Here is a 277,370-nt window from a genome sequence, read left to right on the forward strand (position 1 = left end):
TGGATAACAGGGAAGCGAGGTCGGAGGAACAGTGTTGGCTCATTGGACAGTACCATTGAAGTAAGTCCTAGCATGTCCGCTGCTAGCATGTCCGCACCGCCGTGCATGCATGCCTCACTGCCTGCGGGGTTAAAGGTCGTCCGGATGTTTGTGAAGTTTTATAAATATGTCTGTTTGCTGCTTCTTATGTTCTTTAGCAAACTAGAGTTTAAATGAAGGATTTACAGAAATATTAAAATATTTGTTGTCATCCTTCAGGCCGATTGCTGAAAGCTCAACATACTGCAGCTTAAGAAACACAAACATTCATCTGCTGGTTAGGAAGAGGAAAATATTTACTGAACTTGTGGTTTTCAGATACAAAAATACACAGTCTGATTTCTGAATATTGATTAGAAGTTTAAAGAGATAAAAATCACAGACTGTCAGAAATTGAGCTGCTGTCTTTCAGTTTGGAGAAATTTAGATTTTTAAGCTGCAGTGTGTTGAGCTGTTTGTTCCTGGATTTATTTTTCACTAACAGACTCAAATGTTATCTTCTAAACACGGTGAATCATTGGTCCAGGTCTTTTCACTAGATAATCTCTGTGTCCAGTGGATCCTGATATTAGTGAAGCTGCCTGTTAATGACTGAAGTCGCCTTCAAAAACGCCTCCAAGTGGCTCTTAAAACACCAAACATACCAAAATACACAAAGTGGAAACCATCTTAGCGTTACCTCAAAAGCTAATATCTGTGCTCTTTCTTACCTCCACTCTTGGGGTTCAGCCAATCAGCACCAAGGAAAATTAATTTCACTCCTTGATTGGCTCTTGCTAACAGCAGCCAGTTTCTCCTTCGTGTTCCAGCTTCCTAAGCTGCATTTTCTTTCCAATATGTTGCATATTCCCTGCAAATAGCCTGTAGTTCACTGAAAAACCTAATTTTATAGTGGGTTTTAGGACTGTCTCTATGGCAACCAGGTTGACCAGGAAAGACTCGATGCTCTCTGATTTTCTTGCTTTGCATGTTTTTATTTTAACGCTGCTGCTGGATTTTTTCTTCTTCACATCTCAGATTAAACTGTGAGGTATTTGTGTAGAAAATGGAGCTCAATTTAACTCCATTTTCTTAACAAAATGCCTGAAGCTCTGTGGGACTAAAGAAAGTTTGATGAAGATTCTTGGCAGGATGTAGATCTGATTTTGTTCTTCTTCTCCTCCTGTCCTCAGGGTTCCATTATTAGCAGCCCGCGGCCTCACCAGCAGCGCCCCCTGCAGGGCGCCAGTCTGTCCTACAGCCCCATGATGGTGCCCTCGTCCCCAGCAGCCTACCGGCCGCACCGCCCTACTCAGAGCCCCGGTACGGGGGTGGGGGGTGGGCCGGGGCTCTGTCACAACCGAGGGGGGGTCACCACATCTCCTCTCGCGAGCGGGGGCGGGGCTGGGCCCGGGGGCGCGATGGCGGCGGGCGGCGGCCAGATCCCCGGAGGCCGAATGGGGAACTTCTTCGGCAGTCGAAGAGGCAAAGTTCCTGGTCCCCTGACGATGATGTCACCGCCTCCTCAGGGTCCACCGAGTCCTCTGATGATTTCGTCCCCCCCCCACTACCCCGCCCCCGCGCCGCCCATCGCCCTCCCATCCTCCCCTTCCCCATGCCCCTCCCCTTCGCCCAACCTCGGCCAGTCGGACTCGGCCGGGGCTGGAGGGGCCGGCGGCCCGGGAGGGGGGCCGTCCAAGCTCCAGGCGTTGCACGCCCAGTATTGCCACGGCAACAGTGGAGGAGGCGGAGTCAGTGGGCACCCGCCGCAGCAGACGCCGCCGCCGCCCTACCATCACCACCACCGCTACCACATGCAGAGCTTGCCGCAGCACCACGCGCTGACGCACCGCTTCTCCGCGCCGCTGCGGCACAGCTGCGCCCCGCCCCACAGCCAGCCGCATCAGAGGCTGCAGCAAGGCTCCGCCCACCCGCGCTACAACATGGTGTCCGGCTTCACCACGCCACCACCGCTGTCCCCCCACTCTCCCGTCACGCCCACTACGCCGCACGGACACTACCACCGGCCGGGGGGCGGAGCCAAGCTGCCCCTCACCATCTCGCACTCCCAGCCCCACCCGCACGCTCACACACACACACACAACCACACCGTGCACACACACTCCCCGCTCAGCCCCTCCCCCTCCGCAACAGGCTCCACCCACTTCATCTTCTCCACTCCGCCGCCCCAGACGCCCTCGGCGCGCCTCGTCACCCAGACGCCGCCGCAGCCCTACGCCCCCCAGTACCCGCCGCTGTCATCCATCCCGCCCCCCCCTCCCCACTCCCCGCTGCCTCCCCCGTCGGGCGCCCCGCTCTCCCCGCTCCCCCCTGGGGTGGGGCAAGGGGGCGGCCCCAAAGCGAAGCCAGTCAGCCGCATCAGCACGGTCGTGTGAAGACGCAGAAATCGAGGACGGTGGCGCGCAACCCCACAGTGAGCCGCCAGGGGGCGATATTGAGAGTGAGCACAAGAGGGAGGAGGGGAAGAAGAGCGGGAGGGCAGATCCAGTTGTATCAAAATGGCCGCCTGATGAGGAGGAGAGCGGTGAGAGCGGGAAAGAGGAAGCTGCTCAGCCTGTGCTATTTCCACATAGACTTTCCTCGCAGGTAGAGCGCCGGAGGGAAAAACTACCGCTTAGGTCTGGTGACGCCCCACGTCCCCTTCATACCGCCCTGCGTGGTGAGCCGGGACTCAGTCGGACATGTTTGTAGTTCTTCACTACTTCAGAGTGTTCGTCTCATGTTGTGAGTACCTTTTTTAACATTTCTGTGGCTGTAGTGGACAAGCGGTTGAGGGACCAGTGAGGAAGGGAACAGTGCCTGAAAACGTAACATGAGAGTTGACGCTCCGAGTTAAAGGGACAGTACCGTGTCCAAAAATAACAGTAGTTTCACACCATGTTGTTCAGCACAAAAACCAACACTTAACTTTGATTTTGACATATTTACAAGCCATTACGGGCAGAACAGAGATGTTTAGCATTAATATGGTGGCGTTTGTGTCTTAGACAGGCATGCATGACCTGTGCAATAGCTAACAGTTATCAGTGTGTTTATGGTTAATATCCAATATGCAGGGATAGATTTGTTGTGATGTGAAGCCCCAATCCAGCGAAGTGAAGACTCTACTCATAAACTTCCTAAAACCTTTGAAATAAGCCATCGAAACAAATCTACAGGTGTCTTCGTTTTTGTTCTGCAAAAACTACTAAAAGCCTTTAGTGTTTGTGGATTACAGGGTTCCAGCAGGGGGCGCTATACTGTTGTTTTGGAATGGGACTTTTCCAGATTTTCTCACTTATTCCTGTAAGTTTGAGTATTTATTTCTACTAAATCTGTGAATGCTCTCCTCATTTCTCAAATATCCCAGTATATATGAAAGTGTACGCTTGAATTTTCAGAAATAATCATATCTGTCATTTGTATTTGATGCTCCATGATGTGTTTGTGACCCTCAACGTTGCCAGAGAAGGAGATTAAGATGAAAGATGCCAAACTGGGGGATTTTTGTTGTTTTCTGCCAATGAGGACGGTGGAGCTGCTCTACCTGAAATACAAACATGATGTTTTTATTTTTGATTTTTTACAGTGCAACTTTCTGTACCTTTAGCAGCAGCAATGTTAATGGAACTGGGTGGGAAAATAAAGCTAAAAAAGGAAGTTTTACAAAAATCAGAAGCAGGGTACAGCTTCCAGAAGTTTTTGTTTGTCTGAAATCACCAGTAGGGGGCACCGACATGTTTTTAATGGTCCCATTATGAGACGTTTCCAAGCCAGACTGGAGAATCCTCCATGGTTGGTGATGGTTGGTTGGTGGGAAGCAGGAGATTTGTTGGTTCCAGACTGATTGGTTGACTTGGTAACAAAAGAGGCAGGCACTTCTTGTTGCTAATTTGGCTAATTTTATCTTTTGCACTAATGTTTTGCATACTGAATTGAGAAAGTCAGTATTTGTTAATATGCTAATGATTACCCACATTCTGATGGTAGCACTTAGGCTAACATTAGCATTTTTGTTCACTTTAGTGTATACAATGCTCTTTGCACACTAAATGCAGTATGTTACTGTAGGTCAACATACTGTTATCTCCCATGCTAATGTTAGCATGTTAGCTAACAGCATTCTAGTTCTTTTTAGCTTATACAATGCTCTTTGCACACTGAGTGGAGAACGTTACTGTCGGTCAACATATGTTGATATCTCCCAGGCTAATGTTAGCACATAGGTTAACATTAGCATTCTAGCTTATTTTAGTGTACATGCTGTTCTTTGCACATTAGATGGTGTATGCTATTGTAGGTCAACATGCTACTGATACCCCCCATGCTAATGTTAGCATTCAGGCTAACATTACCATTTTAGCTAACTGAATCATGAAAATGTTTGTTTTTGTTTTAAATTTAAAGTTTGACATTTTTTGTTTCATTTTCTCTCGTTTCTTTCTGTTTTTAATAATTCACAAAACATTTGTGATATACAAATAACTTAACAGAAGCTTTTATCCAAAGTTAATCACTGTTGGGGACCAAAGGTTTCAGTGCAGTGATGAACTCTGCCTTCAACATCCAATGAAAGGTCAGAGAACAGATGAAGAAGTTCAGATTTGGTGCATCCACCATCTTTTTCATCAACCTTAAATATTTTTGTCTGGAAAACTAAAAACATAAGATTAGAGATTATTTTAATAGGTTTTCTAAGCCAAACATGATATTATAAAATAAGTGACCCAAAACGCTCAGTTAGAGTCCAGTTATGACATAACTTCCATAATTGTAAATAGACAGCTGGACTTTCTCTTGTTTCCTGAAGTAAATTTTAGGTCAGAGGTGAAACGCCCTTAAGCAGGTAGAGAAATGGACAGGTGGCATCTATTGAAGCACTTAGGAAGATTGTAAGAAAAGTTCAAGGTTGTTTCAGTCAGATTTTTATATTAATGGGGAAACTGGCGGAGGTCATTTCGTCATGGAGCTACGTCTCTTTTTTTGTTTATTTATGGCTTCATATGTTACAGGACCGGTCAGGCCGTAAAATATCGATGCTGGATACTGACAATGTTTTCAGTAAAGATCCTTAAATGAGGTCAGAGTTTTTGGTTTCAGATGCAAGTTTATGTATTTCCCACCCAGTACCAACTACTTTTGTGTTTTTAAGCAGTAAAATAAAACTTTCTGTTGAGGGTGAGTGATGTTTTATCTGCCACTTGGTTTCAAAACAGAGAATAAGGTGCCTTCAGACATAAGGATGGTACAATAATCAATAATCACGGGGATCATCATCCGAGACAAAACACCTGAATAAAAGACAATTCCATATCTGAGTTTCCTGCGCGTTGGTTGACGATGTTCATCCAGAACAGAAATACGAAGCCATTTCTGGATTTTTAAGAAACAAAATGGACCGAGCCTTCAGTGACCGTCATCATCCAACAAAGAAACAAAAAGGACCTGAAACTTGGACCTAAAGTCTTCTGGAAGGACGACTCATCGGACTGGAGAGTAAATCATGTCCTAACATCTCATATGAAGTGGAAATCTCTTTAATGAACTCTGTTTTACATGTTATTTTTGTACTTTGAGTTTTAAACCACTGTCCCAGTGTTTTTCTTCCAGAATATTTTCTGTTTTTAATCAACGTTCTTGGATGTCGGAAACTAACGATTGCTGGAAGAAAGTTCTTCCCTCTTAGCTCTGGTTTGTATGATCGCGTTTAACTGGTGGATGTTGGGAAATGCAAACATTGACTCATTTTTTCAGTTTCTCTGCGATCACCTGAAACCACCTGTAGATATAAAGTGTACAGTGTGTTCTTGTTTCAGTGGGGCCAACAGCATCAATCTGTAACCGACGTTCAGAATTGCTTGAAATAACAACCCTGCGCTCTAAACACCAAAAGGTTCTCCTGGTTCTCCTGGTTCTCCTGTGGAAAAAAGCCAAAACAAAAGCTCCAGTCGTTTTAGAAACACTTCACGGACTAATAATTGGTTTCAATCTGAAGAACCGCTTTGACGTTTTAGAGCAAGCTTCTGATATCAGTATTGTTGTGTGACGAGCTTTTAATAACATGAAGTGCTCCTTGGGCTGCTTTGTATTTTTTAGCATTTTTGATTTTGTTATGTGCTTAAAATGTGATTTCTGATTTGGCTTCTGATTTAGGATCCGTTTTTTTAAACTTTTAACACGTTTACAACCACAACAACAGTAATGCAGAGGTTTCTAACATGCAGAGGTTTCTAACATGCTTGTCGAGTTGCTTCAACACCAGACCAGAAATAATCCCTTCCTCCTGAGCTTCTTGGAGCTCCGGACCGTTGGGTCTACACAGGGCATCTACAGAAACACCTGTTTCCTTTATGGGGGCCTTACAGAAACCATTTCAACCGAAACAAAAAAAGGTTTTCATTCAACACTGGATCACGCCTACCTCGAGAGAACACGGCTCGTTCTGTTCCAGTTCCCGTCCAGGAGAAACCAACACATCCACGCCTGTTTCTGCATGAACTCTAAACTCCAAATCCTCCAAAAACCAACATTAGGTTTCAGATCTGATCCATCCTGGCGCCGCCTGTAGAAACCATCCTACCTTCACCCGTGTTTATTGGTAAATGTATTTGGACCTCTGTTCGGTGAAAAGCTTCTCAATCCTTAAGGCTCTACCAGTTCTAGAGATCAGGTCAGAATCCAGATTAAAATAATATGACAAATTTGACAAAAACAAAAGCAAAGTTCTGAAGCAGTGGCTGAAAACTGAATCCAGTGGCTGTAAGAACCTTCAGTACCAGAACCTCACATGGTTCTTTCCTTCAACTCGTTAGGGTTTGGAGAAGCTTGTCTGTTTAGTTATGACCCAACAGTTTTATTTTCCATGTTTGGCTTTCTCCAAGCATCTCCAGATGTTCCAGAGGTCTTTGGTTTCATTCCGTTGCAGCTTTGCAGACCTACAGCGTGTTCAGGTTGAGGTCGTCCTTCTTCCACTCATCCAAACAGCCAAACTTGTTGAGTATTTCTAGAATTATCCAGGTTAAAAGTTCAACCTTTAACCTGTTTAGCAGCTAAATGTTACCAACTAAAATGTTAGCTCCACTAACCTTAAAAGGCTAACTAATCATAAACATTACTTTCACCAATGCACAATAGCAACAGGGTATTTATCAAAAGCTAATGCTAAAGCACTAAATTCAACCATGTTGATGCCCATCAGTGGTGGAAACTGCTAGCTAAAACGTTAGTTGCGTTATCCTAGAGCACTAATCAGAGACTTTGGTTCCATAAAGCTAAAGTGCTACACCAACATGACGTTTAGCAAAAGCTAATGCTAAGAACTAAACTCCACCATCTTGATGGCTACCAGCATAGGTAGCTATCAAAAAGTTAGCTAAGGCACTAACCATAAACGTTAGCTTCAGCAATGCTAAAGCTCTTTAGCAGAAGCTAATGCTAAGTGATAGCACACACCTGAGTGGACGTTTTTCTCCCTGCTTCTGCATTTTGATTGAATTTTTGTCAAATATGATATTTTCTGTATGATTGATCTCTTTATTTTAAGCATTATTTAATCCAAACACCCAAAGTTCTCAGTAGATTGAGTTTAGAAACATGCAGAAACAATTTTTAATGCTCCTTTAATCACTTATTTGAGATATTCCTTATTTTGTGCCCAGGCCTGCTCTCCACTATCAGTTTGCATGTGGTATTTATTCCAGTATCTGCACTGAATGAGCTGTATTATAAACATGAATGTACATAAGTTGTTAAATGAACATTAGCTCCCGTCGGCTGCGTTTCATCGGGAAGAGAAGGCCTGAGTTAATTTTTTTTATTCCCTAGAAGCAGATCCGGTCTGACCGCTGCAGGAAAGACAGGGAACTTTCAAAATAAACTAAAACAGCCGATCAGATCTGCTTCCAATGAGCTCAGACACTTCTGCCTCCACGTGAAGACGGCCGGTTGTGTGTGTGTCGATACAGGGACGGGTGAACGGGGGTCCGGCCCGTTTGGAGCGGACCGCTTCATGGAGAAAAATCAGTTCTTGTTTATAATGTAGAGCAAAAAGAGAGACTGCAATAGTCCTTGTAAAATTGTACGAGTAAAGTGTCAAATATGTGTCCAACAGAGACAACATTATTTTAAAAATTATGTTTGGAAGATTTTAGCTGTGTACATAAATATATATTACTTGTACTTTGTTTTTGAAATGGCAGAAATATGAACAAAGTGGAAATATTTATTGCTCTAAAAATATAAAAATCTGTTCAGTGGATGGGAACTTTTCCTGTTTGTGTCGTCATTTTTTAACTCAATGGTCTTTAACTGAACTGAAACGGTCAGCCAGTTCATTTCAATCCCAACTCTTATTACCTTCAATTATAGTCATTTACAATTATTGTGCATCATTTTCAACATTATCAACGTAACATTACCATTATTAATTAATTTTCCTTTTTGTTTTAAATCTCATTGTTTCATTAGTTTACTAATTGTTTACAATTATGTTCTAACTTTTTAATATTCAGTTTTTGTTTATTTTTTTCTATTCTTGCGTTTTCTGTATTTAATTTTTTATGAACTTTTTTCATCTTACATTGATTTATTTTCAGCTCTAACTCCTGTTTTATCCTTTGTTTGTGTATTTGCACAGAGTCACAAGGAAAAGCAAAGAAAACGAGTTAAAATCTGTAAATAAATGGACAAAGGAGAAAAGAGCAAATATTACATTAGAAAAACAGATTGTATGTTTTTTTTAAAGGCACAGCAATGTAAAATAAATAGATAAATACAATTAATGAAAAAGTGAGAAAATAATGGAAACTGAAAAGTGAAACTAATGAACAAAATGGAACGCAATAAATAATTATTGTCAAACAGTGAAATAAAATAAGTTAGGAACATTGCTCATTTTTGGGTCTAATATTTCGCAAATAAACTATTTAATCAAGCCATTCGTTTAGTTAGTTGCCAATTTGGGCAGCATCCGTCTCCATAAAAATCACAGTGAAATCTTCACTTGTTCTGTTTTTTTTAAGCTAACGTATAATTTTTGTTTCCGTAATCGCCATTACTGGAAGGAGTTTATATCATTGTTTATGACAACGATTAGTCAAATTTAGTTGAACGTAAAAATGTAGCGCTGCTTTTACCCGATTTAGTAAGCATGCTATAAAGAAAATGACACTCACAACATGGCGGACGCGCTAGCGTACAGTACTTATCTGCTAAGTACTGTACGCGACCTCGTCGCGTATTACGGCGTTTCCGTTTAAACCGGATGTGGATTCAAGACGCAGCGGAGCTCGTTTGTGGAGTCTGGAGAAAGTTGGTGGATGAGGTGAGTGTTCGGTGTTTGAGGCTCGTCGGTGGCGGAGTTTATCTGGAGTTCCTCCTCTAACCGGAGCTGATTTAAACCGAGCTAGCTAAGCTAGCTAGCCGGGCTAGCTTCGAGTCTGTTTTGAAACTTTAGCAGGTTGGAGGAACTGAAGTCACCTGCTGCTAATGGTTCTGATTACTGGAACTGGCCTCAATAAGGCGGAATATTGTGGAGAAGTTCATTTAAAAAGTGAAACTCATATAAACATAAAGATTATTTACACCTGCGAATACTTTTCAATATTAATTTAAATCATTTTCAGTCCGGAAATGTTCTCTAGAATACAGAACCATGAATAGAAAACCGGCTGATGAGAAAGTTTCCTAGCAGATCTCAACCCGGAGATTTAAACAAGCTGGTAATTCAGAAAGTAGAGTTAAACATGTGCAAACAGCGTTAAGAGAATAAAAATGATCAACTAAATTAAGGATTTAAATTGGGGCCAAAAAGTTTGCTAAGAAAAGAATTTGAAACTGGAAACCATTTTATATAATAAAAAAAAAATCAGAACTCCTTTTTTTTTTTAAAAAGATTTTAGTTTAATTTTTTTTGTCCGTTTCAGATTTTATTTCTGTGTTGATGTGTTTTCAGTAACTTCTGGACAGTAAAAGCTTCACACAGCAGCCGGACAAAATGAACCCAGTTTAGGTTTTGCTGGGATTATAATAATAATAATTATTATTATTATTTTTTATTTTTTCAGTGAGAGTCAGAACCGATGGCCGGCCCGGAGCTCCTGCTGGACTCCAGCATCAGGATGTGGGTCGTCCTGCCCATCGTCTTCATCACCTTCTTCGTCGGCGTCCTGCGGCATTACGTCAGCCAGCTGCTGAGCAGCGACAGGAAGCTGGACCTGGAGCAGGTGTCTGACAGGTGAGGGTCCGGACGGCCCAGTTCTGTTTGGACCGGAACCGCCTGGTTCTGACTCTCTGTCTCCAGCCAGGTGTTGCTGCGCAGCCGCGTCCTCCGGGAGAACGGGAAGTACATCCCCCGACAGGTAAACAGATCGCCTCACTTCCTGTCTGCTAGACCGCCTCTGGTTCTGGTTCTGGTTTTGTTCAGCGAGTGACGCCATCTAGTGGTGAAAGGCATAACGTTTAAGTTTTTTAAAAACAGAACAGATTCACTCTGGGATACAAATTAGTTTTTGTTTAAATATTTTAGTTCTGTCTGTTAGGATGTGAAACCAGAACCGACCTGGTCAGAACCCGACCTGGTCAGAACCCGACCTGGTCAGAACCCGACCTCAGAGGAAACTCGTTTTATTCCCTCGGATCGGAGGATCGTGATCCGGAAAACTCAGAACTTTACCTCAGCAGGACAGCTGCGTTAATTACTCCTTATGAAATTTTGTTATTTAAGAAAAGAAATAAAAAGAAGAAAAACTGAATATTAAGAGTAAAATGTGGATTTAAATCAGCAAACATTGATCATAAACTACAACAGAATCGGGGCGAGACGAAGAGATTTCTGAAGTTATGAGAATAAAGTCGACCTTCTACCATCGGAGGAAAATCTCCAGGCCTGAAGTCTCAGAAACTTTAGTTTCTCTTTAGTGGCTTTGATTCCTGCAGCAGGTCTGACTGACAAACCAGCTGTGATGTCATCATACCTTCCATGACCTTTGACCTCCCTGATGTTTCAAATGTTCAGATCCATTTTTAAGATTTCCTGCATTTGAAACAACGGTTCTGTCCCAATCTGACCTGATTGGTTCTGATCCGATCGGTTCCGTTCTGATCGGACCGCCGGTTCTGATCCGTTTCAGTCGTTCTTCATGAGGAAGCATTACTTTAACGATGCAGAAACCGGTTTCTTCAAGAGGGTCAAGAGGAAGGTCGTTCCTAAGAACCCCATGACAGGTGAGTCGCCCCGTTGGACCTCACCCGGCTCTGTTGCTGCGACCCGACCCGGTTCTGCTGACCCGGTTCTGTTGCAGACACCAGCATGCTGACGGACATGATGAAGGGAAACCTGACCAACGTTCTGCCCATGATTCTGATCGGAGGATGGATCAACTGGGCCTTCTCCGGGTTCGTCATCAGTGAGTTTCCTCCTCCTGTTGGTTCTGACCCGGTTCTGACCCATGGCCAGGTTCAAAACCAGAACCGTCTGTTTTCCAGCCAAGGTGCCGTTCCCGCTGACGCTGCGGTTCAAACCGATGCTGCAGAGAGGAATCGACCTGCTGTCGCTGGACGCCTCCTGGTGAGAACCCGACCCAACAGAACCGGACCTTCCCGACCCGGCCGGTTCTGTTCAGCGTCTGTTTGGTGTGCAGGGTGAGCTCGGCCTCCTGGTACTTCCTGAACGTGTTCGGCCTGAGGAGCATGTACTCGCTGATCCTGGGCCAGGACAACGGTGAGTTCTGGTTCTGGTTCTGGACGCGTCGAACAATATTCAGTCAGCAAACCAATTTATATCAGCATGTGGAAAAAATTAAAGAGAGAAAAAATAGAAACAGGAAAATGACAGAAAAATCAGCAAAAAGTGAAAAAAGGAAAAAAACTTTTCCATGTTTGTTTATTTTCTGTCTTTAGTTCCTAAATTTATTTTAAATGTTTTATTTTTGTTCTTTCATGTTCTATAAAGTGGTACGTATTTAAATTTAGTTTTAAACGTTAATTCTTCATACATGGATTTCCCTGAAACCAGTTTTTCCTGATTGATGATGCGTTTAGAATGAAGCTCTCTGATTGGCCCGTTTCCTCCACAGCTGCCGACCAATCACGGATCATGCAGGACCAGATGACCGGTGCTGCCATGGCGATGCCCCCTGACCCCAACAAGGCTTTTAAGGTGAGGCAGATCAGAGCTTCGGGTGGTGCGGTTCGGTTCTGCGTAACGCTCCGACCCGGTTTGACCCGTTTCAGAGCGAGTGGGAGGCGCTGGAGGTGGTGAACCACCGGTGGGCGCTGGAGAGCGTGGAGGAGGAGCTCATGGTCAGAGACCTGAACTTTAGAGGAATCTTCAGCGCCGATGACAGGTTCTGATCCGGACCCAACCCGGTCCTCTGGACAGAACCGGACTGTTCTGCTTCCAGTGACTCATATCCCACTGTGACCCGTTGAGGTTCTGATAAGCGGGTCTTTGGGGTTCCTGAAGGTCTGAAACAGAATCCGAACATCTGACAAAATGGGAACAAACGGACCGGAACCTTCAGGAAACCCGGAGAACCGCTGATCCGGACTGGCTTCATGGAGCCCAGAGGTTCTGGAAGAAAACCCAACAGAACCTTCAGATTATTCTAAATGTTCGGTTCAGATTCTGTTTTGCACTTTCTGGAATAAATCTGGAGCCTGGTTCTGTTTTCATCAGGAACTACAATTCTGTAAATTCATTCAAAAAGGGAAAGTTGTGTGGAAGGAAAAAGTGTGGGAGGCAGAACAGAAAAACCAGCAGGACCCTCCATGGTTCTGGTCCCAGAACCTGGTCCAGTTACCATGGTGACAATGGTCTGGAAAAGCCACCAGACGGGCCTGACCTTTAACCCCAGAGTATGTCGCAGAGACCAGACCTTGGTCCAGTCTAACTCAGATTTCTGGAAAAAAATATTTTTGGTTTTCTTTGAACAAAAATAAAAACTTTAAATGTCTGAATTTGATTAATTTCATTTTTTAACTGAATTTATAAAAAAACAGAATTTTAATTAAAATTGATATTAATGTCTCAGCGCTTCTTCTATCAATTCCCTCTGAATGAGTTGGAAACGTCGCCCTCTGGTGGTGATAATCCTTTAATTCATATCAAAAGATTAGAAGTACAATAAAATAATTTCCTCTGATATTTGACAGGAAGACAAAGAAAGAAATGGGCCCAGCGTTCCCGGCTGATCCACCCACCACTGATACCGTTCATCTCACATTACTTACAAAAATACTGTACACCCGTCCACCGGATTAATACCACTTTATAAAGCTCATCTATAAATATGAAAATAAATCCAGTCACCAGCCAATCATCTAGAGAATTCATACAAATAAATATCTGGAGAAAAGCTAAATATACAAACAGATGTTTAAAATCCCTGACAGCGTCGTTAGAAATAATCAGCCCGGGTTCTGCTCGCCAGAACCGGACGACTTCTTCCTAAAATCAAGTGAAATTTACAGAAAATCATTAAATGTTTTATTCCAGAGGAGAAAACGGACTGAACCCTTCCAGCTCGCAGTAAAAACAGGCGTTCAGTGGAATGTTGGTGTTTTATTAAACAGAAATAAACTCGCTTTCAGAGCGTCTTAAAGGCTTCGGGCCGTTTCCTCCGTCTGAACCCGCGGGTCCAGACGGGTTTGGGTCCAAATCAAGCAGAATCAACCTGAGTGTCCAGAGTCAAAGAAAGAAAAGCAGGACGTTCAGTCCGTTTCCATGGAGCCACAGGAAGGGGCGGCGCCCGTCTCTGTGATGTCGTTGGCAGGTGGCGAGGTGGAGGCGGAGCTTATGGAGGGGGCGGGCAGAGTGGGCTTCCTGATCTTATCTTGTCGGTGGTAGAACAAGACGTAGGCAGCATTAGTCTGCGGGACAAAACGGGAAAACGTTGGTAAGGCTGCTTCAGATGGACACGTTTCACCTTTGACCCCAACAGACAGAACATCACTGGAAGTGGGCAATAAATCAATAATAAATATCAACAGCATCAATAGATAATGCGTCTGAACTCTTCACTTTTTTTTTACCTAGCAATTCACTCTCTGTGGTTACCTAGCAACAACCTGTGGAGTAACTGGCGCAGCAACAGTTTCAGGTTTCGCCTCAAAACAGCTTAGAAATTTAAAAAAAAGAGTAAAAACTGGATAAAACTGGAAATGTCAAACACGGTTTGGCAATAGTTCAGATATTTAAAACAAAAAACTAATCAATAATTATCAATAGACTGATAAAGCGATTATATCCTAGTGGTTTTCAGCCCATCTGGTTTTTTTAATGCACATTTTGAAGAGTCAGATTAAAAAATGTCGACGGAAACATTTACTGAATAAGACCTGACACAGCCAACGCTGCCACCTACTGGTGGGTCTGTGCCTTACCAGAGGCACCAAATGGAAAACCTCAGCATGACAACTGGAAGGAAACATATCCATCTACTTACAAAATAAAAGCCTGCAGTTAGATTATAGATTTAACTGGTTAGTTTTTCATTCCGTAACCAGTAAATCTTTCAGACTAATTAAAACGTTACATCAACTCTGTCTTAAAACCAGTTCAGAACTGGTTTGGATAAAAAACAGCCGAGATCCCAGTTCAGCAGGTCACGAAGTGATGTCACTTCCTGTCCCCTAAAGCACGGCGGAGTGATACTGACCACAATCTGGTCCTGGGAAGCGTACGTCACCTTGCTGTCATCAAAGTAGTACCACTGACCGTTGTCCTTGTTCTGGGCGTAGCTGGTGTCTGCGCACCCACACGCACACACACACACACGCACACACACACACACACACACACAGACAGAGGATGAAGTCATGCGACCAGCAGGAATGAGATCCAACATGGCTGCCGCGGCACTCACAGTGTCCGTCTCGGAGTCCTCCATAGTGATTGGACACGGCGATGAGGTCGTAGCGGCTCGGCGGCTCCTCTGGCGAAACGCCTTTCCTCAGCAGGAAGTCCGAGAAGTCCAGGTCTCTGCAACCACAGCAGGAGGTATATATATAATCTGGATCTGATCTGATTGGTCCAGTTAGGATCCACAGGTCCAGTTCAGCCTGGAAAGTTTCTCCTCTTTATGGATGAATGTTTATTCAGATGGTTAAATTATGAAACATTTATCGATAAAACTTCCCAAATGAATGGATGTGGTGACAAAAACTTCTCCGTTTATGAAGCGCAGCTAGATAAAAACAGTTTTCTGTTCTCTATGGAGATCTGGAAAACGATAAAAGTAAATTCATATTTCAAAACCTGAATTTATAAATTCAGTCGCTTCGCAAAACAAAAAAAAACTGAATTAATTCATCTCCACATCTGGATATTTTTAATTTATAATTAATGAGTCGGTCTGTGTTTCTTCTTCTACTGTGTCGGACGGTGAGTTTAATGGAGACGTTTCCATGGTAACGGAGTCTGAGCGGTTCGGACCAGAAACATGAGAACAGCAGCAGAACCGGTTCCTGCTGGGAAATTAAATATGAATGAAGCTGAAAATGAACCGAAAACATCTGAACCTAACAAGAAAGAACCGGACCGACTGCGAGTCCGGTTCCGGTTCTGCGGCAGGTCGGGTTAGGAACCTGCAGAGGAAACGGTGGCCCGCAGCCTCTGGAGGTTCTGGACAGTGTTGCAGTGACCCGGCGGCAGTACCAGGTCCGGCTCGGCCCGGTGTGTGTCGGTACCTGAGGGGGAAATTCACGATGGTGTCCAGTTTCTCTCTGGTGAACTTGGTGTAGGAGAACCGCTTGAGGTGGATGATCAGAACCTCTGGCAGCGACCACAGGTCCAGCTTCTTGGTGGCCAACTGGTGCTTCTTACACACCGGGCAGTACCTGGAACCACAGACCGGACCAGAACCAATCAGAACCTGCAGAGGTTTGCATTAGAAATGCACCGATCTAATATTAATATCTGTAATATGGGGTACTGGACTGTTCCTGGTCCATAAGGACAGATCTATTCAGTCTAGTTCTGTGCTGTATTATTTATTTGCATCATATTAATTCCTAATTGCACTTTCTGAACCATTTCAAATAAAGTTTGTTTCAGTTTGTCACTTTTATTTTATGTTGGCTGTTACTGTCATATTTCATATGTCTGTGTTTAACAAGAGAAACATTTTAATCGGTTCTTCATATCGGCCGATACTAAACCTCAGGTATGTAAAAAGTGGGTCGTTTTCGGCAGCAGCAGCCGGTTTGTGGCGGCAGCAGCAGCTGGTTACCATGGATTCTCCTCCTCCAGCGTTTCCACGGTGGTGAAGAGCTCGATGCACTGCTGCAGCTGGACGGTGGTCTGCTGCTGCGGCACCTCCATGCTGCCGTGCTTCACGTAGCGCTGCGGGCCACAGGGAGAGTGAGCGGCACACCTGCATGTTTCCATGGCGATAAGGAATCAGACTGACCTCGGCTTCGTTTTCGTTGTAGAACCTCTTCTTCATGTCGGGGTCCCAGTCGATGGCCACGTACGGCTGAGCTGCAGAACAGAACCAGAACCGATCAGACAGCACAGAACGACGACAGCCTGACACACAAATTATTGCGAAAAATGATCAGCTATTGATCTAATAATGGCTTATTGATGAACGATGAAAAACTTTTCTCACTGGAACTAGAAAACATTTTAAATATCCAAAATAAAAAAATTAAAGTGGTTATTTGTATCTGGCTGGTTTACCCAGTCACACCACTAGATGGCAGTAATCCAGAACATCTCAGTTCTTCAGATGATTTTAGGATCTTATTTGATCACTTTCTGTTCCCACCTGATCAAATCTTTGTTTGCTTCCACAGCTTTAATAAAAATAAAAGCTGAATAAACCTCAGTAACATCGAACTGACCAGATATTCACACTGGGGTCGATGTTTTCACTGAGTTTTGATTCATCGAGTTTCACAGAGAAACTGAATCCTGAGATCAGGAGGAACAGGAAGCTGAAGCAGATCCACCTGCAGCCGTTTGATTTCATAAAGCTACATTAAACACTTAGAGTGTGTGTGGGTGTGTGTGTGTGTGTGTGTGAGACCCACAGCTGAAGGACACAGCGCTCCCTCCCTCTCCCATCCCTCTCTCGGTCGTCCCGTTGGAGTTGACGGCCTGGATGGTGAACAGGCTCCGCCTCCTCTTGCGACACGCCCGCCTCTTTGCTGGACAGTCATTGGCTGGAGGACTGGGGGAACGGGCTTCCTCCTGCTTGTCCTCCTCGTTTTCTTCTTCGGTGGTTTCTGGAAGAGGCTGCGCTGCCTCTCCTGGCAGCTCGGCGTTCCCATCTGCTTCGCCGTCGGCTCCCAGGTCGCCGCCGGCGCTCAGGCCGTCGGGGTTGCCGGCAGCCGGGTTCATGGAGCCGTTCCCGACCTCGGTGTCTCCCTGGTCCAGAGAGGCCAGCCCGTGGTTGACCTCCGGAGGGGGGTCACCTGCTGTGGCGACGGGAGCAGAGGGGGCGGGATCTGGGGCGGGGCCATCTGTTGGGCCGTTTGGAGATGCGTTGCTGCAGCACGGTTCTGGTTCTGAGGGTCCGGCCGTCTCCGAGGCATTCTGCTCATCTGAGGACACAGGAAGTCAGGACTGCTCAACAGGAAGTCAAGATTTGATCATCGCTACATAAGGCCATTTACCAAAAAAAAAATATTTTTAAAAACTAAAATCACAAAAATGTTGATTTTTATTTTTTCTTACTCAACAATAATCTAAACATGAACTATTTTAGGTAAATAAATATTCTTAAATAGTTTATAAATGAATAACTTTGATAAAATCACGTTGGATCATCTTTATGAACAAAAACTGATATTAAATTTAATATTTATAATAACTGGAATCAGCAGAACTTCCTGTTTTTCTTAAAAACTGGACATCCTACCATCACTGATGCCGTTGGTTTGAGTCTTATATAGCTCCTCCTCTTCATCTTCCTCCTCTTCTTCCTCCTCCTCCAGCTCCTCGGCGGGGTCAGGAGGTCGAACGTAGCGCCTGCAAACAGCCAGACAGATTGAGCTGAGACCTGCAGGGAAACCGGGCCGCCCCCCCGTCTCTCTGCAGAGTGTCGCTCACGCCAGCCGCTGCAGGAACAGGCCGTAGAGCGCCTCCTGGCTGCAGCTGCCGCGCGGCACGTTGAGCAGCAGCGGGTGTCCGAACAGCGTGGTTCCGTACGAGTTGCTGCTGGAGCCGTAGTCCCTGTAGTGGGAGCGCTCCCTCAGATAGAGCGCCAGCAGCACCGAGTCCTCGTCCTGCTGACTCAGCTCATACCTGCAGGAGAAACGGCTGCTGTCAGGGAGACGCCACATCCACCAATCAGACAACAGGCAACCAATCAGCTGACAGCAGGCCGATCAGATGCCTGATTGCTGATTGATTTGCTGAACTGATCCGGTTCTGGTTTACTCACACAAAGATGTCGTCTCGGTCCAGAATGCAGCTGAGGAATTCCTCAGGGTTGTAGATTTTATAGAAACGATGATTAAAGACGTCAGCGACGACCATCTGGAACACAGAGCAGGAACAGGGAGCTTCAGGCTCGGTTTTGTGGAACCGGATCAGAACCGTGAGCTCAGCCTCAGATTTCCCACCACCGTCAAACCAGCTCCGATATCTCACATGAAAAGTTCCATGTAGGTTAATTATGACTTATTTCACATGCACTAAGATGTCTGCATTAGAAACTAGACCACAAATACTTTTTGGGTTTTGCATTAAAAGCAGCTTTTCTGTCCCTGGAAGCCTGGAGCTGCATTTTCTACACAAACCGAGGATTGAACTGGAAGGAGTTTACTGCCACCTGGTGGTCAGGTCAGAGTTTGCACAGTAAATAATTTATATCATTTCTTCTCAGATTGAATGAAACTTTGAGGTTGAATTCTCATCTGATGCTCAGCAGCCGAATAATAAAAACATTCAATTTATGCATGTTTCAGAGCTATGGAAGAACATTTGTGCCAGTGGAAAAAACACCCCCAAAAGTCAGAATTCTGAATATTTTTGGTCAGAATTCCAGCAAAGTAAAGTCAGGATTCTGAGAAAAAAAATAATTAGAATTTCTTTTGTCCCACTGGCACTAATTGTCTTCCATACAGAATGTTTGGAGCTCATATTTTAATGTCTTCCAGACATTCATCATCCAGCGTTCTGCAGGATGACGAATCTAAAAGATTCGTTGAGTTGTTTGTTTTGGTCCAGTGGTGTCTGACCTGAGTGGGCGGGACGCTGGTCATGTCGGACAGAGCGGCGCAGAGGTCCGATACTCTTCCTGCTTTGGGGACGACGACCCGGTGCTGCAGAGACAAACGCGGTGAGGGTCTGAGTGTTTCTGAGGACGCAGCGGCGGCGCAGCACGGCAGCCTACCTGCACCGGTTTGGCGTGGGGGTCCAGGGAGACGAAGAAGACCTCCATGACGCGCTCCTTACTGACAGGAAGCGGGACGCTCAGGTAGCAAAAGGGGTCGAAGGTCACAGACACCTTGAGGCACTCGGGGCAGACCAGTGTGGACTTGAAGAGGCCGTGGAACGTGTCGACGATTACCGAGTCGTTGCGCCGCCGGTGGTTCCGCCATGCCTCCTCCGCCACTTCCTGTGGAGACACAGAGTTCGTTTCCTGGACGCAGACACCGGGCGGCGGTTCGGCCGGCGCCGCTTACCCGGTCCGGCCGGCCGTCGGCGTCACGCAGCTCGATGTACTCCTTGTTCTTGACCCGGTTCAGATCCTCATGGAGCCCGTCCAGCAGGAAGGACAGCAGCTCCTGGCTGTCGTGCTGCTGGTAGCCCAGGAACTGAGACGCAAAGTGGCCCACCTTGGTCTGCGCACACACACACACACACGACCAGAGGTGAGGCAGTGCAGTGCTGTGCCTCACCTCTGGGGGCGCTGTATCATATAAGTGAATGAAGCAGGCAATTGGTGCATGAGGCAAAAAGTACTGCGCCTCACTGATAGGGGGCAGTGCTGAGTCCCATAGACACAACGAGCTGTTCTTCTTCTAGTTGAAAAGACTGAAAACAGTCGGGGGGAAATTACAGACAGAACAGAAACGTTATTTTCTTTGGCTGAAAGATTTTAGAAAATAAAAGAAAATGAGAAACAAGAACATTTTGTTTACAACAGGATGAAGATAGAGAAGGAAAGAGAAGCATGGACGTGGCAGAAAAGAGGTCAGCCAAAGAAAACATTCCAATAATTTAAAAAATGTTAATATTATTTTATCTTTCTTGCTGTTATATTGTTAGAAGCTATAATTACTTACAGTCAAATTTAAAATATAGCTTCTATATTGGATTTTGAATTTGTATATCCAACTCTGGAGGAGACTGTGCCTCACCAGTCATGAACCTCACTGCACATCACTGACACACACACACAGGTGGCCCGGTGGGCCGGCGGTACCTTGAAGACGCGCGGCACCACAGAGTAATGGCGGCCGGACCACATCTGCTTGATGACATCAGCGTAGGCCTCGGCGATCTCGCCCTTCATCCCCAGAGGGTTGGTGAAGTTCAGCTCGTCCAGGTAGGAGCTCCGCAGGAAGTACTCCGTCAAGGGGGGGGTGTTGCTCAGACACTGCACACAGGAAATGCAGGATCGCCAAAATAAAGGTCTGAAGAACTGCTTCTTTGGGATCAGAGTTGATGTTTTCTTCCAGGATCCATCCAGACGTTTACTGAAGTCATCCCATATTTTATGGTGTGTGTGTGTGTGTGTGTGTGTGTGTGTGTGTGTGTGTGTGTGTGTGTGTGTGTGTGTGTGTGTGTGTGTGTGTGTGTGTGTGTGTGTGTGTCAGACCTGCAGGGCGGAGTTCATGAAGCAGGTGTTGCCCAGGTTGGTGAGGCCACAGACCCCCGGCTGTCCTCGGTACGAGTCCTGCTCCTCTGCAGAGTTTCTCCTGCAGAAACACAAACTTCAGTCTGGATCCAGGGAACTTCAGAGAACGACTCAAACTGAGGATCTATCAAACCTGGTGGAGATGATTTTAGCTCAGATCCTGTAAAAACCTTAAACACATTTCCTGATGTTCTTTCTACTGGAACTGCACCGATTGCAGATTCCTGGCCGATCTTTAAAGAAATATCCTGATAGATATTTTTTAATATAACTGTCACCAAATTGTCCAGGAACATTAAAAAAGACGCTACATTTGTCACTTAAAAAGAAAAAATAAAGTTGCCATATTGGTCTGAAAAGTGAGCAGCTGATTTTTTTGTCTGTAGAGTCGGTAAGTTGTTAATGGGCAAGGTGCAGGTGAGACCTGGTGACCTGTCGGTGAGTTTTTTTCTCACTGCAGAAGGGAAAGGTGGCCGATTCTCAGAACTCTGTGGATCGGTTTCACATCTACGTATCGGCCGATAACCGATCAATCGGTCCGCTGATCTATCAGTACGTGTTTACTTCCTGCAGTTCCTCACAGTAAGGTTTTTTCTTGGCTCTAAGCGTGTTTAATTTGCCTTCCAGCGTTTCCGCAAACTCTCTAGATCAGTTTTCAGACCCAACGTTTTGCCTCTGGGACAAAAACCTGCAAATTTAAACTGAACCGATCCAGAAAACATGCAGAGAAAACCGAAAACTGGAACCAGAGAGAGTTCATCCTTACATGATCTGAGGTCTGGAGCTGGGCCAGGTACCGTCAGCGTTCCTCGTCTCCATGATGACCGTCTGACACACACACACACACACACACACACACACACACACACACACACACACACACACACACACACACACACAAGAACTTTGAGACATTTGTTTCATCATAGGAAATCTCTGTTCCTCGAAACTTTCACACACCGTGTCGCCTGTGGAGTGGAGATCAGTGTGTGTGTGTGTGAGTGTTTGGGCATGTGTGTGTGAGTGTGTGTGTCCTCACCATCCCGGAGCTCAAGCAGGCGTCCAGCACGCTGACCTGGACGTTTCTGAGGCGCTCACAGCTGCTGTCGGAGCTTTTCATCCAGAGCCGGCACTCAGAGCCCGGAGGTACGGAGAAGGCCTGACACATGGCCGTCTGGATGGCGTCTGGACACACACACACACGCACACACACACACACACACGGCACAACGTTACGCTGAGAGCCACCTCACACTGACAGACACACCTGCAGGAAATGCAGATCTGAACACAAAGCAACACAAAATAATCAATTATTGATTAGAATCAGCATCACTGATATCAGTTCTACCTGCTGGATCAATATTTATCTGGTTTGTTATAACCAGCCTGAGTTCAGTTCAACCAGCATCTGCTGCTTGACAAAGACTTCAGAGGTCAAAGGTCACAGAAGGGGAAGAGAGGGAAGATCCTGCTAAAAGGATCATCAGAAACTTTATTAATATCTAATATTATTCTAATAATGCTGCTATTGATCTAATATTGGCAGATTAATCAGAACGTGAAGCATAACCTCACAGGATGTTCAACATTCCTCACTTTAACGCAGATCTTTGTTTTCTCGACTTTATTCTGGTATTTTTTTTACTTCATCTTCATATTTTTACAACTTCATTCTGATCGTTTCAGTCTGGTTCTGGACTCGGTCGTTCTGTCTGCGGTTCCACGGGGTTCTGGACCTGAATCCCTTCTGCTGGTTCTTCACCTCCTTAAACTGAGACTCATTATGAGAAAACATGATGTGAACTTTGACCCCATGCTGACGACAGGCTGCTGTTCATCAGTGGTCCTGTTCCCTGTGAACGGGTTCTAGAGGATCAGAACCGGTCTTTTACTCACAGATGCTGTCGGTGCGGCTGAACTGGGCGCTGGTCACGTTCTCCATGTTGCTATGGAGACACAGGAAGATCTCCACGGGGTAAACCTCCACCTTCAGGGTGCTGGGCAGGTCCACCACCTGAAGCAGACCCAGACGTCAGACGGGTCCGGAGCCAGAACCCCCCTGCCGCGGTTCTGGTGGGCTCACCTTGCGCTCCAGCGCCGGCTGGCCGTCTACCATCCCGTACCACTGCAGCAGCTTGTGCCAGGCCGCGGCCGGAACCAGCATGAAGTCCTCGTTCTCCACCAGGCGCTCCTTCAGGTGGTACGAGTCCAGGTCTGGAAACAGCAGAGACGGGTCATCAGAACCCATCAGAACCCATCGGAACCCAACGAGGCGTTCACTGACCCTCAAACAGCTCGGTGTTGTCGATCTGACCCGGGAAGGACGACGAGTTCTGGTCTCCGCTCTCCACAAACTCCTTCCACTGCTCGAACCAGCGCCGGTCCACCACATACCTGCAGAACCAAACCGGACCGGGTCAGCCACCACTCTGGATCCATTCTGATCAAGCCAACTAGAACCCCGGTGTTCAAAGTCCAACGTTTTCCATGGGACGAACATTTATCTGGTTTTAAACATTTTTACCAATAAAAATCTGAAAAGTGTGGCATGCTTTTGTTTTCAGCGCTGACTGCAGGTTCAGCTACAGACTGAGGTTTAGTCTCAGTGCCATCAGTTTCTCGGTTAGATTTAGGTCTGGACATTGACTAGGCCAGTGCTCAACAACTTTTACAACCACTTTTCTCTTTGGTCCAAAATTTGTTCAGAGCAACAAAAGCAAGCAACCTGACTCTTCAAAATAAATGTTTTATAATATCTACTTTAAATGTATTTTTACACATTAAAGAACCATTTTAATTGAGCTTTGTGCCATTGTTTGTGAAAATGTTACACAAATATTGTATTAAAATGCATTATTACTCACAACACTGATCAATTCTTCAATATTTTTTAACAAAGCAGGATTTCATCATGAACGCATCAAGGCGAAGTGTCCAGCACCCTGAACGCATCACGGCGGTGTATCCAGCACCATGAACGCATCACGGCGGTGTATCCAGCACCATGAACGCATCACGGCGGTGTATCCAGCACCATGAACGCATCACGGCGGTGTATCCAGCACCCTGAACGCATCACGGCGGTGTATCCAGCACCATGAACGCATCACGGCGGTGTATCCAGCACCATGAACGCATCACGGCGGTGTATCCAGCACCATGAACGCATCACGGCGGTGTATCCAGCACCATGAACGCATCACGGCGGTGTATCCAGCACCCTGAACGCATCACGGCGGTGTATCCAGCACCCTGAACGCATCACGGCGGTGTATCCAGCACCATGAACGCATCACGGCGGTGTATCCAGCACCATGAACGCATCACGGCGGTGTATCCAGCACCATGAACGCATCACGGCGGTGTATCCAGCACCATGAACGCATCACGGCGGTGTATCCAGCACCATGAACGCATCACGGCGGTGTATCCAGCACACTGAAGGCGTGACCGTAAAGTCAACAGTTTCATTTCCAGACAGAACTTTTTATTTTTGGTCCTTCTACATGTGGCTTTTCAACACAGTTGGATAAAAACCAGATCTTATTATTTCCCCTTTCTGGAACAATAAAAGTTGTTTCTATTCTAGATCTGTAGAGTCCATAGTTTATTTATCTATAATAGATCCTCCAGTCTGATCTGTGCACCGATTTCTGCTGCAGGTTAATGTTTTTCTTCCTCACATGATTATCAATAAAAAAGAAACTGAAAGCAGCGACGGTTCGCTTCAACTCGTTAGCTTACTGCTGGCCACCATTTTTAATCCTGAATCATCAGATCGTTTCTCTTCCACTTTTTGTTGGTTTATCATAAAATAATAAACTGGAGTAAAGAGAAGCTTCAACTGAGATCTGCTAAACCAGATGATTCTAAAACACATCAGAGAACATTTTCTCCTCATTATTCTTTCATTACTTTGCTTCATAAATCAGTTTGAATGCAGGTAAACATCTGAAGCTTGACGCCTGGGATGGAAACAGGAGCAGGAATCAAAGCAGCAGACGTTCATGACTTATTAACGGGGAACAGAAAGTAAAACCAGGCGGAGCGGAGAACCCTGCAGTCACGGTGCTGCAGCAGCATCCAGACGAAGAACCACAGGTCTGATCAACCATCAGCAGCAACACGACCTCTGACCTGAATCAGGTTCACCTTTAAAACTATCAAGTTTATTCAACAACATTTACATTTGTTTTTGTTTCCTTTCATATTTCAAGGTGGTAAAAAATAACTCAGTGTTTCTAGAAACTTGATTCCTGTCGGATCAGGCTCGTTTCCAGATTAAAAGCAGAATCTCTTCTGGTTTTTATGGCTCTTTGTTGATGGTTCTGTTTACGTCTCTTTTCTCTTTTGGTTTTTTGTCATTTTTTATTAGATTTGTTTTGATTCTCTGCAGTTTTAATCTTAATTCCTGGAACAACGAACTCAGCAGAAACTCAGAAGAAGAGAAACATTCAGGAACAAACGCTCAGCTTAGAGCTGAAAGTTTGTCTCAACCTGACGATCCAAAGACAGAAGCTGATCAAAAATCTCCCAGAAAGGACGAGGACGGTTACTGCGCGTCATAAAAACAGGCGCAGAAGAAGAAGACAGGCTCCTGATTTTATGACGGAAGGTGAGAACAAACCCAGCAGCCATATTTGTTTGGGTTCCTACGTATTAAAAACTGAACGTCGTTCATGTCTGTTAGGTCACATTGAAAGCTAATATTAACAGCATTTAGCTCTTTTAGCATCATGCTAACTCTTAGAGCTACAAATGAAGGAATAACTGCTGCATTTCTTCAAGTCGACTCATCTAATCTGACTGGTTCTACGTTCAATTTCCAGACCACACCTTATAATTCTCTTCCAAACTCCTAAATGGGCTCTCAAGACACTTTTTCCTTCCACTCAACTTTTCATTAATACATTTAGCTATAGCTGTATGAGAAGCCGGTTGTTTAGCTACTCGGAAAACAGTGACAGTCTGCTTGACAACTGTCAAGTTAGCAGTATTCACCATGACTGTGTTGACCAGAGCATGAAGATTGAAACATTTCACTATGTAAATAATCTGTTTTATTTAAGTTTTACTTTTTAAAATTAACTTCTAGAAATAAACTGACTTTGTTTATGATAATCTTATTTATTAAGATTTATTTCTGCTTCACATAATGTCTTGATATCCATGTTTTTGATTATTTCATTAAATGGATAAATTATTTTATAATTTCAAAGGAGAAAACATGAAATAAGAGAAGATTCCTTCAGGGAGGTTCTGGTCTGTCAAGAGAATCGAAACTGAAAATATTTGCGACTATTTCAAGTTCTTTGGGAGAGGTGTTGGATATGTGAAGCTGGATAAGCGGAACCAGTCCGGACCGAACCCAGTTCAGATAAATAAAAACAACCACCTGAAAGTTGTTATTACTTCCCTTTAATTCCTCCTGTTAGCATTAGCGGCTAACACTGCTAACGGTCAGCTAGCTCAGGCTAACAGGAAACGCCGAGCCGTTAAAAATCCCAAACAACCCGAACCGACACCAGAACCACTCCAGAACCAGACAGCTCCTGCTATAGTGAGGTACCACTGGTGGAGCCTTTCAAAATGACTCCACGGGTCTGCGCGGACACTCACCAGCTGTCCCCAGCCTGGAGCTCACTCTCCCGAAGCAGACACTCGATCTCCCGCCGCTGGGTCTCCAGCCCCGGGGGCTCCGAGACAGAACAGCGGCTGTTGGCCGTCATGTCGCGGATCAAGCACTCATAAATGTCGGGGTAGAGAGGGGTGTAGAGCACAGCCAGGAAGCGAAAGGCAGTCGCTGCATTGATGAGCCGATAAACTGAGGAACAGCGCTCTGTTTGCGGAAGCAGGAACTGGTTCGGTCCCGGCGGCTGGTGACGGCTTCCTGAGAGAAACCAGCTGCTGTTCCCTCATCTGACCACAGGCGGGCGCTCAACTGGATCAACAGCAGTCAGAAATGATCCAGTTTTACACAAAAACAGTGACTAAATATACACAAATTCACAAAGTGGATTACGAAAGAAAAATAAGTTAAAATAGACAAATTCACAAAGTGGTTTAAAAAAAGAATAAATAAAAATAGACACAAATTTTCAAGTAGATAATAAATGTAAACAGGTTTTACTTTGATATTAGAGGGGGTTTTTTTGTATTTTTTTTTAGTTAAAAATGTCAAATTTTGTTTATCATGACTGAACTGTGAAATAAATAAAAATGGTAAAACATCCAATAGGGTGAAAACATTTTATAGGCATTGTAAATGTTGGTTGCTCAAAATTTAATGAGTTTTCAACCAGTGTTGAATTTGATCTTTTATGGTGTGTCTAAATAAGATTTAAACTAAATATTCTAATGTTTCATGGTGCAGAAACGTGAGTTTTCTGGATTATAGTGTAAATTCGGAGTAAACTCCACCCAGTCCAGCGCGCCCCCTGCTTCACCCGGTGGAAAATGATGCGAAGCCACTCTGCTTCACTGACTTATCGCGAGCTTTTCTTATCCAATCACCTCCTTCGAAAATAACCTCCCAGCCAATGAGGTTTTAGTTCCCCTTTCGCGGGCTGACAACCGGACAAGACAACATGGACGTAGAGATGGCAGACAGGGAAAGCGACCAGAAGCCGAGTGGAAGCGGGGTAAAGACGGACACCGAGGCCGGGGAGTCCTCGTCGAAAAGCTCCGGGAGTTCCTACGAGCTGCCCTGGGTGGAGAAGTACCGGCCGCTGAAACTGAATGAGATAGTTGGGAACGAGGAGACGGTGAGCCGCCTGGAGGTGTTCGCCAGGGAGGGAAACGTCCCGAACATCATCATAGCAGGTCGGTGTGGATCCGGAGGAAACATAATAATCAGGATGTGATCTACAGGGAAATGTTAAAGTTCAAGGAGTAGGACAGGAGAAGAATGAAAGATGTTTGGAATGTGGAAGGAAAAAGTGTCAAAACAACATGGCGGCAGAGTTTGGAACCTGGGTCAGAACCAGAAAGGATTCTTGAGAAAAGAAGTTACGTTTAACCCCTAATAAGGTCTGAAGGAGTTGCTTATTAGACCAGAGGATTTTCCAGGGTTATTGAAGTTTCGGGAGAAATAAGAGCATGCACTAATATTTGTATTCCTAAACTTTATTTCCAGTTGTTATTAATCCTTTAGACATCAGCCTTTCGTCCTGGGATTCCTCGGGATTCTGTCTTCCAGTTTATCGGTACCAGGCTCCTTTGGGTCCAATCTTAGACACATGGCGGATTCTTCCTGAGTTGTTCCTGTAAAGCTCCATCCAGGATATGAGGGGTTATTTTCAGATCACTGACCTGGAGGATAATAACTTCACGCCTTTTATCTCAATAAAGGTTTTACTTTTTATGGAATTAATCTATTATTGAAATAATGGTCAACTAATTTGGTCATTAATCATTAACTGGAGTATACAGACTGAAAAACGCCAATTTGCTGAAAGCTATAAACTCAGATCAGTATTTAAACCTAAACCATACAAAAAATTATACATTTTGCATAGAAGAAAAAAAAACACAAACTTTTGTCTGTAAATTTGTAATACCCAGAAATCTTTAAGTTGCAGTTTAAGCTTTACTTTATTGAATGTCTGTAAAAAAAAAATCTTTTATGCATTTTTTGCTCATTATTGTTTGTTTGCATTTAATTTCTAAAAAGGCTTAATGGAAAAGTCTTCAGAATGTGTAATTTTTAAAATTTGATTGTCAGAATAATTAATCGATAATTAAAAATAATCATTCAGGTCACACTGGTGTCAGTCAGGCATCCCTTCAAAATGCTGCTTGTTGTACTTTAACTAGACCACACAGACATCTGTTCAGCCAACCATTTCAGAACAAAACATCACCAGTCATGCATGATGGTGGAGGATGATCCGTGGGGCTTGGTTGCTGGTTTATAGATTTAGGAACTGATCCAGATGTTTTGGTGCGGTTCAGGACCTCCAGGGACAGGGAAGACCACCAGCATCCTGTGTTTGGCCCGCACTCTGCTGGGGGCCGCCATGAAGGACGCCGTGTTGGAGCTCAACGCCTCCAACGACAGGTGAGACCCAGCGGTGCAATGTCAGAGGGGTGGGGCTTCAGTGATGCTGTCCCGGGGCGCGGGGCTTTAATGATGCTGTCCCAGGGGGCGGGGCTTTAATGATGCTGTCCCAGGGGGCGGGACTTTAATGACGAACGCTGATAGTGGCTCTGCAGGGGCATCGATGTGGTGAGAAACAAGATCAAGATGTTCGCCCAGCAGAAAGTCACGCTGCCCAAAGGTCGACACAAGATCATCATCCTAGATGAAGCGGACAGGTGAGCGGAGACTCATTCCCACGGACACTTCCTGCTTTACTTCCTGTCCTGATGAAGCTGCTCTGCCGCCCCAGCATGACGGATGGTGCTCAGCAGGCGCTCAGGAGGATCATGGAGATCTACTCCAAAACGACTCGGTTCGCTCTCGCCTGCAACGCCTCCGACAAGATCATCGAGCCGATCCAGTCGCGCTGCGCCGTGCTACGCTATGCCAAGCTGACGGACGGCCAGGTGCTGGCCCGGCTGCAGGAAGTGGTGGAGCAAGAGCGGCTGGCCATATCTGACGACGGGCTGGAGGCCGTCATCTTCACAGCACAGGGGGACATGCGGCAGGTGAGGGGGCGGAGTCAGGATGCGGGTCATGATAGTTCTGGGTTCTTCAGTATAGTTTAGCTTTGCTTCTTTGGGACCTTTTGCTCGTCCAATTCAGTTAGTTTTTAAAGTGTGTATGCTAATAAATAGATTAATAAACACAAAAACAAAGGATATTGTATCTATAACCTAAATATATTTGTTTTATAAACGCATACAATAGTTCCCCATTACAGTTTTTATTTCAGTTAACAAAAATGTTTTCTCAGTTTCAGTTTTCGTTAGTCTTAGTTAAGTACAATGAACTTGGTGAGGAGGCGGGGCTACGAGGCTGGAGGAGGGGCTACGAGGCTGGAGGAGGGCCGTGCGTTGCTGATTGTTCTGGTTCGGTTCCAGGCGCTGAACAACCTGCAGTCCACCCACTCTGGCTTTGGCTACATCAACAGCGAGAACGTGTTCAAAGTGTGCGACGAGCCGCACCCCTTGCTGGTGAAAAGCATGCTGGGACACTGCGTGGCGGGGGACGTGGACGCAGCGTACCGGGTGGTGGAGCAGCTGTGGGCGCTGGGCTACTCCCCCGAGGACATCATGGGGAACATCTTCAGGGTCTGCAAGACGTTCCAGATGGCCGAGTACCTGAAGCTGGAGTTCATCAAGGTGAGGCACAGGAGGAAACGCTGAGCACAATCACTGGACCGCTGGCGCTGCTTTAACTCTGCTTACTAGGAACTTCACAAGATTTTGTTTCCCTCCAAAATGTACATTTAAAAGAAAAAAAACAACATCAGACAGATCAACTCTAACATTTTTATTCTTTAAAGAACTTAAATAACTTGATGAGTTTTCTAAAACTTGACATCAAGCTTCTGTAAGAAATACTGCCACCTGCAGGTGGGAGTTAGCATTGTTTAAACTCAATATTTTCTTACCATTTCTGCAGAACAGAAAAAATTTAGTTATGCACTAGTACAAAAATTGCTGGAATCTGCTGATTTTGTGTGATTTTGAGAAAAACTGGAGCTTGTTTGAAGATTTATTGGAGCATTAGAGCGATTTTTAAAAAGCTTCCCAGACTGAATGAGGAAGTAAAACCTGCGTTGGCTCTGGATGTTTTTTAACTCTGCTGAATAAACAAGAAACTAAAACAATTCCCACAGAGAGGCTGAAGGGAAAAATACTCAAACGGTGAACCAATTTCTATTAAAGCTGCAGCGAAAAGACAGTGATGAGATGACTTTAGCGTACAGAGGCTAACAGGTGCAACACGTGAATGACCCAAACTCCAAAAACATGAAATAGAAGCAACAGGGAAATCGCTGCGGTCTTTCCATAAGACAGAACTCCTCCAGCCCCCTAGGGGGAGTCTGGAGTCTGTAATATTACAGCTTGATTCTGTCCACCTTACTCCTGGGAGGTTTACTGGGGAAACGATTATGGGTCTTACTTCTGGCGCCCACTGGAAATAGCAGTACTTCATTGTAACTTGTAGGGTTTTTTGCTAATCTATATTCATGATAGAAGTTACATCTAAAAGAAAGCAGAGAAGCTGGTCAGAGATCTGAGCTGCTGTTCTGCTCCGACAGTGGAAAATACCAGAACTACATAATATTAGCTTGGTGTGATGTGAATTTTATTTTTTGTTTGTATTTAAAAAAAATAATAAAAGTTCATAATCTGAGTCTATCATTATGTTTGGGCCAGGAACATTTTTTATAAGACAAAATAAAATATCTGGGTTTATTTAGTCCATCACAATCAGAACCTCGAGGTTCTCTGTTGCTGAGTGTCGCTGGGAGAAATAACCGCAGCTGCTGCGCTCCAGACCGTAATGTGGAGAATCTCCCCACTGGACCAGAACCGAACCGAACCACACATTAACCTGTTATAGAGAGCAACTTGACTGGAAAGAGTCTGCCCTGGCGGAGCTCAGTAACTGTTGCTGTTCGTGGCTGTACTTTAATAATCAGACCAAGTTAATTAGTGGCAGCAACAGGTGAGTCTTGAACGGCTCCCAAAACAAAGGTTGTAGTTTTCATCGTCCACCGACAGAAAAGGAAACGAAAAGAATTTGGCAAAAAGTTCTAAACTTGAACAGAGAACCCAAATGCTTTATGTGATCATTTCATTGTGTGGATAGAAAGCCAAGGGAAGAAACGTTGGTATCTGAAGCAACTGGGTCAGTGAAGTAGCTAACTAAGCTAGTGCGGGTTATTTGCGGCCATTTCTTCAAGTCTCCATCCCTCCCCTCAATAGCTGTAGGTTGTGGTAAAACAATATTGCCACATGTAAGCTTTGATAGCTGGTGTTCCCACATATTTTATAGCCTAAAAGCTCTGACCAACTGCGGTTAGCGAGTTGCTAACATGTAAACAAAGGCGGTTCCGGTTTGCGGCGGAAGTCGCGCACATAAGTCACGCAAAGCCTCATGGGGGCTCGGAAGAAGGTGGACAGCACAGCTTTTCTTCATCCAACTTTATGTTGGACTGCTTTATAATTTGTTGGTCGACTCCCCCTAGTGCTCTGGAGGACTTGCGTTTTGTGGAGCAAGTTTGCAATGTTTTCCATTTTGCTTCCATTTTCTGTAGTTGCAGCATTTGTTGTTTGTATCATTCTTTGTTTGCACGTTTTGGCTTCCGTAGAAGTGAGACTACAGTTTGAACAAAAAGTTCTCAAACAGGCAGAAATATAAACTAATTATTCATTCAATTAGTGAATACTTGAGTGAAAGGAATTTGCTTTAAGTCCCTCAGTTTCCACATTCTGCAGGTTTAACTTTTTTTAATCATTGTCTTTGTTTGTTTAAACTGAGAAAACTCTGTAAACCCGTCCGTTTGGACCTGATGTGATCAGGAACCGGTTCTCTCTCGTTTCCTCCAGGAGATCGGCTTCACTCACATGCGAGTGGCTGAAGGAGTGAACTCCCTGCTGCAGATGGCCGGCCTGCTGGGAAGACTCTGCAGCAAGACGGCGCCCCCTGCTGCCAGCTGAACAACATGAACCCAACAGACTTCATTCCTCACCAGAACCACGGTGTGGCTGGAACAAACTGGACCTGAGAGGATGATGACAGTTTCTGACCCCTGGAGGTTCTGAAGGGTTAAAGTTTTCCCACCGTTAGATAATAAACTGTTTGATCTGCAGTCAGGTTTTATTCATAATTAATTTGCTGTTTTTGATGGAAGTGGAGGGAATAAAGTTGGAGGCGGTTCTGATCCAGCTCTGATTCAGAGCTCTGTCTGCATCGGGTGGGTCTGGGTTCTCTGGCTGGTTCTGTCTGACCCAGAACCTGAAATGATCCCGTTCCACATTCTGCTTCAGTCTGGAGTCGGACGGGACCAGAATGAGGCTGGATCAGGGCCGGTACGGAGCTAAACTGGAGCCAAAAAGTTCCTTAAAAAATGTCTGTGGGTGACGCAGGGGAAAAGCGAGATCCATGTACGAAGGCAATGGTTCGAGTCCCAGCCCTGTCTGACAACTGTCAAATAAAGGCAACCAGATATATATGACCAAATAAACCCTGAAAATGCAAAGAAATGTTTATCTGAAGAAAAACATTCTAAACTTCTTTTCAGGTTAAAGTTGTTTTTTCTAGTTATTTTATTTTTTTCCAGTTTCAATACTTTTCATTTTTAAAAATGAGTTTTGTTTTCAATTTCATAAGGTTTTAACAAAGTAAAGTGTTGGCCCCAATTTGTCTCTATACTTTTGTGGAGTGGACTCGATCAGCAGCAGAATCATTCCATGTTTGAACCGGGTTTGGTTCTGGTTCTGAGCAGCGAGGAGCCGTTGATTTATTTCAGCTTTATTTCATTACAAACTACAGAAACAAACATCCAGCAGGTTTAGAACCAGAGCAACAGGAAACCCAAACCACCAGAACCGCAGCAAGACCCGGTTCTGCTCCAGGAACCACAGGGTTCTGAGCTCCTGATGGACTCCCGTTTACTGAAGAGAATGGAGCAGAACCAGGTTCTGGGGCTGTTGGTGTCTTCAGTAGAGCTGAACATCGGGCCCACAGAAACTTCTCATGCTACGACTCGGCATGCCGACAAATGGACTGCAGAGATTCTGAGGGAAGCGGATCGAGCCGACCCGGCAGTACTAGAAACAAGTTCTGACGAAGCAGATGAAGATCAGTTCTGGTTTTGGGCCAAGCTGTGACTTAGAAGCAGAACCAGTCGGGTTCTGGAGTTGAATCGGATCGGACCTCCCCTCAAGCTTTAGTTCATAAATGAGTTTCAGGACGTGAAACTCCTTTAAATATTTAACTTCCTGAAGGAGTCGGGTCCGTCAGAACCAAATATCAACGACGAGTAAATATCAAAAAGATCGGATCAGAACCACAAGAAAGAGAAAAATGTCTGATCAAAGAGAACAAGAACCACAGAACAACGGCATGTAAACTCCACGAAGAGAGAAACGTGTTACCATAGCAACTGCTGGACAACAGAACCGCACCGGTCCAATCTCCAGCATGAACTGGACTCTTCAGGAAGAACTCTGACAACTGGAGGAGGAGGAGGAGCAGAACCAGAACCGCAAGGCCGGCACTGCTGGCTGGATGGTCAGGACCTCAGCGGCGCCCCTTGGTGGGCGTCGGTGGCGCTACGGCGCCAGACTCACATGGAGCTCGCATTGGTGGCGGAGCGGCTTCTGGAGCGGATCAGACGGGTCATACCGGCCGCGGGCACTGGGGGCACAGGGGCAAAGGTCAGAGGGTCCAGCAGTAATATTCCAAACAATAAAAACAGAAACTGATCTACCTAAACTAATTTAGAGACAGAACCTGCTGTTCAGTTCTGGAACAATGTCGGGTCGTCACTAACACTGTATTTGACTGAACCAGGTGGGTTACAAAGAGGAGATGTTTTATGTAATCATCGCAGCGTCTAGTACAGGATTCACAAACTTTCTGTCAGGAGGGCAAAATCATCAGCACCATCAGCACCAAAAAAATATTTTTCAAAACTAAAATCCCCCAAAATGTTTTCTTTACCTACTCAATAACAAACTAAGCATGAACTATTTGAATTAAAGTCACCTGATTTTTTGTTGATCTATTCATCACCTGATAGCAGCACAATAACAACCTCATTATATCTAATTAATAATCATAAATAATCCCCAGATCAGTCCTACAGTGGATTGATTTCAGCAGAAAGCTTTTCTTATGTTAGGATTTTTAGCTGCAGATTCTTCTGTAATGAACATGTGAGACAGATCAGGATAAAAGCCTGTTAATCAGCTGAGTGTGAGCCGACGTGCAGACACTCACTGTATCCCATTCCCTGGAGGAAGTACTTGATGGCCTCGGCTAACTTCCCAGGCTGCACAGAAAAATCATTTTGTTTTCATTCAACATTAAAAACAGAACCAGGAACTCCGGTGTTTATCTGAAACTCACCTGAACCACCTGAGGAAGTCCCCCACAGTCCGCCATCTAGTGGACAGATAAAGAATGACATCATTATCAGAGTGACCAGCTTTAATCTGCTGGTTACAACGTTTGGTTCATTCACTGTGTGAAGGCTGAACTCCCCAACTGTCAGCCACAATCACACTATAAGAAATCAGATAACAGCAGGTGGATGTGACATTTATATGTTTACAATAACTATAAATTATCTTAAGACTACCTTCAAAAATGTACAATGTTTATTCAGGTCATTGAACGTCACATTTTACATGCAGTGACATTCAGAAGCCAGTCTTACAACGGCAAGAAAAGCGGCGTGTTGACAGGATCTTGGCCATTTTTTACGCCGTCCTAAGTCAGAAACCAATGTTTTAATCAGAAGTGTGGTAAAAGTGACGTTTTGTGACACTTGGCTTTCCGCAGTGTGGAATATAATCTGTAAAATACAATTTGAAATGAATGCGATTAATAAGTACTGTATTGTTTGATGAAGTTTCTTAAAGTTGCTTTTTTTCCTAATTTCAATTTTTGAACTTTTGAATATTGGAACAAATTTCTCTCCATAAAAAAAAATTAGAAAAACTAATAAAACAACAAATTGACTCATTTAGTAAAGAAAGAAGAAACATGAATATAACAAGTAGTCAATCAATTAATCTCATTATAAATTAAAATAAGCTTGATAAATTCCATTATGGAGATTAATAATTTTTAAGGAAAATTTTGTAGGCAGAGACATCATAAACTATTTTATTTATGGTTTTTATTTCTTTTTTATTTATTGTTTTGGGTTGTTTTATTTTGGATAATTAAGTAAACAGTTCCAGTATTTATTGTTCTTTGAGAGGGCAAACTTCCATTATTATGCCGAGTATCAATATATTACTTGAAAAGGTTCTAAAAACAACAATATTATCATTTATTGCAATAATTAACAGACGTCATGGTAACAAGGCCTGAACAGTTGGTTACCTTCAGCAGGGTGGTCTTGGTGGGATCCAGTTTGGAGTTACAATCCACCTGCACGACAAACAAACAAAACTTCTTAAAATGACACAAATCCAGAAAAATATGAAGAAGTTTTAAAATAAGGAAAGGAAATAAAACTAAATATAAATACTGCAGACAGACAGATGGCCAATCAGAGAGCTGGATTCTAAGGAGGAAGAGGGCGGAGACTCACCACGGCGTCCACAGAAGGTGACATGTCTCCGACCACCAGCAGAGTGGGACACCTGAGGAACAACCAGCCAATCAGAGCGGCCGACAGGAACCGGGCGACCAGGTGAGTTCAGGTTGGGGGCGGAGTTACCTGAGTGTGACGAGGCCGCTTCCAGTGAGACCAGGGGTGGGTCGGTCTATCTCCAGGTCAATACGGCTGATGCGCGCGCGCACACACACACACACACACACACACACACACACACACACACACACACACACACACAGGGAGTTCACTGCATCAAATAACTTCTATAAAATATAAAAAATATGATATGTTTTTACATATTTATTAAAACTGTCACCATGTTGTGACATTTTGAATAAATATATAAGTACATCATCCTCATGTACTTGCTGCTAAATGTTCTGATAGCGGAGAAATAACTTATCATTAGAGGAAAACAGTTTATCTGCCAACATCATGGTGGCCACGCTAACTAGCTTTAGCATTGATAAGACCGGCCTGCTGGCCCTGATTGGTTGTTTCTAGTTAGCACTGGCAGACGGCAGAGAGGCTTGATTTTTCACAGATCAGACCAAACTGTCACAAAATACTGACAGTTTCAACAAATCAATAAAAACAACTTTATAAAAATTACACACTGCAGCTTTAATAGGAGATTTTTACGTCATATGAACCTGGTGAAGAGAAAAAGGTCACTTGAGTTTTGATTTTAACATTTTCTCTTAAATGCTAAATGTTTATATTTTTGTTCAGTTTTGGCTTCATTGATGCTCTGAGTGTTACAAATTGATTACTGAATGACTTGCTGATTATTTTACTGATTGATTAATCAGGATTAACCATCTGAATTGACAGGAAGTAAGCGGCGGCGCCTCACTTCTCATAGCTGCTGAAGAACAAGGCCAGGTTCTCCTGAGGAATGTCCTGACAGATTTGGAGTCTCAGCGTCTGAACGATCTCCTTGTTCTCTAGTAACTCCTCCTGCTCACACACACACAGATAAAGTGCTGTCTGTACATGCTGTGGGACCTGTAGGACCTGTAGGACATGAGGACGGTGCGGTGTCCCTCACAGAGCTGAAGTGGTGTCCCATGATGTTGTCCACCAGGCTGCTGGTCCAGCTGCTCAGCTGCAGGAAACAAAATGGAGGCTCAGTTTGTGTCTCTGCTTCGTTCGTTCGCCTGCGTCTGGGGAGACGGTTACCTTGGAGGCGGCCCAGTCCACCCAGCCTTTGGCACACGGGTCAATGTTGATCAGAATCAAGCCTTCCACCAACCTGGCCTTGTTCAGCTGAAACAACAACAACTGGTTTTACTGGGAGCAGTGGGAGGAGTCAGAATGGAACTGAGGATGACTGGGTGGGTTTGATTACAGCCAGCTTGGCGAGGACGTAGGCTCCAGCTCCGACGCCGATACCGATCACACTCTTCACCCTGAAGACACAACCAGACTCAGAGTGACCTTAGAGTGACCTCTGAATGACCTCTGAGTGACCTTACCCCATCACTCCCTTCCTGCACCAGTGGACAGAGGACTTACTGCAGCTTGGAGAGGACATGCGGCAGCATATCAGCCAGCTCCTCCATGGCAGGGTACTCGTACCTGGACACACACACACACACACACGCACACACACACACACACACTCAGTGCTAATTACTGTACACAATCACTGAGGCCACTTGGTTATGGACTGTGTGTGTGTGTGTGTGTGTTACCCAGTGGGGAAGGTTGGAGCGTTGTCCTGCTGTCCAGGAGCGTCAATATGCAGCACAGAGAAATGCTGCGTCACTTCCTGCATGTCCTCGAAGTTGAACAGTGTGTTGAAGCACGACTTGTCTGCACACAGACGGACAGAGAGACACAGGGACCAGAGGATATCAGGACACGTCCAGATGTCCTCTGGTCTCCACCTGCAGCGCCCCGTTTACTCACGGTTCAGTCCAATGTCGTGGTAGGTGAGGATTGTGGGCTGGTTGCCCTTGGCGACGCCCCTCATAGTGACATGCAGCACTCCATGCGCTGTCTCCACGTCGTATTCCTGGACGACACACACACTCAGACTTTTATGAAATGCTAACTCTGTGCTGCCTGGTTTGAATCCTTCCACACTAATCAGTTGTGAAGCCGACTGGCTGAACTCACCTTGCAGTTGACATCCTGCAGGTTGCTCTTATTCTGCAACGACAACACAGAGAACTGGGTAACTGATCATCGCTCTTTATCAGGGCTACAGGGACGATTTCAGCCTCATAACGCCATGTCTGAGCTGTGCTAAGCCCCGCCCCTCACCTGTCCTGTGAGCAGAGGTTTGATCTCCGTCAGCTGCACGTCGTGAAGCTCCTCCATGATGTCAGTGTTTCACACCAGTCAGCTGGTAGAAAACACTTTAAACGGGCAGACAGGAGAGGATTAAACTAAAACATCCATTCATCACCCAGAAAAAAAACAAAACACACAGCTGAACAATCACAGCTCGTTTTGAAATGTCAAAGGTCACCCGCTGATCTGAGGTAAATTACACTGTGGTGCAGCTGTTAGCAGGAAGTGCTGCCAGTGATGGGATAATAACTGAATCGGTTTAATTGCAGCCGTTTGCAGCATCTTTAAATGCTTTTTGCAGCTCAAGTCCAGCAGTCAGCTAGGAGGGGTTAAAATGTTTCTGTGACTGAAAGACTCTAAACTGTCAGAGAACTAATCACAAACTGAGACTTACATTGAAAATATACACAAATATTCCTAAATCTGGGAGCAGTTTATTAAAAGATCTCATCTCTAAACCTCTGATTAAAATGTTACAAAACTGAAAGATGGTCATGGTGGATCCTTCCTGCCCACAGCCGACACAAGAAAAACACAAACTGAACTCCAAAAACCTTCAGATTTTATCATAAATTCCTCTCATTAAAGTCTTTAATCTTAATGTCACAGAAGTCTGTTACCATGGCGATAAGGAAACAGCAGTGAACCGGTCCGGCTCTACTGGATCAGCACCGGTTTCACTTCAAATTCAAAAAAATTTGTAAAAATCCACAAATGTTTCAACAGGTTTATTTACAAACAAACATGGAAATGAAAAACTCTTCAGTCCCGCCATGTTTTCTTAATGTTTAATATAATAAATTATTCTATAACATCAGATTTACTCAGCCTAAAGTTTCCAGCTCAGTGAGTCTGATGGAAACATGAAGTGTGTGTGTGTGTGTGCAGACAGGTTTCAGTAGATTGGGTTTTGGTTTGATAAACTGTGTCCTAAAGTCAACTTGGCTCTGATCTAAAGTCAAACAGAACATTAAATCAAGTCTCAATCAGCAGGAAGTCAACAGGAGACTGAATAAAGTGTTTCCTGTTTTCTTCAATAAAGAAAATCCAATAAGCATAAATACAATAACAGTTCAGAAATAGATACTCAGCTATCTTCCAGACCATAAACTGACATGACAGGAATGCAATGAGAGTTAAACACACATCAGCCTCCTTTGGTTTTTATCCCAAAATACTTCAGTGTAAAGAAACAAAAACAAATCACAATATTAATTCAAATTTATAAATGATATTTAGTTCAGTAATTAATCAGGTTTTATTGGTTTTATTTTCCTTTTGTCTTGTTTAACTATGATTTTGATAGACTAATTATTGCAGGAAATTATTTCTACTGGATCTTCTCACAGTTTCAAGGCATTTATCATGTTTTCAATGTTTCAGTTCAAGTCAATTAATTTCCAAATTACTTTATTGATCCCAAAGAGATATTAAATGTTGTTGTGACTCAGTAATTTAGGTTCTTTACAGAGTTATTGTAGATGCTGACTGACAGCTGTGGGCAGGAAGGATCTCATGTAGCAGTCCATGTTGCAATGAATCTGAAGAAGCCTCTGACTGAAGACAGCTGTTGTTCATTTAGCATGCATGGCTGGGTTAAAATGATGAAGAAGAAACAACAGAACTTCACTTTGGTCAGAGTGTAACGCTAACAGACAGCCTGACCAGCAGGAGGCAGCGTTCAGCAGGTGAGAAATGCTTAGCATCCTCCTCCACCAGGCTCCACCTGCAGTCCGGAGTGGATCCAGAAATTATGGATCCATAGCAGAAGTGATTCAGGGTTTATTTCTGCCTGCTGGGGTCTGACTGGGTCCAGTTTCCCTCAGAGGAACCAAACAGCAGAAAAACTCAGAACACTAGCTGAGGTCCTGAAAAGCTTCCTGTAGATGCAGAAAAGTCTGAGCCAATCAGCTGTTCCCAAGCTGCTGAATGGTTTTCCATCATATGCTGAGTTTGGTTTCACCTGTGCATTATGACCAAACTTCTACACTTTAGTCTCTTTTGTCCAGCAGTCGCTGTTCATTCAGTATGCAGGTGTAAATAGATCTACCATATCAGACTCTGACTGATAATAAGGGATTTAAAGTTGGATGGATTCTTACCCAGAATGCCCTGCACTGTAGTCAGCTTCCTAATGCATTGGAACCAAACCAGTTCAAACCCAGACCGAGTTTCTGACCGAACCAGACCAGGGTTTGTAACCGGACCTGAGTTTGTTTTTTTAGTTTGCATCAGAGTTCGATTAGCATTCACACCTCCTCAACCAACCGACTGTCTAGGCAAATCATCTGCCATCTTGCCGCTACGCTATTTCTCCATGTAGTGTGACGCCCCCTCATGGTGGTGCTTGGTTCTGACTGTCAGTTCCCAAAACAGACGGCAGACAAAACCTGTCAGCATAACAAATTTTATAAATTGTCCCAGAAATTACAGCAATAAACGAAACCTTGTTGTTTTCAGACCATTTTCAAGTAATATAACATTAGAAAATGTTTCAGAACATAATCTGAAATATAAATAAACTTTAGTCTAATAAACATTTAATAAACACTGGAACTGGAAGACAAATATCCAAAATAAATAAACGAAACATCAGAAAAATTAGATAAAAATGAATTATAAAATCTCTGTAAACAACATTGTCCTTCAAAATAAGGACTAGTTGAGACCAAAGCACCAGACTGAAGACTTTAGTAGTGAGAGAGAAAAGAGAAAAAGATAAATCATGCAAAGAAATGATTCAGTTTGTTTCAATTAATCATCTGATTAATTGATTTATTACGACAGGCCTTCGGTCGACTCCAAACACCAATGTTCACAAACCAAACCAGTTCTAAAACTGACCCAGTTCTAAAACCGAACTGGTTCTAAAACCGAACTGGTTCTAATACCAACCCAGTTCTAAAATGACAGTTTTTCAGAAAATGCTAAACAAAATGGAAAAAACATGATGAGATTCTGCTTCACACACAGACTATCTTCAGTCAGAGGCTTGAAACAGACTGCTACAGGAGCTCATACCATATCTACTTTTTTCTATTTGATTGGTAAATTACTCCAGGATTGATGAACTGAGGTGATGAAATTCCACAGAAACAGTTTGGAAACGGCTTTTAAAGCTTTCCAGGTTGCTCCTCCTCTTAAATCTTTGCTGATGGCTTTCCGCCCTGTCATGGTGGTTAACACATAAAGCTTTCACCGAGGTGTTCACGGTGATTATTACTCACCTTCCCAACAGCCAGAGAAGCAGAAAGAAAGGCTGTAGGCACTTTTCTCTGCGTTCCTTTAGTTTAAATATAATCTGTTATTTGGTTTAGCAGCTGCAGATCTGATGAACTGGATGTTTTCTGGCTGAGCTGTCCGCCCACATTAGCGCACAAAGAGCCACAATAGGATGGTAACGTAACCTCCACTGACAGGGAGCCTTAGCAACCAACCGTTACCATGGGAGACGACATCTCCAGCTCGCGCGCGCACTCACACACTGACATACACACACCCCGATACACAAACACACACCTGTAACTCGTAACATCGTCATCATGAAGGCGAGCTCCATCAGAACAGAACCGAACCGTTCTCCAAACGGAACCTTTGAGTTACCGCTTAACACAAGCAACGATCCCCAGTGGTCAGTTAGCAGTTTTAACTAGCTTGCCAGTCGTTACCAGGTAACCAGTCTCTAGTTAACTGACATAATGGAGTTTTTTCCCCACTCACCGTTAGTCGGTTCACCCCTGAAACGGGTCGGTAGGCGGTTTAATCCGGTTCGGCAGCAGGTAACCGTTGGTAACCAGCAGAGTTTGTTGAATCTGGTCGCGAGGAAGATTCTCTCTCCGGCCGTTCTGCTGCACGCGGACAGTCCGGGGCGGAGCTACGTCAGAAATCTAAACACGGGGGGCGGGGCCTTGATGTTTACTTTAGGGACAAATTAGTACAGAAAACAACAAGTTTGATTCATATCAGCCCAGTAAATATTCCCCAGAAATCCACATAAATTAAAGTTGATTCTGGTTATGTGTCATTAGAAAAAGTCAGCTTGTTATGTGTGACTCTAAATAATAATTTTGAGATTTTATAAGAATAATAATAATAATAATAATAATAATAATAATAATAATAATAATAATAATAATAATAATGCATTTTATTTGTCAATGCCTTTCAAAACACCACATGAATGCATCCATCGTTTTTTAATTTGATTCTAATTCTAATTAACTTTACTTAGATCATATCTTTGTTTACAGTTGATTAAGCATTAATTTACCTATATTTACTGTTAACATTTACTTGAATTTCTTCCTATGTTTACTTGTATTAATTTGATCTTATTTGGTCAATTGTCATTATACGCTATGAAATATTAAATATGTTGGATTTAGCAAAAGGCTAATTTCCATTGGTAGTCCCATGATACAAACAGCACACACACACACACACACACACACACACACACACACACACACACACACACACACACACACACACACACACACACACACAAACAGATCATATGCATTGCTTCAGTTAATCTAATTTTTTTTCAATGTCCTTTATTTTCCTTTATAACAAAACAAATGAAATAAAATAAAGAGAGAAATGGATGCATAAAATATGAAAGAAGCAGTTGACTTTCAAATCTGTTGTGTATTGCATTGTGCATATCACCTGAAAGTTTTAATCACCTGACATTAAACAGATGATAAGGATTCACTTTTATATTTCAACAATTTTTAGCAAGTTGGAGCTTTCTATGTTTATAGATGGATTTTTTTTGTTTAGGCATAATAAAGTATCTTAATTAATTTCCCAGTCAACCTTCTTCCACCTCAATAATATACATTTTCACTGATATGAAAAAATAAGTGAAAATGAGTAAATATTAATTATTGTTTTGATATCTTAGCTAAAATGTTGAGAAACAAAGTCATAATTTTGAAACAGCGAGTGAAAATGTGAAAATGTTCAGGACTGAATTAAATGTTGTAAGTACAACAGTTTGAATGGACTTCTGTTGATTTTACAGTTTATTTCTCAGCTCCTCCTGTAGATGGTTCTGTTTGGAAGTGAGCAACACGCCTGCTCTCATCCAGGCAGCACATATTTAGATCGTCGCTCAGGCAGGAAACATCGGCGTGAAAACACAGTGGGACCATCTGCTGTACGGACAGCAACACCGTTACTATCGCTCACACACAAACACAAACAGCAGGACTTTCAGACAGACGCCAAGGCCTTGTCAACAGTAAACACAGATAAACGTTACAGCATCCTTTAACTCTGCTTATATTTTTCCAGACAGAAGAACACTTTGTAAAAATAAAAATGGTGTTTTTCTCATTTAGTTTCTCTACAAATTTGCTTTGAGATCAGTTGGATAATTTGAGGTGCAGTTCATAAATATTTCATCTTTTCTGATTTACTTCATCTTTTCTCAATATGTAATGTTTGCTGATCTAAAACATTTAAATGGAGACTACTGTCAGTTAGCAATCTACTTCTGCAGTAAAAATGGGGAAATGTTCTCAAAATATGTTGTTTAAAGCAGATATGTACCAGTTTGTTAAAATGAGGCATAAAGTAACTGTACTTCAGTCAGAAACTGTGGCTCAAATTTTCTCAAACTTTTCATTTTAATGAATAAAATTATTGATATAATTTTCTTGCAATGGAAAATATGAAGTACAGCACAAGATATTTGTCTTTTTATAACTAGACTTTTATAAGTAGAACCACATATGTCCAGAGACTTTACTGAAAAATAAACTTTTCCCAAATTTATTCTGTTGTTGTAACTGAATAAATTTGTTCAGCTGAGCCTAAAATAACTAGGTCCTTTCCTTTACTACAACAAACATACACAATCTTTTAAAAGTTTTTAATCTAAAAACAATAACATCTCTTCTCTGCAAGAAACATAAAAATGCTTCGCTTCATTGTTTTTTTCTTTCTTTCTTGGTCTGCCAGTATTTTTGACTCACGTGACAAAAAGTTTGGAAATGATGTTTCTGAATTATGTTCATGGTTCAGGAAAAATCCAGACACAGAAAACTTGCAGCATGTTTCAACATTTTTATTCAACGGAAGAATCTCTGAAAAACAAAAACCTCCAGCCTGAAACTAAATGAACAGCGAAGCTTCGACGGGTTAATGAGAAACATCTAGAGCTTTACGTCTAAACTACTGACAGGAGAGGAAACAGACGCTTTAGAGGCGTCGCCATCAGATCAAAACCAGCGTGTAGAACAAAGTGTTGAATACATTTTACTGCTTTATTTTCAGGAAAAAGTCTACTTTCCTTTCTGAAAAACAGTCCATCCGTCTCTCTATCAAAATAAATCTACAGGTTTGTACAGTTTCTTATACAAGCGTAAAAACATTCAGATTAACATTTGTACATTTCCAAGCTGTGCTGTGAAGAAGCACCAGCATTTTTCTTCTCACTAAACTGAAACGAAGCAGCTTTTAGCTCAGTAAAAAGAAATAAAAAATGCTGAAACTGTGAGAATGAAAACTGATTCTGCTTGTCTGTAGAGGGAAGCTCATAAAGCACCAATGTAAAAATAAAACTAAAGAAAAACAGAATCTAAGATCTGGGAGCTTTTAGAAGCTGATTTTACACGTTATCTTCATTAAAACAGCTAATATTTAAGTGGATATGTCAGAACTTAAGCTGTTGGGAAATATAAACAGGTTTTAGTTGGAACCAGACTGTATGTGAAACACCAACATTCCTGCTGCAGAAGTGCATTAAAGGCCAAATCGTCAGTTTCATTCAGCCTCTGTGAAGTTAAATATCTGGAGTGAAAAGTCGAGGTCGGCAGATGAAGGATTAATCAGCCAAACATGGATCAAGTTTCACTCAGATTAATATTTTTCATTTGGCCGACAGGTTTTTATTGTTTCTGCATTCACCTTTTAACAGAAACATAAATTTAGTGCTTTTCCTAACTATGACGGCCGTGTGATGGCCAACAGATAGATCTGCTGCTACAGACGATGATCTCCTGGATCATCATCTTCATCATCTGATCCAGGAGATCAAGCGGGTAACAGAACCGGGGCAGAACCAGAACCTCCACAGTGCTAACTCTAATAAAGCTGGAACAAGGGCCAATCAGGGACTGGAAGTAAAACAGCAGCTTTTCAGAGGAAACTTCAGAAAGTCTGGAGAACTGTTGAACCAGACCAGACTAATGGATCACAGAGAAAATCCGAGACCTTCAGGGTTGGATCAATTCTGCTGTCATCACATATCAGACAGAACGATTCAGCTCAGATGATCCTTCATCTGTCCTCAAGTCGAACCGAGCCGGAGTCTCAGAAATAAATCTGTCCTGATCCATCCGGAGTTTAATCTGGTTTATTCTACAAAACGTCTGAATTACACTGACCTCAAAGCTGAGCCCTGACTTCGCCCCGCTCATCCTGGACCAGTGAGACCAGTGAGACCAGTGGCAGCAGTGGGACCAGTGGGACCAGTGGCCCAGTGGCTGTGGCCCGTGTGTTTACTGGCTTACCAGTAAACACACAGTGGGACCATCTGCTGAATCTGGTCCAGATCTGCTGCGCTCAGTTCTGATTCAAAACAGTCGTTAAAACATAAACATAAAACCATAGAAGAAGAAAGGAGGCGCCCCCTGCAGGCCCTCCCAGGTATTCTGCATACAGTCTGTTCACAGCTGAATAAATGAAGCTTCTGTAGATGAAAATGAAAATCTGCTGCTGGGAAAAAAACATTTTGTGGTTCCAACAAACTTTAAAAATCATCATTGTGTTTTTTCTTTTGAAATTACAAAACAGGAAATAATTACAGTTGGTATTAACATTAGTGCAATTACAAAATCTGAGTTATAAAATTATCTGTGTTCTTGTTCGGAGGTGCGTCTGTAACCGGAGCAGCCAGCCAATCAGAGGACAGGTCATGGAGGTCAGCTCCAGGTTTAGTCTCTTTTTACAAAAAAGTTCTTCCAGCAGAACCGACTCACAGAGCGTTACGTTTCCACTCGCCTGCGGCTGTCAGTCGCTCAGCGGCAGACTGCCAGGCGCCGCACCGTACACAGGTCACTCAGCAGGCGCCTGATTCGCTGCTTCAGCTGCGGGAGGCGGGACAAAGGGTCTGGAGGCTCCAGCTCCCCAGAGTGATCCAACCAAGACTCCAGAACTGCAGGGAGAAAAAGAAAGTTTTCTCAATTTCCTCATCAGAGTGGAAAAATAAATTTAAAACCTGTCCTGTATCTGTGTGTGTTACCGTCCAGCTCTCGCTCGATCAGGTCCATCCTGGCGGTGATCTGGTGATGCAGCGTCTCCACGTGATCCAGCAGGTTGAGCCGACACTGAGCCACAGACACGGCGGCCTGTCTGTGGGCGTGGCCGGCGTCCTCTGAGTGGCTCTCCGGTTTGATGCTGAGGAAGAAGTGAGCGTCTGAGTGGCTCACGGCGTTGGCGTCCATGATGCTCAGAGACGGTTGTTTCCTCAGATCTTCAGGCTTCAAACAGAAACAACAATTAGAACCCAAGATTTACACATTTTATTGTGCTTTAATGGGATTTCATGAAACAGAAGGTTGGTTTTAAAAATGTCACAAATAAAATGGTCACTGAGCTCCCACTGGGGTTCTGTCATGTTCCTCTTCTTACTCGGCCAAAAATCTGATTGGATGGAGAACACCTGTGGACATCAATCTTAATGTCTTGCTGCAGGTTATGAGCTGGATTTAGGTTTGGACTTTGACTAGGCCACTCTAAGCCTTAAGTGGTTTAATGAAAAATCTGCAGAATATGCCAACTTCTTTTTCCATCTGATAATCTCCTCTGTGTTGATCCGTCTCAGAAAGACGAGAAGAACTTAAAGGGGTGTGACTCCGTCTGCAGGACGCCTCACAGAGTGTGAAGTTTATTTTAGTCCCTCGTTTCCTGAACCCAGACTGACCTCTCCTACCTTTTCCTCCGCCATTTCCCATGATGCCTCTGGTTTCTGGTAGCAGTGTTCGCTGCTGACGTAGCAGATGGGCGGCTCGTCCTGCTGGCCGGACGTCAGGTTCAGAGCCTCCTCCTGTCGCCATGGCAATCTCCACAGCTGCAGGTCGGGGTGGGACGGAGAGCTGCGCAGAGGGAGACAGAGATGCTGAGCAGACGTTTCTGTAGATGTGCGCCCCCTGGTGGTGGGCTGACTGATGTACTCACTGCAGCAGGCTGATCTTGAGCTGCAGGCCGCTCAGGACCTGGTGCAGGCTGTGCGTCTGGGCCAGCAGGTGGCTGGTGTGGGAGATCTTGGAGGCGTTGATCTCTGAGTAGTTCTCCTTCACGCAGGACAGGCCGAACATGTGACCCGAGATCAGCAAATCAGGTTCAGACAGGAAGCGCTGGGCCCGCCTCCAGCCTGCAGAGGAAGCAGACGGATCAGAGGAAGGTTCCTCCTGTTTTCTGCCCCTGCAGCGCAGCGGAGGGGATCCTACCTGAGGTCTGCCTGCAGTAGTAACAGATGTAGTTGTGAGGAACGTTGTCTTCATATAGACCCATGCAGGTTCCATGCTGCCAGCAGAGACACGACTCGCACTGTAGAGACACAACGGCAGAAAAAGATTCCCTCTGGGTTTGATCCATATAAGACCATCAAACAATATCAGAAAATCTGAGTAAAAACAAGAAAAGATTGAATTTATAGAAGTAAAAGGAGAAGATTAAAATGAAAAGATTGATGGGAATGGTAAAACAAAAAAAATTCCCTCCATTTGGAAAGTTTTTACGCCAGCTGTAGAAGGTTTTTTGGCTTTTTTGAAAAAGAGTTAACGCTACAGGGGAAAAGGAAATACGCTGAATAAAACGGAGAAATTTCTGAGTCCAAACCTCCAGACTTCAGAGGAGAGACGTCTTGTTTATCAGGAAGTAGATAGCCATTAATAAAGTCAACACCTGATGAAAAATCGCTTTGGTGGCTGATTCGCTCCAGATTATCGATGATCTGACATTTTTCACAGTAGATGAAAGCACAACTAATATGAATTTTAGTTTTTTTTGTCTGACATTTTAAAATTTCACTCAAAATGTTATAGACAATTAGATGTAAACATAGCTAGAAAAATCTTTAATTTAGACTCAGGTGAAGTTAAGAAGGCGTTTGTCAGCTGGGACCTGGAGGTGTGATCTGCCTACACCTGGAGCTACACCCCGATGTGAACAAGCTGAACAGGAGGAGGTCTGAGAATATGAATGGACGGAGGCTGAGAACCAAGCCCTGAGGTACACCACTATTAAAAAGTCAAGAGTGAAAGAATAGGGTTTATTAAAGAGATAAAAATCAGTAAATTCAGAGCCCAGAATCGGATCAATTTTACAGATGAATTCATTGTTCATTAATGAACCAGAACCATTTTGGTCTAAATTAAATGAAATATTTCTCTTTATTTCAAAAATAAAATATTAAAAATTAGTCAAAGTTTTCACACAAGATTTGTGGAAATTAAAGCCTGATGAAGACTTTTTATGGACCGTGCGTGTGTGTTACCTGAATCATAAAGTCGTTCTCTTCGTCCACCTCGCACACACACCTCACCACCTCACAGTCCTCTGTCTCCGTAGCAACGGGCCAGAACGTGTCCTCGCCACTCTCAGCCGTCAGCGTCGACCAGTCGCTGCCGTCGTCGACTGGAAGCAGAAACAAAATCAGCGTTTTGCTGGTTTTTTGAACGAGAAAGGAGAATATTTGGTGTTTTTTCAAAGAGAAAAGTGAATATCTGGAGTGTTTCCTGCTCGGACCGTGTGAGTGTGAAAGCTTCAGAGTGAGGGGCGGTCGGTCCGGCGCGTCGTCGTCGCTGCTGCCGAATCCTGCAAGCAGGGCGAACACAGACGAATGATTCCACTGAGATAATCCAGATTTCAGGGTAAACTAATCAGATTAATAATCTGAACTGAAAAGCAGGTTGAGGAGGAATCCAGATCCTCCGTTACCTGACTGGCTCTTCTTCTTCTTCTTCTTTTTCTTCTTCCTCAGTTTGACTCGCAGGAAGTGCTTCCTCTCCTTCCTGTCGTGTCCTCCTGGTTTTTCCTTCCTCTCCTCCTTCTTCAGCTCTGCAGACAGAATTCAGACGTTTGGCTCATTTTGTCCCACAGAAATCTGTTTGAGAATCACCGAGCTCTGACCCACCGGTCCCCATGATGCTCTGCTCTCTGTCGTCACGGCGACAGCTGCCGGTTTGGACGTCGGCCTTTTTGCTGGACGGGAAGTCGCCTCCTTCAGAAGCAGACCTTTTCCTCCTGCAGCGGCAGTAGAGGCAGAAGGTCAGGGGTCATCACGGAGGCTGTGGTGCTGAACTCACCTGGACTCACCTGGAGGCCTCCGGCTCCGCGCCGACGCCGGCGTCCAGCTGCTGCTCAGAGTGGTAGTACTTGATGTGGTAGTGCAGCAGGCTGGCCTTCCTGAAGGACTTGGAGCAGCCGGCAGCCGGACACTTGAAGGGGTTGTGGTCCAGCTCGATGGACAGAATAGGAGGAGGCTGGTTCTTTATCACCCTGTACACTGCAGGAGCACACAGCCAGTCAGACGCTGCAGAAACAGAACCTAAACAAGTACTTTGGTTTCTGGTGCCAACATCTTGAAATAAGACCAAAAAAACTTACAAGTAACTTCTCAGCAAAATAAAGGAGCTTGTTTTGAGTCAACAATTCCTTGATATTCCTTAATAGACAATTTCCCCATGTTATAAGTGGAAACTGTGCTTTTAATCAATATCAGGGAATAATTAACTTAAAACAAGCTCCTTTATCTTTCTGAAAAGTTACTTGTAAGTTAGTTTTGTCTTATTTCAACTGTTCTGAGATATTTGCAATAGAAACTAGACCAGAAATAGTTGGTAGGATTTTGTGTTTTTGCAGTGGGGAAGATGGAGACCCAGTGGTGGGCGGAGCTTACGTGGCTCTCTGCTGAACTTGTGTGTGGTGGGAAGGTGAGCCTGGCGCTCCATCAGGACATCTGAGGAGGAGGAGAGCAACATTGGATGAACTGGAGATCGAATAAATCAGCCACTGTCCCCTTTTGCTCTGGCGCAACAGACGACAATATTTAGCAACTTTTTCTCAGACAAAAAAATAAAAATAAAAAATCAGAATGGGCACGCCCAGCTTTTCAAAGATCAGTGATCAGCCAGAAAACTGTGATCAATGTACCTCTAATTTGGATTTAATCTGCTCTAAATGTGAATTCAAGATTTGAGAGAAACACTCAAGCAACACTGGATGGAAATAAATCAGGAGCTTATGGAAACAACGCCACAGAGCCATCATCAAACTGAAACACAAGATGGACGACCGACCCGGAGCTCATTGGTTACCTTTGTCAATGTGGGCGGGGTTAGGAACTGCTGCCAGGGTGGAGTCTGCTGTGATTGGCTGTTTCTGAACTACATCACTTCTGTCTGAAAGACAAGAAAAACAAACCAGATTTACCTTCAACCTGAAGACAAACATCAGGGGTCAAATCTTAACTCACTGTTTTCTGTCTTCTTCTTTGTTGGTGGATAAGAGGAAGAAGGCTCTGCTGTCTTCCTCTCCTCCTCTTCCTCCTCCTCGTCCTCCTCAGCTCCTTCCTTCTCCTCTGAGGTCTCCTCTTCTTCTCCTCCCTTCTTCTCCTCCTCCTCCTCCTGTATCTCCTGGCCTCCCCCCTCTTTGGGGTTCTGCTCCTCTTCCTCACTCTCGCCCTCCTCCCATCCCTCGCTCCCCACTGCGCTCCTCTCTGATCTGGACCTCTGGACCACAGAAAGCAGCATCAGTGAAGATGACGAGCTGTTGGAGGAAGGTGAGGAAGGTGAGGAAGGTGCAGCGGTTCTTACTTCGTGGAAGGGTTTGATTTTGGTCGGCTTCACCGTCTGGACCACGCCGTCGTAGAACCGCACCGTGTACGAGTCTGGGACGGGAACGCAGGGTTAGGCCCATCACTGCAGACTGAAACTTAAAGCCGTTCAACTGGAGTTACAGTTAAAATGTTTCTTTTTTGTTCCTTTTTTCAGATTCAGACAAGCAGCTTCAAACATTCAGAACCAGATGTGAACACAAGCTTTTTATCAGAGAAACATCTGTTTCGATATGACAAGGAATCAGGACCAGGCAAAGAAGCAACATTAGATTATGAGAATAAAGTCGCATGACAGTGAGTCAAAATAATGAGAACAAAAGACATAATGATACAAGAACAAACTCATAATATTATGAAAACAGTCATAAAATACTAGAAAAAATTTAAACGACAGAAAAATAAAGATACAATATTAGCAGAATAGGGTTGTAATAATATGAGAAAAAAATCCACAAAATAATAAAGTTGACGTAATAATAGAAATAAAGTCATAATATTACAAGAATAAAGTTGTAATATTAGTACAATGAAGTAGTAATTTTAAGAAACTCCAACATAAAAAGTTATCAGAAATTAACACGAGGAATGTTGAGCATTTTAAGAAGTTAAACTTTGTGATCAGTTTTTCAAATAAGGATGATATTTAACATCAGCATCCAATTATTATAAGTAGCAGGACTTTGAAACAAACGACGGTTTACTTCAAGGAACGAAGGACAGACTAGAAGAGCTGCTCTCTATGTCGCAGTTTTGCTCTCATTAAAGAGACTTTTCTAGTAATTTTACGACTTTTTCCAAGTAATATTATGACTTTATTCTGATAGTTTCATAAGAAATCTCTTAGTCTGGCCCTTATGTTCTGTTGTTGAAAGGTCAAAGTTGAGTCTCACCGTCTTTATTGACTTTGAGGATTTTTGCCGGGTAGAAGCGGCAGTCGGTCCAACAGGCCAGAACTTTGGAGCCCAAAACGAAGACCTGAGACAGGAAACAGGATGATCTGACAGAAACACGACAAGATGGAGGAAACGCTCTGGTTCCTGCTTTAAACGAACCGTTTAGAGACGCAAAAAAAGCATATGAATGTTTCATGTCAGACATTTCTCTTACTGTAAATAAAATACTTGAAAAATAAAATGATTATTTAGAAAATAATCATGTAAATATTTTAAAATATTTCATATTTGTAAAATTGTTTTATGTATTTTTAAAATAATCAAATGTTATAACAACATAATCAGATTTAATACTTATAAAAAAGCAGATTAAAATGTGTGAAAAGAATTTAAATTTTATAAAAAATAATTTAGAAACTATTATTTAGAAAACAATCAGGCTGTTTTTCATTAAACAATCTGTTATTTAAAAAAACGATTTTTCATACTTGTAGCAATAATCAATTATGAAAACAATCCTAATCATGATAAATAAAGAGCTTAGCATTAATAAGCAGCGTTGGTACCGGCTGGGCCTGCGGCGGCATCAGGCCCTGCCTCCTCAGGCTGACGCGCTCCAGCGGGCGAAGGTACGGCGAGCTCCAGTGGAACCACTCGTTGTGTCGACGGCTCCACTGGCGGTAGTGGACCAGAACCCGCTCCTTGTCATAATCGATCTTCTCAATAGTGGCAGCATACCTGCAGAGACAACAGCTCAGGTGATTCAAAGACACTCAGAACAACAAAATGATCAGCTGAACTGTCCAATTATTTACTTAACGTTTTGCATCGTGAATTTAACCACAAACAATCCTGGAAACATTATGTATAAAAAAATTGAGAAATATTTTGTATTGTGTTCCAACATTATTATCCTAATGTTCCTGTTTAATCAGCACAGAACTGATGACAGACTTTTCTTCTGTCATACAAACAAAGACTAATCCACTAGTTTGGGCTGCTGTCAGTAAAGTTACAGTCAAAAATTAGTAACATCAATTTGCATTATTTAGCCTGTCATAAGAAAAAACAACAACATATTTTTATAATTTTAAGTAACTCCCCAAATAAGCCATTATTTTACTATTTCGCTAAAGTTGTTTGAGTTAACAAGTTATATCATTGGAAAGAGGCTGACTGGGCAGCTAACTGGAACAGCAGAGGATGGTTAGGATAGTTAAAACATATGCTAGGTACTGTGTGTGTGTGTGTGTGTGTGTGTGTGTGTGTGTGTGTGTGTGTGTGCGTGTGTGTGTGCGTGTGTGTGTGTGTGTGTGTGTGTGTGCGCGTGTGTGTGTGCGTGTGTGTGTGTGCGTGTGTGTGTGTGTGATGCAGACCAGTTCTTTTGTCGATCTCGGGCCTCCAGCTGAGCTCCGACCTCGAAGGTGATTCCTGACCTGTCTGGTGGAGTCTTCATCTGCCGGAAAAAGACACAGAGCCGCTGTAGAAGCTGAAACTTATTATTACACATCATGAATGTTTGTGTTTGGATTCTTTCAGTTGTCCAGGAGATGGCGCTGTTTGTAGAGCAACTTTCTGAGTTACACACATCAAACCCCGCCCAACATTTCATCCTTTTGTTTTCTACGTTTCTGAAAACACTTTTTATATTTGATTTGTTCATAATTAATATGTAAAAAAGGATAGAAAATAAATTGAAAGTGAATACAATTAAAAACAAAGACACGCCTCCCAGCCTCGGACGCTGATTGGCCCACAGAGCTGGCAGTGGAGAACAAGACCCGCCTCCCAGATCCTCAGATATTTGACAGCGGCTAAAAGCTAATGCTATCTGTTGTTGTTAGCGTCAAACTGCAGCGAGCAGCGCCGCGGCTCCCGGCTCAGAGTTATTCACGAACACACGCTACTCAACTTCCACTACGTTTCAAAGCAAACGGGTGAAGTTAGTATGAGAACTGTGCAGCTCAACGGACTGAATCTCCATTGACTTTGAATAGATGAGCTAACAGCTAACAGTTAGCCTCAGCTGAGATGAAGCAGCTCAGTCTCAATAACAGCCTGAGCTGTGACTGCGAGCCGCTGCTGCTGGAGGAGAAGCCTTCAGAGAACATCCAACCTGCCGATGAGTTGACATTCTTAATGAAAAGCAGCGACAGAGCGCCTGTTTACCTCCGGATCTGATCCTCAGCTGCTCCTCATACTCCGACAGATGCACAGCGCATGCGCCAGCACGGAAACTCAGCTGTCCCGCAGAAGACGGTGCAAGAGTGAGTGTGTACAGTAGTCTGAGGAGTAGGTGTAAACCTGAAAGCAAGGCAGTTATAAAAGAGCAGATCCGGATTTATTTAGCTCGACCTCCTAGCGGCGGTCTTGATCTCCAGGTCATCGGTGGTTCCTGCACATCTACCAAATGTATGTAGTGGACAGAAACCACAAGAGATATTATATTCAAATGATACCAAAACAAAACCTTTCTGCCCTAAATAATAAACTATGTGCGGCAGAAAAACATCCTTACCTTGAACCATGGTGGTGGCAGCATCATGCTGTGGGGATGCTTTTCTCCAGGAAGGATGGGGAAGAGGCTGCACAGTGTAAACTCTTTCTGAACGGTTAGGTTAATTGGTCTCTCTAAATTCTCCCTAGGTGTGAGTGTGTGTGTGTGTTTGGTTGTGTGTCCTGTCTGACCCATCCAGGTGACCCGGCCTCTCGCCCAGAACGTTAGCTGGAGAGGCAGCAGCTCCTCCTGACCCCACCAGGGACCAGGGTGTTAGAAAATGGATGGATGAGGATGGGGAAGGTGCTCAGAGTTCATTAAAAGATAAATATTACAAAAATATTTAGCAAAGCTATTTTTAATTTTATTTTATTTTTTTGCTTAGCACTTTATCATTTTTACTAACTCTGTAAACGATTAATGCAACAAACTTCCCCTAAAATCTTTAAGTAACTTCATGTTTTGCAAAGTTTCAGTGGAATAAAGTTCTAAATGAATACAATTAAAAACCAAGACATGCCTCCCAACCTTTCAAGAGCAAATATAGTTTGCACTGGAGTTAGCATTAGCTTCAACTAAATGCCACTTTGATCTAGTGGTTTAGTGTTAGCCAAAGGGTTAGCTAACATTTTAGCTAGCAGTGCCAAGTACTGCCCATATTTATTTCCATCTTGTTGGTCACGTTACAGTGATGCTGTTTCAAAAGGGCAGGAAAATATATATAATACATAATATCAGTAAATATCGCTCATTGGTCATAGCAGCAATGTTAATTGTGACAGTGGCCCAAAGTTGTCATATCGGTTCATCACTAGTTTAGATCAAAACTGATCAATGGGTTAGAATGGCCTAGTTCAAGTCTAAATCTAAATCCAACTATTGACCTGCAGCAAAATGTTTACAGATTATCTCCATCCAGTGATCCTGAGTTTGAGCTGCTTTATGGACAAGAACAGACAACAAATTTAGTTCTGCTTTTTGTTCCAGATCAACTGAATCAGCAATGAAAAAAATCACATTCTGGATTTTCTAGATGCTGCAATTACAGAAACATCAAAGTTCAAACTATTTATTCCAGTAGTCTGATTGATACATGGCGGTTTTAGAGCGTCATCGTGGATCAGTAACGAAAAGGACAGAGTAGAGACTCCTGGTAGGTGGGATACACGGCTGCTGCTGAGTTCAGTTGCTGAAGTGAGAGGAGAGCAGAGGGTTCTGCAGCAGCTTCACCAGGAAAGCTTCATGTTTTTCCTCTAGTTTCTCCTTGTGCCTGTAAAACATACACACACACACACACACACACACACACACACACACACACACACACACACACACACACACACACACACACACACACACACACACACACACACAGCTCAGCAGGCTCCTACAGGCGCTCTGGTCCAAGCGTTCCCAAACTCTGCAGTTCTAATCTTGTTGTTGATTTTATCTTTCTTTTGATGCTGTGATGATTTTTTATTATTAATCCACAACCTCTAAAGATGTTTTATTCTGTGTGATGCATCACTCTGCAGGAATTGCCAGGTTGCTGCCAGCAGACTGTCTGCAGTACGTAGGACGTGGGAGGGGCTTACAGCAGCACTCTGCGCTGCTCAGTCAGGACCATCACTGCACAGCGACCGGCGCTTCATGTTGTCGCTACAGGATCTGAAAAATCGCTCTCAGCTTAACCCTCTCTGCTCATCCCAACACCTGGCCACGCTCCTCAGTGTCAATTGGCTGAAATAATTCCACTAAAGGCTATGCTTTCACATCCAGATTGGTTCCACTTTAAATGGTATGTGTGTGTTTACCTGTCGAGGCGTCTCTGGGCAGCAGATATGTGAAACTTTTTATCCCAGCACAGGTGACAGGCGAGCTCCGCCTCCTCCTGGCTCATGGTGGGGTCATGCAGGTGGTTCCTGCTGTCATTCTCCTCTGCTTGGGTCTCGATCACCTGAACACAAATGGATGGAGGAGCGTTGCTGCAGCGATGTTTTAGTGTAAATGACGTGTTTTTATCGTCTGTTCAGACCAAACAGACAGATGTTGGCCTGCCGGCGGAGCTCTGCCGCACCGTTTCCAAGTTCCTCTGCAGGAAGTCGGTATGCTCCTCCAGTTTTTCTGTAAATGCTTTTGAGCAGCCGTGGCAGAAGGAGGTGGCCTCCTCTTGAGTGAGAGACTCTGAGTTCCCGAGCCGGGCCAGGTACGGCACCATGACGTCCATTCCCTGCCGATGGAGGATAAGGACCTCCTCTTTGGACGTGAGCTCCTACAGCAGCAGACATGAATCACTCATGGCGTCACAAACAGGCCTGACCTGCTGTCTGGGTGGATCTCTCTCCTACCTCCTCCCATTTCTCCCTGCAGGCCATAACCTCCTCCAGTGGAGAGGAGAACACCTCCACTTCCTTCTCCTCCTGCTTCCTGCAGTCCACGATGGTCTCCATCTGCTCACATCAGGTAAAGTCAGAATCAATCTAAAACTTTCTGAGCTTTACTGAACTTAAACGTTGGTTAAACATCAGCATAGACCAGAGCAGCTCGTTGGCTGGAGGAGATCAGATTCATGCCGTCGGTTTCACACCATCCACAATAAAACTGGCACAAGTTCCTACGACAGTCTGAAGGTCTACGGCTGTGTCGTTAACGGCGGCACTATGCAGCCAGCCAGGAGAGCGTAGCAGCAAGATGGCCGAGTTGTCTGTGTTATTTCTATGTATCTTACTTTAATTGAACAATCTCAATCTTTCAACCAATCAACAAAACAATGTTCACACCAGCCCTGCTTAGTCCACTATAATCCAACTCCAGTCCGTTTGCCCAGAAGGTCCAGTTCGGTCGGGGAGGTGTGAATACGTAATCAACTCTGGGTTCAGAGTTTGAACCCAGACCAACAAACGGTTCGATTCGGTTGCAGTCAACTGCGGTTTGAATGTATGTGTGGAGACTGCTCCAAAAGCAGGAAGTGGACTACAGTGCAGGGCATTCTGGGTAAATACAGCTAAAACAAATTTGCATGTCTACTGATAGCGGGAGAAACGGGTCGTGGCCTTTACCAAAGACAAAAGAGAAATCCTACTGTGGAGAATTAACTTCATTTTTAAAGACGTAAAGAGAGACAGGATGTTTCTGTTTGGAGAGAGGCGCTCTGGGGATCAACTGCACAGAGTAACTCTTTATATTAGTCAGATTTATCATCATCGTGTGGTACTAATCAACAGTCTGAGTTTCTCTTTGGACTTTGAAAGCGCTCAGTCTCTTCTATACTTAGCAAAGAAAACCAGAAGGATAGAAGATCTGATGTGATCCTGTCGTTACCTCCACCAGAGATGCTTTGATTTGGAGAGCGATCTTCTCCTCTTCACTTATCAGGTACTTCACCAACCTGTACCAGGACAGGGGCCCAGGAGGCTCCTCAGCCATGTCCACCTGAATACACACACACACACACGCACACACACACACACACACACACGCACACACACACCCACACACACACACACACACACACACACACACACACACACACACACACACACACACACACACACACACACACACACACACACACACACACATATTCACTAATAAAACAACACCCACACAAATGTTTTCATCAGTCAGTCCACCATGTTCACTCTTAGATCTTTTGGACGGTCTCAGGGCGCTCATAAACATCTGTATGTGTGAAGTTCATAAGCTTGTGACAGGAAGAGTTAACGGCCTCAGCTGCAGATTCAGTCGTACCAAGAAGAAGGAGAACATGCTGTCTGTGATTGGCTCATCATCTTCTATTCTTTTGAGGCTTTTCCTGGAAGGGATAGTGCGGTGATCCATGAGGTGATAGGTCAACTCGGTCTTCATCTCCGGCACCAGAAACACCCGCTGGGCCACGTCTTCTCTGACAGATTTGGAGGGGTTCCTATGGAAACGCTCCACCACTTTCTGAAACACACAAAAGAACAAGAGCTGGGGCATAAAACCCTGGAAACGTGTGGCGCTCCCAACTGTTTGGTCGTCAATTTTAAGATTACACATCTATTTAAAGCGTCAGTGCATCTTGTCCAGCATCAGTTTACCTCTTACCAGCACATTGAGATTCTCCAGGGTGGGCTCATGGCCGTTCTCCGCAGAACACCGAGGGGAAATCACTCCGCCCTCACGGAAAAAAATGTGTCTCAAGTACAGGAAGTCGTCTCGGCACTTGAAGGATTTCTTTATTGCTTGTGGCGACACCACAATCTGCTCCAGGCCGTCCTGTTCGGGGCGGTGGAACCTCATCTCTCGCTCAGTCCCAGAATCCACTGGCTTCCAGGAGTGAACTGACCAGAGAGACAGACACCAACATTACAATCAGTTACATGATTAAATTAGGACGGACCAGGCGGCATCTTAACGTATTCGGATGTGGGAAGATTTTAAATCTTCCAAAATCCAAGCGTGAACCCTGGTTAAACGAGGTCACTCGGCTGCAGGAGAGACTGTCGCAGAGCTGAACGCAAATGGAAAAAGGACAAATTACAGGTGTTGCTCCAAATATTGAAGGAATGCTGGCGCTGTTTTCAAAAGATTGTAAAAGATGCCCAAAGAAGGCACCTGTCGGGTCTGATTGTATCAAACAGTCACAATCCTGCTATCTTATTTAAAACTGTTATCTCTGTTCTAAATGATCCACATAGTGGTTTTATGGAGACTTCACCTACTGTATCTGAAAGCTTTTTACACTTTTTTGATGAGAAAGTCTCTTCTATCAGGGCCCAGGTCGTCCCCTCTGCAGTCGTTGTGCTTGTCCTGCTGTTTTACAGCTTTGAATGTGAGACCTTGCAGTCATTGCAGGAGGCGGTTGGTCACTTAAGGCCAACTGGTTCTCGAGATGATGCTATTCCTCTCCTATTATTTAAAGATGTTTTTCTTACTACAGGTCCCTCAGTCCTTGCTCTTGTAAATAGCAGCTTGTTCTCAGGTGTTGCTCCTAAAGCTCTGAAACATGCAGTTCTGCAGCCTCTACTTAAGAAACCGATTTTGGATCCTACTGTTCTGGAGAATTATAGACCCATCTCTAAACGGCCTTTTATTTAAAAGATTCTTGAGAAGGTAGTCTATAATCAGCTAATGGCTTATCTTAATGAACATAACATTTTAGAGGTTTTAAACCATTTCATAGCACAGTCAGCTCTGTTAAAAGTTTTTAATGATATACTTTTAGCAACTGGTTCTGGTGACTGTGTTGTTTTGGATTTATCAGCTGCTCTTGATACAGTCGATCATGGCATCTTACTTTCCCGTTTTAGCTCTGGACTGGTTTAAATCTTATTTGGCCAAGCGTACTTTCTGTCTGTCTTGATGCCTGTAGGTCTCCCTCTGCTCCACTGTCGTGTCCCACAGGGCTCAGTTCTAGGCCCTCTTCTTTTCTTGTTGTACCTCCTTCCTCTTGGCTCTATTTTTAGGAAATATGGGATTGCTTTTCATTGTTATGCAGATGACACACAGATATATTTACCACTAAAGAACGCAGACTCCACCTCTCTTCGGTCTGTTTTTATGTCTGGAAGATCTGAAGGCCTGGGTGGCCCTAAATTTCTCGAAACGTAATGAAGATAAGACAGAAGTAGTGATTTTTGGCAGATCCACTGTAGATTCCCTGACCAATCTTGGCTCTTTGGTCCAGTATGTCAAGCCAGTTATTACCAATTTGGGGGTTAAGATGGATGCTGGTCTAAAGCTGGAAGCACAAATTAGAGCCGTTGTAAAATCCAGCTTTTTCCACCTAAGGCAGCTAGCCAAAGTAAAACCTTTTCTCTCCAGGCAGCACTTTGAAACAGTGATCCATGCACTTGTGACCACACTGCTGGATTACTGTAATGCACTTTATATAGGACTCAGTGATTTATATATTTCCCAGCTTCAGAGGGTACAAAATGCTGCTGCACATCTTTTAACAGGAACATGAAAATGTGACCATATTTCCCCTATTTTAGCTTCCTTACACTGGTTGCAATACATTTTAAGATTCATTTTAAAATCATTTTATTTGTTTTTAAAGCTCTTAATGGCCTTGCCCCTCCCTATCTGTCTGAGCCGTTACATTCGTACACACCGTCCCGTTCCCTCAGGTCAGCTGATCAGCTGCTCCTGAAGGTACCAAAGACAAAGTGCAGCTCAGAGGGAACCGGGCTTTTTCTGTGGCAGCTCCCAAGCTGTGCAACGATCTTCCTTTGGCTTCTTCACTTGTTGTTTTTAAGTCCTTCTTAAGACCCATCTTTTTTCTTTGGCTTTTGGCAAAATCTGAGATGCTTCACTTTGTCTTATTGTGTCTGTATGTATTTTATATTTCAATCTTTCTTTTTTTTTATTAATTTTTATAAATATATTTTTTATTATATATTTTTAATATGTATTTTATATTCAATCTTTTCTATTTTATAATTGCCTTGTATTTTATGATTGTGTATGATTTGGTCCTGTCGGTGTATAAAGTGCTTCATAAATAAAGTTGTTTTTTGTCCCTCTGATGATGTAATTTCTTAACATTAGGGAGGCCATTAACTGATCATCTGATCAGTTACTCAGTACTTGTTTGTAGTTTTTACCAAATATTTTTTTACTTGAGTAATTTCTAGGATGGACACTTTTTACATTTAACTGAGTAGTTTTTTGTCCTCTGCCCACCTCTGCTCTGGCTGCTGCTGCTCATGTCAGGCCAGGCAGAAAGAGACCAAACAGATTAAGGTTTCATCTGATCTTGAAGCTCAGACTGACGTTTACCACAGAGAAGGCAAAGATCTGGGCCCATTCCTCAGACTAAAAGTAGCTCGTAGTGACGAGATTTTAGGAAAATTCTTAGAATGTTTTCAGATTTTTCTCAGGATTTTCCGTTGGTAGGATAAAAGTTAACCTGAAGCACCTCAGGCTTTAACAGAGCTCCTGACCTGACAAAATGTTAGGAGTCCTGAGGAAAACTTTCAATGAGCTAAGAATGCTTAAAGCAGGGAAACATACAGAAGAGGAGATATATTTGGAAATTTCGTTGAATTCTGTTCAATGACAATAAATGCTATCTAATCTAATCTAATCTAATCTAATCTAATCTAATCTAATCTAATCTAATATTTTCTAATTTTGTTCTGCCAGCAACAAGCTCTGTTCTGCTGTCCTGCTTGGTTTTCGCCTGGATATTGTTTTATTTTGGCAGTTTCTCCAGATAAAAACCAGTTTAAACAAGCAGCCAGTTACAGCCGGTGAGTTCCTCCTGGTTGCTGCGCTTAGCAGTCGACTTACATAAAAGGTCGAAAGCTCGTCCGGATTTGAAGCGCTCGGTGGTGGAGTTCTCCAGCTGGTTGAACTCTCTCTCCTCCAGCCCATCACTCCTGTACTTGTACCACTCTTTGACCCTGGCGACCTTTGTGCCTTAAACGTAAACAGACACAGGATCAGAGACGATGGCAGATGGGGCAAACTGAACCGTTTCTGACGGAGTCTCACAGCTCAGGTCCTGGTACATTGTTAATCTGGAGATGAGGCCGTCGTTGGTCACAGTGGATGAAAATCGCTCCAGCATTGCTTTTCTGTAGCGGGTCACCTTCTTCCCTCCAGGAAACCTCGTCTGCATGTCTGGGGGACAGAGGGACAGATGTTGGACGTCTCACAGGACAGGTGAAGGTCAACAACCTGCTTTACGGTTTCACCTTTCCTTGTGATGCCGATCCTGCTGACCCAAGATCTCATCAGGAAAAACTTCCTGGGAAAATCTTCCTTCAAGACAACAATTCACAATTAATGGATGGACGGATGAACAGCAGTGAAGTAACGCGTTACTGTAATCTGATTACTTTATTTCAGGAACAAGCAGGGTTTAAGCCTGGCAGGCCACCAGGCTTCTCTTGCCTCCCTCCAGGCTCAGTGGAATGTGAACAGGCTTAAATATTCAACAACATTCTTCTTATCTTATCTTATCTTATCTTATCTTATCTAAAAGAGGGTTCTATTTTTGGTGATGTAATATTTTTGGGATCAATAAAGTGTTTTTGAGTTTGAATTTAATTTTTCAATATGCACAAATTTAAAAAGTTTTAAAAAGAGATGTTTTCATTTGATTAAGTTTTATATGATGGAATATGCAGGAGAAATGGAATTAGGCTTATGGGTGAATTTATACCATTATTCAGGTGGTGCATCATTTTTAGAAATGCAACTAAATAAAGTGAGTATTAAAGTAACTAATTACTTTTGAAAATAAGCAGTCAGTAAAGTAATTGGATTACTTTACTTCCTGGACAGACAGACAGGTGGCGTTCTGACCTCCAGTTCGCTGGTGAGTCGTCCGATGAAGCGGTACTCCATCCTGCGGTGGACGGCCTGGATCAGCTGCTGCTGGCTGACGCCGTCATGGAGGACGGGCTCCCACTGGGTCGAGTTCTCCAGGTCAAAGTTTATGTCCTGCTCACAGCAGAGGGAGTCTGGTAAGAGGACTGGTGGGTGATCTGGACCGGTTCTGTCTGGTGCTGGGTGGACCCACCTTGCAGCCGGCGTGGCAGATCTGCCGGTTGACGTAGTAGTTGAAAGGGTTCCACAGGCTCTCGATGCCTTGGAAGCTGTCATGGACGGTGGGATAGCTGCAGCCGGTCAGAGGGTCGATGAAGAAGTTCTCCTCAATGCTGCGCCGACCCGATAGAACCAGAACCCAGCAGTGGACCCGGAAACCATTCAGGGGATCTGGAAGATGGATGCTCGCTTCCTGCTCATGGAAGGAAACAGGATGATGAGGTAGATGGACGGATAGAAGGACCGGACTAGGAATCAATCGATTAATCACATTAATCGTGATTAATCGTGCCTAGTAGATTATTCAAATAATGGTCAACTAATTCATTAATCAATTAATCGTTAACTCAAAAAAGGCCATATGCTGAGAGAATAACACAGAGCAGTAACTAAGCAAAAACTATTAAAGAACTTTTGCATTTAAAGGTGCAGTTTGCAACTTTTATAAACATCTGTCACCATGTTGGGACAGATAATCTGTGAAATGATCACTCTCCTCCACCTCGACCCTGAGCTACTACTGCCATCTGAGGAAATGCACCAAAAACAATCAATCAGAGACAGGAGGAGAGGCTTAGTGCTGCCAATCAACCGTATGTATTTGCTGCTAAATGTGCTATTGCCGGAGAAACAATTCACCTTTACAGTAAAACTGTTTATCAGCCGTCATCGGTGGCCATGCTAACTAGCCTTAGCATTCATTACATGCTATGCTAGCTGCAGCGTAGCAAAGAGCAGTGCCACACTGGGGGGTGATTGACACCGCTAAGGTGAGGGTCCAGACCCTCTGTAGGCCTCATGAGTCTGTGTCTGCCTCTCTGCTGCTGGAGCAGGATGATCTGGACCCTCTGGGGAACTGGTCAGTCCTGCAGAGTAATATTAAACCTGAACATCAGATTTAGACCGTAAACATTTGATGGGACGGATTTCTGCTCACGCCGATGAATTTTATTATTAATTATTAGCTGTTATCTGTTTTTCTGGTATCTGTTCAGACCATGAAATTCCACAGGTTGAACCTTTAGTTATTGGGTTCTGAGGTGAGCTGGAACATTTTACCTCCTGTAGCTCCTTCTCCAGAATCGCAGCATCCTGGGCCTCCAGCTTCTTCTTCTCCTGATCTAACAGGAAACGGCTCGTCAGCTCCATCGGACACTTTACCCCGTACTTCTTCTGCGTCTGGTCCGAGGTTTCACCCTGGTTGCTCTGCAGACACAAATCCACTCAGAAACCTTGAAGTCTGAGAGGTGTGTGTGTGTAAGGCAGGCCTGCCTTAGCCTTGGTGTCCAGCAGGGGGCACTGCTGCAGGCTGAGGTCCAGCAGACACATCTCCCTGGCAGCGTAGCCGCTGACGACGTAGGCGTCGTAGTTGAGGCCCAGCAGCAGGCTGCAGAGCAGGGTGGACGACTCGAAGCTGGTGGCCTTCTGGCTGCGCAGCACCGCTGTAGGGGAGAACAGCTGGACGGGCTGCAGGGCCCGGTCCACAGCAGGACGGTCAGACACACACTGAGGACATGGACGTCCTGATCTAACGCTCTGATTAACCGGTCAGCAGTCAGATATATCCTTAAACAGAGAACTTAACGAGAAACACGATGGACAAAACTATCTGTCAAGGGTCCATCATTTCATCGTAGGGGCACATTTAGCCTGTCCACAAGACATTTAACTTGTCCACTTATCTTTACCAGGTGTGTGTGTGTGTGTGTGTGCGTGTGTGTGTGTGTGTGTTGCCGTACTGACCACCAGTGTGGGCGGCTCCAGCAGCTGCAGGGACAGGAAGTCGGCCACCAGTGAGGAACACTCCTGCCAGCTCTGGAGCTCCCACAGGCCGGTCTCTGTGGGACGGAGAGTGGTGGACACAAACTTCTGGATGGGACAGGACAGAGACAGTTCTGGGGCTCAGAGGGTTTAATGGTGGAAGCAGATTTTATTTGGGGGAGCGGTTGTTACCCTGACTCCATATTCATTGACTGGGTAGAGCAGCAGAGGTTTACGGTCAGGATGCAGCAGCAAATACTGACGCTGGAAGTTTTCTGCGATCTCCAGCAGGTGCTCCTCCTTCTGAGAGTTGGTCTTGTAGGATTCAGGGCTGCAGACGGACAGCAGGGGGCGACTCTCACTCACCTCATAAAATGCTTTCAGTTTTAGACAGAGGAGGGAACAATGCAGCGTTTCTAATCCTGTTGTCTTCAGATTGAGGAACTTATCTTCAGCCAGAAATGTAGAATTTAAGGGACTTGGTTCATTCAAAATGCTATTAGTTATTTTTAAAGCTAGAAAGAGATGATTGCCAATTCATTTACAAAAGTTCTTTGTCTTGAGTTCAAGTGACAGAAGTAACAGTTTGAAAGTATAATGTCTAAAGTAAAACTATGGGTACTACTTTGAAATAAATGTGCATTTCAGCAAAATTATGGAAAAAATGCTCTACCAGAAATCAGTTCATGACATTTTATAAGACAAAAACGATTAAGTCTGATACACATTTGAGTTAATGATGAGAATGACATGCTGCTTTCAGCTCATATTAATTTAATGTATAGGGCCCTGGATATTAATTTTGTAATTATTCAGAAAGGGGAAAAATTATACGAGATTTTTCTTCTTCTTGCTCCCTTTTTACTCAGGTATAGTAAGGTAATCTGTTTGTTAATTAAAGTTAATTAATTTGTTCAATTGAGTGAAAAACGGATTGATTGGTATGTTTAAGAAGTTCAAACCCTTTTATCATGAAAAAGAGATACTTTGATAAAACCTAAAGAAAAGCTGCAGCAGATTTCTCTGGTTATTTCCAGTCAGTGTTTTTCAGGCCTGTTGTCTGTAACCCTGAACATCATGAATATGTTCTGTTCATTATTTCTACCCTCCTCAGCTGCTTGCAGGCTGTTACGGCTTGAGTTGCTCACATGAGCAGATCGTCGCTCGCATCCTCCTTCTCCTCTTCCACCGGCTCCTTGGACAAGGCCATCTTCTTCTCCATCTCTTGAAATTCATCGTCAAATACAAACTTCCCTCCGGCCTCCATTTTCCTCTGGAACAGTAAACACGGTTTTATGCTGCGTTTGCTCTCTGCAGATGCTGTGAAGCCATTGGTAAAAACCAGAAGAAAATCTTTCATTTTTAAATTAAATTAAAAACGGATAGCAGGTTGTTTCTGTCTGTGAATCTGCTCTTCACAACCACGAGCTTTGTTGTTTTTACCTGGATTTATTAGAGATCAACAGAAAGTAGAGCAAGGATGTGAAATTAAGAATAGTTTTAAAACTTTTCATAAACAAGTATCTGAGAGCTTGTTGCAATAAGCAAATAGTCAATTAATCGCATAATAAGTAAAAATAAGCTCGATCATTTCAGTTCTGGTGATTAAAATCTCTTGAAGGGCAGTTTTATTTTCAGAAACTTCATAATCCATTTTATGAAATGAATTATGATAGTTTTAGTTGTACCAACAACCAAAACAACCAAATTTTTGTTTTGGTTGTTGTGTTTTATTTTGGATATTTAAAATGTTTTCTAGTTCCAATGTTTTATTGTTTTTATTTTATTTTACTAAATTAAACTTGGTTAGGCTTTAAGAGGGTGGATTTGCATAATTATCCTGTTATCTTTATATTACTTGAAAATGATCTCAAAACAGCAATATTATTGTTTATCTCAATAATTACTGAGACAATTAGTCATCCAGCAAAGTAACACATTAATTTTATCCATCCATCCATTTTCTAACACCCTGGTCCCTGGTGGGGTCAGGAGGAGCTGCTGCCTCTCCAGCTAACGTTCTGGGCGAGAGGCGGGGTCACCTGGACAGGTCACCTGGACAGGCTGCCGCAGGGGAACACAGACAACAACCAGACAGACACACACACACACACACACACACACACACACACACACACACACACACACACGCGCACACACACACACACACACACACACACACAAACACACACACACACACACACACACACACACACCTAGGGAGAATTTAGAGAGACCAATTAACCTGACAGTCATGTTTTTGGACTGTGGGAGGAACCCGGAGAACCCTGAGAGAACCCACCATGCACAGGGAGAACATGCAGAAAGATCCCGGGCCGGGAATCGAACCTACGTGAATTTTATTTATTTAAAACATGTTTCAAACATTTATATATTGCGCAAGAATAGCTACTGTTGTTGCCAGGAACTGGATTCAAGAGGCATTAGTAATTTAATTTGAAAAAATTGTCTTGCATGAATGTATGTTTAGCTATTTTTCACCAAGTAATAAAAATTATAATAGTAATCTTTACAGGCTTGAAGATGACATGAGGTCAGAGTGAAAAAGGAGGAAACAGCAGCACAATGAAAACCCTGAACGTTGCTATGCAACAGACCGAAGCTAAAGGTGCTAACTGTGGTTAAGTTTAACCGCTACATAAAAACAAATGTATAGCAGTGAAATTAGTTAGAATCGGCGAATTAAACAGGTCAGTCCACAGAAAACATAAGAAACATTTACTCACCTAATCTAAATAGTGTCGGAGTCGTTTTTAAAGCAAAGAAATCAGCTATTTTAAACGAGAAACTTTAACTAAAGCGGTTAAAACAGGACCACTGGTTCTCTGTATCCATAGTAACAGAACGACCACGTGACGCGTTACAAAGATGCGTTCACGTAGCCTCGTAGATCGTAGAACTTTCAGCCATTTACCGATTTAGAGTCTCCAGAAGGCAAATAAACTGCTTTGACTTCTTTGGATGTTTTGTTTTATACTTTAAGTTATCTGAAAAGTCTAAAGCGGAGATGTGTGGAGATGTTTAAAGTGTGTTCAACATTTAAATAAGAGCTTTTTACAGCAACATTTCCAAATGCTGGTAAAGTTTACTTCCAGAAATAAACTTTGAGCTATAAACTATAGAATGGAATAAGTGGAAAACTATTTTATTAATGACACACACACACACACACACACACACACACACACACACACACACACACACACACACACACACACACACACACACGCACGCACACACGCACGCACACACACACACACACACACGCACGCACGCACGCACGCACGCGCACGCACACACACACACAAAAACGTTTTTTTGTTTTTTTAAAACAATTTTCACATTTATTTTCTTATTTGTATTCCTAACAATTAATATTTGTAGTTTTTGTATTTTTGATTGAATTTCCAACATTTGTATTTGTTTAAGTTTAAACTGAGATAGATGAAATGTTTTAAATCTAGATTTTAGAGAAAAGGCATCAACAGCTGCAGGATACATGAAAATGTCAGATATAGTTGGATTAAACATTTATTAACTGTTGAACAAACTGGGCTATAATGAAACAAAGATGCAATTTCTGCCTTTGCACATAATTTGCTACAAACAAAGTGAATTCAGTTTAAACTATAAGCTCTACTAAAAAACCCATGGCTGTTTATATTAAAAACATTAAATATTGGTAATATTTAATTTGCTCAGGAAGATTTGAGCGATGCTGATCCATCACTGAACTCTACGTTTCAGTTTTGGTCGTCCTGTTTCTCCTGGTAGAAGATGTTTCCATCTTCTTCATCCACCTCAGTCTGACCTCTGCAGTCACTCCTTGGTCCTTCAGCTTCTGCTGGAGCTGAAATTAAAAGAATAATTAGCAAAAACTGGCCCTCTTTTACTAAGTTAACCTAGACTAACCTAATGTATTTTCATTTTTAAAATGATATAAAAATAAATGCGTTGAGACTGAGAGCCTAAAAAATTAAAATATGAGTAAAGTTTTGGTGAAGACATTTTGCATTCTTCAATGAATTGCATCATCTCCCAGGAAAACCGTGTGGAGTTGCAACATCTCAACGTTGACATTGTACAGTCGCCATGATGCGCTCTTCTAAACCTCTGCATTGTGCTAAATTACATCTACATTTTCTCAGGTTTATTCCTGTTCCTACCCTGATGCTGTCGCCACAGTTTCAATCTGCACAAAGACTTTCTTTCTCACAAATGGCAGAATTTCCATATTTGTATTATTAAGGGTTAATATTAAGGGTTTCTGCTCCTCCACCTTGTTTTGAGCTGGAAACACCATCATTATTTTCAACACTTTATCAACAGACTGAGTGGTTAAAGTTCCATCATCACCACTGGAAATTATGCCAAGAGATATTTTTATAAAATGAATTTGACCTCTGAACTCCAGTCTGAACAACCGATAACTTCAGCTTTCAACTAAAAGACATTAACCCATTATAAAGGGGTTTATGTACATATTTGAGTCTGTATGCATCTTTTTGATTTTGTGGGCGTTAGAGCAAACCTTATGGAATTTTTTTTTTGCATTCCCTTGCAAAATGTTTGCATTCTTTTGCCATACTGTCCGTATCTTGTCTTTCTGCTAAGGTCTGTTAATATCTGGAGTGTCCGGAGCTGGTAAAGTCCATTCCTGCACAGTTCTCCACTGGACCGTTGGGTTCTCCAGACCCCCTGTAAGAATGAGTAGGGATCCTTTGGACCATTTCCACTGGTCTCTGCAGCCTGCTAAGAAAATGATTATTTAATGCTAAAATACACTTAATCTTCCCACATGTGTTAATCACTCGTATTTGAAAAAACAGGCTTTGTGTGACCCTTCGAAAGAGGCCCGAGGAGACAAGCAGACGCCTTCAACTGTTTGTTTAAGAGCATACAAAAGCCATAAAATTAGCATCTCCATGGAAACGGCAGCTGGAATGTGGTAGGAAGAAACTCCAGGAGAGTCGGCGAGATTTATAACAGGACTTCGGTGCGGGGGGGGGGGGGGATATTCGTGCAGGACTGGGGGTTTCCCTCCGATTTGCTTGGACAAAAAACAGAGCACCTTCGAGGCTGAACCAGGTCTCTGATTGGTCAAAACAACAGAACGCCTTTTTTGCATATATTAAATAGGGAAACACCCTTTTGGTTTATAGTTTCAAGTCAACACCGGAGAGGAGAGAGTTTTTTCCATCTTTTTACTCCACGTTGGGCGCCTTTGTCTGTCTTATGTGTTTTGTGTTTGTGTGTCTTCCCCTTTGTGTGTTTTTTATTTTCATGAGAAAATGTATATCTCTGTATCTCTGCAACTTTGTTGTCGATTGCTTTGTATGAGATTAAAACTCCGTGATCTGTGACGTCAACACGTTTTGTTGTTGTTTCGTTTTAGCAGCACGCGGTTGCAGGACGCTCACGGAGAACCCCGCTCGACCCGGCTAACAGGAGGAAAAGGAGAGCCATGCTTTTCCAAAATTTAAGCTAACATAATAACTTTTCTCCTTAACAAGCCCAAGCCAGACGGCTTCCTTTGCAGGTTTAGCTGCCTTTAGGTTTTCATTGTCAGCAGAATGTCTCACACTGGCCAAGTCAGTGTGGTGGGTTCTGCAGTAACTGTGAGCCTGAGTCCAGTTCATCAAGGTGTTGATGACCGTAAAGGTCACTGAACACAGAGAGAGGCTGATGGCGGACATGTTGTATTCTCAGCATTGGTCAGATGTTTAAACTACAGCCCTGCAGACAGTAACTCCTCAGGCTGTTGATGTTTTGGCTCAAATTAGTTCATCTGCAGTGAGATCCAAGAAAAACGGCGAAACTTTTATTCTTTTTGCAGTAGACATGAAACCGTTTCTGCAGAGAGGAACTGGTTGCAGGTTTTCTCAAAGCCAGAAATTCTCTTTAGCTATAAAAAATAAAAAGCCACAATTTCTGCTTTTGACTTTTTTGTTTTCCAAAACATTTTATTCTGCTATTATAAACCCTGGGTGGGAAATTTCAAAAATATTTGAATTGCAAAGTGTTGAATTGCAAAACATGATCAACTGAAAGAGAAATTAAATAGTTAAATAAAACTAAAATAAACAGCTCACCGCTGACAGTAGAGCAGATCGGTTTACGCAGAACCAATATCGTTCCAATCTCCGTTCCCAAGCACCTCCCAGCAGCCCTCTCCGTCCTGGGCGCTGTCCGGTTGTCCGGTTGTCCAGACGGCCAGTTTCTAGAGAGCTGCAGAGTTTTGGTAGAAAGCTTCGTCTGACAGGAACCACCTCCAGCTCTCCACATCATCATACAAACCAATCCAGGCCTGCAACCAACAACAGCTGCTTTAACCCAAAGGCCTTCTGGGCAAACCTTTGATTGGTTCAGTTATTATGATGATGGTCTGAATATTTTAGCATGTACAGCTGAAACCAGACGTTAATATTAACTATATTTAAAGACATATGAGAGTCTTTTTTCCTGTTTAATGTCAACAGTCTGAAGGTTGGCTGCACCATTTCTTTGTCGTTTTGTATCAGATCTCAGATTTATTCTTTCTCTGCTCAACTCAGATTCTCTCCAGTCACTGTTTTTACCAGCCGGCGAACAGAAAGGAACGATGACGTCACAGACGTTCAGCTTGTGTCGCCCACGCTTTCAAATATTTATTCTAAAAAATCTGGCCATTTTTTAATAACTTTTGTGTTTATTTTAACTAAGTATTCCAAATCTGACAGGAAGATTTACTCTTTGAATGACTTTAAATGGTTGTGGCTGAATAGAGGGACATTCAGTAAAGCTTTGCTGCCTTGCAGTAGGAAGGTCTTGGGTTGGAATCCAACCATCCCTTCCTGCATAGTTTGTATGTTCTCCCTGTGCATGAGTGGGTTCTCTCTGGGTACTCTTACAGACCGCCATGGTCCAGAGGTCTGAACATAGCGGATCCCTCTATCGACCAATGACTGCAGGAGAAAAGCTCCACCCCGCCGCACTGAGGAGACGAAGGTTGTCAGGCTGCATCTCACTTCCTCACATGGACTGATGTAGTCAGTCCTACGTACGTAAAGAGATTTGCATCCATTCCTGACAGAGTTACCCTGAGTCAACACCTCCACTGAGTCAGGATGTGAAGGGATTAACATCGCAAACTTTATGGAAATAGATCCTGTTAGGCAGCAGAGATTTAAAGATTACAAATTTATTACAAATTTATTGATGGAACTTGACTTAATGTCGTGTTTTTATTGTTGATTCTATGTTGCATTGTGTTTCTGTGTTTGATATGATGTAAAGCACTTTGAAATGCCTTGCTGCTAAAATGTGCTATACAAATAAAATTTGATTGATTGATTGATTGATAAAGGGATCACAAAGATTTGTTGGTTTATGAATGAAGCTGCATGTCAGATCAGATGTAACGGCTGAATTAGGAAGAGCTCAGACCCAGAGGTGCAGCAGAGAGGAAGTTACAACCATTTCACACTTTTACTGCAGTTTAGACTCAAAGAACTGAAGCAGAGGCCGAGAAGTGTGTTTACGTCAGTTATGGCGGCCATTTTGCTCGAGTCCTGAGGGTCGTCAGGACCTCAGCGCTGTCCACGGTCACCAGGTCTGCGTAGGTTTTCCTGCAGCAGCTCTGAGCGTCGCTCCAGCTCATCGGCTCATAAACGAAGTGGAACTGGACCTTAACTCTAGTGGAGACGGCCCAAAGAGCTGCAGCAACACGCAGCACAACGTCAGGTCAAAAGACATCCAGCACAAACAAAGATTCACTACAACAAAAATACAAAGATTTAATGTGAGAAATTATTGTATATACAGAGCCTTAGAAAAGTATTCACACCTCTCCTCACATTGCAGTTGTAAGTTTCAGTGTTTTTGGGACTTTATGTGACAAAGATTCATTTTTATGTTGAGCTTTAGAGTTTTAGAGAAGTAACAAGAAACTGAAAGTCCTATTATGAGTTTACAACAAGCATGTCCCTTAACCAACCCTAGTCATGTTCATCATGGTGGTGGCAGCATTATGCTGTGGGGATTCTGTTCCCCAGCAGGAACCGGGCTGATGGCGCTGAATCCAGGTAAAAACCTGCTGGAAAGCTGAGACTGGCTGGAGGTTCAACCACCCTGAGCATACAGCCATGGTTCCGTATCTTAGAATGGTCTAGTCAAAGTCCAGAACTAAATTCAACCAAGATTCTGTGATAAAAGGTGAAATTTAACTTTTATAGATGCTTTCCATCCAATCTGATGAGCTGCTTTCAGCAGAAAACTGGGAAGAAAAGTTCCTGGTTCTAAAAAGTCTCTGGCTGTTTACAGAGAATCGGTGCTTGTTAAGGTTCCGCATACATCATGTTATAGAACAACATGTCTGTACTAAAGGTCATAACATTGATTAAATCAAGAAAACATGATCCCAGTTACCTGATGCACCAGTGATGTAGAGAAGAACTTTCTCCATCCTCCTATCTCCACTGGTTTCCAGTCTGTCTCCACTGGTTTCCAGTCTGTCTCCACTGGTCTCCAGTCTGTCTCCACTGGTTTCCAGTCCATGGTCTCTGACCTTTAAACAGCCAGAGACCATGGACTCCAACTATTTGCATGTCAGTGAACTCGTGTTTATTTTAACATATGTATACTCTGTCCAAACCATTCAGACATGCTGTTCATTTGACTCCTGGTTTCGCTTCCTGCAGGTGCGACTCACCTGGCGGATCGACGCCTTCAGGACGGAGAGTCGCTGCTCCGCAGGAACCCAAACATTAAAACAACAGGGTTACTGGAGCTTCATCATGTCTCATAAGGATAATGAAACAGAGAAGAACAACATGGTTCAAACATGTAAATAAAGAGAGCGTGAAGGACGTGAAGTTTGACTGATTCTTCTCTTTTTATTGCATTTGTTTTTACAGATGAAGACATTTAAACATCCAGACACAGAAAAAGATTCTTCAGCTCCACATTTCATCTCATTTATCCCAGAAGAGAACAGATTTCATCTGAGTTTAACTTTAAATGCAGAAGGCTTCAGTTTACAGCAGTGAAGACGTCTCAGAAAATAAAGTGTAAAACTTCACTGTGAAAGTTAGCATGATGCTAACAGAGTAACCGAGGAGGAGACGCTTCTGTTTCAAAATGAGATGAAAACAAAAGCAATTAAATAAATATAATAAACAGCAGTGTTTCATGACTTTCAGAATTAAAGTCTGTCTTCCTGTTAAACAATGTGGGTTTATTCTGTTTACAGAAACAGTAAATCTGCACACAGATATTTTTCTCCTAAGAATGAATCAGGTTTGGTTTTAGAAAGATGAATTTCTTACAAATGTTTCAGTCACATTTGATTAAGCTAAAAAAATCATAATGTTCTCATGTGAATTTCATTTAAAAACATGAGATTAAGCTAAAAAAATCATAATGTTCTCATGTGAATTTCATTTAAAAACATGAGATTTCTCCCCCTCATTCTTAGACCTTCTGCTCTGTGTAGAAGATCTTCCCACCGATCTGCTTCCAGCTCAGGTTTCCTTTCAGTCCATCATCCTGCAGCTTCTGTCTGAGCTGAAAAACAGGAACAAGTTATGTTACCATGACGACGCAGATGATACCTGGATCTACATCATGATGTCATCAGGTGACTATGAACACATTGAAGCGCTGAACAGATGATTGGAACAAATGACTTTCTCCAGCTGAACAGAAACTGAAGTTATTATCTTTGGAAAGAAGCGATCAACCAAAACAAGAGAAGTAAAGTCGACTCAACTCCAGGAAACTGAAAGCAACAGAGACGATCCAAGACGAGCCAAAGGAAGAACCAAACCTACAGAACCAAAGCCGGTTTACCTGGTTGAGCAGGTCAGTCTGGACCGCAGCATCGTTCAGGTCCACAGTGGAGCTGCTCAGCTTTACTTTCATCAGATGCTTTGTAAAAGGAACCGGGTCTGAGGAAAGAAACAGATCCTTTAAAGAGGCAGTATTATGTGTTTTCCAGGCACAGAGAGCCATTTTATAGTACAATCAACTAACACCGTTACCGTGAGTTACTATAAAAATTATATATCAAATATGACTTTTAAAAAATGTTACTTCCTGTTTTAACGGCTTGAAATTGGGCCTCTGTCTCTTTAAAACCTCCTGCTCTTTCTGAAGCCCCGCCTCCAGGAAGTCATCCAACATGGCTCCTCTGTTAACCTTTCATCGTTTGTACCAGCGCTGCCCTATAACCAGCTCAGCACTGAAGGAGCAGAGTGGGGGAGGAGCTGTGCCTCGAAAGCGGGGCTAGGTCCACCCATGCGTTTTGCACAGCTGAATGGTTGCCATGGAGATTAAATAACTTCTCAAACAAGCATGAAAGAATCAAAGCAGCACTCCAGGGAATAACATTATGACATGATGGAAAGCTAAAAAATGTCAGTTTAACACGATACTGCCCCTTTAATTAGTTACATCATGTCAGGCTGGACTTTTGTCCATTGGTCCAGTAGGAAACGTTTTCGATCCTAACATGTTCTACTTCTTTGGTGAGCGAAGGTAAGACTACAAACATGGCGTACCGTAGTGACAGATGAATGGCTTGGCGTAGCTGCATAACCAGTCCCTCCACCTGCCCGCGTCGCTGAAGTACGCTGTGCTGCAGTGCTCAGTGGAGCCGTCAGGCTGGCCGGACGTCCAGTAGCTGAGCGTCGCGCCGTCTCCGTTCGACCACTTCCAGGTGTCTCTGTAAAGGCCCAGCCAGTAGCTCTCCCCTGAAGGCTTCACTGCCAGCAGTTTGCTGTTCTCTGCTGACGTCCTCACACTGGCCAGGTCCGTGTAGTACGTCCTGCAGTGGCTCTGCGCCTGGCTCCACGTCATCAGGGAGTTCACAGCAAAAAATGATGCTGACTGAGCTGAAAGCAAACAGAAGATGGACTGTAAAAAGTTTAAAATGCTGCGTAGAACATCTGCTGCTCAGGGAAATGTGCAAAAAGGAAAATATCAGAGTTAAAATGTAAAAACATTATTCACATTACTGATCAGTGTGTGTAGATTTATTGATGCATGGGTGAAACCAGATAATTACATATTTGCACTGTAAAACAGACATTGACTTTAAGAGTGTTTTCTCTCCTGATAGTCCGGTAGACTCGGTTTGACTGGGAAACAAAACTTCACCATCTGCTCCTCCTCCAGCTGCTGTGGTTCTCTTTCTCTGTGCAATTCAGTTCAGTTCCACTGGACCCAGACCGAGGTTTGTAGACGAACTACAGTTGGTGTGAATGTATGTTAACTCAGCATTTCTTTATGCTAAACATTAGAATATTAAGATGATTTTAGAGACACGTTTTCTAATTTGATCAGACTGGGAAGTTTATTTTGTCAGTATTTGGTAGAATAAGAATTTCTATTTAAACTTTAGGACTCGAGAGAAATGTTTTCATCTTAGCACAACAGTTTGCTGCTTTTCTGTCCCATTTCTCCTGACAGAATTAGTGAAAGTTTCACCCAGGTTTGAACCAGACAGGTGGAGATTTACAATCCTGCACTTCCTGACTGATTTCTCCTGATTTTTTCCCGTAGCTCATAAAGCCGTGACATCATCGTCTGGACTCTCCCTAAATGTCAGCACACTAATGCAAACTTCTGATTGATTATAGATAATTATCTGGAAATTTGAAAACGTTTTAGAAAATCAAGGCAGAGATTTGTTAAAGAACATCTAAATAAATTAGTGTCAAAACAGTAAAATGGATATTTTATTTGCTCACCGTTGCTGACAGACATACAGAGAGGTTTACGCCTCGCCTCACATGGAAGGTCGTTCCACTGCCCAAGGTCGTCCATCTCTGAGCAGGGCTCGTTGGACCCAGAGTTGTCTGGCTGCCCAGATACCCAGTTCCTGTACTGGGTGCTGTAGCCTTGGTAGAAGGAGTCGTCCACCAGAGACCACCTCCAGCTCTGGATGTCTTCGTACAAACCGATCCAGGCCTGCAGGAAGCAGCAGCTAGAAGGTAACAGGTTGACATGAAGGATGGAGGAAACATCCAGATGAGACTAAGCCAGCCTTACGTCTCTTTCGTTGCCCATTTGGATCAGGTTGACCATGTTGTTCAGGGTCGTAGCAACATCCAGGCTGCCCACAGTGACCAGGTCAGTGTGTGTTTGTCTGCAGTAGGTCTGTGCGTCGGCCCAGGTCTTTTTTTCGTAGATGAAGCGATACTGACGTGAAGCCAGCGAGGCGGCGGCGCACAGAGCTGCACAAAACAGAAAATATAGATAAAGTGATAAAGCACACACTGCAAAAACACAAAATCTCACCAAGTAATTTTGGATTCTAGTGCAAAAATCTTAGTTCATTTGAAATAAGATAAAACTAACTTAAAAGCAGCTTTTCATCAAGAAACAGGAGCTGGTTTTACATCAGTTTCTCCTGAATATTGAAGAAAAAGTTTCTAGTTTCACTGGCAGATTATTTAACTTAAGACATTTTCCATGTTATTAGAGAAACAATATGCTAATTTATTTTAATCAATATTAAGAAAATTTGCACTAGAAACTAGACCAGAATTACTTGGTAATATTTTGTGTTTTTGCAACTACAATTTTAAAAAAAATATTTTAATTATGATTTCCAATGAGGAAGATTTCTTCAGTAAACTTTTATCGTGACCCTGAAGTTACAGGTTCAGTTTAAAGCAGATAAATTATAATAGTTTACCTGAAGCTGTGAAGAAGAAGCGCAGAACTTTCTCCATCCTCTGCTCTCTAATCTGTGGCTTCAGATATTCAGCCTCTGACTTTAAACCTGAACATGCAAAAGTTTTGATTTAAATCATTTGCATTGAAGGCAACAATGTGTATTTTGAGATATGCAGTCATGTAAAAACAATTTGAACAAGTTGTAAATCACTAATTTGACTCCTTGGGCCTGATGGGAAACGTCAGGCTGCAGGTTCTTGTTGATTCATGAAATAAAACCAAAGCAGAGATTCAGTCAGTTGGAACCTCAGCAGTGGAACATGTTCAGAGATAAAGCTACTCTGCAAACTTTAAGATTAAAAACTTTTGTGTTCAGGTTCATTCACAGTGGCTGAAAAAAGTATTCACACCCTCAGATGTTCTTTCTTCTTCACTGAAAAACTAAAATGTCTGACCTTTTCCTTAAATGTCAGAATCTCTTCATGTTCACCGGAAACTGAGAGAATTTGAATTTACTTAGTTGCTTTAACAAATCAATCATTATCACAAAATTTGGCTTTTATGACAAAAAAATCCTGGAGGAAGGATCTGCTGTGATGCTGCTTTGTGCTCCCATGATGCATCACTTTGTCATTGAAATAGACGTAACTCCACGATGAACCAGAACCAGCTGTTTTTATTCTACAACCACTGGACTTCTCAGCTGATCTCCATTCCTCTCATTGTGAGACGGCCAGCGCCACCTGACTGGACCTCTGTTGAACGAGGTCGTCATAATGGGTTTTAAGTTCTTAGCCCACAAGCAGAACAAGCACAGGAGAATAGCAATCAGTTAAATGATTTTATTTGCACAAAGTGATAAGATGTTGAGAGAGAATGAATCCGGGATCAGGCTCACGGAGTCGTCGACTCACTAAGGAACAACAGAGGGAGAAGATGAGTTTGTGGTAATGGGAAAAGTGAGTTGTGAACAGAATTGGACTGGTCTTACTTTGTGAGATGGTAGGTTCAGTCTGGGAGAGAGTAACTGCCGGTTCGGGTCTTGGTTCATTTGGTTGTGGTGGAGGGCGGACAGGTAAGTTCTGAGCGTGGAGGAAGGAGAAGGAGCGGTCTGACTGCCAGCTGGGGAAACTCCGATAACTGCTGGTGATCTGGTTGAGGAGATGACTGTTGGGCTCGGGCAACCAGTGGGTGATTTCCACGGCATCACGAGGAGTGGAAATCCAGAAGGCCAGAGCTGGGTCTTCACAACGAGAGTACTCAGTGTCTCAAGGAAAACACCTGAGAGAGGAAAAGGACAAGGAGAAATTACTCTAGGTATTTCTCGGAGAACCAAATCACAGAGAGTCTCCTACCATCACTGGCAGGCAGTCCGCTCCTCTAAAGCTTCAGGATGATTAGAAGATGAACAACAGGTGCGCTGAATCACGGGCACACCCATCCTTAGTGCTGCCTCTGGCGCCCTCAGGTGGATAAAACGAGGAACCGCCGACAAACAGGAACCAAAACGCCGGTTCCCAACAGAGGTCAGTCACTTTAAACAGTCTAAATAATTATGCAACCAGTTTCCACTCTGACATTAGACAATTTATTTAAAAATTATTTTTTTATTAATCTAAAGAGCCAAATTGTGTTGATCATGACTGATTTTTAAAAACATCCAAGACGAGTGAATTCTTTTGCAACAGCAGAGTTTCCAGTGAACGTGGAGAAGGTCCAGAATGTCCAGATGGTCCAGAAGGTTCAGAAGGTCCAGAAGGTCCAGAGGGTCCAGAAGGTCCAGAAGGTCCAGAGGGTCCAGAAGGTCCAGAAGGTCCAGAAGGTTCAGAAAGTCTGGAGGGTCCAGAAGGTTCAGAGGGTCCGGAGGGTCCAGAGGGTCCAGAAGGTCCAGAAGGTCCAGAAGGTTCAGAAGGTCCAGAAGGTCCAGAAGGTCCAGATGTGTCCAGAAGGTCCAGAAGGTTCAGAAGGTCCAGAAGGTCCAGAAGGTTCAGAAAGTCCGGAGGGTCCACAAGGTCCAGAGGGTCCAGAGGGTCCAGAGGGTCCAGAAGGTCCAGAAGGTCCAGATGTGTCCAGAAGGTCCAGAAGGTCCAGAGGGTCCAGAGGGTCCACAAGGTCCAGAAGGTCCAGAAGGTCCAGAAGGCCCAGAAGGTCCAGATGTGTCCAGAAGGTCCAGAAGGTCCAGATGTGTCCAGAAGGTCCAGAAGGTCCAGATGTGTCCAGAAGGTTCAGAAGGTCCAGAAGGTCCAGAAGGTTCAGAAAGTCCGGAGGGTCCACAAGGTCCAGAAGGTCCAGAAGGTCCAGAGGGTCCAGAGGGTCCACAAGGTCCAGAAGGTCCAGAAGGTCCAGAAGGCCCAGAAGGTCCAGATGTGTCCAGAAGGTCCAGAAGGTCCAGAAGGTCCAGAAGGTCCAGAAGGCCCAGAAGGTCCAGATGTGTCCAGAAGGTCCAGAAGGTCCAGAGGGTCCAGAGGGTCCACAAGGTCCAGAAGGTCCAGAAGGTCCAGAAGGCCCAGAGGGTCCAGAAGGTTCAGATGTGTCCGGTTCTGGCGTGAGAAGAGATTCTTCTGTTAAAGGAAGTAGAAGGTCAGAAAGTTTGTTTTGTTTTTCAGAAAGTGAGGAAATCAGAGTCTGAGGGAGAAACGGGAAACGATTCCTGGTGAGGAAGGAGGAAGCGGCTCTGGCTGCTCAGAAAACACAGAAGATCTTTAGTTCTTGGATTATTGGCTTTTTGTTGAACAATCAAACTTGAGAACTTTTTAGGATTTTGATATAAAGTTTGTTGTCAGATACATATAAATCTTTGCAGTTAAAAATAACATCTATTATGATTGAATGGAGGTTTAATTCTTAATAATTATAATGATTAAGATCAGAATTATTCTAATTAAAATAATTATTGTTATTCTAATTATTGGAACTAATCAGTGTAAATAAAACATTGTGATGTTATTGTTACACTTTGGTGTAAACGAACATTTACACATAGATGTAATGTTTTTATCTTCATTACAATTAGAGTTTATTTTAATGTCATTGTGCAAAAAACACACAATGACATTTAAATTTGCTTCCTGTATCAAATACATTCACACTTATTTTAACAAACGCAAAACCAGCATTCCTTTAGTGAAAGTTTGATCGTTTGTAGCAAAGGATGAAAAATTCTCTGATCATTATTTATTATATTAACTAATCAATAATTAGATAACAGAAGGTGTTTCCTATGAGTTTTTTTTCTCCCAGGTGAAGCTAAAATTATCACTTAAAAGGTTTTGGCTAAAACTTTTACAGACAAAAGTTTTTTTCTTGTGCCGTTACGGCTGAATGTTGTGTTCTTTCAGCAAAAAACCTTTTTTAGTTTTTTATCCTCCAGTTCTACTAAATTAGTTGACAATTATTTGAATAAAAGATCAATTTAATTGTGATTAATCACAATCCATCGCAGCTGATTTGATTGATTTTAATGTTTAGAAATAGTTTGCACTCATTAAAAAATCAATGAAAACAGTTCATATACAGTTAAAGATGAAGCTGAAGAGGAGGAGGAAGGCTTCAGAGGTCAAAGGTCATGAAAGCAGAGAGGCAGACAGAAAGCGTCAGAGCGCCGACATGATCGCCTGACTTTGTTCTGCTTCTTCTCCTGTGAGAACATTTAGTTTATTTCTGGTTCTGTCTCTTTAAGAGAAAATGTTTCCTGAATCCTGAAACAACAAAAATATCACATAAATTATTTAAATGTTTTAATGATCAGATTGGTTGAGCATCAAAGTATATTTTATAGTTAATTAAAAAGAGGAAAAACCTTCAAAGCAATTATTACTTTTTCAGATAAATTCAATTTAAGCTCTTACATTATGACAAATATTAATTTAATCTGTTTTTTATTTTTGGGATGATGGCTCAGGATCTCAGCGTGTTTTTCCTCATCAGTCTTAATCATATAAAAATATATTTATATTTTAATATAGTTTAAACATTAATTTCTTACAAAATGACATTTTAAACCAACTTTAAATGATCCATTAGATTTACTTTCAGAAATTATTCCATATTTCCCATTAAAAAAATTTTTTTTTTACAGAAAACTTGTATTCTAATAATTTTAATATGAACCTGAAGCTCTGATTTATTTTTAAGTTTCTTGTGAAAAAAGAAAAACAGGAACTAAAGTTCCTTCCTAGAATTTGCTACTTCCTCCTTTAATAGTCAGATTCATTTATTTATGCAGTAAAGTGTATTTAATGAATATAGATATAAAAATTAAGCAGAAAAAACAAATGTTTCCACCAGTTTTAAATCTGCACATGAAGTTTAGATGAAGAAAGTAAAACATGAAATTCCTGAAACGCTGTTTGGTTTTTGTGTGGGACGTCTGACAGTTTTAGGTCTGGTTTTATTTTGCACAGGGGAAAATATGATTGTGTTTTTCTTTTTACTTATTTTTTGTTGTGTGTTGCATGTTTAGATTGTTTTAGGTTTTGTTTGTTTTTCCCTTTAATAATCCAAACTCACTGGGCTGAAGCTGGTTGGAGGCTCAGCAGAGGCTGATTGAAGCCAATCAGACGTTTCAAAACTTTGTTTCAATTAATTATGACTTTCCACTTACATTTAATGAAACTGTGACATTTAAATTAAGATTATTACATCAAACCAATAAAAAGTCATTATTACAAACAGAAATGAGAAATGTGTTTAATTCCATCTTAAATATTCTTGTTTTCAGAAGGTAATTTTAATCTGATAAATGAGACTCATTGGGATGTTTATCTAATTAATGAATCATTTATTTTAAATCGTTGGATTATTTCCCTCTGAATGTTTCAGTCACCGAGGAAACGAGATGAAATGTTTTACAGCAGAAACGCTGCAGACAGAAAAGGTCAAAATAACGTGAATCATCCCAGGATTCCTGATGATCCACCTGATTCCTGCTCAGACCCACCGGACCCACCCGGACCAACCCGGACCCACCGGACCCACCCGGCCCCACCGGACCCACCCGGACCCACCGGACCCACCCGGACCAACCCGGACCCACTGGACCGACCGGACCGACCCGGACCCACCGGACCGACCCGGACCCACTGGAGACACCCGGACCCACCGGACCGACCCGGACCCACTGGAGACACCCGGACCCACCGGACCGACCCGGACCGATCCGGTTGCTGCCCAGCAGCTCCTCCAGAGGTTTTCCTCTGTCTGAGGACGATCCAGATGTTCTGGAGTTCCGAAACGCTCAGCATGGAAACAGTCGGATCTCAACTCCAGGATGTCGAAACCAGTTGAGGTCATTTCCTGTTTCCAAGGATAAAATGATTGAAAAGTAAATAATTAAGACATTAAAGTGTGAATGATGTAAAATCAAAAATCTCCTCTCTGAGCATCACAACCAGTTATTCTTGTTTTCTTACTTTATTAGATTTTGTACTTGTCAGATCAAACATGCTGATGATTAAATATCAGATTAAAAGATGTTTAGTTAAATCAAGTGTGATTTTTGCCATGACTTCATGTAATGAAGAAGCTAAATGATAATAATATTCACACTGAAATCATCAAACTTTTTACAGTTTAGTAAATAATGAAATATTATAGAAACTCCCCGCTGCTCCACTCTTATGCTTTTTGCTCCTGCATGTTTATGAAAATGTAATTTGTTTGATTCAGTCAGTATTTGTGCCTCTCTGTGTTCATCCAGGTTTCTGTAAAAACATGGCGTCCATGTTGTGTTCAGTGATGATGTCATCGGTTCAGAACCAACAGCTGATCTGTGAGGATCAGACACATCACAACTGGTACGTTTCATTTTTTCAGTATTTAATTTTTTTATTAGCACAGGAATCCTGCGGCGCTTCACCGTTGGGAGGCCAGATGCATTCTGGGTATGACAGGTGCAGACCTAACCTTTAATCTGTTTCCATGTCAGATATCAGACATCCATGCAGGCTGGAGAGGAGGAAGAGGATGAGGAGGAGGAGGAAGAGGAGGATGAGGAGGAGAAGGAGGAGGAGGAAGAGTTTAATTAGAGAAGTTAAAGTGATGAACACGAACAGACGGAAAGAAGCGCCGACATGATCGCCCAGCTCACGTTGTTCTGCTTCTTCTCCCTCTGTGAGTACATTTAGTTTATTATGGTTCTGTGCCTTTAAGAGAAAAATGTTTCCTGAATCCTGAAAGGGAATAAAATAATAATTGGACTTAATTAAACAGCAAGTAAAGTTAAAAGACGTTATAAAGGTTCTTACTTAAAGTAAAGCTACTTTAACAAGTTAATATTTCAAAGTACTTAAAAATATTGCATGAATTTGTTATGAATGTTTTAAAGTTCCATAAACAGCAGAATAGTTGAGAATCAAAGAACATTTTAGTGAGTTAAAAAGAGGAACCTGGAAAATGTTCAAGAAAAGTTTGTGAAAAGTTTCTGGGTCTGTTTCCACGTCTTTCCTGAAGCTTCTCAAAAATATTTAATATGTAAAAAATATCATCTTTAATCTTACAGAGCCCACACTTTAACCATAAATCCATCAGTAAGTTTGAGGTCTATGTAATTTTTTATGATGTTAATTATTGAAGAGCTGCAGCAGCAGAGGAAACGTTCAGGTCTGATAACTGGTAGGAAAATAAACCATAAAGAGATTATATTCATGTTTCAGTTCAGATTCAGTCCTGTGGTAAATTATAAGGTCTAAACTGACTTTCACAATCAGACAAAACCATCACAGAATCAGTGAAAACATTAAACACAACATTAAGAATCAACACAAGTTCAGAATAAAACGTGACATTTAGAGGAAGGACTTAAAGACAGCAGCATGTAATGTGTTAGAGGGCAGAAAAAACTGAAGTAGCTGCAGCAAAAATAGCTCAACAATTCAGGAAGTTCAGCAGAAGATTCTTGATTTACAGATTCACCAGTAAACAGAGGCTGAAGGGAGCATGCAGCACTTAGCAGCATCTTTGATTTCCCATGTTGCATTAATTCTGTTCTATAATGTTAAACTGCAGTGAAGCAGTAAAACAAGATCTAATAAATGTTCCTCTGAGCTCGTTGTGGTTTTTGTTCTGTATTTTCTTCATCTGAAGCTTCCTGCTGGTTGATTCTCCTGCAGGTCTGCAGGGTGCAGACAGCTGCTACCATGAGGACGTCATGTCTCAGTTCAGAGCAGCCGGAGAAAACTTCTCCTTTTTATGCCTTCATCACCTCCCTGAAACCTGGAAGATCTTCTGCAGGGATGACTGTGAGGGAGAAAACGTCCTGATCAAAACGCAGGCAGACTCAGCTCAACGCGGTCGATTCAGCTCAGAATATCGATCCAGTCAGATACTGGTTGTTTCCATCTCTCCCCTGACCAAGTCTGACTCTGGAACGTACCGCTGCGGGACCGGCGCCTCGGTGTCTGCAGCTTCATTCACAGAGTTTGAACTCAGAGTCACAGACGGTGAGTTCCTGCTGAAGCTTCAGATGTTTGAGAGCAGAAATATGACGCCTGATCGTTGCTGTAAACCCACAGCGGTGCTGGATAGACGCAGCGGGCCGCAGCAGAAGCGAGTGTCTGCAGAACCCGGCAGCTCCGTCACCGTGGCCTGTTGGTTTGCTCTCTCTGGTGGGACGAAGTATTTCTGCAGAGGAGACTGTGGAGGAAACGCTCTGGTCCAGACGGCAGGAGAATTCGCTCACAGCGGCAGGTACAGCATCCAGCATGAAAGAAAATTATCTGCTGAGGGAGTTCTGCTGGTTACCATCACTGAGCTGACCCAGTCCGACTCCGGGCGGTACCGCTGTCAGCAGGACGGACCCAACACTGCATTCACAGACTTTGACATCACCGTCACACCGGGTGAGTTTCTATCTCAGTCAGATAATAAAGTGTTCCTTTAAGTCCATTTCAATCCTCCAACAATCGTCCTCAGAGTTTGGGCTGCTGGTACCAGGTCCAGAAAACGTTCCCACTTCATTCTGGGCTTCTCAAATATACAATAGAGAATAGTTTTCCTGTAATTCATATCATTTTTCTCAGAATGTAGATCCATCACAATGCAGCTCCAACAATTTGAAAGAATAAAGCATGAATATAATGATGCAGTCCAGTACGAATGTGTTCCAACCAACCAGTAATCAATAAAACATCCATCATCTTCTGTCCACCTTTGTCCCTAACGGGTCTGGAGAGGTGCTGGTGCCGATCTCCAAAACAAAACATTATTTTAAGAAATGAGTTCAATCCTTCATGGCTGGAGTTACAGCACCGATACATGAGATTACCTTAATGCTTTGTGGAGTTGGATTCCAAAAATCCTCTGTGGTCAGGTGGGATGGAGAATTTCCAACCCGATTTTCCTTTTTTCAGCCGTTCAGCCATCAACCTCCAGACCAGAAACCACTCAGACGTCTGCTTCCCCTCATCAACCTGCACAAATTCAGGTTCCACTCAGCCACCGTGAGTCCGAGTTACACTTTTCTCTTCAGAAAGTTTCACTAAACCAGAGCAGCTTTCGTCCTCAGAGCTGCTGTCCTGCTACTTCTAAATGCATCCCTTCTTCCAAACACCAGAAACAAAAATCTGAATTCCCTCATCAGCATCACTCAGCCTGGTAACTTATTATCTGATTATAAGAATTAAAGTCTGAGTTCATATAAACAGGGATGTATGATGTAACAGGACATGAGAGCAGGTCCTGTTGAACCTGTAGTCTGTGGTCAGTACCACCGTCCGCCAGCAGGTGTCAGTGTGAACAGCTTGTTGACCCTCTGCAGATGTTCCTGTGGTCGTTGGTGTGACTCTGGCTGCTATGATGGTTCTGATCCCAGCAGCTATGCTGGTTTCCTGCAGGAGAAGATCTCTGAGAGGTGAGACACTAACAAACACCAGCTGTGATGTCACGTCTCCATGGCAACCGGGATAAAGCTGAAACTGGTAGAGGAGAGCTTTAGTAAAACTTACAGGCTCACTAGAGATGACAAATGTAGTTTGAGATATAAATATTCATCTGTCCATATTCTGAGTTCTGTTTATGAGACTGAACGCTCATGGTTGGCCTGTTTTGCTTTTTGCATTTTGGACATAAGTTTGTGGTGAATTTTGTATCCTAAAGAAAAATATCTAAAACTTCAGAAATCTCACTAGTGAGATATTAACAAACACGGAGAAACTTTTATTGTAGCAGAAAGATTTTCAGTGTTCAAGATGCAACATGAACTGACTAAAACATTATTGCAGCAGAAGGTAAAACTTATCTGTTAGGAATGCTAACATCTTGTGAGGTAATGCAAAATAAAAGAAATGTCCCCGATGTCCACCAGGGGGCTCCACACACACTGAGGCTCTATCAGGCTTTTTACAACAGAAGTCATGGGAATCATAAAGGGACTCAGGAATAATATGGAAATGTTTCATTGGGAATAAAATGTGAACATTATGAAGTTGTGGAATCTCCTTTGATTCTAAACCATCTGGGATTTTAAAGTTTATTTCTGTCAGATTTTGGGGCCATCAGTCTGTACTTTATTTATTATGGTCTAATCAGTAATAGTTAATCAATGGGTTTTATTTCTTTTTTTGTTGCACAGGTTTGAGGACCAGAGGAGGCCAGGATGGTTCAGTCACTGAGGTGAATTTACTACAGAATTATACGACCCACATTTCTAAATAATGAAACTAACAGGCCTGTGACTCTTCATGCTGCATTTAACTGCTCAACGTTTGCTTCCATCTTTTTCTAGACTCTGACCCATGAGAGCTGCGATCCAGAGGATCCCACCTACCAGAGCCTCCACCCGTCCAGCCGGGACCAGAACCAGATCTACTCAGAACTCACTCGACCCAAATGAGAAGCTGGACCTCAGCAGCTTGCTCACTGATACTGAAATATAAAGCGCTGGAAGACAAAGTAACATTTAAAATGTTTGAAGAAGTTAATTGATCATTCAAATGAATCAATGTTTTCTGAAATTAAATCAGGATTTTCTGCTTTTAGGTTAAACTGTTTATTTCAGCACTTTAACTCATTTATTCTACCTGAGACCCAATCAACCAGAACTTTGACCATATGCAACTTATACAATGCTGTTTTATGTATTTGTATTTTTTTAAACAATATCTGCAGCTTTAAAGCAAAAATAAATATTCTGTTACCATGTTTGGTACTCCATTATTAACTTTTCAGTTTTCTCTGTTCTTTTTATCCTGGGTTTTGGTTTTTCTCCAGATGCTGATTCTCTGAAACAGAAATGATCCCACAGAGGCTCAGGAGTAACTTTCTGTTCATTCTGGGTCTCTGGAAGATGAGACTTTCTTTAGGTTTCCTGAAGGTTTTTTCTGATGTGTATCCATGGAAACCAGCTGCCAGTGTTTCTGCACACTGCAGCAGGAACCAGCAGCACCAGTCACACAGATGTGGTTCATGTCTCAGAAGCCACTTCTTTAAAATATTTCCATGTAAGAGAAGTGGGGGGTGAAACCAGAACCATAGCAAAAAATAATAAATAAAAACAATCACTAAATAACCTGAAGATAAAATAGAAATATGATTTATTGGGAACATTTCACCAACAAAGCAACAGGAAATCAAAGCAAGTAGTTTCACACAAAGATAAAATGTAAAATCTATAAAAATATTGTACAGTGTTTCATCAGCAGTGCTGTTCAGACTTCATGCTTTTACTCCAGTCTAAAGAAATGTGCAGTGAAGGTTATAAAGTCTGACAGCAGCTGGGAGGAAGGATCTGTGATAACGGCTCTTTGAGCATTTAGGATGCAGCAGTTTGTCACTGGAACAGACAGACGGGTCCAGTCCACCACGTGGACTGGGTTCAGAGGGCATCCAGCACTGGTTTCAGTATGTTTCAATGGTTTCTTTAGGTTATACTGGTTCATTTTAACTCCTTTTCATTTGACTGGAGAGTTTCTGTGGTCAGTGTTGGTGCAACGTCAGAGGGAAACGAGCAGCGAACGCCCCGAGGGGAGGAGAGCGGAGGAGTGACGGGTTTGATGACCAGCTGGGAGACGCAGCAGCAGGAAACCATCATGATGGCCCGTCTGTCTTCGCTCTGCCTCGTCTTCCTCTGTGAGTAAATCACCTTTAGCTGTTTATTTACATTATTTAGAGATTTTCCTCTCACAACGTTTTACTGATTACTGTAAAATGTCACCAATGGAAAAGTAATCAAGCCTCAGGATGTGGTAAAACCCGACAAGGAGCTGGTTCCTGCTGTGGACCGGACTCCTCCACAGCTGCTCCTCTGTGATCAACATGGACCGGATCCCTGGGATCCCAGGGATCTCTGGGATCCCTGGGATGATTTTGCGTCGTCGCTGCAGATGATGTGGTTCTGCTGTAAAACAATCCTCAGCCTCACCGGACAGACAGGTCTCGGTTCTGAATCAGAAAAATAACTGAAGCTGTGCACAGACTCTGGATTGCTCCGCTTTGGGTCCAAAGATAATAAATTCTGTTTTATTTCTGTTCAGAAGGTTATGGAACATTCATGCACTGAACTGTTCTGAGTTGGTTCTACTGACGGGTCCAAAACCAGGAAACAAACAACAGAAGAAATGACAGGCGCCTGAGGCTGCAGCCATTTTGTTAGATGAGAAAAACATTAAGGTAGAAAAACAATATGAAAGTAGAAGGGAAAAAGCTTTGCACATGAAAAACAACATGTTCCTGACAAAGATCTAAGGCTTAATAATAATAATAATAATAATAATAATAATAATAATAATAATAATAATAATGATAATGACCAGGAAACATTTCAGGTTGAACTTCAGAATGCTGCATTTGATCTTGTTAGTGATCGTGTTTGAAACTCGGATCTCCTGCCGGGTCTCTCTCTCCCTGTCAGACTCCAGGCAGGAGGATCTTCTCAGACGTTTCATTGTGTTGAACTCCACATCTTGGTGGAGAAATAAATGCTCTCGCCATGGTGACGGTTAAATTCCCATCTGAGACTCTAGAGCAGGAGTTTTACCTCCAACACCAAACTCCACTTTCTCCAGTTTGAGCAAATTAAAGCGAGCCATGAAATGAGGTTTGTGGATAAACGGCAGTTCAGACTGATTTCAGTTGCCTCCTCAGGTTAACCTGCTCACCCAGAACAACAACAACCTGCACTAACACATCAGCTAATGCATCATTTTCTGCAGCCCTGCAGGTCAGATGCAGCTCTACTGTTGAAACTTTGTCACATTATGGAGTTTCTGGAGGAAACACAACTTTTTCATGCGTCTTTCTCTCATCTGGAAGAATAAAGTTCTTCTGCAGGGAAACCTGTGAAGGAGAAAACCTCCTGATCAGAACCAGTGACGACGCAGCTCAGATCGGACGATACAGAACCGAATATGTTAGAGAAGCTTCCAGAACATTCTCGGTTCTGTCTGTGAGCATCTCAGAGCTGACCCGGTCCGACGCCGGTCGGTACCGATGTGGTCTGGGCGACTCTTCATCACCAGCTTCATTCCTGGATTTCAGGCTGGTTGTTGTAGACGGTGAGTCTCTGATGTGGAAACATTTAACTGTAAATCTTTAGGAAACTGATGATTGTTTGAACAGACCTGCTGGATGGAAACGAACATCATCACATCCATAGAGACGCTGGCAGTTCACTGACAGTCGCCTGTTCCTTTGGCTCCTCTGGCCTAGTCAAATCCTTGTGCAGAGGGGAATGTGGAGATAAAGACCTTCTTGTTGAAACTGATGGAGTCGGTGCTAATAAAGGCAGATACAGCATTAAATATGATGGAGAAACATCAGGAGCAGTTCTGCTGGTGACCGTCACACAGCTGACCCAGTCTGACTCCGGACGGTACCGATGTGTGATGGACAGAACTTCAGATCTGTACAGAGACTTCAGCCTCACCGTCACTGATGGTGAGTCTTTACTACATTAGATTCTCTGTGTTTCATTAAAATAATTTTATCAATCACTCAAACTGTTTTAATTCTTTCTGTTCATAAATAAGTGATTTAAACTCAAACAAGATCAATAATATTCACAGTTTTTTAGTAGTTCAGTGAGTCAGCAGGAAGTTTTCTCTCTTGTTCCACTTTTCCCAGCAGCCGACCCGTCCGGTCCCACGCCGACGACTCAGAGCTTCAGCTCAAGTAAATTTATAAACCAAAATATTATAAAATCAATAACATGTCAGTTCAGGGTTAGAAAACAGAGACACCTCCTTCCTCATAAAACTGTAAAAATCTCCATCATAATATTTCTATTCAAATATATTTTTGACTGATTCAGACAGCCAGAACTTAATTTATGTAGACGAATAAAAACAGAACCAGGTTCTGATGGTTCTGGGTTCTGTTAATGTTCATCCTGTTATTCAGTGAGTATTAGCGGGTTCTGAGCATGCTCAGTGTGAACGACTCGTTGACCCTCTGCAGACGTTCCTGTGGTGGTTGGTGTGACTCTGGCTGCCATGATGGTTCTGATCCCAGCAGCTCTACTGGTTTCCTGCAGGAGAAGATCTCTGAGAGGTGAGACACCAACAAACACCAGAATATTCTGAAAAACTGAAATATTCACCAAGTTATCAGGTCAAAACACTGTTTCAGAACATCAAACCAATTTAAATATTAATCAAAGACAACAATATTAAAAACAAAATGCTGTTTAAGGTCTTTGACTAGGCCACTGCAGCGTCTTCATGTAGTTTCCCTTCAGCCGTCCAGAGGTGGACCTGCTGGTGTTTTGGGTCGTTGTTCTGGTTGGTTTCAGCTTGAGGTCACCGACAGATGGCCCGATTTTCTCCTTCAGTGTTCATGATTTCATTTATCACAGAACGACTTCCTGAAGCAGCGAAACAGCCCAGACCACCACACTGCCACCACCGTGCTTTACTGTGGCTACGGAGCGCTTTTTCTGAGTGGATCCAGCAGAACCAGCCGACTGAAACTCTGGCAGGGCAGGAAGTGAAAACGGTTCAACGTCAGAGACTGACGTCAGAGGAGAGCAGATCAGCAGGAATCCTCCAGTCCTCTGGTTCCCAGTTTATTCTGCTGGGATCCGAGGTCAAAAGGTCAGAGCAGGACTGGAGAACATCTGGACTGGAGAACATCTGGACTGGACGTTTTCATCACTGGCAGAAGCAGAACCGGACCTGACTGAGTCGGACCTCCTGATTATGATCTTTGAGCTTCAACATGTTGAAATAAAAAACTCCGGAAGAATTAGAACCTTTTAGAAAAAGTATTCCTTTACATGTTTAGTCATTTTATAAGAACAAATGTCTTTCCAAACTGGACTTTAGCATCACTTCCTTTAATGGTCCATAAAGAACTGAATGGTTTTGGTTTTGGCGTACATGATCAGCCCAGTGCCAGGACTTCACTACTCATTAAAAATAAAAGATAAAACGGCCAAACATCAGACCAGCCCACTGGGAAATGTCCCGATCCGCCCAATTATCCTCTGATTGAATTGATTATTTATGTTTCTATAATGTGATCAAATGAGAGAAATAATTTTCTTTCAGAGCTCATACCATGATGGGCTCTGATCTGCGTGTGCTATCTGAGAAACAAAATCTATTTCTTCCTAAACAGACGGATCTGGATGTTTAAGTTCTGCAGATTTATCTGAACCAATCACAGAGCTTCTCTGTTTTTAATGCATCAGATTAAAATGATTCTTGACTTGATAACTTTCAGCCTCATAACAGAAACTGTGATTTGTTTTGCAGAGAGCAGAGGAAGTTCATCTGGATCAAACTCTGAGGTAAATTTAATAAATATAATAATCATAAAGCGGTTTGGTGTTTGCTTCATTTGCTCACATATTCAGTCATCTCTTTATGCTGCTGGGTTTCCATGGTTACCACAGTGAATGTTTGTCTTCCTTTCAGCGAACCACATCCACTCTGAAAGGTTTCTACCAGAACCTCAGCCCGGCCACCAGGGACCAGAACCAGATCTACTGCTCTCTGGAGAACCCAAATAAAATCCTGATTTCTGTTTCTGAGCCTCAGGAATGAAAAGATTTTCACCTGAAATCTGAAGAAAACTGAAAATGAACAATAAAGTTTTGCATAAAGCAACTTAAAGCCAAATCATTTTAGATTTAGAGCTGCAGTTTAAGACAATCCAGTGTGGGATTGTACTTGAACGCACCGTTGTTGGACTGGCCTGAGCCATCAGAACCGCTCTGTGGTCTCATGATTGGGTTTGGACCGGGCTGGAGGCTGCAGAACGCCGGAGCTGCACTTTGCTCTGTTTTTCTCCGTAATGTTTTCACTCGACTTGAAATCATTTCAGATAAATAATGAGACGCTTTGTGACTCAAATCTTTGCATATCTGAAGAACTTTGGTCCAGTTTCAATGTTGGACCAGGAGAACCTTTGATCTGCATCTGGACAAATTTTAAAATAGTTCATTTGTTTGCCGAACCAAAATGGTTCCACCAAGCATTTTCAGTACCGGTACTCGGACGGAGCCGCAATCAGATTGAATTCTGCATCTATTTGCTGACAGAAGCATTTTACACTGGAATTAGTTTAGTTTAGCTAAAGTTACATAAAAACATATTTTGTTTCTTTGCTTGATGTCAGTGAGAAAAACGATCCAAACATTTTTTCATTTAGTTTTTTGTTTCACTGTCAGGTTCGTTCATCCCGGTATGGGAGCGTGTGTGTTCATGGTTCTGTGTGTCGCTCTGCATGGCTAAAAACTTTTCTAAGAAACTCAAGATATGTGCTGAATAAATGACAAAAATGTAATGTGATCATTTCTTTTTGCATAAGTGCATTTATTTCTATTTTTTTTTATAATTTAGTCCAATAATGAACATTTTAACTCAAAGGTTTTGGACAAATGAACAAAATCAGGCCTGCAGACTTTAGAGCCTAATCTTCACCAAACTGAGCATGAATACTTCATAACTACTGTTGAGCACGGCGGTGGAGGAATGATGATTAATGCTTTGATTTGTAACCAGAGGCCCAGTTAACTCCTCTGCACACAAAGCTACATCAGTGTAGCTGCTGCCTATCATTTGGTGAGAGGAGGGGAACGCCACAGGGCAACAAAGAGGGCTGACCTCTGACCCCGAGTCTCCGCTCCGCTGCGAAGCTTTCTTTCTGCCTGATGAGTTCTGTGTTCCAGGATTCTTTGACCTGTTTCTGGGTCATGCAGCCACTCAGAGAAACACTCGGCTGCAGAAACCAGTAAAGTCACAGAAAAGTGGTTCATGTCTCAGAAACGATTGACCACAGCAAAGAAAAAAGAGAAAATAGTTACTGATCGAATCAGTGAGACACTGAACTCTATAATATAATGAAATATAAAATAATGAAACATAAATGATGCAAAGATCTTTACAGCAGAAACATGTCAGCTTCAACATTTGACTGGAGAGTTTCTGTGGTCAGTGTTGGTGCAGAGGGAAACGAGCAGCGAACGCCCCGAGGGGAGGAGAGCGGAGGAGTGACGGGTTTGATGACCAGCTGGGAGACGCAGCAGCAGGAAACCATCATGATGGCCCGTCTGTCTTCGCTCTGCCTCGTCTTCCTCTGTGAGTAAATCACCTTTAGCTGTTTATTTACATTATTTAAAGGTTTTCCTCTCAGCTGTTAACTGGTCATTTAAACACATGACTGTAAAATGTTGTTAATGGATAAAGTATTCAAACTTTGGAACAACCCAAACATCTGGCAAAATAAAAAAAAAAAAAAAAAAAATACTTTTCAACATGGAACAATAAAATTATAAATCATTTAGAGAACATTTAAAGGAGCAGAGGATGGGAGTCGAACTCAGGACGGCCTCCGTATGGGGGCGGCCGCTCTGACCTCTGAACGATACGCCCAGAGAGAACACATCTGATGGAAAAGATTTAATCCCTTTAAAGCTTCAGCTCAGTGTAATTATCTGATTCTTGAATTCTTGAATATCATTAATTCAAATCTATTATTCAGACAAAATTTTAGCTTAAACATGTAAACACAGAACTTCCTTAAACGTAAAACCCCAAAGTTATTCTCAAAACCCTTTTCTTGACTTTCAGAAGTAGATATAATAATCTCACTTCCTGTCAGTAAATATAATGTTGATTTATCTGCAAATTTGAACATTTGGAGTAAAATTTATGTTTAGAATGATCCAAAATGCTCATCTTAATTTATACAAAACTAAATCCTTCACAGAGCTCACTGAAGAAAGGAAGTTTCTCACTTAGCAAATCTAACTGATGATTATCTACATGCTCTCTGTCTGTCTGCCTGTCTGTCTGTCTGTCTGTCTGTCTGTCTGTCTGTCTGTCTGTCCGTCCGTCCGTCCGTCCGTCCGTCCGTCCGTCCGTCCGTCCGTCCGTCCGTCCGTCCGTCCGTCCGTCCGTCCGTCCGCCCGCCTGCCTGCCTGTCTGTCTGTCTGTCTGTCTGTCTGCTTGTCTGTCTGTCTGCTGTTGGGTGAAAGTATTTGCAGGTCAGAGTTTTAACTGTTCGACTTTTACCTGTAGCTTCTTGCTGACATCATAAAATGATGAAACATAAAATAGAAACGAAACAGATGCCAGACCTTTAACATAAAGGACTTATCTAAAATGTGCTCAGTACCGCGGTGTGGCCACTGGGTGTCACTGTGGTGATAGACTCTGACCTGAACCTTCAGAGTCACATAAAGACAGTTACGAAGTCGGCCTTCTGTCACCTGAAGAACATTTTCAAACTGCACAGATGCTGCAGCTGGTCCTCCATCTTGTTTCTGTAGATTTCATGTCAGATCTTCTTTCTCAGCTCCTCCTTGTTTTCTTGTTAACAGTTCTCTTCTTCTTCTTCTTCTTCTTCTGCATCAGTAGGATTTTTTTTACTTCCTCAGCCTAACCTGCTCAGCCAGAACAACAGCAACCTGCACTAATGCATTATTTTCTGCAGCTCTGCAGGTCGAAGACATCAGAACATTTGAAGTTCCGAGACAATATGGAGTTTCTGGGGAAGACATCTTGATTTCATGTGTCTCTTTCTCATCTGGAGCCTGGAAGTTCTTCTGCAGGGAAACCTGTGAAGGAGAAAACCTCCTGGTCAGAACCAGTGACGACGCAGCTCAGATCGGACGATACAGAACCGAATATGATAGAGAAGCTTCCAGAACATTCTCGGTTCTGTATGTGAGCATCTCAGAGCTGACCCGGTCCGACGCCGGTCAGTACCGATGTGGTCTGGGCGACTCTTCATCATCAGCTTCATTCCAGGACTTCAGGCTGGTTGTTGTAGACGGTGAGTCTCTGAGAAAGATGTGAAAACATTTAAATCAAAATCTTAAGTGAAAAACTAACTGATGATTATTGATTGATGATTATTGGTGGTTATTTGATCAGATCTGCTGGATGGGAACAAAGTTCCTCACCTCCATACAGAAGCTGGCAGCTCAGTGACAGTCGCCTGTTCCTTTGGAGACTCTGGAAGAAAACGACTGTTCTGCAGAGGAGAATGTGGAAAAGATGAAGTTCTGGTTCAGACTGATGGAGTCAGAGCTGACAGAGGCAGATACAGCATTGAATATGAAAACAGACTAAAATCAGCAGTTCTGTTGGTGACCATCACACAGCTGACCCAGTCTGACTCCGGACGGTACCGATGTAAAATGGACAGAACGATTCGCTCAGATCTACACAGAGACTTTTACATCACCGTCACTGATGGTGAGTTTTACTGAATTAAACTTCTATATTTTAGAAACGTTGTAGTTTCAAAAACCTTTGAGTTTATCAGAGACGTTTTCTTTTCTCGCCTCTAAGTTCTTTAACATTCTTTGTCGGAAATATGAAAAATATATTTGAGGTATTTTTAGGTATTTGTGGTAATTTTCCTGTTTAATATTTTAACCTCTGTAATATTTTTAGTTGTTCTTTTTTTTTTACATGATTTATTATAGATAAATCATGTTTTTGTCTTTTTGCTCATGATTTATGGACTTTGTTCCCTTTTTTCCAGCAGTCGGCCCGTCCAGCTCCACACCAACAACAACTATCCCTTCCAGCTCCAGTTCAGGTTTTAAAGTCTCTAATTGATCAGAATTGATCAGGCTGATTTCATCATGAATGCTTCACTTTCTTTCTTTTACTTCCTGTTTTGTTCTTGTTGTCTTTATTACTTTGTCTGTTTTATTGTATTTATTTATCTTATTGTTCATACTTTGCTTTATGGACAGCAGTTCTGTCACTTTGGGTGTGTGGCGTCCTCTATAAATAACGATTGACTGATTGATTGATTGATTGATTGATTGATTGATTGATTGATTGACGTTTCTTTTCTCCTTCCAGCGGTTGGCCCGTCCAGCTCCACACCAGCAGTATCATCACAGACTTTAAGCTCCATTTCTGCTCATGTTTTCAGTCAGTTTTAAAGTCTCATGTTTTAATAGTTTGTTTTTTTGGTTTCTTTTTCATTTTATATTTTTTCATCTGTTTCATTGCCGTTGTTTTTGTCTTTACGTTAGTGACCTGCACAGCATTTCTGTCACTGTGTGTGTAGAAGTTCCTCTATAAATAAAGATTGATTGACTGATATCTGACCTTATTTACTTTTCCACAGCAAACAACCCAACCAGCTCCACAGCAACAACTCAGAGATTCAACTCCAGTTCAAGAAATTTCACACATGAAGGATCTTTTAAAATCAGTAACGACTCGGCTCAGATTCAGGATAACAAAGAAAAATCTTTCCTCTGTGAGTCATCTGGAAAAATAATAATGTTTCTGTTTGTATATTCTCCGTGGTTTTGTTCATAACCTGCAGCCAGAACTTAATGTCTATAGAAGAAGATAAACCAGAACCAGGTTCTGATGGTTCTGGGTTCTGTTAATGTGCATCCTGTTATTCAGTGAGTATTAGCAGGTCCTGAGCATGCTCAGTGTGACCGGCTTGTTGACCCTCTGCAGACGTTCCTGTGGTCGTTGGTGTGACTCTGGCTGCCATGGTGGTTCTGATCCCAGCAGTTCTACTGGTTTCCTGCAGGAGAAGATCTCTGAGAGGTGAGACACCAACAAACACCAGCAGTCAGGAAAGAGACAAAATATTCTGAAAAACTGAAATATTTACCTAAAAACAGAATGTCGTTGATGAAAAAGATGTTTTGAATCATGAAGCTTAGATATGAAAAGGATGTGGAGGAAGTGGAGAATCTTTCTGTTGGACCAGATTAGCAGTTGGAACCAGATGGTTCTCTGGCTCCACCTGGTGGTGAGGTGGAGTCATGAGTTCACTGGAGAACATCTGGACAGGAAGTCTTCAGACTCATCCTGAGCCTCCTCAGTGCCTCGGTGCTGTTTATGTAGAAGAAACAAGGCAGGTGGTTCATATTCAAATCGAGGCTCACAATAAGTGGTGCTTTAACAACGCCACCAAAAAATAAAGGAACTCCAAATGACGCCATGTTTGTTCTTGGTGAAACTGCGGAGCATCAGGTCCATCATTGTTATGCCACCATGGAAATCTAGTTTTGGTTATGAAAAACTATAATTCATTAATTAGAGCAATTATTGAGAAAACTAGTAATTTAGACCAAAATTTCCAAATCGGGGAACAAGCTGGTTATGAAGACAATAGTCAAATAGTTCAATTTTGATTATTGTCTGTAGATACCTGTCTGATGAGGCTTTAAAATAACAGATGAAGTGGTGAGTTCTTTAAATGAAAACATGTTACACATGTATGGAATAAATAATATCGATAGAAATGTTGGGGAACCTGAAGGTCCAAAGTTCCTTCTACATAATTCTGAATAAAACCAGCACCAAGATTTATTTCTTTTGGTCAAATATAACCAAGGCAACCTGCTTCCTCCATCACATGGTATCTGATATAACAGGAAAAATGCTGACAACTATAAATGATCACCCAACAACTGAAAATATTAATTTTCCACTCGGTGCTGTAAGTGATCGGTGTTGGATGTTTAAGAAGACTGATCCGGATGTTTAACTTTATCTGAACCAATCACAGAGCTGCACTGTTTTAAACTAATCAGATTAAAGTGATTATTGACTTGATGGTTTTATATCATTTCAAAATCACTAAAGACGTTCAGCTTCATAAACAATAACTGTAAATTGTTTAACAGATGCAGAGAACGAAGGAGGTGCAGCTGGATCAAACGCTGCAGTAAGTTTTTCTGTTTTCCTGTTTGCATCATTTCCTCAGATTCTTCTTTTATTTCAGTGGTTTAACTTTTTTAATCTCTTTATGAAACTGAGTGTAATAACAGTGAATGTTTCTATGACTCCTTTTAGAAATCCATTTATGAAAACTCCACTTTTGAGAACCCCATCTACCAGGACCTCAGTTATGTCACCAAAGAAGAGAATCATATCTATTGTACCATAGAAAAAGACAAATAAGATCCTGGAATCCGGTTCTGATCCAAGGAATAATGTTTGTTTTGCTTAAATCAGAATAAAACCGAATTAGGAAAATGTATTCTTGCATCATAGATAAAGAGTTTGACATGTAGCTTCATGTTATTGAATAGTTGTTGATAAAGCTGTGGACCAGGTCTCTGAACTGAGGATCCAAGTCTCATAAAATGGACACAGACTTGGTCTAGTCAGTTACAATCAAACTCCAAACCTGTTTGGTACCACAAGGCTCGATTCTGGGCCCCCTCTTAACTCAGGTTCTAATAAAAATAAGACCATAACTATGCAGATGGTACAGGGCTCTACATTATGATGTCACCAGGTGACTCCGAGCCATCCAATCACTGAACAGATTTTTAGAACAGATAAATGTTTGGATGTGCCAAAACCTTCTGAACAAAAACAAAACTGAAGTTATTATCTGTGGACCTAAAGAGGAACAATCTAGAGTTATAGATCTAGAGTCCACACAGCTTCAGTTATTACAGCTGGAAACTAGAGGTCATGCTGACCTCTGACCTCTGCCCTGAACATTCAGAGCCACATAAAGACAGTTACAAAGTCGGCCTTCTGTCACCTGAAGGACGTTTCCAGAGGAGTAATGTTGTAAAATTCAGTTTGATTTAAAGCAGAACTCACAAAATACTCAAAGAGGATCCGTCACAGGAATCAGGTAAAATATCCATACACCATTTAATTTGATAAAAAATAAATAAATATCCAACTACTCAATATGAAATTAGTTGATTTTTAGCAACAATAATTTATTCAAAAAACCACAATACTAAGAAATAATAATAATTCTTCTGATAAATAGATCAGTAACCAAAAATAATGATAAGTTAAATTTAAATCACTCAGTTTATGTCAGCCAAAAAATCTAAATAATTAAATGTCCAAAAATTCTTGGTCTTTTTGAATGAGAGGAAAAGTCCCACATCCTCACAAAACAAAACAAAGTCCTGGAAGCATTTCCCCGTTTTACTCCAAAGTCCCAATCCAAAATGAAAAGTCCAAAAAGATGAGAAAAAGAGTGGTACCACCAAAAATCCCCAAAAAGAAAAATAAAGTCCAGAGCGTCTTTCTTCCCCCTGGGTGCCGTCCTCTCGCACCGGGCGGCGTTTCCTGGGTCCAAGCTCCGATCCGGTTTCTAAACGAACGATCTGCGGCGCTGGGCGAACGTTGGTCGCTGTTTTACGTCTTTTCTTTGGTTTTTTACTTGTTTTAAACATTTGATCAAGTCAAATCTCCTGCTGCACAGATCTGCCGACAAACACGGAACTTTTGATTCATTCATTTCATCCACAGTTAAAACCAGCTTGATGCCCAACATCAGTTTTAAACAGTGGAATAATTTAAACAATGGAATAACAGCAACTTTCTACTAAACAGTTTGATACATTTTCTCTGTAATGAATTTATTCAGAAAAAACAAACATGGTGGCTCTGTTACAGCGTCATCCATGTGTTTATCACTGAGCTCCTTTAAATCAGTTATTAATCCCACCTGCTTACAGATGAATTTATTAGTAATAAATGGAACATTGATCAATATATTAGTTTGATGATGATATTTGTATTTTTTCTTGTTTGTTTCATAGTTAGTTACTGTATTATGTTTTATGAGGTAAAGCATTTTGAACTTCCTGTTTTATACAAATAAACTTGACTTTCCTGGCTTCAGCTGCCTCTGTCTGACCTTTGACCCTGCTCCCTGCAGAGCAGCAGTTAAGCTAACAGTTCTGTTAGGTTGATCTGTCTTTACAAACTGTCCTCAGGTGTGAGTGTGAGCAGTTCAGCCTCCCCACATCCTTCATTCAGACAGCATGCAATGACTTTTCATACCCAGCAGATGTCGCTAACGTGACTCATATGAGCTCATAGTGAACATGTTTAGGTGAAGAAGACATTAATCCTCCTTGATGCTTCACCTCCCACCAGAAGCAGAAACTCTCGGTGATGTTTGGTGAAATGTTCAGCAGAAAGATTCTGATTTACTCAGTCAGGTGACAAACAACATGCAGCTTTAAGACACATTTAACAGTTTTTACTTGTTGAAATAAATAACATTTAGCTGATCTCATAAGTAAACAGGAGATACCGTTATAACTTTTATTGGCAAATTGAATATATTACAGTAGATGGATTTGACTTTGGGTTCATCAGAATCATCGTACAGAAAAACAACGAATTTGTTCCAAAGAAAAAGACAAACAACAAAATTCACATAACTCCTGGCTAGACAGGCGCATAACCACATGTAGGGTAAATAAATCCAGATTTCCTTCAAGGAATGACTGAAAACTGATACTTTGGACTTTTAAATGGACATTTTCTACAGTTGAAATTGATCCAGAACTTCAGCTTCTGTTGGTGTGAAACCAGACTGTCCTGCAGATGAGCCTCAGTTTGTTAGCATAAAGAAAAATCATCAGAATAAACGGGAGCAGATTAAAAAATGTTTGAGTAGAGCAGCTCGTCGTGGCAGATGTCAGAGTAGAGGACGTCACTGATGCTGCCTCTACCGGCTCTGAGAGCTGAGTCCAAGAGTCTGCTGGAGAAATTCACCTCAGCTTCATCAGCATCATCGTCTTCATCATCTGGAGCCTGAAAGAGGCAGAAACAGCTTCAGTACAAACCAGCAGCTGTTGGGTATTCATCAGCAACTGGCTAACAAACTAAATCACCATGGTAACCAATTTATTAAAACGGTATTTTAAACCTCAGAACCTCACAGAGTAAATATAATGTTTAGTCGTCGTTTTGAGTCATTAATTGGTGTAAAAACTTTCAGGTTCTGCTGTTTATTATAATTATGATGATGAGAATAAAAAGATGAAGGTTTTTCTGACTTGGCGCCGATCAGCGGCTGCAGCCACAGAGCTGCTGATGGCGTCGATGTACGCCAGGTAGATTTCCACGTCAGCAGATCTCCACCGCCCGTCTTCCTCTCTGACACCATCATCATCATCATCATCATCGATTCTGGTCGTCTTCAGGAGAAAAACATGAATTATTGGGAATTATTATTTGCTCCATAAACATAATAACGTCTAACATTTGTTATATTTTAGGGTTTGTGGAAATGCTGAATGTGAATCACAGACCTGATCCCGTCTGGAAACTTATAACTTAGACTGATTTCATTTATTATTTGAATTTATTAAGATTTCTAAATGCCATGTTATGCTGAATAAAGCCTGTTTTTCTAATTTGATCTCTATATGAACCAGCACTAATATATTTAATATTTTCTCACCTCACAGGCAGCAGGACTTTGATCCGTTTCCACAGGAGAATCTGGAGAACATTTCAGAACAATCCGATGGTGAAACTCAAACTAAAAAAACAGATAAAAATGAATCTAATCCAGAAACATTTCATAGTTTTGTTATCTTAGAGACCAAGGAGGGATGAAAGTCATGCATGAGGAAACACACTGACTCCACTCAGAAGAACCACAGGACTGTTTCTGTTCTCTCGCCTGTTTGAGGTTTCTTTGATCTTCTTCTGCAGAAAACCATCATCATCATCGCAGACAGCAGGGCGGCGATGAAGGCCAGGGCTGGAAGCACAAACAGCCGAACATCTGCAGCGGTTTGTGAAGGAGAACCTGCTGGTTTCACACAACAATCTGAGGTGAGCAACAGAACAACAGCTTCATGATGAGGGACGAACCACTAAAGGAATATTTCAACATTATAAATATAACTTACAGTCAGATGTTGTCGACTGATTGGTGGTTTCAGAGGAAACTGAAGGTGTGAAACTTTCTGAACTGAAGCTGAGACTCCGTAAATCTGTTGGTGTCGAGGTTAAAGGAGTTGAAACTGAAACGGAGGATGTTGACATCTTATCTACTGATAGATGACAGAGACATATGGAAGATTTAGAGGATTTAGATTAGATTAGATTTAGACGCTGATGAGAGCTGAAGGAAATGGAGCTGAATTAATCAGACTTGTTAATCAGAAACTCACCTCCTGAAACAGTGAGAGTGAAATCCTGGTAGGACTCTGAGGATTGGCCCAAACCACATCTGTACCGACCCGAGTCAGACTCAGTCAGGGCTGAGATCTTCACAGAGAAGCTGTAAATGTTTGGTCCGTGAACTTTGACATATTCAATGCTGTATCGTCCGTTTTCAGCTGAGTTCTCTGTGGTTTCTATCAGAACGTTTCCGTTCCCACAGTTTTCCCTGCAGAAGATCTTCCTGGTTCCAGAGAAAGAAGAGCCACAATGTCCTGAGAAATCTTCTCCTGCTGATCTAGTGAACTGATTCACTGCAGCAGGAATGCTGGAGATCTGCAGAGCTGCAGAGAAACGAGATCAGTGTCTGCTGAGAGAAACCACAAGATCTGCTCCACATTCATCAACTCTGACCAGCTCAGAGTTTCCATCACTTTTAGAAACAAACTGCACATTAAATCTGTAGTTTTCAAGTACAGGGAATCCTACAATTATTCATACTGCAACCATCAGATTTAAACATTTCTTTCATAGTGAAAATATTCTTTCTACATTTTGATAAAAAACTTGTCAAAAATCAAAGGTAAATATTTGACATTACAGCAAATCAAACCTTTTTTATTACAGCTGTGCAGCTTTTTCATGTTTCCTCTGATGTACCTGACTCTTTGAAAAATGATGTTAGAATTTTTTGATAACTATTTATTGTTAATATATATTTTTTTAGACGTAGCGAAGGCCCAAGTGAATAAACTTACTGAATAATAACTTTCAAAACGAGCATTGATACATTTTCTTCTGTTTGTGGAAAAGGATTTAAAATACAAGCTGACAGTTTAAAACTTTTATTTTCATTCAGCTGAAGAATTTCAATGCAATTATTCTTTTTTTTAGCTGCGGTTAGAAATGAGACATTGTAGAAAATCCAAAGAGCCACTTGCAGCTCCGGAGCCGCAGGTTGAAGACCCCGGTCCTAATCTCAGATTCTCCACCAGGTTCTGGTACTGAGTCGCTCCAAAACATAAATATCACCTCCAGGCAGAACAAAGACGGCGGTCAAATAAAAAATTTAAATCTGAATCTGCGGGGTGGTTAAGAGTTTAACTCTAAATGTCTTGATAAAACTTTTGTTCTTCGTCTGCAGAAAACCAGCAACCTGTTGGTGTCAGTGTGAGAAACCAGTGAGACCAGTTTCCTCTTTCCATCACCAGAGCTCAGTCATTAGCTGGAGACATTCTGCAGAGGAACAAAACTTTCCATCCCCAACGGCAACAACATGAGAACAAAAGAAAACATGGCTCAGATTTATTGATTTAGAGTCAATAAAACTTAAAATCACTAAAATCATAACATTTATATTACAGTTTGCCCTTCTATTTATGACAAACTGGGACATTTTATTTGATATAACAATAATTCAACAGATCTAAAATTGAATGCAGAGTTATTGTACGGGGTGTTGAACCCGGGACCCTCTGAACTGGGTTTGGACCAAAATACAGTCGGGATCTTCATCAGGTTGTTACATGACTCTTAACAAGAAGCTTTACAGTCCGGAGACGACGGCTCGAAGAAAAAGATAAGGAGGAAGAGAAGATGTTCACATTTTCTTCTACTGGGACAAAAATAAGTGAGAGGGACATCAGAGTCCAGAGGGACATCAGAGTCCAGAGGGACATCAGAGTCCAGAGGGACATCAGAGTCCAGAGGGACATCAGAAAATTCAGTTTCAGTTGGAGAACTTCAGAGCTCTCCTTCAGAGTAGAGAAATATACAAAGTAAAAAATACTTCTTTTTATTAACATTTTTAAAAAGCATTAAATATGTATAGTTATGCATTAAAGCAACCCTAAAGTTGATGTTTGTTAAAGTGAGATGAAGAAAAGTAAAAGTACTCACACAGGAAGAAGCAGAGCAAAGTGTCGCTGGTCATACTGAAGCTGTGATGGTTTCCTGCTACCCTCATCAGATAAAGCAGCAGTTCCTCCCCCAGACCGTCTGAGAGCTTCACACTTCCTCTCCTCCATCCCTCCAGTCTGCAGACTCCTTCACCGCTTCAACCTGCAGCCCGTCACAGCTCTGAACCTGCCTCTGCTGCAGCACGGGGGTTTCAGCAGCAGGAACTAAAATAACTGCTGGTTCCTTTCACAGGCGTCATTCTGTAGAAAATACGTCTAAAGAGGCAGGTGTGGCTCAGTGGGTTGAGAGTTAGATTCCCCTCACCACACGTAGAAGCGACCTTGGTCAAAACACTGACCATTTCTCACCTATTAGTGTGTGTGTGTGTGTGTGTGTGTGTGTGTGTGTGTGTGTGTGTGTGTGTGTGTGTGCGTGTGTGTGTGTGACTCAGAATGTAAACATGATTCAAGAGGTCACTTTGACTAGAACAACTGATATAGTGTATAAGTACAAGGGAAGAAGGAGGAAAAAAATCTTATAGTACAACATTGTTTTACTAATAAATGATTTTTTAAATGTATCAATGACATGGAAACTGCTCTGACATTAGAAGCACTTTAGAAAATGTGTTTCCTGATCAGAGGTTTGAACTTGTTCTGAAGACAGAAGACATTCCAGAGTAACCAGGAAAAAATACTTTAATTTAACCAAAACGTATCGTCCACTGGACGAGCCCCCACTTTTCCCTCTCACCATTTTCTCAATGCAAACCACTTATTTGCAAGGAAATACAAAATTAAAAAATGTCCCCCATAACTCCATATGTTACAGCTTTGTAATAAATACATATTGCCATGCATATTTTGTAATTTTAGTTTTTTGTGGAAGAGATAAAATACTGTTACTCTGTTAAAACAATAGATACAGTTAAAAGCCAAAATGCGTAAGTATTAAAATGTTATTTGTAAAAATAGCTAAAACTAAATTGATATAAGTTTATTTTGAAATCCTAGCTTTTAGCTAGCCTTTATTTAGCCCTTAGCTAGCTAAAAGCCATTTTAGCTAGCTAAAATGGCTCATTGTTGATACGCACATCCTGTGTTTCTGTCGTAATTTCTGCCAGGAACTTGTACTTTGCACATAATGAAAGAAATAAAACATTAGTGTGTTAGTGATGTTCTAAACATCTCTGTTAGAAGCCGTGCAGGAGTTTTTTAATCATTGTTCTAGCTAAAATCCAACTTTTAGCGAGCCTTTATTGAGCCCTTAGCTAGCTAAAAGCCTTTTTAGGTAAGTAACACTTAGCTACTTATTACATATGAAATACTGCATATGGTGTTTGTTCATTACACAGAAGAAGAAGAAACCTTCCTGTTGGATGCTAATGGAAGCTCAACGTGTCTCGTCTCCTTCACAGCGTCACATTGAGAAAACTAAACTACCACATCACCCTCCGCCCATCGGTTGCCAGGTAACGCATCTCTACCAGTTTCTTTGACATAGTAGTAATAAAAGGTTTATTTAACACAGATACTCCAATTCTTGTATTTTCTGTGCTTTATTGTTTAAACAATAAACATGTGTCCTCTGATATGTTGTGTATCTTCACATAATCTATAAATAATCATGGTGGCCCACCAGGGCCATTTTCTGTGAGAAAAAGGAAAAACAAGGAAAAGAAGGAACAAAAAGGAAAAATATTAAACAGAAAATAATGAAAAAGAAGATAAAGGGAAAAATAAGAAATCACAAACAGAAAGTCGGCCATCTTAAACGTTAATATGTCTTTTATGATGATCATGTAATCTCCCACTGCGTGACGTCTCCACATGTTCCTTTGACCTCTTGAAGCTGTTCTGCTGTGTCGGTCAGGACTCGTCAGTAGCTGCTCAGGACCAAAAACCGCAAGACGACTGATAGAAAACAAGACGTTCAACAAACAGCAAATAGAAATAGTCCCAATGAAGCAGCAGCAACAGTGATGGAAGCAATTCCCCCAAATCCTTCCAGAGCCAAATCCTCCCTCTCACTGACTCTCCGTGTTCGTTCCTTCACTTTCCTCTGCCGGTAGTTTGACACATTTCCAGGTTTTATTGGGTTGCAGCTTCAGAGCGTGAAGCAGAATCTGGGTTTAAATCCGGGTCTCATCTCATCTCCTCAGTCTCACATCTACTTCTTGTTCCTGCAGACAGGTTTTGCATTCATGTAAATCAAATCCCCAGATGAAGAATTTCCACAATCATCGTCCTAAATGGGAAAAAAAAGCAAAATAATCCAACTTTCATTCTTAGCCAGAGATTTGTTCTGTACACACAGTGATTGAGAGAACAAGTAACATTTCACTAAATCTTTTGTTTTCCAGAAGAGAAAACGTCTGTAAACTGGATCATTTACCTTCTGGTCTCTTCTGTTTGAGCCTCTGGTGGTTTTCACACCTGGACAAATTAAAATCACAGATAAAGGTCAGACATCAAAGTTTACTGACATAATAGATAAAAACTTGATTACGTTCATTCCTGCCATTAAGACACAAATCACCTGATCAGTAAACGGATTCAACCCAGAGTGATAGAGGCTCTTATTTTGAAAAGCCCATTAAAATTAAGGAAACAAAAAAACACCTCTGTCTGGAGACTCTTCACTGATTACTCCTTACTTCCCATTTAGGTGTGGGCAACCCCGTTGCTAGGTGTGGGCAACCCCGTTGCTAGGTGTGGTTGACCCCGTTGCTAGGTGTGATTGACCCCGTTGCTAGGTCTGACGCTGTCTTCTATGGACTGTGATTGTTTTTCTTCTTCTTGTTGTTTTATGGCGATTGGCAAATAGCTTAATGCCTCATTACTGCCACCTGCTGGTGAGGATTGTGGAAAAATGTGGCCTAAAAAGTAAAACTCATATTTTATCACACCAATTACTTGCAGTATGTATTTAATACTCTGCATTAAAAATGGAACATGGGCTGGTAGCTTTTACCACTTGAGTTTTAATACATCAATAAAGTCTAGATCAAGTTTATAAAACAAACAAAATTTTTTAATATGCAGCAGTAATCAGTTCACAAAAAATTACCAGACTGGATTTAGAAACAGGTGAGATGATGAATCTACATAAAACTGCATTAATTACCAAACGGCATCAACATGTAGCGCCTCCTGCTGGCAGTGCGCTGTCCGTTTTACAGAGAATAACTCTTCAATCTGTAAAATGGGTTTGTTTCATATAAATCCTCTTTTCTTCTTTTGTTTCTTTATTAAAAGTGATGTGTCTTCACAGAGTTCCTGCTGAGATCTTACTCTGTGTAAATGTTTCCTCTGTGGTTGTTTTAAGCACCAAGCAGTGAAACCAGGAAGCAAATGCTAACAAAACTGATGCATACTGAAACCGTACTGTTACCATGGCAACCAGCTACTTGTTTAGACTGCTGGTCTCTGCGGTTTTAAACGGCCTTCATGAAACCTGACTGCAGAGTGATGATTGGCTGATGCAGAGCTCAGGTTCTTTTCCATCAGTTATAAAATTAAAACATTATTTTTCACTTTAAGCTGTAAGTGACAAACAGGTGGAGGATGATGAGACTTTGGTCTTTATTCTGCAAGAACTTAATGTTGATGTTATGATAAGTTTGATTTTTTTTAACCCCATAAACTTGATCATATTAACAGTTATAAGATAAATATTAAAATGTATTCATATAAAATTCCTCAGTGAAGGAACCTCATCCTGATGGTGAAGCACGGTGGTGGCAGCATCATGCTGTCTGGGTGAACAGGCCCGTTCACTGAACACAAATTAGATTTTGTGTTATTTTTAATTTCCCACGAAGACGGCGAGCGGCGGCGACCTTTGACTTCTTTCACACAGGAAGTGATGAACCCAGAACAACGTTCACACACCCACCCTCATGTCTGCGCCTCATGGTGGCAGCGCGGGCCTGACCTCTGCACCAGGCGGTCCCGCTCATCCAGACTCCCCTGAAGGCAGCGCTGGGAGGCGATCGACATCACTTCCTGTCCAGGAATCAGCTGACCTCCATGTTTCACAGCCTGGCTGCAGATGGCTGCTCTGGTTCCCACGAGCCTTCAGTGCAGCATGGTTCCCCCTGCTGATCTCTCACCCTGTTCTTCTGGGTTTGTAGGCCCTGAACCACAGAATGTGTTTCCTGTTGTTTACCTGTCAGAAGTCTGTGACACCTCCGTCTGCAGAGAACCAGCAGAGCCGCAGATAACAGGATGCCAGCCCCGGTCAGAGCCACCGCCAGCAGGAACCAGGCAGACGTTTCTACATGTTTCACACAGAGCATCAGTCTCATCGCTCAGCCAAACATTTCTTCAGATACAAACAGAGACAGCAGTCAGGAGGCCCTGAAGAGTTTTTACATTTCAAAATAAGAGACACGGCTAGGAGAATAAAACCAAAATATTAAATTTAGCTGCTTTTCTGTTGGACTCCCTCAGCAGAACATGTTGGGAACAAACGGAGTCCAGATCAGAGTAAACGTGAGTGTTTGGATTTACCGTCAGACGTTTCCTCCTCTTCATGGCTCACAGTCGACTGATTGGTGGTTTCAGAGGAAACTGAAGGTGTGAAACTTCCTGAACTGAAGTTGAGACTCCATGAATCTGTTGGTGTCGAGGTTAAAGGAGTTGAAACTGAAACGGAGGATGTTGACATCTTATCTACTGATAGATGGCAGAGACATATGGAAGATTTAGAGGATTTAGATTTTTTAAATAGCATTTTCATTTTAATTGATCAACACATCCCTTCAGTTTTGACTCCCTACATTTTATTTTGCTTTTTAAAATGTTAAGTTTTTGTTAATGTCAGCCTTGTGGCGCCTGCTGAATAAAATCCTTTATTATGTTTATAAACTGTAAAGTTTATGGTGAAACTTTTACATGTGATTTTATAAACCTGAATGTTTTTGTGCGCCGCAAGTTTCAGAGTTTCTGCCGACCGCAAAGTTTCAGTGTGGAAGCTGTGAGCTGCTTCATGCAGGAGGAACCTGGTGTTCACTGAGGTTCTGTTCACAGGAGAACAGCTTCATGTGTGGCAGAACACCGACACCCTGAGGACAACACGCCCACACTGAAGCACGGCGGCGGCAGAATCATGCTGCGGGGAGGATTTTCTTTAGCAGGAGCAAGACGCTGATGAGAGCTGAAGGAAATGGAGCTGAATTAATCAGACTTGTTAATCAGAAACTCACCTCCTGAAACAGTGAGAGTGAAATCCTGGTAGGACTCTGAGGATTGGCCCAAACCACATCTGTACCGACCCGAGTCAGACTCAGTCAGGGCTGAGATCTTCACAGAGAAGCTGTAAATGTTTGGCCCGTGAACTTTGACATATTCAATGCTGTATTGTCCGTTTTCAGCTGAGTTCTCTGTGGTTTCTATCAGAACGTTTCCGTTCCCACAGTTTTCCCTGCAGAAGATCTTCCTGGTTCCAGAGAAAGAAGAGCCACAATGTCCTGAGAAATCTTCTCCTGCTGATCTAGTGAACTGATTCACTGCAGCAGGAATGCTGGAGATCTGCAGAGCTGCAGAGAAACGAGATCAGTGTCTGCTGAGAGAAACCACAAGATCTGCTCCAGATTTACCCACATGAACTCTCTCCGACCTGCAGCAAAGTTTCCTTTAAGAAGTGAAACCTGAACCACACAGAGCAAGAAGGACCCAGAATGATGCTCAGTTCTTCACGATCAGAAATGGAAGCGACTAAAACTCACATCTGTCATGTTTTTTATGGCGAAGACAAGAACAGCTTCACCTCAAAGCCTTGCAGCTCATCGTCAGAGGAAAAGAGCAGAAAGCTGCTGCGATGAAAAGATTTTAAAGGAAATACTGAAGATTGTTTCCAACATATTTAATACATTTCAAATAAAAAACACGACACTAATGATTATTTTTCTAGATGTGGAGAGATGCTTCTCCTTTCACAACAGAAACAAACTTCTGAGTTGGACTAAAATCTGCCTGAGTATGAATAATTCTGAGCTTTACTGTTCAACATATTAACATATTAACTGCATCACATGAAACATGACAAACATAAAACATGTTTATGGTGCGGAGCGGCAGGACGTTGTCTCCAATCCTCTGTTTTCTCAACGTTTTGGACCAAATCAAATCGATCGTCGAACCTTATTACTTATTACTAATAACCGGCAGTTATGACGGGTACCAGCAGAACCTTCAGATCCAATAAGTCCAGCGATAATCAGGCAAACTGATCGGTTCTGGAGATCCAGACCTGCATGTAAAGGTGGACTGATGCAGTGAGTGTCGGAGACGTTCAGGTTGTAAAAACGTTAATTTCTCTGCAGCATTTTTTATTTCTGATCAGTTTCAGAGTTTGAGTCAGAAATAAAAAACGTTTGTTTCTGTTGGAGGTTTAATACGACGGAAGACAGAAATAATATTTAATGTATTTTTACATCAAAGAAGCAATAAAGTCTGTAGCAAATAATATTTAATGAAATGATGTATAAATGAACTATTACACTTAATAATAGAAATTAAGTTTAAAAAATGTGTGAAGACGCATTTTGATGGATTTCAGTGACATTTATCTATTATTCCCTTCTTTTAATTTATGAAGAAATAAATCATTTTATTTTGTACATTTTGTCAGGATGACCTGTTACAGGCTGAGCAGCTTTTCTTTGGTGATTTTGAACCAACTGTTCCAGTTTGTTCATTATAGAGGAACTTTTAGTGTTGAGTGTCTCATTTCTCTTAAAAATATGAATTTTTAATAAACACCATAATTTTAAAATAATACAGAAAACTGGTTTTAAAATGGTAAATATTTTAATGGTTAAACTGGAGCTGGAGCCGTGGAGTCGAAGTGAACATGAAGGTTAATTATTGGTTATTGAAACGCGGTCGGATGGAATAGATATTTCTGTCTGGAACGATTCACTGATTAAAAACGTTTTTTTATCTGACGATTGAAAAACTTCCAAACTTATTTTCTGTTTGGCTTTAAATCCTGGAGGATTTTCTGTTCAGCTTCAGCGGCTTTTTAAATATTTTAAAATCTGTTTCAACTTTGATTTTGATCTAATTTTGGTCTTTTTGCATTTAATGATAAATGTTTCTGCTTTGCCTTCCAGCATTTTGACTTCATTTACATATTTTTGTTGTGGATGAAATTTAAAATTTAGGCCATATCTTTCCGACTAAAATCTTTCCATGTTGTTTTAAAGACCATCAGAACATCGAAAACATTTTTTCAGAAGATGAATTTCATTTCATCTTTTTGGGAAACGATTCAAGTAACATTCATTTTAAATTTGTGCTTTCATAAAGGAGAAGTTATGACTTCTTATTAAAGAACACAAACTAACATTATTCTGAGTTCAGCTGCAGATTAATTTCGTTCATCGCCGGTTCAGTTCCAGCTCAAATTAAAATCTTCAGATTGATAAACTGATAAAAGCGCTCTGTGCTCCTCCTGCTCTCTGCAGAGCAGAAAGAAACGAGGATCTGCTCGAACACGGATCACTAAAAGTGGTTTAGTTGAAGCTCCTGTGATCTTTATCTGATTCTGTCAGAAAGGAAAAGAAAACGTACTCACAGAGGAAAAAGAAGCAGATCAGAGCAACAGTCATGATGAATGGGTTTCCTGCTGCTTCTTTTCTCATGTGTTGCTTTTTAAATCAAAGGTTAAACATGACGTAAACTTCCCTCCTCCCCTTTTCTTCTGTCTGTATTAATCCTGGCATCTGTTAACCCCTCGCTGCCTGGATTCACACACAGCTGCTTTAAGAAGAAAATAAAATCATTTTTTCTGTTGATCTGATTGAAAGTTGAGCAGAACTGGTTGGAACAAACAGAGCAGATCTTTGTGACATGAGAAGTGGGTAGTTGGTGGTGGCAGCATGGTCCTGTGTTGCTTCAGTTCATTTGTTGATTAAATCTTCGGTTCCCTCTGGTTCTGGATGCTGGGCAGCCGGAAGGATTCTTACTTTTATTTTACTCCCACATAGTTATGATGTGTAACCATGGTAACAAGGTATCGTTTTTACAACTGTGAGAAGCTGGTTAGCATCTCTAAAGCTCAAATTACCTGACCTTTGACCTCAAATTCCAGAGGAGTTGAAATGGAGGCTTCCTGGATGCAGATAGAGGAGGAGGAAGTTCAACCGTCTCATCGTTATCCCAAACTCCAGCGTCTCCATGTTGCTGAGGAATATCATCTCTGCTTCTGGATGTCGAGATGTTAGCAAGTCATGACGGTCAAAACAGGCTTCAGTCAGAGGCCTTTTCATACTCCACCAAAGACTGGCTGCTACTGGAGATCCTTCTGCTCACAGAGGATTTGAGTTAAATCAGTTTTACTTAACACTCCCTCCCTCAAATGATCACATTTAACATGTTCTTTCTTTTATTTTATACATTTCTTCTTAGTCAGTCCACATCCAATCAGAGGTTTTTATGTCTCTAAACAAGTTCATGCATTTATAACAATAAAATCCAAACAGAAAGGAATGATCTCATTTCAATTTAATCTGATATGCATGAAGATGAGGAACATGATCATCAGATGTGAACAGATTCAACAGATTTTCTTAGATTTGAAATGACCTGCTATATACAGAATGGCCTGCAGAGGGCGCCATGGCGGACGGAAATGTCTGATCTGGTTTCCGCCGCTGTGCAGCCCGTAATGAATAATAATTGATCCAAATATATTAGAGGTTTTCTGAGTGAAGCTCATTCTGTGTCAGATGAAACAACTTCAGCCACAACATCTGGATTATTCTGACTCTGGTTTTTACATGGTTTTAGAGAGTTCCGGGGTTTTTGTTCTGTTTTTCTTTATTTTTGGATCCTCTTGGTGGTTCACGGGCTGTCCACCAGATGGCGCCAGAGTCTGGTTTCCCGGGGGAGGCGTGCCTGTAGTTCTGCACACCTGACGATGATCTTCTCATCATCAGCTGGAGGTGAAAAGACGCTGACAGCCAGCACTGCGACGCTGGACTGTTTTCACCAAACGGTACTCTGAGCCCCTTGGAGTCAGTCTCCGAGTTCGTTCCTCTGAGTTCCCTCTCGAGTAATTCGTCGTTTTGTTCTCTGTGCTCTTCAGGTGTTTCCTCTCGTCATTCCCTGGATCCTCCCTGAGAGATCTCCGTTGTGGCTTTAGGACTAAGCCCTCCTCGTGACGCCGTGGGTGGTTCCCACAGGTGGCCCGAGTTCCCATTTCCTCCTCATCTGTCGGATCTCAAGATTCTCCAGTTTCACTTCCTCCGGCTGGCTGTCGGACCCTTCCCTCCATTATCGTTGAATCCAGAACTTACCTGTCCGCCCTCCACCGCCATCTCCCAGCCTTTGGACCTCGCTCAGCTCTGCTGCCCATCCGGAACCCGCAATATCCACCCTCTCAATCCGAGACTATGACTACCAGAAAGTAAGATTTTCCCTTCTCGGACATCCTGTTTCCCAGCTGCCATTGAACTCACCATTTCCTTTTCGCTGTTCTGCAGTCAGCAGCGTTTCCCCCCAGTTTGGACCCTAACCGCACGCCAACATCTTTACTGGATTATTGTTTTACAATAAATATTCTTTGTCTCCTGTGGTGTTCTGCATGTGGGCTAGAAACCTAAACCCCAACATGATGGGTTTAAAATAACAGCCAGTATCTTTAAAGTTGTTAAATGATCCATGTATCATCCTGATGACAAACCAAATAATTTTTTATTAAAGAATGTCTAAGAGGTTTTCAAGAAGTTTAGGGTTTGATGTGAATTCTTACATGTCATCTCTCAACCTGTTCTGAAAAGTTTTTTTCTGATTTCTCATCCAGAGGAAACTTCTGACACTGAGCTGAAGGCGAAACGCTTCATGCTTCAGAAACAAACTAAAGATATTAAATTAAACCTCTTCTTCTTGAGAAGCCCACCAGAACGGACCAGGATGTCGGAGAGGGCGATGAAAGGTGGAGGTCTGTAGAAATCTACTTGGTTTGCTGTGACGGCACAAACACCAGGAGCTGAAAACGACAAACTCTACAACTCTGAGGCTGCAGACACGTCAGCACAACGTAAGGCTTCAGTTTCCCACCTGCATGTATGATGGCGAAGGGAGCAGGTCTAAATACGAGGAAATGGAAATCCTGTGTTTGACTTTTGATTGGCTCCAGTTCTGAATAGTGTGGGAAAACTGGAATTCACAGTGTTGTGCTGCACCAGGTGTGAAAACATTTTTTCCTCCTCCTAACCTGAGCTGAAGGTTTCTGAACCTCAGAGTTCACGATGTCTGAGAATCAAACCAGACTGAGATCACTTCAGCATGGAAATCATTTGCTTCTGTTTTCTTTTATTTCTTTGGAAGTTCAGAAGAAGAGCAACAGTTTAAACTAAGAACACCTGGTTTTGATTCAGCTCATTTATTATTGAGTCTCTTCTGAGTCAGTTTTGGTCCACAAACCTGAGAACGTGTAGGAGATTTTATGGTTTTTATCTTCTGTTCTTCAGGCTGCAGGTGATTGGAGGAGAACGACCTCCAGAGGTCAGGATCTCCTCTGGTTGGTTGGATCTACTCCTCCCTTCAGGTGGATGTGGGCTCTGCCAGCAGCCATGCTGTGAAGGATCAGCTCTAAACACAGCAGCAGGCATGTTTACTGCAACACAGCCTTTCTCCAGACGCCCCCTAGCGCTCCGCACGGTACTGCATGTAAATGACCGTTTATTTGTTGTGACGTCAGCTCAAAGTGTGACCTAAGCTATTTATTACCACCGACACCGAACCTCCATGGGGTTGGTCGTATCGGTGATGTCGGTACACAGGCTGCCTGTCTCAGCGGCAGCACGGCATTTATTTTTAGCTGGTTAAGGTAACGATCACCTGTTAGAGCCTTCTTTAGTTCTGCTGGTATAAATGGCTCAAAGTGTTGTGGAGAAATGGCCAGGGTCCAGATTAGGCCCTTCGTTGTGCTTCTCTCCGGCTCTCACACTGCGCTCTCCTTCCTTTCATGTGGGAAATTATCCAGATTTGCCTCAGTTTTATATATATTTTTTAATTACAGCCAATAGTGACAGAATGTGGCATTATCTAAAATGATACCAGTCAAACGCAACGTGATAAACAATTATTCAGACAAAGGTAGCCTTCCTAACTTTGCCAGAATGGACTCCAGAATGTAATGGAGGACCCATGGACCAAAATTCCTCGTTTTCTTCTTCTTGTTGGATTTACTGGCGGTTGGCAACAAACTTATAGTAACATTACCCTAAATCATTCCAGTGTTTTGTACCTGTGGCTCATCTAAAACCTGCAGGACTGGAGTTTGACACCTGTGATCCATAAATCACTCCTCTAATTCTTTTATTTTCTCCCATGATTTTATTCTCAACACTGATTTTTTTACAGATATTATCCACATTTAAAGCCTTATTCTTTTGTTCTTCATTTTTACAAACTACCAATAGGTTTAAAATCTTTACCATTTCAACATCTCCAATTTTCCTTTTTATTTCTCTTGATGACCACAATAGGACTGATGTTATCATGTTCTTCCTCGTTCTTAAGTTTTAAAATTATTTTAAATTCCTCCCTCACAACTTTCCTGGGAAATTATCCAGATTCGCCTCAATTTTTTATTTTTATTTTAATTACAGCCAATAGGGACACAGTGAGACTTTATCTATATTGACGCCAGTCAAACATCATGTGATAAACAATTATTCAACAAAGTTAGCCCTGAGTAGAGTCCAGAATGTTCTGGAGGATCCATTCTGTACTGCAGAATGGATCATCAACCCATCGGTGAAAATTATAATAAAAGATGTGCATTTTGAAGTAATTGAGTTTTATCAAAAACAGAAATATTTTAGTTAATAGGACTAAAATAGGCCAACATGTTCAACTAATCCTGGATCATTTGAAGAGATTAATATTTACATTTTCAGGTTGTATAAATTTCAGGTTAGTTGGTCCCTGAGTGTTAAATGTGTAAAGTGGTTCTTGGCCACTGCTGTACCAAGACAAAATGAAGATGGTTTAAATGTCTGCTGATAAAATCTGAAAGGACAGTTATGCTCCAGTGTGTTCTTACTGTAAGAAGCTGCTGCTCCGTTTTCACCAACACAAATGTTTTGCTTCTGCCAAAATGCTGAATGTTGATCAGAATCTAAATATTTTACTGTTCTGGGTTTAATCTGGTCCAAACTGATGCCAAAGTAAATTTGTCTTAAGAATAATTAGCATTTAGATTTTTGGTTTTATCCAGTTTAGACTAAATTTGATTTTTGACGATGAACTCAGATGTTTGTTTGTAGTTCAATAGACTCGATTTGATTGGAACCAAAACTTCAACATCTGTTCCGTCTCCAGCTGCTGTGGTTCAAACCAACCAAACCCTTTGGAGTTTTTATTTTTCCAGGGAAAGAAGAACCATAACATGTAAATTACTTTATTTCAACAGTGCAGCCTATAAACTTATTTTTAGAATCCAGTAAGTTGCTGTTGTTTAATATAGGGGTGAAACGTACATAAGTCTGGTATAAGCTCTTCTTCTCCCTAGTTCTCAGATATCCCATCTTTTTTCACCAGTCTTGAATGCATCGTCTCATTTGTGAATACCATGCAGTCTTGAAGTCTCAGAAATCGAACGCGTAGGGAAGCTGATCCGCCTGGTGATCCGTACACACACATTTCATTTGTATGTGGAGTGTTTTACTGCTTATGGAGTTTACAATTTCCTCATCACATCCTTAACAGTTATGACATTACCTGCATCACACAGCGGTGTAGTTTGTTCTTCATATTCTGCAGAAGCAGCTCTTTGCGCTTCCTAATCACATTGAAGATCTGAGTTTTACATGAGAGACGACTGGTCTGAAGGTCTAACGTAGCGTCTTCTATTAGGAAATGTATCCATCTGTTGGCTAAACCCACTGATCCCTGCAGGGTTGTGGATAACTGGGGGGTGGAGAGGGTGGGAGTGTCTCCTGTGGTCACTGGTAGAGAGACGGAGTCATAAAGAACCAACAACCTTCCACACCAACATTCCCAATCAATTCAGAGAGACCATTTAAATGAACAGTCATGCTTAAAGCATTGATGGTGTCACAGTGATGCTGTAAGGTGATAAAAATGGCTGCAAGGTAAAAAAAATATATAGAGAAATAAGAGGGAGGTTCAGGCTTTATGTGGTCTGGAGGAGGAAGTTGTTGGCTTATTTGCAACAGGAAACCATCAGAGCTTCATCATGAGTGTCCATCACGCTTTGCTCTGCTTCTTCTTCCTCTGTAAGTACATTTTCTTTTTACTTCTGTTCTTTTCATCCTTTCTTAGATTCTATAGAATTGTCTGCTGACAGAATAATTGATCAATGAGTCACCAAGCTATAGCCGTAAAAAAGAGAAACTCACAAAACACATCAAGTTCTTGAAACAGTTTTGACAAAAGTAACAGAAACAAACAAAATTATAACATAAGAAGCAGCAGAAAATGAGGAGACAGTGAAGAAGAGGATGGCAGGACATGAGGATGAAGATTAGAGGGAGCTTTAATGAAACTGCATCCAAACCTACAACTGTCTGCATGAACAATAAATAAAATAAAATGTTTTACAGTCTGGTACTTGCAGTTATTCTCTACATAAACACTTTATGTCAGCAGCTACTAGCAGATAACAGGAAGTGGAAAATGGCAGATCAGTTAGCGGGTAAAAACTCCACCAGGCTGCAGCCGGTTAGCAGAGGTTTGCTGCTCCAAAAACCCAGGAACCTTTCAGACCAGCATCATTCTGGATGAACTGACTACAGAAGAAGCTTCCAGGTCACTTTCTCACCTAAAAGCATCTTAAAGCTACTTTGTATGGGAAATTAATTGAGGTTTAAAGATTATAAATTTCTGCACACAATCTTAAATTGCTGTTGGTGCAATGCATCATGGGATACATTGCTGATACAGAAGGATGCATCATATATAAAATGCTAGAGTAAGAATACATCTGAAAATGGTGATACCTCAATGTTTTACCCAAATGAAGCTGCAAAACAAGAAGTGAGCTGAACAGGAAGAGTTAAAACATTTTCTGTAAAGGAGGAAAAACTTGATAAAAAAACCGTTTCAACATGATCGTCCTTTGGTTCTGTGAGTCACTTCTTTTAGTAACAGAAAAACCGAATTTGTTGCAGTGAAACTATAACATGCAGCTGAGGGTTTGGTCGGCTTTGAAACGGGAAGCTGAAGTAAAGTTTTAAAATAACCAGAGTAAAACTGAAGCTGACTGGCTTCATATTCATGTTTTATGACTTATCAGTTTTTACACCTTTTTATTCTTCCTTCAGTATCAAACTGAGGGAATTAAAGAGAATGTTTAAAGTACTGAGATTGTTTGGTTGCTGAGATGTTTCTGCTTCCTGAACACTAAAGCTGGAACATTTAAGATTTTAATCTAATTTTGATCATTTTCCACATTTTCAGTCGGATCGTTTCAGAACTTCTTAGTTTTAATGTTTTGATGCTTGAGGGCTGAAGGTGAAATTCATCAGGAGTTTATTACAGATATGTGAAGTTTTGCTCTCGGTTGGACCCGGTCCATGAGTGTAACTGAATCAGAACAAGCTGTGGTCTCACTGCAGAACCAGCAGGAAGTCCTGACATTAACTGTTGGTCTGTTCTGCAGCTCTGCACATCACCAACAGCAGAACCGCTGATCCTGTGACGCGTTTTTATGGAGTTCCTGGAGGAGAAATCAACATTGAATGTTCCTTTCCTTCATCTGGAGAATGGAAGATCTTCTGCAGGAAAAACTGTAAAAAAAAAAACATTCTCATTGAAACACGTAAAACATCAGATGAAAATGGACGATACAGGATTGAATCTGATGGGAACAATCAATATGATTTTGTTGTGAGCATCTCGGCGCTGACCCAGTCCGACTCAGGATGGTACCGATGTGGATTGAGGACATTTTCATCCAGATATTCATACCAGGACTTTGAACTGGTTGTTGCTGAAGGTGAGTCTGAAAGCTGCTACAGACGTTAACGATCCCGTCTGATTGAATCCAGTCACTAATGACTGAGTGAACAGTTCATCACCTCATAGTTTTAATTCTACATTTCATTCATGGTTGAACTGGGCAGCTCCCAGTATGAAACTGGGATTAATGTGATCAGATTATTATGATGGGGTCAGAAACTAACAGATGATTATTTTAACAGCTGTGTTGGATGGAAACGACGTTCCTGACCTTTTTAAAGAAGCTGGCAGCTCAGTGACAGTCGCCTGTTCCTTTAAAGACTCTGGGAGAAAACGACGGTTCTGCAGAGGAAAATGTGAAAAAGTTCTTGTTGAGACTGATGGAGTCAGAGCTAAAAGAGGCAGATACAGCATTGAAACCTCAGGAGAAGTTCTGTATGTGAGCATCTCAGCGCTGACCCAGTCTGACTCAGGATGGTACCGATGTTACCTGGACATGGCGTTTGGCCGAGATCCATACAGAGACTTTTATCTCAAAGTTACAGACGGTGAGTTCTTACTGACAAAATGTTTTTATGGTGCTCCTGTGTAAATAACTTCATGTCATGTCTTAGTGTTTATTATGCTGTTTCCTTAGTCAATAATCTTGAGTCCAGATTGTTTGGGTCTTTCCCAGCAGTCGACCCGCCAGCCTCCAAACCAACAGCTCCTCCGAGGTTCAGAACCAGTTCAGCAAGTTTAGAGACTTTAACTTATTTTCACACTTCAACTCTGTCTGTGAACTCAACACCTTTATTATGAGTAATAAATAATATGTATGTATCTGCTGTTTACCTTCTGAGCTGATGTAGCATCTGGACTTTTATCTTTTGAAGTGAAAATAATTTTCTACAGATGTTTTAATGTTCAGAAAGAAACTTAAAAATGATTCATTTTCTTTAGAAACATCAGAACAAAACTGTGATGTCATGTTACTGTCAGAAAGTAACTCTGATCTGGATGAAACATTTCTACAGAGAAACTTTACAAACACTAAAACATTATGAGTCTAAACCCCCTATAGAGTCTGTGCTCCTTACCGTGATCCGCCAGCAGGTGTCAGTGTGAACAGCTTGTTGACCCTCTGCAGATGTTCCTGTGGTCGTTGGTGTGACTCTGGCTGCCATGATGGTTCTGATCCCAGCAGTTCTGCTGGTTTCCTGCAGGAGAAGATCTGTGAGAGGTGAGACACCAACAAACACCAGCAGTCAGTTAAAGGAACCGCAGGAAGCCACAGACTAAACCAAACTTTATTCTGAGACTAATTCTAAATTAAGTGAATTCTATTTTCCAGCAACAAACTGGTTTAATTTAATAGACTGGAAAATGTCACCTGTGATTCATTTGAGATTAAATCTTCTTCCACAGTTGTTGTCTGCTAAAGACGTAGAAAAGCCTTAAAATCGCTGATTTTTAATGACAGCAGGAGAAATTTATTCATGGAGGAAAACTTTAAACATTTTGACATCAAAGTAATTTCTAATTATGCTTTACTGTTTTCAAATGATCATCCATATTTATAACGATGATCATGATAAATGATCATCCATATTTATAATTGTTGAATCCATCTGATGATTTCATGTTTTTCTTCCAGCCTTGTCTGGGCTTCAGACATTTTCTCCTAATAAAACTTTTTGTTTCACAGATTCAAGGAAGAGAGGAGACGATGGAATAAAGATGGAGGTGATTTTATTCTCTTTGATTAGAGTGAAAAATAATGTAAAGCTGTGAGAAGAGAGTTCGCAGAAGGTTGTACAAATTAATAGTTTGATTTCAGTAAAATCTTAAAACCTGAGTAGATTATTGTAAAAATGTTCCTTCTTAAACTGGAACAAACTCTTTCGCTCTATAATGTTTTCAACTATCATTTCTTCTTTCAGAACGTCGGATATGAGAACGTTTCCTCTCAGGACTCAACCTACCAGAATCTCAGTCCTGCTACCACAGACCAGAACCAGATCTACTCTACACTCTCACAGCCCACATGAGACCCTGGACTCAGGTTCTGGACTCGGGTTCTGGACTCGGGTTCTGGGCTCTAGTTCTGGACCCGGGTTCTGGACTCGGGGTTGCCGTTTGTTCTGTGAAGCTGAAACCTGAAGAAAACTGGATTTAGAAACTGAGCCTCAGTTTTTACTCTGAGCTGCAGCTGCTTTAAAATATTGGATTTTCAGAAAGTTTCTGGTTTATTATGATGATAAATTCTTGATTTGCTTGAATTAAAACTTTACAGCAGAAAAACCTGTTCAGTTTAAATCTTGTGAAACGTTTGTGTTTTTCTCCCTGGTGAATATCTGCAGAGAGATTCTGAACAAACTCAGCCACTCTGTCATTTTTCTGCTATGTCATCATTTCTCCCTGCTTAAATTATATTAAATTCTGTTTTCTAGATTCATTCCTGATCTGTGCTGATTTAGAAACTGGAGATGACAGAGTGTCATTAGGTCCAAAAACAAGCATCTTTCTTTCCCATTGGCTGAAACGGTTGCTAGGCGACTGTACTCGTTGAGAGAAAATCTGAGGGAGATCAGAGAATTAGCGTACAGCGCAAAACTGCAGTGGAAATACTTTTTTTGCATCATATTTATGTTGAAAAAGAAACACAGATATTCTAACTCCTGTCCATAAAATCGCTGCAGTTTTATGCGTCATGTATGATGTCAGGAAAGTGCACAGGTTGACACTAGGTGGTGCTAGAGAGTCTGGCCTTTTCTCTGGAAAGAAATGAACCTTTTGAGTTTATAGTTTGTTGTCCAATGTAGCATTTCTGGATTTAGAAGCATATATTAACATTGCCCCAGAGATTTGTAATAACTTTATGAATGTTTTTTGTGACTGAGGAAAACCACCAAGATTAGATTAAAATTAGAAAAAAAGTTGTAGTTTATGAATTACTGTGTTTCTTGAGCATCGTTTGGTGATTTACAGCATAAGGTTATATTGTGCAGAATATTTAGTGATAAAAGTACAGACTGATGTAATAAAGAGAAACGCAGGAGGAAGAAAAGAGGAAACTCTGACTTGGAGCCAAACAATAAGGCTGAGTCTGCAGGCTGACAGACTTACAGCAGAGTTCTGCCCGACCACAAGGGAGTGACACTGAGCCATTTTTATTAAGCTCTACTTACCTCAGAAGTTCCCACATCCAGTAGGCAGTATCTGTCCTGGGGACACATCCCCTCTGAGAGTTTCACTTCGCGGTGCTGTGACTGGTTTTTAATGTCAACATGTCTGACAACCATAACTGAGGCATTTTTACATGAACAGCTTTGGGTTAGATGACACTGAACCCAAAGGGCCCGAAAACCTTCTGCTGCCACAGAGTCTAACTCATCAAATGTATCTTTGCTGCATCATTGAAGCCTCACAGACCTGGTTTGGTCGGATTCTTCCTCTGTCCCACAGTAAAGATGGCTGACAAATATAATCACTGACGAAGGATGAAACTGTCTGACTGTAGAACCATCTCTGCTCCCAAAGTCTTTACATCCCTGCTGGTATTTTCACAGCTTTATTCATTCTGAATAACATTTATACTGTTACAGTTTTTACTGTCACTAATAGGAAATCTGCCTTTTTAATGCTCAAACAAACTTGGACATTTTGTACATTTTTCTAAATTAATCAACTCAGTTACACATTCCTTTGGACTGGAACATATTATTTTTTATAACTACATAATATTTATGTTGAATGTTTTCCCTTTCTCTTCAATATCTGTGTATTTTGTATTCTATTTGCATATTTCTATCTTTATGTGAGCCTACTGGCTGTTGGTCCACAGAAAGTTCCCCATTGTGGGACAATAAAAAGAAAGAAACCGTAAATGATGTTTTTCACTTCTTCTTTCTTTATGGTTTTAATTTCCCTTTTCAAATATTTCATAGCGCTAAAGAGAAAGTTAACTGGCACTTTCCCAGACCCAAGAGAGAATCGATAGCTGATACTGGGAAACGACCATTTAGCGGCTCGTCTCTCCTCCAGCAGCAGCACACAAGCCAAACCCAACCAGGATTTAACTTCAATTTGTCTCAAGAAACAACTTTTTGTCATTAAAGACTTGCAGTACAGAGACCCCTGCTGGCAGTTTTGAGTTTGAAGCAAAGCAACAAGGATCAGAGAAGAGGAAGAGTGTAACGCTGAAGGAGGAAGGTGTTTGAAGAGTCGTGTCAGGAGACAGGAAACCATCAGAGCCGCAACATGAACGTCCATCACAGTTTGTTCTGTCTGATCTTCTTCTGTGAGTCCATTTGAAGTATTTTTCAGTCCAAACTAAAAATGTTTGGTGCTTCCTGTAAATTTGTTAGAGAAGATTGATGAGACTTTACACTGAAACTGATCTGAAGTGAATTTGAGGATCTTCAGTTTGAAATTCATGAAGTTTTCCAGAGATTTAAGAGAATAAAACTTAAAGTTCAGTTTAATAATTTGTTACGTCATCATTTCAACTACTTGTGATTCTCCTTCTAAGTAGCTTTAGTAGATCCTCATTTGTAAGGATCTGCAAAGCAAAATCATAACTATAAACATTGTGTTTAGAAAAGTGTTTAAGAAGTAAGAATTACAGCTTTATGAAACCAACAACTGGTAAAAATAACTTTTGATTCATTTTCTTGTTTTAGTCTATGAGCTGTGAGTGAATGTTTCCTCTTGTTTGAACATTTTAATTACTGCATGTTGAACTGAATCTGAACAAATTCTTTATTATGAAGAGACAGAAAAATGTTGTGTTCCAGCAGTAAATAATGTTTGTTTGTTCTGTTCATGATAATAATGCAGCTTGTTGTCCTACTAGAAGATCAGATATTAACAGTTATTTTCTGCAGCTTTGCAGGTCAGATCTGCTGAAACTTTGTCACATTATGGAGTTTCTGGAGGAAACACAACTTTTCCATGCAGCTTTCACTCATCTGGAGCCTGGAAGTTCTTCTGCAGGGAAACCTGTGAAGGAGAAAACCTCCTGGTCAGAACCAGTGACGGCGCAGCTCAGATCGGACGATACAGAACCGAATATGTTAGAGAAGCTTCCAGAACATTCTCGGTTCTGTCTGTGAGCATCTCAGAGCTGACCCGGTCCGACGCCGGTCGGTACCGATGTGGTCTGGGCGACTCTTCATCACCAGCTTCATTCCAGGACTTCAGGCTGGTTGTTGTAGACGGTGAGTCTCTGAGAAATGTTGGTTACTGGTGAACTGAAACCTGGTGCTGATGGACCTGTTAGAAACCAGCAGGTCTTGGGAAAATTAATCAACTTTTCTGGGGAGAACATAAATTGTTTAAATCTGTGTGAAATTCAAATCAGCCAACACAAATTTGGGTTTTTGATCTTTTGCTGAAAACATTACAGATGAGGATTTCAGTCAATCAAATGACATAAACCTTCATCTGGTTTTTGGATGGTCGTGTCCACAACCATGTTTGTTTCTTATTTTGTTCTTTTTAGTTTTTTTTCTCTGAAATAAAAGTTGTAAAAATAAAATCAGCTTTTAATCCTCCACATTTTCAAAGTAGGTTCAACTACAAACCCTTATAGAGTAAGATAATGAATCAGTGAATTTAGATGAATTTTTCTGTTTGATTAACTGTTCCCATCACAGACTGGTTGAACTGGGCAGTTCCCAGTTTAACTCTGGTGAAACTGGAGTTAATCCTAAGAGCTTTGGTAGAAGGCAACTGGATGACTTCTCTTGTTTCCCCTTAGGAATTATAAAACTGAGACTCCAGTGAACTGGGATTAATGTGATCAGCCTGCATCAGAAACTAACTGATGATTATTGATTGATGATTATTGGTGGTTATTTGATCAGATCTGCTGGATGGGAACAAAGTTCCTCACCTCCATACAGAAGCTGGCAGCTCAGTGACAGTCGCCTGTTCCTTTGGAGACTCTGGAAGAAAACGACTGTTCTGCAGAGGAGAATGTGGAAAAGATGAAGTTCTGGTTCAGACTGATGGAGTCAGAGCTGACAGAGGCAGATACAGCATTGAATATGAAAACAGACTAAAATCAGCAGTTCTGTTGGTGACCATCACACAGCTGACCCAGTCTGACTCCGGACGGTACCGATGTAAAATGGACAGAACGATTCGCTCAGATCTACACAGAGACTTTTACATCACCGTCACTGATGGTGAGTTTTTGAAAATATAATCTTGTGAATATTTCTAATAGATTCTTCTATTGGGTCCTTTTTTGGGTTCATATCTTTTCAAATATGAGGAAACGACTGAGAGACGATGTTTGTATATCTGCCCATAGTTCTAATTTTCCAGGCTGTTCTTTCTTCTGTTGCCTCCGTTTATAGCTCCTTATATTAAATCCAGGTTGTCTCTGATTATTTTCCAGTACCTGATCCATCAACCTTCACACCAACAACCACACAGAGTTTCAGCTCCACTTCAGAAAGTTTCACTACTTCAGTTTCCTCAGAAACCACCAATCTCTGCCAGGGGATGCAGAGAGCATCCGACACTAAATCCAACAGCAGTAAGAGATTTATGTAATATTGCTATAAATACATAAAAATACATGTATTACTTATTCAAAATGTTTATTTTTTGGTTGCCTGTTATCAGAAATCTGCTTTTAAAGGTCAGTGGCTGATTTTTTTCCACCATAAGTTTAGCTTAATAATCCAGGCTCTAATTAAATAATACAAATGGACAAATAATTCAATTAATAATCGATTAATCACAATTAATCTGATTAATCATTTCAGGCCAAGCTAATTTTATTGAAAAGATGTATTGATACGGTGAGAGAGCACCTAGGGGGCGCTGTTGGTCTGTGATAGCAGCAGTCGGTGCCACCAAACTAACCAGATCTTCTCTAAAACCTCTGCAGACCTTCTGCTGTTGGTCCTGACTCCGCCCTTCATCATCATCATCATAGCTCTGGCTGTGCTGCTGCACTGGAGGAAAACATCTGATGAAGCTCAGACAGGCAAGACACACACACACACACACACACACCCACACACACACACACACACACACACACACACACACACACACACACACACACACACACACACACACACACACGCACACACTTGTTCAATTTTTCTTTTCAATCCAGTATCTGAAGTCATTAATTATTCTTGTGTTTTTGTATTTATGTGTATTTATCTTTTTTACGGCCCCTTGACCAAAATTCCAGAATAATTTAGGACAAAAGCTTTTAAATGAAAACTTACAAACATGTTAGACGTAACACAAAGTGATCATCTGGTTTGTTTCTGTTGTCATGGTAACTAGGACCCAGACCTGCTTTGAGTTTCTGTAACTGTTTCCAAATGAAGGTGGATCCAGATCCAGTTTTTCTTTATTTCACTTTTCTTTGATCAAACCCAGAATAATTCTGGACGCCTTCATCACCTGAGTTTCTTCTGAAATGTTTTTCAGCTCCTGCTGAGCAACCAGAGGAAACTCCTGAGGTGAGGATGAAGAACTTCTAAATGCTTCCTAAAATATTTCTCACTAAAACTACAATCACATCTGGTCTGGTCTGGAAGGCGGCCACGCTTTACGAGAACACCAGAGAGGAGGACGGACTGTGGCGAGGTGTTGATGTGGAGCTTTACGCGGTTTACCATGAAATCCCCGACACCAGAGCAGCAGCTGAGGCCGATGAAGACGACGGCTCCCAGACTGAAGAAGATGCTCAGCTATGTAAGAATGTTTTATTTCACCTGAAAACACAAAAATATCCTAAATTCAACCAGAAAATTTAAGCTACAGCAAAATTAGAAATGCTTTTAGGATTTTAATTATCCAAACTGTTTTCATAGTGAATATTATTGATGCTTCGATCAAATTGATTTCAGTATTTTCTTTATTATTTCCTCTTTTTTCGTCCTAAAATTAGAAACCAAGTTAACAGGCTGTAAATCTGGGCTTAAGGCGAAATTCTGTTTATGGAAGAACTTAACCGTTAAACTGTTTCAGGTTTCAGGAGCTCAGATGGACCAAATGTGGAGGTGAGCTTTCTGTTGTCCTGGAGGTGATTGTTGTTGTTTTTATTGTTGTTGTTTTTATTGTTGTTGTTGTTTTTGTTGTTGTTGTTTTTATTGTTGTTTTTGTTTTTATTGTTGTTGATTTTATTGTTTTTGTTTTTATTGTTTTTGTTTTATTGTTGTTTTTATTGTTGATGTTGTTTTTATTGTTGTTTTTGTTGTTGTTGTTTTTATTGTTGATGTTTTTATTGTTGTTGTTGTTTTTATTGTTGTTGAGCGGTGAGACGGTTCATCCTGCTCAGATCCAGAGTGAAGTTCTGTAAACACGGATCAGAACCAGCTGATGTTTGTCATTCTGACAGAAAATACCTGTTTGTTTGTTTGTTGGTATTTACAGAACATCGTCATGGGAACCACTACCTGAAGGAGTCTGAGTCCTGCCACCTGGAACCAGAACCGGATCAGCTCTACAGTCAACATGGGAGCCTGATTCAAACTGGATTCAATCTGGATTCAGACTGGATTCAGACTGGATTCAGACTGGATTCAGACTGGATTCAAACTGGATTCAATCTGGATTCAATCTGGATTCAGACTGGATTCAGACTGGATTCAGACTGGATTCAGACTGGATTTGGTTTCTCAGGTTTGCAGTTTGTTCCCTGAATCAGGAACCTGAAGAAATACGAATGAACTAAACACATTAGTAAATGTTTCTCTGCATTTATTTGTTTTTTCTCCCTGTGATTCTGAATAAAACAAAAGTTATAGATTTATTTCAGCTAGTTAGTTGTTGTGATTAGGAATTGTTGATTATGATTGACGAGGTCAAAGTTTACATACTGAAAATGTTTGTTTTTATTCCAATCATTTTGTTTCCCATCTGTAAATAAAATGCAGCAAACTGGGATTTTTCTTCCTGAGTCCTTCGAGTCTTTCACGTTTTAAAACATTTATTACAAATTAAACTTTGATGTTTAGATTCCTCACCGTCATTTATTCTGTTTCAAAGTCCAGCTAAAGATGAGGCAAGTTTATTTCTTCAGCAAATCTCAGCAACAAGGCAGTTCAGAGGTGGAAACATAAAAAATAAAAGTCATGACGAAACAATATTATCCTGCGGTGGCAAAATAGAGGAACGCAATCCGAAAAATCCACTCACTTAAATTTTAATGTCAAATTTGTTTGTTTCACACCTTTAAAATGAACAGAGCTTCATAATTACACAAACAGTTAAAAAATAGCAAATAGAATAAAACTGTAATAAAAACAGACTATGAAGTCACAGATCTGTTAAAACGGTTATTTGGCACCAGTGAAATTTCTCACTTTTTTATTTGAAAATGAAGTAAACATAAAGATGACAAAATTGATGCATTTTAATCTAAATATGGGTTTGAAGTCCTAGATGTATTTATTTATTGTAACTTGAGTCGAGTCTAGAATCCAAACGTCGACGTTCACACCAGCAGCCTGAACCAGTTCAGCTCCAGTTCAGGAAGTTTCTCACCTTCAGTTTCCTCTGAAACCATCGACACGTCACTTCTGGTTCAAAGGGAAATGAAACATCTGACATCCAACCTCAGTGAAGGCAACAGATAAATAATCATGCTATCTATTTTTACTACTGATTCAGAATCCTTCTCTCTTCTATAGCATAATTTCATGAACTTGCTGCCTCCACTGGTCAAAAGTTTTTCCTTTTGATTTTTTTTATTTCTGTTGCCTTAGAAAGTTATTTTCAATATTAAAACATCTCACAAAGCAAACCTCCTGAATCTGTTTGGCTGTATTTTGGGAATAGATCCAGTATAAACGATGTCCTCATGTCCACAGGGAGTGTGCCAGTGCTGACACATACGGTCAGTTCCACAAGTCGCCAGTAGGTGTCGGTGTAAACCAGCTTGTTGCACCTCTGCAGACGTTCCTGCAGGAGAAAAACTCTGAAAGGTGAGACTCCAACAAACACTGAGTGACTCCTCTGGTTACCCAGAATAAATAAATACTTTTTAAAAATTATTTTTACAAATACATTTTAAAGCTCGTCTTGAAACCCATCTATTTTATTTGGCTTTCAACTCTAGCGGGATCTAGTTTTAAATTGTATGTTTTTGTTTTTAAACTGTAAGTTTTTATTTCATGTTTTTTTATTGTTATGTTGTGTTTTGATGTACAGCACTTTGTATCAGCTGTGGTTGTTTTAAAGTGCTTTATAAATAAAGTTGGTATGGTACAGGTAATAAACAGGGGATTCTAAAGAAAACAACAAGCTGTGTCCTTTCCAGCATTTAAATACATCCCGTCTAACGAGCTTTTTAACTAGTTGTTGGATTCTGATCCACTTTTTAAAAAATGATTTTGAGATGAGACCATTTTCCTCTCAGATCACTGAAAGCATCGTGAGCCTCGGTGTGGATGTGGCTCACGGTGGCAGAGGAAGAGAGATGCTCTGCATCACGCCTGGAGGAGGAAGTCGTTCGATTCAACAGCAAAACGTGTGAAAACCTGCAGCAGCAGATCATCACAGCTTCATCATGAACATCCAGCTCAGTTTGTTCTGCTGCTTCTTCCTCTGTGAGTAAATGTTCCTCATTCTGATCAGTTGGTTCATCTTTTTAAAGATTTGTCTTTAACTTTGTTCTGAAAGTGCTTCGGCTCTGAGTGACTGCAGAGATGGTTCCCCACACAATGAAACTAATGTCTGAAAGTTTGATTAGAATTAAAAAATATCACGTCTGAGTATCTCCAGTTTAATCTGCTGAGTGAGATCAGTGAAACTTCTTCAGAGTGTGAAACAAATCGAGTTATGAATATTCATTTTGATTCTTTTAAGCTTAATTAAATATGAATAATTGAATGAAGACAAAACTTATCTAATTCTGCAGGTATTAAAATACACAATCTGTCCAAAGTCGTCATAAAATCACGGTTAGCATGAAGAAGGAAATGTTCCCTCCATGCAGCAGGTGAAGCAGGACTTAAAGCTACTGAACTTTTCACATTTGTTTAAATTTAGGTAAAATGTGTTCCAGTCACTTCCTGTATTAGTTGTTCTTGAGTTTCTGATCTGCATATTTAAAGCCAAACTGTTCCAACACAGCTGAGCTTTTGGGTCCATTCTGGTTGCTAAACGCTGCTGCTCATTTTGGCCTGTCAGCGTTTCGTACTTTTGCTGTTTTGGTCGTTTCGCTCCAGAGTTATTCAGGCAGGAAATGTTGCTGTTTGTTGTGGGATGTTTATTACCAACCTGCATCATCTTACCTGCTCTCATCGTTAATCCTGCTGATGTCTCACAACAAAACCACAGAACTCTGAGGTTGCATCTGCTGGAAACACGAAGAAACTGAAGAAAACGTGCAAAGCAAAAAGGCCAAAAAATAAAAAACTATAAACAGTTTATGATCATTCTGTATTGTGAGAAAAAGTGAACAAAAGCTGAGCTGCAACATTTGAAATTTGAAGCTGTTGCATCTCATTTTATTGTTTTAAGTCTTGAAGCAATTTCCATGTTCAGTTTATGAACCCAGTTCACAGCATTTCATGAAGAATGATCAGTCAGTGTGATTCTCAAGAGAAAAGTGAAAATGATTCTGCAGGAGGCATTTTTTAACTAAACAGTAAATCTTTTTAAACAAAACATTGGTACCTTGCCAGCTTTGTAAGCTTTTTCCTTTTCAAAATGTTACAACTTTCAAACAATTTTTTGCAAAATGTGCAGCAATATTACTTCTACTGCAGCTTATTGGAAGAAATTAAATGTGCAAGACATTTTGTATCCATAGTAAACATTAGTGTTATGCAGGCTTTGTCTGTTTTTTAGCACATCCACACATTTCTCTGTTCTCAGCGTCTGTTCAGTGATTGGACGGTTCAGAGTCACCCGGTGACATCGTAATGTAGAGCTGTTTATCATCTGGGTTGTTATGGTAACTAATCTTATTTCCTGTGTTAATCTGAGTCACTGGGAGCTTGTTGTTATGTGAAATGGGAGGGGGCCCAGGACTGGACCTGGTGGTATCCCACAGAGGAACATCTAAAGTTCTGACCGTATGTCGTCTTCTGGAGGTTAGATACGTTTACTGGCACGACTTCTAGATGTTCTATATCTGAGTTTAACTTTTCTTTGTTTTCGTTGATGTGAATCTAAAACTGCGTATTTCTCACATTGTGCTCTTTTTATTTCTGAGCCTGGCCTCTCACACTTTACAACACAGTAAATATTATTTTCTTCCTGTAACTATGAGCAGAACTGTGATCAGTGCGGTTTCTCACAGGAAGAAATAACAGCAACTTGTTGCTCTTCTCTGCAGCTCTGCAGGACAGAACCAGCAGTTCTGCTAATGCACCGAATAATATATATGGAGCAGCTGGAGAAGAGGTCAGAGTTCAATGTGCTGTTTCTCTGTTTGAAAACTGGAAGATCTTCTGCAAGGAAAACTGTGAAGGAGGAGACATCCTGATTAAAACAAGACAACCCACCGATCAGAGAGGAAGATACAGAACTGAATATGTTAAAGAATCCAGAGCTAATGTTTTTTCTCTCTATGTGAGCGTCTCAGAGCTGACCCGGTCTGATGAAGGACGGTACCGATGTGGTTTGGGCGACTCTTCATCATCAGCTTCATACCAAGAGTTCAGGCTGGTTGTTGTAGACGGTGAGTTTCTGTTGAACTGAAGGAATCAGGAACAGTTTGAGTTTCTCCTCCAGTTTCTGCTGCATTAACAGATCCAAGTTCAGAACAGAAACTAACTGATGATTATTTTAACAGCTCTGCTTCATGGAAACAAAGTTCCTCACCTTTATAAAGACGCTGGCAGCTCAGTGACTGTCGCCTGTTTCTTTAAACGCTCTGGAGGAAAACGACTGTTCTGCAGAGGAGAATGTGGAAAAGAAGAAGTTCTAGTTCAGACTGATGGAGTCAGAGATGAGAAAGGCAGATACAATATGAAATATGAAGAACAAAAATCAGGAGCAGTTCTGTTGGTGACCATCAAACAGCTGGTCCAGTCTGATTCTGGACGGTACCGATGTAAACTGGATGGAACTGGTTCCAGTAGTTCATACAGAGACTTTCAGGTCACTGTCAGAACTGGTGAGTTTTTACAAAGAAGATAAAACTTTCTGAACATCACTGGATTTGGGATTACTAAAAAAATTAGCTAAAAGGAAACATGAATTTAGAAAAGCACATTGTTAGACAGAAAGGTTTTCTGATGATGTGTATTTCATAAAGCTGCAGTGGAATTACTTTCACTTCACCAGTTTGCACCCAGCAGCTCTGTATCCTCGTCTCCGTGTTCGATGCTCGGCTGTCTAAACCAGAACTCTTACAGCATCTTTAACTAAATCTTCTGTCTCCCAGCAGTCGACCCATCAGCCTCCACAGCATCAACTGGAACCAGTTTCAGCTCCAGTTCAGGAAGCTTCACACTTTCACTTCCCTCTGAAACCTCTGGTCTGAATCAGGAGAACTCAACATCTAAAGATTCACCAAACCACAGTGAGTGATGGAGAAAACCTTCAGCTCAGTCCTTCTGTAACACTCACACGTCAAAATGGTGATCAGCTCATCTCTCCATCAAAACATCACATCTAATGTTGAACTGAAGCTCCATTATTGTAATTATTTCTACAGTCTGCATGCTTCAGATGCGTTCAGCAGGAAGACACAAGGACCTGTTGCCCAGTACCAGAACCAAAGCTCCCCATGAAACCCAGAGTAACAAACATGTTTCTCCTCCAACAGGGTCTGCAGATGTTCTGCGGTTTGTGGCTCTGACTCTGGTTATCATCATCATCCTGTCGTCTGTGGTTCTGCTGGTTTGCTGCAGAGAAAGATCTGAAAAACATCACACAGGTAAGACACCGGAAAACACACACACTCACCCCGACACACTCACACAAAGACGAATATATGCAGAACATTTGGGTTTATAATTCTGGTGGCTCCACATGACAGAGATCCAAATGTTTCTGGTATAAATTCACCAACCCTGAAGGTGCATGGAGACCATAAAGATCAGCAACACCTGAAACACTGAAAACAACTTTATTATCATCTGACGTTCATCAGGGTCCTCCATGATTCTGGTGTTGGTCAGACATCGGTCCAAAGTAAACTGAACAAGCCACATGAAAAACACAGATGTTGTTATAAATGTAGTTGCTGTAAAGTAACATGTTAGAATTACTGTGTGTGTTTAGTCTGTAGTTTAAACCAGTAGCTGAAATATTCCATGAACTTTGATAAACATAGATGAGGAAAATTTGTGATTTTAGAGAAGAATGGAAATGCAGAACCAATAAATCTATAGAAAAAAGATTTAGAAAACAAACAGAGTTTAAATTCTGAAATGTTTTTCAGTTTTTCCTGTGCAAACAGAGAATCCTCCTGCTACTGAGGTGAGCATGAAAACATTTTGGAAGCACTTAAAAGTTATTTTTGAAACTGAGATGAATAAAAACTAACTTCTTTTGATGAAGAACTCCAAAATGAATGAAGACATCACAGAGGAAGCTGATGAGTGGAGATCTGCTGATGTGGAAATCTACTCAGCTTACAGTGAAACCACAAACACCAAACCAACAGAAGCTGAAACCAACCGAGGCTGCAGCTCTGGAACTGCAACCACTTCTCAGCAACCGGTAAGTCGATCCTTACAGAAACATTCAAACCACATTTATCTTCCACATTCTTTAACGTTACACAATTTACTAATTAATAAACAGAGTTCAGAGTTTCTGGTCTCTGAGGTTGTTTAAGAACATCAGAGGACAAAAATACCATAAAGACCAAAGAATCAGGAGAACGATCTGGAGATAATCAAAGCAGGAAGAGGTTCCAGTCCCGACTAAAGAACAGGAACTTCTTTGTTTCAATAACTTCTCATTGGAGCAGACAGAGGGATCCCCCTACTGAATATCTATATGCTTCCATTATGCTCCAGCTGAACAGAAACAAAGCTGCAGTTATTATCTTTGGGTCTAAAGAGGAATGATCTAGAGTTATAGATCTAGAATCAGCACACAGCTTTAATTGTTCCAGCTGAAAACTAGAGATTTCAGCTGATCTGATCTCTGACTTGATTCTCCAGAGCCACATAAAGTCAGTTAGAAAGTCGGCCTTCTGTCACCGGAGGAAAATCTCCAGAGACTGAAGTCTCAGATCACAGAAACTTTAGTTTCTCTTTAGTGGCTTTGATTCCTGCAGCAGGTCTGACTGACAAACCAGCGGTCCAGAACCTGCTGCTGGAGTTCTGACTAGAACCAGGAGGATAGAGACACCACCCAGTTCTACACCATCCAGTTCTACACCACCCAGTTCTGCACCACCCAGTTCTACACCATCCAGTTCTGCACCACCCAGTTCTGCACCACAAAGTTCTACACCACCCAGTTCTGCACCACCCAGTTCTGCACCACCCAGTTCTGCACCACAAAGTTCTACACCACCTAGTTCTACAGTCCTTCACTGAGAGAACAGACTTTAAACTACTGCTGGTAGTTTATAAATCACTGAACAGATTAAAGATCTGCTGCCCCTGGATCAACCTTCAGACCTTCAGACCTTCAGACCTCTCAGGTTCTGGTTCTGGCTCTGGCTCTGGCTCTGGTTCTGGTTCTGGTTCTGGTTCTGCTCTACATCCACAACCAAACATGGAGAAGCAGCATTCAACTTCTATGCACCACAAATCTGGAACAATCACTAAGTTCCTTTAAACGTCATTAATTTTACTCTATATTCCAACTTTTCCTCACGTTTCTTTTCTTCCTTCAGGCCGGAGACGTCTCGGTTCAGGTCGTCTATGCAGAAGTAAAGTTCTCCAGCAGGAAGGAGGCGTCTCGTCCCAGAGCTTCCTGTGGAACCGTGACTGATGTTCTCTACGCTGATCCTCGGGTTGATGGAAGCAGCCATGATGAGTCGCTTTACTCCACCATAACTTAGCTTCAGCTCTGCAGCAGCCATGTTTATCCTCACAGATCAGCAGGAAGCGTGAAGCGGAGCTGAAACCCTAAAACACAGAAACAGAAGCTGCAGCTCCTACAAGCATCACCAGCAGCATGATTCAGACGGAGCTGCTTCACCTGTGGTTGACCCTACAGACTGCATCACATCATGGTGTCTGGGTGGAAATGGATCCGATGCTAAATGCTAAAATGCTAAAATTATTTTTCTTCTGTAAAAGAGCTCAGTGCTGGGATAATGAAAAAATATGAAATATGAATATAAGCTAACGTGAAAAAAAAGATTATTTATATAAAATCTTTCATGGGACAAAAACCACAAATCACTTTATAGTTCAAACATGCATAAATATAACAGCATACAGTCTAAAACTATTTAAATTCATTTTAAAATGTCCATGTAGACGATAGAAACAGATTCAAACTGGAACAACCAGCTGTCTGTTCCATGTGTTGGGAAAAAGTCAAAACTGTTTCATTTTCTTTCTAAACACTTAGTTTAAATTTCCCAATGTAAAATCAAGTTGATAAAAAATTTATTTTTATGCATAAGTATAAATAACTACAGTTATTGATATGTTGCTAATGTAATATTATAAAAGATGTTTGTACTGTTGCAGTTGGTGACACCATGTTTTCTATCTCTGACTTTATTTTAAACTGATGGGAAAATCTGAAGCCACCTGACATCTGACCACTGGGAGCAGATGTGGAGACATTTTTAACTTTACCCACAGAAAACATCACAGAGTTAACAGAATGGATCAATAAATCGCTGTCCGGGATCTGATGGCCTTATGCAGGACTTGGAGACTTTCTTGTGACATGAAATAAAGAGAGTTGATTTCAGGTCTCATGCACTCACCACACGGCCGTTTCTTCACTTGGTTAGAAAGGTACTCAAAGAGGATACATTGTGCTAAATTCACATTTTTCTGTTTTTATACTTCCATTTGGGTTTCTACTGCTTCTAAAAACAGACTAAGCTCTTAAAAACACCCAGACGATTCTTGGCAGTAAGTTCATATTTTTTGGTGTCTAGAAAACTTCCCAATTTTTTAGTAACATTCTGTGGGCACTTCCCTGTTACCTAGCAACCCAAGCCAAGACAACCTGTTACCAAGCAACCCAAGCAGAGCTCCAGCACATTTGTTCAGTTGTTTTTACCGCTGAATGCGCTGCGCAATGGCTGCTGGAAAAGACAAGTGTTTTTTTGTTGACTCACCATCCAGAAACCACTTGCTGCACTCTTGTTGGTTGTGCAGGAGGCTCCACTTCTGCTTTTCCAAGATGGACAGTTGTATAATTTAGCATTTATTTGCAGCCATTTTCATGTGTGAGTGTAACATTGAGTTGGGGGCGTGGCCAGCGGAAGATTATTTGGATTTAAAATGAGAGAGACCCTGAAACAGCCAAAGAATGTATGACCACAGCCTGAGTACACCCTACTGAGAAACATAGTTTCAAAATGCAGAGTCAGAAGTTAAATTAGCAAAGTGGTTTGTAATATGGATTTTAAATGGTCTGAATTTTTATAGAATGTTTCTAGTCATAAACTAAAGTCACATTCACCCAGTTTTACACATTCATAACTGGGTGACCAGTAGGCCAGATGTGACTATTGAACCCACAACCTTCCAATCGCCAGAGGAACTACTCTACTCACTGACCTGCAGTCAGATGGATGGGCGTAAACCATCTGATACAGTTTAACATCTGTGAGATCTTTCTTCCATCTACTGACTCTTCAGGCTCCGCCTCCTTCTTGGAGGCCATGTTGGCTTCTGCCTTTAAACTGAAACATCATTTTCTCAGAAAAAGTGTCATGTTCAGCGATGAATGAAGGATCCAATTGCAGAGATGAATGCAAGCCAAGTCTCTGATAATAATTTATAAAGAGGACGTAAACCTAATAGCTGCCGGATAACCTTGAACATGCAGCGAGAATCAGGAAACTGGCAGATTAACGGAGGGAGCAACAGAAGGAACCAGAGAGGAGATAGAAACTGAGGGGCTGACAGGCAGAGAGAGAGAGAAGATTCAAAACAACCAGAAGAGCAAAGCAGGAGGGAAGAGAGCAGAGCTGAAGGAAATAAGGAGATGAACAGCTCTGTGTAAGAAAGCAGGTGAAGGGAAGATGAAAAATAAAATGCAGGACAGAAAGTAAAGAAATATAAAAGGCCTGAAATAAAACATTAAACAGAAAGACACACTGATCTTATTTAAAGTGGTGAGAACTAAGACTTTACAGCAAAACCAGAAACGACTTGCGATAACTTAAATAGTTTCAGCTCAGCCTGAACAGGAACTGATGGGTCAAGTTTAAGGAAGGAAATTAAAAACTGTGAGAAGAGCACAAGAGTTGTAATATTTTACCACATCCCAAAAAGGACCTGCTTCAGTTGGACAAGAAGAGCTTCGATAGAAGGATCAGGAAACATCAGAGCTTTAGCATGATGGCCGGTCGCATCTTGTTCTGCTGCTTCATCCTCTGTGAGTTTATTTTATTATTGTTTCTGTAACTTTCAGTCCTTCAAAAATAATAATCAGGACACAGAAAGTGAATCAGGGAAACGCTGATAAACCCTGGAAGTTTCCTCCTGGCTTCATGCTGGAGCAGTGGTCGGTTCCTCACAGCAGAACGGTTCTGCTATCGGAACCAGAACTATCGGTTCTGGTTCCGATAGTTTCCATGTTCTCCCAGTGAATCCACTGGTTTCTGTGGTTTTCTCCTTCAGTAATAAAAACAGATAATTAGTTATTTGGGTCTGAGAGTCGGTGGATGATCGTCTTCTCCTTATATGTGCGTTGGACCAGAACTCTGGGTGACCCGACCCAAAACATTTTAGCTGAATGTTGGTAATTCTGTGGAAACTTTCCTCTCAGCTCATTTTTTATTTTTTAAACTTGAACTAGAATGTTTGTTCACTCAGCAGCTTCTTTCAGGAAGTAATCTAAGAATGATTTATCTTCTTCTGTAATCATAAGTGCATCTTATTAAATGTTAAAAACAGGAACCTAGAATAAAAACCTCACTTCTGTTCTTCCTCTAACTTCCATTATCACTAAATCAAAAAGCAGAAAGTCAATTTAAGAAAAATGTGAATCTGGTTGATAGTAAAATATCAGTCAGGAGGTTTATAGAAGAAGAAGAAGAATTACTTTATTCATCCCAGCAGGGAAATTATTTCGCAGTTATAGCAAGAATTTTTTATACACAGATTAACACACACACACACACAACGGGAGCTGCGTCTGCAGGCAGCCAGCTGAGCCGGCGCCATTTTAAGGTCGTCGGGACCGGGAGTCGAACCCGCGTCGAGGACTAAGGCCTCCAAACGTGGGGCGTGCTAACCCGCTGCGCCACCACAGCACGCCCCAATCAGCCCAGGAATGGTTCCGTTTTGATGCAGTTGGTCATAATGTGCAGAAGTTTACATTTATGAAGACGTCTTGAAGAATCACACAAACTTACATCTGAAAAATGAGCAGCTGGGCAGTTTGAGCCGTCGGCTTCAAGTTCCTGTCAAATCAAGTCCAGAGTCTATAGGCGGATGGTCCATAGGGGGCGCTGGGGCACTGTCCTCTCACATGTGGAGGGGAAATATTTCTTTATATTGAGGCCCAACATGTAATCTGAGTTATTTACAACATTTTCCTCATTCAACAGTAAATTTCTCCAACAGAATCCTGTCAGGTCTGTTCTGGTTCTGCAGACTGTCGCCTCTGACTGCAGCTAGACAGCCAATCATGTCTGGTTGCTAGGGAAGAACGATAAATATTTTTCCAATAACAATGGTGATAAAGTTAATGATTGCGACGTCAGTCATGGGAAACCTCAGACCAAATTCTCCATCTTGAATCACAAAGCAGAAGGTTTTGCAGGCGGTCGGTGAGATACAGCTTCTGACTTTCAGTGTGTTTTAGTCTTTGCTGCCATTTTGCTCTTTTCTTGTGTTTAGTGTTTGTATTCATCAGCTGCTGTCATTTATTCTTCGCTGATAATCAATTGAGAACGGTTGAAGCTCACGTTCTTTGGTTAGCATGATGCTAATGCTGCTGTGATGCATTCTGATCTGGTGTTTTATAAGAAGCTGAAATCCTGTTTGCTGACTCAGATCTATGAACATTCATCTGTTCTGTTGCTGATTCTCTGATACGTCCAGGGATTGATTTGGGTTTTGGTTCCAGCAGAACCTGATTAAGTTCTTCTGATTTCTAGGCCGATTTCAACATCAGTGAAAACATCCAAATGGCCATATACAATGCAATAAACAAAAAAAAGAAACAAAATTGATCAATCCAACAGTTCCATAATTAATGAACCCACACCCTTCAGTTCATCCAACCAAGCTGGAGTTGGTTAGAGGTCCCAGGCAAATTAACTATAAGGTGCTTGGTGCAGAACAAAAGTCAGATCAGAGAGGGGAAAAATTGTTCTTTGACTGCAAGGAGCCTCCTACCAGCCTGGCAGGAGAAGCAGGAGTCTTCATGCACCACAAGTACAATCTTTCTTGGGCTCCAGGCCTGGACCTTCAGCTCGACATCAAACCTGGGAAGATCTGCAGTTTATATCTCACACAAATATCTCACATGTCCTAATCTTTCATACTTCCCTGCTCCACCTAATATAACTAACAGATAAGCTGCGGTAACACATGTGACCCTAATACTCAACAGTGATTGGCTGTTCAGTAAATCTTGTGAGAGTTACTGATGTTATATTAGAACTATTGTGATATTGATAAAGGAGATAAGAGATTGGAAAAACCAGAGAATGGAAGTTAGAATTTACACTCGGGTTACATTATGTTAATGTAGAACTGTTGTCATTTTCTGACTGTTTAAATGTTTCTATTAAAAAGTTCAGATATTTATTTGCATCAGTCTGTTGTTCCTTATCCAGTCTCTAGCGCCCTCTGGTGGACGTGTTGAACATTCAGCTCTCTGTATGTTTAGAGAGCTGAACTTACACAGAACCCACAGAACCCTAATCTGTGGGTTCTGATTAGGTTCACACAGGATTTTAAGAGGGTTTAGTTTTTAATTCAGCTGCATGTTGGAGGAACAACCTGCAGGTTTCAGATGAACTCTGTTCTTTCTGAGGTGATTTTAGTAAATTATTCTTTTTCTTTTGTTTGTCCACCTGGCATTGTACAGCCTTGAAGAATAACAAGAAATTATTGTTGTTTATTTTGGATGTAGAAAATGTGAGATTGATGTTTTTATATCAGCTGTTCTTTCTTTCTTTTAGCTCTGCAGGTTGGGAACAACAGATCTATAGAAGAAATTGGACGTTACTATTGGCTACCTGGAGAAGACCTTGACATTACATGCTACAATCTCTCACCAGGACCACGGCGGATTTTCTGTCAAGGAGAAAATGTTCTTCTTAACACAACATCTAATAAAGCAGCAAGAGGAAGAAGCAGCATTAAATATTCTGAAAGAGTTTGTGACAAGTCTTACAATCTAACTGTAAGAGTCTCCAATTTGACCCTTTCTGACTCAGGACTGTACAGATGTGGACTGACTGATTCTCCTTCTACATTCATAAAATTCAAAGCTTTTGTTGCAGAAGGTGAGTTTCTAATAAAGCTGCTTTTTGTTCAAAAAGACATGAAGAACATTTCAGTGGCTCACAGAGCTGCTGAAGTTCGTCTTAAACTGAAGTTGGTTGAAGGAAAACATGAAACTAAACCTGCTGAGCTAAATTATCGATGCATATAAACTACACAAAGCTAAACTGGATTATTCTGAAATGATTTTGTGATTTTCAATTTTGAGCCAAATATTGTTGATGAGATAAAATGATGAATCCAGTTTCTGCTGGTTTAACTCTTCCAGCTTCAGACTGGTTGAACTGGGCAGCTCCCAGTGTGAAACTGGGATTAATGTAATCAGACTGCATCATGCTGAGATCAGAAAGTAACAGATGATTATTTTAACAGATCTGCTGGATGGAAGCAAAGATCATCACCTCCATAAAGAAGCTGGCAGCTCACTGACAGTCGCCTGTTCCTTCAATTTCTCTGGAAAAACCAAATATTTCTGCAGAGGAGAATGTGAAGAAGGAGAAAACATTCTTGTTTACACCGATGGAGTCAGAGCTCAGAGCAGCAGATACAGCATTGGACATGGCAAACACAAATCTTCAGCTGTTTTTTATGTCACCATTAAAAATCTGACCACGTCTGACTCCGGACGATACAGATGCCTTTCATATTTAAGCTCTAGGAAAAATTCATATGTGGATTTTAACGTCTCCGTCTCCGATGGTGAGTTTAAATAGAAGCAGCATTCAGCGTCTATGCACCACAAATCTGGAACAAACTTATTGAAAACTATAAAACAGCCAAAACATTGAGATCTTTTAAATCTTGACCACAAACCCACTTGTTAAGAATTGCTCTTAATAATAATAAATGCAACACTAACCAACATTTTGATGTGTAATGACGGCACTTGGAAAAATTTAATGTTTAAACTTTTGATTTTTGCGTTTTCATGATGTAGAGAACTTTAAACTGCCTTGTTGCTGAAATGTGTTTTACAAATAAAACTTGATTGATTGGTTTGAAATAGCATTCAAACACTGAAACAGTTTGAGTTTCAACACTGAGCTGCTGTGGGAAATGTTAACAGATCTGCAGATTTGCTAAAAACCAATCTTCAGTCTTGTTTGGTCTTTTTCCAGCAGTCTTCACTCCTGCAGCACCTCAGCTCCCATCCAGCCACTGTGAGTAATAAATAATATGTATGTATCTGCTGTTTACCTTCTGAGCTGATGTAGCATCTGGACTTTTGTTTATCTTTTGAAGTGAAAATAATTTTCTACAGATGTTTTAATGTTCAGAAAGAAACTTAAAAATGATTCATTTTCTTTAGAAACATCAGAACAAAACTGTGATGTCATGTTACTGTCAGAAAGTAACTCTGATCTGGATGAAACATTTCTACAGAGAAACTTTACAAACACTAAAACATTATGAGTCTAAACCCCCTATAGAGTCTGTGCTCCTTACCGTGATCCGCCAGCAGGTGTCAGTGTGAACAGCTTGTTGACCCTCTGCAGATGTTCCTGTGGTCGTTGGTGTGACTCTGGCTGCCATGATGGTTCTGATCCCAGCAGTTCTGCTGGTTTCCTGCAGGAGAAGATCTGTGAGAGGTGAGACACCAACAAACACCAGCAGTCAGTTAAAGGAACCGCAGGAAGCCACAGACTAAACCAAACTTTATTCTGAGACTAATTCTAAATTAAGTGAATTCTATTTTCCAGCAACAAACTGGTTTAATTTAATAGACTGGAAAATGTCACCTGTGATTCATTTGAGATTAAATCTTCTTCCACAGTTGTTGTCTGCTAAAGACGTAGAAAAGCCTTAAAATCGCTGATTTTTAATGACAGCAGGAGAAATTTATTCATGGAGGAAAACTTTAAACATTTTGACATCAAAGTAATTTCTAATTATGCTTTACTGTTTTCAAATGATCATCCATATTTATAACGATGATCATGATAAATGATCATCCATATTTATAATTGTTGAATCCATCTGATGATTTCATGTTTTTCTTCCAGCCTTGTCTGGGCTTCAGACATTTTCTCCTAATAAAACTTTTTGTTTCACAGATTCAAGGAGGAGAGGAGACGATGGAATAAAGATGGAGGTGATTTTATTCTCTTTGATTAGAGTGAAAAATAATATAAAGCTGTGAGAAAAGAGTTTGCAGAAGGTTGTACAAATTAATAGTTTGATTTCAGTAAAATCTTAAAACCTGAGTAGATTATTGTAAAAATGTTCCTTCTTAAACTGGAACAAACTCTTTCGCTCTATAATGTTTTCAACTATCATTTCTTCTTTCAGAACGTCGGATATAAGAACGTTTCCTCTCAGGACTCAACCTACCAGAATCTCAGTCCTGCTACCACAGACCAGAACCAGATCTACTCTACGCCCACACAGCCCTGATAAGACCCTGGACTCAGGTTCTGGACTCGGGTTCTGGACTCTGGTTCTGGATCTCATGACTGCAGTTTGTTCAGTGAATCTGAAACCAGAAGAAAGTTGGATTTAGAAACTGAGCCTCAGTCTTTACTCTGTATTTGCTTCAGCTGCTTTATAATCGCAGATTAGATTTTTTTAAAGTTGGAATATTTTTAAAGCTTTTAAACTTTTGTGAAGATAAATTGCTGATTTGCTTGAATTGAAATTTTGCAGCAGAAAAACAATTTTGTTTAAAAGTTTGTTTTTCTATTTTCATTGATTTTTGCGTATCCTTAAGAGCTGTTAGGTTGGACAGTGCATGTGCAATAACACCTTCACCATATTTAGCTGTAACATAAGTTAAGCAGGAAGTACAAATCATAACACCAACTCCTTTATAGAAGCTTTCAGTTCACCCAGCACTGTTCTGTCCTGTAGAGCCATAAGCTTCACTCAGTTAACTCAACTTTAACTTGTTCTAAGAAAACTGCAGCATCATCAGTTGATTTAAAACCATAACTCATGGTTTCAAAGTGCAGCACAATTTTCCCTACTATTACGGATGGAAAGAGGTCTGTAAAACAAGTCCAGACCATGTTTTACAGACCACTCAGTACTGGAGACTCAGTGACTCAGGGAGGCAAAAAATACAATAGAAAAGGTGATTTCTCTGCTGCTGCGGTCGACCAATCAGATGTTTAGGTTTTAGGTTTTTAGTAACACACAAGACGAGTTTAAGTTATTTCATTTTTTACTTTAGAACATGAAGCAAAATTCATGTTATGCTTTATGTATATATATATATATATATATATATATATATATATATATATATATATATATATATATATATATATATATATATATATATATATATATATATATAAAAGATATTTCTTTAATATCTTTATATTTCTTTAATATTATTCGGATCACTGGTGGTGACAATCATTGGGCTGAAATGAACAAAAATGATTGTTGTTTCTGTTTTTACACTGTCTGAGGTTTAGTTTGTTCTGATGAAGATTTTGGCTCTTACTTGATTATTTTCTGTTGTTGTTTAATAAGTTGATTTAAATTGTCTGTATTTTATGACCCCTAAGTATCATGTTTTCACTTACTGAGCATAAGTTAATAAAACTTTAATTCTATTCTATTCTGACTCTGTTCTACTTTTTAGTGCAATTAGTTGAACATAATTTTAAGGCGAGATGGGAAAACTGTTTCTAAATATTGTCAAATTGGTTTAAATGAGAACATGCCACTTACAACATGGCGGACCCGCTAAATGATATTATGATTGATGAAGGCGGGACTTCCGGGTTTTTCGGCCTGCGGGCTCTAGTGCGCAGACTCCAGCTTCTCATCAGTAGGGGACTCAGCCGGATCCTCGTCCGTGTACTGTCTTCGGTTCTGGTTCTGTTCTGGGAGTTAATAAAGCTTTTAGTCGGTGAAACCTGGAGGAATTCAGGCGGGTTGAAGCTGAGCTGCAGCCGCTGAGTCACAGTCAGCGGCGTCTGCAGGGGGAACCGCCAGAGATGTGGGGACAGCAGGTCCAGCAGGGACGGGATGCTGCAGAAGGAGACGGGCACAGAGACATGGACGCCGCTTTCAGCCTCCTGGTCCAGCCGCACAGATCAGGTTAGTATGACCCTGTGAAGCCTTTGTTTTGTGTCTTAGCTTAGCGGGACGTCCGTTTATTTCAAACCTCAGCAGCTTTGAGGATTGAAATGAACATTTTGACCCGACCATGTGTCACTTGGAGTCCGACAGCAGGACGTTTCCTTTCCGCTTTGACAACCGATGATTTACAGTCAATTTCTTGAATCTGTTTTCAGGCTGCTGGAGGAAATGTGGTCCAATACCTTCAGAAAAACTGAGGTTTACCTTCTGCCTCTAATCTGGCAGAATTTACAGTAAACTGGCAAAATTATGATGCATCAGAACCAAAGGCATAAAATCCATTGCGGTGTAAGGCAATGGAACCTCCTTGATTCATCAAAATAGTTAAAACATATATTGATCTATATCTATAGATGTTTGTATACATATTCATTTTTGCATTTAAGATAAAAAAGAACATATTTCTGTAAATATGAACTCCTCAGGTGGAATCATCCCCAGATCATCACTACACTGTATTAATGTTCAATTGAGCAGAAAGAGCTGAGCTGTTCACATGTTGATGTTAGAAGAAAGTTTTTATTGTATTCTAGGGAATAAAATGCTTATTCTGTTATTTAAGTATTTTATTTGCATTTAAATCTATTTCCAATGTATAAAAACATCTTAAATGGTTAAATTCAAATCTGCAAAATGTGTCAACTCTGTTATCTAATTAATTGTCAGAATAATAAGTAGAAAAATCAATTATTCAAATAATCATTAGTTGCAACCCAACTTTTAACTATTTGGACAAGGTCATGTTTAATGCTCTGACTTCTGAGCAATTTTTTTGATGAATGTCTTGAAATTTGCTGTATAAATAAATTTACTCAGTTACCGGTTTTAATTTGAAGTCTTAGTTTAGTTCTTTGGTTTTTAATTCTGTTTACTAAACCTTTTCACGTTGTTTTTGTGTTTTCTAGGTGTTCAGGAGAGGCTGGCGGTTAAAGAAGAAGCTAATGAAGAGCAGAGTTCTGGTGGAGACCAGCAGGACGCAGAGCGTCTTCACATCAAGGAGGAAGAGAAGAAAATCTGGAGCAGCCCAGAGGATGAAGAGCTCAGTGTGAAGGAGGAGACCGATCTGTGTCTGCTTCCGCTGAATGTCGTTGTTGTGAAGAGTGAGGATGATGAAGATAAACCTCTGTTCTCACAGCTTCATCAGCCAGAAGTTGAAGATCTTCCAACCAGCAGCTCAGCTGACCAGATGAAAGCAGAAAGTGATGAAGAGAACGGAGGAGGAGCAGAGTCCAGCAGGAACCCAGAGCTACACACTGACGGAGACACGTCCAGCTCTTCAGAGACGGAGGTCAGTGGGGATGAAGAGGAGGAGGATGATGATGTGAACCATCCTGGTTCTCATCTGAAACACCCACCAGACTCCGGCTCTGAAACTGAGGACAGTGAGAACGACTGGAAGGAAACTAGAGCTGCCGAGTCAGGAGGAAACGCCGCCAACAAGTCGCTGAGCTGCTCCAAGTGCAGTCAACAGTTCAACAAGTCCTCGCTTCAGAGACACATAACCTGTCCTTCAAAAGCAAGACCTGCAGGCTGTTTGGTTGGCAAGAAAATTGTTAGAGAGAAGAAAAGTGTTGAGTCGCTGAGGAAGATCCAGACAGGGGTTAAATGTTTTACCTGTGACGACTGTGGTAAAAGTTTTAACTGGAAAAACAACATAAATGTTCACATGAGAATCCACTCTGGAGAGAAACCGTTTGGTTGTGACGTCTGTGGCAGAAAATTCAGCCAAAAGTCCCATTTAAACATTCACACCAGGATTCACACCGGAGAGAAACCGTTCAGTTGTGATGTTTGTGAACAAAGATTCAGTGATAAGTCCCATTTAAACAAACACATGAGGATCCACACGGGGGACAAACCTTTAGGTTGTGACGTTTGTGGACAACGCTTTAGTGACAAGACGAGTTTAAACAGGCACATGAGAATCCACACAGGAGACAAACCGTTTGGTTGTGATTCCTGTGGACAAAGATTCAGCGATAAGTCGACCTTAAAGAAACACATCAGGATCCACACAGGAGAGAAGCCATTTGGTTGTTACGCCTGTGGGGAAAAATTCAGCCTAAAGGGAAGTTTAAAAACACACATGAGAATCCACACAGGAGAAAAACCTTTTGGTTGTGATGTCTGTGGTCAGAGATTTCGCCAGTTGTCTAATTTAAATGCGCACACCAGGATCCACACTGGAGAGAAACCATTTGGCTGTGCTGTTTGTGGAGAAACATTTACCCAGACATCCCATTTTAACCGACATATGAGAATTCACACAGGAGGGGAATAATCAGGCAGTAAAAGAGTTCCTACCTAAAGGACTGTAATATCTTTGATTTTCTATGATCCATGAATGTTTTACCTTACAGTGTTTGAAATGTACCGTACTGTTGTGATAAGCTCTTTGTTTCAATTAGTTTAAGTTGTTATAAAAGCATTCATGATTAATTGTAGCAATAGATTTTATTTGAGAAACATTTATTTCAGATGTTAAAAATAAATTAAAAATACAATAGGCTTAATTTTTATAAATTTAAATATGGGTAAATTGAATTTATATTTAAATTATGGCTCACATCAGGATCAAAACATTTTCTTAGATATACTAACGTCATATTACGAAGACTTCAAAATGTTTCATTGTAATTTTAGACATTCATTCATTATCCTCTAGGGATTTTTGCTTTAGCTCCTGCTAATAGTGTTAGCTCTAGCAATTTATGTTATATTAAATATTACAAATTTGCTCCATAAACTGGATTAACTAATAAAAGCCCACAAAGTCAACTGTGCTTATTGGCATCATTTCTTTTTATTCCGTGTCACAATTTTTCTCAGTTGTCTTCTTTGCTTTTCTGTCATCATATCCTGGCCTTCGTAGCACAAGTTGCTTTTAGCTAAGAAGTTGACACTGATGCTGCTCTGCCATGCAGCTCAGCTGAATTAGTGCTATTAAGTTAATAACTTAAGAAGTTTGTTGTTTATATTTATGAACAGAACCGTATAAAGTACATATTGCAGCCCAGATTGGACTCTGTTTGAACCATTTCTCTTTGCTGTTCTGGTATGGCCCCACCATCTTTATTTCTGTATCAACTGACTCTGCTTAAGGATGACCATTATCGCCCTCTGCTGGATGGAGGCTAAACTACAACACTGAAAAAAGTCTAAGCGGACGTTGTTAATCAAATGGAACTAATTTAAATCTAATAAAGCATTTATCGACAATCGTAAGTAGATCAGTTGTTTGCATCCCTGTGTTTAGCTAATTGTTGGTCTCTTTTAGGCACTTTATGAAAAAAAAATAACGTAGTTTTCCATCTGAATAAACTATGTACAGCAACATTAAAAACAAGCAAATAATATAAACAGCAATTTAATTTCAAGGCTTAATATTATTTATTCAGTTGAAATTCAGCCCTGTAAATCCAGATAGGATGGACTGATGGGTTTGGTATCTCGTTAAGGTGGATAACAGGAGAGTAAGTAAAGGTCAAGTCTGCTTTCACAGATGATTATTACATAGACCCCAAAGTTTCTAATCTAGAGAATATCTCTAGTCAGAGAATATCTGTGGTGCACTGAGAGGTGAGAGGAGAAAAAAGAAATCTGGTTTTGTTTTGGGTTCTGCTCTGGAATATCTGGAGATGATGGTGCAAAGGATTATTCATGAAATCAATAAAATTACAGACAACCCTGAAGATCCTCTTCGGAGTCTCTCATACAACAACAGAGTGTTTTTAGCCAGAATTGCTGTAAAACTGACTGCTACAGAGAGCCTTTCTGCCCACCAGTCCCCATAGCCATTCACATCTATAATAACTAATTTAAAAATGTGATAATGTGAGCTACAACATTTAATTTTCATTGGGATTAATAATATATTTGAATTAAACTGAATTGAATTCCATTGAACTGTGGAATGAAACAAGCAAACAAAAAATACTGATATACTATTTGACATGGCTGAATATATATATATATATATATATATATATATATATATATATATATATATATATATATATATATATATATATATATATATATATATATATATAAAATAAATAAAATGCCACTTACAATATGGCGTCGCTCTTGACATACGTCCCTGACGCGCCTGCGGATTCAGCTCCCTCAGAAGATCCTGAGCTGGACTTCCGGGTTCAGCCCCTAGTCGCCAGTGCGCAGACGCCAAATTCTCTTTAGCATAACGGTTGTAGTTGAAGCCTCGTCCGTCGTGTTTTCTTTGGTTTTTGTTCATTTAATCGCATTAAAACCGAACCCCAGCTGTTCAGTAACAGTTAGATGAAGGTCCGGAGACAGAAACGCTACCAGAGATGTAGCGATAGGAGCTGAAACGGCGACTGGAGGTAGCAGAGCAAGAGGAACACAGAAACATGGATGCTGCTTTTAAGATTCAGATGGACAGATTAGGTTAGTATGTTTTACTTCATTATATCAGCTGTTTGGACGCCAGCTACAGTTTACAATTATCTTATGCAGAATTTATTAAATTATTCTTATTAATGTCGCAGAGCTACCAGCGCCTTGTTCTCCTTGTTCTCTGCTTGGTCCAGAGGATCTGGACCCCTAGCTGGTAAATGATTGTTTGATGGAGACGTAGACTCTGTTTAAGTTTTATTTTTTACTCAGTGGCTACCGTTTAACCGTTTAACCGTTTAACCGTGAAATATGAAACGCACCAGCTCCACGCTAATGGTGCGTTCCAGTTCTACTTGGAGCGGGAAAATCAAAAATCACTTTCTCCACTGGGAATGTGGGAGCAACTACGACTTCGTGTTTCAACATGGCTGCTCCTGACGTCACTAGTGACGAGTATGACATCACTACTCTCTGTATATTTTTCCTTTTTGTCTTTATTGATGCTATGCCTGGTTCTGAGTTTCTGTTTAGCTGAGACAGCTTTGGGAACAACAGTTGATCTATTGCTGTTAATAACTTAAAGCTGCAGTAGGCAACTTTAATAAAAATTAATTTTTTAGGTAATTTGTTAAAACTGTCAAAATTTGCTGACAGTAGAATATGAGACAGATGATCTATTAAAAAAAGAATCAAGCTCCCTTTGCTCATCCCAGTGATCTTGCTGCTATTTGCAGAAATACACCACTAGTAAGAGCCAGGAGGGGTGTCTCTGCAGTGTCAATCACGCTCCTGTACATGCTGCCCAGCAACCTTTCCCCGCTCAGCGTTTACCGTCACTCAAGCTCAAGACTGCTGGTGTGCTGCAGCTGTGCTAATGGCAGAGAGGGAAACTAACGTTGCAGGAAAACTGCCAATTCCTCGAGTGGCGGCACCTGCTCAAAAAACAAGGAGAGGCAGGCGGAAGAAGTCCAAAGATGAAAAGCAAGCTCAAAAGAAAGAACTGGACCGAGCCCGGAATAAAACCAGGATAAACATCGGAGCGGCTTTTCTGAGGTGGAGGGAGCTCCTCTACCTGAAACGCTTCAGATCCGATGCAGAGTTAGCCACGTTTCTGCTAGACAAGTAAGTATCTCTGCTGGATTTATTTTTACATTTATTTTACATTATCTCCAGTCTCTTTTCACTCTGTAGCTTGTTGCTAAGTCTAAGTTAGCTTGTTAGCTAGTAGCATGGCAGTAATGTTAGCGATCACTGCCAACTCTTTCACACTCAGTATATATTTTATTGTTTTATTTAGTTGTCCCAACATATTTTTTGAATCAGACTGATGTCAGTAGTGAAATTAATTTGTGTATATTATTGTGATATAATGAAGTATTTACAAAAAGTACATAAAATATGAGAGAACTGATTACAACATTAGCACCTAGCCTGTTTGTTGGCTGTTTGTAATCTAAATGTTTAGTGTTTTGTGAGTTTTTTTTCTTCTGATGAATGTGCTCATGTTTGACATAATACTCTACTGTCTGTAGATCATCTCTCTATAAGGTGAAGGTTGTCTATAGCTTCCAAACAGGCCTGACAGATTTTGTACGGTTTGGTTTATTGTAGATGTGAAGTTGGAGCTTTGACTTCCGTCAGCCATCAGGCCGCCCTGTCCAGTTCTGTCGGCAGCTCATCATCAGATCGGTGAGAAAATATTAGGAGCTCATATTGCCAAATTCACTATGATGGGTCAGCCTGAGCGGTAGTCATGGCGACAGATTACAATGTATGTCTTATTTTAGAATTATAAAAGTGAATTGAAAATCAGAGCCAATCATTTAAAGAAGATTTTAATGTGTGAAGAAAAATCTGTTATGGTTTAACCTCAAGTATTTTATTTTCTACAGAGATCAGGACCTGAAATTCACTTCAGGGTTGTGAATTATTTAGTTAAATCTGGCAAATCTAGATTTTATAATCTTACTTCCTGCATACAATTACAGAGATATATAATAATGTTTGCATTGGCGCCGTAGACTACCATTAAAAACAAATAATGAGCAAAGTTGTGGATATTTCTTTGTAAATTTAGATGTTCAGAATTTGCTCTGCATTGAGGGGGAAGGAATTAAATGTAGGTAATGTTAGAAGACGAAGCACAGAATTTCTTCAAGTTACTAAAGGTAAAGAGACAAAACTCAGGCAGATAAGATTATATGTCACTTTTATTTCTACATGTTCTTGCTGTTAGCATTTCATCGCTGGACACTCATGATGACATCAATGAAAGTGACTTCAATCACATTCAGAACTCTGTGTAAGTAGCATTTATACATATTTAACCTGAAATGTGACGTTTTGGTATCAGATTAATATTTTTGGTTCATAGCATCGACTGGGCTGGGGACTGGACCCGGCCTCTGCAGGACGACGCTGGAGACGTTTCAGCTTCAGAGGAAGGGAGTAGCATGGAGGAAGGCAGTTACCATGACGACACTGATGATGATGATGATGATGAGGAGGAGGAGGATTACATCCCCCCTTTATGCGTTCGGTAAGTTCCTAACTAAAAATAATCTTTCATGAGAATAATTTTCCTTTCTCATTGCTTTTTTGTATTCAATCAGCACTGTTGGTGCCGGTGAACAGAAGTTATGTCTGGATGCTCTTCCGGCCGTCGGCATGGAGGACACAGTTCATGACACTCTGGTCACAGAGTCAGCCGAGTCCCAACCAGTCCAGAGCGAGGATGACATCACTAATCATCCGGCAGCCATCACCTATCATGTCTGTCTGGTGCAACTCGCTCAGTATCTGCTGCTGCCCATCCCAGTGTGTACGGCTAAAGACCCGGTGACACTGGTGGAGTGTCAGGCAACTGGACCATTCCAAGTCCAGATCAAGTCCAGAGGAACAGCTGTCATCATGCAGTGGGTATGTTCATTTACTACTCCAGTGTTTCCCCTAGGGGGCGCCAAGCCAATGAGAGCGCCTGCCGCACCGAGAAGATCACAGCCTGTAGGAATTGCAGGCTCACAGTTAATATAATTGACTTTGTCAGCCTAAGCACAGCACACTATCCAGGTGTGAGCTTTCTCCATCTGTACGCAGTCGCTCGCCTACTGGTAGCGCTCTCTCAAACTCAGTCTAGAGCCGTGCTTTACGATGACGCGCCAGGCCACACCGCTAGCTCGGCTAGTCCTGGGCCTGGAGGTTCAGTGTCCTGCAACTCTTAGATGTCTCCCTGGTCCAACACACCTGAATCCAACAGCTGAATCACCTCCTGCGTGCAGTCAGAGTCCTGCTAATGACCTCATTGTTTGACTCAGGTGTGTTGAAGTAAAGATGCATCTAAAAGTTGCAGAGACCGGCCCTCCAGGCCTGGAGTTGCCCACCTCTGTCCTAGAGGAAACGCTGCTCTCTGTTGTATCATTGTTGTGATGGTTAGAAAGTAAAGCTAAATATTTTTAAACCTGTTTTCCAGATGTGTTCTAACAATCACTGTGTGTGGGAGTGGAATTCCCAGCCCACTTTCAAAGACGGGATGCAAGCTGGCGACTTCCTTTTGGCCTCAAATATCATCCTGTCTGGCAACAACTATGCCAAAGTTGCATTGCTTTTCAAGTTTATGAAGATGGGAATAGTGGATTGGTCAACCTTCTTGAAAATACAGGACACATACTGTGTTGGAACCATCAAGGACTTTTGGGACAGCAGCAGAGCTGAGGTCGTTTCCAGGCTGAAATCAAAGGAAAATGTTGTTGTACTTGGTGAGTCTAATGGTCAATTTTAAAACCTCGGGCAATGTTCACATGCAACTCTGTTTCTCCTGCTTTGATGAGAAATCTTTTTCTTGTGCATTTGGTACTTTTTAAAGCTGATGGTCATATGGACAGTCTTGGGTCGTCTGCTCAGTTCTGTACCTACACCATCATGGAGAATGAAACCAAAGAAATCCTATCAATAGTCAACATTGACAAGGGGGAGACACAGAGGCGTTCTGTGATGATGGAGAGGGAAGGCTTCATCAGGAGCTTTGACCAAATCCACCAGGAGGTTAAACTCACTGAAGTTTGCACAGATTCACAGTCACAGATATCCGCTCTATTCGGTAAGTCCAGACCACAACCCGCTATGTTTTTCACACGCTTTGAACATTGCCATGGTGCAACGGATTTTGAAAGGCTGGACTGCTGCGTGAAGAACAGGACAGCACAAACTACAGAGTGAGACGAATGTTTGGAGCCCCCCTCATGACCGGTTAATGTGTCGGCTATAAACCTAGTTTTATATTAAAACCCTGTAGTTTAAATCCTACAGCTTCATATTGTAGGATTTTACAGTGTAAAGCCCTACAGTTTTATACTGTAAGGGTTTAGGGAAGATTGTGGACGGCGTTTCTACAGAAGATCTATGGATCTATGGCACCGTTAGAAGGCCGGGGCGTCGAAGGAGGGGGGCCGGGGAGAGAGGGGGGGTCAAAGGAGAAATGGGGGGGGGGGTAGCGTACTGTTGAGTGCTGGGGCGGGGAGGTGGACGGACAGACAGCGTATTGCAAGAAGGAGGTCTGACTGTACGCTAACCCCCCCTGCCTCCCCAGATAAGCTGTTTTATTTCTATAATTATTAGTGATGTCACTATCAGTAATAATGTGTCTACCTGAGGATTCCTCGGCTCATTATCTTTCATTAGAGCCTCGTTGATGATTGTATGTTGAAGCACTGAGGAGTTACAGTCATCTGTACATCCTCTAAAATAAAACATGTCCAAAATGACATTTCTTTTTGTGATATCTTGATCAGTCTTGAGATCCACAAGCAGAATATTTTATTCTACAGATTTATTGTATTTTCCAGTCCATACATTCAACACTCAATGTACATTTACAACAAATAAAAATGAAAAATCTGGGTGAAGCAAAATTTTTCAATTTCTTTTGTGTTACAAACATAATAGCTACAAACTACTTACAGTTAAAGTATTTTTGACTGAAAAATAGAAAATTCAGCTTGTCATCTTCATAAAGAGACCAAGTTTTTTCATGTACTTCATATTGTTCTAGAAAGGCAGCTGATTTAATTTAGGTTTACCTTTTCAGGTGTTTTTGGTGATTTAGGGGTTGCGAGTTAAGGGGTTCAGGAAGTAATTCTGACACTGAAGAAGATTTAAGTGGTTTTGGTGCACAGGAGGAAAATAAAGGTGGTGATTAATGACTTTTATAGGCTGATGTATTTATTTATTAAGCAGCTATGTTATAGACACTGCTTTGAAAAAGCATTTATGGTACATATTTATGTATGTTACAGTGACATATTCCATTAGAAGTAAAAAAAAAAAGTCTGTAAATATCTCATGATGTGGCTCATAGACAAGCGTGGCCAGTATTCATACCATTTTATTTTTTTCTTTTCAAAACTCATGGGTTTATCTCATATTCGTTGCGCTCACTAGTCTGGAAATTACGGTAATAAATGCTTGACCTCGTAGGATTTCATCTATCAATGCAACAGTATTCCTAATTTCATTTCTGTTATACTGTTATTTGATAGACCCAGTCAAAGGAAAGTATAAGGACAGCGGCGTGCTGCACACTCTAGACATGTGGCATGGTTCCAAAAACTTGGCCAAGAAGATGCATGCAGTAAGCTTTCTTGTGATTAAAATTAAGAAATCAAAAATGACAAACTTGTATATTTTTCTCCAATATTTCATTTTGTTATTTCTGTATTTGTGTTTATTAAGGCAGGGCAGCAAAAGGGTTGTTCCATCCTGCTGCACTGGATCAAAGACATCTGCAATTATTTCTGGTTCTGCTGCAAGATGACTGAAAACTATGATACCTTTTATGTGAGTCGCACCCAAACATCCTGGATGTAATTTTTCTAGCACTTCAGCATTGAGTTGTTGTTGCTATGTGGGGTAAATAAAACCAGTTTAGAGGTTGGTATTCATTACTGCACATTGATAACTGTAATAGCAAGAGTGAAACATTGTGGGAAAAATGCAGCCACTATACCAATTGTATATATTTGATAAATGTAAGTTTAAACTGTTTATTTTGTAATGTAGGAGATGTGGGCTGGCCTTCTTAACCATGTAACAGGAGAACACGAGTGGCCCCTGGACGCCGGTCAGCGTCCGTCTGGGGAACGCAGAGACAAGGCGTGGATAGAAAACGGGTCCGTGGCCCATCGGGCTTTATCGGAAATTATTCTGAATCAACGCTGGCTTAAGGAAGTACACAAGTACTTGCACTTCAGGTATGAATATGTTTAATTATTCTGTGTTTCTACATATATTGCGCTTGAGAAAAAGCTTATATGATCTGATAGGTCTCATTGAAATTTTAGGTCAACGGCTGAGCTGGAATCTTTCCATAACCACATCCTGATGTATGCCAGCAAACGCTTCAGTTTCAGCCGTCCGGTCTATGAAGCCCGGATCTTCCTGGCTGGCCTGGATTACAACCACCATGTTCACAGAGCGCCCAAGAGAAAACCCGACGGCTCCGCAGAGTATGTAGTATTTTTATTTATAATTTGTTACTAGACCTTATCAAGAAAGACTCTGGATATAAATATTTTCATTTGTTTTTATTGTTTGTCTAACATCTAATTTCAGATATCGGAAACTGTATAACAGGAAATCCAGAAAGTGGTGTTTGTATGCTATAAAGGAGGAAAAGGATTACCGCTACATCCCTCAGATTCAGAGGGCCATTGTAGGGAAGCGGGTGGCATCAGGGCGAGGTTTCCCTCGTCTTACTGCCACCACACAGAATGACGCTCGTCAGTACGGCGTGCTGTTCGTTGCACCAGCTTCCAGCACACAGCAGCCATTAAAGTCACAAGCCAGCAGGGGCCAGAGTAAGAAGCAGATGTTTGTGTCACTGTTTATAATTTCAACTAATTACATGGATTTTAGCGCATTAAAAATTTTAGCGCAATTTATCGCATGTCTTTTTTGTTGTGTAGAGTCAGAACTATGTATTCTCGTTTCTGGTACGGCCGTAATTCTGACGCACAAGCGACATTCGCAAACAGCGCTGGACTTCAGTCATTTGTCTCGGCTCTCTGGGGGTTAATTTCTGCTTCATAAACATGTAGCAGCTCACACTAATTTCAGCATCTGCATTTCTAAAGAAGCTCCATAAATGATCAGAGAAACTCTGGAAAGATGAACAGATAGAAAAACACTTTGCTCCAATGTGATGGTTGAAGAACAGACTAAAAACTATGAATATCTTTGTTGTTGAGCTCATATATTGATGTAATAACTGAGCACCAAATAGTTTTTAAATTAAAAATGTTGTTTATTTTGTTAATATGATTGTTTATTAAAATCCAATCATTTTGATTAATTTCAGACCCTTAAATTAACTTGATTAAAAATTGTAATTGAGTATCAAACCATCACAGCGGAATAATTTCTGAATCAAAAATCAGACATATCAAATTTTTGTGGACCTTGAAGGTGTGTGTGAAAACGAACATCTCAGAACAACATGACTGAGGGTCAACACTTCGACATCGATCACGTTGTTCCTTTCAGTCCACAGTTTTCTCCTAAACTCTCCACGTCGTTTTTAATGTTCTGTCTGATACGATTAGCCTCGTCCTTCTACATTTGCCTCAGTCTCTCTTAATCGCAGCTGTGACTAACAAAATATACTCTACCCACGCGTCGCTATAAAATCTTTGCTTTAACATAGAAAGTACTCCTGCACCAGCTTCTGTTCCATCTTCTCAAAACCAGAGGGGTCATGGCCAAAGGCGTAAATCCATCTCATTACTGGGGAACCAAAAACAGGAACATTTCTTAAGAGACATTTTGGGGGGTCAGCAAAGTTACAGTGAAATGTAAAGTAAAATGTGGTTTAAAAGTTTTTAAACCACATTCAAGCTGCAGGACCAAAAATTACTAGTAATGCACATTAAACATGTTTTATTCTTAGTAAGCAAATTATTGAGAAATAAAACTGAAATTCAAATGTTGCTTTTATTTGAGTTTTGTTCAGTTTGACTGATCTAATCTCTGCTTCACCTTTACAAACATTTAAGGTTCTAAATAAAAAAGCTTTAATGAGTAACTGATCTTAATAAAATTCCTCATAAACATTGATTTATTGAAATGGCTCATAATACAAGTTATGGACTATTTAAATATTAACTTGTTAAAACAGTGTAGCAGTTCTGCTAATAAGGCAGCTTATCATGATTCAGTCAAAGTAATAAAATAACGAACTGCAGTCTGATCTTTATTGTTAATGTGTTTCTTCTTATTGAGCAGTGAAAGTAAATAAAATATTTACATGTCTTTTGCTGTAAGTATTTACTTACTGGAGGTTTTTTTTTATTTGTGCTGCAGAGCCACAGCTAACAGCTAGCAGCTAACAGCTAGCAGCTAGCTCCTCCCTCCAGCGGTTCTAACGGAGCCGGTGCCGTTCAGCTGCTGTTGCTCCTCCTACACTTTGGACTGAACCATTGTTCTAATAATGGAGGAGGGACCTGAAAATTTATTCTTATTTTTGTCTGAGATAAATGGCAGATTTATTTCGTTTATTGTTTCTTTTGCCTTTTCACATTGATATTATTTAAATGCAAACATTTCTTCAATTATTTTTTGGGGGGGACAATTCTAGACTTTTCCAAGATTGGGGGGTCCGTTCCCCCGACCCGCTGGATTTACGCCTGTGGTCATGGCTACACTAATTAAGTTGTAATAAATTGAAATGTTGACGAGTTGCAGTTGTCTATAATGAACATGATGTGTTTCAGTGTTGATCGCAGATGTTCCGCAGATTGTGGTTGCTCTAGAAGAGGACGTTGAAGAGCCAAGTCCTGCTGTGGACCAGCAGAAACCAGAAGCTCCCCGCATCAAGGAGGAACCAGATGATGAATCTCAGTTCTCACAGCTTCATCAGAAACAAGCAGAAGGCCGGTGTCTTCCGGCCAGCAGCTCGGATGACAAGATGGAGACCGAGGAAGAGGAATCCAGCAGGAACCCAGATCTACATTCTTGTCGGGACGCTCGTGAAGAGAAGAATCCAGGTGTGGACCATCAGGATCCAAAGCTGCTTCACATCAAGCAGGAAGAGGAAGAACCTTGGACTGGCCTGGAGGGAGAGCACCTCAGTGAGAAGCAGGCCGATCCATTTCCACTAAATGTCGTTCTTGTGAAAAGTGAGCATGAAGAGAAACCTCTGTTCTCACACCTTCATCAGTCAGAAGATGAAGATCTTCCAACCATCAGCTCAGCTGACCAGATGAAAGCAGAAAATGAAGAAGAGGATGGTGGAGCAGCAAAGTCCAGCAGGAACCCAGATCAACACGCTGACGGAGACACGTCCAGCTCTTCAGAGACAGAGGTCAGTGAGGATGAAGAGGAGGAGGATGATGATAGTGACTATGATTTTGATGATGATGATGGTGACAGTGATGATGAAGGTAGCCATCCTGACTCCCAGCATCAGCGCATGTCAGACTCTGGATCTGGAACTGAGGACAGTGAGACTGACTGGAAGGAGGGCAGAGGTCAGGAGTCAGGAGAAAACGCCGCCAGTTCATTGAGGTGCTCCGAGTGCGGTAAACAGTTTGTTAACGAGCGCTCTCTGCTGAGACACATGACCCATCATTCAACAGGAAGAGCTTCACGCCGGGCAGTTAAAAGTAAAAATACTAAAGGGAAGAAAAATGTCAAAACACTAAGTCCAGGGAAAGTCCAGAGTGATGTCAAATTATTCACCTGTGATGAGTGTGGTAAAAGTTTCAGTTGGAAAAATCATCTAAGCAGACACAAGAGAATCCACACAGGAGAGAAACCTTTTGGCTGCGATGTTTGTGGACAAAGATTCAACCAAAATTCTAATTTAAACAAGCACATGAGAATCCACACGGGAGGAAAACCCTTCGGTTGTGATGTTTGTGGACAAAGATTTAACCTGAAATCATACTTGCACATACATATGAGGATTCATACAGGAGAGAAACCGTTTGGTTGTGATGTTTGTGGACAAAGATTTAACCAAAAATCCAACTTAAACAAGCATGCCAAAATCCACTCTGGAGGGAAACCGTTTGGTTGTGATTTCTGTGGACAAAGATTCAACCTGAAGTCATATTTAAGCAAACATGTAAGAATCCATACAGGAGAGAAACCATATAGATGTAGTGTTTGTGATCAGAGATTCAACCTAAAGTCACATTTAAACTTGCACAAGCTAACCCACACAGGAGAGAAACCATTCGCTTGTGACATTTGTGGACAACGTTTAATACAAAAGTCTGCTTTAAAGAAACACATGAAGATCCACTGTGAGGTAAAATCATTTGACTGCGATGTGTGTGGACGGCGATTCAACCAGAAGTCGGCTTTAAAAAGACACTTGAGGATCCACACAGGTGACAAACCTTTTGGTTGTGACGTTTGTGGGCAAAGGTTTAACCAGAAGGCACATTTAAACAAACACATGACCCTCCACACAGGAGCCAAACTGTTTGGCTGTGATGTCTGTGGACTAAGATTTAACCTGAAGTCACATTTAATCAAACACAGTAATGTCCACAAGGATGGAGAAAGTGTTCAGATTTAAATGTTCACAGCTGTTAAAGTAAAGCTTTAAAGTTCAGCCATTTTATTTTTGAACCATGATTCTTTAAACTATACAATGCAACAGGTTGCTAAGAACATGTGGGATATTACAGTACACATCTTTTCTCTATTAGCTTACAGCAATAGACTTTATAAACTCTACATGCCTGCTGCTGTCTAATCAAAGGTTTCTTCACAAGAATGCCAGTGTTTTTGTTTCAATCTGTTTCTATGAAATTGCCATGTAAATATAAAAAAATGTTTTTTGAGCATTGTGAATTTCTTAAACTTTTATATTTGTTGTGTTGTGACGGACAAAGATGTTTTTGTCAGATGTTTGCAAGGTAATTGAGTTAATGTCCTTCATGTCTTTCTCTCTGCTTTTAGTAAAAGTGTTTGTTTTTTCAAAGCTGCTTTTTTCTTGTGTCTGGAGAAACTTCTGTGTGCCTCATGGTCTGGACACAAACTGCATGGATGGTTATAACTGTCACAAACTGAGGACTTCATGCGGCGTGATTATCCACTGAATATGAAAATGTATTTTGTATCATGTAAGAATATTTTAAAGAATTTCCTTCATTGGACTCTTGTGCAACTTGTTAAAATTTGTTTATACTATAAAAACAAGACTTAATTTTCATTGCCTGACATTGAATCAAAGTAAACATTTTCTCTTCTGGGTCAAGCAGGATGATCAGAGCTTTTTATATTTGCCAAGTTTCAGAATAATAAATGATTTGGAAGATTTTAATCTCCTCACTCTGAGCTGTAGAATTATTATTACTGGGAAATGATTTTCTAACATTAAAACCCTTTGCTTTAAATGTGTTTATTTTATCACAATATGACCACAACTGATGATAAATCTCCTCCCGTCTCTGTCAACCTATAAAGGAAGTTTATTTAAGCTGCTCTTTATCTGGGATCTTTAATGTTGGACGGTTTGACTTTGTAGAGAAGTCCATGTTCTGTTCAGAAGTGGAGATCAGATTTTGATACCTGTAGTGATTTTTCCAAATTTACTGATGTTAATACTAATAAATGTATTTATGTTTTCATAATAAACACATTCTATTTTCTCACTGCAGCCGAACGCTTCAAAGGAGTTAATCTGTTCCTTTCATCATTTTCTTTTTAATAAAAAGTGTTATAAGCATCTGACCCCTTTCCAGTGAGAGAAGATGTGTTGCTGTAAAGCTACAGATATCTGCAGGTGAGAAACTGAAGGGAACAGGAAGTGTTTGAGGGAGGAGCATCTTTAATTATTTAATTATGAAACAGAAGAGAGGCCAGCAGAACGTCAGAGCTCCACCATGACCGTTCGTCTAACTTTGTTCTGCTGCTTCTTCCTCTGTGAGTACTTTTAAATTCTTTGATTCGGTCTTTAAACCATCAAACAAACCTGTCTAACCTCATATATCTCTCACCTGTTTCCAGGTATTTAACCTTCTGGCTTTTCTTTGTTCCTGGCTGGATTCTCTGTTCTGCTTTGTCCCGTTCAGTTCAGTATTAATTATTATATGAAGCCCATTTAAGTTTTGTCACATTTCAACTTTCCTGACAGTTTCCAGTTTTTCTCTGAGGAAGGATCATACACTTTTGTTTTGGACCCATGAGAACAGAACCTTCAGAGTTCTGGATGGACATAAAACTGGAATCTGGAATAAAGTTCAGGCGCAGAATGACTTATTTCTTAAACTGACCTCTGCAGTCAGTGAAAGTAAAGATTCTTAATTTCAGATATTGTTAAATATATTCTGTTCTTGTTAGAGTTTCTATCGCAGTGCTTGAACTGCAACTTTTAAAACTCTTAAAAACAAGTTATTTTTATTACTTGACCTTCTGTCTTTAGTTTGGTAATAAGTTAGTAGATTAACATCTGTGTTGCATGTTAAACCAGGCTGATTTACGTCGAGTTTCCATGGTAACGATGATGATCTAACCAGAATGATTCAGTAGTTTCTGCAGTGAAACATGTTGAGTTCAGACTGCAGAACCTCACAGGAAGTTCTGCTATTAACCAATGATCTGCTCTGCAGGTCAATAACAGCAGAGCTGAAGTCTTCAGGGTTCCTGAGGAAACGTTAGTGACACAGAAAGGATGGAGCATGGAGGCTTTCTGCAGGAGAAACGTTCTTGTTCAAACACAAGGACGCTCAGTCGGGTCGACACAGAGTTGGATATTAATTTTGTTAAGCCAAAAATAACAGATCCTTTATTTTTGTAGCATTTCAAATCAGTATTAATAAAATATTTTTGCAGCAAAATAAATTAAAAACGTCTAAAATCATATTTTCATGGTGAGTTACTTTTCTACCAGTTAAAGCTGCAATACTTTTGATTACTAATGTTGTGTACATAGCTCACATTTTCCCTACTAATATGGCGGACACAATAACTCGTAGCTGTAGGCGGGACTTCCGGGTTTTGGCTCCTTTGATGTGTGTTGGGGCCTCTCTCCTCCTAGTGCGCAGACTCCAGCCGCGGTGACCGGAGGCTTTTCTTCTGGTTTTGGTCGTCAGGCGGGTTCAGATTGAACTGTAACGGTTTACCGGTCGGTCTGGAGACCGAAACGCCACCGGAAATGTAGAGACAGCAGCTCAAACAGCGACTGGAAGCAGCAGAAGAGGAGAAACGCAGAAACATGGATTCTGCGTTTAGCTCTGGCGTTCAGATGGAAACATCAGGTCGGTGGCTTTTCCTTTCACATCCACTTTGGACTTTAGTTCTAGTTTAGCAGGAATGTTTAGGAAGATGACGGGTTTACCTGAATGAGAACTAGTGAAGCTGCTGTCTGTATTTGAGGCTTGTTACGGTGTGTCAGATCTACTGGTGGCCAGTTTATCTGGTGACCTTCGCTGCGCAAGGCGGATGTTTTTAAATGAGTAGGGGGCTGCGTCGATCCCTGATCAAAATGCCACGAAGTTAGAGAATGGTTTAAAAATGAGCCCTTTTTAAAATATGTGCCACAGACATGGTTATTATTCGTGTGCGACATCCTGTACTTTGGCCAGTTTCATAAGAAGTAAAACAAATAAAAAAATGGCCACAATCATCTAAAAACAAACAGGAAAGATTATGAATAAGCTAAAATTCACACCTTCCTTTGTTGCTACTTCTTACAAAAAAACAAAACAACCGGCAACAGCAAAACATTTTATGAAAATCTTTTAACTTAAATCACATTGTTGTTCAGTTTTCAATGCAGCAAACATCCAACACGCTCCTGCGCATTAAGGACTTTTTAAATCATACAGTTAACATTTTTCAGGACAAAGTGTTAATTTATAATTTATTTGAACCTTGGGTGAATTAATATATTTTCTCTGCAGCGCGTATTTGGCTTCATTGATTTTAAACTGGACATTTAGAGACAGGATCTCATTATACATAATTGCATTGGCTTTAAAATGACCAAATAATTAAATGCAAGTGATTTGAACTGTTTGGTCGATTCAGAAAGCAATATATCATATGTGGATTCTCTTTTATTAAAGGAAAAATTCTGTTTTCAAGTAAGACAATAAGTTTTATATAGAATACATAATATTCTACTATATATTTAAAAATAATCGATCAAAATTTTTACATGAATTAAAGTTCTGCTTTAAAAGGCCGTTTAGTCTAGGGCTTGGGCTTTGTACTGGAAACTCATTGAGACTTAACTGTTAAATCTCAAATTATCTCACAATGTTTTCTATGCACAGATAATATTTTTGGTTGTGATATTTCAATGTGAAATTACCATCTTACAATAAACTTTAAAACTCTATACAATTTTATTAACTCTTTATATTTAACATCTTTTATATACAGGCAGTCTCACTGAGGTCCTGTTCTCTGAATAGACCTCCACTGACCAGTTAAATTTGTCATTTTTATGCTATTTTACAAAATGCTATAGAATAAAATTTACATTGTTGGAAAGATGAGATGTTTTACAAACAAAATTCTGTTTGATTGTTTAGATTTTTCTGAATTATCGATGATTTGATAGTTTTCAGAAGAAAAATGTATTGTCATTGGAAATCATGGCACTAATTAAAATAAAGATGAAGAAAACCGAATAAGAAGAAAGTCTTGGCTTTTCTGCTTTTCAACTGTTTGCATAAACTTTTGAGATTTATTTTATAAGCCTAATGCTGTAATAGTTTGCTTACCAAACTCATTTACAGTGAGTGGAATGTGATGGATCCTCAACATCTCTGATTGTTACTATCAATGGATGGTTTAACCTTCAACTTCAGGTGAAACAGAGACTGGAGCAGAAGGAGGAAACTATATTTAAAAAATCTCAGGCTATTATTCTGAAAAACAAATAAGGAAGGGAAAACAAGTTTGTAGGTTGGATTCACAGCTCCGTTAAAAGTTCATGGTCAAGAGGAAAATCCAAAATCAACCTAAAATTATCCCAAACATCTGCAGCCGGTCCAGGTTCTTGTTCCTGGTTCTGGTCAGAACTCTGGTAGATTATTTCTTTATAGCTCAGAACTTCCTTCATTTTTCCAGTTTACTGATTTCTTCATTAATCAACAAGTGATTTATCTCAGCATCGTTACCTGATTATGTTAATCAGATTCTTCCACTAATTCTGTTTTACCTTCTTAGAAATGTTAAACTCTCATTGTTCACAATGTGTTTGTTGTGTTTCTGTGTTTTCTAGGTGTTCAGGAGAGGCTGGCGGTTAAAGAAGAAGCTAATGAAGAGCAGAGTTCTGGTGGAGACCAGCAGGACGCAGAGCGTCTTCACATCAAGGAGGAAGAGGAGGAAGTCTGGAGCAGCCCAGAGGATGAAGAGCTCAGTGTGAAGGAGGAGACCAATCCTACCAGGTTTCCACTCACTGTGGTTCTTATGAAGAGTGAGGATGATGAAGATAAACCTCTGTTCTCACAGCTTCATCAGCCAGAAGTTGAAGATCTTCCAACCAGCAGCTCAGCTGACCAGATGAAAGCAGAAAGTGATGAAGAGGACGGAGGAGGAGCAGAGTCCAGCAGGAACCCAGAGCTACACACTGACGGAGACACTTCCAGCTCTTCAGAGACGGAGGTCAGTGGGGATGAAGAGGAGGAGGATGATGATGTGAACCATCCTGGTTCTCATCTGAAACACCTACCAGACTCCGGCTCTGAAACTGAGGACAGTGAGAACGACTGGAAGGAAACTAGAGCTGCCGAGTCAGGAGGAAACGCCGCCAACAAGTCACTGAGCTGCTCCAAGTGCAGTCAACAGTTTGGTAACAAGCGCTCCCTACAGAGACACAGTTCAAGAAAAAACTGTTCGACTAAAAACGTCGACTCAGCGAATGTCCAAACTGATTTAAAAGGTTTTATCTGTGATGACTGTGGGAAAGGTTTTAGCCTGAAAAACTCTTTAAACCGACACCTGAGAATTCACACAGGAGAGAAACCATTCAGCTGTGACGTCTGTGGACAAAAATTTAACCAGAAGTCTCACCTAAAAATTCACAGGAGAATTCACACCGGAGAGAAACCGTTCAGCTGTAGTGCGTGTGAAGTTAGATTTAACCAAAAATCAAGCTTAAATCTGCACATGAGGAACCACTCAGAGGAGAAACCATTTCACTGTGATGATTGTGAGCAAAGATTTAACAAAAAGTCAGATTTAAACAAACACAAGAGAGTCCACATGGAAGAAAAACCCTTTGGTTGTGATGTTTGTGGGAAAAGATTCAGTCGAAAGGCAGATTTAAACATGCACACACGAGTCCACACTGGAGACAAACCGTTTTCTTGTGATGTCTGTGGACAGACATTCAGTCTTAAGGCTAATTTAAAGAAGCACATGAGGATTCACACAGGAGATAAACCATTTGGTTGTCTTTTCTGTGAGCAACGATTCAACAGAAGGTCACATTTAAACATACACATCAGAATCCACACTGGAGAAAAACCATTTGTTTGTGATGTTTGTGGTCAAAGATTTAGTGATAAGTCAGCTGTAAACAAACACATGAGAATTCATACAGGAGACAAACCTTTCGGCTGTGATGTTTGTGGGAAAGGATTCAACCAAAAGTCGAGTTTAAACAAGCACATCCGGATCCACACTGGGGACAAACCGTTTGGTTGTGAGATTTGTGGACAAAGTTTTAATCAAAAGTCAACTTTAAACATCCACCAGAGGATACACACTGGAGACAAACCTTTTGATTGTCACGTTTGTGGACAAAGATTTAACCACAAATCAAATTTAAACAAACACAAGAGGATCCACACAGGAGAAAAACCCTACGGCTGTCATATCTGTGGGAAAAGATTTTACCAAAAGCCTCATTTAAACAGACACATGCGGGTCCACATAGGAGAGGATATAGTTTAAATACATAAGTTAAAGGTTCATTCCAGTGAGGAGTCCACAGGAAATCTTCCTCTTCCTCTCCTGGAACCGATAATACCTTGGGGACGTAATAAACTGGGACCTAATGTCTTTTGGATTCGCTGAGTTCTGGAGTGTTGCTGCTTCTTGGTGATTTATCTGATGATTCAGGTCAACACCCACCGCCGCAGCAAACTTCAGAAATCCATTAGAAACCAGGAAGTCTCCCCAAAACAGCATTCATATCCAATTGTTTCTAAACGTTTATGGTTTAAAACACAAGGGAAGCGTTTGGATATAACTGTACTGATCCCAAGCATTAAAGTCTTTATTTTAAAGAATAAACAATCAATCTTCTGCTCTTCTCCGTTTCATCTGCCCTGCTGGCTTCCTGGTTTACTTTTCTATTGACAAATTTATTGGCACCTCTCTTCTTAGTGACCAAAAAACCCCACAATGGTCACTGAAATAACTTGAAACTGTCAAAAGCAATAATAAAAATGTACTTAAAATGAAGCTTTGAAAATCAAACATTGCTTTTGATTTTTTGGTTCAAGCTAATAATTTAAAAACCACACTATTGAAACAGGCCTGGACACAAATGATGGTACCTGGAACTTAATATTTTGTTGCTCAACCTGTTAATTCAGTCAGATCATTTTAACATTTGTTTCTCTGATTTGATGTTTTTAAGTTTTTTTAACCTCCATCCATCCAATGACAGATAAACTAGAGAATAAGTGGAAGTTGGCCTAGAAGATTCACACACACTTTGTTTATGAAAAATCTGTTCTTTATGTTAAAAGTTAAATATTTTATGCAAAATAAGTTTTTTTATGCAGTGCCATCAGCTTAAGTTTAAAAATAAATACATGACATGAATAAGTTTAGTTGTTTGGCATGTTTATGTAGTAATAAGCCTAGATTATTGTAAAACTCTGAGGAGTTCCCGTTTTGTGGTTCTGCGACTGTCTGGTTGTCTTTGCATCACACCAGAACTGGTCGGTGTGTCGGCCCTGACATCAGACGGTCAGTTCAGTTCTTCTCCCACAGCAGTCAAGACGGTCAAATCATAATCTGTTCAAGTCTGCACAAATACCAAACGTAACGACAAAAGATAAAACCAATAGATGTTCTGAAACGTGTTAAAGTTGATGAACTTCTTCTTTATGGTCATATCTTATCATGATCCGTTTCATTGCTCACTCTTTCAGTCTCACTCAGGTTCCCCTTTTCACTCACACCATCTTGAGTCACATCCTGACCCCAACCTTACTGATTAAGACATTAGAAACATTTCCAACAGAATAATTACCAATTATTACTACTGACACAATTATCAAAACTATAACTTCTAATGTTTAGATACAGAACAAAACGGATTAAAGCAAAACTAAAAGACAAAACACACAAGAACAACCTCATTAATTGTCGATGCACAGAACCGCAGTTTCTATTAAATGTAGCAGAGTTTTCCAGAACAGTCTGAACAACACAGATCAGGCCTCTGGTTCTAAAGCCGATACGCATCTATCTGACGTACTGAGCTGAGTCCGTACGACCCGGTCGCATTCATCCGACCTGAACATTGATCCTCAACATTCAACAAATGCATCCTGATTCGTGCAAACGGAAAGAAAAACGACAACCAGGGCGGACTGTAACAAGGATTAAGTTAATTTGCTGCCTGCAGTCGGACAGCAACTTCAAAATCCTAAGATATGCTGCATCCTTAGCATCCATGTTTACTTCACACTGAGCACTTCTTCTTCTTCTACTTCTTTATTTTATGTCGGTTGGCAAAACACTGAGCATGCTCTTGTGTAACGTTCCTGCGCCCTGTACTGTGCATTCAGATCACATCCAGGTCGCATATATTTGGAAACAACTCAAAAACAAATTGGATTTTATAAAAAATCACAATTGAGCATTAAAACCTGCAGTGTGAACGTAACCACAGTTCTTCTTATTTATCTTTTGTTTTTACTTAATAGTTTAGTTGAACTTTACTAGCCTAGTTAGAGTTTATTTACAAAAGTATTTCAACTGGAAGTTAAGGGTTGTTATTTTTAAAAAATAAATTATTGTATTTTGAAGATAAGTTGTTTATTCAATACTTTTGTGCAGCAAAATGACATAAAACACTAAAAACACAAATTTAAACCTTTAACTGTGTGACAAACATTTTAGTTTTATACGTTTTGTATCAGATCCTATTTATTTATCTCATCTATCTGCAGCTTTAAATCAAATGTTTTGGAAACATTATAATGTTTAGGTGTGAAATAATTTGTAAATGAGCATTAAGACACAGTGATGCTGTCAGGCTGCTTAGTTATAAATAAATGAGGCTGCAGCTGAAAGCAGAAGCAGGAAACATTTTCATTAGAACAGGAACAACGTTAAAGAAGTTAAACTTGATAAAAGAAAGAAGAACCGTTGGAGTCTCAACATGATCATCGCCTGGTTCTGCCTCGTCTGCCTCTGTGAGTCACTTTCTTTATTCTTTGTACATTGAAACATTTTATCAGTAATTTATTATTCTGTTCATGTAAACAGAAACTTTAACATGCAGCTGAGGGTTTGGTCGGCTTTGAAACGGGAAGCTGAAGTAAAGTTTTAAAATAACCAGAGTAAAACTGAAGCTGACTGGCTTCATATTCATGTTTTATGACTTATCAGTTTTTACACATTTTTATTCTTCCTTCAGTATCAAACTGAGGGAATTAAAGAGAATGTTTAAAGTACTGAGATTGTTTGGTTGCTGAGATGTTTCTGCTTCCTGAACACTAAAGCTGGAACATTTAAGATTTTAATCTAATTTTGATCATTTTCCACATTTTCAGTCGGATCGTTTCAGAACTTCTTAGTTTTAATGTTTTGATGCTTGAGGGCTGAAGGTGAAATTCATCAGGAGTTTATTACAGATATGTGAAGTTTTGCTCTCGGTTGGACCCGGTCCATGAGTGTAACTGAATCAGAACAAGCTGTGGTCTCACTGCAGAACCAGCAGGAAGTCCTGACATTAACTGTTGGTCTGTTCTGCAGCTCTGCACATCACCAACAGCAGAACCGCTGATCCTGTGACGCGTTTTTATGGAGTTCCTGGAGGAGAAATCAACATTGAATGTTCCTTTCCTTCATCTGGAGAATGGAAGATCTTCTGCAGGAAAAACTGTAAAAAAAAAAACATTCTCATTGAAACACGTAAAACATCAGATGAAAATGGACGATACAGGATTGAATCTGATGGGAACAATCAATATGATTTTGTTGTGAGCATCTCGGCGCTGACCCAGTCCGACTCAGGATGGTACCGATGTGGATTGAGGACATTTTCATCCAGATATTCATACCAGGACTTTGAACTGGTTGTTGCTGAAGGTGAGTCTGAAAGCTGCTACAGACGTTAACGATCCCGTCTGATTGAATCCAGTCACTAATGACTGAGTGAACAGTTCATCACCTCATAGTTTTAATTCTACATTTCATTCATGGTTGAACTGGGCAGCTCCCAGTATGAAACTGGGATTAATGTGATCAGATTATTATGATGGGGTCAGAAACTAACAGATGATTATTTTAACAGCTGTGTTGGATGGAAACGACGTTCCTGACCTTTTTAAAGAAGCTGGCAGCTCAGTGACAGTCGCCTGTTCCTTTAAAGACTCTGGGAGAAAACGACGGTTCTGCAGAGGAAAATGTGAAAAAGTTCTTGTTGAGACTGATGGAGTCAGAGCTAAAAGAGGCAGATACAGCATTGAAACCTCAGGAGAAGTTCTGTATGTGAGCATCTCAGCGCTGACCCAGTCTGACTCAGGATGGTACCGATGTTACCTGGACATGGCGTTTGGCCGAGATCCATACAGAGACTTTTATCTCAAAGTTACAGACGGTGAGTTTTCATTAAATAAAAATTAAATCTTCAATCTAAAATAAATATGTAACAATGCTTGTGTTAAAAACATTCTACCTTATAACTTGAAGGTATATTATGAAACCTGCTTTTATTTTAATGTAAATTATGACACTGTTGATTGATTATTTCCAGCAACGGATGTGTTTTTCTCAGCTCAGCTCATTTTAAATTCATTCTTTTTCATTTGGAGCTAAACTTTTTTCCAATTCCCAGCAGTCAAACTGACAACAACAACAGCAACAACCAGGAGTTTCAGCTCCAGTTCAGCAAATTTCACTTCTAGTGAGTCTCCACAGAAGGAAATATTCGCCGCCTCACTGTAGTCTGTAGTCTTTCCTTCCAGTCTGACTTGTTTGAAATGTTTCAGCAACAACCAGGAGTTTCAGCTCCAGTTCATCAAGTTTCACATCTTCAGGTTCCTCTGCACCCACCGACCGTTCAGCTCTGAGTGATGGCAATAAATCATCTCCAGGTCCAACCACTCTACCTGCTGGACATGCAGAGTTTTTACTCTGTTACCACAGAAATGCTCAGTTTGATGCTAATTTGTGTTTTTAGGATTTGTTTGTTTGGATCCCCAGCAGCCATTGCCATAACAATGGCTTCTCCTCCTGGGGTCCACATCATTAAAACATTAATTACAAAAACACAAACATATTAGAAACATAACACAGAATTCATAAATACACAATTATCACACTTTATATAATAAAAATAATGAAGTTATATTAGGAACATTAAACAGTTTCGGATGTGTGAGATGAATATTTGTCTCCTGGGCTGTGAAACCCACAACATTAACACTAATAACCCGACATAACTTCCTGTTTTCAGACGTTCTGATGATTGTGGGTCTGGCTCTGGCCTTCATCATCATCATCTTAACTGTGGCTCTGCTGGTTTTCTGCAGAAACCGATCACAGAAGCATGGCAAAGGTAGGAAACGGAATAAACACTCAGATACCTGGTTACCATGGTAACCTGCAACATTTAAGGCTCTAGTGTCCCTTATGTGAAAGCAGGCTGACAGGAAAGGGGGAAGTTTTTTTTTTCAATATTTCAGTCTAATTTAAGTATGACAGGTATTGTAGGTTGACTGGTTCTTACTGGGATCTTAAAGTTTGAGCGTTCAGGAGCTGAAGCTGCAGGTCAGACAGGACTGATGTTGGTGGAAGGTGTTGGAGATGTTCTGGTGTTTAGTCTGGTAGATCTTTGTTGAGAAGGCAGGAAGAGGACGCACACGCAGGATTCCCAGGTGTGGGCAGGTGGAAAAAGAGAGTCTGCAGTTGGAATGAAAGCTCTGACTCAGAAAGAGGAGAAGATTCAGAGATCAGCTCACCTGAACACTCAACACCTTTCAGACGGGATTCTGGTGACTCTCCACCTTCTGATGAGCCCAGCATGCAGCAGATCTGAGGTCAGTCTGCAGGATGTGACCAGAACAACCAGAGTTGGAGTTCAGGTTGAGGTGATTTGGTTGCTGGATGATTCCTCAGCAAGATCTTTTAGACACATCTCAGTGAGAGGAGACCTCAGTGAAAACCCAGGACTCACCTGGAGATCATGTCGCTCAGCTTTCTACAAAAGCATTTCAGTTCCCCCAAGTTGAGGAGGAGGGACAATCTGGTGAGCAAGAGGAGGTCCAGGTTGGTGCATCTGTTTCAGTCCAGCCCAGTTTCAGCTGGTCGAAGACAGATCAAGGACTGTTGAGGTTCAGTTAGTTACTCCTCTTTAGAAAGAACCTGTGCAGAAGGTGGTTATGGAAGCAGGTTTCTGAATCTTCTGGTCTGTTTTTCAGATCCTGCTGTGAAAACAAAGAAAACTCCTGCTGTTGAGGTGAGTTTCAGGAGCTTCACAGTTCAGCAGAAATGCTGTAAAACTGTCAGAAATAAAGATGCATCAATTTCCCTTTTTCTCCTGAAGACTAACAGAGTTTATGAAGAAGTCAGAGGAGATGAGATGAAATCTGTTCCAGTGGAAATCTCCACAGTTTACAGCTACGCCTCCTACAGTAAACCAGCTGCAGCTGATGGCGTCTACAGCCTGGCGACGGCAGCTCTTCCTCTGGACAAGGTAAGCTGAACTTTGACCTGAAAACTTACAAAAACTCACATTCATTCATTCATTCATTCATTCATTCATTCATGACAAAAACAATAAATGTAAAAGATGATTGAATGGTATGGAGATGATCTGAGTGCCTTGGTGTCCAAAACCCGCTTTGTGTTTTTCAGATCCAGTTTAATGATCAGGAATCTCTTGTTGCTCTGACCAGCAGCTCATCTTGACCACTTGCTTTTCTTTCTTCAGGCTGAAGATGATTTGACTAGACCAACCTACGCCCAGGTGAGCTTCTCCAGCAGAAGCTCGGACTATCCGCTGAGACCTTCAGACGACGTGGTTTACTCTGTTCCTCGGGTTGCTGTTGGCAGCCATGTTGCAGAAGAGTCTCTGTACTCCAATACGGCGTAACTTCAGGAGCGCAGAGAGAAACCGGCTTTAGTCTGGTCCAAGCTGAAACGGGCAGATTATCCACTTTAACTTCTTTTTATCCATTTATTATTGTTATTTGTTATTATATTGAATTTAAATGTAACCTTTGATCTTTCAAGTCGACTTTCTTTCTGATTCATTCAGATCAAAACAACTTCTGGTTTTGTCAGAGATCGTCTTTGCCTGATGGGCGGATGATCAAGTCTCTGCTCTGTAAAAATGTCTGTTATTTTTCTGGTTTTGTTACAAACTTCTGGTTAATAAATTATTTCCACAGTTACCAACCTGCCTCTTGTCATATTTTAAAGGTTCTTTTTGACTCTATTAATAAACAGAAAACTGCTTCAGGGCCGAACATAAATGGTGTAACTCTAAGACTGCGTAGCCATCGCATGCAAATAAAAACATGAACAATGCTCCAGCTTCATTTGCAACAGTTGACAGTTAATAGGGTTCAGAAGTTAATCAGACTGTAATAAGTGCAGTGCACTGCATGCTCTGCTCTGATCAGGTCTGTCAGTCACACATCTCAGAAGATTTGCACTTGATTCACCCGGCGGCTACAACAAGATGAACTGGAAGCAATAAAATCGTAGTTAAATTGGCAGCATTGGGTGTTTTCCAGGCACATGGTGCCATTTTTTTTTTACCCCTCCAGGGGGTATTTTGTGGCTCTAGTGTCCCTTATATGACAGCAGGCTGACAGGAAACGGGGGAAGACATGCGGCAAATATCGTCGGGTCCAGGAGTCGAACCCGCGACGGCCGGGTCGAGGACTCAAGGCCTCCAAATACGGGTCGCGCTAACCACTACGCCAACACGGCACATCCCAACATGGTGCCATTTTATAGCACAATCAAGTAACTATGTTACCTTGAATTGTTACAAAAATGCCATAAATATTAAATATAACTAAACATTTTTCGACTTTGTAATTTAACATCTTGAAATTGTTCCTCTGTCTCTGTAAAATCTCCTGCTGCAGGAGAAGCCTGGCCTGAGGCAACAGGAGGAGCTTTGGTTGGTTCCTCTTCATCATTACTTGGTTCTGCTTCGTCTTCCTCTGAGAGCCTCTCTTCTTTTTATTCTTTTCCCATTAAACTGACTCGTTTTCAGCTCTGGGTGGCTCAGTGGTTCGATTCTCAGTCCGGGATTATTTCCACTTTGACCTCTACCCAATAATCTGTTAATTTATTGTTCAATAAGGACCATTAGAGCAAAAATATCTTTAAAAATAAACTGGTATCAGCTATTTCTGAATCGAATCATGTGAACAGAAACTGTCACTGAAGTTTCTAACATTCAGTTGAGCGTTTAGACGCCTTCACCTCAACTTCCTGTTTTAGGGTTTCTACCTTAAAATAACCTTTACTTTTAATTTTGAGTTTTCTGCTTTCAAAGCTTTTTATTTTCCTTTAGTCTAAAACATCAAAACTTTCTGGTGGTCAAAATGTAACAGTTAAAGTTTGATTGTTAAAATCAAACAAGCTGCAACATTTAAGGGTCAAAACTAAAAGCTGTGATTTCACCTCACAGGAAGTCCTGATATTAACTGTTGGTCAGATGTTTATGTCCTGTCCACTTGTTACATATGTAGAGCTAAACTTAGGGTCATTTATGTTCAGATTTTAGGAAGAGCCTGTGCAGAAGTTGATGTTCTGAAAGCAGGTTTCTGAATCTTCTGGTCTGTTTTTCTTGCTGTTGAGGTGAGTGTGAAGAAATTCAAATGTTCTAAAACTGTCTGAAGTGCAGAGAAATGAATTTCCTTTTTTCTGGAAGACTATGAGTTTATGAAATCTGTTCCTGTGAGAATCTCCACGGTTTGCAGCGACGCCTCCAGCAGCAGCTGATGGTTCTGCAACCTACTGAAACGCATCATATGCTTTCTAAATATAAGTTGGTATCTGTAGTTAATGACAACTTCCTAAAATAAGGTGTCTTTAAAAACTGTAAAGAGAAAATATTACCAGAGAAAAGGTTTTCTAATAAATTAACCATATTATATTAACTAGAATCAAAATGCTCTTTGATCCATATCAGCTGTTATTTTCCAGTTTGCATGAATTGCTGCATTCTCTGGGGTTGTTTGCATGTCATGTATTCACCAAGCACCTGGATTTTTCCTGGATTTTATTAGATTTTGTTAAATGTAAGAAAAAATAATTCATTTTAATGTTCAGTTGCTGAAAACTACAAAAAGCATCAGGTTTGTCAAAAGATTCAAACATGGTAAAAACAGTTTTTTGTGTTTTTTATGTGCACAAATGTGAACAAACCAGTTTGCACATTGTGTTCCTTCACAAAGCCCTCTGTGGGAGAGGCTGGTGATGAAGCAGTTTGTGACGTTTTCGGACTGTTGTTTGTTCTTATGCACTAAACAGTAACTCCTGTTTTATCCACACTTAGCTGGGGCTTTACAAGAACTCTCTTCCAACAAGCTCTTTATCCTCCGTCCTCTTGATTTGCTATTCAAAAAACTGATTATAATAATTCCAACAAGTCCAAAGACCACAGCCTGGTAGCATACTAAACCACTACCCACTATATCCCTCCAGTACCACTGTATCCTTAAATAATTTAAAAGGATAATTATAAAGAATCTTTATTTTATTTTATTTTTACATGAATCGTGTCTATGATAGTCTTTGTGCTTAGTCCACACAGCTCTGTACTCTGTCAAAGTTGGAGGCTGGAACATACAAGAGTGCCCACTACTGGTAAAAAGTTGCATGCCCACAATGTGAAAACAACAAAAGAGTTCAAACTAGCTGAGATGTCTAACAAAAAATAGCAGGACGATATTTCAGTAGCTCAGTATGTCCCAGTGGCCACAGGAAGGATCCTGCTGACAGCGCCAAGATTCTGGTGCAAATTAGTGTTAAATAACCAATCTCAAGTGAACAAATTGTCAATTTTGTATAAAGGGAGAGACAATCATAATGACATAATGCACACAAGCTCTGAGCTGTCTGAGTTGGCCTCACACTGAAATACTCCTCAGTATCACAGAACAGCAGGAAGGCATCTTTGATCTTTGACCTTAGTTGTGGCCAACTAAGGCCACTGGGTCCCATCTTCACACATCACCAGATTTCTACTTAAATTTCCAAGGATATCAGATATTTACGATGCCACACACTCTAATAAGGAATCGTTATAACAGCCAGACCTCCTGTTTAACAAGAAGCTGAAGTTTGACACCTAATGCATCTGAGGTACGTTTCTTATTAACGTTACATTTTCTTTGAGAAAATAACATTGTCTATGTTCTCTTTCTTTATAATGTTAGCTATGAGCCATTCAAGCTAATGCTACCTTGCTGTAAGTTAATGTTAGCTAAAGTTATTAAACTCCTTTACTGTAACGTTAGCCCTTAATGTTAAACATATTTTAAAGGCAGGTAAATAAGTTTTTCCCCTCCAATATTAACATAACAAATTAAAAGCTAATATGTTAGTCAAAGTTATCCTTTATGGACATTAATTAGCAACTTGGCTGATGTGACATGGTGCTTGTGTTCTTTGCTTTGGCAACTTTATCCACATGAAGACCCATTTCAGCCTAAGGACACATGGAGGGGGGGGAACAAAGGCGGCTAATGAAGACGAGCTACAGGTGTGGAGGATGATGATGATGAGGACCAGCCACCAGAGGAAGAAATCCCTGTTTGACCAAAGAGAAAGAAGCAGATGAAATATTCCCCAAGAAAATTAGGTAAGTCATTTTTGTGTTACTATTTTCTCCAGGTGAGGGGGGGGCAGGAATCAACATCCACCAGTTAACAAGTTACGTTTTAGACAACTAATTATTGTCAAATGTAAAACTGGTGTTTAATATATTTATTAATAAACTTCTTAAGCCAGAAGCCAGAGTATCTGGTTGGAAATAATTTTGAAAGCTCATTAAGTGAAAAGATCCTAAAACTACACAGTAAATGATGCAATCTGAAAACAACAGGCTGTATGAATTTCTGCCAAACAAATATTTGATCAGAATAATTTTGTTCAACTCTAGTCATTATGCTACTTGTATTATGAAATAATTGTATTGCACTTTATAACAACCAGTCATGTAACTAGACGTAACTAGACTTAAGTTTTGGCAAAGATTAATGTAATTTTCACAGCGTTGTTGTTAGCAGCTGCTGAAAGTAACTAAAAAAGTTACTTTTAATGTAACTTTGTTACTTTCAAAATGAAGTAACCAGTAATCTAACTAAGTTACTTTTTCAAGGAGTAATCAGTAATCCAATTAAAGTTACTTTTTCAAGTAACTATGCCATCACTGTTTGTGAAGTGTCTAAAATGTTACAATTTGTCTTGTTTGCAGACGATATAATCTTATTTTATCCTGGAAATGATTTAAAACTTCTTATGGAAGATATGACTAGTGAGCTGTCTAAACTTACTGAGAGGCTAAAATACAAAAAATTATCAATAAGTTGGAATAAAACTAAATTCATGATTTTTGGTAACAGAGAAATAGATGACTCCACTGTAACGTCCATAGATGGTCATCTAGTAGAACGAGTACATGAATTAACATTTTTAGGGCTTTTTTTTAAAATCATGAACGTAACTGGAAATCTCATAAAAATGTATAAAACAAAAACTATGCAAAGGTATTGGACTTTTAAATGAAGTAAAACATATTTTAGATTTCTCAACACTCGAGATTTTATACTATTCATTTGTTGCTCCATATCCGACTTATTGTATTGCGTTATGGGCAGAAATCCCATTGGGTGTAGCAGCAACAAGATTGTGACACTGAACCAAACTCTTATCTAAACATTTGAATCTTAGTTTGACTTCTCTGGGTCTCAACAGATTGTTTTCTGAGAAAAACTCTTTTGTTATTCATTGCTACTTCTAATCATTTTTGGTTCGAAGTAGCAATAAATCACAATAAAAACAATTTAAACCACATTTTACGTTATATTTCACTGTAACTTTGCTGACCCCTGACCCCAAAATTGCTCTTAAGAAATTTCCCTGTTTATTCCCACAGCCCCCAAATAATAAAATGGGATTTCCTCCCTTGGGTTTAGGGCAACACATAAAAAGTTAACACTAAGCCTTTGTTTGTGACACAAAAGAAGGCTATACAAATTCTGTACAAAGTCAATCTTAGAGAACATACAAATAAATTGTTTACTCAATCAAATATTTTGAAATTAAGGGATTTGGTTAATTTAAAAATTGTATCAGGTATGTTTAAAGCTAGAAGGACATTGTCATTTAATTAAAAGTTTTTTGTCTTAAGTTCAAGTGACAGATAAACCCAAAGGAAGTATGTTTTCAAAAGTAACATTGTGTGGACTACTTAAAAAAAAATTAGCATTTCTGTGCATGGAGTCAAATTATGGAAATTCTATAAAATGTCCTACTTTAAACCAATTCAAAATACTTAATAAGAAAAAGATTAAGTCTTATTCACCTTTGAGTTAATAATGAGGAGAGTTGTATATTGTTTGTAAGTTGTATTTTATATGTGGCAATGAAAAGAACAATATATATTTTGTAATTATAGAGAAAAGGGCAACTTTTTATAAGGTTTTATTTTCTCCTGCTAGTTTTCACTCATGTAGATGAATTGTTACAAGACAAAGTTTTTGTACATTGGTGACAAAATGTGTTGAGTGAATAAACTTGATTGATTGACTGATTTTTACAAGGTTTCATTAGGTGTAAAATATTTGTGACACTAGTGAATTTGTTCAAAACAGGTGGTACAGAGTTTATGAAAACTGTTCATATTTCATAGATTGTTATTACTATACTGATGCACTGATATTCTGATGATTTTCAGCATAAAGTTATAGCTGAGATTTAGAACTATTACCAATTAGTTTATAGTTGCTGCTTAATTGGAATTTTGACATATTTTAAATCAATCAGATTTCAGAGAAAGAAAACATTTATTTAAATGATCAAATGAAGTGAAATCAGGTTCTTCCAGCAGTGATGTTGTCGAGGCTTGACATCCAGGTGGAAGTGACATCACCAGCAGGAAAGCCATATGGGCATTTCAGATTAAAAGGCATGAGAAGGTTATAGGGGTCTGGCACAGATGAAGGCAAGCTTGTTATCACAGTCAGCATCACCCACAAACTCTACTCCTGTAAAGAGACAAAGAGACAAATCCTGACTGCAAACCTTTGACAAAGACTTGGACATGATTTGATCAGTTACAGAAAGCATGCAGGGCAGATGAAGTGTCTTGCCCAAAAACACAACAGACATGAATGGAGTCTGGGTTCGAACCAGGAACCCACCGATTACAGGACAAACTCCTACTTACTAAGCCACCAGACACAAAGATATAATAAAAACATACATTTAAACGAAATTATTAAATTACAAGTTGTGTAGCTCCAGTAATAAATACCACGTAAGTTGATGATCATGCAGTGTTCGACTCCACCATCATTCTTTGGCTGATTGGGGCTCCAGTTAGAAAACCAAAACTTGGAACCGTCAGTCCAAAACCACTTGCCTTCCTGAAAGAACATCTTAGTTTTAAGTTCCTATGCAAACAAATCACACAGAACCAACATAGACGTCTGTCACTCATTATAGAAAACATGAACTGTGTTTGGATCGTTTCTATTTAAAACCCTCAGCTGGTCAGAGCAGCCGGTGGAAAACAGAGGCAGGTTCTGGTTCTGTTGGAGGTCTCTGAGACTTAGACTGGCTTTATTGTCATTTTGCATGCACAGGGTGTATACAGAACGAAATTTCGTTGCATACGGCTCAGGACAGTGTTTTGATGTTCCAATGTTGTGAGGTTACTCCAGAATAAAATAAAGTATAAAATATGAATATAAAATATAAAGTGCAGGACTGACAGTAAAATATAAGTTATTTAGCTCTGTACATGTGCAAGGTATGAAGTGGAGACCAGATTTTGAGCGCAGTCCAGTTAAGAGTTCAGCAGTCTGATGGCAAGTGGGAAAAAGCTGTTTCAGAACCTGGTGGACCTGCACCGGATGCTGCAGAACCTCTTTCCAGAGGGCAGCAGGGAGAACAGTCCATGGTGGGGGTGTGAGGGGTCACTGATGATGTTTCGGCCTCGGGACACGCAGCGCTGGGATGAAATGTCCTGAATGGAGGGAAGGGGGGCCCCGATGATCCTCTCTGCTGTCCGCACCACTCTCCTCACGTTCTTCCAGTCGGAGGCGCTGCAGCCTCCACACCACACAGAGAGGCAGCTGGTCAGAATGCTCTCTATGGTGCTTCTGTAGAACGTCTTGAGGATGGGCGGGGGCAGGTGTGCTCTTCTCATCCTCCGCAGGAAGTACAAGCGTTTCTGTGCCCTCTTGACCAGAGACGTGGTGTTCACAGTCCAGGTGAGGTCGTTAGTAATGTGCACCCCCAGGAATTTGGTGCTGCTGACCACCTCCACAGCCGAGCTGTTGATGAGCAGTGGAGCGTGGCTGGGCCGGTTCTTCCTGAAGTCGACGATCATCTCCTTCGTCTTGTCAACGTTCAGGATCAGGCTGTTGTCTCTGCACCAGTCCACCAGCTGCTCCACCTCCTCTCTGTAGTCCAGGTCGTTGTCGTCTCTGATGAGGCCCACCACCGTTGTGTCGTCCGCGAACTTCACGATGTGGTTGATGGCGAACCTGGGGGCGCAGTCATGTGTCATCAGAGTGAACAGCAGAGGGCTCAGGACGCAGCCCTGAGGGGAGCCTGTGCTGAGGGTGATGACATCGGAGGTGTGTTGTCCGATCCGGACTGACTGAGGTCTGTTGGTGAGGAAGTCTAGCAGCCAGTTTCGCAGGGGGGTGCTGAAGCCCAGGTGTCCCAGTTTTCCTGCCAGATGCTGTGGGATGATTGTGTTGAACGCTGAGCTGAAGTCCAGGAACAACATCCGCACATGAGTGTTCTTCTCCTCCAGGTGAGCCAGGCTCAGGTGTAGGGTGGAGGAGATGGCGTCCTCAGTGGAGCGGTTTCGGCGGTAGGCAAACTGGAACGGGTCGAATGTGGAGGGGAGTCTGGACACGATGTGTTCTTTTACCAGCCTTTCAAAGCACTTCATCATGATGGGAGTCAGTGCCACAGGCCGGTAATCATTGAAAGAGGTGACTTGAGGTCTCCTCTCATTCCTCTCCACTGTTGCCACATGCTTCCTCAGCATGAGGGAGTTTAGCATAGTCAGTTATTCAATACAACTAACTGGGTTTCCTGAGATAACTGTTGACCAATTGATATTCTAATCTGCAATTAACTGCATCGTGTTATAACCAGGATCAACTGGAATGTATTTGACTGAACTGACCACTTTATTAGGAACACCTATTCAATTCAATTCAGTTTATTTATATAACAACAATTCACAACAAAGGTCGTCTCAAAGCATTTACAAAAAGTGCCATGAAAAATGCATCTTGACATAAAAAGTCATCAACCAAACAGAGTTATTTATATGTTTTTAAATTCTCACCTGTGCTGAATCATAACCGCCAACCCAAGTTGTTGTGTGACTTTCAGTTTTTTGGTGGATAACCTGTCTGATGAAGTTGTACTCCCCTGTACTGTGGTATGAGGCCAGATGTGAATCCAATTGGAGGCAATGTTGCTGAAAAAGGCAACACAGGTTTAAACTTTCCTCTGTGCAGTGAGACAGTTGGTGCAGCTGAATATCGACCTTTAGAAATTATGGTTCTATTTGTTTAACGGAAATCAGTTTCTGTAACCTTGTTGTTGGTGAATCTTATTGTCTTATATCAATGAATTTACATTCTTTTGAATGTAGCAAATCTGCTGTGACCATCACATCTGTTGTACCTCAGCTAAAACCCAGGGTAATTGAAAATTCACAACCAAGAAACAGCGACGGTCGAACCAACTCCAGCCTGCAGGGCAGTCAAGTGCTGTTGGAGCTGGGAAATGAGAGAAGGTAAATACATAGATCTGATAATCAGCATCGTTTTAACACCGAACACAGTCCAGAACGTACCTCTCAGTCGACATCCGGCCTGTGGATGGAAAAACCCAAAGTTTTAGCACAAAATTCCCAACAAAACAAAGTTTCCTCATTGAACTTCGACCAAATGATGGCTCAGATTGCTCCATCTGATCTACGTCAGTCAGCCAAAGCTCACAACAGGGACATACCAGTCATTGTTTTAAGTCCTTCTCCATACTTACATCAGCTCCATCCCAGAGTCCAAAGCTCAGACCAAGAAGCAGAGTGAAGACAAGACCGGCAGCCATCTGTAGAAAGAATCGTTAGGAAAGTTCATAATTAGTGTCACAAATCAACTCAATCATGACATAAAGCATCATGATGAGCAGTAGGACTTTAAATGTCACCTTGTTTTGATGGTTAGTTGAAGAGTCTGTTCCAGCAGCAGTTTCTGGTCACAGGATGTCTCAGAGATGGAAACACAGACTTTATATACCTTCACTTTGTTTGTCTGTGAAGTGGAAATCTTTGAGTAAGTCACTGTCTGTTCTCGTTTTTGTCACTTTTTTACAAAGTGTTCAAGTTGTTGCAGAATCTTCCAGGATTCGGCCAAGGACGTTTTCCTGGTAGCGTGAAGAGTTACTTACCATAAGAACCGATTAGAACCGGACCAAACCGGCTGATGTTGCCACTTCTGCTTCTCTGTCCAGAACAGTGTTCTTGTATGGAATGTACTCTCTGATGACAGAAGTGTATTAAAAATGGACGTATCTGTTAGATGTTGCTCTGCTTTTCCTGACTCTGTTGGATTCAAAGTCCTTTGACTGCCTTCAAATAAAACACTTGAAAGATAAAGTTGAAACTTTATCAATTCTTGAGTGGTTTCTCTAGCTGTGTGATAAGGAATTTCCACCACATTCTTGATGTCAGAAGTGGGATCTGTCATGCCAGAAGGACTCTGTGGCAGAGGACAAGAGCATTCGGCCATCCTGAAGACTCGAGCTGTCAGGTTTAGTGGTGTGAGTGGTGGTGAGGCAGAGGCAGCAAACCCAGGTAGAGATAAAGTTGACAATTTAATAAGATGTAAATCCAAAAGTCCAGAACACAGAGAAGCAGAAAGCAATGATCACAACAGGTGACAACTGGAAACTAGACAGACATGACGAGGACCCGACAAAGACACAGAGACACAGGTGACACTAAATACACAAGAGCTAATCAGGGAACGAGACACACCTGGGAATAATCAAGGGGAGACAGGACAACACGGAGGCTCAGAGACAAAGAAACTCAAAAATAAACACACAGAAGACTCAAACCATGACACAAAAACCAGCTTCAGTCCTCCTGTGTTAAAAACAGGGCAGGTTCTGGATCCTTCTCCAGATTTATGTCTCAAGACAATCCTGTCACAGAGGTCTAGAGATGATTCCTTTTGATTAGCTGTGTTCACCTTGCCTTTTTTGGAAACAATTAGAAAGCTTCTGCAGTCTTAATGATGTTCCGGTGCAGGGGTAGCGATGCGACTCTTTGATGGATCCTGCTCTTAGATACCAAAGCTTCCCACACTCACTGAAGGCAGCATTGACAAAAGTATAACGGTGCAGCGCAGTATGTTATGGTAGTGCTACAGACCTGCAGCAGTTTCAGTCTAAGAAGAGACTTTAGGTGAGAGGTGATAGACTGAATCATTTAAGACTAAAATCTGTTTCCATGGTAACAGCTTTTCTCAACAGGTCTCTGTATTTTTCTGCATAATTTCATGTCGGTGCACTTTGCGCCACATCCATGCTCAGAGGATCATGGCACAAAGGTGGGAGTGAAGCAAAGCAAGCTGCTGCTGCGCAAATAAGACAGAAGCAAGTCAGAGTTTGTGCAGCAGGTTCTGGTGCCACTCAGGGGAAAAGCAAACCCGTTCTGATCACATGAACACAATCAATGCCATGCACATCATGGTGACGAGCAGAGTGGCAGGTTCATGGATTTCAGATATGGAGTGATTTTAATGGCAAAAAGTGGAAGAGAAACAGAACAAAAGTGAGAAACATCAAAGCGAAACAGAGACTCCTTTGTTAGTTTAAATTATTAACGATATTTGAGTGAGGTTTAATTTGTATTAATGCTTGTTTATGTTTATATGAAATGCCTCCTGAAGACTATTGAGCAGTGGTATGTCCAGGAAGTTTTTAAAAAGGTGTTACATCTCCAAGGCAGTCTAGGGTTTTGAGGGGGAGCGTAACAAATAACCAGGGAATGGGATTCAAAAACAGGAGCATAGTTAATGTTTTATTTAAAAATAAGCCAGGAAGAATCTTGAAGGTGACAGGGAAAAACCTAATGAAAAAATGAGTGTAAATAACAAAATCCAGGGTTTCTAATAAGAGACAATTCTCCAGCAATCTAACCTGGGAGAAGCCATGAACCTGTCATCTTCATAAACAAGGACCCAATCATCTACAAGCTTGGAAAAAAAATAATAAGTGCACACATTTCCACAAAGCTGCAGCACACATGCTGCTAGTGATGAGCCATGGGAAGCCATGGGAAGCCAGGCTTCCAGGCGTGTACCTAGTAAAAAGGGGGCGTGTCAGATGAAGCCATGCTTCAGTGCTTGTGCTGTCTTGCTGACAAACCATGTGACTGGCAACAAACGATGCCAGTCACATGATCCATCGCATTGCATGAATCGCGTGACTGCTTCATTTTGCATGTCGGTTTTCAAAATAAATGTGTGATCAGCCACGTCCACATGCTCTAGTCATCCGGCCATTGTTGACAGAAGGATTTAACTTCATATTTTTCTATGTCATGAAACACAGGCGTAAGTCCTTATGAATTATATAGTAACAGAAGAGAACTTGCAAAGTTCACCACTTGGCCACACCCCCTAAATGTGTTTAAAAACTCACAATTTTGATAACTTTTAATCCCCACCCCTTAACTGCATACTCAAAATCTAGCCGATAGTTCAAAATCCCTACAAGGATTTCATTAAAATACAAGTTATATAAATGTGAAAAATGGCCGTTTGCACCATTTTGAATGAAAGTTTGCGCTCAGACTCAAAATGGTCGTTTTCCTTAACATTTTAAGACATACTTCCATGAGACATTTTTCTGTGTTTGGGTGGGGGAGGGAATGTATCAAAGAACCGAATTTCAAATTTACACGATACACAGCTTCTCTGATTTCACATTAGGGGGCGATGTAGAGCAGTTTGACCACACCCACTTGTGATTCCATTGAAATAATTTAATTTCATGCGGGGAACAATTTGAGTGTTTGAATATGTTCAGGACCCCGAATTTGTATTTCTGCAAGGAAAAGAATAATGAGGATAATACTAGAAATTTCTGAAATTTAAAATTTCAGAAATTTTAAAGGGGGCTTGCTGCAGCGTGTGTGTTGGTTGGAACCCAGTGTTCTGATGCTGAAAATTAGCAGGAGTGCTAATGTGAACTAAAATGTAGTCAGTAGCATGTGGAGTATCATTATTTTGTTGACTAGCACAGGCTTACTCCACTTAGTATACAAACATTAGTGTATAAGGTAATATTTGCCAAAATGCTAAGGTTAGCCTAAATCAGTGGTACCCAAAATTGGTTCTGGAGGGCCAGAATCCTGCGTGTTTCAGTTCTCTCCCTGGTTTAACACCTGTGTCAAATGATGGCTCATTAGAAGGCCTAAGAAAAACATTAACATGCATAGGATGTTGTTACTACCAACAGAGAGGGAACTTAAACATGCAGGATGCCGGCCCTTGAGGACTGACTTAGGGGACCACTGGCCTAAATGTTCTCTGTACCATCTGTGGTATCACCAGCATGTTGATTTACATTGACTTAATCCATTCAGTATGATAAACATAGTTAATAAATTGTTAGATTTGGAAATAATATTCCAGATATATATACTCAAAGTTAACTTTAAGGACTGTGAGATTCTTTTGTTTTCTTCTGTAATGTGTGTTTTTGAGAGAGATGTCTCCAGGAAGCTGATAAATGTGCCAAACTGGAAGCAGATGCCAACCACTCTGGAGACAAACGTAAGAGCTGGCCTGATAAGAAAAACACCCAAAGGCTAAAGGTCAAAGCTTGTGACACGGGAACTGCCTTGAGACCTCACCAGCACTAAGACGGGAGATTCCATTGTATAGAAAAGATTTATTAGTGTGTGTTAGCAGATGGGTTTTTGTTTGCCCCACTCCTTCCAGCAGCTGTTAACTAATGTAACCAGGGCTCCCTGATTCTAATAAAAGGTGCGTGCTGTGGTGGCGCAGCGGGTTAGCACGCCCCACGTTTGGAGGCCTTAGACCCTCGGACGTGGATTCGACTCCCGGTCCCGATGACCTCTGCCGCATGTCCTCCTTCAAAAAATGGCACCGGCTCAGCTGGCTGCCTGCAGACACAGCTCCTGTCGTGTGCGAAATGATTTCCCTGCTGGGATGAATAAAGTAAAAATTATTATTATTAAAAGAGGAGCAGGAAGAGAGGAATGTCAGAGCGAGTTTGGAGGCTGAAATAAACACTCTCCTTACTTCCCCTCCTTACTTTCTCTCCTTGATTGAGATTTAATCATTTGTCTTTCTTCTTTTTGTCTGTTTGAAAGTGTTTAGGATAAATGAACCTGACATATATCAAAAAATGAGCTTAAATGCTTTTTTAGGTACTTGGCTAATGCTAGCATGAGGGCTACCACTAGCATATTGAGTCACTAGCATGTCAATACTACCAGTAGAATGAGAGTAGCATGTAGTCTAACATAAAAATAGCTCCATTCAGTTTGCAAACATTAGAGAATAAAATTTGCCATAATATTAAGGGTAGTGTAAATCAGTGGTCCCTAACCTTTTTATCACCGCGGACGGTCTTGGCCATTTTACTGTGGCCCAGCAGGGGTTGAGGGTGGGAGAACTGTCACAATAGGCTTCTGCATGTTGATGTGTCTGCTACAGCCTAGTTCACATGTTGAGTAACGCTTTACTAACTAATGTGTTGATGATGCCGTTGTGTATGATATTTCTGCTCAAGCTATTTACAGATTTGTCAGGTTGCCAACCCAATGATAAACTCGTTCCTACGCCCTTCCCTCCAGCCACGAAGGACTGAATTAAGACTTGTATGATAATTCAATAATATACTGTGTTAACCTGGGATCCAGCAGTAGGAAGAGGAGGAGTTTCAGGAAGGAAACCCTGTGATGTCATGGAGACCTAAAAACCCCACAACTAGGACAAACATTCTCTGTCATCCTCCATTTTGGATGGCAACACTGGGGAGACAGTATGCTCACTGGCAGAGAGAAGGCTCCTCCATGTCCCAGGAGCTAAAGATTCAAAAATAAAGGTTACTGTTAGTGCATCCAGTACTTAATCCCAGCCAAAGGAATAAACCATCATCCAGGTTTACTTAGGATTCTGCAGAAGGAACCGTGGAATTACAGGTTCCCTGAAGTGTGCACAGCAGAGATGTGCAGATATCAGCAAAAGTGTCATTTACAGTGAGAAAAACTCTGTTAACAAAGGCTGCCAGCCAAATGCCTCTGATGACCTGAGCTGAGGAGGAGATTGTGGATGTAGCTGTTTTCACCAACAGCTTGAAATAGGAAACAAACCTCTGACCGGGTGCAGCAGACCCTCTTCGGCGCTTCCAGGACAAGCAGGTGTAGACAATGGAAGGATGAATGATAAAAACAATAATGCAGTTTAAATAAAGGGATTGAAAATAGTTTGGCATGTACATTTTTAGGTTTCTAGTTAACTTTCAAACATGTAAACGTAGCCACAAGAGTTTAAGACACATTGCATTTATTTTTATAAATCTAGGTTTTTACTTACTGAGTCCCGACAATCCTTTATTTTTAAGCAGTCTATGTTCTGTATTCTCTTTGTGGTTATATTCAGCTAAGCACACTGGGGTTCTGTAGGATTTTGGTCTGAGCGATGGGATTACCATGGTAGAAAGTTGATTCTCCGTCTGCTGAAAAATGTCTGTATTCATGTGTTTTGGATCATCATCCTGCTGTAAGACCTAATAACGACCCAACTGCAGTATTCTGGTTGGGTCAACAGATTTTTAACTAAAGATGCTCTGGTGTTTCAGAGGTTTATGATGACAAACATTTTTACAAGGTTTCATTAGGTGTAAAATATTTGTGACACTAGTGAATTTGTTCAAAACAGGTGGTACAGAGTTTATGAAAACTGTTCATATTTCATAGATTGTTATTACTATACTGATGCACTGATATTCTGATGATTTTCAGCATAAAGTTATAGCTGAGATTTAGAACTATTACCAATTAGTTTATAGTTGCTGCTTAATTGGAATTTTGACATATTTTAAATCCTATAATTAAATCAATCAGATTTCATAGAAAGAAAACATTTATTTAAGTGATCAAATGAAGTGAAATCAGGTTCTTCCAGCAGTGATGTCATCGAGGCTTGACATCCAGGGGGAAGTGACATCACCAGCAGGAAAGCCATATGGGCATTTCAGATTATTAGATATAAGAAGAGAAAGGTTAGACATGTATAGCACAGATGAAGGGAAGCTTCTTGGCACAGTCCTCATCATTCACATGTTCTGCTTCTGCAGAGACAAAGAGACAAATCCTGACTGCAAACCTTTGACAAAGACTTGGACATGATTTGATCAGTTGCAGAAAGCATGCAGGGCAGATGAAGTGTCTTGCCCAAGGACACAACAGACATGAATGGAGTCTGGGTTCTGTGGAACTATTATAAAATTATTTTTGTTGAATGTTACATTGATGTATAAGCATGAATTTGCCTTTATAAGTTACAAGGAGACTACAAGTGGGGTCTTGCTTTGTTCTGCGTTCCCTCCCCCATGGTGAGTCTGGCCTTTGATAGCCTTTAAGATGGATTTGCATAGGCAAGTGATAACGGCACACTGCAGCCTTAACCAGGCTAGAAGACAGGAACCAAAATGTGGATCAAAGAGGAGGTGAAACAAATGGTCGCAAACTTCATAACTTTGTCCCAAGTCAGGAAATGTGGTTACTGATCAGAGATGTTTGCTTCGAAGTGGTCATCTGTGCTCTGTAGCCCAATAAAACTCTTCGACTACTGGCCTTAAAACAAATGGATGACCGTGCTCTTAGCTAAGGGGGGTGCAGAGCGGTTCAGGACAGTCATTGTGGGGCTGCAGATTAGGAGACACAGAAAAAGGACTTTAGATCTCACTGGGATTGTCTTTGGGTAACTGTATGCATGTTTGATACTTAAGTGGATCTCCAAGATATATCTTGTACTTTTAATAAACTTTGGTTGATTTTATCTCACCGACTCTTCTGGAATCTCCTGCATCGGCGAACCATAACTGGAGACGTGAAAGTCTCCAACAGTTCGAACTCTGTAATGGGTGGGTTCCAGTTCAAACCAGGAACCCACCAATTACAAGACAAACGCTTACCTACTAACCCACTGGACACAGAGATATTATAAAAACATACATTTAAACGAAATGATTAAATTACAGATTGTGTAACTCCAGTAATAAATACCTCCTACATTGATGTTCATGCAGTGTTCGACTCCACCATCATTCTTTGGCTCACTGGCTGCCCAGTTGGAAAAAATAAACTTGGAACCATCACTCCACATCCAGACGCCTTCCTGAAAGAACATCTTAGTTTTAAGTTCCTATGCAAACAAATCACACAGAACCAACATAGACTTCTGTCACTCATTATAGAAAACATGAACTGTGTTTGGATCGTTTCTATTTAAAACCCTCAGCTGGTCAGAGCAGCCGGTGGAAAACAGAGGCAGGTTCTGGTTCTGTTGGAGGTCTCCTCTCATTCCTCTCCACTGTTGCCACATGCTTCCTCAGCATGAGGGAGTTTAGCATAGTCAGTTATTCACAGTGACGTGCGGTCAGGGGAGGCAGGTGAGGCAGTGCCTCACCTGCCATCATGGAAAGTATATAATCATAATCAAATATATAATCATAAAGTAATTTAAATTGTTATATTCATCCGGTGGTTTGTACTAAAAAATATTTATTTTTCATGTAGCTTCACCAATTTCGATTTTTATTTGTTCAAAATGGCTGAATTTTCTTATTTTCCCATTCAAATGCTTGGAAGCGATGCCGGTGAGGCAGCAGCGAGCTCTGCCTCACCTTGGATTGCGCAACCCCTGGCTCTGCGCTGGCTGCTAAGCGGAGAGAGCATGTTGCTGTACGGCGTCAATAAAATGGTTTAAACAAATTTAATATGTGAACTTATTTCCAATAATTTAGCTTATGTATATAATGTACAGTGCTTTTTGTCACCAACTGTGTTTGTGTAACGTGTTTCGTGTAATGAGCGATTATAAACGGCAGAGAACAGGTTCGAGGTGAGGCAGGCAGTTCTCTTGCCTCATGGCAGGGGGCGCTCAAGATCCCAGACGTTCGTCTTGTTCACTCCTCAACTGCCGAGTAAGTGACAGCGAGCTAGGCTAAACGATTCGGGAAGCAAGTCAAGTGCAGCGATAGATTTTGTGACCTACAGTTTGTATGTGTAAGGATGCAGAAGTGAAACATAACCTGTAAACTGCTGTCAATCTATGCATCTATTTGCAAATCTGATTCTGATGACGTCAGTGCCTCACCAGCTATGAACCTCACCGCACATCACTGGTTATTCAATACAACTAACTGGGTTTCCTGAGATAACTGTTGACCAATTGATATTCTAATCTGCAATTAACTGCATCGTGTTATAACCAGGATCAACTGGAATGTATTTGACTGAACTGACCACTTTATTAGGAACACCTGTTCAATTCAATTCAGTTTATTTATATAACAACAATTCACAACAAAGGTCGTCTCAAAGCATTTACAAAAAGTGCCATGAAAAATGCATCTTGACATAAAAAGTGATCAACCAACCAGAGTTATTTATATGTTTTTAAATTCTTACCTCTGCTGAATCATGAGCTCCAACCCAAGTTTGTGTGTGTTTTCCACTTGCATAGAAGATATTCTCTCTGATGAAGTTGTACTCCCCTGTACTGTGGTATGAGGCCAGATGTGAATCCAATTGGAGGCAATATTTCTGAAAAAGGCAACATAGGTTTAAACTTTCCTCTGTGCAGTGAGACAGTTGGTGCAGCTGAATATCGACCTTTAGAAATTATGGTTCTATTTGTTTAATGGAAATCAGTTTCTGTAACCTTGTTGTTGGTGAATCTTATTGTCTTATATCAATAAATTTACATTCTTTTGAATGTAGCAAATCTGCTGTGACCATCACATCTGTTGTACCTCAGCTGAAGCCCAAGACATTTCATTAGACAGAAACATGAAACAGCGACGGTCAAACCAACTCCAGCCTGCAGGGCAGTCAAGTGCTGTTGGAGCTGGGAAATGAGAGAAGGTAAATACATAGATCTGATAATCAGCATCGTTTTAACACCGAACACAGACCAGAACGTACCTCTCAGTTGACATCCGGCCTGTGGATGGAAAAACCCAAAGTTTTAGCACAAAATTCCCAACAAAACAAAGTTTCCTCATTGAACTTCGACCAAATGATGGCTCAGATTGCTCCATCTGATCTACGTCAGTCAGCCAAAGCTCACAACAGGGACATACCAGTCATTGTTTTAAGTCCTTCTCCATACTTACATCAGCTCCATCCCAGAGTCCAAAGCTCAGACCAAGAAGCAGAGTGAAGACAAGACCGGCAGCCATCTGTAGAAAGAATCGTTAGGAAAGTTCATAATTAGTGTCACAAATCAACTCAATCATGACATAAAGCATCATGATGAGCAGTAGGACTTTAAATGTCACCTTGTTTTGATGGTTAGTTGAAGAGTCTGTTCCAGCAGCAGTTTCTGGTCACAGGATGTCTCAGAGATGGAAACACAGACTTTATATACCTTCACTTTGTTTGTCTGTGAAGTGGAAATCTTTGAGTAAGTCACTGTCTGTTCTCGTTTTTGTCACTTTTTTACAAAGTGTTCAAGTTGTTGCAGAATCTTCCAGGATTCGGCCAAGGACGTTTTCCTGGTAGCGTGAAGAGTTACTTACCATAAGAACCGATTAGAACCGGACCAAACCGGCTGATGTTGCCACTTCTGCTTCTCTGTCCAGAACAGTGTTCTTGTATGGAATGTACTCTCTGATGACAGAAGTGTATTAAAAATGGACGTATCTGTTAGATGTTGCTCTGCTTTTCCTGACTCTGTTGGATTCAAAGTCCTTTGACTGCCTTCAAATAAAACACTTGAAAGATAAAGTTGAAACTTTATCAATTCTTGAGTGGTTTCTCTAGCTGTGTGATAAGGAATTTCCACCACATTCTTGGTGTCAGAAGTGGGATCTGTCATGCCAGAAGGACTCTGTGGCAGAGGACAAGAGCATTCGGCCATCCTGAAGACTCAAAAACCAGCTTCAGTCCTCCTGTGTTAAAAACAGGGCAGGTTCTGGATCCTTCTCCAGATTTATGTCTCAAGACAATCCTGTCACAGAGGTCTAGAGATGATTCTTTCTGTTAGTTCTATCAAGATGCAAGAAAGGGCAAATTTTTCTTATACAGTATTGTTCAACCATTTTGTCTTAAATATGCTGTAGGAGCCACTGTGCTGACTCCATCATTATGTTTTGTTTGGTTGGTAAATTTTAAGTTAAACTATGGACCCTTATTGACACCTAGTGGACATTGTTTACATATTTAATTCGATCAGTCAAGCAGAACTCGTCCAGCTGTACGGTTGGTGTCTTCGTCTGTCCTTCAGACACGTTTGTTCCTTGGACACTATTTGTCTGTAAGTTCATTTTATTAATCGTTATTCCAGCATTGTGTAATATTTTGTAGAAAAGTTTTATGTTTCCCAACCAATATTTAAAGCTACATCGTTAGCTATTTGGAGAGAATTGGGAGTCACATGTTTGCCTAATTGTTTTCTGTATCTGTAGCTGATGTATACTTTTGTGTTTTGTTACAGTTTTACAAAAACTAAAATTAAAGAAAAGAAAAGAAAAACAAACCAGCAAAGAGTTGCAAAATAAAACAAGAAAACTATCAAGGACTGGATTATTTTCAACAACTCAAGTGTTAGCTAGCTGTCTAGCTTTGTAAGAGCAACACATTGTGAGGGCAGCATAGCCACAGTTTGATGACTGTTATAAATTTCGCCATGCTCTACATACAAAGGAGGGAATAAGTTCAGTTTTTGTCATTTGTTTAAGAAATTGCAGTGACTGCAGTGTGCCACAATAAAGCTGATAAACAGGTGAAGAACAAAACTAGGCAAACCCACTTTCATTCTGCCTTTTCTCACTCTGTGTCAGCATTATCCTAAACGCTGATCTGTTGCCATGGGAAACCGACAGACAACAGCTCAACGAGCAGATAGAGCAGAGATTACATTCAAACGTATGAGGGGAAAGCGATACCAAATATCAAACATTTCCCACACAATATGTACCTGAAACACCAAAACAGAACATCTAGTCCGTTACATCATGTTGTCAGGCTTGCTGTCTAAATTGTGATTAGTTTTCTCCTGACCACCGCGGTGGTTGATTAGCTGATTTAAACACCTGCTCTACATAATGAGTTGGTGTGTGGATTGTCTTATTTCAGTGCTAACAAAACCAAAACACACCAAACTGTGCAGCATATAGGTTATCAGAGTCAATAGTAGATTAGCAACTGTTAGGCTACCATAACTGATGTACTGTGCATTTTTTCAATATTTTCTTTAAATGAAAACTTTTTTCTCACCTGTTAAATGTGAAACCCTTGAACATTGTTACAGTGCCTTGCGAAAGTGTTCAACCTTTTGCCGCTTTTCAGCCTCCAGACATAAAGATCTAAAATGTTTATTATTTTGTGAAGAACCAACAACATGTGGGACACAATCATGAGGTGGAACAAAATTTATTGGATAAGCAGGTCCCAGGTACTGCTGTGGAGAATTTAAAGCCGGATTTGGATACAAAAAGATTTCCCAAGCTTTAAACATCTCAAGGATCGCTGAGCAAGTGATCATATTGAAATGGAAGGAGTATCAGACCAAATCCACCAAGATTCCCTCTAAACCTTCTTCTGGAACAAGGAGAAGAAAGATCAGAGATGCAGCCAAGAGGCATATGATCACTCTGGAAGAACTGCAGAGATCAACAGCTGAGGCGGGAGAGTCTGTCCATAGGACAACAATCAGTGGTACACTGCACAAATCTGACCTTTATGGAAGAGTTGCAAGAAGAAAGCCATTTCTCAAAGATATTCAAAAATGTATGGTTTAAAATTTGCCACAAGCAATGTGGGAGACACAGCAAACATGTGGAAGAAGGAGCTCTGGTCAGATAAAACCAAAATCAAACTTTTTGGTCACAATCCAAAACGAAAGACAGCTCATCACCCTGAACACACCATCCCCACTGTCCAACATGGTGGTGGCAGCATCATGGTTTGGGCCTGCTTTTCTTCAGCAGGGACAGGGAAGATGGCTAAAATTGATGGGAAGCTGGATGGAGCCAAATACAGAACCATTCTGGAAGAAAACCTGTTACACTAAAATAGTAACAATTTTAGTGTCATGAAGTGCGGTGATGTGAATGGTGAGGCAGACGCAGCAGACCCAGAATGAGATGATAATGGAGATTTAATAATTAGAACGAGGTGCATACAAATCCAAAAAACAGTCCAAAATCCTGGCAGCACAGCGGAAGGCAGAGGCTCAGCACTGGTAGCAACAGGACGTACGAGGACAAACGACAACACACGACTTGCTTAGACACACGACAAGGACCCGACAAAGACACAGACACACAGGTGACACTAAATACACAGGAGGTAATCAGGGAACGAGACACACCTGGGGACTAATCAAAGGGAGACAGGACAACACGGAGACTCAGAGACACAGAAAACTCTAAATAAACACACAGAAAAACACAGATCCTGACAGTTAGGTCTTTATGTTTGAAGCCTGAAAAGTGGAAAAAGGTTGAAAAGTTCAAGGGGGTCGAATACTTTCGCAAGGCGCTGTGTCTATGGCTGTCGTAGCTTTGAACCGCTAAACATTGTGTCCTTTTTTCTGATTTTTCCGTGATTGTGGTATTTTTCTGACCACTGATATTCCTGACTCAATGGACAGTAATGCTGCACGATAAGTCATGTAATGTCTCAACATGGCCATTAGAAACCAAATCCAAAAGAAAGCATTAATTACCTTAGAAAAATGCAAAATATGAAGACATTTCTCCAGAGAGTGCTGTGCGACCCAGGAAAAAAGCTGTCCCACATCAGTGACCTAAACTAACTGTCTTAGCTCAGTTACTTTTATATCAAAGTACATCAAGGTGTGTTTTTGCTTTCTGATGTTATCGTTTAGAGGTGGACTCATCCTACATCCCAGCAGAAAATCTGCTGCACGTAGGCAAAGCGGGAGACTTCTGCCCGGATCCAATGCAGGTGTCATATTATAAGAAAACAATTCTACCAAAGGTCACAGAATGAATCTATCCTCTATCCAAGCCATCCTCTCACAACTCCTTACCATAGTTTTCCCAAGCTAAGAAAAATGGATGTGCTATTCAATGCAGAAACATTTTCTGCTCAAAGAGCGTGGGACTGAATTTACTTTCATCTGTTCAAACTGCTCCAAACAAGCTGCTGAGTCTGCACAGAGCTCTCCTGATCTCTCCTTTGACCCAGTGCATTACTACATTAAACAGCAGATTTTGATTGATTTGATTCATATAATATCTTTAAACTCCTATAACAGACATGAGCAATTTCAACACTAAGACAACTATTCCACTCAATATTTTCTGACTAGTTTTCTACTTCTTTGATTATAATGAACTAGAAACATTTTTCAGATGAATAGATGACTTAAACTCTTAAAGTGATGTACTATAAAACACTGCGCTACATAGACTGATTCTAATCAAATCATGATTATTATATGTAAAGAAAAAAGCCCTACTGACTAAGTTATATATTGATTAAACCATGAGTATAAATCGAACCTAAACTGAGGCCTACTAAAAACAAGCATAATTAAACTCATATCTCCAGCGGTAGAAAGTTGATTCTCCGTCTGCTGAAAAATGTCTGTATTCATGTGTTTTGGATCATCATCCTGCTGTAAGACCTAATAACGACCCAACTGCAGTATTCTGGTTGGGTCAACAGATTTTTAACTAAAGATGCTCTGGTGTTTCAGAGGTTTATGATGACAAACATTTTTACAAGGTTTCATTAGGTGTAAAATATTTGTGACACTAGTGAATTTGTTCAAAACAGGTGGTACAGAGTTTATGAAAACTGTTCATATTTCATAGATTGTTATTACTATACTGATGCACTGATATTCTGATGATTTTCAGCATAAAGTTATAGCTGAGATTTAGAACTATTACCAATTAGTTTATAGTTGCTGCTTAATTGGAATTTTGACATATTTTAAATCCTATAATTAAATCAATCAGATTTCATAGAAAGAAAATATTTATTTAAGTGATCAAATGAAGTGAAATCAGGTTCTTCCAGCAGTGATGTCATCGGGGCTTGACATCCAGGTGGAAGTGACATCACCAGCAGGAAAGCCATATGGGCATTTCAGATTAAAAGGCATGAAGAGCTTTGACGTGTCTGGCACAGACGAAGGGGAGCAACACGCCACAGACATCATCATTCACATGGTCTCGTCCTGTAAAGAGACAAATCCTGACTGCAAACCTTTGACAAAGACTTGGACATGATTTGATCAGTTACAGAAAGCATGCAGGGCAGATGAAGTGTCTTGCCCAAAAACACAACAGACATGAATGGAGTGGGGGTTCGAACCAGGAACCCACCGATTACAGGACAAACTCCTACTTACTAAGCCACCAGATACAAAGATATTATACAAAATATATTTTAAACTAAACTATATAATTACAAGTACTGATTTCCCAGTAATAAATACCTGCAAAGTTGATGTCCATGCAGTTTTGGTTTCCACCGCTATTGCTTGGTTCACCGAGGCCCCAGTGATGAAACATAAACTTGGAACCATCACTCCACATCCAGGTGCCTTCCTGAAAGAACATCTTAGTTTTAAGTTCCTATGCAAACAAATCACACAGAACCAACATAGACGTCTGTCAGTCATTATAGAAAATGTGAACTAGAAACTCCAACAGAACCAAGTTTGTCAGTTCAAGTTGACTGAACTGACCACTTAATTAGGAACACCTGTTCAATTCAATTCAGTTTATTTATATGACAATTCACAATTATTGTCTCAAAGCATTTACAAAAAGTGCCATGAGAAATGCATCTTGACATAAAAAGTGATCAACCAAACAGAGTTATTTATATGTTTTTAAATTCTCACCTCTGCTGAATCAAAACCTCCAACCCAAGTTTGTGTGTCTCTTCCAGATTCAGTGACGATAAGCTCTCTGATGAAGTTGTACTCATTTGTACTGCGCATTGAGGCCAGATGTCCATCCAATGAGAGGCAGAGTCTCTGAAAAAGGCAACTCTGGTTTAAACTTTCCTCTGTGCAGTGAGACAGTTGGTGCAGCTGAATATCGACCTTTAGAAATTATGGTTCTATTTGTTTAATGGAATTCAGTTTCTGTAACCTTGTTGTTGGTGAATCTTATTGTGTTATATCCATACATTTACATTTTTTGAAATCTGCTGTGACCATCACATCTGTTGTACCTCAGCTTTAGCCCAGGACATTTTAACTTTCACATACAGGAAACATCGACCGTCGTACCAAGTCCAACCAGGACCACACTTTTCACAGTTGGCAACTGGAAAATATTAAGAGAGAAAGTAAATGCATCCATCTGATAATCAGCATAATTTTAACATGAAACACAGTCCAGAAGTTGCAACAAACATTATGATAAAAGTACATTTAAAAATATGTGAAATTAACAGAAATGACAGATTATAAACATGGGAATCATGTCAATTGATAATAAAAAAGTATAATCAATATTAAATTAAGTCAATAATAAAGTAAAAATAGTTCACTTTAACAAAAGATTTTATTAGATGACAGTTTACATTTACATGAAAAACCTCTGTGTTATGATTTTAGGTAGGTTTTCGGCTCACATGCAGAACACTCTCAGGAGATGAAAGGAGAAGTAAATAAAGATTCTTGAACAAACAAGAAAATGTGAATGAATGAGCTCTTCTCAGGGTTTGACTGGAAGCCGGGAACAACAGACCTTCTGACCAGGTGAGCATTGTGGAGCTGGGATCCTTCTCCAGTCAGCGAAGAGGCGGTTCTGTTCTGAAGTGCAGTTTAGAACAGTGATGGTATTTGACCAGATGTTTCTGCAATTACGGATGTAGTTTTGAACATAAGTAACTGATTTCTTTCTCATCTGCAAGGAAAAGCAGAGGTTGATAACAGAGAGAGATGTGTGTGTTGTGAGCACAATCAACCTAGGGTATGGTTCCATTCAGATGGACTTGTGGAAGTAAGGCATTTGAGGGTGGATTCCAGTTCTTGATTCATTTGTTCGGACTGTCCGTTGGATTGTGGATGATAACCGGATGGCTCCGATGGCTGAGCAGAATTGTTTCCAGACTTGTGAAATGAACAGAGGACCTTGGTCTGATAGGTTTCTTGTGGGATGCCATGAAGACATGTTTGATAAGGAGTTGGGCGATCTGGAATGCGGTGGGAAGTTTTCTGAGGGGAATAAGGTAACAAGCCTTAAAAAATGGTCGATAATGGTTAAGATGGTGGTTATACCTTTGAATACGAGGAATTCTGTGACAAAGTCTAAAAGATGTGACACCAGGGTCTCTTGGGGATGGCTAGAGGTTGGAGCAGACCGGATGGTGATGAGAAGATTTGTTGCAGGCACAGATTGAACAGGCAAGGATGTATTCTCTGACATCTTGTTGAATTGATGGCCACCAGAAGTGGTGATTGATGAGAGCTGTAGTTCTACTGGTTCTGGGATGAGCAGAGAATTTGGCAGAATGAAACCAGTGGATGACGCCGGCTCTGATTGAGGCGTACGCATACGTATGGTTAGGTGGGCTAGTTTTAGGACCTGGTTTGGACCGTAGAGCTTGGTTAATGACGTCTTCTATTTTCCAGGTGATGGTGGCTGTGGAGCAGGTGGGCGGAAGAATTGGAGAAGATTCTTTCACAGATTCAGCAGGTGAGTGTAGTCTGGATAGTGCGTCAGGCTTGATGTTCTTCGAACCGGGTCTGTTAGAAATAGAGAAGTTAAAACAGGAGAAGAATAGTGACCAATGGGATTGTCGGGGATTTAAATGTTTGGCTGCTTGGAGATAAGAGAGGTTCTTGTGTTCTGTCCAGACCAGCACAGGATGTTCTGCACCCTCCAACCAATGACTCCACTCCTCCAAGGCAAGTTTTATATCCATTAGCTCTCTATCGCCTATGTCGTAATTACTCTTGGTGGGAGAGAGCCTGCAGGAAAAGAATGCAGATAGGTGAATTTTGTTATCAGAACTTGTACACTGGGAGAGGACAGCTCCAACTCCAGTCTCAGATGCATCCACTGCCACAATGAACTGCTTGCTGGGGTTGGGCTGGCTGAGTATGGGCGCGTGAGAAAACAAGTTTATTAGACAGAGGAAGGTGGTGTTGGCTTTGGGGGTCCAAAAAATGAAGTCTTGGAGGTTAGGGCTGTTAAAGGTGCAGCTGTTTGACTATAGTTTCTGATAAAGCAGCCATAGAAATTAATGAAACCCAGGAATCTTTGTAGTTGTTTGCATGTTTGTGGTAAGGCCCGTCAAGAACTGCCTGGATCTTTTCAGGAGTAGGCCATACCTGTCCGCCCTGAGGTTGTACCCTAAAAAGGTAACTGATGATTTATGACATTCGCACTTCTCTGCTTTGTCATACAGTTTGTTTTCTAGATGGTGCTGGAGAACCATACGAATATGTTTACTATGACCTGACAGAGTTTTGGAGTATATGAGGATGTCATCAAAGTACACAAAAAACAAAATGTTCTGAAAATCTTGGCGGACATCATTAATGAGGGCTTGGAAGAAGGCGGGCGCATTGCAGAGACCGAATGGCATCACCAGATAATCAAAATGTCCTATGGGAGTTTTGAAGGTGGTCTTTCGTTCAGCCCCCTGGCAGACCCAGAGCAAGTGGTGGACGTTGCGGAGGTCGAGTTTTATGAAGATGGTGTCACCGTGAACTGGTTTGAAAGCTGAGGAGATTAAAAGGAGAGGATATTTATTTTTGACAGTGATTTGGTTCAAAATACGGTAGTCGATGCAGGAACGCAGGGATCCATCGTTCTTTTCCACAAAGAAAAACCCCGCTCCTAACAGGGAAGAAGAGCAGCACATTATGTCTGCGGCAAGCGAGTCTCTTATGCAAGTCTCCATGGCTTCTTGTTCTGGGCGTGAAATGTTAAATAACTGACTGGAGGGTAATGGAGCACCAGACAGGAGATCAATAGCACAATCATATGGTTGATGAGGGGGTAAAGAAAAAGCTTTGGTTAAACTGAATTCTGCAGTGAGATTGTGATATTCAGAAGGTTTATGTGGGGGGAAAGGTGGAACGGAGACAAGTGGAGTGACAAGAAGAAGACCAGGACTCAATATCTAATTTGGACCAGTTGATGTGTGGATTGTGTTGTCATAACCAGAAAAAACCTAGGACAACAGAAGACTTAGATGTGGGAAAAACAAAAAAGGAAATTTCTTCACAGTGTTTACCAGAGATTATGAGATGGAGGAGTTTAGTCATGTGAATGATCTGAGGTAATGGCTTGCCATCGAGAGCAGTGACTCGTAGGGGAGAGATAAGTGGAAAAGTCTCAGTCTGGGATTGTTGAATTATGCCTCAATCTATTAAATTGTGTTCACAGCCGGAATCAAAGAGAACTGAAAGGTTTAGAGAATCATTGTTGAATTCTAGTGTGGCAGGGAGCAGTAGTCGGGGAGATGATTTCTCTTTAAGGTGGCCCTCCAGCCTCCTCGAATCTACTGGCAAACTTGGGCTTTTGGTCAAACGGGACAGTGTGCAATAAAATGTCCCACTACCCTGCAATAAGGCACTGCTTTGAATCCATATGCCTCTGACACTGGAGTTAACCGGGTTCTACCAATCTGCATAGGTTCAGGCTCTGAGGCTTTTGGTGGAGAAGGTGGGCATAACAGGGGAGTAGTGCAAGGTGGGTTGGACCTGGAAGTTGGAAATCTCTTGTATTACGTTCCTGCAGTCAATTATCCAAACAGGTGGCAAAGGAAATTAATTCATTATGAGATTTTGGTTAGTCTAATGTAACCAATTCAATTTTCAAAAATTTGTTTTTTGCATGGAAAAGGGGACTTTTAAGCGCAGATGCATTCCAGTTGGAAGCAGCTGCACAGATTCTGAAGTCAATGGCAAATTCTGCGACTAATTTATTACCCTGTTTTAATTTCTGGACAGAGAAGTGTGATCAGGATCCTGATTGAAAGTTTGCTTAAACTCCACCAAGAATTCTTTGAACATAATGCTATAATCGTTGACATCTTGGAACCAGGTTTCCACCCACTCCAACGCTCTGCCTGTGAGTAATGAGATGATGTAGCTTATCTTAGAACCGTCACGTGGAAAACTTTGAGGAGAGTGGTTAAAAGCATTGTAAAAGTGAGCATTGCAACAGGAAACCCCTGCAATGGCTTACATCACCTGCACATTTTTCTGGTGAAGTGAGACAAAAAACTCATGGGTAGACTGGAATTGTGGGTGGAGCTGGAGCTCGGTCAGGGGAAGGAGGAGAAGCTGGTTTGAAAGTTGTGCAAGAGGTGGGTTAATTGATCCAGACATTGATTAGTTTGATCCTGCTGATCACAGAGACACCTAAGGACAGAATCATGAGATTGTATGAGAGAATTCTGTTCTGAAAGAGGTCTGGTCAACCCAGCAGACTGGAAGCTGGGAACAACTGGATCACTGAAAACAGAGTAGACGAGAGCTGAGTAGGTAGCGGAGTGAGGACAAAACTGCATGATAAATTCTCTCGCTTACTGATGAGCTCAGTTTGGAGCAATTTGAGCCATACAATCCGAGCACGTACGGCTCAAATCGCTCCATCTGATCTACGTCAGTCAGCCAAAGCTCACAACAGGGACATACCAGTCATTGTTTTAAGTCCTTCTCCATACTTACATCAGCTCCATCCCAGAGTCCAAAGCTCAGACCAAGTAGCAGAGTGAAGACAAGTGGCGAGTACTTGAGAAAAAGGAGTTTGGGAGTCGTCAGTCAAGGAAGATGGAACCAGGAAATGGACAGAGGATCTTGAGACTTGAGAAGGTAACCAGGGTGACACTAAAGAGCAGATCCCAGGGAAACACAGAGAAGACCTTCAAAAAAGATCAGAAAGGTGAGCTCGAAGGTTATCACAAAAACTTGAGGAAAAAAACACAGTGGTGACTTCTCTGAGGCTTGAAGTACCATAGTAGACAACACTCAGGCATCAAAGGACTGACACCCTGCTCCTCTTAAAGCCAGGATAACAACGGGGATTATCTGCAGGTGCGATCAATAATCAGCAGGTCTGCTCTCTGGTGACAGCAGCCCCATGGCTCCATCTAGTGGAGAACCTGAGGAGGTGGAAGGAAATAGAAATCCCCCACACACAGGTCCCAAAACCCCGGTTCCCAAATCTGAAATTACACAATTATTGGTTCTGATTCAGTTATTTTATTCAGAAAATAATTTACCTTCTTAGCATTTCTAGCTGCCTTTTGTAAAAACTACTGTGATCTATGCACCTTGTAGGATGGGATGTTTCTATACAATACTGACTGAACAATTTATTAATTTACTTTATAAGTGGCACCCTCTTGTGGATACCTACTGGAAGTGTAGAACCACAGAGAAAACACAACATCCCACTTTCCCGACAACATCAAACATTACGGTAAAAATACATAAAAAGAAAAGAAATTACAGGCTATGTAATTATGTCAGTTAATCATTATGAAAAAGCATAATCAATGTTAAATTAAATTAATAATGAAGTTAAAAATATTGCACTTTAACAAAAGGATTTAGGAGATGACGGTAATTAGAAAATATATTCACATAAAAAACCTCTGAAATGACACATTTAATGGTTCTGATTCCTTTACTTTATTTAGAAAATAATTTGCCTTACTAGCATTTCTAGCTGCCTTCTGTAAAATTATAGTGACCTATCTGCCTTGTGGGATGGGATGTTTCTATGCAATATGTACTGATTAAACAATTTATTAATTTACTTTAACAGAAATTAAGTCCTCTACTTCTGCGTAAAGGACAACCCAATATATCCAATCTATGCAAAAGTTTCCTAAGTTTTTAAAGAATTTCTCACAAAGTAATTGTCGTCTTTTAGGTGTTAGAAACTCCAACAATAAAAGAAGCACGTACCTTTCATTTGAGCTGCCTGTGGATGGAAAAACCCAAAGATTTAGGACCTCATTGAACTTCGACCAAATGATGGCTCAGATTGCTCCATCTGATCTACGTCAGTCAGCCAAAGCTCACAACAGGGACATACCAGTCATTGTTTTAAGTCCTTCTCCATACTTACATCAGCTCCATCCCAGAGTCCAAAGCTCAGACCAAGAAGCAGAGTGAAGACAAGACCGGCAGCCATCTGTAGAAAGAATCGTTAGGAAAGTTCATAATTAGTATCACAAATCAACTCAATCATGACATAAAGCATCATGATGAGCAGTAGGACTTTAAATGTCACCTTGTTTTGATGGTTAGTTGAAGAGTCTGTTCCAGCAGCAGTTTCTGGTCACAGGATGTCTCAGAGATGGAAACACAGACTTTATATACCTTCACTTTGTTTGTCTGTGAAGTGGAAATCTTTGAGTAAGTCACTGTCTGTTCTCGTTTTTGTCACTTTTTTACAAAGTGTTCAAGTTGTTGCAGAATCTTCCAGGATTCGGCCAAGGACGTTTTCCTGGTAGCGTGAAGAGTTACTTACCATAAGAACCGATTAGAACCGGACCAAACCGGCTGATGTTGCCACTTCTGCTTCTCTGTCCAGAACAGTGTTCTTGTATGGAATGTACTCTCTGATGACAGAAGTGTATTAAAAATGGACGTATCTGTTAGATGTTGCTCTGCTTTTCCTGACTCTGTTGGATTCAAAGTCCTTTGACTGCCTTCAAATAAAACACTTGAAAGATAAAGTTGAAACTTTATCAATTCTTGAGTGGTTTCTCTAGCTGTGTGATAAGGAATTTCCACCACATTCTTGATGTCAGAAGTGGGATCTGTCATGCCAGAAGGACTCTGTGGCAGAGGACAAGAGCATTCGGCCATCCTGAAGACTCAAAAACCAGCTTCAGTCCTCCTGTGTTAAAAACAGGGCAGGTTCTGGATCCTTCTCCAGATTTATGTCTCAAGACAATCCTGTCACAGAGGTCTAGAGATGATTCCTTTTGATTTTATGCTGGCTGCTCTGTGTTTAGCAGTGATCACCTTGCCTTTTTTGGAAACAATTAGAAACCTTCTGCAGTCTGAATGATGTTCCAGTGAGTTTGCTGTATATCAGGGTTAGGATCAGTGAGTTATTTCTGGTTCGTTCTTGACATGCAGCTTTATGTCATCCATGAGAAGATGGCCAATGATTACTCCTCTTCAGACTGGCATGTGTCGATATTCTATAGTTCAAAGCACTTCAGGATCTGTGTTAGGCAGGTGACAGCCATCAGGTGGACAGATTTTAATGTGCTATACACCAGACAGCGCATTTAGAGAATCTTCCTTTTTATCATAAAGATACTTCTGTTCCAGTAGTTTATGGGCCGCACCAGAGTCAAATTCTAATATAATCCTATTGCCATTTTTTGAGGTTAACAATGTTATTTTTTATCCAGTTTGATTCAAATAGGATGACGCATGTGTAATTTATGTTCAACTGTATGCAAACGGCGAGGGATTGCAATTTGACATCCAACCAAGCCCACATGCTCTAGTCACCACCTATATAGCAATCGATGGTAATTCAACATTGGATTATGGTCAATATGGTTGATTTTTTGTTGAGTTCGACAATTGATGGTGGGTCAACCATCAAACAATCATCTAATTCTAGCCAACTAAACAATGTTGAAAATGTGTCATTGAATCAATGTTGTTTTGTGGTTGAAAATGCCAACGTCTGATTTTGTTTTTTTTAATTTCCTTTATTTAACCAGGTAAACCCCATTGAGCTCTAGACCTCATTTTCAAGAGGGAACTGCATCTGCGACACATAGTAACCTGGTTACAAAATAAAACTAATTTATACATATGCACAAGCGTAAGACAATAGAAAACAATTTAAAAGCAGTGACACTGTTTAATAGAATCTCGTTTTTAAGAACCGCTCGAAATAAATCCAATGAAATCAGTTCTGACATCTTGAGTTCAGACTGGAGCTGATTCTAGGCTGTAGGCGCCATAACACTGAATGCTGGCTTCCCCTTTTCAGCTTGAACACGTGGAACTTGCAAAAGAAAAATGTTATTAGAGCGTAAAGAATAGTAAATAACAGATCTATGCAAAGGAGAGCCTAAGTATACTGGAGCCAAGCCTAGTAGAGATTTATAAATGAGGATCATCAGGTGATTGTTTTTTGTACACTTAAAGGATGCCATTCAGCTTTTGCATACAACTCACAATGATGTGTAAGACATCTGCTACCGGATAGAAACCTTAAAGCACAATGATACACAATATTCAATGATTGAAGGCTATTTGGTCAAAGCATTCATATATAAAACATCTCCATAATCCAGGAGTGGCAGGAATGTTGCTGCTACCAATTTACTTCTAGCTTTGAGAGAGAAACAAGATCCATTTCGGTAATGAAACCTAATCTTCATTTTCAATATTCGTAAAAAATGTGCTATGTGATTTTTAAAAGAAAGCTCTTTATCTAGCATAAAGCCAAGATATTTATAATTACTGACCAACTCAATTTGTGCACCTACAGCAGTGGTAAGCAAAAGAGGGATTTCTGGTAGTTTTCAAGAGTGTGAAAAAAATCATTGCTTTTGTCTTATCCACATTCAAAACCAACTTCAGAGTTTGTAATCGTGTTTCAACTACATTAAAAGCAGACTGAAAATACTGTATTGCCTGTGATAGTGATGAAGAAAAGCAGTAAATTACTAAATCATCTGCATAAAAATGATAAAAAGCATTAGACAAATTGTCACACAAGTTTATTTATATAGATAGACAATAAAAGTGGACCAAGAACTGAACCCTGTGGTACATCATCTAAAATAGTAAGAATAGAAGAAGTGAAGCCAGCCAATTGAACTCTCTGGGTTCTGTACGACAAGTAAACAGCTACCCACTGAAAATCGTGGTCAATATGTGCTTTAAGGATTTTAACAGGTATGACCTGATTAATGTGTGGTCAATATTCAATCAATATACTGTATGCTGCTTGTTGAACCCCGTCTCCTCCTTTCCTCCTCTTTTGAACTCTGGGTGAGAGCATTTTATTATTGAGCAGGGATTTAACATGTTTTAAATTAAGCTCTGTAATAAGCACAGTTGAAGACAGTAGGTTGTGATTCCTTTCTTTACATTTTCTTACTTGTCCATAAAAATTATTACTGACTGTTTGTGATATATTGACACAAAAACATCTACAAGTCACTACAAGGAGTGAAGCGGTCCACCGCTATTTTTACATGAGTGGGATGTCCCAACCACACGTCGCTGTTGGCTTGTTTGCAAAAGATGCTAATTCAACATTGAATTATGATCAAAAAGGTTGAATTTATGGTTAAGGCAAACAATTGATGGTGAACTAATGTTGAAAAGATGTCATTGAATCAATATTGTTTTGTGGTTGAATTCTAATGATTGACATGCCAACATCTAATCCAGGTTTTTTCAACACTGGTCCTCAAGGCTTCTTTGTGATTTTTTCTGACGGGTGACATCTAACGTTAGGATGTATTATTGCCATCATATTGCACCACCAACCAACACGGCTCCAAAGAACCCTTTTTTGACCCCTCTCTACCCGTCACTGGCTGGTCTGACAGATCCACCACCGCCCTACCGACCAAATGGACAGAAAACTCACACCAACCCCTTCTGGGATCCGGCTGATGACATTTAACCTTTCCCAGTTGTCCCCAGCACCAGCGAAGTAGACCTCCCGAAAGAACAAAAGATAAAAGGACAGAATGCAAACCTTGAGGGTGCTGTTGACCCCAATCCTGACCTACCATCTCACAACACCAGGCTGAAAAAAAGGAGCGGCAGAGCAAGGACAGCAAAGCTGCAGCTGAAGGGGGAGAGTCTGACTCAGAGATGTCTGAAGGAGAGGAGGACCATGAACATGTCTCTACAGCAGTTGCCTTGGTCCCCAGACACATCCAGCAGTTCCCTATGGTCGAAATTCCTGGCCAGCAGGGACTCCAGTTGGCATACAGACCAGCAGAGCCTGAGACTTTGGTTGCCATCGCAAAAGAATATTTGCCGGACATCAGCAAAGGAGGAGAGGTCCTGAGCGATGCCATTGAAGCCCTTTGTTCCACCATGCGGCTGACACTGTTTGAACCGAAAACCATCTTGGCTCGTGTCTATGGCATAGGCATGATTCAGAAAATTCAAACACATTTTGCGCGCGATCTCCGCCTGAAGGAGCTGGATGTAAAAAGATCCTCAGATGACGATGATGAAGGTCCTTCCTCCTCCAAAACCAACCTTAACAAGCCCTACTGGGACAGGATTCACCTCATCCAGAGGGACTTGAAGAACCACTATCCAGTCAGACCCAACTTCAACACCACTGCTCTCTCCAGTGTGTCCAATTAATCTATTGGCAAGAGATTTAAAGTTAAAAATGTCTCTTTGTCTCAAATGTACTGCAGATGGAGTCCAAGTTAAAAAACAAACTGTGACAACAACATTCTCTAAATTATCAGTGCTTCTGTACATTTTTGAAAGGCTCATTGTAGATCAACAAACTGAAACTATTTTGAGGTTCGTGCGTAACCGCATGCCTCCAGTAATTGACTGGAGGCCAGCTGGAATTTTCTGTCTCAAATTCCAGCTGGCAGCACCCTCTGCAGCTCCTGCATTGCACAACCTGGGCAACCACAGATCCAGCTGACGAGCTCGGTGATGAGTTCATCTGCTCCACACCCACAACTTTGCATGTGACACAATTGTGTTGGACATGTAGAATCAAAAAAGGTCTTAAACTCTTAATTATATTTATAGATAAGAAATAATACTCAGAGACGAGTCCTTTAACTGCAGGCTACGGCAGGTGGAGATTTATTACACTGTTCCACAGATCATCTTACAGTACAAAGTCAAATCTCCCCAAAATCTCATCTTATTCTTAAAATCAGTCTGTTTTATAGAATCTCATTTTCATTGGTGTAAGTTGGTAAGTTTTGACCAATAGCATTGCTGCCCGTATTTGACGTGTGTCCTTGCGTAAGAATTCCATCAGTTTTCAAATGAATGTGTATTGGAGTTTCTTTGGGAATATTCAGACCTATTGACCTCCAACATCTGCTCCGTTTCAAAAGTGCAACACAAGTCAATTATTCTTATCTATCCAAACAATTTATTTCCCAGACATTCTTTCCGTCTCACTTCAGCTTCGTAAGGGAAGCACTCTATTCTGTCACTGATGGTGTTATTTGAAAGAAGAATTTGGGATAATTTACCTTTGGCCGCTGTTCCGAGTATCAGATTTGCATAATAAGTCGGGTGTGTCTTGACCTCTATGGCGGAGGCTCCGCCAAACCCCTGAGACTGACTCACCGAACCCCTAGGATTCAATCAAACCCCGGTTAAGAACCACTGACTTAGCAGCTCTGACTTTACATCCAAAAAGTGCCCTGTTGCAATATGTCGATGATTTACTCTTGGCAGCACCTACTGTTGAATTATGCAAAAACGGAAGCTTGAAATTGCTCAATTTCCTTGCTGATAATAGACACAAGGTCAGCAAGACTAAATTGCAGTTTGTGCAGCCCTGTGTGACTTTTCTTGGACATGTGATCTCTGAACAAGGCAGGACTATCTCTGAAAAACGTGTTTCAGCTATAGTTCAGCTACCCCTCCCACAAACTAAGAAACAGTTGATGTCATTTTTAGATTTGCGTGGTTATTGTAGACATTTCATTCCAAGTTATGCTGAGTTTGAAAAACCTCTGAGAGAAATATGTCATGAAAAAGGTTTGTTGATGAGCTCTAAGGTTACATGGACAGCTGCAGCATTAACATCATTTGAAGCGCTAAAAAAGCAATTACAAACAGCATCCACTCTGGGCATTTCCGATCCAACTCGTCCATTTACACAGATGGTGGATGAGCGAGGTGGCTGCACGACTTCTGTTTTGCTCCAAAAACATGGTGACCGATTGAAACCAGTCGCTTATTTCTCATCTAAACTGGACGCTGCAGCAGCCGGCTTGCCCCATTGTCTCTGTGCGGTGGCTGCTGCAGAGAAAGCTGTCAACTGCTGTACAGTTTTAAATCCTGCTACTCTTTTGCCAACGCCCGCGGACGGCCAGCCGCATGATTGCATTGTAGAACTGGATGTCCTGTGTTTCCCCAGACCTGATCTGAATCAGGAACAGCTTTCAGATGCAGAACTCACTCCGTTTGTTGATGGCAGTGCATCACGGAATCCCCACACAGGCAACATTCTCAGTGATTACGCTGTCGTCACTCTTTCCGGTGTGGTTGAAGCTGAGCCCTTGCCACGCCTGTCAGTTCAAGCTTGTGAGCTGATTGCTTTGACTCGTGCCTGCATTATTGCAGAAAACAAATCAGTGAATATTTACACTGATTCTCGTTATGCTTTTGGAGTTGTTCATGATTTCGGAGCTCTGTGGAAACACCGCTCCTTCCTGTGGTCAGATGGATGCCCCATTCTGAACCACAAACTCGTGTCAGACCTTTTGGATGCTGTAACAGTGCCATTGCTGTGATAAAATGTGCAGCTCACACCAACTCAAAGGACCTTGTGTCGTTGGGCAATGGGGCAGCAGATGCATCAGCGAAGGCCGCTGCCCAGGGGCCGTTGTCCAGCTTCCTGCTAAAAGTTGAAAAGCATGGTGTTGATCATGCGTCAAAAGGGGGTATGTTGAGAGAAATGTACAAATTGTGGTTTACAGTAAATTTTTCAAAAACAGCACACACTTTTTGTGAAAACTGTGTGATTTGTGCTCAAAATAACATTTCAAAAGGCCATAAAATGCAGGGAACAGGTGCACATCAGCCAACGTCAGCCCCATTGCAGCATGTAATGATAGATTTTATTGAACTAACCACATGTGAGGAAAAAATATTGTTTGGTGATGGTTGACATATTTTCAAAATGGGTTGAAGCGTTCCCAGTTCAAACAGCAGATGCCTCCACAGTAGCAAAGATCCTCTTGAGGGAGGTGATTTGCCACTGGGCAGTGCCTAGAAGAATTTCTAGTGATAATGGAAAACATTTTGCAAATCAAATTCTTACTGAACTGTCTAAAATGTTGAATTTGGACTTAACTAAACACTGCTCGTACCACCCTCAATCCGGCGGGGTGGTCGAATGACAACATGGTACGTTAAAACTCAAACTGACAAAAATATGTGCTGAAACCGGCCTGAACTGGGTACAGATTCTCCCAATTGCACTAATGTACAGTATATGAGAATGAGACGTTGTCATAAAAATAACCTCAGTCCTTTTAAAATCCTCTTTGCAGGTCCCCCGAATTTGGGCATGGGACCCCCTGGGAAAGATTTGACCACCTGTGATGACAATATGATTAATTATTGCATTTCTCTAACAGATCAGCTGAAATCCATCAGACAGCAGATGCAGGGAGGCCAGCCGCCCCCAGCTACTAAACGACTTCATGATATACAAACTGGAGAAATTGTGTTTATCAAAAATTTCAGGAGGAAGAACTGGCAATCCCACAGGTGGCTAGGACCGTTCCAAGTCCTGCTGACGACCCATACTGCCATGAAGGTTGCTGAGAGGCCTACCTGAGTCCACTGCAAGAGGTTCACCGGCTGTCCACCAGAGGGTGACATCCCAGGGGCTTACAAAGAAGCCTCCAACAAAGCACCTCTGAAATAATAGAGATGCCGACTACAGCACTCAGTAGAAAGCCAAGCTTCTATCTGAGAAAGATGCCAGGACCAAGGGCTCTGGAACTTTAGGAACCCAACCTTTTTCCTCGACGTCATTCCTGGTCATGGAGGGATTGGGATGTACTAACAAAACACATCTTCCGATGTCAATCTGTGCCCTCACCATCCTGATTCTACTGGCTACCGTCATTGCGCTCAACCTCATCATTGTGGTCAACTTCAGCAAATTGTGCGTCCATTCACAGCACAAAAGTGTCTACCCGCCGTAGTCTTTGTCCAAAGTTCTTTCACCAATCCACGGGTTTTTCCGATAGCATCTTGAGCATTTCCTCGACGTCGACGTCCATTAGTCAGAGATATTCTTATTTTTTATCTTCATCTTCCTCTCTTTCAGTTCTTAATTTCAACTTTTTAACCATCAATATAAATCTGTTTTTCGTTTTCCTCACCAGCCATGACCAACACCTACCACACCTCCTCTTTGGTCAGGTTCTGGTCCTCAAGGCACACTGCCTTGCAAATTTTAGGTTTTTCCCTGATTCAGCACACATGATTTGAATTGATGGCTGATTAACAGGGTGGAGGACCATGGTTGGGAAAAACTGGTAATCAATTTTGAATCAAAGTATGCTGTTTGTCGTAGGGAAGGAGTGCCAGTTGATCTACGTTCCCACCCTCATCTATGGTCATGAGCTTTGGGTCATGACCGAAAGAATGAGATCGCGGATACAAGCTGCCGAAGTGGGTTTTCTCTGTAGGGTGTCTGGGCTGCTCCTTCACGTTGAGAGGAGCCAGTTGAGGTGGCTTGGGCATCTGGTCAGGATGCCTCCTGGACGCCTCCCTGGTGTTCCGGGCACGTCCCACCAGGAGGAGGCCCCGGGGAAGACCCAGGACACGCCAGAGGAACAATGTTTCTCAGCTGGCCTGGGAACGCCATGGAATTCCCCCGGAGGAACTGGAACAATTGGCTGGAGAGAGGGAAGTCTGGGCCTCCCTTTTTAAGTTGCTACCCCCATGACCCGACCATGGATAAAGCGGAAGAAAATGGATGGATGGGATGTTTTGTGCCTATTGTATCCCAGGATATTTTGGGGCAGACCAAATATTTGTAATAATTGGGGTTATGTCTTCCATTGTATTTTTTTTCCTGCGCACCACTCTAGGCCCAAGTATGAAATTCTGCAAGATTTTGTGGGATTTGAGTTCTTAAAGCCCCGTGCCATACCTTTATGGCTTGTTGCTTGGTCTGGGAGAGCATGTGGTGGACTAGAAGTATAGGGTTTGCTTCAGGTGGGCTTGAAATCATTTTAAATAGCTTGATGTTCTTACTGATATGCTTAGATGTGCCTCTATTCTAGAATAGCTGATTAAAATGATTGCATGATCTCTTCTGTAGCCATCAAGAACTGCAGAAGGTTGTTAATCACTCACAGATTCAGTCCAGGTGAGGCAGAAGGGAAACACCTAAAACATGTAAGGCAGGTGAGCTGAAACACTAATCTAAATCTACTAATCAATGATTCAGTCTGTTGATTCTTGATTGGTAACTGGTTAAACTGAACTGGACTATTACTACTTGTGCAGGATCATTATCAGCATATGGACATTTGTGAATTAATTTAATCATCAATTTATTTGGAAATGTTTGTGGTTAATGGAAGATTATACCAGTTATTTGATGGAAGTTTATTCTGTATATATTGTAATTAATTTGTCCAACTACAATGTAAATCACATTTTGCTCTATTTGTCTGTCTCTGTTGTGTTAAATCAACCCTGATCCTCCCTGAGTTTTATCTTTAGGTTTTCTGATAAACAGCCTTTATTTTAAATATTGATTTCCTCATTTTAACATGAGTGCAGCATCATAAATGGTACACTTTGCTGCAGCTTGACAGGCAAATGTGATTATATATGTCAACTAACATTAAAATACATATTCATTAATATTCATTAGTGTGTCCTTATTAATTTAACTGTGAGTGTACAAGGGGAACCATCAGGTTTGTGTGCTTGTTCTCAGACTTATAACCAGTACACTACTTAACTTTCAATGTGTTTCAAAATTTTTCAAATGTTTATCATCTTTCTAATTGGCCCAATCCAGTGCCTTCCTCTCTCTTATTTCAGTTTTTTTTCAGTTGCTGGTTGGAAGTTTAACCCAAAGCTGACTGACGAGGACGGCAGCGAAACTGTAAAGAAGTGACTTCATTACACACCAGAGCAGGAGGAAGGAACCAACCAGAGTCATTCTTAGGCACCAAAATTCATACTGTTTCCCTTTTTCCTACAGTACAAAGCTTAAACTCATGGATGCTGTTCTTCCATGGACAACAGAATGATGTTCTGACCGTCAAAAAGGAGTTCAATATGTTTACAGATCTATACTGTTTTCTTAATAAAATGTAATATTAATGCCATGTTGTATTTTTTTTATGTTTGTGTACACACATTTACAGAAAGATGGTAATGTAACATATTCCGTCTGCCAACAAAATTGTGTGTTTAACACCAGTGCAGAAACTTAGTGGTATGTTATGATGTAGACCTATCAGACCAAAAAATGTACATGAATCAATGCTTATTCCTTCATTTTATTCAATAGAAGATTAACACAAATGTGCATTTAGATCAACATGCAGATGATGGTTAAATCAACATTGATATAGTGTTAGTAATGGTTGAAACCCTAACGTTGATTCAACATGTAAATCGCAGACCATTTTCAGGCTTCAACAAGTATTCAATGTTTTTCCCTAATTCTGCTCACTGGCAGAGAGAAGGCTCCTCCATGTCCCAGGAGCTAAAGATTCAAAAATAAAGGTTACTGTTAGTGCATCCAGTACTTAATCCCAGCCAAAGGAATAAACCATCATCCAGGTTTACTTAGGATTCTGCAGAAGGAACCGTGGAATTACAGGTTCCCTGAAGTGTGCACAGCAGAGATGTGCAGATATCAGCAAAAGTGTCATTTACAGTGAGAAAAACTCTGTTAACAAAGGCTGCCAGCCAAATGCCTCTGATGACCTGAGCTGAGGAGGAGATTGTGGATGTAGCTGTTTTCATCAACAGCTTCTAATAGGAAACAAACCTCTGACCAGGTGCAGCAGACCCTCTTCGGCCCTTCCAGGACAAGCAGGTGTAGACAATGGAAGGATGAATGATAAAAACAATAATGCAGTTTAAATAAAGGGATTGAAAATAGTTTGGCATGTACATTTTTAGGTTTCTAGTTAACTTTCAAACATGTAAACGTAGCCACAAGAGTTTAAGACACATTGCATTTATTTTTATAAATCTAGGTTTTTACTTACTGAGTCCCGACAATCCTTTATTTTTAAGCAGTCTATGTTCTGTATTCTCTTTGTGGTTATATTCAGCTAAGCACACTGGGGTTCTGTAGGATTTTGGTCTGAGCGATGGGATTACCATGGTAGAAAGTTGATTCTCCGTCTGCTGAAAAATGTCTGTATTCATGTGTTTTGGATCATCATCCTGCTGTAAGACCTAATAACGACCCAACTGCAGTATTCTGGTTGGGTCAACAGATTTTTAACTAAAGATGCTCTGGTGTTTCAGAGGTTTATGATGACAAACATTTTTACAAGGTTTTATTAGGTGTAAAATATTTGTGACACTAGTGAATTTGTTCAAAACAGGTGGTACAGAGTTTATGAAAACTGTTCATATTTCATAGATTGTTATTACTATACTGATGCACTGATATTCTGATGATTTTCAGCATAAAGTTATAGCTGAGATTTAGAACTATTACCAATTAATTTATAAGTTGCTGCTTAATTGGAATTTTGACATATTTTAAATCCTATAATTAAATCAATCAGATTTCATAGAAAGAAAACATTTATTTAAGTGATCAAATGAAGTGAAATCAGGTTCTTCCCGCAGTGATGTCATCGAGGCTTGACATCCAGGTGGAAGTGACATCACCAGTAGGAAAGCCATATGGGCATTTCAGATTAAAAGGCATGAGAAGGTTATAGGGGTCTGGCACAGATGAAGGGAAGCTGCGTCACACAATCAGCATCACCCACAAACTCTTTATCTGTAAAGAGACAAAGAGACAAATCCTGACTGCAAACCTTTGACAAAGACTTGGACATGATTTGATCAGTTACAGAAAGCATGCAGGGCAGATGAAGTGTCTTGCCCAAGGACACAACAGACATGAATGGAGTGGGGGTTCGAACCAGGAACCCACCGATTACAGGACAAACTCCTACTTACTAAGCCACCAGATACATACATTTATACAAAATTATTACATTACAAGTTGTGTATCTCCAGTAATAAATACCATTTAAGTTGATGTTCATGCAGTGTTCGACTCCACCATCATTCTTTGGACGTTCGGGCCTCCAGTTAGTAAACAAAAATTTGGAACCGTCAGTCCAAAACCACTTGCCTTCCTGAAAGAACATCTTAGTTTTAAGTTCCTATGCAAACAAATCACACAGAACCAACATAGACTTCTGTCACTCATTATAGAAAACATGAACTGTGTTTGGATCGTTTCTATTTAAAACCCTCAGCTGGTCAGAGCAGCCGGTGGAAAACAGAGGCAGGTTCTGGTTCTGTTGGAGGTCTCCTCTCATTCCTCTCCACTGTTGCCACATGCTTCCTCAGCATGAGGGAGTTTAGCATAGTCAGTTATTCAATACAACTAACTGGGTTTCCTGAGATAACTGTTGACCAATTGATATTCTAATCTGCAATTAACTGCATCGTGTTATAACCAGGATCAACTGGAATGTATTTGGCTGAACTGACCACTTTATTAGGAACACCTATTCAATTCAATTCAGTTTATTTATATAACAACAATTCACAACGTCGTCTCAAAGCATTTACAAAAAGTGCCATGAGAAATGCATCTTGACATAAAAAGACATCAACCAACCAGAGTTATTTATATGTTTTTAAATTCTCACCTGTGCTGAATCATAACCGCCAACCCAAGTTGATGTGTGTTTTCCAGTTCTAAGGTGGATAACCTGTCTCATGAAGTTGTACTCCCCTGTACTGTGGTATGAGGCCAGATGTGAATCCAGTTGGAGGCAATGTTTCTGAAAAAGGCAACACAGGTTTAAACTTTCCTCTGTGCAGTGAGACAGTTGGTGCAGCTGAATATCGACCTTTAGAAATTATGGTTCCATTTGTTTAACGGAAATCAGTTTCTGTAACCTTGTTGTTGGTTAATCTTATTGTCTTATATCAATAAATTTACATTCTTTTAAATGTAGCAAATCTGCTGTGACCATCACATCTGTTGTACCTCTGCATCAGCCCAGGACTTTGAAATATTCAGTACCCTGAAACAGCGACGGTTGAACCACCTCCAGCCTAAAGGGCAGTCAAGGGCTGTGGGAGCTGGGAAATATGAAGAGAGAAAGTAAATACATAGATCTGATAACCAGCGTAATTTTTTTTTTAATTGCCCTGCAAGGGGTCTTTTTTGTGGGCTCTAGTGTCCCTTTTTCAAAGTAGGCTGACAGGAAAGGGGGAAGACATGCGGTAAACGTCGTCGGGTCCGGGAGTCGAACCCGCGACAGCCGCGTCGAGGCCACGTCGCCTCTGAATGTGGGTCGCGCTAACCCCGCCGCCACCACGGCACGCCCAAATCAGCATCATTTTAACACCGAACACAGTCCAGACGTTCAGCTGCATCAAAAATTATGGTAAAAATACATTAAAGTTATGAGAAAATACTGTATATTCACATGAAAAAACTCTGAAATGACACATTTATTGGTTCTGATTCAGTTATTTTATTAAGAAAATAATTTGCCTTAGCATTTCTAGCTGCCTTCTGTAAAAACTACTAGGACCTATCCACTTTGTGGGATGGGATGTTTCTATACAATATGTACTGACTAAACAATTTATTAATTTACGTTATACAGAAATTAAGTCCTGTACTTTTGCTGAAAGGATGACCCATTAAAGCAAAAGTTTCCTATCTTTTTAAAGAATTTCTCACAATGTAATTGTCGTTTTTTAGATTATAGAAACTCCAACAATAAAAGAAGCACGTACCTCTCAGTCGACATCCGGCCTGTGGATGGAAAAACCCAAAGTTTTAGCACAAAATTCCCAACAAAACAAAGTTTCCTCATTGAACTTCGACCAAATGATGGCTCAGATTGCTCCATCTGATCTACGTCAGTCAGCCAAAGCTCACAACAGGGACATACCAGTCATTGTTTTAAGTCCTTCTCCATACTTACATCAGCTCCATCCCAGAGTCCAAAGCTCAGACCAAGAAGCAGAGTGAAGACAAGACCGGCAGCCATCTGTAGAAAGAATCGTTAGGAAAGTTCATAATTAGTGTCACAAATCAACTCAATCACGACAAAAAGCATCATGATGAGCAGTAGGACTTTAAATGTCACCTTGTTTTGATGGTTAGTTGAAGAGTCTGTTCCAGCAGCAGTTTCTGGTCACAGGATGTCTCAGAGATGGAAACACAGACTTTATATACCTTCACTTTGTTTGTCTGTGAAGTGGAAATCTTTGAGTAAGTCACTGTCTGTTCTCGTTTTTGTCACTTTTTTACAAAGTGTTCAAGTTGTTGCAGAATCTTCCAGGATTCGGCCAAGGACGTTTTCCTGGTAGCGTGAAGAGTTACTTACCATAAGAACCGATTAGAACCGGACCAAACCGGCTGATGTTGCCACTTCTGCTTCTCTGTCCAGAACAGTGTTCTTGTATGGAATGTACTCTCTGATGACAGAAGTGTATTAAAAATGGACGTATCTGTTAGATGTTGCTCTGCTTTTCCTGACTCTGTTGGATTCAAAGTCCTTTGACTGCCTTCAAATAAAACACTTGAAAGATAAAGTTGAAACTTTATCAATTCTTGAGTGGTTTCTCTAGCTGTGTGATAAGGAATTTCCACCACATTCTTGGTGTCAGAAGTGGGATCTGTCATGCCAGAAGGACTCTGTGGCAGAGGACAAGAGCATTCGGCCATCCTGAAGACTCAAAAACCAGCTTCAGTCCACTGCTTATCAACAGCTCGGCTGTGGAGGTGGTCAGCAGCACCAAATTCCTGGGGGTGCACATCACTAACGACCTCACCTGGACTGTGAACACCACGTCTCTGGTCAAGAGGGCACAGAAACGCTTGTATTTCCTGCGGAGGATGAGAAGAGCACACCTGCCCCCGCCCATCCTCAAGACGTTCTACAGAAGCACCATAGAGAGCATTCTGACCAGCTGCCTCTCTGTGTGGTGTGGAGGCTGCAGCGCCTCCTACTGGAAGAACGTGAGGAGAGTGGTGCGGACAGCAGAGAGGATCATCGGGGCCCCCCTTCCCTCCATTCAGGACATTTCATCCCAGCGCTGCGTGTCCCGAGGCCGAAACATCATCAGTGACCCCTCACACCCCCACCATGGACTGTTCTCCCTGCTGCCCTCTGGAAAGAGGTTCTGCAGCATCCGGTGCAGGTCCACCAGGTTCCGAAACAGCTCAGACTGCTGAACTCTTAACTGGACTGCACTCAAAAACTGGTCTCCACTTCATACCTTGCACATGTACAGAGCTAAATAACTTCTATTTTACTGTCAGTCCTGCACTTTATATTTTATATTCATATTTTATCCTGTATTTTATTTTATTCTGGAGTAACCTCATAACATTGGAACCTCAAAACGTTGTCCTGAGCCGTATGCAACGAAACTTCGTTCTGTATACACCCTGTGCATGCAAAATGACAATAAAGCCAGTCTAAGTCTAAGTCTGTGTTAAAAACAGGGCAGGTTCTGGATCCTTCTCCAGATTTATGTCTCAAGACAATCCTGTCACAGAGGTCTAGAGATGATTCCTTTTGATTAGCTGTGTTCACCTTGCCTTTTTTGGAAACAATTAGAAAGCTTCTGCAGTCTTAATGATGTTCCGGTGCAGGGGTAGCGATGCGACTCTTTGATGGATCCTGCTCTTAGATACCAAAGCTTCCCACACTCACTGAAGGCAGCATTGACAAAAGTATAACGGTGCAGCGCAGTATGTTATGGTAGTGCTACAGACCTGCAGCAGTTTCAGTCTAAGAAGAGACTTTAGGTGAGAGGTGATAGACTGAATCATTTAAGACTAAAATCTGTTTCCATGGTAACAGCTTTTCTCAACAGGTCTCTGTATTTTTCTGCATAATTTCATGTCGGTGCACTTTGCGCCACATCCATGCTCAGAGGATCATGGCACAAAGGTGGGAGTGAAGCAAAGCAAGCTGCTGCTGCGCAAATAAGACAGAAGCAAGTCAGAGTTTGTGCAGCAGGTTCTGGTGCCACTCAGGGGAAAAGCAAACCCGTTCTGATCACATGAACACAATCAATGCCATGCACATCATGGTGACGAGCAGAGTGGCAGGTTCATGGATTTCAGATATGGAGTGATTTTAATGGCAAAAAGTGGAAGAGAAACAGAACAAAAGTGAGAAACATCAAAGCGAAACAGAGACTCCTTTGTTAGTTTAAATTATTAACGATATTTGAGTGAGGTTTAATTTGTATTAATGCTTGTTTATGTTTATATGAAATGCTTCTTCAAGACTATTGAGCAGTGGTATGTCATAATAAAAGCATACGTTTTATTTAAAAATACGCTGGGAAGAATCTTGAAGGTGACAGGGAAAAACCGAATGAAAAAATGAGTGTAAATAACAAAATCCAGGGTTTCTAATAAGAGACAATTCTCCAGCAATCTAACCTGGGAGAAGCCATGAACCTGGCATCTTCATAAACAAGGACCCAATCATCTACAAGCTTGGAAAAAAATAATAAGTGCACACATTTCCACAAAGCTGCAGCACACATGCTATCCAATTGACCCTGAGGTCACTGTCCCACCTAGCTTTATAGTCAGCTCGTCAAGAGGCAGCGTGGAACCAGCTGCACCTGCTTAAGAGCTTAGCAGCAACTTGAAATGGGGAAACATGCATGCAGTCACCACTGCACGTAACAATAGGGCTAAACGGGGGCCAGTGATAACCTTGGGATGTTACAAAATAATGTTTAAAGTATAGTATAAAACATGCAAATGGTAGAAGTCACCACAACACCCGCAAATAGAGCTGAGCCATGTGAGTAAATTGAAAACAAGTGACCTTTTCTACTGAGTGATAAAGAGAAAATGACATTGAATTCAAAGGAATTGATTCTGGGATAAGGAACAGCTGTGGAAGACATCAAATATCCAAACTTCTTCTTGTTGGTTTTACTGGCGGTTGGCAACAAACTGTTAGTAGCATTACCACCACTTATTGGTATGGAGTGTGGTTTGTGATGGTCTATTTACATAATATCCAAACGTTTTTGGGGTTTTTTCCATTTTTTTCTCTGAAGAGTTTTTGCGGCGCTAGTGGCTCGTATTTTTCTTTTGACAGTAGGCAGACAGGAAGGAGGGTGAGGAGAGGGGGGAAGACATGCGGCAAAGCTCGTCGGGACCGGGAATCAAACCCGCGACATCTGCGTCAAGGACTAAGGCCTCCAAACGTGGGGACTCCCTGGAGGGAGGTCCTCTGGGTGGAACACTCTGCAGTGGTGGAACGGGAGGGATTACTGGAAAAAATGGCGGCCCAACATTTTGTAAAATGGTTGTGCTCTCAATGGCATTTTCTCTTTCTATTCTATCATGAAATGGCTGTATATAGACTCCCTGACTACTAGATCAGGGATACCTGACAGAGTTTGTGGTAGATAAGGTCCCTGAGATCCAGTTGAAGTAAATGGATTGTTTGAACTAAGACTCATGGACCCCCCTGTAACAGTTAAAACAGGATACAAGCTAGGAGTTGAACAATTGAGAGGGTTGAGAGGGTTCAAGATCATGACTTTTTTGAATACACTCACCATGCTTTCTGTCTTTTTGTAAATGTGAAGTCCCTTGCCAAAGCACTGCCAGCTCTGACCAGTACTTTCTATTTTTCTCCTGGATCTCTTTCTGTTTTTAAAGTTTATTCTTTTGCCAGAATCTAGCTCCCTCTTTATTTTTTCCTGCCTCCTCATATTTTTCAGCACATCCCTGGTCTCTGGCCCATAACAAAGGTCCTAATGGAACTTCATCAGTAACCTCTTTCCCTTCTTGAATAATTAGCTTCTCTAAATTCTCTCTCACCTCCTTTTCTTTCTTCTCTTTTTCCCCCTTCTGGTACATCCAGTACTGTGTTAACTAAGCTAATAATCTGCTTTCCCAAATGTTTCCAATTCCCTGGGTCTGCCCAGCTCTATCACATTCTCCTTCCATATTTTATTCACAACCCACCAACACAGACAATACCGAGACAAACAAAATAACAAAAAATATATATACACTGCTCAAAAAAATAAAGGGAACACAACACAATATAACTCCAAGTAAATCAAACTTCTGTGAAATCAAACTGTTCACTTAGGAAGCAACACTGATTGACAATCAATTTCACCTGCTGTTGTGCAAATGGAGACAACAGGTGGAAATTATTGGCAATTAGCAAGACACAATCAATAAAGGAGTGGTTCTGCAGTTGGGACCACAGACCACTTCTCAGTACCTATGCTGTCTGGCTGATGTTTTGGTCAGTTTTGAATGTTGGTGGTGCTTTCACACTCGTGGTAGCATGAGACGGACTCCACAACCCACACAAGTGGCTCAGGTAGTGCAGCTCATCCAGGATGGCACATCAATGCAAGCTGTGGCAAGAAGGTTTGCTGTGTCTGTCAGCGTAGTGTCCAGAGGCTGGAGGCGCTACCAGGAGATAGGCCAGTACACCAGGAGACGTGGAGGAGGCCGTAGGAGGGCAACAACCCAGCAGCAGGACCGCTACCTCCGCCTTTGTGCAAGAAGGAACAGGAGGAGCACTGCCAGAGCCCTGCAAAATGACCTCCAGCAGGCCGCAAATGTGCATGTGTCTGCACAAACGGTTAGAAACCGACTCCATGAGGATGGTCTGAGGGCCCGACGTCCACAGATGGGGGTTGTGCTCACAGCCCAACACCGTGCAGGACGCTTGGCATTTGCCAGAGAACACCAGGATTGGCAAATTCACCACTGGTGCCTTGTGCTCTTCACAGATGAAAGCAGGTTCACACTGAGCACATGTGACAGACGTGACAGAGTCTGGAGACGCCGTGGAGAGCGGTCTGCTGCCTGCAACATCCTTCAGCATGACCGGTTTGGCAGTGGGTCAGTAATGGTGTGGGGTGGCATTTCTTTGGAGGGCCGCACAGCCCTCCATGTGCTCACCAGAGGTAGCCTGACTGCCATTAGGTACCGAGATGAGATCCTCAGACCCCTTGTGAGACCATATGCTGGTGCGGTTGGCCCTGGGTTCCTCCTAATGCAGGACAATGCTAGCCCTCATGTGGCTGGAGTGTGTCAGCAGCTCCTGCGAGATGAAGGCATTGAAGCTATGGACTGGCCAGCCCGTTCCCCAGACCTGAATCCGATTGAGCACATCTGGGACATCATGTCTCGCTCCATCCACCAACGTCACGTTGCACCACAGACTGTCCCAGGAGTTGGCGGATGCATTAGTCCAGGTCTGGGAGGAGATCCCTCAGGAGACCATCCACCACCTCACAGGCACGTGGAGGCCACACACAATACTGAGCCTCATTTTGACTTGTTTTAAGGACATTACATTAAAGTTGGATCAGCATGTAGTGTTATTTCACTTTAATTTTGTGTGTGGCTCCAAATCCAGGCCTCCATTGGTTAATAAATTTGATTTCCATTGATGATTTTTGTGTGATTTTGTTGTCAGCACATTCAACTTTGTACAGAACAAAGTATTCAATGAGAATATTTCTTTCATTCAGATCTAGGATGTGTTATTTGAGTGTTCCCTTTATTTTTTTGAGCAGTGTATTACAGAGCTCAAATCCCAGCTGCAGCAACACACATACTCAGACACACAACTCAATGGTCCTGTTAGATAGGTACATGAGTACACAGATCTGCATTGTTGTCACTTTCTGTACCAAGACACATGCATACACACACAGGGCCTGACACTTCTCACACCAACACACAAAGTGCATAAATTAATACAATGAGGTAATTTCCCTCCATAAACACTCAAATATGCAGTGAGGTCATCTTCCTCCATAAACACTAAAAAGATCATTTAAAATGACGTCAGCTTCCTTATATCTCTCGTTCCGGTTTTCCTTTATTTTTTCCTTATTTAGGTGCTTTCCGTACTCTATAAAACAAAGAGACTTTCAACCCTCCTATTATGTTACGGGTCAAATTGACCCTGTTAGAAGCGGTCATCTTCCAAGAAAGGTGAGTCCAGAACAGGCAGAATAAAGCAGTAAAATAGTGTTTAATTGCCGTGCTTGGTACCTTACAAAAACAACCTGTTCCAACAACGCACAGTAAGCGAAGGCTAGTCACGTCTAGGATCCCACAACAACTGGGGATAACAGGAGAACTTAAATACGGAGGGAAACACAATCAAATACACCAAAAACAGCTGTGAGTAATTATGCCCAGGTAGTGGAGCTGAAACGACCTAAAGGGAACAAAAATACACTTCATGACAGACCAGTTAAAGTTTAACATTTTTTAACCCTCCTGTTATGTTCGTTTCTAGGGTACAGCAAAAATGTTCATGGGTCAGTTTGACCCAGGGAGTGTTTAATCATGCTATAATGTCAGAAACCAAAAAATTCCTCCAAAACATTTTTGTATCTGATTATTAACTCCAATACTAACTATTTCAATCAATATTTGTGCAATGATGTTTTTTTATTTCGCAGAAATTAAGGATCAATGACGACAACCTGCTCATTTATTCATTTGGACATAAAAAATTCAATTTACAATTTAATGTCCACTGAAAAAGACCTAGACACAAAAAAACTATAATTTCCTTGAAATTGATCTTTGGTAATTTTTTTTATTTTACACTTATTTTTTTTCAATGGGTGATCTTTATAATTGAATTTGAGGCACACATACTGTTCAGGGTCAAATTGACCCGCTGATTAAAATCAAGACAAATGAGTCATGTAGAGAGAATTTATGTTTTCCTCCATTTCTGCTGAGTGTCACTCAGTGTGGGAGGAGTTTGTCCACAGGAACAGAAAAGATTCCCGTCAAAAGTTGTGTGAACACTTTCTGCTTTCTCGCAGTTTCCTAGTGAAGTAAAGAGAATAGTGAGAAAGTGGGCTTGTGTGTGTCGGCGTGTACATGTATGTGTTGTATGTTGTGTTTGTGTGTGTGTGGTGAAATATGGTTCATAGCTGCAAGGAAACATATAAAATTGGACATTTCTTAATCTTTTTTTGCACTAACCTGACTGCCGGGTCAAATTGACCCGAACAGTATCTATGTAAAAAAGTAGACGCAGGGGTTGGTACAAATGTGTAAAATGAATAAATTTTCAATTTATATGTAGAGTGCACCTATTAATAGAATAGAAAAAGTTTCATGCAAAAAATACTTTATTTTAACCTTCACACACACACACACCACATGCATACATAAGGTAAATTCCTGATTATATATCAATGTAACATTCAACAAAATCACTTTACAATATTTCCACACCACCAAACGTGATTGTCACTCCACCTATGACTACGTCTGCATGAAGACAAGCTGAAATCAGTTAGAAGCACCAGGTTTCCAATAGTTTGGGTGGGGGTGCTAATCAATCAATCAATCAAATTTTATTTGTATAGCACATTTCAGCAGCAAGGCATTTCAAAGTGCTTTACATCATTACAAACACAGAAACACAAAGCAACATAGAATCAACAATCAAAACAAAGCATTAAGTCAAGTTCCATCAATAAATTAGTAATTGATCACATTTCAAATACAATCCTAAACAGGTGGGTTTTTAGTTGAGATTTAAAAGAAGTCAGTGTTTCAGCTGTTTTACAGTTTTCTGGAAGTTTGTTCCAAATTTGTGGTGCATAGATGCTGAAAGCTGCTTCTCCTCGTTTGGTTCTGGGGATGCAGAGCAGAACCAGAACCAGAACCTGAGAGGTCTGGAAGGTTGATACAACAACAGCAGATCTTTAATGTATTGTGGTGCTAAGCCGTTCAGTGATTTATAAACTAACAACAGTATTTTAAAGTCTATTCTCTGAGCTACAGGGAGCCAGTGGAGGGACTTTAAAACTGGTGTTATGTGCTCTATCTTCCTGGTTTTAGTCAGAACGCCAGCAGCAGCATTCTGGATCAGCTGCAGCTGTTTGATTAATTGCTAATGGGGGCGCTGTGGCTCTGCAGTTTGGTGGATGGTAAGGACGGCGGTAATTCTCCAAACTGAGAAATGCTCTCACTAAGCTGTTGGAGCTGCTCTTGCTGATGATTTAGCATTTCTCTTATCTGACTCATTTTAGTCTTATTTCAGCTACCTGAGGACCACCATGAACCCCATACTGGACACCATATACTGACGGAACCGACTTTCTTCGGCTCCTCACACCATGAGGCACCCCCCTTCACGCTCCCACCAGATTGCTGCAGCACTAACATCAAGCAGAGTGCTATCTGGCTGTGTACACACCAACTGCTTCAACTCAAGATGCAGGAAACTGTCCAACAGTCTCAGGATTTAACATACCAGCAGGTGCACACTGCTTCACTCTCTCCATAAAACCCATTAATGTGAGGAGAACTCCTGAAGACTCTCTCCCTGTTGTTTTCTGGAAAAGAAGGCCTCTGGAAGAGCAACATACAGCTCAGAAAAACCATACAGTTCCTGTAAGATCTCAAATATTTTAGTAGGGTCCTCCCTTCTAAAATAAATATGTAGGAGAGACATTAGGCAATGTTGAAGAAATGGACGGCTGAGCTCTTGAGCTAGCCTATCCTTGTCACAACTGATCATTGTCAGCTCTTAAGCTTGCTAACAGATTTTTAAGTTCCAGAATTTCTTCTTCCACGATTGTCACAAGCTTATTCTGCTTCCTGTGATTACTACAGTGCAAAACATCCAACCTAAGACTAAACTGTTACCCCCTTACCTGGCAGTACCAAAATCACCAAAAATGCCTGAAAAGGTAAACCCAAATTAAATCAGCTGCTGTTCTTGAATAATTTGGAGTTCATGCAAAAGCTTGGTCTCTTTATGAAGACAAGCTACATTTTCTATTTCTGCAGTCAAAAATACTTTAATTGTAAATAGTTTGTAGCTATTACTACTGTAACACAAATGAAATTAAAAATTTTTGCTTCACCCAGATTTTTCATTTTTATTTCTTGTAAATGTACATTGAGTGTTGAATGTATGGACTGGAAAACACAATACATCTTTAGAATAAAATATTCTGCTTGTGGATTTCAAGACTGATCAAGATAGCACAAAAAGAAATGTCATTTTGGACATGTTTATTTTAGAGGATGTACAGCTGTTGTCCAAGTGTGCTCTTTGGACTCTCCAAATGGCACACTTGGACAAAATCTGATATACAAACTCAGTGGCGGGCCGTGCATTTCACAGCTAGGCCTTCAGTAGTGCTCCGTCTGAATCAATCCAACCCTCAATAACTATTTTATGGCTATAAAACTTCTACAGCTGCGACACATACAAAAGCATCAAAAATAACCTGATAAAATTGCAATATTATTTAGGAATATAGCAACATTTTCAACATTTTACTCACCAAAAATCCTGATTATTTGTACACAAAATCCATCCTCCGTTCTTTCCTCAAGATTTCAATTACTCTGTTGTGCAGATTATCTGTGCGTTTCAGTTCCATGAAGAAGTCCTTTTCTATCGCCATCAAAGCTAATGCTGAAAGTCGAGCCTGCCCGGTCCTATTTCTGGCATAAGTTTTAGTTAGTAGACTGAAAGTGGCGGACAAATCCTTTTCCCGGTTGTGACAGGCTCACTAGCTTCGGAGTTGCCCGACCTTGTTTAACAATGTCCAGCTTTTCTTGAAAAGTCCGTCTTGAAAATGGCTTTGACAGTAAATCTCCAACCAAATCCATTTCTTCTCCTCCTTCACCCATTGTGGGTTGAAAACCAGCTATTAAATCAACACAACAATATCTTTGCTTGTGCTACAGATGCAGTTTGCTAGCTCTGGCTAGTACACTCTTTAACTATCCAATCAGAGTGTGAATACGCTGACGTTTCCGTACGCCTGCTAGAGCGCCTTGGTGTTGCCAACTCAAAATCTGACTGGTTGAAGCAACAGTTTGATCAACATTTATTTTATGCTACATGGCCCGCAGAACTGATTGCAAAGGCCTCCAGGCAGATTTCTTTGACCCTGGTAACAAATAGTGGCTGAAATGTGATTGGTTAAATGCTTAAATATGAAAATACAGTCTGGAAGCAGCGCAACCAGGGGGCTAACAGTGAAAGGAAGCGGACAGACCATTTGGATTTATTTAATACGTATTCATGGACAAAATATAATTAACATCAGTCTGTGATTCAGATATTTTTAGGCCAGCAGAGAAGGCCTTGCAGGCCCTGACGGCCCACCACTGTACAAACTTCAGATGATGGTTATGGGCTCTTTGCACCTCAGCTTCCGCGTTCGGGGAAAAGCAGCTCAATCTTTCTGATCTATTGAAAATGACTCTTTCCACTGGGTGTTTGCAGGGCTTGTCCAAGGTAACAGCTAATGATGAACATCGATCCGAAGCCCCGACAATAAGCTGGAGAAAGGTTTTAAGATGTTCACCTCGTTATACATTCACAGATACGAAAGTGAGTTTTACTTTCTTTAAACTTTGTGGCTAACATTAGCTTATGCTAGACATTTTTCTTGTAAAAATGTGCTATTTAAGTATCTAAACATTTTTCATCCATTCCAACGGACAATGTTTTTACCTTATGTTCAAGTATATTACGTGCGTTTATTGTCGTTAGTGTCAGAGACCAAGTAACGGGGATTTTACGGTTCAGGCTTTTTGCTTCTGCAGCCTGAGGAACAACAAGCCCATAGCTTAACAGTAGAGCAGCTCTGGTGTCGGAGTTCTAGTTCAGCTGACTGTTCAGGTTCAGTTGTTGCTTTTAGAAAAATATGGCCGTGTTCCTTAAGGTCTCCGTGTTATTTCACTTTATTAGTTTAGCATGTTTCTAGTGAAGCAGGACGGTGTTTACAGCAGTGTGTACAGGCGGATCAGTAGCTCGGCTGTCTGGCTCTGGTCTGCTCTCTGGTTCCCATAAACTCTTTCAGGCTGAATACAGAAGTGATTCCATGGAAATAACACAGGAGGCTCCTTTACCTTCTGCTTTAGGCTGAACAAGTTGATCCGGAGTGAAGTGAAGGCTGTAAACTTTGCTGTGCAGCGTTAGCTTTAACTGGTAGCCACGAATATTTACAAGCCACCATCTTCTTAATTCAGGACCGCTTGGAAATCCATGAAAACTTAAAAGCCCATTATATTAGGAAGACAGCAATGTTCATAGTATTGTTTGATTTGCATCTGAAATAAGACTTTGTCTTTTCTAGCTGTCATGGTAACTCAAAGCGGAAAAAAGAGAGCTGGATTTGCGCATGCGGTTGTGACCGTGTGCAAAGAGCCCATTAGAGCAGTGCTTCAACATGCAGTCATCAATGAGGCTCTAATGTAGGATTTTGGTCTGAGCGATGGGATTACCATGGTAGAAAGTTGATTCTCCGTCTGCTGAAAAATGTCTGTATTCATGTGTTTTGGATCATCATCCTGCTGTAAGACCTAATAACGACCCAACTGCAGTATTCTGGTTGGGTCAACAGATTTTTAACTAAAGATGCTCTGGTGTTTCAGAGGTTTATGATGACAAACATTTTTACAAGGTTTCATTAGGTGTAAAATATTTGTGACACTAGTGAATTTGTTCAAAACAGGTGGTACAGAGTTTATGAAAACTGTTCATATTTCATAGATTGTTATTACTATACTGATGCACTGATATTCTGATGATTTTCAGCATAAAGTTATAGCTGAGATTTAGAACTATTACCAATTAGTTTATAGTTGCTGCTTAATTGGAATTTTGACATATTTTAAATTCTATAATTAAATCAATCAGATTTCATAGAAAGAAAATATTTATTTAAATAAAGTGAAATCAGGTTCTTCCAGCAGTGATGTCATTGAGGTTTGGCATCCAGGTGGAAGTGACATCACCAGCAGGAAAGCCATATGGGCATTTCAGATCAAAAGGCACGAGAAGGTTATAGGGGTCTGGCACAGACGAAGGGAAGCTTCTTGGTGCAGACATTATCATTCACATGGTCTCGTCCTGTAAAGAGACAAATCCTGACTGCAAACCTTTGACAAAGACTTGGACATGATTTGATCAGTTACAGAAAGCATGCAGGGCAGATGAAGTGTCTTGCCCAAAAACACAACAGACATGAATGGAGTGGGGGTTCGAACCAGGAACCCACCGATTACAGGACAAACACCTACTTACTAAGCCACCAGATACATACATTTATACAAAATTATTAAATTACAGATTGTGATTTCCCATACCAAATAAGTTGATGTCCATGCAGTGTTCGTTTCCACCAAAATTGTTTGGCTCACCGTAGGACCACTGATCAAATGCAAACTTGGAACCGTCAGTCCAAAACCACGTACCTTTCTGAAAGAACATTTAGTTTTAAGTTCCTATGCAAACAAATCACACAGAACCAACATAGACTTCTGTCACTCATTATAGAAAACATGAACTGTGTTTGGATCGTTTCTATTTAAAACCCTCAGCTGGTCAGAGCAGCCGGTGGAAAACAGAGGCAGGTTCTGGTTCTGTTGGAGGTCTCCTCTCATTCCTCTCCACTGTTGCCACATGCTTTCTCAGCATGAGGGAGTTTAGCATAGTCAGTTATTCTATAGAGCTTAGGAACGCGACGTCACTGCTCTAGGCGTAGGGATATGAGCGCCATCTTGTGAGGCCATATACATAACCGACAAAACAACTGTCTCACAGATATTTTGAATTTTTGAATCTAAGTTACTTAAAATTAATTAGTAATGGTACGAACTTGCTGCGTCATTGGATGTAATGTCCGGTCACACGACCGAAACGGTAAAAAGATGGAAAACGGACTTTCGTTTCACTGTGTTCCTGCCTGTAAACAACGGGAGAGGCTAAGCTATCGGAGCTAACAAAAAGGAGATGAATGTCCCAGGTATCAGCGGTGAGACGTCCTGATATTACGTTGTCCACCATCCCAAGATATCTACGAGTTTGCTCCAGATATTTCCATTCTGGTGAGTGTCATTCGCTTTGTTGCTGTTGTGTCATAATGTTTTGCTATGATTTTGTCCAGGTGTACTCAAGTTCAGGTACACTGAGTTCATTTAAGTGGGTCAGCCTTGTTTAGGTCGGGCTAATATTTTTTATGTAGCATAGTCCGAGTTTTGTCAGTGGACAACGAGGTTATTCCATTATTGTGAAGTAAACTATTTTACTGGTGTTATCAAATTTACAGTATTAATACTGATGTGTGTTCTGATATTATTTCCTCTTAAAGGCAAACCGACGTATGAAATGGATTAGATCAATCCAGACTGAATCTGGGTCACTGCGAGGTAAACGCCACGACATCGGACCGACATGCGCGCCAATTAAAGAGGCGATGCAGCAAAACCACGGTGGATCAACAAGTTACAGAGACTGTTTTCATTATTTACCCCAGAAAAGGTATATAAAACACAGTGGAGGCTGTAGAAGAGGAGCGAGTTGGAGAGGCTGAGGAGGAAAGCCCAGGAGAGGAGAAGCTCAGCAAGGCTGCAGACTCTGAAGAGGAACATGAACCATTTGTGTTTAATTATGTGTTCAGTTGGAAGTGGCTGTTTTTGTCTCATTTAATAATTTAATGTGGTAAAAATTCATGAAATGTTTGATTCAAGCTCTTCAAGTTGCATGTAAACAGGTGATGAAATGAATCACATTTTAAGTAAAAATTTGATATTTAAAATATTTCAGGTAATAAACATACATGTAATGAAAGATTAGATTTTAAATAAACATTTTATGTGATCGAAGTAAACAATTATATTCAATTTTGCAGTAAACATTTAATGTGTAATTAAACAGTTCAGAGTTAACAATAAAGGTGGCAAGTAAATGTGATGAAAAGATCAGACTTTAAGGAAATATTTGTTGTATTTAACATATTTCAGGTAAGAAGTGAACATGTAATGAAATTGATCCTGTCTGAATTTTATGTAATTGAATATTACAGGTAGCAAATGTGATGATCATCTGAGGTAATACATTTTCTGAACATTTTTAAAAAATATTTTTTAAATATAAAATTATTTAAATAAAAAAAGGGTCAAAGTGTAATAAAGTTGATCTATACAGTCTAGTAGAATAATTTCACACTGATTTTGAGTTAATGGGGCACACGATTTGGAAGCTACTGAAGAAAACATATTATTTAATATTAAAATTATTTATCCATCCATTTTCTTACACTCTTGTCCCTACTGGGTCGGGAGGAGCTGCTGCCTTCAGCTAGCGTTCCAGACGAGAGGCGGGGTCACCTGGACAGGTCGCCAGTCTGTCACTTAACATTTTAATAGAGGATAGTGTGCCTCGTGAAATAGAATGAATTACCACTTTTTTGTATCGGATGGACACAAGGCATTTATTTACAGGAGTGTTTGGTTCAGAAATTTACTGTCCCAATGTAAACCTCTGAGCGCTTGAGGAGGGAGCGGTGAGAACAACTGGCCGCAATTAGCGTTCATAAATCGGATCAACCTTGAGCTAAACGCTCCTTACTCCGCGGAGCGCTAATATCCAACTTGAAACAACTTCACCGCGGTCGGTAGCACAATGAAAACGCCGGAAAAAGTTTGTTTTGGTCTGTGGCCATACAAGATGGCGCCCAGCGGCGTAAATGTCACACAGTGACGTCAGTTAAAAAGCTCTATACAAAAAACTGGGTTTCCTGAGATAACTGTTGACCAATTGATATTCTAATCTGCAATTAACTGCATTGTGTTATAACCAGGATCAACTGGAATGTATTTGGCTGAACTGACCACTTTATTAGGAACACCTGTTCAATTCAATTCAGTTTATTTATATAACAACAATTCACAACAAAGGTCGTCTCAAAGCATTTACAAAAAGTGCCATGAGAAATGCATCTTGACATAAAAAGTGATCAACCAACCAGAGTTATTTATTTGTTTTTAAATTCTCACCTGTGCTGAATCATGAGCTCCAACCCAAGTTTGTGTGTGTTTTCCACTTGCTTTGTAGATAAGGTCTCTGATGAAGTTGTACTCATTTCTACTGGTCATTGAGGCCAGATTTCCATCCAATGAGAGGCAGAATTTCTGAAAAGGCAAAACAGGTTTAAACTTTCCTCTGTGCAGTGAGACAGTTGGTGCAGCTGAATATCGACCTTTAGAAATTATGGTTCAATTTTTTAACGGAAATCAGTTTCTGTAACCTTGTTGTTGGTGAATCTTATTGTCTTATATCAATAAATTTACATTCTTTTGAATGTAGCAAATCTGCTGTGACCATCACATCTGTTGTACCTCTGCATCAGCCCAGGACTGTTTGACATTCACATACAGGAAACATCGACCGTCGTACCAAGCCCAACCAGGAGTGCACTCATCACAGTCGGCAACTGGGAAATATTAAGAGAGAAAGTAAATACATCCACCCGATGATCATCATCATTTCAACACCAAACACAGTCAAGAGGTTCAGCTTCATCAAACATTATGGTAAAAAAGACATTAAAAATATAAGAAATTAATCCAAATTACAGCTTATGAAAATGGGAATTATGTCAATTAATAATTATGAAAAAGCATAATCAATGTTAAATCAATAGTCAACTAAAAATACTGTACTTCAACCAAAGATTTTATCAGATGACAGTTATTACAAAATATATTCACATGAAAAAACTCTGAAATGACACATTTATTGGTTCTGATTCAGATATTTTATTCAGAAAATAATTTGGCTTCTTAGCGTTTCTAGCTGCCTTCTGTAAAAACTACTGGAACCTATCCACCTTGTGGGATGGGATGTTTCTATACAATATGTACTGACTAAACAATTTATTAATTTACTTTGTAAAGAAATTAAGTCCTGTACTTTTGCTGAAAGGATGACCCAATATAGCCGATCTATGTAAAAGTTTCTTATCTTATATTGTTGTCTTTTAGGTGTTAGAAACTTCAAAAATAAAAGAAGCACGCACCTTCCAGCTGACATGCCTGTGGATGGAAAACCCAAAGTTTTAGAATAAAATTCCCAACAAAACGAAGTTTCTTCATTTTACACAGGTGCTATACAGACATACAAAAGGCTGCTTGCTCTGTGACAAGACGAGCAATAAATAGATTATCATGTCTAGACTTTAAAACAAAAACCAGGAAAACACCGCGGGACAGTGAATTTTTAATTGAAGCGAAATAAAATCCTGGTAAAAGTGCAGAAAACAATTATTATTTGTTCAAAAGAAAAGATAGCGATGCTGAAGATAAAACGTTACTGCAGATGCTACTAGATGAAATTATCAGTGTAAATACATGTCAGTGAAAATAGCACAAAAAAATTAGGCTACTCAAGTAAAACTACAGTTATTGTGGATTTTAAAATTGCACTTAAATACATGTAGTTACTAAAATTAAAAGCATCATGTGCCTCAATAAAATTTTACCTCAGTTACTTTGTGATGAGCAACACAAAGTTCTGCTCATTAAAGAAAATGTTTCTGGTGTTTTCTTATGTTTATCTTTACTCATTGATGGATATTATTTCAAATGTAACTGAGTAACTGTACTCAAAACAAATTCAAGTAAAAGTAAAAGTTCGGGTTTTGGAAACAACTTAAAGGACAAATTAGTTGTTTTACTGGTATTACAGCAATTGATATAAATGGAATTAATTGCTTTCCACCCTGTATGGCAGAACCAAAATACATATCTTTTCCACATTGTGAAGTGTTTCTACTTCTGTGTTATCCATACAGGTAGCCTATAGTACAGTAAAATATTTATGACTGTATTTATTTTGGTTTGCATAATGAGCCACTGATGATTTTTCTCATAGTACCAGCAAGAATTTAAAACTACTTTCACCCCAGCATACCAGTCATCTTTTCCATTTAAGTCCTTCTCCATACTTACATCAGCTCCATCCCAGAGTCCAAAGCTCAGACCAAGAAGCAGAGTGAAGACAAGACCGGCAGCCATCTGTAGAAAGAATCGTTAGGAAAGTTCATAATTAGTATCACAAATCAACTCAATCATGACAAAAAGCATCATGATGAGCAGTAGGACTTTAAATGTCACCTTGTTTTGATGGTTAGTTGAAGAGTCTGTTCCAGCAGCAGTTTCTGGTCACAGGATGTCTCAGAGATGGAAACACAGACTTTATATACCTTCACTTTGTTTGTCTGTGAAGTGGAAATCTTTGAGTAAGTCACTGTCTGTTCTCGTTTTTGTCACTTTTTTACAAAGTGTTCAAGTTGTTGCAGAATCTTCCAGGATTCGGCCAAGGACGTTTTCCTGGTAGCGTGAAGAGTTACTTACCATAAGAACCGATTAGAACCGGACCAAACCGGCTGATGTTGCCACTTCTGCTTCTCTGTCCAGAACAGTGTTCTTGTATGGAATGTACTCTCTGATGACAGAAGTGTATTAAAAATGGACGTAACTTTTTTTTCATAACTTTTTGGTCTTCAATGCCTCAAGACTGTGCCGAGTGATTCTAAAGTTTATGTGTCAAAAGTTCTAGGAGGAGATTGGTCAGATACAACATGCATAAAAAAGCCAATTATTTAAAGTATTCCAGGGGGCGCTGTAGATTAATTAGGTCACGTTCACCAAAGATTCTTGAGGATTCATGTTGGGGGTCTGATAGGGATCGATCCCAGTGAGTTTGGTGGAGCTCGGCTGAATCTGTGGGATTTAGAGCCAAACGTACGGCAATGGTATCCTTTGTGACTTTTCCACACCGCCACGCCCACATCCTCCACCAAAGCGGGTCAGTTGGAAACCACGTCATGTCAACATGTCTTCAGTTACTGGACACATTTTCATGTTCATTAGGTCAAAGTGGTCAGATAGAGGCCATTCAGAGTGAAACATGACACTTCCTGTTCTCGGTGGGCGTGGCTTAAGTGATGTCATCATTTCTCCATTGGGTATTGTAGGGAACTGGATGTGGATCAATCACTGAAGCTTTGGTGTCTCTGTAAGGTTTTGTGTAGGAGACGTAACAAGATCGTGTCAAAATCAAAACTTCAAACCAAAATGGCTGAATTCCTTTTTGGTACTTGGGACATCTTTTGAGAGATGCCAGGCGGCACTGTTGAGTTGGGGGAGGGGGGGATTTGTGCAACTATTGTGACAACTTTGAAACACATAAATTTCACACAAACCTGACACGTCTGTCAAGTTTGAGTTTTCAGATTTGTTAAGGTCTCCATTAAACCAATTCTTTTGATAGAAGAATCATATTAATAAACACTATGAATATAATAGGCTTGGAAGACTTACATATATAAAAACAGAATAAAGGATGTGTTGGGTCTATTTTAGTTCCTAACCTGCAAGGAATAAACCAGAGACACAAATTACTTTTCTGCAGAAGAGGGAAGCAGAGCCAGACGCGGAGAACCGCCGTCAAACACTGTCTGTGATCAACTCCGCCGGCTCTTTGTCCCCAACTGCCTTTTATTATGATTACAAGGAAGGAGGTTGGGCTTTTTTACACAGTCGCACAAAGAATTGATCAAAGACCTTTACTACAGGATGTTCTGGAACCTTCTGTGGACATGCCCTTACCAGGCACCAGGCTGACTGCAGCCAATCAGTTTCACAGGAAGCTGATAACACAGGAATGTGTAAATGTTTCTAGCCTCCAGGCAAACATCAGTTTAAACGGTTAATAGTGTATCACAAAAGAAAAGAAGTCAAGTAAACAACACACAAAATAATAATATGAAAACATAACCTTTCAAATAAACTCACAAGTAAATGAACTTAGATAATTTTTCTAACAGGATTCAATAATGTAGAGTAAGGTCAAACTCTCTCCATATATACTGTGTAATTATTATAAATAGAAAACCCTGTCCCAAAGGAATGTGCAACTGAACAGGTTAATTTAAATGATGATCAAAATATCCATGACCCCACTAGGTATGAGGGGGATGGATGGATGGATGGATGGATGGATGGATGGATGGATGGATGGATGGACAAAATATGTATGTGCAATTGAGCATGAAAACATAACAGGCTGTTTACAGTGACAATAAAGACTGCAACAGCAGTAGAACATTTATGCTGCAGATATCAGCAGAAATGTTCTTTAAAGTGAGTAAAAACTGTTAATATTACCAATACCAGCACACATTGAGTTTGTTGGGATCAATAATGGCTAAAAATTCTTATAGCTGCTGGGAGAAAGGATCTAAGATAGCAGTCCTTTCTGCAGTCTGTCACTGAGAGAGCTCTACAGTTCAGCAGCAGCTTCAAGCACAGCGAGAGACACTTCAATAAAGATTCAATAATATACTGTGTTAACCTGGGATCCAGCAGTAGGAAGAGGAGGAGTTTCAGGAAGGAAACCCTGTGATGTCATGGAGACCTAAAAACCCCACAACTAGGACAAACCTTCTCTGTCATCCTCCATTTTGGATGCAACACTGGGGAGACAGTATGCTCACTGGCAGAGAGAAGGCTCCTCCATGTCCCAGGAGCTAAAGATTCAAAAATAAAGGTTACTGTTAGTGCATCCAGTACTTAATCCCAGCCAAAGGAATAAACCATCATCCAGGTTTACTTAGGATTCTGCAGAAGGAACCGTGGAATTACAGGTTCCCTGAAGTGTGCACAGCAGAGATGTGCAGATATCAGCAAAAGTGTCATTTACAGTGAGAAAAACTCTGTTAACAAAGGCTGCCAGCCAAATGCCTCTGATGACCTGAGCTGAGGAGGAGATTGTGGATGTAGCTGTTTTCACCAACAGCTTGAAATAGGAAACAAACCTCTGACCAGGTGCAGCAGACCCTCTTCGGCGCTTCCAGGACAAGCAGGTGTAGACAATGGAAGGATGAATGATAAAAACAATAATGCAGTTTAAATAAAGGGATTGAAAATAGTTTGGCATGTACATTTTTAGGTTTCTAGTTAACTTTCAAACATGTAAACGTAGCCACAAGAGTTTAAGACACATTGCATTTATTTTTATAAATCTAGGTTTTGTCAGGAGTTGGGGTTTTTTGTTTTGCTTTTTTTGTTTGTTTTTTTTCATTCCTATGGCTTGCCATCGCCACCAGATGGCACCATGGAGGCTAGGATAGGAGGACTGAAGGGCTGACGTCACCGTCACACCGGTTCCCAATCCACTCGTCAGCGGGACTTCAAGAGACGGCGACTGCCAGCATACCAACGCTTGAGTGTTAGCCTGTAATGGTAACCCAGAGCCCTCTCCAGCGACCTAGTCGAGCTTCTTGTTGATTCTGAGCTAACGCCATCTGTTGTTTGGATTTTTTTTCAGCTGTTCCTGCAACGTCAAGTCTGGCTGTAGTCCCGAGTTTCCCTTGCGACGCCGTCTGGATCCTATTACCTGTCCGCCCTCCACCGCAGCACAACCTCCACCTCCAGTGCCTCCACACCTGGCCACGCCGTTGTTTATTCTCCTCCCCAAGTAAGCATACACTTTAGAGCTCTGGAAGATCCCCACGGTCCCTGAACTCACCTCCCGATCTGTTGTTGTTCCCAGAAGTCCTGACTTACCTGTCTGTTGCCGTCCCTTCGATGACTGAGAGCCTACCCTGGAAATCTTTTGTAAATAAATCACTTTAACTGATCTTTCGCGTCCCGAGTTGTGTTCTGCATGTGGGTTCGTGGTGTTAAAGCAGATATGACAGAACACTCAAGCCAACAACCGAACCCAGCAGACACAATCAGAAGGGCTTTAGCTGAACAACAATCAGCGATTCAGTCACATGAAAAGGTCCTTCGTGATCTTAGCGCCAGTCAAGCAGAAACGAACCGTCGGCTCGAGGAAATAGCTAACTTTCTGCAGACTTCATCCCAACAGCCTCCAGTCGCCGCTCCGGACCCTACTCCCAATCCTGCTCCAGTGAGCCGCGCCATGTATTCGGAGATCCGCCCACCCTCGCCAGCAAGGTTTGATGGAGACTCTAACAAGTGTAAGGGCTTCATTATGCAGTGTTCGTTGATTTTCAATCATTCTCCTCAGAGCTTTCTTCACGATGGGGCCAAGATTGCATTTATAATCGCTCACCTGTCAGGTAGAGCTCTTAGCTGGGCGGAGGCTAAGTTTCCTGACCCTTCTAATTTTGCCTGTACATTCACAGAGTTCCTGGCGGACTTCAAACAGGTTTTCACTTGTGACCCTGACAAGACCGCTAACTCCCGAGAGTTATGGTCATTAAAACAAGGACAAAGATCTGTAGCAGACTTTGCAATTGACTTCAGAATAGTGGCTGCAGCCTCGGCTTGGAACCCGGCAGCTTTAAAGAGCGCTTACTTTCACGCTCTCAGTGACTCGATAAAGGATGAGTTGGCAACGCTCGATGAGCCTGATTCCTTAGAAGATCTGATAAAATTAACTATTCGGTTAGATAACCGGATCAGATCCCGTAACAGGGAGAGGAGCCGCAGAACTTCATCTACCAGAAACGTACAGACTTCTGCTCCTGTGACCCCAACCCTTTCCTCACTCAACTCACCTGAACCAGAACCAATGCAACTTGGACGTACACGGTTATCCCCCGAAGAGAGACAAAACCGGATGAGGTCTCGCCTTTGTCTATACTGTGGCGCGCCCGGACATTTCATTGCTAGCTGTCCGGTTCGGTTAAACCCCCTAGTCCGCCAGTAGAGGGGGGAGATCTGGTGGACCGACATGTTCAAGCTTCTCCTCGCTTTTCGATAATTTCAAACCTTAGTTACAATAACCAGACCATTCCTTTGACAGCCCTGATTGATTCTGGTTGTGAACGAACCTTAATCGACTCCGAATTGGTTAAACAGATGTCAATTGAGACTGTCGAGTTACCAGTTCCTCTTAGAGTTTCTGCTCTAGATGGAAAATCACTTCCACCCATAACTCACAAAACCAAACCGCTTCTCCTGGTTAGTTCAGGTAACCACAACGAATTGATTTCTTTTTTTGTTTTTCCCACAGCCACATCATCTGTCGTCCTAGGTTTCGATTGGCTGGAACTACATAACCCTCACATAAACTGGTCAGATAAGAACATTGTTTCATGGTCCACTAACTGTCACTCCACCTGCCTCCGGTCTGCTGTTCCCCCAGGTCCGCCACCGGCAGAACAACAAGAAGTGGATCCTTTGGATTTATCGTCCATCCCTGTTGACTACCACGATTTGGCTCCTGTCTTTAGTAAGGCTAAAGCTCTTTCTCTTCCTCCTCACAGACCTTATGATTGCTCCATAGATCTCCTCCCAGGGGCCCCGTTACCCTCAAGTCGACTGTATAACATCTCACGGCCCGAGCGGGAGACTATGGAGAAGTATATTAAGGACTCTTCGGCAGCAGGTATAATTCGACCTTCTTCTTCTCCTCTGGGGGCTGGATTTTTTTTTGTTGGCAAGAAGGATGGAACACTGAGACCTTGCATAGATTACCGTGGGCTAAACCAAATCACAGTTAAAAATAAATATCCTTTACCTCTGTTGTCGTCTGCGTTTGAGCCTGTCCATGGTGCCACGGTCTTTTCCAAACTAGACTTAAGAAATGCTTACCATTTGCTTCGCATTCGAAGGGGTGATGAGTGGAAAACGGCCTTTAAGACACCTCTGGGACACTTTGAATATTTAGTTATGCCGTTCGGCCTGTCCAATGCTCCAGCTTGCTTTCAGGCTTTGGTAAATGATGTTTTAAGAGACTTTTTGAATATATTCGTGTTTGTATATCTGGATGATATACTCATTTACTCCAAGAATTTAACTGAACATAAACACCATGTCCGCCGGGTTCTGCAACGACTACTTGAGAATAAACTCTATGTGAAAGCAGAGAAATGCGAATTCCACAAATCATCAGTGTTGTTCTTGGGCTTTATACTTGAGGGCGGACAGGTTCGCCCTACGGAGGACAAAATTAAAGCAGTTGTGGAATGGCCGACCCCTGATACACGTAAACAGCTCCAAAGATTTTTAGGTTTTGCAAACTTCTACCGAAGATTCATTCGCAACTACAGTCAAACAGCTCTTCCTTTAACCGCTCTAACCTCCACAAAGTCTCCATTCCTGTGGACACCCACAGCTGAAGCAGCGTTTAAAAAACTCAAGTCCCTTTTTTCTGCTGCCCCTGTCCTGATTCAGCCCGACCCGTCCAGACAATTTATTGTGGAGGTTGATGCGTCCGATACAGGAGTGGGAGCCGTTCTGTCCCAAGTATCTAGCACTGATAATAAGACACATCCTTGTGCCTTCTTTTCCCGTAGGTTATCCCCTGCTGAACGGAATTACGATGTGGGCGACTGGGAACTCCTGGCCATCAAGTTGGCCCTGGAGGAGTGGCGACATTGGTTGGAGGGTGCCGAACATCCAGTGTTAGTTTGGACTGACCATAAGAACCTCTCCTACCTTCAATCTGCAAAACGCCTCAATCCACGTCAATCCCGTTGGTCTCTGTTCTTTTCAAGATTTAACCTGTCCATTTCCTACCGCCCAGGCTCACGCAACCTGAAACCAGATGCTCTGTCCCGGCAATATGCTGCTGATAACTCAGACAAGACTCCTGCGACCATCTTGCCCCCCAGCTGCACCGTGGGTGTTGTCACCTGGGAGATTGAGGATCTCATAAAGCAGGCTCAGTCCTCTGAATCTACACCTGTTGATTGCCCAGCTAATAAACTTTTTGTTCCCTCAGCTGTCCGAGCCAGATTTCTACATTGGATCCACGCCTCTAAGTTTTCAGGGCATCCAGGTACGAGTCGCACCATTTCTCTAATAAACCGCAGGTTTTGGTGGCCATCCATCCATAAGGATGTTAAGGACTATGTGCGAGCCTGTGTTGTTTGCTCCCGGAACAAGTCCTCTCATCAGCCCCCATCAGGACTCCTTCAACCACTACCTGTTCCCAAGCGTCCGTGGTCTCACATTGCCATTGATTTTGTCACTGGGTTACCTCCCTCTAAAGGGATGACGACTATACTCACCATCGTAGACCGTTTTTCCAAGGCTTGTCATTTAGTTCCCCTTCGCAAGCTCCCCAGTGCTTTTCAGACCGCTCAGTTGATGATTAAACATGTCTTCTGTTTACATGGCATCCCAGTTGAGATACTTTCGGATCGGGGTCCCAAGTTTGGAGACATTTTTGTGCTGCTCTCAAGGCCAAAGTAGTTCTAACTTCTGGTTATCATCCTCAGACCAATGGTCAAGTGGAAAGAATGAATCAAGAACTTGAGTCGGTCCTCCGCTGTTTCTCATCCACCAATCCATCTGACTGGAGTACTTTCCTGCCATGGGTTCAGTATGCAAACAATAGACATGTTTCTGCCGCTACTGGTTTATCTCCTTTTGAGGTTTCCCTAGGATACCAGCCCCCACTTCTTGCCGCTGAGGAGGATCTGATCTCCGTTACTTCTGTCCAACACCACATTCGGCGCCGCAAGAACGTCTGGAGATCAACCATCAACGCCCTCAATAGAACTTCAACTCAGAACAAGCGTTTCGCTGATCGCAGAAGGATTCCGGCTCCGGTGTACTCTCCTGGTCAGAAGGTTTGGCTATCCACTCAGAACATTCAGTTAAAATCCATGTCAAAGAAGCTGTCCCCTAGGTTCATTGGACCTTTTGAGGTGGAATCCATAATCAATCCGTCAGCTGTCCGTCTCCGTCTCCCAGACTCGCTACGGATCCATCCCACTTTTCATGTGTCTCAAGTTAAGCCTCTCCAGACCAGCACCTTGTGCCCTCCACCTGAACCCCCTCCTCCCGCCCGTATCATTGACGGGCACCCCGCTTACACTGTTCGCAGGATTGTGGACTCCCGTCGGCGGGGTCGGGGGTGGCAGTACCTTGTTGATTGGGAGGGCTTTGGCCCGGAGGAGCGCCTCTGGGTCCCTGGTTCGTTCATTTTGGATTTGGATTTGATCGCTGATTATCGCTCTTCTTTGCCTGCCAGGTCGTCTCGGCCGCCAGGTGGCGACCGTTAGGGGGGGGGTACTGTCAGGAGTTGGGGTTTTTTGTTTTGCCTTTTTTGTTTTTTTTTCATTCCTATGGCTTGCCATCGCCACCAGATGGCACCATGGAGGCTAGGATAGGAGGACTGAAGGGCTGACGTCACCGTCACACCGGTTCCCAATCCACTCGTCAGCGGGACTTCAAGAGACGGCGACTGCCAGCATACCAACGCTTGAGTGTTAGCCTGTAATGGTAACCCAGAGCCCTCTCCAGCGACCTAGTCGAGCTTCTTGTTGATTCTGAGCTAACGCCATCTGTTGTTTGGATTTTTTTTCAGCTGTTCCTGCAACGTCAAGTCTGGCTGTAGTCCCGAGTTTCCCTTGCGACGCCGTCTGGATCCTATTACCTGTCCGCCCTCCACCGCAGCACAACCTCCACCTCCAGTGCCTCCACACCTGGCCACGCCGTTGTTTATTCTCCTCCCCGAGTAAGCATACACTTTAGAGCTCTGGAAGATCCCCACGGTCCCTGAACTCACCTCCCGATCTGTTGTTGTTCCCAGAAGTCCTGACTTACCTGTCTGTCGCCGTCCCTTCGATGACTGAGAGCCTACCCTGGAAATCTTTTGTAAATAAATCACTTTAACTGATCTTTCGCGTCCCGAGTTGTGTTCTGCATGTGGGTTCGTAGTGTTAAAGCAGATATGACAGGTTTTTACTTAATGAGTCCCGACAATCCTTTATTTTTAAGCAGTCTATGTTCTGTATTCTCTTTGTGGTTATATTCAGCTAAGCACACTGGGGTTCTGTAGGATTTTGGTCTGAGCGATGGGATTACCATGGTAGAAAGTTGATTCTCCGTCTGCTGAAAAATGTCTGTATTCATGTGTTTTGGATCATCATCCTGCTGTAAGACCTAATAACGACCCAACTGCAGTATTCTGGTTGGGTCAACAGATTTTTAACTAAAGATGCTCTGGTGTTTCAGAGGTTTATGATGACAAACATTTTTACAAGGTTTCATTAGGTGTAAAATATTTGTGACACTAGTGAATTTGTTCAAAACAGGTGGTACAGAGTTTATGAAAACTGTTCATATTTCATAGATTGTTATTACTATACTGACGCACTGATATTCTGATGATTTTCAGCATAAAGTTATAGCTGAGATTTAGAACTATTACCAATTAATTTATAAGTTGCTGCTTAATTGGAATTTTGACATATTTTAAATCCTATAATTAAATCAATCAGATTTCATAGAAAGAAAATATTTATTTAAGTGATCAAATGAAGTGAAATCAGGTTCTTCCAGCAGTGATGTCATCGAGGCTTGACATCCAGGTGGAAGTGACATCACCAGTAGGAAAGCCATATGGGCATTTCAGATTAAAAGGCATGAGAAGGTTACAGGGGTCTGGCACAGATGAAGGGAAGCCTCTCGTAACAGCCATAATCATTCACATTTTCTTGTTCTGTAAGGAGACAAAGAGACAAATCCTGACTGCAAACCTTTGACAAAGACTTGGACATGATTTGATCAGTTACAGAAAGCATGCAGGGCAGATGAAGTGTCTTGCCCAAGGACACAACAGACATGAATGGAGTGGGGGTTCGAACCAGGAACCCACCAATTACAGGACAAACTCCTACTTACTAAGCCACCAGACACAAAGATATAATAAAAACATACATTTAAACGAAATTATTAAATTACAGATTGTGATTCCCAGTAATAAATACCATGTAAGTTGATGTCCATGCAGTGTTCGTTTCCACCAGAATTGTTTGGCTCATTCTTGCCCCAGGAATTAAACACAAACTTGGAACCATCACTCCACATCCAGTAGCCTTCCTGAAAGAATATTTAGTTTTAAGTTCCTATGCAAACAAATCACACAGAACCAACATAGACTTCTGTCACTCATTATAGAAAACATGAACTGTGTTTGGATCGTTTCTATTTAAAACCCTCAGCTGGTCAGAGCAGCCGGTGGAAAACAGAGGCAGGTTCTGGTTCTGTTGGAGGTCTCCTCTCATTCCTCTCCACTGTTGCCACATGCTTCCTCAGCATGAGGGAGTTTAGCATAGTCAGTTATTCAATACAACTAACTGGGTTTCCTGAGATAACTGTTGACCAATTGATATTCTAATCTGCAATTAACTGCATCGTGTTATAACCAGGATCAACTGGAATGTATTTGGCTGAACTGACCACTTTATTAGGAACACCTGTTCAATTCAATTCAGTTAATTTATATAACAACAATTCACAACGTCGTCTCAAAGCATTTACAAAAAGTGCCATGAGAAATGCATCTTGACATAAAAAGACATCAACCAAACAGAGTTATTTATATGTTTTTAAAATCTCACCTCTACTGAATCATAAGCGCCAACCCAAGTTTGTGTGTGTTTTCCAGTTACTTTGTAGATAAGGTTTCTGATGAAGTTGTACTCCCCTACACTGTGGAATGAGGCCAGATTTGCACCCAATGAGAGGCAGAAGTTCTGAAAAAGGCAACACAGGTTTAAACTTTCCTCTGTGCAGTGAGACAGTTGGTGCAGCTGAATGACAAGCTTTAGAAATTATGGTTCTATTTGTTTAACGGAAATCAGTTTCTGTAACCTTGTTGTTGGTTAAATTTATTGTCCTCTGTCAATAGATTTACATTTTGTTTTAATGTAGGAAATCTGCTATGACCATCACATCTGTTGTACCTCAGCTGTAGCCCAGTTCTTTGCAGTTTTCTCATACAGGTAACATCGACCGTCGTACCAAGTCCAATCCTTTTCACACCCTTCACATATGTCAACTGGGAAATGTGAAGAGAGAAGGTAAATACATTCAATTGATAATCAGCATAATTTTAACACCAGACACAGTATAGAAGTTCAGCTGCATTTGTCATGTCTCTGATTAGGCTTCTGACCCACATACAGAGAAAGACTCAAGACAGAAATCAGTAAAATGGGGTTTATTTGCAAAGGTGGTGGTCCAGGGTATGTAGGCGATGTGGGGAACTTCTGGAAGAAATAATAAATTGGAAGAAATAATAAATTAGTGGAGTAGATGAAGGTAAAAGGAAATGTTGGATAAAGGACTTACAGAGAATGATAAGGAAGTCCGCCATAGAAGGGTGAGTGGGTTGTTGGTCTTGAAGTAAAAACTGCAAAATAGTAGGCTGAGGGACGGTGGCTGCTGCAGAACTGTTGGACAGGTGGTACAACGTTGATGGAGGAGCTAAAAGTTACCAGTCAGAAAATCCAAGCTGAGGGTTATGGCTGGTTCTGGTCTGATGATGGTTGAGAGGTTTCACAGATAGATTCAAGGTGGTACTCAGGGAGACCTGAACAGAGGGAAACACGGAGTAACACTGGGCTCAGATACTTCACACAGAAAGCAACTCAGAAGTTCACAAAGTGAGCTTGACGTCACCACATGGGTTAACTCTCAGGCAACTCAGGCAAAATAGTAACAGGCAACAAGCTTCTTATAACTAGAATAGGATGAGGTTAAAGGAGTTGCGGGTGTGGCTGCACAACTCCCCACTTTCCTGACATCACCTTCCCCCCAACAACCAGCATCTGGTTTCCCAGAAGAAGTGGACGCAAAGGAGGCTTCGTAGTCAGCTATGAGAGATGGGGTCAAGATGAAATTGTCATGTTCCGTGTTTTTCTGTGTGTTTATTTTAAGTTTCCTGTGTCTCTGAGTCTCCGTGTTGTCCTGTCTCCCTTTGATTACTCCCAGGTTTTTCTCGTTCCCTAATTACCTCCTGTGTATTTAGTGTCACCTGTGTGTCTGTGTCTTTGTCGGGCCCTTGTCGTTGTCAGCGTTATTCTGTTGCTATGTCCACTGGGTTAACCTGTTGCTACCGGCGTTGAGCCTTGGCTTCCGCTCAGCCGTGCTGCCAGGTGTTTGGACTGTGTTTTCTGGATTCTTTTACATTAAAACCTTCATTACTCATCTTACCTGGGTCTACAGCGTCTGCCTCACCACCGCACCTCATGACAGAAATACTGCATCACCCATGAACGGTTCTCAGGACTGTAGCATTCCCAGTCAACAAGATACTGATACCCCCAACTTCGCCAACAGGAGGCCACGATCCACTGGATGTCAAAAGCTGGATGCCCATTAATGACTCCGGTGGGAGGTGGGGCCTCCGAAGGAGGGCACAAAGTGCTTGTATGGACTGTTTGATCTGGGAAACATGGAAGGTTCGGTGGATATGAAGACTTTGGGGTAGGCGAAAACGGATAACAGAGGGACTTATGATGGACTGGATCTCATACAGAAAGATGAACCTGGATAAGAATTTCTTAGACATGGACTTTAATGGGACATCATGGGAGGATAACCAGACTTTCTGACCTGGGGTGTATTGAGGTGGGAATATGTATCTTGTATGAGAATCTCTTGTTATGTTCTGCTGTTTGGTTGAGAGAAGCAATGGCATTGGTCCAGATTCATTGGACAGCCTGAAAGATGGCGTGGGGCACTGCAGAGGAGTCCAAGAGGAGTCTTGAAAGCAGTCTTCCACTCATCTCCCTGGCTGACACGGACTAGGTGTTAGGCATTGCGGAGGTCAGGTGTGGTGAAAATCTTAGCATCATGGAGGGGTTCGAAAGCTGAATAGATAAGTGACAGAGGGTAATGATTCTTGGTGATTTGCTTTAGTCCATGGTAATCGATGCAGAATCGGAGTGAGCCATCCTTCTTAAACACAAAGAAACCCACCCCCAGAGAAGAAGAGGAATGTTTAATAATGCCAGCAGCAAGAGATTCATTTATATACTTCTCTATGGGTTCTCTTTCGAGGTGAGACACATTGAAGAGACAGCTAGAAGGCAAAGGTGCTCCAGGGAGACAGTTTATGGCACAGTCGTATTATCTGTGGAGTGGCAGCGATAGAGCCTTGCTTTTGCAGACAACTTGTTTAAGATCCATAATCCTCTGGGACGTGACTCAGTTCTGGGGATTCATCAACAGGTGAATTCCCTGGTGGTGGTCTAGGAGGGATTATAGATTGCAGACAGGAAGAAAGACAGTGGGCCAGGATTCAATACAGCAATTTCACAAGTTGAGATATTTATTGTGTCTTTGTAGCCAGTCAAAACCTAGTATGATGGATGAATGTTTGGAATCAAAAACAAAGAAAGTAACAGTTTCAAGATGGTTACCTGAGATGATCAGAGTAAATGGGTTGGTACAATGGGTTATGGGTGGCAAGGGTCTTCCATTGAGGTCTGTAGTCTCAAGAGGGTTCCTCATAGGAATAGACTCTATTTTATGTTGATGAATAATGGACTGGGAAATGAGGGTCTGTTCGCAACCTCAATCAACCAAAGCGCTGATATGGAATGAGTATTATTGAAAAAACTGTGTAGCAGGAAGGAAAAACAAGGAGATGTGGTGCATGTGGGCTTGTTCATTAGACTCCCCTTAGTTACTGATGGACTTTGGCTTTTAACCAAAGGGGACAAGTGTCAATGAAGTGATGAGAACCTCCACAATACAAACACTGGTTGGACTGCATCCTGCGCTACTATTCCTCAGGGGATAGCTAGGTCTGACCTTGTTGCATTGGTTCTGGTTTTTGTGAATGAGACTTAGAGATTGAGGAGGATGAGGAGACAGAGTGAAAGTGGGTGAAAAAATAATGGGAGGAATGAGGTAGTTTCTTCTTGGTCGGTCTTGTAGTCTTTCCTTTAATCTCAGCTCAATATGGGTTACTTGGGTAAACAGGTTATCTACAGTCTCTGGTTTCATCTAGCAGAACCATTACATCCTTCAGTGACTCATTTAAAGCATTAATAAAAACACTCTTTAGTGCACATGAGTCCCAGCCAGACGCAGCTGCAATGGTGCAGAAGTCAGTAGAAAAATCTGAGACAGACTGTTGGCCTTGCCTGATCTTCCATAACACCCTAGAAAGGGACTCAGGGTTAGGGTTTAAGCTAAGTCATTTTGAATTCTTTAACAAAATTCTACAAACTAATCCCAAAGTTTGTGTAGTCTTGAAAGCGGACTTCTGCCCATTTCAAAGCATGTCCAGAGAGTAAGCCAAGACTGTAAGCTACACTGCCTGGCCAAAAAAAAGTCGCCACCAAAAAATGGTCACACTCTCTAATATTTTGTTGGACTGCCTTTAGCTTTGATTCCAGCCCGCATTTGCTGTGGCATTGTTTCAATAAGCTTCTGCAGTGTCACAAGATTTATTTCCATCCAGTGTTGCATTAATCTTTCACCAAGATCTTGTATTGATGATGGGAGAGTCTGACCACTTCACAAAGCCTTCTCCAGCACATCCCAAAGATTCTCAGTGGGGTTAAGGTCTGGACTCTGTGGTGGCCAATCCATGTGTGAAAAAGATGTCTCATGCTCCCTGAACCACTCTTTCACAATGTGAGCCTCATGAATCCTGGCATTGTCATCTTGGAATATGCCCGTTCCATTTGGGAAGACAAAATCCATTGATGGAATAACCTGGTCATTCAGTATATTCAGGTAGTCAGCTGACCTCATTCTTTGGGCACACAATGTTGCTGAACCTAGACCTGACCAACTGCAGCAATAGCACTGCCCCCACAGGCTTGTACCGTAGGCACTAGGCATGATGGGTGCATCGCTTCACCTGCCTCTCTTCTTACCCTGATGCGCCCATCACTCTGGAACAGGGTAAATCTGGACTCATCAGACCACATGACCCTCTTCCATTCCTCCAGAGTCCAATCTTTATGCTCCCTAGCAAACTGAAGCCTTTTTTTCTGGTTAGCCTTACTGATTAGAGGTTTTCTTACGGCTACACAGCTGTTCAATCCCAACCCCTTGAGTTCCCTTCGCATTGTGCGTGTGGAAATGCTTTTGCTTTCACAATTAAACATACTCCTGAGTTCTGCTGTTGTTTTTCTTCGATTTGATTTGACCAAACGTTTAAGTAATCGCCGATCACAATCATTCAGGATTTTTTTCCGACCACATTTCTTCCTGGAAGACGATGGTTCCCCACCATCCTTCCAGTTTTTAATGATGCGTTGGACAGTTCTTAACCCAATTCTAGTAGTTTCTGCAATCTCCTTAGATGTTTTCTCTGCTTGATGCATGCCAATGATTTGACCCTTCTTAAACAGACTAACGTCTTTTCCACGACCACAGGATGTGTCTTTTGCCATGGTTGTTTAAGAAATGAGGAGTTACTCATTGCATCAGCTGGGGTTAAATAACTTGTTGCCAGCTGAAAGATAATCGCCTATGCAGTACTTATCCAATAGGAGGCTTGTACCTATTTGCTTAGTTAAATCCAGGTGGCGACTTTTTTTGGCCAGGCAGTGTATCTTGCTATTGTCAGTGGGAGAAGACAGTAAATGATTGAAAATTAAAGAGCACTGGAGAAGGAAACTCCCACAACAACTGACATCACCAACAAGTTGTCTGGTGCTGGTGGTAAAACATCACGCTAGGGTGCTGGAGGTTGAGCAGTCATATTCTGTAACACAGCAGCAATATGAGCCAAAGCCTGATTAGTACTATTATATGGTGCAGAGAGGGTTCAGAGTACAGTTTCATGTGATTGAAAGCCAAAGGCCTGTTCTGATAGTGCTCTCCCAAGACTCTCTGCTGGGTCGGGTTGGCCTGAGTGTTCTGTCATGTGTCTGTTTAGGCTTCTAACCCACATGCAGAGAAGAAATCAGTAAAATTGGGTTTATTTACAAAGTGGAATAATGTGTGTAACAAATTTGTGTAGCTTACGAACAGATAAGTTGAGAAATTTAGATTTCAAGTGTTGTAGTTACAATTAGTCTTCTTGCTAAGTTCAAAAAGGAGGATAATAAGCACAAACAACCATATTGCCAAGGAAAATGAACAGACTGTTTAATACAAAATTAAACAGAATATTATTGTAACTTTTTTTCAACAGAAAGTGTCCACCCTTATTACATCAGGTAGTGTGTTTTCTTTATGTCCAGATTTCTTATTGTTCAGTTCCTTTCTTTAGTTCAGTAATTGAAATTTAAGTCAGTCAGTCAAGTCTTTGTCAAATTCAATGGCCATGTGTTTCTTTGGATAGAAAATCTTATCTTAATCCAGTGCAAAGCAGGCAGCGGATCCAGCAGTCCCAGGTCTTGGGTTGAAACCTGGAGCTCAGCACATCCAATCCAGGCCTGCGGCGGTGTGCAGCTGGACAACGTTCCAAGTTGAATGTGGTTCTAAAAAAAAACAACCGGAGAAAATCACAGCAGAAATTGATTTAACTGCAAGGATCAGGTCACTTATCTTCTCTTCTGTCAACCGTTACCGGAATTCATCAAAATTTATCATATAACGTGCTTTCTTTTCTCTCAGCGTGTAATAGCTCAGCACAATGTGCTGCAGCCAGTTACGGTTCCTTCTTCTACTCCTATTTTTCTCTGCTGTTTAAACCAGAGTGTAACTAACTGGCAGTTTCTGGTAGCAAAAGAAAACCCAAAATTAAAATAGAAACCGATTTGCTGGTGCATTAAATTACATGACAAAATCCAATAAAAACAAAATATAAAATTATTACTAACAATAATATTACACACATATATGGGGGTTACATGCGTGATACAGGGTAGGTAGGCAACGTGGGGATACAAGGCTTCTGGAAGAAATAATAAATTAGTGGAAGTCCACAAGGGAAGGCTGAGTGGGGTGTTGGTCTTGAGGTAGAAACTGCAAAATAGTAGGGAGAGGCCTAGAGAGTCTGATGGTGGTTGCTGCAGAACTGGTGGAGGGGGGGCAGGTTGTACAACAATGATGGAGCAGACCTGAAGAGAGGCAAAACACAAGAAGTAACACAGGGCTCAGATACGTCACACAGAAAACTACTCAGAAGTTCACAAGGTGGGCTTGGCATCACCACATGAGTTAACACTCAGGCAAAGAGTGACAGGCAACCAGCTCCGTGTATCTACGTATGATGAGGTTGAAGGAGTTGCAAGTCTGGCTGCATACCTGCAGGGAATCGGCCCTGAGCCCTTCAACTGGCTCACTGTGGCACCCTCTTGTGGATACCTACTGGAAGTGTAGAACCACAGAGAACACACAACATCCCACTTTCCTGACAGCATCAAACAATATGGTAAAAATGAATAAAAAGTATAATCAATGTTTAAAAAATGGATAATCAAGTAAAAATACTGCACTTTAACAAAAGGATTTAGGAGATGACAGTTATTAAAAAATATATTCACATGAAAAACCTCTGAAATGACACATTTATTGGTTCTGATTCTGTTATTTTATTCAGAAAATAATTTGCCTTCTTAGCGTTTCCAGCTGCCTTCTGTAAAAACTACAGTGGTCAATCTGCCTTGTAGGATGGGATGTTTCTATGCAATATGTACTAACTAAACAGTTTATTACTCCTGTACTTGCACCTAAAGGATGACCCAATATAGCCGATCTATGCAAAAGTTTCTTGTCTTTTTAAAGAACTTCTCACAATGTAATTGTCATCTTTTAGGTGTTAAAAACTCCTACAATAAAAGAAGCACATACCTCTCAGGTTACATCCGGCCTGTGGATGGAAAAACCCAAAGTTTTAGCACAAAATTCCCAACAAAACAAAGTTTCCTCATTGAACTTCGACCAAATGATGGCTCAGATTGCTCCATCTGATCTACGTCAGTCAGCCAAAGCTCACAACAGGGACATACCAGTCATTGTTTTAAGTCCTTCTCCATACTTACATCAGCTCCATCCCAGAGTCCAAAGCTCAGACCAAGAAGCAGAGTGAAGACAAGACCGGCAGCCATCTGTAGAAAGAATCGTTAGGAAAGTTCATAATTAGTGTCACAAATCAACTCAATCATGACATAAAGCATCATGATGAGCAGTAGGACTTTAAATGTCACCTTGTTTTGATGGTTAGTTGAAGAGTCTGTTCCAGCAGCAGTTTCTGGTCACAGGATGTCTCAGAGATGGAAACACAGACTTTATATACCTTCACTTTGTTTGTCTGTGAAGTGGAAATCTTTGAGTAAGTCACTGTCTGTTCTCGTTTTTGTCACTTTTTTACAAAGTGTTCAAGTTGTTGCAGAATCTTCCAGGATTCGGCCAAGGACGTTTTCCTGGTAGCGTGAAGAGTTACTTACCATAAGAACCGATTAGAACCGGACCAAACCGGCTGATGTTGCCACTTCTGCTTCTCTGTCCAGAACAGTGTTCTTGTATGGAATGTACTCTCTGATGACAGAAGTGTATTAAAAATGGACGTATCTGTTAGATGTTGCTCTGCTTTTCCTGACTCTGTTGGATTCAGAGTCCTTTGACTGCCTTCAAATAAAACACTTGAAAGATAAAGTTGAAACTTTATCAATTCTTGAGTGGTTTCTCTAGCTGTGTGATAAGGAATTTCCACCACATTCTTGGTGTCAGAAGTGGGATCTGTCATGCCAGAAGGACTCTGTGGCAGAGGACAAGAGCATTCGGCCATCCTGAAGACTCAAAAACCAGCTTCAGTCCTCCTGTGTTAAAAACAGGGCAGGTTCTGGATCCTTCTCCAGATTTATGTCTCAAGACAATCCTGTCACAGAGGTCTAGAGATGATTCCTTTTGTTTTCATGCTGGCTGCTCTGTGTTTAGCAGTGATCACCTTGCCTTTTTAGGAAACAATTAGAAACCTTCTGCAGTCTGAATGATGTTCCAGTGAGTTTGCTGTATATCAGGGTTAGGATCAGTGAGTTATTTCTGGTTCGTTCTTGACATGCAGCTTTATGTCATCCATGAGAAGATGGCCAATGATTACTCCTCTTCAGACTGGCATGTGTCGATATTCTATAGTTCAAAGCACTTCAAGATCTATGTTAGGCAGGTGACAGCCATCAGGGCTTTTAATGTGCTATACACCAGACAGCGCATTTAGAGAATCTTCCTTTTTATCATAGAGATACTTCTGTTCCAGTAGTTTATGGGCCGCACCAGAGTCAAATTCTAATATAATCCTATTGCCATTTTTAGAGGTGTTATGAGAACTGGTGTAAGGAGGTGAGATCATTCCAGGTTAATGCAGAAAACAGATCATGAAGGCCTGAGAGAAATAAGTGAATCCTGTATATTTGATTTATTGATGATTACAAGACAAAGTTATGTTGAATTTACTTATGTACTCATGTGAATTAATCATGATTATAAACTAATGATTTTTTATTTTGATTTATTGGTGATTAAGGAGGATTGATTATGAAATAGGATGAATTAAAAATAATAAAATCAAGATCAAACGATTACTAAAAGGAGTAATGTATGAAAGAATGCATTTAAGAATGTTGTGTTTAGTGGTTTTGATAATCATACAGCATATATAACAATGTAATGGAAATAATCAAACAATGTGTGTACAGAGGCAGGGAAGAGACAAGTCTGAACATGTCCGGACTTGCCTCAGACTGTGTTCCAAATAAGAATCTGAAACCAGATGGTCAGAACAAGGAAGTGAGTAAGGGTGTTGACCAAATGTGTGGATGATGGGGACTTTCCATGAAGTAGTTGAATGCTTGAGAAGTCAGGTACACCATATAAAGTCATGGGTTGAGAGGGTATATATGATCAGGAAGAACAAGAAGAGAGGTTCTTAGTCCACGGTGCTGAACACAAGTCAACAAGAGGATGCAGACAGAAGATCAGCAGAGGACCACACCATGGAGCCACGGGGAAGTTGAGACTCCTCACCACCAGAAGGGACAAGACCCCTCGACCCTCGACCCTCAGCCCTGGTTCCTGATTCAACTGCCTACTCTGCCTCAACCCAAAGATCTCAAAGTTGATCAACAAACTTGGAGAAAAGACAAAGGTCACTGAGTGATGAAGATCTGAGTGTTTGGAAGATAACAACCAGTTCTGCTTTGATTCTATTCTGAAGAGGATTTTGCCTTACAAAGACTCTGACCAAGGACATTGGAACCTTCCGTTGCTGAGATCATTTTCCATCTGGGTAGGAGTTCCTCCCATAGCCTCTTTCAATGAATTAGTAACACAGTTTAGGGAAAGAGGTTAGGACATTATTAAGGTGATTATATTCAAATTGACAGTTTAATCATTGATAATTAAACTGTCTGTCATTTACCCCTGCTAAACGCTTGCTTAATAAAGATGCATCAAAATTCTAATAAGGATTGTGGACATTTAAATTAATTGAGTCAGTTGTCATTTTATGGTTCTTCTAGTTAATGTAAAATCCAGGTACATGTTTCTAGAAATGTGGTGGCTTCAGAAATTTTTTTAGTGTTGATAAAATAATGACCTTGGGGCTCATGCCGAGCCACTGAAAATTGACTAGTCTGTAACAAGCGTACGTTGTTGATAGAGGGAAAGCTACCGTCAACAGGAGTGATTATTGAGGTTATGCAGTTGTGAGCACTACTCAGCTGACTGCTTCTTAACTGAAAAAAGTCTTAACTCTTGGATCGTAGGTAGTTAAAGGCTAGTTGAGTCTCCTTCGACACCAGCTTAGACAGATTATCTCTGCTAGACCTGAATCAGGGTAATACTCGAAGGTTTAGCGGTTTTCTGGACCCGTTACACAGAGAGCTGGTCAGTAGTCAGTCCATGGGTGTTGAGAGATTTAGGGCGGGGCTGACTATTGCGTAACAACAGAGGTTATTTTTTATCCAGTTTGATGCAAATAGGATGATGCATGTGTGATTTAGAATCAACTGTATGCAAACGGCGAGGGATTGCAATTTGCCATCCAGACACGCCCACATGCTCTAGTCACCACCTATATAGCAATCGATGGTAATTCAACATTGGATTATGGTCAATATGGTTGATTTTTTGTTGAGTTCGACAATTGATGGTGGGTCAACTATTAAACAATCATCTAATTCTAGGCGAGTAACCATTGTTGAAAATGTGTCATTGAATCAATGTTGTTTTGTGGTTGAAAATGCCAACATCTGATCAATGTGTGGTCAATTTTCAATCAACGTATGCTGCTTGTTACACCCCGTCTCCTCCTCTCCTCCTCTTTTGAACTCTGGGTGAGAGCATTTTATTATTGAGCAGGGGTTTATCATGTTTTAAATTAAGCACTATATGTTAAGAACAATGGGTTCTTCCTTTACATTTTCTTACTTGTCTGTAAATATTATTACTGACTGTGCATAATGTACTGACACAAAATCATCTACAAGTCACTACAAGGAGTAGATCGGTCTGCCTCCCCATTTTTACACTAGTGGTTTGAGAGATTATAAGTACACCCTTTCGTCAAACTTCAATATGACAGGTTATGAATATGAATATGAATAATTAGGGGGGAAGGAAAAGGGAAGGGGTGAGGGGTTTATATGTTAATGAATTTGACACCTCTGCTCGCTGCTGGTGGTAGCGTTTGAAGTCATGAGTGCAGATGTTATTGACTTCTTGTAATCCTTTTTGTTTTTACCTGTCCTGCTCTTTGAGTGATCAACCCAATCTGCTTCCTCTCCCCCCAATACTTTGTACTTAGCCTGAAAGGCACCTATGTCCTGCTCTTTGGTGGGCTAATTAGACTTGCCGCCTCAACTGTCTCTGGTAGGGGTGTGGTTTGGAGTTTTACTGTTATAAATAGGGTTACAGAATACAGCACTCTACTTGTAGCCTTTTCTACAGAACAGTCAAGCCATGAATGGAGCTCAACAAATTCATCCTCTTGCTGAGAATCAAGGACTATCCTCACCTGCACTACCTGGGGTTCTGAGAGACATCCCCCTAACGAGCTTTTAAACCATTTCATAGCACAGTCAGCTCTGTTAAAAGTTTTTAATGATATACTTTTAGCAACTGGTTCTGGTGACTGTGTTGTTTTGGATTTATCAGCTGCTCTTGATACAGTCGATCATGGCATCTTACTTTCCCGTTTTAACAGTGGGTGGGAATCGGTCACATAGCTCTGGACTGGTTTAAATCTTATTTGGCCAAGCGTACTTTCTGTCTGTCTTGATGCCTGTAGGTCTCCCTCTGCTCCACTGTCGTGTCCCACAGGGCTCAGTTCTAGGCCCTCTTCTTTTCTTGTTGTACCTCCTTCCTCTTGGCTCTATTTTTAGGAAATATGGGATTGCTTTTCATTGTTATGCAGATGACACACAGATATATTTACCACTAAAGAACGCAGACTCCACCTCTCTTCGGTCTGTTTTTATGTCTGGAAGATCTGAAGGCCTGGGTGGCCCTAAATTTCTCGAAACGTAATGAAGATAAGACAGAAGTAGTGATTTTTGGCAGATCCACTGTAGATTCCCTGACCAATCTTGGCTCTTTGGTCCAGTATGTCAAGCCAGTTATTACCAATTTGGGGGTTAAGATGGATGCTGGTCTAAAGCTGGAAGCACAAATTAGAGCCGTTGTAAAATCCAGCTTTTTCCACCTAAGGCAGCTAGCCAAAGTAAAACCTTTTCTCTCCAGGCAGCACTTTGAAACAGTGATCCATGCACTTGTGACCACACTGCTGGATTACTGTAATGCACTTTATATAGGACTCAGTGATTTATATATTTCCCAGCTTCAGAGGGTACAAAATGCTGCTGCACATCTTTTAACAGGAACATGAAAATGTGACCATATTTCCCCTATTTTAGCTTCCTTACACTGGTTGCAATACATTTTAAGATTCATTTTAAAATCATTTTATTTGTTTTTAAAGCTCTTAATGGCCTTGCCCCTCCCTATCTGTCTGAGCCGTTACATTCGTACACACCGTCCCGTTCCCTCAGGTCAGCTGATCAGCTGCTCCTGAAGGTACCAAAGACAAAGTGCAGCTCAGAGGGAACCGGGCTTTTTCTGTGGCAGCTCCCAAGCTGTGCAACGATCTTCCTTTGGCTTCTTCACTTGTTGTTTTTAAGTCCTTCTTAAGACCCATCTTTTTTCTTTGGCTTTTGGCAAAATCTGAGAGGTTTTCACTTTGTTTTACTGTCTGTATGTATTTTATATTTCAATCTTTCATTTTTTTATTAATTTTTATAAATATATTTTTTATTATTAATTTTCCCCGTGGGATTTTAACCCAACATTTCCTCTTAACAGCATCAATCTCTATTCCCCAGGGTGAAAGGTTTATCAGATCCTTTATTATTTTAGATTTAATAATTTTAGAATTTGTAAAAATTAATTTATTAGCCTGAGTGAGTATCCCACCTGATAACAGTGGTTTTGAGTTTGTTTATCCCAGCTCTGGAGTCCAGGAGCCGAACCAACAGCCCTCCTCTCTTAAATCGTAAACGAGGTTTGAGGCTGGAGTTTAGTCCAGGTCGCGCGCTTAACGCTGTTCATCGACGTCCTCGGATGTCCAGTCGAAGGATCCCGGGTTTCGGCACCAAATTGTCATGGAAAAAATACTATTTCCAAGCACTGCTCAGGTGAAATCACTGAATCAAGTTTATTCATATATTGTGCACAATACAGAGAGCTTATAGGACAATCAGTAATGAAGCAGGTCTGGATGAAAAGCTCTGTCAGGCAGAGATAACACATGAGTTTTATACCAAGGATAAAGAATTAACAACAAGCAGATGTGACCTTATTGTAATTTTTCCATCACAGCCGCTCTGCTAGCTACGGTGTTAGCTGCTCGGTTAGTGGCTCGTTTAGCCTGTTAAATCAGATTTCAGAGAAAGAAAACATTTAAGTGATTAAATGAAGTGAAATCAGGTTCTTCCAGCAGTGATGTCATCGAGGCTTAACATCCAGGTGGAAGTGACATCACCAACAGGAAAGCCATATGGGCATTTCAGATTATTAGGGATGAGAAGGTTATAGGGGTCTGGCACAGATGAAGGGAAGCTTCTTGGCACAGGCTTCATCAGATGTATGATTTCTTTCTGTAAAGAGACAAATCCTGACTGCAAACCTTTGACAAAGACTTGGACATGATTTGATCAGTTACAGAAAGCATGCAGGGCAGATGAAGTGTCTTGCCCAAGGACACAACAGACATGAATGGAGTGGGGGTTCGAACCAGGAACCCACCAATTACAGGACAAACTCCTACTTACTAAGCCACCAGATACAAAGATATAATAATATACATTTAAACAAAATTATTAAATTACAAGTTGTGTATCTCCAGTAATAAATACCATTGTGGTTGATCTGCAGGCAGTGTTCCATTCCACGGATATTGTTTGGCTCATTTTCACCCCAGACTTTAAACACAAACTTGGAACCATCACTCCACATCCAGACGCCTTCCTGAAAGAACATCTTAGTTTTAAGTTCCTATGCAAACAAATCACACAGAACCAACATAGACTTCTGTCACTCATTATAGAAAACATGAACTGTGTTTGGATCGTTTCTATTTAAAACCCTCAGCTGGTCAGAGCAGCCGGTGGAAAACAGAGGCAGGTTCTGGTTCTGTTGGAGGTCTCCTCTCATTCCTCTCCACTGTTGCCACATGCTTCCTCAGCATGAGGGAGTTTAGCATAGTCAGTTATTCAATACAACTAACTGGGTTTCCTGAGATAACTGTTGACCAATTGATATTCTAATCTGCAATTAACTGCATCGTGTTATAACCAGGATCAACTGGAATGTATTTGACTGAACTGACCACTTTATTAGGAACACCTGTTCAATTCAATTCAGTTTATTTATATAACAACAATTCACAACGTCGTCTCAAAGCATTTACAAAGAGTGCCATGAGAAATGCATCTTGACATAAAAAGTCATCAACCAAACAGAGTTATTTATATGTTTTTAAATTCTCACCTGTGCTGAATCATGAGCTCCAACCCAAGTTGATGTGTGTTTTCCAGTTTCATTGTAGATAAGCTCTCTGATGAAGTTGTACTGATCCATACTGTGCATTGAGGCCAGATTTCCATCCATTGAGAGGCAGGTATTCTGCTCAAAGACAACTCTGGTTTAAACTTTCCTCTGTGCAGTGAGACAGTTGGTGCAGCTGAATATCGACCTTTAGAAATTATGGTTCTATTTGTTTAATGGAAATCAGTTTCTGTAACCTTGTTGTTGGTTAATCTTATTGTCTTATATCAATAAATTTACATTCTTTTAAATGTAGCAGATCTGCTGTGACCATCACATCTGTTGTACCTCTGCCATTATCCATCTCTTTAAGTCTTTCACAAACACAAAACAGCGACCGTTGTACCAAGTCCAGCCTGCAGGGCAGTCAAGTGGTGTGTTAGCTAGGAAATAAGAGAGAAAGTAAATACATCCATCCAACAATCAGCATCATGTAACACCAAACGCAGTCCTTAATACAGAAATTAAGTCCTGTACTTTTGCTGAAAGGATGACCCAATGAAGCAAAAGTTTCCTATCTTTTTAAATAACTTTTTAAAGAATGTAATTGTCATCTTTTAGGTGTTAGAAACTCCAACAATAAAAGAAGCACATACCTCTCACTTGACATACGGCCTGTGGATGGAAAAACCCAAAGTTTTAGCACAAAATTCCCAACAAAACAAAGTTTCCTCATTGAACTTCGACCAAATGATGGCTCAGATTGCTCCATCTGATCTACGTCAGTCAGCCAAAGCTCACAACAGGGACATACCAGTCATTGTTTTAAGTCCTTCTCCATACTTACATCAGCTCCATCCCAGAGTCCAAAGCTCAGACCAAGAAGCAGAGTGAAGACAAGACCGGCAGCCATCTGTAGAAAGAATCGTTAGGAAAGTTCATAATTAGTGTCACAAATCAACTCAATCACGACAAAAAGCATCATGATGAGCAGTAGGACTTTAAATGTCACCTTGTTTTGATGGTTAGTTGAAGAGTCTGTTCCAGCAGCAGTTTCTGGTCACAGGATGTCTCAGAGATGGAAACACAGACTTTATATACCTTCACTTTGTTTGTCTGTGAAGTGGAAATCTTTGAGTAAGTCACTGTCTGTTCTCGTTTTTGTCACTTTTTTACAAAGTGTTCAAGTTGTTGCAGAATCTTCCAGGGTTCGGCCAAGGACGTTTTCCTGGTAGCGTGAAGAGTTACTTACCATAAGAACTGATTAGAACCGGACCAAACCGGCTGATGTTGCCACTTCTGCTTCTCTGTCCAGAACAGTGTTCTTGTATGGAATGTACTCTCTGATGACAGAAGTGTATTAAAAATGGACGTATCTGTTAGATGTTGCTCTGCTTTTCCTGACTCTGTTGGATTCAGAGTCTTTTGACTGCCTTCAAATAAAATACTACATTTGAGATAGAGAATGGAGATTCCCAGGTTCAGGTGGTATATGTCAGATGTCCAGAGGAGGAGAGGGTGAAGCAACAGTGTTTGTGTGGCAGCACTAGAATGAATCTGATACTCTGCCCCTCAAAGCAGGGTAACCAGAGGGTGTCAACAACGCCACCTTTTGAATTGCGCCCAAGAAAATAGATAGCCAGCAAGGCACCTAAGGTTCGTAACCAATGAGAACAAGACTTTATTCCACCAAAATAATGTTACATTTTATTGTGCCATGTTTTAAAAGACAATTAAAGTTTAAAGAACCACAATGGGAAGGGAAGTGCACAGTACTGGAGCCTACCAGCAGGGGGAGGGAAGTCCAAATGTGGGGAACTGGTTCATAAAACAAATGAAAGTCTCCCTGGATGTCCTCCACCGCTTTCAGCTCTCAGCCTGGAGACAACAGGGTGGGGCTAAACAGAGCAAATACATAAAAAGAAAAGACACTACAATTTAGACAAAGTGCTAAAATGAGGTTACCCCTAACCTCTGACACAACCAGTCATTAAAAATCAATGTCTTAATTAAGCAATCTATAAAACCAGTCTGCTACCCACAGCAAGGCCGGAGGACACACAGAACAATAGAATAACCCAAAACAAACAAAAAGCACAAAACTAAGAAACCAAACAAATAGTTGAAAAAGAAACAAAGCAGCAGTCTCCAGCGAGCTGCAGCAGCTTTATGTCTGAAATGAAGTTACAGATCAATAGGTGACTTTAGAAAATGGCAGAAGGTAGAGGAAGCCATTGGCACCTACCAGAGCTTGATGCCTCCACCCCGACCAGAGAGCCCCTTCCGACCCAACAGCAGGAGGAGCCACTTGCCAGGACTTTCTTTATATAAATAGTTGTCATTTTTGTGCTATTGAACTGGATGGATGCAATAAATAAATCCCAACCTGCTTTTCAGGGCCCTCTACTGGTCTAGGGAGATGATGCACATTTGAGTGCTGACTTGCAGTTGACCTCTGGGTTCACCCCACACTTCCCCTACCAGTAACATGTTGGGGGGATGATGGCAGCTCCATCTCCAAACGGCCCTGCATCCTAGAAGGACCAGGCAGTTCTTGATCTTGTTGAACTGTAGCCAGTGGGTGAGGAGTTTGTTGGGTCACTACAGCACCCTGTACTGGGGGAGAAGATAAAGACTCTGTACGCAGGGCCAAGAAATCGTCTTCCTCTGACAGGTCTTCCTCTGATGGCAAACGATCAGGTAAGGGTGAACTAAGCACAGACCCAACTGGAGACCCAGTCCAAACCACTGGTTTCAACATAGTACGGTGAACAGTTTTAACCTTTAACTCATCATCTACTGGTGCAATAGTGTACACAGAGCCTCTTTCCTTAGGTGCTTTGAGAACCTTATGCACTACAGAACCCCATACATCATAGATCCTGTGGCGCCCCCTTACACCGAGCTGTCGCAGCAATACAAACTGCCCCTCTTTCAATGGAGCATCTTTTACACACTGGTCATTATTCTTTTTCTACGCTCAGCAGCCTCCTTCAAACGTTCCCTAGCACCCTCAAAAGCAACCTGTAACCGGCTTTGGTGCTCCTAGATCCATTCATGGACACTGCCACCTACAGGATCCTGAACTCTCCCCAACAGGAAATCAACCGGTAATCTCGGCTCTTGGCCAAACAACAAGAAAAACTGTGACTCTCCTGTGGCCTGATGAGGTGTGGTATTGTAAGAATATAGAAGTTGTTGCAAACAAGAACACCAGTTCCATTTACGGGACACTGGCAGGGTACGCAACAAATTGTGTAATGTTCGATTAAATTGTTCACACTGCCCATTACTGGCAAGATGGTATGTTATGGGTTGTTACGACCTGACTCGTGAGCCGTAACAAAAGCCAGAGAAACACGGCCATCAAATAAAGAATATGTTCTTTATTGAACAACCCAAACAAATGAACAGAGCCAAACAGCGACAAGCGGGTATCCCCCTCGGTGGTCGAAAAACAACAAAAAAAACTACTTTGACAAACCTCAGTCCAATGATCCAGGACCCTTTGGTCCTGTTTCTTCTTGAGCTTGGTGCTTCCACTTTCAGCCACTAGTTTATGAAGTGGCGTAGCCAACTTGGCAAATCCTTCCACAAACCGACGGTAGTAACTGGCAAAACCCAAGAATGAACACAGCTCTGAGATGGTACTTGGAGGTTGCCAATTGGCCACCACATCTACCTTACTTGGATCTATGGAAACACCCTTATCAGAAATGACATGACCCAGGTAATGGACCTCCTGTTGGAAAAAGGCACACTTTGACAACTTTACCTTGAGGTTCTTTCTGCAGCCTCCCCAGCACCACCCTCAGCCTATCTAGGTGCTCCTCTATAGTAGAAGAGAACACCACAATGTCATCCAAGTAAAGCAGTAGAGACTGGCACTGCTGATCACCGAAGATGCTTTGCATCAGTCTCTGAAAGGTGCTAGGGGCATTACACAAGCCAAATGGCATGCGGTTCCACTCAAACAACCCAAAAGGGATGCAAAAAGCAGTTTTTGCCCGATCTGGTTCAGCCACTGGGACCTGGTTATAGCTACTGGCTAAATCCAGGGTGGAAAACCAACATGCACCTGTCAGTGCATCTAAAGATTCCTCAATGCGAGGAAGAGGTAAGGCATCTTTCCTGGTTTTACTATTAAGTTGCCTATAGTCAACACACATTCAAAGACTGCCATCTTTTTTTTCTTATCAAGACTATTTGGGATGCAAATGGGCTCTGATTACCTGAGTGTTCAGGAGTTGGTTAATATGTCCCTTCACCACATCATAATCAGATGGAGGGATCCGCCTGAAGTGCTGGCGAACAGGGACATCATCCATGAGAGGGATCTTATGGGCAATCAGGTTAGTGCAGCCTAAATCCCCATCATGTGCTGAGAAAACAGATGCATACTGTTTAAGGAGAGACCTCACCTTCTCCTGGTTGTCTGCTAACAAACTTGACAAGTTCACATCCTTCAGCTGATCCAGTGCCACCTCGGAAACTGACTGGAAACACGGTTGCAGCACAGGGTGACACCTTTGTAACACCAGCTGGCAAGCTTGCCATAGTGACTTCAACCAGGGTACCAACCCTGTTTCGGGGATAAAGAAGCACATTGGTACAACCCAGATTGATAACCAGAATGTCAGCGATGCCATTCTCCACCCTAACCAAAGCAAGTGAGGCAAGCAATCGGGCTGGTAAGACAGACTCCAAGGGTTCAAACAAAGCACTTGTGCCCGAATATTTTTGAGAGCAGGTGGCTGCAACCAGTTTCATCATGCCACCAGGGATACGACAAGCCTTTTTACCACCCACTCTGGCAATTCCAGGGGCCCCACCTGAGGCCTTCACGCTCAGGTGAGACATGAAGGCCCCACCTGAGCATGGCTCTCACTGATGCACTGTTCGGCCGGCTGATGCAAAGCCTGCCAAAAAGACTCAGGGGCCTGAGATAACACTGGCAGGTCAAATAAAGCCGAACTATGTTGTCCAAAAAGTTCTCTGTAGCATCTGCTAATAACACAAGGGAGGGGAGGTAAACCACCCCCCGGGGTGTCCTTGACCACCAACACACCACAATGCGTCATAGTTTTATCAAAAAGTTCAACCTCAAGTTCTAGATAGCCAATATATGGTATAGCCAATCCATTAGCAGCCCTGAGCTGTAGCTAGTTACATATTTGAAGCTTATCTTTACCCCATGGTTCAAAATGTTGGTGAAAGAAGCTTTCAGTAATCGTAGACACCATGGAACCAGTATCCAACAAACTCCCATTCACTTAATTTATATTCCACGCATATTGAAGATGAGTGGATTTCCCCCAAACAATCAGCTCAAACTGCCTCACTAATTGTAATTTGAAGATCCTGCTCCCAGGACTATTTAATTCTGACAAAGGATCGGGAATCTAAATGGGAGATCAATTTTATCAAAGAAGTGATCGCTTTACTCCTTGTTGGATCAAAGAACATCAACTCATCAATTGCAACCTAATTGTATTAGGTTATCGGGAGGCTTGTCAGGAAATCTGGATGTATATGAGGTAATAAAATGCCTGACCTGTAAATATCTAAAGAAGTGTCAGGTAGGCAATTCTTATTTGTTAGACAGTTGTTCAAAACAAGCAAACTTCTTTTCAATATAAAGACCTTTACTTTGCCACACACCAAAAGTAGCATCCTGCAGCGAAGGAGGAAAAAGGTTATTAAATTGGACTGGAAAGACTCATCTGATGAAAGCCAAAGTGTTTCCTAAATTGTGAGTAGATTGCCAGGGAATTATAGACTATGTGGTTAGAGGAAGTATGATTAAGAGGTAAGGGTAAGGCTGCACCAATCAAAACTGGCAGAGAAAAAGGGGCACATAAGAGCTTTTCCATCTCCACCCAAATGGGACCACCATCCTTGCAGCTGTAGAGCACCCAAAAGGACAAACAACCCAAATTACATGCCCCGTAAAAGTGTTGGATATTGGGAAGAGCCAGACCCCCATCTTGCTTTGATTTTTTCAGGCGGTCTTTCTTAAGATGAGACTTTTTGCCATTCCAAATGTAAGTCAAAAAGGTCAAATGTAATTTTTTAAAATATGCGCCTGGAACAACAACATAGAGACACTGAAAGAGATATATGAATCTAGGGAGCACTGACATCTTGATTGTATTCACTCTTCCTATTAGAGAGAGGGGGGAGTGCTGACCACTTATTTAAGTCATTTTGGGTCTCAATAAGCAATTTATCAGTTATTTTTATAGAGGTCATCAAAAGTCATTATTATAATACCTGGATAGACAAAGCTATGAGTAGCTATCTTAAAAGGTGTAACACTTGTGATATAATCTAGGTTGCTTGTGTTCAGAGGCAGAAACTTGCTCTTGTGCATGTTTACTTTATACCCAGAGATTTCCCCAAATTGAGAGAGGAGTGTTGAAATGTGAGGGATGCTCAGTTCTGGCTCCGATATGTATAACAAAAGGTTATTGGTATAAAGAGAGAGCTTATGCCCAACCCTGCCCCTGGTAATACCTTTAATAGAGTTGTTTGTCCTTATCACCAGACCCAGGGGCTCAATAGCAAAAGCAAAAAGTAAGGGGCTAAGTGGGCACAAGCTGAATGGAGTAAACGTTATTTGTCAGAATCATGGCTGAATTTATAAGTTGCTGCTTAAATGCAATGTTGACATATTTTAAATAAATGAATAAAATCAATCAGTCAGATTTCAGAGAAAGAAAACATTTATTTAAGTGATCAAATGAAGTGAAATCAGGTTCTTCCAGCAGTGATGTCATCGAGGCTTGACATCCAGGTGGAAGTGACATCACCAGCAGGAAAGCCATATGGGCATTTCAGATTATTAGGGATGAGAAGAGAAAAGTTATGGGACTCTGGTACAGATGTAGGGAAGCTTCGTGTTACATTTAGCACCAAACAAAAGTGACTGTCCTGTAAAGAGACAAAGAGAGAAATCCTGACTGCAAACCTTTGACAAAGACTTGGACATGATTTGATCAATTACAGAAAGCATGCAGGGCAGATGAAGTGTCTTGCCCAAGGACACAACAGACATGAATGGAGTGGGGGTTCGAACCAGGAACCCACCAATTACAGGACAAACTCCTACTTACTAAGCCACCAGATACAAAGATATTATGAAAACATACATTTAAACGAAATTATTAAATTACAGATTGGGTATCTCCAGTAACAAATACCTTCTACATTGATGTCCATGCATTTTTTCCCTTCGGCTGCGACATTTCGGGTCCAGGAATAAAACACAAACTTGGAACCATCGCTCCAAAACCAGGTACCGTCCTGAAAGAACATTTAGTTTTAAGTTCCTATGCAAACAAATCACACAGAACCAACATAGACTTCTGTCACTCATTATAGAAAACATGAACTGTGTTTGGATCGTTTCTATTTAAAACCCTCAGCTGGTCAGAGCAGCCGGTGGAAAACAGAGGCAGGTTCTGGTTCTGTTGGAGGTCTCCTCTCATTCCTCTCCACTGTTGCCACATGCTTCCTCAGCATGAGGGAGTTTAGCATAGTCAGTTATTCAATACAACTAACTGGGTTTCCTGAGATAACTGTTGACCAATTGATATTCTAATCTGCAATTAACTGCATCGTGTTATAACCAGGATCAACTGGAATGTATTTGGCTGAACTGACCACTTTATTAGGAACACCTATTCAATTCAATTCAGTTTATTTATATAACAACAATTCACAACAAAGGTCGTCTCAAAGCATTTACAAAAAGTGCCATGAGAAATGCATCTTGACATAAAAAGTCATCAACCAACCAGAGTTATTTATATGTTTTTAAATTCTCACAATTGATGTACTATGAGCTCCAATCCAACTTCTTGTGTAATTGCCAGTTGTCGCGTAGGCAAGGTTTTTGAGGAAGTAGTACTCATTTGAAGTGTGGAAAGTGGCCAGATTTCCATTCTTTGAGAGGCAGTCATTCTGAAAAGGCAAAACAGGTTTAAACTTTCCTCTGTGCAGTGAGACAGTTGGTGCAGCTGAATATCGACCTTTAGAAATTATGGTTCTATTTGTTTAATGGAAATCAGTTTCTGTAACCTTGTTGTTGGTTAATCTTATTGTCTTATATCAATAAATTTACATTCTTTTAAATGTAGCAAATCTGCTGTGACCATCACATCTATTGTACCTCAGCTGAAGCCCAGGACTTTTGATCATTCACATACAGGAAACAGCGACGCTGGAACCAAGTCCAACCAGGAGGACAGTCAACCTCTGTAATTTCTGAGAAATATGAAGAGAGAAGGTAAATATATCACACTCCTAACCAGCATCATTTTAATACTAAACAGCCCAGAGGTTCAGCTGCATCAAACATTATGGTAAAAATACATTAAAAAATATGAGAAAATAATCCAAATTACAGCTTATGAAAATGGGAATTAAGTCAGTTAATAACTATTTAAAAAGTATAATCAATGTTAAATTAAATCAATTATCAACTAAAAATATTGCACTTTAACAAAATGATTTAGGAAATGACAGTTATTAAAAAATATATTCAAATGAAAAACCTCTGAAATGACACATTTATTGGTTCTGATTCAGTTATTCTAGCTGCCTTCTGTAAAAACTACTAGGACCTATCCGCCTTGTGGGATGGGATGTTTCTATACAATATGTACTGACTAAACAATTTATTAATTTACGTTATACAGAAATTAAGTCCTGTACTTTTGCTGAAAGGATGACCTATTAAAGCAAAAGTTTCCTATCTTTTTAAAGAATTTCTCACAATGTAATAGTCGTTTTTTAGATTATAGAAACTCCAACAATAAAAGAAGCACATACCTTTCAGTTGACATGCCTGCGGATGGAAAAACCCAAAGTTTTAGCACAAAATTCCCAACAAAACAAAGTTTCCTCATTGAACTTCGACCAAATGATGGCTCAGATTGCTCCATCTGATCTACGTCAGTCAGCCAAAGCTCACAACAGGGACATACCAGTCATTGTTTTAAGTCCTTCTCCATACTTACATCAGCTCCATCCCAGAGTCCAAAGCTCAGACCAAGAAGCAGAGTGAAGACAAGACCGGCAGCCATCTGTAGAAAGAATCGTTAGGAAAGTTCATAATTAGTGTCACAAATCAACTCAATCATGACATAAAGCATCATGATGAGCAGTAGGACTTTAAATGTCACCTTGTTTTGATGGTTAGTTGAAGAGTCTGTTCCAGCAGCAGTTTCTGGTCACAGGATGTCTCAGAGATGGAAACACAGACTTTATATACCTTCACTTTGTTTGTCTGTGAAGTGGAAATCTTTGAGTAAGTCACTGTCTGTTCTCGTTTTTGTCACTTTTTTACAAAGTGTTCAAGTTGTTGCAGAATCTTCCAGGATTCGGCCAAGGACGTTTTCCTGGTAGCGTGAAGAGTTACTTACCATAAGAACCGATTAGAACCGGACCAAACCGGCTGATGTTGCCACTTCTGCTTCTCTGTCCAGAACAGTGTTCTTGTATGGAATGTACTCTCTGATGACAGAAGTGTATTAAAAATGGACGTATCTGTTAGATGTTGCTCTGCTTTTCCTGACTCTGTTGGATTCAGAGTCTTTTGACTGCCTTCAAATAAAATACTACATTTGAGATAGAGAATGGAGATTCCCAGGTTCAGGTGGTATATGTCAGATGTCCAGAGGAGGAGAGGGTGAAGCAACAGTGTTTGTGTGGCAGCACTAGAATGAATTTGATACTCTGCCCCTCAAAGCAGGGTAACCAGAGGGTGTCAACAACGCTGCACACTAAAGACTGTTGAAGAGGAGCACAGAGCTAGAACTGGGAAGAACTGGATCTGGACCGAGATGAGCTTCCAATGGAGCGAGGCCTTGGATTACAGTGGTGTGTGGAGTCAGAAACATTTCAATTCAAAATGGCAATAAAAGAGCACGCACACACCAGAAGTGGTTTGCTGTCTGTAATCTCTGAGTCTATGATCCTTTGGGGGTTTTTCCACCAGTGACACTGCCAGCAAAGGTCATGCTGCAAGAGCTCTGTCAAAGACGTTGTGGATGGGATGACAGCATAGTTGCAGATATTGGCCACCACTGGACTGAATGGTGGCCAATGGAGGATCTCAAGGATTTGGTTTCTTTTAAAGTTGCAAGATTCATTGAGACCAAACATTTTGGACAGTCTATTAAGGCTCAGATGCACAACTTTTCTGATCCCAGTGAAGTTGGATTTTTCACCATCACCTACCTCAGAACTGAAAATGATGAAGGCAAAGTCCATGTTTCCTTCTTGTTGGGAAAAGCAAGAGTAACTCCCCTGAAACCGATAACCATTCCTCATCTGGAACTCACAGCTGTTCTAGCGGTTCGAGTAGATCAGATGCTGAGAACAGAATTGGATCTGCAATTGCATCAATTAGTTTTTTGGACAAACAGCGCTTTAGTGCTCAAGTACATAAAAAACGAGGACAAATGTTTCTGCATATTTGTGGCGAATTGCATGTCAACCATCAGAGATCTAACTCATGTTTCACACATCTATCATGTGTCACATGAGTTAGATGTGGTTCATCTAACTCATCTAAAGACAATCCTGCAGACTGTGCCTCAGGAGGAACGAAGGTGAGAGGTTTGCTGAAAGGAGAAAGTTGGATTGAAGGCCCAAAGTTTCTGCTTGAATCAGAAAAGGATTGGCCTTCCGATGATGTCGAAGCCACAATTGCTGCTGAAGATGTTGAGATTAAAAGAGATGTCACAGTAAATGTAATCACTCAGGACTCTCCTAATGCTACAGATCAGCGCCTTTTATATTTGGCAGATTGGAGTAAACTTAAAGTGGCAGTTGCATGGTTTATTAAATGGAAAAAAGGTTCTTTTGAAAAGAAAAAAGTTGGATACTCTTAAAACGAGTGCAGAGGAATAACATACAATGGAGAGGGCAAAACAGCAACAAATCAAACCTTGTCGGTTGAGGATCTTTTGAATGCTGAAATTTTCATTATTTTCTATAGTCGGCAGAAGAGATTGCTGCCCTATCAGTGGGAACAGCTGTACCAAGACAAAGCTCTATTTGCAAACTAGATCCGTGTCTGTAGGACAGACTTTTGAGAGTTGGAAGCCGCTTGAGTAAGTCAGTTTTACCAGAAGATACAAAGCATCCACTCACCCTGTCAAAAGAGCAAGTGTTGAAGCAACAAGTGTTGGAAACTTTTCCAGACAAAAAGGGTTTGGTATGCTCTCTGAGTCTTCGAACAAAAACAAGCATTCTAGCAAGACCTGTCTCTAATGTGCACAAATGTTGGGTATCACTGGGTATAATTTGTTTCATATTTGTTATGGCTCTATAATTTCATTTGAAGGTAATTGTAATGTCACCTGCCATTTACAATTAGGGGCCAGTCTACTAGAGACACATTTTGGGGGTTTATATGTTTATTTTTTTGTTTGGTGTAATACCTGAAAATGACAGTGGGTGGCATCATGTTTAAATGGCATGACAGGTAACCTCTCGGCAGGTGTGCTGATTGCAGCGATACACAGAGTCGTTGTTGCTACTGTTGATCACTGCGTTGCGGCAATTATGTGAATCATTTGGCTGTACTACGCTAACTCTGTAAGTGTGCAACGCTGAAAAGTCGGATCTTGTTGGAGAGTTTCTGATCAATAAATGCTCCACAATCATAGAACCACAAGTTTCATTCACTGGATCCAGAAGCGTCAAGCAAGCGTCAGTCAGCTGACCCCAGTGGCCGAGGTTTGTTTTGTTTTCTTTGATTAAGAACAAGTCACTACAACAAGTACTTCAGTAATGTTGGTGGTAAAATTGTCCTTTAGCTCTCAAAAATGAGCAATTGGGAAAACAATATTTTTAAACCCTTTATTGAGAAGGATTCACAACAAAGTATTAGAAATCCTTTGAATAAGCAAAAATATTTATATGCTGACAGAAAGCATTAAAATTTTTAAAAGCACACAGCTCTGCAGATATATTCTGCTTGTAATAAATTCCCTGCATTGCCCATAAGGACCGGGAAATCTGTCCTGGATTGTCCAAACCCACCAGCTTGAGATGACCGCTCTGTGACCAGAACCCAGAGTCGCGCTGCCAAGCCACAAACTGCCTGTTGTCTTCACCTTCACCTGGAAATTCAACTACAGCATGCCGGTCCTTCCAGATGCTCCTGCCTCCACAGTGTAAGGCTCCATGTGTGGACGGGTTGAAATGCAATAAGGTGGCTGATGCATGATGATACCTTCTCTCCACCACAGAGAGATTATGTGGGTATAATATGAGGTCTGCAGCTCCAGATAGTTAGTTAGTTATGTGTATCGCCTCGATGCTGGTAAATCCTCAAGATTATAAGAGAAGTCTTTTTTACTGAAATAATATGGATCATATTGTCGTGTTCTGTGTTTTCTGTGTCCTTGAGTCTCTTCCTTGTCCTGTCCTCTCCTTGATTGTTCCCAGGTGTGTCTCGTTTCTGTGATTACCCTCCCATGTATTTAATGCCACCTGTGTGTCTGCGTCTCTGTTGGGTCCTCGTCTAATGTGCATTCGTGTTGTTCCCTTGTCCATTCCTTTTTACGGTTGCTACCGGCGTCGAGCCCTGGTTTCCGCTCGGCCGTGCTGCCCGTTATTTTGGACTGTGTTTTGCTGGACATTCACCATTAAAATCATTCATTTATCACATCCTGGGTTTACAGCGTCTGCCTCACCACCTCAACACCCGCAATTCATGACAGAAGGACCCGACCAGAACATACGGTGAGGCACACTATTCATTTTTTTTTCGACATGGACCCAGAGGAGTTACAAGAACTCACGGAAACTATCAGTGAGTATGAGGAGGCAATGGCCAAGCCGTACGCTGCCGACCGACGCCTCGGTTTTGCCATCCGCTTGGGACTGTTGCTGGACTACTGGGTTCCTCGCTTTCCGCACCCGGGGTTGGTGGAGTTGCAGAGGGAGGCAGAGTGGAAGCGTAAGGCGGCTCTAGCCGTCATGGCTGGCGAACCTCTGCCTCCCAAGCTGCACAGTCTCTCCGCCAGCCCAGCTCCAGCGTCTCCGGGACCAGCGCAACCTCCAGTCTCCGCCGCAGCGATGTCTCCACCCCTCGCCGCCGCCGTTGCTGAGGATCTTCCGCCTCTCGCCGCCGCTGCAGTCTCAGCACCACCAGCCGGCGCACCAGAGACCGAGACTCTCGGCGTTCCTCCCGAGACCGAGACCCTCAGCGTTCCTCCCGAGACCCCGACTCTCTGCGTTCCTCCCGAGACCCCGACTCTCTGCGTTCCTCGCCGCCTCTGGGAGGCCCCGGAGACCCTTCGTCGCCACCTTCAGCGCTGCGGACGACCGCCGAACCGCCTCCGTGGTTCCCGCCTCCAGCGCCGCGGACGGCAGACCGCCTCCGTGGTTCCCGCCTCCTTTGCCTCCGCCCACCTGTGGGTAGTTTTTTTGTTGTTTTTGGACTCTTGGCCCTTCCTGTGCCTCTGCCCACTCCGTTGGGTCGTTTTTTGTTGTTGTTTCTGGACTCTGGCCCCCCGTCCAGCGCCCCTCCGCCCACCCTTGTTGTGTTGTTTTTTTTGTTGTATTTTTTTGGGCGTCTGGTAGCCGCCCTTGAGGGGAGGGTACTGTCGTGTTCTGTGTTTTCTGTGTGTTAATTTCGAGTTTTCTGTGTCCTTGAGTCTCTTCCTTGTCCTGTCCTCCTCTTGATTGTTCCCAGGTGTGTCTCGTTTCTGTGATTACCCTCCCGTGTATTTAATGCCACCTGTGTGTCTGCGTCTCTGTTGGGTCCTCGTCTAATGTGCATTCGTGTTGTTCCCTTGTCCATTCCTTTTTACGGTTGCTACCGGCGTCGAGCCCTGGTTTCCGCTCGGCCGTGCTGCCCGTTATTTTGGACTGTGTTTTGCTGGACATTCACCATTAAAATCATTCATTTATCACATCCTGGGTTTACAGTGTCTGCCTCACCACCTCAACACCTGCAATTCATGACACGTATCCTAAATATACGTGCATTTTTTTGAGATTCCTCGTCTGTTTCAGCCCATTTATGCCATTAGCTACTTGTTGTGATCAATTTTGCTTTGTTTTGAACCGGAGAAATCCACTTCCAGACTTCCATCTGAATTTCGCGTGTCATCCGGGTCACATGTCTCAAACCCAGCAATAATCAAAATAAATTATAAACATATGTGTACTTAAGATAAGATAAAATAATTTTATTACTCTCCCATAAGAGAAATGTATCTTGGAAGCAGGGGCAAAACTGCAATACAACAATAAAAAGCCCATCCAAAAGAACAGTAACCATGAATAAATACATAAAAACAGAAAAATACATAAAAGCAAAGTGTCAGATTGACAGTACATCCCCATAACCATTTACATACTGTACAATACATCCTCTACATGCTACTCTTGGTCATTGTCTGGACCTCCTGTTACTCTGTCTGATAACCCTGTAAAGGGGAAAAACGAAAGCAGACACGACGTTACTCCTTTCGCTTCCAGTGTTATATTATTTCAAGAGCAGTTTTAAACATTACATTGTCACATACTGAGTGCTGAACATTGTACACAAACATTGTGGTTATAGCCACACAGTAATAAGAAATGTAGCACAGGACGCAGCTAGCCAGAAAGCTAACATTAGTATAGGTCTTTAAAAACTCAAATTATCGCAGAGGCCACAAACATTCCCTGCTCATTCGACAAATGTAACAAACCTAAATACAGCTTTAACCCTGTATTTAAGCTTGACAGTGATAAGTCAGAATTTTACCTGTAAAGAGGAAAAACGAAAGCGGACACGACACGGACACGTGTTACTCCTTTCGTTTCCAGCGTTATTATGGAGGAGCAGAAGCAACGCGGTCCACTACATCAAGTCAGACAAAACTAATCGAGACACGATCGGTAAGCAACTGCAGGTAATCAAAACGATTAGATCTAATAGTATTATACCCTGCAACATGTCCAGGCCCCGCTGGTCTGCCATTAATCAGGTTAATGAGAGTGGTACAAATGAACGTTTCAGACGGTTCACCTGAGGGGAACCTGAACCTTCTCCCAGAGTTCATAAGAACATATTCTGATGCGATGTGACGCATCAGACAGGATGCTCTGAGCTTGCCTGATGGTAGCCCGCTCCAACAGGTGCTGTGGAGAAGATGGATCCAGAGTGTTGATAATCTTACTTGCCATCTTCACCAGGCTTTGAATTTGAGTTTTTAATTTAACAGTAAGATTTCCAAACCATCCAGTAATGCCATATCTAAGAGTAGACTCGACTGTTGGCCTATTAAAGATCAACATTATCATTTTAGAAACACAATCGAAGTCGTCTAAGAAAATAAAGACGCTGATGAACCTTTGCACATACATTTGTCACGTGTGCTCCAGCTCAGACCGCCATCTATGTGCAAACCTAAATATTTAAAATATGTGACCTGTTTGATGGAGCAGCCATGATGGCTATGGGACTCCAGTCACTGATAGATTTAGGATCCAGAAATAATTCAATAGTTTTTGAGGAGTTTATCTGTAGCTTATGGGAGTCGCACCATAAAACAAACTTACCTACAGCAGCTTTATGACTGTCGGGATTGTCTGTTAAGAGACTCAGAATAACAGTATCATCTGAAAATGTTATTATGTCCTGATTGGGTTGAGAACTAACGCATTAATTTGTGTACAAAATAAAAAGGTAAGGCGAACTGAGGCAAAACCTTGGGGCTCCTGTGCTACTTAACTTAGAATCAGAGAGAACTGAATTGTATTTTACTTGCTGAGATCTTTTGATAAAAAAGAATAATACCACTTAGTTAAAAAAGGATTAACCTTCAACTGTACCAGTTTCCTGAGAAGAATATTTACATAGATGGAATTAAAAGCGGGCTGCAAGAAGGTCTTGGGTTCGATTCCCGGCCTGGCGTCTTTCTGCATGTTCTCCCTGTGCATGGTGGGTTCTCCCCAGGTTCTCCGGCTTCCTCCCACAGTCAAAAAAAAACTGTCAGCTTAATTGGTCTCTCTAAATTCTCCCTAGATGTGTGTGTGGGTGTGTGCGGGGGTGAGTGTGTGTATGTGTGGGTGTGTGTGTGCCTGGTTGTGTGTCCTGTCTGTCTCTGTGTTGCCCTGTGACAGACTGGCGACCCGTCAAGGTGACCACGCCTCTCACCCGGAACGTTAGCTGGAGAGGCAGCAGCTCCTCCTGACCCCACCAGGGACCAGGGTGTTAGAAAATGAATGGATGGAATTAAAAGCTGAACTAAAATCAACAAAAACAAGTCTGTCATACGCTGCAGAGTTCTCCAGATGCTTTAGTACGAGCTGCGTCAGTGTCACAATAGCATCACTGGTACTATGTCTCCTAGCATAAGCAAATTGAAAGGGATCCAGAAATGGCTGCACTTCCACTTGTAGTAGCTCCAACATGAGTTTCTCAAATGATTTAATTACAATAGAAGTGAGCGCTATCGGGCGATAATCAGTCAGTCTGAGGACAGGCAATTTTTGGAACTGTAATGACAATTGATTTCTTCCAAATATCTGGAACCAAATGAGTGTCTATTGAGATCTGGAAAAGTTTAAGCCAAACTGCAGAAAGTTCCTCTGCAAAGTTCTTGAGAAGGACAGCAGACATATTGCCTGGGCCAGTTGCTTTTCATATGTTTAAACCCTTGAAGACATTAAGTACTGACTGTAAATAGATTACAATTCTGCTCTCAGCTCCACAATTTGCATTCTCTAATATTTGCCAACACTCCTCAGAATCATCAGTTTCAACCCGTAAATAAAATAAAACAGTAAATAAACTGTTTAAGTCGTTTGCTTTGGCGTTCTCATTTAGTGCAGCCAGGGCCTTGGAGGCCATGTTGGTCAGGGCTCCGATAGAGTCCCTCAGTCCCTCGGTGTTTGAGTCGGACAGTTCACCTTCCAGCTGCTCCTCTTGCTGCCGCCCTGCTGTCCTCTGCAGCTGGTTGAGATCTTCTTGTGCTGCTCTAACACCAGCCTTGTCTCCTGCCTTAAAGGCAGATTTTTTCCTGGCAATGCACTCCCTTATTTCCTTTGTTATATATCGTTTCTTATTTTAATACCTCTTTACTGTCTTTTGGGGTATAATAGAGTCCACACAGAAGGAGATGTAGGCAGTGACTGCCTCTGTGATACAGTTGAGATTTGCATCCAAGAAAAATATTTTCCAGTTTGTATTAAGAAAGCAACAAGTCAACTCCTCCTTTCTTTACTGGGAAGACACCTTCACCTGGAGGAGCTCAGGCTTATTTGACTTAAAAACAGACTAATATGCAAGAAGTAAATGAACCACATTATGATCTGAATTATGATCCAAGAGGTGGTCTAGCTCTAGCTGAATATGCATCTTTAATATTGCCATAACATTTATCTAGGATGTTAGAGTTCCCTGCACTGCACTTTACAGTGGTTTTGCTTAAACTTGTTTAAACTGCAGTGGGTAAAATCTCCAAGGATGAACAAAGGAGCATCCGGCTTATTCTGAAGATGGTGGTGAACGCAGTCTGAGATTTGAATTGCTGCTCTTGTTGCGTTAGCACTGGGCGGTACATAAACTACGCACAAAAAGATGTTGGTAAACTCCCTTGGGAGGCAGCATGGCTGCAGAGTGACACATAGCAGCTCCACGTCGGGGTTACATACTCTGTCTCTGACAGCGATGTTGCAACACCAACTGTCCTTCACATAAATGAAACCCCACCACCATTGGATTTACCAGATTCAGCGTTTCTGTCCAGACGGATACTAGTGAAACCATCCACCTGAGTTGAGCTCTCTGGAACATCGCCACTTAACCAAGTCTCGCTGAAAACACGATACTCCTGGCATGCCACAGCATAAGAGCGCAGTTCCTCCAGTTTGTATCTGAAGGAGCGGGGGTTACACAGTACGATAGAGGGCAGAGGTTGCTTAGTGGCCTGACGTACACGCTCCCTGATGCTGCCTCTCCGTCCTCTCTTCCTGGTCCTCCGTCGTCCACAAGGCTCCTGGCACTAGTGACCATATGTCCGAAGTAGTTCTCCCGCCACGTCCTCCAGTAGATCCGGTGAAGGTAGAACTCTGTCCTCCCGAAAACTCAGTAACTTGGCCCTGCTGTATGCCAGTTGAGCCGTGTCAACCTCTGCACAGTTTTCCTCAAGTCCATTCCACGGACAGATATCATACAAACATGATATCTACAAAGTACACTGCTCAAAAAAATAAAGGGAACACTTAAACAACACAATATAACTCCAAGTAAATCAAACTTCTGTGAAATCAAACTGTCCACTTAGGAAGCAACACTGATTGACAATCATTTTCACCTGCTGTTGTGCAAATGGAACTTTGTACAGAACAAAGTATTCAATGAGAATATTTCTTTCATTCAGATCTAGGATGTGTTATTTG

The 277,370-nt window shown here is 41.4% G+C and overlaps 27 protein-coding genes and 1 long non-coding RNA gene across 47 annotated transcripts in view; 14 read left to right on the forward strand and 14 right to left on the reverse strand.

Annotated features, from left to right (window-relative positions):
- Nucleotides 1-4,418, forward strand: part of LOC102233239 (IQ motif and SEC7 domain-containing protein 2-like) — a 117,359-nt gene extending 112,941 nt beyond the window's left edge. For all 3 annotated transcript variants that reach the window (XM_023339625.1, XM_023339631.1, XM_023339636.1), the window contains 2 exons: nt 11-60; nt 1,212-4,418. In XM_023339625.1, the coding sequence (XP_023195393.1) occupies nt 11-60; nt 1,212-2,414 (1,253 nt within the window). In that variant the 3' untranslated portion in view covers nt 2,415-4,418. The remainder of the gene's footprint in view (nt 1-10; nt 61-1,211) is intronic.
- Nucleotides 4,419-9,260: 4,842 nt separating this feature from the next.
- Nucleotides 9,261-12,971, forward strand: LOC102222359 (ER membrane protein complex subunit 3-like). Its single transcript, XM_005801872.3, has 9 exons — nt 9,261-9,340; nt 10,083-10,252; nt 10,319-10,376; nt 11,148-11,241; nt 11,319-11,423; nt 11,503-11,584; nt 11,658-11,737; nt 12,093-12,175; nt 12,250-12,971. Exons 2-9 carry the CDS (start codon nt 10,098-10,100, stop codon nt 12,367-12,369), a joined length of 777 nt encoding a protein of 258 aa, XP_005801929.1. The 5' UTR covers nt 9,261-9,340; nt 10,083-10,097; the 3' UTR covers nt 12,370-12,971.
- Nucleotides 12,972-13,096: 125 nt separating this feature from the next.
- Nucleotides 13,097-26,723, reverse strand: LOC102232975 (ubiquitin carboxyl-terminal hydrolase 11). The gene is made up of 21 exons (XM_023334276.1): nt 26,454-26,723; nt 23,119-23,228; nt 22,918-23,048; nt 22,731-22,848; nt 21,871-22,016; nt 21,598-21,659; nt 20,793-20,892; nt 20,397-20,570; nt 19,654-19,812; nt 19,362-19,586; nt 19,207-19,290; nt 18,408-18,502; nt 18,074-18,268; nt 17,883-17,992; nt 17,053-17,565; nt 16,428-16,498; nt 16,248-16,360; nt 15,706-15,855; nt 14,883-14,998; nt 14,676-14,764; nt 13,097-13,887 (listed from the first exon to the last, which is right to left on the reverse strand). The coding sequence occupies exons 1-21, from the start codon at nt 26,561-26,563 to the stop codon at nt 13,729-13,731; spliced, it is 3,030 nt and encodes a 1,009-aa protein (XP_023190044.1). The 5' UTR covers nt 26,564-26,723; the 3' UTR covers nt 13,097-13,728.
- A 674-nt stretch (nt 26,724-27,397) lies between these two features.
- rfc2 (replication factor C subunit 2) lies at nt 27,398-32,685 on the forward strand. The gene is made up of 6 exons (XM_005801913.3): nt 27,398-27,656; nt 28,788-28,893; nt 29,049-29,150; nt 29,225-29,483; nt 29,859-30,119; nt 32,340-32,685. The coding sequence occupies exons 1-6, from the start codon at nt 27,422-27,424 to the stop codon at nt 32,448-32,450; spliced, it is 1,074 nt and encodes a 357-aa protein (XP_005801970.1). The 5' UTR covers nt 27,398-27,421; the 3' UTR covers nt 32,451-32,685.
- Nucleotides 32,686-33,252: 567 nt separating this feature from the next.
- Nucleotides 33,253-42,257, reverse strand: LOC102222094 (protein NDRG3-like). Its single transcript, XM_005801871.3, has 16 exons — nt 42,110-42,257; nt 38,360-38,454; nt 38,213-38,245; nt 38,003-38,108; nt 37,786-37,906; nt 37,607-37,669; nt 37,440-37,500; nt 37,271-37,357; nt 37,140-37,196; nt 36,945-37,048; nt 36,191-36,256; nt 36,062-36,113; nt 35,851-35,898; nt 34,867-34,902; nt 34,738-34,789; nt 33,253-34,152 (listed from the first exon to the last, which is right to left on the reverse strand). Exons 2-16 carry the CDS (start codon nt 38,414-38,416, stop codon nt 34,082-34,084), a joined length of 1,014 nt encoding a protein of 337 aa, XP_005801928.1. The 5' UTR covers nt 38,417-38,454; nt 42,110-42,257; the 3' UTR covers nt 33,253-34,081.
- A 2,193-nt stretch (nt 42,258-44,450) lies between these two features.
- On the reverse strand, nt 44,451-54,381 carry LOC102232446 (PHD finger protein 20-like). Its single transcript, XM_014469821.2, has 18 exons — nt 54,305-54,381; nt 53,512-53,591; nt 52,702-52,873; nt 52,133-52,217; nt 51,220-51,293; nt 50,880-51,135; nt 50,722-50,805; nt 50,304-50,363; nt 49,721-49,910; nt 49,539-49,648; nt 49,343-49,462; nt 49,151-49,219; nt 48,900-49,039; nt 47,851-47,950; nt 47,579-47,774; nt 47,325-47,496; nt 46,644-46,881; nt 44,451-46,556 (listed from the first exon to the last, which is right to left on the reverse strand). The coding sequence occupies exons 2-18, from the start codon at nt 53,589-53,591 to the stop codon at nt 46,420-46,422; spliced, it is 2,283 nt and encodes a 760-aa protein (XP_014325307.1). The 5' UTR covers nt 54,305-54,381; the 3' UTR covers nt 44,451-46,419.
- A 1,175-nt stretch (nt 54,382-55,556) lies between these two features.
- drc7 (dynein regulatory complex subunit 7) lies at nt 55,557-67,773 on the reverse strand. Its single transcript, XM_023333506.1, has 18 exons — nt 67,685-67,773; nt 66,086-66,210; nt 65,130-65,268; nt 64,920-65,045; nt 64,449-64,643; nt 64,236-64,382; nt 63,151-63,369; nt 62,934-63,071; nt 62,321-62,387; nt 62,118-62,246; nt 61,914-62,042; nt 58,722-58,957; nt 58,383-58,580; nt 57,954-58,064; nt 56,981-57,082; nt 56,710-56,904; nt 56,447-56,589; nt 55,557-55,902 (listed from the first exon to the last, which is right to left on the reverse strand). Exons 2-18 carry the CDS (start codon nt 66,202-66,204, stop codon nt 55,815-55,817), a joined length of 2,481 nt encoding a protein of 826 aa, XP_023189274.1. The 5' UTR covers nt 66,205-66,210; nt 67,685-67,773; the 3' UTR covers nt 55,557-55,814.
- A 15,891-nt stretch (nt 67,774-83,664) lies between these two features.
- Nucleotides 83,665-87,773, forward strand: LOC111608787. The gene is made up of 7 exons (XM_023334890.1): nt 83,665-83,729; nt 84,728-85,057; nt 85,130-85,456; nt 85,967-86,056; nt 86,374-86,466; nt 87,187-87,227; nt 87,340-87,773. The coding sequence occupies exons 1-7, from the start codon at nt 83,690-83,692 to the stop codon at nt 87,445-87,447; spliced, it is 1,029 nt and encodes a 342-aa protein (XP_023190658.1). The 5' UTR covers nt 83,665-83,689; the 3' UTR covers nt 87,448-87,773.
- A 323-nt stretch (nt 87,774-88,096) lies between these two features.
- Nucleotides 88,097-93,309, forward strand: LOC111608785 (polymeric immunoglobulin receptor-like). 3 transcript variants are annotated; one of them, XM_023334874.1, is made up of 7 exons: nt 88,097-88,682; nt 89,765-90,106; nt 90,171-90,488; nt 90,675-90,722; nt 91,008-91,100; nt 92,306-92,340; nt 92,468-93,309. In XM_023334874.1, the coding sequence occupies exons 1-7, from the start codon at nt 88,607-88,609 to the stop codon at nt 92,594-92,596; spliced, it is 1,041 nt and encodes a 346-aa protein (XP_023190642.1). In that variant the 5' UTR covers nt 88,097-88,606; the 3' UTR covers nt 92,597-93,309. The 3 variants fall into 3 exon arrangements, with proteins under 3 accessions (XP_023190642.1, XP_023190649.1, XP_023190653.1); XM_023334881.1 differs by having other exon boundaries at nt 90,678-90,722; XM_023334885.1 differs by lacking the exon at nt 90,675-90,722.
- Nucleotides 93,310-93,948: 639 nt separating this feature from the next.
- On the forward strand, nt 93,949-99,303 carry LOC111608955. Its single transcript, XM_023335724.1, has 9 exons — nt 93,949-94,132; nt 95,490-95,831; nt 95,933-96,256; nt 96,549-96,605; nt 96,878-96,949; nt 97,149-97,283; nt 97,496-97,588; nt 98,677-98,717; nt 98,846-99,303. Exons 1-9 carry the CDS (start codon nt 93,949-93,951, stop codon nt 98,951-98,953), a joined length of 1,356 nt encoding a protein of 451 aa, XP_023191492.1. The 3' UTR covers nt 98,954-99,303.
- A 1,773-nt stretch (nt 99,304-101,076) lies between these two features.
- On the reverse strand, nt 101,077-104,984 carry LOC111608791. The gene is made up of 7 exons (XM_023334898.1): nt 104,840-104,984; nt 102,952-103,284; nt 102,688-102,831; nt 102,456-102,587; nt 102,231-102,271; nt 101,824-101,964; nt 101,077-101,578 (listed from the first exon to the last, which is right to left on the reverse strand). The coding sequence occupies exons 1-7, from the start codon at nt 104,904-104,906 to the stop codon at nt 101,423-101,425; spliced, it is 1,014 nt and encodes a 337-aa protein (XP_023190666.1). The 5' UTR covers nt 104,907-104,984; the 3' UTR covers nt 101,077-101,422.
- A 1,443-nt stretch (nt 104,985-106,427) lies between these two features.
- On the reverse strand, nt 106,428-112,461 carry LOC111608801. 8 transcript variants are annotated; one of them, XR_002752858.1, is made up of 6 exons: nt 112,424-112,461; nt 110,049-110,381; nt 109,354-109,458; nt 108,737-109,117; nt 107,234-107,274; nt 106,428-107,086 (listed from the first exon to the last, which is right to left on the reverse strand). XR_002752858.1 is itself a non-coding variant. In XM_023334949.1 (6 exons), the coding sequence occupies exons 1-6, from the start codon at nt 112,455-112,457 to the stop codon at nt 106,989-106,991; spliced, it is 714 nt and encodes a 237-aa protein (XP_023190717.1). In that variant the 5' UTR covers nt 112,458-112,461; the 3' UTR covers nt 106,428-106,988. The 8 variants fall into 8 exon arrangements, 3 of the variants coding, with proteins under 3 accessions (XP_023190717.1, XP_023190710.1, XP_023190705.1); XR_002752856.1 differs by having other exon boundaries at nt 109,354-109,488; XR_002752854.1 differs by having other exon boundaries at nt 109,354-109,515.
- A 5,576-nt stretch (nt 112,462-118,037) lies between these two features.
- On the forward strand, nt 118,038-122,043 carry LOC111608794 (polymeric immunoglobulin receptor-like). The gene is made up of 7 exons (XM_023334908.1): nt 118,038-118,097; nt 119,483-119,818; nt 120,024-120,329; nt 120,458-120,517; nt 120,911-121,003; nt 121,469-121,506; nt 121,704-122,043. The coding sequence occupies exons 1-7, from the start codon at nt 118,058-118,060 to the stop codon at nt 121,809-121,811; spliced, it is 981 nt and encodes a 326-aa protein (XP_023190676.1). The 5' UTR covers nt 118,038-118,057; the 3' UTR covers nt 121,812-122,043.
- A 1,718-nt stretch (nt 122,044-123,761) lies between these two features.
- On the forward strand, nt 123,762-128,633 carry LOC111608783. Its single transcript, XM_023334866.1, has 9 exons — nt 123,762-124,063; nt 124,650-124,982; nt 125,631-125,954; nt 126,170-126,310; nt 126,668-126,766; nt 127,228-127,259; nt 127,338-127,494; nt 127,771-127,802; nt 128,176-128,633. The coding sequence occupies exons 1-9, from the start codon at nt 124,024-124,026 to the stop codon at nt 128,200-128,202; spliced, it is 1,185 nt and encodes a 394-aa protein (XP_023190634.1). The 5' UTR covers nt 123,762-124,023; the 3' UTR covers nt 128,203-128,633.
- Nucleotides 128,634-130,283: 1,650 nt separating this feature from the next.
- LOC111608775 (polymeric immunoglobulin receptor-like) lies at nt 130,284-136,574 on the forward strand. Of its 2 annotated transcripts, none has more exons than XM_023334765.1 (8): nt 130,284-130,352; nt 132,089-132,433; nt 132,548-132,871; nt 133,142-133,279; nt 133,526-133,636; nt 134,144-134,181; nt 134,263-134,424; nt 135,557-136,574. In XM_023334765.1, exons 1-8 carry the CDS (start codon nt 130,313-130,315, stop codon nt 135,722-135,724), a joined length of 1,326 nt encoding a protein of 441 aa, XP_023190533.1. In that variant the 5' UTR covers nt 130,284-130,312; the 3' UTR covers nt 135,725-136,574. The 2 variants fall into 2 exon arrangements, with proteins under 2 accessions (XP_023190533.1, XP_023190536.1); XM_023334768.1 differs by having other exon boundaries at nt 133,145-133,279.
- Nucleotides 136,575-138,155: 1,581 nt separating this feature from the next.
- On the forward strand, nt 138,156-144,459 carry LOC111608796 (polymeric immunoglobulin receptor-like). 2 transcript variants are annotated; one of them, XM_023334915.1, is made up of 7 exons: nt 138,156-138,237; nt 140,999-141,325; nt 141,696-142,022; nt 142,442-142,483; nt 142,820-142,912; nt 143,378-143,415; nt 143,613-144,459. In XM_023334915.1, exons 1-7 carry the CDS (start codon nt 138,198-138,200, stop codon nt 143,715-143,717), a joined length of 972 nt encoding a protein of 323 aa, XP_023190683.1. In that variant the 5' UTR covers nt 138,156-138,197; the 3' UTR covers nt 143,718-144,459. The 2 variants fall into 2 exon arrangements, with proteins under 2 accessions (XP_023190683.1, XP_023190689.1); XM_023334921.1 differs by having other exon boundaries at nt 142,445-142,483.
- A 654-nt stretch (nt 144,460-145,113) lies between these two features.
- On the forward strand, nt 145,114-148,266 carry LOC111608774 (zinc finger protein OZF-like). The gene is made up of 2 exons (XM_023334761.1): nt 145,114-145,373; nt 146,321-148,266. Exons 1-2 carry the CDS (start codon nt 145,271-145,273, stop codon nt 147,694-147,696), a joined length of 1,479 nt encoding a protein of 492 aa, XP_023190529.1. The 5' UTR covers nt 145,114-145,270; the 3' UTR covers nt 147,697-148,266.
- A 1,333-nt stretch (nt 148,267-149,599) lies between these two features.
- On the forward strand, nt 149,600-161,681 carry LOC102234232. Of its 2 annotated transcripts, none has more exons than XM_023334702.1 (14): nt 149,600-149,843; nt 150,527-150,914; nt 151,404-151,481; nt 152,029-152,094; nt 152,167-152,331; nt 152,405-152,711; nt 153,262-153,547; nt 153,655-153,888; nt 155,327-155,418; nt 155,520-155,624; nt 155,847-156,037; nt 156,128-156,292; nt 156,399-156,643; nt 158,555-161,681. In XM_023334702.1, the coding sequence occupies exons 2-14, from the start codon at nt 150,667-150,669 to the stop codon at nt 160,366-160,368; spliced, it is 3,996 nt and encodes a 1,331-aa protein (XP_023190470.1). In that variant the 5' UTR covers nt 149,600-149,843; nt 150,527-150,666; the 3' UTR covers nt 160,369-161,681. The 2 variants fall into 2 exon arrangements, with proteins under 2 accessions (XP_023190470.1, XP_023190474.1); XM_023334706.1 differs by lacking the exon at nt 149,600-149,843 and adding an exon at nt 149,850-150,245.
- Nucleotides 161,682-162,802: 1,121 nt separating this feature from the next.
- LOC111608770 (zinc finger protein OZF-like) lies at nt 162,803-167,060 on the forward strand. Its single transcript, XM_023334733.1, has 2 exons — nt 162,803-163,054; nt 165,031-167,060. The coding sequence occupies exons 1-2, from the start codon at nt 163,012-163,014 to the stop codon at nt 166,704-166,706; spliced, it is 1,719 nt and encodes a 572-aa protein (XP_023190501.1). The 5' UTR covers nt 162,803-163,011; the 3' UTR covers nt 166,707-167,060.
- Nucleotides 167,061-167,151: 91 nt separating this feature from the next.
- LOC111608778 (polymeric immunoglobulin receptor-like) lies at nt 167,152-173,629 on the forward strand. Of its 5 annotated transcripts, none has more exons than XM_023334784.1 (9): nt 167,152-169,189; nt 169,752-170,087; nt 170,293-170,598; nt 170,836-170,904; nt 170,990-171,094; nt 171,457-171,558; nt 172,421-172,458; nt 172,546-172,695; nt 172,933-173,629. In XM_023334784.1, exons 1-9 carry the CDS (start codon nt 169,156-169,158, stop codon nt 173,092-173,094), a joined length of 1,302 nt encoding a protein of 433 aa, XP_023190552.1. In that variant the 5' UTR covers nt 167,152-169,155; the 3' UTR covers nt 173,095-173,629. The 5 variants fall into 5 exon arrangements, with proteins under 5 accessions (XP_023190552.1, XP_023190560.1, XP_023190564.1 ...); XM_023334792.1 differs by having other exon boundaries at nt 170,839-170,904; XM_023334796.1 differs by lacking the exon at nt 170,990-171,094.
- Nucleotides 173,630-179,106: 5,477 nt separating this feature from the next.
- On the reverse strand, nt 179,107-183,023 carry LOC111608815 (ladderlectin-like). Its single transcript, XM_023335012.1, has 8 exons — nt 182,676-183,023; nt 182,436-182,539; nt 182,271-182,336; nt 182,080-182,098; nt 181,908-182,002; nt 181,564-181,698; nt 179,506-179,617; nt 179,107-179,236 (listed from the first exon to the last, which is right to left on the reverse strand). Exons 3-8 carry the CDS (start codon nt 182,334-182,336, stop codon nt 179,169-179,171), a joined length of 495 nt encoding a protein of 164 aa, XP_023190780.1. The 5' UTR covers nt 182,436-182,539; nt 182,676-183,023; the 3' UTR covers nt 179,107-179,168.
- Nucleotides 183,024-188,395: 5,372 nt separating this feature from the next.
- Nucleotides 188,396-204,254, reverse strand: LOC111608961. Its single transcript, XM_023335802.1, has 11 exons — nt 203,757-204,254; nt 203,592-203,657; nt 203,429-203,444; nt 202,576-202,680; nt 200,283-200,342; nt 200,035-200,225; nt 199,832-199,926; nt 199,055-199,243; nt 190,966-191,179; nt 189,559-189,670; nt 188,396-188,621 (listed from the first exon to the last, which is right to left on the reverse strand). The coding sequence occupies exons 2-11, from the start codon at nt 203,655-203,657 to the stop codon at nt 188,554-188,556; spliced, it is 1,116 nt and encodes a 371-aa protein (XP_023191570.1). The 5' UTR covers nt 203,757-204,254; the 3' UTR covers nt 188,396-188,553.
- Nucleotides 196,540-197,873, reverse strand: LOC102221733 (ladderlectin-like). Its single transcript, XM_023335024.1, has 4 exons — nt 197,722-197,873; nt 197,387-197,521; nt 196,976-197,087; nt 196,540-196,714 (listed from the first exon to the last, which is right to left on the reverse strand). Exons 1-4 carry the CDS (start codon nt 197,740-197,742, stop codon nt 196,629-196,631), a joined length of 354 nt encoding a protein of 117 aa, XP_023190792.1. The 5' UTR covers nt 197,743-197,873; the 3' UTR covers nt 196,540-196,628.
- Nucleotides 204,255-214,984: 10,730 nt separating the features above from the next.
- On the reverse strand, nt 214,985-218,049 carry LOC102231420 (ladderlectin-like). Its single transcript, XM_023336118.1, has 7 exons — nt 217,552-218,049; nt 217,387-217,452; nt 217,178-217,214; nt 216,435-216,529; nt 216,091-216,225; nt 215,457-215,568; nt 214,985-215,204 (listed from the first exon to the last, which is right to left on the reverse strand). Exons 2-7 carry the CDS (start codon nt 217,450-217,452, stop codon nt 215,137-215,139), a joined length of 513 nt encoding a protein of 170 aa, XP_023191886.1. The 5' UTR covers nt 217,552-218,049; the 3' UTR covers nt 214,985-215,136.
- Nucleotides 218,050-229,560: 11,511 nt separating this feature from the next.
- Nucleotides 229,561-234,726, reverse strand: LOC106700295 (galactose-specific lectin nattectin-like). The gene is made up of 7 exons (XM_023336329.1): nt 234,633-234,726; nt 234,393-234,496; nt 234,228-234,293; nt 233,297-233,312; nt 232,617-232,711; nt 232,275-232,409; nt 229,561-229,695 (listed from the first exon to the last, which is right to left on the reverse strand). The coding sequence occupies exons 3-7, from the start codon at nt 234,291-234,293 to the stop codon at nt 229,561-229,563; spliced, it is 447 nt and encodes a 148-aa protein (XP_023192097.1). The 5' UTR covers nt 234,393-234,496; nt 234,633-234,726.
- Nucleotides 234,727-243,495: 8,769 nt separating this feature from the next.
- LOC111608811 (ladderlectin-like) lies at nt 243,496-252,496 on the reverse strand. The gene is made up of 8 exons (XM_023334977.1): nt 252,359-252,496; nt 252,119-252,222; nt 251,954-252,019; nt 251,763-251,781; nt 244,958-245,052; nt 244,613-244,747; nt 243,980-244,091; nt 243,496-243,711 (listed from the first exon to the last, which is right to left on the reverse strand). The coding sequence occupies exons 3-8, from the start codon at nt 252,017-252,019 to the stop codon at nt 243,644-243,646; spliced, it is 495 nt and encodes a 164-aa protein (XP_023190745.1). The 5' UTR covers nt 252,119-252,222; nt 252,359-252,496; the 3' UTR covers nt 243,496-243,643.
- A 6,814-nt stretch (nt 252,497-259,310) lies between these two features.
- LOC111608822 lies at nt 259,311-260,101 on the reverse strand. Its single transcript, XR_002752869.1, has 4 exons — nt 259,963-260,101; nt 259,798-259,863; nt 259,607-259,625; nt 259,311-259,393 (listed from the first exon to the last, which is right to left on the reverse strand). It is a non-coding gene; the product is annotated as an uncharacterized LOC111608822 (long non-coding RNA).
- Nucleotides 260,102-265,657: 5,556 nt separating this feature from the next.
- Nucleotides 265,658-268,515, reverse strand: LOC102225939 (galactose-specific lectin nattectin-like). Of its 2 annotated transcripts, XM_023335003.1 has the most exons (8): nt 268,379-268,515; nt 268,139-268,242; nt 267,974-268,039; nt 267,786-267,801; nt 267,124-267,218; nt 266,781-266,915; nt 266,153-266,255; nt 265,658-265,883 (listed from the first exon to the last, which is right to left on the reverse strand). In XM_023335003.1, the coding sequence occupies exons 3-8, from the start codon at nt 268,037-268,039 to the stop codon at nt 265,816-265,818; spliced, it is 483 nt and encodes a 160-aa protein (XP_023190771.1). In that variant the 5' UTR covers nt 268,139-268,242; nt 268,379-268,515; the 3' UTR covers nt 265,658-265,815. The 2 variants fall into 2 exon arrangements, with proteins under 2 accessions (XP_023190771.1, XP_023190764.1); XM_023334996.1 differs by having other exon boundaries at nt 268,139-268,515.
- Between the last annotated feature and the right edge of the window lie 8,855 nt (nt 268,516-277,370).

The sequence above is a fragment of the Xiphophorus maculatus genome, chromosome 1 (genome assembly GCF_002775205.1).
Source record: "Xiphophorus maculatus strain JP 163 A chromosome 1, X_maculatus-5.0-male, whole genome shotgun sequence".
Taxonomy (NCBI): domain Eukaryota; kingdom Metazoa; phylum Chordata; class Actinopteri; order Cyprinodontiformes; family Poeciliidae; genus Xiphophorus; species Xiphophorus maculatus.

Coding starts and splice junctions, on each gene's coding strand:
- LOC102222359 (XM_005801872.3), top strand. CDS start 10,098: ATGGCCGGCCCGGAGCTCCTGCTGGACTCCAGCATCAGGATGTGGGTC. Junction 11,242..11,318: donor TCCTAAGAACCCCATGACAG/GTGAGTCGCCCC, acceptor GTTCTGTTGCAG/ACACCAGCATGCTGACGGAC. Junction 11,424..11,502: donor CTTCTCCGGGTTCGTCATCA/GTGAGTTTCCTC, acceptor TCTGTTTTCCAG/CCAAGGTGCCGTTCCCGCTG.
- LOC102232975 (XM_023334276.1), bottom strand. CDS start 26,563: ATGACGGCCAACAGCCGCTGTTCTGTCTCGGAGCCCCCGGGGCTGGAG. Junction 14,999..15,705: donor ATCGTGAATTTCCCCCTCAG/GTACCGACACAC, acceptor CTGTGGTTGCAG/AGACCTGGACTTCTCGGACT. Junction 14,765..14,882: donor AGGACTCCGAGACGGACACT/GTGAGTGCCGCG, acceptor GTGGGTGCGCAG/ACACCAGCTACGCCCAGAAC.
- rfc2 (XM_005801913.3), top strand. CDS start 27,422: ATGGACGTAGAGATGGCAGACAGGGAAAGCGACCAGAAGCCGAGTGGA. Junction 27,657..28,787: donor CCCGAACATCATCATAGCAG/GTCGGTGTGGAT, acceptor GGTGCGGTTCAG/GACCTCCAGGGACAGGGAAG. Junction 28,894..29,048: donor CTCAACGCCTCCAACGACAG/GTGAGACCCAGC, acceptor GTGGCTCTGCAG/GGGCATCGATGTGGTGAGAA.
- LOC102222094 (XM_005801871.3), bottom strand. CDS start 38,416: ATGGAGGAGCTTCACGACGTGCAGCTGACGGAGATCAAACCTCTGCTC. Junction 37,197..37,270: donor TGGACTGGGCCGCCTCCAAG/GTAACCGTCTCC, acceptor TGTTTCCTGCAG/CTGAGCAGCTGGACCAGCAG. Junction 37,049..37,139: donor TGGGACACCACTTCAGCTCT/GTGAGGGACACC, acceptor GTGTGTGAGCAG/GAGGAGTTACTAGAGAACAA.
- LOC102232446 (XM_014469821.2), bottom strand. CDS start 53,591: ATGAAGACTCCACCAGACAGGTCAGGAATCACCTTCGAGGTCGGAGCT. Junction 52,874..53,511: donor CGAGATCGACAAAAGAACTG/GTCTGCATCACA, acceptor TTGTCTCTGCAG/GTATGCTGCCACTATTGAGA. Junction 49,463..49,538: donor GCAGAGCATCATGGGGACCG/GTGGGTCAGAGC, acceptor TTCTGTCTGCAG/AGCTGAAGAAGGAGGAGAGG.
- drc7 (XM_023333506.1), bottom strand. CDS start 66,204: ATGGAGGCCGGAGGGAAGTTTGTATTTGACGATGAATTTCAAGAGATG. Junction 57,083..57,953: donor TCAAAGCATCTCTGGTGGAG/GTAACGACAGGA, acceptor TGATGTGAGCAG/ATGGAGACCATCGTGGACTG. Junction 56,590..56,709: donor TGCAGAGGAACTTGGAAACG/GTGCGGCAGAGC, acceptor ATTTGTGTTCAG/GTGATCGAGACCCAAGCAGA.
- LOC111608787 (XM_023334890.1), top strand. CDS start 83,690: ATGATCGCCCAGCTCACGTTGTTCTGCTTCTTCTCCCTCT. Junction 85,058..85,129: donor TGAACTCAGAGTCACAGACG/GTGAGTTCCTGC, acceptor GTAAACCCACAG/CGGTGCTGGATAGACGCAGC. Junction 87,228..87,339: donor AGGATGGTTCAGTCACTGAG/GTGAATTTACTA, acceptor ATCTTTTTCTAG/ACTCTGACCCATGAGAGCTG.
- LOC111608785 (XM_023334874.1), top strand. CDS start 88,607: ATGACCAGCTGGGAGACGCAGCAGCAGGAAACCATCATGATGGCCCGT. Junction 90,723..91,007: donor GACTCAGAGCTTCAGCTCAA/GTAAATTTATAA, acceptor GACCCTCTGCAG/ACGTTCCTGTGGTGGTTGGT. Junction 91,101..92,305: donor CAGGAGAAGATCTCTGAGAG/GTGAGACACCAA, acceptor TTTGTTTTGCAG/AGAGCAGAGGAAGTTCATCT.
- LOC111608955 (XM_023335724.1), top strand. CDS start 93,949: ATGTCAGCTTCAACATTTGACTGGAGAGTTTCTGTGGTCAGTGTTGGT. Junction 97,284..97,495: donor CAAAGAAAAATCTTTCCTCT/GTGAGTCATCTG, acceptor GACCCTCTGCAG/ACGTTCCTGTGGTCGTTGGT. Junction 97,589..98,676: donor CAGGAGAAGATCTCTGAGAG/GTGAGACACCAA, acceptor ATTGTTTAACAG/ATGCAGAGAACGAAGGAGGT.
- LOC111608791 (XM_023334898.1), bottom strand. CDS start 104,906: ATGAGGGTAGCAGGAAACCATCACAGCTTCAGTATGACCAGCGACACT. Junction 102,832..102,951: donor CACTCTCACTGTTTCAGGAG/GTGAGTTTCTGA, acceptor GTCATCTATCAG/TAGATAAGATGTCAACATCC. Junction 101,579..101,823: donor CAGCCGCTGATCGGCGCCAA/GTCAGAAAAACC, acceptor TGCCTCTTTCAG/GCTCCAGATGATGAAGACGA.
- LOC111608801 (XM_023334937.1), bottom strand. CDS start 112,457: ATGACTGTTGCTCTGATCTGCTTCTTTTTCCTCT. Junction 109,519..110,048: donor CACTCTCACTGTTTCAGGAG/GTGAGTTTCTGA, acceptor GCCATCTATCAG/TAGATAAGATGTCAACATCC. Junction 109,118..109,353: donor AGAGGAGGAAACGTCTGACG/GTAAATCCAAAC, acceptor TGAAACATGTAG/AAACGTCTGCCTGGTTCCTG.
- LOC111608794 (XM_023334908.1), top strand. CDS start 118,058: ATGAGTGTCCATCACGCTTTGCTCTGCTTCTTCTTCCTCT. Junction 120,518..120,910: donor GTTCAGAACCAGTTCAGCAA/GTTTAGAGACTT, acceptor GACCCTCTGCAG/ATGTTCCTGTGGTCGTTGGT. Junction 121,507..121,703: donor ACGATGGAATAAAGATGGAG/GTGATTTTATTC, acceptor TTCTTCTTTCAG/AACGTCGGATATGAGAACGT.
- LOC111608783 (XM_023334866.1), top strand. CDS start 124,024: ATGAACGTCCATCACAGTTTGTTCTGTCTGATCTTCTTCT. Junction 127,495..127,770: donor TGAAGAAGATGCTCAGCTAT/GTAAGAATGTTT, acceptor AAACTGTTTCAG/GTTTCAGGAGCTCAGATGGA. Junction 127,803..128,175: donor CAGATGGACCAAATGTGGAG/GTGAGCTTTCTG, acceptor TGGTATTTACAG/AACATCGTCATGGGAACCAC.
- LOC111608775 (XM_023334765.1), top strand. CDS start 130,313: ATGAACATCCAGCTCAGTTTGTTCTGCTGCTTCTTCCTCT. Junction 130,353..132,088: donor GTTCTGCTGCTTCTTCCTCT/GTGAGTAAATGT, acceptor TCTTCTCTGCAG/CTCTGCAGGACAGAACCAGC. Junction 132,434..132,547: donor CAGGCTGGTTGTTGTAGACG/GTGAGTTTCTGT, acceptor TTATTTTAACAG/CTCTGCTTCATGGAAACAAA.
- LOC111608796 (XM_023334915.1), top strand. CDS start 138,198: ATGATGGCCGGTCGCATCTTGTTCTGCTGCTTCATCCTCT. Junction 142,023..142,441: donor TAACGTCTCCGTCTCCGATG/GTGAGTTTAAAT, acceptor GTCTTTTTCCAG/CAGTCTTCACTCCTGCAGCA. Junction 143,416..143,612: donor ACGATGGAATAAAGATGGAG/GTGATTTTATTC, acceptor TTCTTCTTTCAG/AACGTCGGATATAAGAACGT.
- LOC111608774 (XM_023334761.1), top strand. CDS start 145,271: ATGTGGGGACAGCAGGTCCAGCAGGGACGGGATGCTGCAGAAGGAGAC. Junction 145,374..146,320: donor GGTCCAGCCGCACAGATCAG/GTTAGTATGACC, acceptor TGTGTTTTCTAG/GTGTTCAGGAGAGGCTGGCG.
- LOC102234232 (XM_023334702.1), top strand. CDS start 150,667: ATGGCAGAGAGGGAAACTAACGTTGCAGGAAAACTGCCAATTCCTCGA. Junction 150,915..151,403: donor GCCACGTTTCTGCTAGACAA/GTAAGTATCTCT, acceptor GGTTTATTGTAG/ATGTGAAGTTGGAGCTTTGA. Junction 153,548..153,654: donor GGAAAATGTTGTTGTACTTG/GTGAGTCTAATG, acceptor TACTTTTTAAAG/CTGATGGTCATATGGACAGT.
- LOC111608770 (XM_023334733.1), top strand. CDS start 163,012: ATGGATTCTGCGTTTAGCTCTGGCGTTCAGATGGAAACATCAG. Junction 163,055..165,030: donor CGTTCAGATGGAAACATCAG/GTCGGTGGCTTT, acceptor TGTGTTTTCTAG/GTGTTCAGGAGAGGCTGGCG.
- LOC111608778 (XM_023334784.1), top strand. CDS start 169,156: ATGATCATCGCCTGGTTCTGCCTCGTCTGCCTCT. Junction 170,599..170,835: donor TTATCTCAAAGTTACAGACG/GTGAGTTTTCAT, acceptor TCCAATTCCCAG/CAGTCAAACTGACAACAACA. Junction 171,095..171,456: donor TGGCAATAAATCATCTCCAG/GTCCAACCACTC, acceptor TCCTGTTTTCAG/ACGTTCTGATGATTGTGGGT.
- LOC111608815 (XM_023335012.1), bottom strand. CDS start 182,336: ATGGCTGCCGGTCTTGTCTTCACTCTGCTTCTTGGTCTGAGCTTTGGA. Junction 181,699..181,907: donor TACCCTGGGTTTTAGCTGAG/GTACAACAGATG, acceptor TGCCTTTTTCAG/CAACATTGCCTCCAATTGGA. Junction 179,237..179,505: donor CATGATCATCAACTTACGTG/GTATTTATTACT, acceptor GTCTCTTTACAG/GAGTAGAGTTTGTGGGTGAT.
- LOC102221733 (XM_023335024.1), bottom strand. CDS start 197,742: ATGTCCTGGGCTAAAGCTGAG. Junction 197,522..197,721: donor TGTCCTGGGCTAAAGCTGAG/GTACAACAGATG, acceptor TGCCTTTTTCAG/AGACTCTGCCTCTCATTGGA. Junction 197,088..197,386: donor GAGGTTTTGATTCAGCAGAG/GTGAGAATTTAA, acceptor ATGTTCTTTCAG/GAAGGCACCTGGATGTGGAG.
- LOC111608961 (XM_023335802.1), bottom strand. CDS start 203,657: ATGGCTGCCGGTCTTGTCTTCACTCTGCTTCTTGGTCTGAGCTTTGGA. Junction 200,343..202,575: donor GGGGCTGCTGTCACCAGAGA/GCAGACCTGCTG, acceptor CTTCCCTGTTAG/GAGCGGGGTTTTTCTTTGTG. Junction 199,927..200,034: donor TCCAAGCCCTCATTAATGAT/GTCCGCCAAGAT, acceptor ATGGTTCTCCAG/CACCATCTAGAAAACAAACT.
- LOC102231420 (XM_023336118.1), bottom strand. CDS start 217,452: ATGGCTGCCGGTCTTGTCTTCACTCTGCTTCTTGGTCTGAGCTTTGGA. Junction 215,569..216,090: donor GCGGTTATGATTCAGCACAG/GTGAGAATTTAA, acceptor ATGTTCTTTCAG/GAAGGCAAGTGGTTTTGGAC. Junction 215,205..215,456: donor CATGAACATCAACTTAAATG/GTATTTATTACT, acceptor GTCTCTTTACAG/ATAAAGAGTTTGTGGGTGAT.
- LOC106700295 (XM_023336329.1), bottom strand. CDS start 234,293: ATGGCTGCCGGTCTTGTCTTCACTCTGCTTCTTGGTCTGAGCTTTGGA. Junction 232,410..232,616: donor AGTCCTGGGCTGATGCAGAG/GTACAACAGATG, acceptor TTGCCTTTTCAG/AAATTCTGCCTCTCATTGGA. Junction 229,696..232,274: donor GAGCTCATGATTCAGCACAG/GTGAGAATTTAA, acceptor ATGTTCTTTCAG/AAAGGTACGTGGTTTTGGAC.
- LOC111608811 (XM_023334977.1), bottom strand. CDS start 252,019: ATGGCTGCCGGTCTTGTCTTCACTCTGCTTCTTGGTCTGAGCTTTGGA. Junction 244,748..244,957: donor AGAACTGGGCTACAGCTGAG/GTACAACAGATG, acceptor TGCCTTTTTCAG/AACTTCTGCCTCTCATTGGG. Junction 243,712..243,979: donor CATGGACATCAACTTACATG/GTATTTATTACT, acceptor GTCTCCTTACAG/AACAAGAAAATGTGAATGAT.
- LOC102225939 (XM_023335003.1), bottom strand. CDS start 268,039: ATGGCTGCCGGTCTTGTCTTCACTCTGCTTCTTGGTCTGAGCTTTGGA. Junction 266,916..267,123: donor AGTCCTGGGCTTCAGCTGAG/GTACAATAGATG, acceptor TTGCCTTTTCAG/AATGACTGCCTCTCAAAGAA. Junction 266,256..266,780: donor GAGCTCATAGTACATCAATT/GTGAGAATTTAA, acceptor ATGTTCTTTCAG/GACGGTACCTGGTTTTGGAG.